Genomic DNA, 257,295 nt, shown 5'->3' on the forward strand with positions numbered 1-257,295 from the left:
AATGGGGTTTGGCAGCTGCAGAGTGTGGAGTTGGCTCCAAGCTCTCTCTGTCAAAGTGAAAATGATTCAAAGACAACAAAGTATTGTTTGCAGTCTTTTCACTTAAAGCACATTAACCAGCTAAGGAGCCAGAACTATAAAAGCAATTGGTCTGTTTTCTTTTTAAGAGGGTTGGGATTCTCAGTAAAGTGAGGCTTTTTCAAACATTAACAAAAAGAAAAAAGAAAAAGGGCCTCATGTGGAGTGAATGCTGAAATCCACACAGAGAAGGGAAAATGGTAACATCGCCCCCTGGTGACACTGACAACACTGAGAAACTGCTTGTTCTTTTTGAAAGAAGTTTAAACTGTAGTCTGAGTGAAACTGAAATGAGGACTTGCTTTGTTGAGAAAGCGATGCGATATGTGCAGATCCAGGACATTACAAATGTACGGTGGCCCTGAAGTGCAAACCACAAAAACAAATCACAAAACGCACAACAAATTGAAAAGCGCAAAACAAATTGAAAAGCGCAAAAACAAATTCACTTAACGCAAAAACAAATTGAAAAGCGCAAAAACAAATCACAAAACGCACAACAAATTGAAAAGCGCAACAACAAATCACTTAGCGCAAAAACAAATTGAAAAGCGCAAAAACAAATTGAAAAGCGCAAAAACAAATCACTTAACGCAAAAACAAATTGAAAAGTGCAAAAACAAATTCACTTAACGCAAAAACAAATTCACTTAACGCAAAAACAAATTGAAAAGCGCAAAAACAAATTGAAAAGCGCAAAAACAAAAACCAAACCGGAAGAGGTAGGTACCAATGCTGCAACAACAGGCATCACTGATTGGATGATGGATCCGGTAGCCTTTTGAACCGGAAGTTGTTCTGTTCGGAAGTTTGGTGACTGCTCTACCAACTTTTTTCCACAACTTGGACAAAACATGTTGGCTGTATCCCAATTCAGGGTCTGCAGCCTTAAAGGCTGCATTTTAAGGCCGATTACGTCACAGCGGCGCGCCGAAGGCTGTCCCAATTCAAAGGCTGCTCGAAATGCGGCCCTCAAATTCGGCCTTCATTTCCCTGAATTTTAAGGCTGTGGCGGTGTAGACTTCGTGGCCCAACATATCCCACAATTTATAGCGCGGCAGTCACTATGGATAATTTTGCTGCAGACGGCAGAAGCGTAGCGGCCGAAGAGTAAACTGTTAAACGTAAGTACTGAATATGATGTCACTTTTTATGTGCAAATGTTTAATAATGAGGAACATTAAAACATTACTGTTGGCCACATGTCGGCAAAGTTATTTGCCATTAGCGATGTTTGTACTTTCAGCGTTTACTTTGTTTTAAAGCATTTAAAATATAATAATACAATAGTTGACCTTAATCTTACAGAGAATGTGATGATTTTATGGATAATTAAAGTCAGTCATATATCCACAAACACAACAGGCTGAAAGTCAGTGATGCTGCTCGGTTTGCAGTCCTGAATATGACGGCACAAGCAGGATTCACTGCACTGTTAATGTTAGCTATGTCATATTGCTGCCTCTGTTCGGTGGTGTCGAGCCAAACGGACTTTAACGTGTGTTTGAACGAGCTGACGGTTCACTCGTTAAGCTGAAAGAAAGATGCTTTAATCACAGGAGTCACACATGTGTCCACTGGACCATCTGGGAACTCTTCTTGTTTAGCACTTGTAATAACACAAACACTAAATCCTCCTTCTCTTGTGCTGTTTTGTAGCAGTGTATACACCTGAGACTGTCACCTGTCTGTCTGTCCTGCACTCTCTGTTTCTTTCTCTCTGATTGTGGAATAAAAGTATGAACATGTATTTATAAGTTACACTTGTAGTTTGAATCCTGCAGCTTATCACACATTTGATTTCCATGTGTGACAACTGCAAGTGTCCAGAGTGAGGACAGACTGAGGGACCCACTGCTGCACATCATCTGTGAGGCTTTGCACCCCTGATGATCCACCAGGGCAAACTCAGCAGTGTGTGAGGAAGAGGAGGAGGAAGAGCCAGCAGCAGCTGACAGATGGAGAGAATAGACAGACTGTTCCCTGTTTGTGAAGGACTGCTAGAAACATTTAAAATAACTAATTATCTGTCCTGAATCATTATTAGGTAATGTTCAGATAATTTGATCATTCCAGTGTTTTCAGTGTGGGAGAAAGTACTCAGGGCCTTCAAGTTACACACTATGAAAGGCAGCAACAAGTTTAATATTCAGAAACCTAAAGTATGTATCAGCAGCAGAATGGAGCTAAAAATAAATGTTTGTTTCAGTTCTATGAAGCTTTGAGTATTTTGGATTAGTAGTACTGCTGTGTTCGTTGCATCATATTGCTGTAATTGTTTATATGCTTTATATATTCTGAGGTAAGTTGATCTATAGTGTTACATCATATTCTATAAGGATGTTATGTGTTTGTATACTTTCTGCCCAGTTTGACCCATTTAGCAGAAGTCAGCCTGTTTAAGGCTCTGATATCTATTCTGTATGACTTAAAGCAGTTATGACATGGTCTGATTTTCTCACCCAATAAAGGAATATTTAATATATCAGTCTACTCTTCATTCTATCAGACACAGTTATCACAGCTCGTACATTTTCTTTTTACACATATATGTAAGCATTGAGCCAAATTTAGTAATGCCAACATATTACACGGACAATATTTGTCTCTTATATAGAATACATCTACATATACACTGTCAAAGATACTTGAGTGTCTTTGAGTGAAGATTTAAGGTGATAGGACATATAAATAACTGCAACTTGAATCTTTACTGGAGCTCAGTATTTGACACAGAGTTCACTCACATGAATTTCACTCACATGTGCTGTACCAGTGTACCTGCACATGTGATGTGACAATAGAAGTGATTTGATTTGAGAGTTCAAACTCACTGCTGTAATAACTTATGATTAATATAATAACTATAATATTGGCCATATCATATTTACACTGACTTTAGTCTCATGAACAACATTAGCTAATTGTTATTTACTAGCTAATCTTAAATGACTGTTCAGTACAGATATGAAGGCCAGCAATCATATTTTACAGTCCTGTGGTCTCAGCCTCAGATACTTATTAAATCACACAAAGCTCGTGTAGAAACAAACACACGAACAAAATACGTTCTCCTTCATTTCCGTCAAAGCTGTATGAAACGTTTCCAGCGGTTGGTGTTATGGTTGCTAGGCAACCTGGGCAGCGCGACGGAGGCTAGACCGTCCCATTTCACAAGCCTCGCACTTCCGGCCTTAGCGGTCTTTGAGTACGCGGCCCTTGAGGATCGTTGAGGCTGCGTACTTAAAGGCTGCAGACCCTGAATTGGGATACAGCCGTTGACTGCTCTTTCTCATAACCACGTTCGGCAGAAGAACTTCCGGTTCAAAAGGCTACCGGATCCATCATCCAATCAGTGATGCCTGTTGTTGCAGCATTGGTACCTACCTCTTCCGGTTTGGTTTTTTTGTTGTTGCGCTTTTCAATTTGTTTTTGCGCTTTTCAATTTGTTTTTTTGCGTTAAGTGATTTGTTGTTGCGCTTTTCAATTTGTTTTGCGTTAAGAGATTTGTTGTTGCGCTTTTCAATTTGTTTTTGCGTTAAGTGAATTTGTTTTTGCGCTTTTCAATTTGTTTTTGCGCTTTTCAATTTGTTGTGCGTTTTGTGATTTGTTTTTGTGGTTTGCACTTCAGGGCCACCGTACAAATGGCTTTGATAGCATAGTGTGGGACAGGATGTTATGTACCTGTGTGTGTGCTTGTACAGGACAGTCCACGTCATATTTTAAAATGAGGTTGAGTAGTGACAGCACTTGGCTCATGATTTTTTGGTGTGTAAATCCTAAAGCGTGGAATTCTAAAGACTTTTCGGTACACAAATTCTTCGTTTTGCAGATAATGTATCGTGGAGGGAACCTTGGGAGGAAGAACGTGTGTTCAGTGGTGTAAACCAAATCTCAGGCTAATGTTAAAAATGGCAGCTTTGTTGAAAAAGCTTCTGACCAAAAATACTCTTTTCAGTTTTCTTCCTAAGCTTTGATCTTCTGTGTGTACCAACACAGCCTTGAACCTGAGTCATCAAATAAGAAGAAGTGCGTTAACAGTCCAGGAAATCCATTTTCTCTGTAACAAAAGCCAGGCATCTGTTTTCCTCCCTGTTTCCTGCTCATCTTAGTTTCATCTAAATGATCTCTTTCCAGCAGGCCTAAAGGGTTTTGATTCACTAAGTTGCTTCTATCTGACTGTTTTTTCTTTCCTTTTTCTTTTCTTTTTTCAGGTGTTCAGCATCTCAAGCCAGGAAAACGTCTCACTCTTTTTCCCTTGAGATCACGTGCGAGGAGGCCAGTTGATCTTTAGCCCTCTTTCCGCTCCGCTCCACATCCTGAAGCGAGGCCTGTTGGACTTTGGAGCTTGTAAACTGAGTCAGAGCTTTTTCCCTTGTGGGACTGAGAGAACATACTGTATTACCCTTTTCACAATGTTGAAAATGGGGTCCAGTTTATTTTCCTGGACAGCACTGTGAGCAAGCGGTGAGAAGGGCTCTGCTGAGTTGCCTTATCAAATGTGAGCAGGTTCCCTGGTACCTGAATAGAAGCCTGTCTCCACAGCAACCTGTTTCAATACTGGTTAGTTACAGTTTTACGTGGCTTTTCCGATAATAATAAAACATGGATAAATGTGGCTAAAACAGAGCTGGAGTAGAAACGAATGATCAGATAATGGCACTCCAGTATACAGGATGATTTTATGCAGGTACTGTAATACCGCTCTAACTGGTTTTAACTCACATCTTTTCTTCCTTATGAGATCTCACTGTCTCAGGAAATTATATAACCAAGAAATTATATCTTATCTATGCCATAACTTTTCAAACTAACCTCCAGTGCTTGTCCTTTCCATTTTCCACAAGGAAGCAGTTTTGGGCCCAAACTACAAAATTTCACAAGTAGTCAAACATGCCCCTGTTCACACCCTTGAACTAAGAAATTTATGTCAGCTTGTGGTTATGACAAAAAAAAAGTAAGTACATGCAAATCAAAGCGAGCACCTTAGGAGACAAATTAGTTTCATCCCTAGTCTTATTTTTACTGCTCTTTCTTTCCTTGCCTTATGAGTCCATTTTCATCCAATCCCCACGACATCATCCAATCCACAGCATCTCTCCTTGCATATTTGTGAAAAATATTTGCTACACTGAAGTGCACTCCAAACCAATTAGTGAGGAGAGTGCAGACGTCACTACCCTCTTCTAGGATGGAAATTCAATGCTAAGCAAGGAAGAAAGAAAGCAGCTTACAAATGAGTTCTCTGAGGACTTTCATGAGCCTGTTCCTCATCCTTAATAACCTGGTTTTCGAAAGGAAGTATTTTGGTCCCATTATAATTTTAATCATATAACCTTTATGTTCCTCTGGCCTTTTTTGTCCATAGATATGAGATGATGGAGAAAAGTTTGGTGGCATGCATCGGTGGGGTTTACATGGAGAGCTGAAAAGACGGCAAATAACTGCATGAATTCAGTTCAGTTCAATTCAATTCAATTTAATTACATTTTATTTATATAGTGATAAATCACAACAAAAATCACCTCAAGCCGCTTTATATTTAAGGTAAAGACCCTACAATAATATAAAGAAAGCTCCAACAATCATATGATCTCATATAAGCAAGCACTAGGCGACAGTGGGAAGAAAAAACTCCCTTTTAACAGGAAGAAACCTCCAGCAGAACCAGGCTCAGGTAGTGGCTGCTGTGACTGGTTGGGGATGAGGGCGTCAGCAACTAGTCTACTGATAGCCATGTCATCATTCTTACTGCCAAGGTTTGTTTTTCCTCTCTCTTTCTTCTTTCGCTATCTGTTATTGTTTGCTTTTGTCTGTGTTCTGGGGCGGTACTTATTATGGGTTCCCACCTTTGGCTCCACACATCTGGCTGCAATCAAACCACCTGTGGTTCATGAGCTATCTGTTAGTCCTTGCTGGATTGCTGGACTACCCAGTTAGTGAAGCCTGTGCTTAAATGGCTATTTGTGTTATTGTGCCTTTGGAATCTGACCTTCCCTGGATTCCCCTACCTGGAGTGTGGTGAGTTGACTCGTTTGAGGGTGTGTGTGTGTGTGCTGAAGAGAGTTGTTTTTTTGGATGCCTGTTGGGGATTACAGTTATCAATATTTAATGTTTCCCTCCATTTCCTGATAGTTACAATAACTGTAAAGAAAAGCTTAAAAAAGAATTTGATCTTCCTGCCAGTGTCTAAACTGTGTATTTACCATCAGAGCTGGCTGTATGGAAGCAGCAGCGTGGGGAAAAACATTTAAGCACACTTTGATATTTAGTTGCCAGTTTAAAAGCTGGTGGAATTTATAGAGAACTTCTTGCTGTTGTAAATACCAGCCAACGTGTAAGGGCCTTCCATCTGTGAGTAAAGCGTTTCATATTAAATGGGTAAATAGGCACAGAATGAAGCTCAGAAGTTTCTGATTAAAGGGCCCAAGAATTCCACCTGCAAAACTTTTTGTATGAATTGCATTTAAGTGAACAGCTGTTTTTAGCTTGGATGTCGCCCTTGTGGAGAAGTGTGTATATTTTTTATTTCATTTTTATTGAAATGGTAAAATAAAGTTTCCCCTTTTGGCAAGATTAAAGAGCTGGATTGTTGACCTTGAACCATCCATTAGTCATGCTGTTATAGGCTCAGGCTGCTGGGAGACATCTCTCCTCCTCTGTTTTTACTCCCTGTGTGTTGATATATGACTAGAGCATGTCATTTTCTCTCTCTCACATAGATTGTATTTTCTCTTGTTTGTGTCCTTGTACTCGTCTTTTGGTGTCTTCTCATTCTCGTCATTCTCAAGCAGCTACAATAGATGGTTTGGTAGCAGAACTAGCTTCTGGTGGATTTCTTAGACTTCAAAAAAATCTCTTCCTCCCCACCATCACGTTCTGAGTGCTTGTTCACAAGAATCATCACTGGTGTTCTCTTAGAAAAAGAAGCACATTGGGGATTATGTTTGTGAACTGGTGCCACATAAATAAAGTTAAATAGAACTGAATTGAAAGCATTAGTGATTTGTACTGATAAAGCAACGGAGACTTAAACAGAAACATTACTATGTCTGTATTGACTGGCTGTTAAATTTCTTCCCCTCCCAAATGCAACGAGATGCTTGGTGTTAAGTTTCCGTATTTTCCCTGAACGCCCCATCGGCAAGTGTCACGTGTGTCAAAGAGACTGTTTTATGTGCCCTCGGAGGTGAGACTCAGGCAGTGTGCATATTCATTGAACTAAGTTAATTCCTCGGGTCACTCAATAAATATTTTTTTTAGTTTATTTTGAGTTTTTCACAATTTAATTGCACATTTAAAAAGTCGTAAATATCACATGTGAATATCAAGGGTTTAATGAGACGTGACAACATAGCTTAGATATACAGACATCAATATCTCGAACTTTAATGTTAGCATATTATTGAACATGGTATCTGTTAATTTGGAAATTCACATAAGAGGAAAACTGCTTTCTTTTTTTCGATTCGAAAGTAAGATTTATTTATATTTCGGCTTCCTTTAGCGTTGTGATGAGCCTGTAAGGCAAAACTCGGGGTCAAATCTATAACGTATACCTGTTCATTTCAGTAAGGCGAGCTAGCTACCTAACGGCTGTCGGCGCTGTTGCTAACACATGCTAACTACACCCGCTCTCCAGCTTGATGTGACTGAGAGCTGGTAGCCAGCGTACTGGTTTGCTTTGTATGATGCCGACTTCAGTGTAACTGTCCATGCTAGCGAGCTAAGTGTGTGAGGAACGTGAAAGAGGAGAGGCTTGGCAGCACCCTCTAACACCACCACCACCGGCAGCATCCGCGGGTAATCTTGACTACGGCTGTCTATTGTCGCTAGCTGAAGTTCCTCCTCCGTTTGTGGATGAGGTAGTTTAGCTAGCTCAGACGCACCGGGGAGGCAGTGGATACATGTCTATCTCTCGACCACGAGGCGAGCTGCGAAAGGCAAATCTTGCAGTTCATGTTTCGCCAAGAGGTCGGTGTGGCGTCTTTTATTCCATCCTGTTCGTATCTTTTCCAACACGAGAAGAGGAATATGTCCAGATATAACATATACAGCCTGCTGGACTGGATCTACGGCGGGGTGGACCCCAAGTTTGAAGGCAACGGGGGCCCCGAGTGTGCTGCCTTCCTCGCTCCACAGCAGCGCATCAGCGAGAGTCTGGTCATCGTCCTCATCTCCCTGGTGGAGATTCTGGTGGCACTGAAGAAAATAAACCTCTCCAAAGAGCTCAGAGTAGCCGGGAAGGACTGCATAAGGGCAAAGGAGGATAGTCTAGGCAAGAACCTGTTGCTGGTTGCCCTGTGCATGACTTTCGGAGTGGAGGTTGGCTTCAAGTTTGCAACCAAGACTTTGATATATTTGCTGAATCCTTGCCATGTCGTCACCATGGTGCAGGTAAGCATGACACAGGAGGAAAGAGCTGATGTGTGCCTGTTAGGATTACGAGTATAACTAGTGGGGATTTATTAGAAGATGTCATCTTCTCTTCCGAGCTGTCCTGTCAGAGCTGATGGGTTGATGGGGTATAAATTGTAGTGTGCTGGCTGGACTTCGAAGGCCTGGTTTTCATTAACTGGTTATTGACCTGATCTCACCCATCTCCAGCTCTGGTGGAGCACCGTGATCGATATTTTGCAATCACTGTCTCCTAATGGCTTTATGGCGCCTTGAGATACATGAGCATGCTTTTTATTGAGCCATGCGAGGCTTAGAACAGGGGAAGAAATTATGAACTAATGTATGTAGCACATTTAAATCTTTTTAATAAAGTAATAGAAGCAAATTGATTCTAAAAACCCCAGTGAATTCGGTGGGAAAGTACAAGTTTGAGCCTTGTTTAGGAGTCTTGTTTGGACATCATTGTCCCGTGTGTTAGGGAGTTGGTCCAGTGCTGCCATGAAAGAAGACATCTCAAGTTCAGCCCTTGGCTGTGAAACCAGAGCTGTGCCCCCTCTTTGTCTCCAAATATTATTTTATGAAGCTGTTGTATCAACAGCCTGTAACCCAGCCTGAGGTCGATGTCAAACTCTTCACATGGCTTTTTGACTTTTTTTTTTTTTTTTTTTTTTTTTTTTTTGAATCAGCCAGTATAGGGAGCTGTGTCTTTGCTTTTATGTGTTAAATAACACTTAGATCATGAGTCAAACTATGCAGTACCTGCATGTTTACACATGCAGGCTACTTGATCTTCATGGTGCATGACTGCCATGTGACAAGTCGCTGCAAACTATTCATCATGAAAATTGAAGAGTAGAGCAAATTTGATGTGCTCAAAGATGATGGATTTTTCAGGTTACAGGGAGGTAGCATGACAACCAGTGGACACTGAAGAATTGCTGGCTGTGATGAAAAATTGACTGACTGTAGTAAAATGTCCTTGATGTAAGGGCAAGATGTGTATGTATTGTTGGTGTTAAAATGGGCGTGATCAAATGAGGAAATGGGTTTTAAAAGGAAGTTGTACAGCTTTCACAACTTGTGAAAATCATCTACATATAGATTTTTTTTTTTTTTTTTTTTTTTTTTTTTTCCCCCCATCCAGAGGAGGAGTGGGTGAGGGAGTGTTGGTGTTGGCACCGGCACCAACTGATTATTTGTAGCAGGTGCTTGCTGGAGCTTGAATCTGATGTGGGGAGAAAAAAGCTGGAAAAGAGAAGGCATCATGCATTCCTGCATTCTTGCTTTATTAAAGGTAGTGCCTGGGGGCTCAGCTGTCTTTGTTGAACACTCTTCTAAAGAAATAGTGGCTTATTAATTTTTTTATTTTTATTTTTTTTGTTTCATGCATGCATGAGCGCCTATCATGATCACACATTCCTCATGTTGCATCTCTAGTGTATGGGTGTGGTTTTAATCCCTTTCAGGCCTGATGGAAACCTCAGATAAAAACATCTAAAGAGCAATCCGGAGCTCTCCAAGCGCCCATTTATTTCCTGTCTCATTTGAGCTTCTTAAAGCTGTGCATCTGGAAACGATAGTGAGTTTCAGTTCACTCTTAAGTCCACTCATTGAGGAATGAACACCACCTCTGTGCTGTTGCAAAGAACATACCCTCTCGTTGCTACACTGCGTCAGTTTGCGTGCCTTTCAGTGTTGTTATGCAGCAGCTGGTTTTCATGACTGTTAACCAAATCCACATTCTGAAGAGGACTGGCGTTATTCTTGAAAGCACAAATTTGGTGTGCTAGTGAGTTTGATATTTTTATTCACCGAGCACAAAGCAATGCGACTTTGGGAAAATGTGCCGCTTGTTGGCACAGTCATAGTATCTGTAGGTGGATGAATAGAGGCGGTGTCAGTAGGAGCGTTTACAGAGCAGCAAGTATGAGCAAATATCAAGGTGAGAAAGCCCCACAGGGGATGGAGTTTAGTTTGTGATGACTGAGTGCTTCACATCCAGCAGCACGGGTTTTTAGTACGTTTTCCACCACATAGTACCACAGCAGTCATCGTGGCACGCTGAGGGTCTTCCAACTGATCAGTTTACTGTCGTGTATTTCCGTTTGAGGCCAGCGGATATGGGTGTGGCTCCATAAACAACTAAATCAAATAATGGGTATATCAAGTTGGAGAAATCAATATATGGAGGGGCACGTGCTTTCTGTTTCTTCTACGGCTTGTGATTGGTGCTAATACGAAGACAATATGAACGTCCCCTGCCGTTTTATAGATTTCTAGTCAGAACTAGCTTGCAGAAAGATGAAGAACAAAGAGCTTGAACATAACAGCCAGTTTCTGTTTTTGCTTTTGTTGCAGTTGTTGTTTTAGGGGACCTATTACACAAATTTCCAGGCTCAGTTGTTCCATGTTCTGCTTATGATGGACTTCTGTGCAAACTGTTCATCGGTCCCACCTTACTGGGGATTTACACTTCAATGGGGAATCAAAAAGGTCCACAAGCACCGTGTTTGTTTCCATCACGTATAAAACACCAGGACACGACCACCTGGTAGTTAACGCATAATGCAACACACAAGCATAAATGCCAGCACTGACATTTATGCTTGTAACCGCTTATGTAGGTTAGGTTGTATGTTCTACATAGATTCCATGTAGAAGTCTAAACTGAAACAAGCCAATCTGTTATTATCAACATAATGACATTTTTTTCATTGGCTCCCCTTCATGAATATGTCTGTATGTGAGCCACCTGCAGCCCACTATCACCTTAAGTGGATCAAACCAGTGAAACTTTAAGAGTGAAAGTGTTTACACAGCAAGTCCCACAAATATCTTCATATAAAAAGAGGAGGTTTCAATAACAAGTCTGTTTTTCTACATAATTGAGAAATTCTGCTGTAGTAAATGAAAGAAATCTATCAGCATTTCTGAGCTGTAGCTCTAAGGTGTCCAAAATCTATACACTCCTTCCAGTGGGCCAGATTGGAGTCTTTTGCAGGCCAGTTCTGGCCCCTGGGCCTTATATTTGACACCCCTGGTGTAGAGCCTTGGATTCATTCTGAGCTCTTTGCTTGTCATCATGAGTCTTCGGGGATAAAGGTTAAAGGAATTTACATCCATACAGTGTAACGTTTATACGCTGTCCAAATGAGGCATCGCCTGCCACTGGCTTCTCCTTTTTTCTTTTTCTCTTTTTTTTTTTTTCACAAGTTAAAGACGCATGACCTTCTTTTATCAAGTGAACTTTCTTCCCTTGTAGATCTCGCCAGGCACAGCTCGCAGCTAACAGATATCACGTGGGCATGTGATAAATGTCGCTGTAGGCTGCAGGAAACATCAAGTCATCTGTCTGCAAAGCAGGTATCTTGCAATTCTGCAGCAGCTTTGAATGGATGCGTGTAGGTTGCCGATAAATTGATGTACTGCACTATTAACAATCTGTGTATGGCAAAAATAATCAGCACCATTATAACAGATCATCGGCCTCATCATTAGGTATAGCTACATTTAATGTAGCAGCTGTCGCAATAACCCTGAGCATCACAGTATGTTTACGTGCATTACACTCGAAACCCCGCAGCATATCACTCTATGGTTGCACTCGTTAAAAGGAAGTCTGAAAGACTTCATTGCTGATAAGTCAATCTATAAATAAGTCCTTTATCTTTCTATGCAAACAACTTTCAGCTGTACCCTTACCTTGACACAAGTTGGTACACACTGAAGGTAGTTTAAATTTCCCCATCATATTCACCCATGCTGAACTATATTTGTCTCTAAGGTCGTGTTCTCAAATTTTTTTTTGTTTATTTATTTTGTCTTGTTGAATGACTGCTTTCCCTTTTTCTCCCTGTAATTCCAGAAAATACTTCGAGTCAACACTACTTAATTATTGTTATATTTTTTTCTGGCCTTTTCCTGCTCCATTGCTAGTAGAAGGGCAACAGGAACCTGGCAATATTCGGGGCACAATGTTCCAGCAAGCTGTACCTTGAGATAAAATTGTATTTCAGCTGTAAAATTAATAGGGAGAAGCAACAGTTAGACTTAACAGTGTCTTTATTAGTACAACAAGAGCATCAAGGCTGGTTTGACTCATTACTGTGATTATACATGTGGAGATAATTCTATTAACTGTTTTTTGGGGGGGGGGGAATCATTGGTGCTATCTGAGCTTTCTTTGCAGTCTAGACAAAGGTGGCTGACCACTGACCTGGTCAGTGAGCACTCTAGTGCTTGTTATGGCTTCAGTTTTTTTCCCTGGCATTTATTTACATAGTCATATTTATTTCCTCATATTAGTTCTCCACATTGTGGACACTCTGCTCCATTTAGCCATGGGTGCACCACTGCTCTGCTCAGCCAACAGCAACATGCCTGGTTCTCCGCTCATCCACTTAAATATAAAATATTAAATATGGAGTTAACTATAGTTCCCTGTATGTAATCCTATCAATTGCTTCATCTAGCTAGTTCTGGCTAACTTTACGGCCTTAATATCAAAATATGTTTAAGCAAATAACCTGTTGCTAGGTTTTTTTCATTGCTTTCTATGGGTGTCAAAATGACTCTTTTAGCAGTTCTGTTTCCCGCACACCCTGAAATTCACTAAATGATAAATGAACCCATTTTAGAGAGTGAAATCTGACATGCTGGTATTTTTATTTCTAACAGAATTACTTGGATTTGAAAATGACAAGGTTTCTATGATATCGGATCATTTTGATGCACTTGGTCAGCTACTCAGCACACCCAGCAAGACGATTATAAAACACAATAGCGCCATACTTGTTTAGAAAGGTAGACGGTGGGTGTGGTTGACGACTACAAAAACAACCACTTGCAATGCGTTGCTTATGGAGCACATGAAGCACTGTGTCATGTGTTCCCTACAGAGAAATCCTACAGCTGTAAACTGTGTAATAGACCCCAAAGAACAAACTGGACTTATTACAGATTAGCTTCACCAACTTTAGCTTCAGTGCATCTGAGGAGTGGGACCAGTTCCAGTGTTGTTAATCCATCCTACAGCTCAGGTAACAAAACAGGCTCTCGTATTAATTATGAAAAACTTGCTTCACACAATTCCGTCAGCACACTAAATAGTTAACCAGCCCAGTTTGTTTCCTTTCAGCGGCAGAGCGAAATTCACACTGCATACCAATCTTTCTTTTGTCACTGAAGTCGCCTCCTGGAAGGTTCATGGTCACAGCTCTGTCAATGTTCACAGCAATCAGCAAGTCATTTCCTGTCAGTGCCAATTAACTCAATGAGCATCAAAGAACACGCCAGTGACGACGCACGGGAGAGCACTGTGTTTCCCATTTGGACCCATCAGACACCTGAACCAGGAAATAAAAAATATCTAGTACCTACTTGTTAATTGATAGCCTTTCTCAGAGAGCGCAAATATGATTCATTTCTGTAGCTTTTAGTTTGTTCAGTGAATAAATGAACGTCAGATCTGGCATTAACTGACACTTAATTTTTACTGTGCATACCTGATTTGCATGTTTTTGTACTTCCAACACAGCAGATTTTAAAAAAAAAAAAAAAAAAGTAGAATCTATTTAATAGAAGCCCAGGACTACTTTGAAAATACACAGCACTCACTGGATTACACTTAAGTAGTCCTTCTCACCTATAAATAGGATCATGACTTCTTGGGCCAGTGTTCCACACAGGGATCAATCCTAGTTGTAGGCTTAAGTGGGATTTTGAATTCGATTAATCAGAACGTCTTTCCCTGAATACTTGGATCAGACCCAACCTTAGCATAGTTTCAAATGAACTCAACTTATTTTGATTGAGGAATATTGGTGTCCATCCAAGGTTGGAGTGCCAGCATGACCACATGATTTTTCTTTTTTTGATTCTTTTGATTTTTTTTCTTTTCTTTTCTTTTTGCTTGCATAAAGTCAACAATCAGAGAAGTGTTTATGGGCTAAATCTTCTTGCTCAGTAATTTGCATGAAATCCATTTCTGAGTCTATTCTCTTGTGTGCCGTTAAAGTAGAGCTAATGGCACCGCTGGAGCCAAGACCTTTATTGCTGCCACATACAGAAAAGCATCCACTTCTCTTAAAAATGTGTGCAAATACAACTGTTTATAACATTTGACATTTTATAATATTATGTTAATGTTATTTGCTGAACGTTGACTGTCAGTTTGTTTTTTTTCTTAGTTGGCTCGTACTGAAAAACTATGGGAGTTGTCGTTATAAGAAAAATACTTCAGCGAATGTTGTGAATCATATACTTATTATTTTATCCTTCACGGCATTAGTGTTCAAATAAAACAATACTTTGCAGTGAAGGCTACCCTAAGGCTCTGGCTAACAGTCAAACAATGAGAAGCGACAAACATAAGAAAGACAAATTTAATGTTCTCCTCTGATTCTCTCATGCAAAAAGTGAACACGATCAAGCCATTACAAATAAGTAAAGGATCAGAGGGTAAAGTGACACTAACGCCCAAAGGTTAGCGTTACGCTAGCAATTAACATGTGCCATAAACTGGTGATTGGCTGAAAGGTGATGGAGAAAATGACGGCATCACTGCCACGTTCAGGCAAAATATTAAATCGTCACATAATATCAATTATGATTGACACAGAAGTGTTCATATGAGACTGAAATGGGCTAAAGAACCCTTACATAATCTGTACAACCAATTATATGCAACATTTATTTGATAATAGCTTGCAACTCTATGGCATGTTTATTTTATAACGACTTCTTATTCATTTAAAATGAGAGACTTGAGGGCTCCAAGTTGGAGAACGTTGTCTAATTGCTTTGATAGCTCAGACATGAGACAAATTATCAAAGTGACAACGTTTAACTGCCAGCAACGTATCGCCAACCCCTGTTTACAATGGAGGCTGACAGTAATAACATCTGCAGGAACCAACAAACTGTCAGCTTTGGCAAGCACGTTTTATCCAAGGCAAAACACTTTCACACATTGTTTCTCTTTAATGTGACTTTAATGTGGTGTTTTACAACGCGAAACATGTCTCACGTGTTAGAATGAGAGGAAAAGATGTAGAAAAGACTGAAGATGTAAATATAACTGTGAAAGTCTGAGTGTTTTTTTTCATAATCCCACACACGCTGCAAATAAAGTTGATAGACATGCCACAGATCAATCCCGAAGACACATTTAAAACAAAAAAACAAACCAAATATAACAACTGTGTGTTTGGAGAATGAATCTCGGGTCAGTTTCTTTTCTGTAATTCTGTTTCCAGCCTTCAGGCAAACCAAGTTTTTCTCGTGTCAGATGGTGTTTTGAACAAATTCCTGTTTGAACTATTCTCGGGGCCCAGTAGCCCAATCACCAAGGACAGATTGCAGGCTGTCTTTTGATCCACTCTCCTTTACAAGAATAAAGTCAGATTGTTGGTAGAAATCATTTTTGGCAATGGAAATATATCAGGAAGTCACTTCTCCCTGGCTTCACCTTTGTTTTCAAATGCTGCCTACCTTTTCTTGTGAAAGCTGACTTCCAAGCAGTGAGCTGTAAACTGAGATTGTTTAGCATGAAATCAGGTCATTAATGCACCAAACACCCAGCAGCTCTAATGCCTCAAATTCCATTCTAATTGTGGACCTATCCTCTTGTCTGAACCTCTTCTATGTATTTTTTTTTCTTCTTGATTTGGACTAAGGAGACCTCACAGTTGCCTTTGGGATGTTCTGTTCAATGCTTCTGCTTTTATGTTAGCACAAACTTGTTAAAGCAGTTCATTTTGTCTTGCAGAACTCAGAGCTGGAAGCTCTTAAAAGCCTTCGAGCTGTTCCATAACAACCATATGAGCTTAATGCAATAATGTCGTTGCTCATTTCTCTCTGCTTTCCTCAACAGATCTTCCTGCTGGCCTGCCCGCCATGTAAAACAGCTATGGTTGTGTTCAGGTGAGTGTACGTGTACTCCTGGGTTCTTCCTGTTTAGTGTTTTCAACTTGTCGTCTACATTTAAATTAAACTGTATAGATCTGAATTGGGAAAATATAGAGTTTTTAGTGCAGACAGTAGAAAGGCCACGACTGCCATATGAGCCACTTGTCCTGCTGAATGTAATGTCTAGTGACTGGGCAGACAAAGCTCATGGTTTTTGTTTTCATATAATCTGAATTGTGGTTGACGTTGATTGTAATTACTTGTTGGTTTCCCCCATAGTAAGCAGTTGTATAGTAATGTATTTGTTTGGGTTTATAGTCTCCTCTTCAACAACTCATCCGGACTGAGCGGTTAATTATTCAGGAGAAATGACTCTGGTTTTGCCCGTGGGGAACACGATGTGGGATTTACTCAGAAATAAATACAAGCAGGGTCACTTTCTGTTCCAGTAGCCCACGGGAGCCTCACAGTGAAGACAGTGTACCGAGTCATAGCAACTTTAGGAAACCACAAAAAGCTGGTTCTTACATGGAATAGAAATATGAAACATTCCCCAATAAATATCCGATCGTTTGAAGAATTACTGAACTGCCAACATTATTTATCCACCAGGTCAAGATTTGTTTCATTTATGTAAGAGATACAGTCATAACCTTTATTCAAGACGTTTTTCTTTTGTTTGTGTAAACATGGCATTTTACTCTGGTGGTGGTTTGGAATCAGGGCAAACCTCAAGTTCATTTCACCACATTTAGAGTTTCAAAGTAACTGCTGTGTAAAATCCCCTAATGCTGCTGCCCACCAAAGAGGGTTTGTTATATGCTGTGCAATGAGCACAGCATATAACAAACAAGTTTCAAATATATCCTTTTTTATTATTTATTTATTATTTTTACATTTGACATTTTTGATGTCCTGCATTTCCTGTGACTGCTTCACAGTAACAGTCACCATGGCTTTCTGTATGATAGTGTAATAGTTACTACATAAAGTAGAAGTTTACGCTACAACAGTATCAGAGGTTCAGGTCTTGGCCTATGTATTAATATGACATGGAGTGACATGCAATTAATTACAGTGGTGGAAAAATGTAAGGTCGCTAATGCTCGTTATGCTTTGTAAATTTTGAATTTGAATGAACTGCTTTTCAGAAGCATGCAGCAGCCCCCGAGAGTGACAGCCGGACTTATTTGAAGCGGCATTACTTCGGCACTGCTGTTTTCCCGGCGACCTTGTCTGTCACAACAGTTATTTTGGCTCATTTGACAAAAAGAGCAGTCACAGGAGATAGATGGAGCTCCACACTCTGACACACAAGCTCCTTGGCTTCTGTTCTGTATGTGGAGCCTCTTAACGTCAATGTTAGTTCAAAAGACACATTTTTCCTTATGCTGAGTTTATTTATACAGGTTTACTAAATAAGCATCGCAGCTCCCACTAGGAGCAGATAGGCTATATGTGTGCACTGGATGGTGCAACTAAAAGCTTAAAACCAAATTATACTAATTAGTCTGAATGAGTCACATCAAAGCATATGTTCAGAGAGTGATCGCCTGAAACTTTACTGACCTGACTTTACACAATAAGCGCTCCCACAAGAAACTGACCCTGACAAAGAGTAAGAGACAGCTGCTGCTAACAGCATCAGGGAGGAGTCTGATTGGTTTTCTGCAGCATGGGATAGAATCTAAACTGTCCTCCACCTGTTCCTCTGTCCCTTATATCAGCTGTAATTGATTCATATGTCAGTAGTGGCAGAGTTTTCTATGGGTTGAATGCTTTGGGGAGGGCAAATGGCCTGCAGAAGTCAAGAGGGGAGAGTGGTAATAACAGCACTTTTTTCCCCTCTCCTATTCTGTTTTTTCCTCTATTCTTTCATTGATGATAAATCTGAAAGAGAGTCAGTCTGCCCTGATGCTTTAGACAGATTCACACTTGTTAGAAAGCCTTTATTGTTTTAACCGTAGCTCAACCCCGGTAACATCTCTCCTCTGCGCTGCTCTGTCTCTGGAGAGGGAAGAGAGCAAAGTGAAACCAGAAGGGCAGGAGAGAAACTAACATGACTCAGAAAGGTTTACACAGATTAGGTAAATAGTGAGTGACCTTGTTGATAATTTTTAATGTCTTTCATTTTTATTGTTTTCAGACTGCAGGTCCACATGTTGAATGGCGCATTACTGGCCTTAATGTTCCCTGTAGTCAACACCAGACTCGTAAGTAGACCATGATCTTCAGAGTCTCATTTATGAGAAGCCCTCTTCTAGCCTTTGTTAGGTCTCCGAGATGAACAAGGTTAAGTGTCGCACTCATTGAGCAGCTAAACAAGTGTTATCACTTACCTCTGAAACGGCAATGTTGTGTTGAAAAAGACTACACTGTGTCTGTGCAGGTATCATTGGTTTTCTCTATAATATTGTAAGCTCGGGAACTTACTGTGTAAAGAGACCTATGATGATTATGTTGTGATTTGGCGCCGTATAAAACAATTGAATTAAAATTGAACGCTCTGACTCACTCAAGCTGAACATCTCATGCAGGAGATATTTCACAAATTGAAACTTGATCTGTTTGAATGAAGTCACTTTGGTAAGTTTTAAACTTTAAAAAACACAGCATAGCCATTAAGACTAAGTGCTTTTCCTTTTATAACAGTTCTCACAGAAATAAGGCTGAGCTGTTCTGCCATATCCGCAATTCCCTATCAGATAAACTTGTTTTTCTCAAGCAGGGAATGAAGGCTTACACAACAGTCTTGCATTTTATAACATCAGTAAACTTTATGTCAGTATTTCTTACTGAGCACAGTAAACTATGATTGCACCCTGAACATTATATGCCTGCCAACCAATGGGAAAAGAGGCAGTTTACATCAGTCACTTGTAAATTAAAAAAACACTGTGGACAAAGATCTCATGTGTTTCTTACGTTATACCATTAAAGGGAACCCATATTATGCTTTTCTTTATTTTATGTCTCATATTAAACCCAGCACCTGCTCCCTTTCGTGGTCGACACAGTGGATCATCTGTCTCCATCTAACCCTGTCCCTACCATTCTCCTCGGTCACACCAACCCTTTACATGTCCTCCTGCTTTACATCCATAAATCTTCTCTGTTGCCTTTTCCTGCTGCCTGACAGCAGGACAAACAAAGGGTGTTGCCATATTCAACATCTGTTGTTCAATATTTGTACTATCTGTCCTCTGCACATATCCAAACCATCTCAGCCTTCCCTCTCTAACTTTTGTTTCTAAAATGTCCATAAGATTCACTTGTTTCTAAACTCTGCCCACTCCCAGTGAAATTAATTTTAAAGTCTTGGGCTCTGCGGCTCTTCCTGCTGTCTTTTTGGTTGTGCTACCGTTTCTAAACCAGACATCATAGCAAGTCTGACTGCAATCTTGTAAATCTTCCCTTTCACTTTTGCTGCCATTCTTCTTTCACAAATGACCGCGACACTAGTCTCCACCCACTCCACCCAGAGTTTTTAAAATAACAAAAAAAACAAGGTCAACATATGTACACGTAATCCCTGAGAAATGAAAGCTCTAACTTCAGACTGCTGTAAACACTGTTCCATACATTTATTTTTTATTTTTATACATTTTGTATGACAACAGTGATCATTAACAAGGTCATACATTGTTAGAAGAAAGGTGCCTTATAAAGGGAGCTAAAATAGACAGATGGTGTACCTGCTGTTCTTCCATCTCTTTTTTCACTTGAGTAATGTTGTCTGTCATGGTTGCTTGTTAAGCAGTAGCATAGCTGGTGACCGTGAGGCCACAGGTCTTTAAGATTTCTCCTCAGGGCTCAGAGCAAGTTGGGGGCTGTTCTGCTGTATCTGGGTGCTGTAAAAGAATTAAAATGGTTTGTTTGCTTTTCATTTTCTCAGCTGCCATTTGAGAAAGAGATCTATTACATCCAGCACTCCATGATGTACCTGGTGCCTGTTTATCTTTTCAGGAAAGGAGGTAGGTGTTTCTTCATTCTGACTTTTCACATGTCAGCAGAGCAAAGTGATAATATCTCCATGGATGGATTCACTTTTTGTCTGTGGCATTTGAGATGCTGTGGATGCCAGCTTTTTGTTTTGTCTGTTCAGTGTCTGTTACTGAAAAGATTGTTTGGTCATTTCAACTTACATAGATGATACTGAAGAGCAACTATAAAACCAGTTTAACTAAAAGGAGTTATCTAAAGAGCTTGGAAAGAAAAGCGTCTGGACTTGAAGTTGCTTGAAGACGTTTCACCTCTCATCTGAGAAGCATCTTCAGTTCTAAGGTCAAATGGTGTCGAATCCCAGATTTAACATGTGTCCCCCCAAGGGGGTCATGAACCCCCTTTTGATCCTCTACCTAATCACACGAGCCAAGATGTAAAAACAGGTGTAGGTCACAATCAGCCAAGGTTTCGGGTGAACCCACTATGAAAACCTAGCTCTTTAGACTACAATGACCTGGATGACATAAAAGGAGTCATATACAACCATATACAGGGGACCCTTTAATACAGCTAACTTTCAAACAGCACTACTAAATTGCTTGATCTCCATATAGCAGATTTCATACTGCTTATGGTTGAAAGTACTGCACCTCTTACACACTACATCTATAGGAACTGCCATTGGTGCTTAATGTCAGAGAAACCCATACTACGAAGCACCAACTGCAGTTTCTGTGCTGACGATAATGTCAGAGGTGGTTTGGGACTATCGTGTCAGCCAGCAGTAATTTTGACAGCAAATTTTGATTTAGTTAGGACCTATTTGGACCATTAAAACACGCACGCACGCACACACACGCACACAGTTGTACAATTTCCCAGGGGCAGATCAAATGTGCTCATCCAACCTTACAGTAGAAGGAGATCACTTCCAAATTGTCCTTCCTTTCAACACAACTTGATTGTCTGATTGGATTGCATCTCTCCAGAATATTTTCGTAAAATTTTTAATAACTGAAGTCAGTACAGTACATTTCATCATAGTTTTTGCTCTCGTACATTTGTTTTCATTTAGTTATCCTCTTATTTTGGCTTGATGATAAAATTCATAGACAAAACTTAATGGTCAACAAAATTAACACTTGTGTCAGCAGAGCGTTGGTGAATTTAACAGTTGTGAACCCCACTCTGTAACTTGGCATGGGCTGAAGTTTCTGTCGCTCCTAGATGCAATAAGACCTTTTACAGGTAACTGTGAAATTTCATCCCTCCCAGACATTTCAAACACTAACTTGTTGCAACGATGGCTTCCTATTACAACAGAGGGAGTACAGAGCTCTGTACAACAACCTATTTTTCTACAAGTGTTTGTAAAGGTAGGCATGTGGTAATGGGCGCCAAAACACCTGAATTTCAAAGATTAGGAGACTGTGTCCCCCTTGTCCATGTGGTGTCCAGACTGACGATGTCTATGGTAAAATTTCTTGCTTACTTGTAATTGAGCCAAGGCGCTTTATTTTGTCTGAATAGACCTACTTAAAGGGGGGGGAAAACAGTGTGTCCAATCCATGTGACTGCACAACTTTGAAAAAAATTTCACTGACAGTTATTTTGTTCACATACCATCACTTGAACCTAACCATCAATCCCCATCCCAACCCGTCATGGCAGATGCCTACCCCTCCCTGAGCCGCCTTCTGCCAGAAGTTTCTTCGAGTTTTTCCTTCCCACTATCGCCAAGTGCTTACTCATAGGGGGTAATCTTTTTCTTTTTTTTTTCTCATTATTAGGCTTTTCTCTGTTTTATCGTAGGGTCTTTACTTTACAACGTAAAGCTTGAGGCCACTATTGTTATGATTTGATACTGTATTAGTTAAAGTTCAATTGAATTATTGGACTAATTTTGTGATTATTTGGCAACAGTAGGTCTATTATGCATTAGACATTATTGAAAGCTCAATAAAGCACAATAGAGAGCCTTTGAAAGCTGGATATGGACTTGGGTATAATAAAGCTACCAGGTTATAGTTTCTGATTCTGGACTTGGTGGGTGATGCCTTTGTTTTTTTTTTTTGTAGCTCGTGGTGATCCACATTCAGAAACGCTCAGTTATGTTTACACTCTGGAAGTTTCACTTCTAGTTTGCTAACTAGTCTTATTTTATTGTTGTGTGCTTCTTTTTGATTTTGCCAATCTCAGTAAACTAGTTAACATGGTTCCTAAAAATTATGCAACGTGTTGTGAATGCAGACAGATTTGAACATGAGCAGAGCTCTTACTGAAGACATCTGAGCTGTTAAAACCCAGGGGTTGATAAAAGGAACTAAATGAGTGAGTATGAAGCAGAACATCAGTGGGAGCAACGTTTATTCAACTTTATGCAAACCTTGATCTGTAAGCACAGAATACAGTTCATCTTGTTTAGCTGGTAAAACTGACATCGATGCAAATTTTCAAGCTTGTAACCCAGTAATAGAATAGAAGTGCCTGATCATGTTTATTAGTAATGTAACAGTAGAGCTCAACAGATGCAGTTATTTTCTTGCCTATGCAAATCCAATTCCAGAAAAGTTGGGATGCTGTTTAGCATATAAATAAATTCAGAATGCAATGGTTTGCAGACCTCAAAGCTGTAATTTCTTCACAGTAGAACACATTTTAAATTCACACATTTTACATGTGAAAAATATTAGCTCGTTTTGACTTTGATGGCAACAACAAAAAGTGAAAATGGGCAGTGGTTCTCCATTCTGCGATAAACTTTACAAATTGTGGAAGAATTTCAGAGTAATAGTCCTCATCTACAGTACATCTCTATCATCAAAAATTCAGGAAATCTGGAGAAATCTCTGTGCGCAAAGACACACAGAAAACCAATATTGGAAGCCTGTGATCGTCATTCTCTCAGTCTGCATTTCATTATAAGCAGGAATGATCCTGTCAGACTGTAATTTCTGTCCCATTCACAAATGCAGCTTAAAGCTTTAAATTGCATTACATTTACAGCATGCCAATATCTTCAGAATTAAGGTTGTACAATTAGAGCACATTTGATGCGACTTCCTGGTACTTGTCCTCCGAATGCCAGCAATGAGGAAACAGGAAAAGCCAGTTTGACACCATATCCTGTTTCTTGTTTTTTCTGTGGTTCCACTTTCTCTCTATAAACTCTGCTGACGTGTTAAGGACACATAAAAGAGGAAGTGTATAGAAATGGCTTTTGGTTCTTCCCTAGTTTACATGCCGTTATCAAACAGGTGGCCAGAACTGGCACATAGGACACATTTTGTGTGCTTGCTGTCTTTAACTCAGTGTTTCTTTTTGCAGGTGTATACAAGCCTGAGCCTCTGGGAGATATGTGGTGGGCTGTGCTCTCTACAGGCATCCTGTTCTTCTATCACTTCACCTTCCTGCAGTTCCTTGGCCTGGTAAGATAGAGCCCTCTGCTGGACACTGTGTGCTATTTCACTATATTTTTATTACACCATCACTGCCTTAGACAAAAAGTTGTGGTAAACAGGAATATTTTACAAGCTTTACAATTTAAAAAAACAAACTTAAATTGCAGGGGTTTGTCTTTAAAAAAATAATAACATAAACCTAAAAAATAGTAGTTACACAGGTACAGAGGAAAAAAATATTTCAGCATTGGCCTAGACGGTTAAGGTCTAAGCTTAATGAGCAAGCCCTTGTGAAAATACTAGATATTTTTGTTTAGAGTCCACAGTGTAGCTAGAGCTGTTCATCCATTCACCCATCCACTCTGTCATGGGAGGGGTTGGAACCTGTCTCAGCTGACATTAGGCGAGGTACACCCTGAGCAGGTCAACACTATCACAACCATTTACTCTCGTATCCAACATAAAATGACCAAGACGCATAACTTTGAACTATGGGTGAAAACCCACATGAGGAGAACATGCATAAAAGCTGAAATGCTGACAACTCCATACCTCTGCAAATCAGGGCTATTGGTCAATTTAAAAATTAAGAAAAAAATTATATTTAGATGTAAAATTATGGCCTTTATCTAGAGCTAAAAAACATTAAACACACCGCAGTTGATAAAATAGAGCTTAGTTAAGTACTCTGGGTGATTTCTCATTGAGAAACATGCATTCTTTTCCCCCAGTATGTCCTGGATAGTTAATCATCTGTCCATTTTTGGATTGGTCTGCAGCAGACAGCTAAACAGAGACAGCAGGTATAATCATTGTCATGTTTTTAATCCATGCGTGCCTATAAGGAGTGCCATCAGGCTCATGCATGCCTGAACTGGTCCCCACAGTGATGCACACATGTTAGGCCTGTTTCTGAACATGCAACGTGCTTATGAACACCAAATAACAACCTCTTTTTCCCATTTTACAAAGTTAACACTTAAGTTTTTGACATAAATAATTTACAATAACTACATATTAAAACCGAAAGAGCTGATTCAGATCATTTTATGCCAACTTGTACGAGGAAACTGTAGGTGCATTTCCTTTATACTACTCATAAAAAATAATAAGTGAGTAATAAAAATAAAATAAACAGGGTGTCACTGGGGTAGAAGGGGAAGAGTGAGGTTTATTTGTAATAGAAGCCGGAAAATTTGGCAGGCGTAGGCTTCTGAGCGATGAGGGCCAAACTGTGACAGCACAGGCTCAGAGCTTCATGTGGACTGTTGTCAGGATGCTGCTGGTAATACTTATCAAAATTCTTCAAGGAAGGACAACCTGTCTACGAGACGGTTTCATGACAATAAGAGCAACATAGGTAGTGTGAACTCTTCCCATATAAATTACTCATTTTCACTCACATACAGACAGGTATGCGCTCACTGGTCACTTTGTTAATTACACCTTACTAGTACCGGGGCAGACACCCTTTTGCCTTCAGAACTGACTTAATTTTTCATGGCACAGCTTAAAAAAGGAGCTGGAAACATTCCTTAGAGAATTTAGTCCATATTGACAGGATAGCGTCACACAGTTGTTGCAGATGATACAAATATTCTTTTGTATCAAATCCCAAAGGTTCTCTATTAAACTGAGATCTGGTGACTGTGGAGGCCAGTGAGTACAGTGAGCTCATTGTTGAAGAAAGCAGATTACGGGGTACGCTGTGATTATAGAAGGATGGACACGGTCGGCTCCCTGTTTGGCTTGTTCATGTAGGCTGTGGTGTTTGAATCGTGCTCACTTTGGTACTAAGGGGCCCGACCTGTGCCAAGAAAATATCCACACCATTACAGCACCAGCAGCCTGAACCACAGAGTCTACCAAAGTCTGACTCGGACTCTACCATCTGAATGACACAGCAAAAATCAAGAGATCAGACCGGGCAGCGTTTTTCTAATCTTCTGTCCAATTTTGTTGTGCCTGTGAGAACTGTAGCTTCAGTTTCCTGTTCTTGGCTGACAGCAGTGGTAGCCCATCCGGTTAAAGGTTTGACATGCTGTGCGTTGAGAGATGCTCTGCTGAATACCTACAGTCCAGCCATTCCCCTCTGACCTCTGGCATCAATGACACATTTTCACCAACAGAGCTGCTGCTCACTGGGTATTTCCTTCTTTTCAGACCATTCTCTGTAAACCCTAGAGATGGCTGCGTGGGAAAATTCCCAGTTAGGTCAGCAGTTAATGAAATACTCAGACCAACCAGTCTGGCACCAACAACCACATTCAAAGCCACTTAAATCACCTTTCTTCCTCATTGTGATGCAACGTTTGAACTCAGGTTGTCTCTACCATGTCTACATGCCTAAATGGTATCAAGCTGCTGCCACGTGATTGGCTGAGATATTTGCATTAATGAGAGGTTTAACAGGTGTACCTAACAAAGTGGCCGGTGAGTGTGTGTGCATTTATATATCTGATATTGTTAGTCATAAATCCTGAGATATTAACACCCAATTATTGATGATCCACTGCTGCGTATTCAGTCTCCCTGTTTTGATTGTTCACGACTTTACAGTTTATACTCAAAGTTATGCATGACGATCTCCTATTTTGGACCAACATTCAGTTTATTTTCTGCTGGATGCAAATCAGAATTATTCCCTAACAGCAAAGCAATTAATCAACTTTAAGTTACAGGGTGTTTCTGGCACAAAGAGGGCAGAGAGTAGCCGCTTGATTGAAAAGTGATAGCACAGAGTAATCAATGAATTCTGATTGTATTGTCCACAGTACTGATATTTGTCTTTTCTAGCATGTGCTGAATAAATGATTTTTAAAACCACTGAAAATCTTTAGTAATTACAATGATATGACTCATTCAACAGCCGGTTAATAAGTTATGGAGGATTTCCAGGCAATGAAGTCTGACATCAGGCAATTAAGTGTCTGCTTTTTGGAGCTGAAATCTATTGGAAGATAATGATTGTAAAGATATGTACAGCAAAGTCAACCATAATGTTTCCTTAAAAAAAATAAAATAATGAATTATCCACTGGATAGATTTGGATTCATATTGGCATCAAATTAGGTCTTACTGTCTCATCTCTGCTCTCCTCCAGGCGACTGAGGTCAACTTGAATAACATGCTCTGCCCGGCTGTGTCCGATCCATTTTACGGCCCTTGGTACCGGGTTTGGGCGACGGGCCACCAGACCTTGCTGACGCTCATCCACGGGAAGCTCCTCACACTCCTCTCGCAGCACAGCGGCACCGCCTGCAGATACCTGCTGGACACACTCAGACTGCGCAGCAAGAAAGTTGACTGAATGTCCACGAAGGTGTATTCAGACCTAGCCTTTCACTCCTTTTACTCCAAATGCCTGCTTTTAGTGGCGATTTTTTTCTTTCTTTCTTTTTAAATCAACATTTTAATGCATCTTTTAAGACTTGTTTCACAGAAACAAGCGAGCATTTCAGGGCCAGTGAATCTTCGTGTCATTCTTTTAGCGTTGTAGTTGGCTTGCATGCACAAACGTACCGGGCATTTTAAAGCTGGCACTTAGAATTGTGGCGTTGGCCAGATTTTAGCCCTCGTTCTATTTTTTGTTTTTTTATTTTCAGAAATATGTCAGCGAATTTGTGGCGATTACTCCAGCTGCTTCTCTTTAAGCTTTGAGGACAGAGAATAGGGGTCACCCAAATGTCACTACTGATCTCCAGCTGTTACACTTTTCTGATTGTTGTCGTTTTTTGTTGGGTTTTTTTGTTTTTGTTTTTATTAAAGTTGCACTAGGTCATATGTTAGCCAGTTTATTTGCTTCAAACTTGAATTTTGGAGCTGAATGAAAATCTGAGCTGTTGTAAAAGTTACTGCCTGTGTATAGCGTGAGGATTTCTGTTTGACATGTATGAGCACCTCTCAGTGTTGTCACGACTGAAAACTTTCTGGCGTTCTTCTGTTCTCACTTGACTCCACGGCTGTGCAGGTTATGAAAGCGTTGCCGTTGAGGTTTCTTTTGCCTTTCTGTCTCCAGCTTGTTCAGATCATTCCAGTTGTGATAATCAGGGGACAGGAGGGTGTATTACATGCTGCGACTCAAAGCAATGAAAGAGGATCCAGAAAGCTACACTGGGATGTTAATATTATCTCTGTGAAGGAGTTTTTTTGTTTTTTAGTCTTTGTTTTATTGTGCTGTTAGACCATAAGAGCGGTATAATCTTGAGTGGGATGAATTCGGTGTTTCCCAAGATAAAGTGTCTTTCTGGGTTGGATTAATGTATCTTACAAAACATCCGTTCTCTCCACTGCAACTGTAACGAGCCACACTCCAGTTTGTATTTTAAGAAATGCATCTGATGTTCTGCATGAAGTCACTGTGGGTCATTTATTCATGGCCTGTTTGAAAGGAAGTATTAACTGATAAGTTAGAAGATGTCAGTCTTGGTATGTATCATTTCAAATATGAGGGATGTGTGTGTATATTACTGTAGCATATTCTAAACTTCACTGCAAAGAAGGGATAAGAGGAACTTTTGTATTTCTATCAGTTTGAGTGTATGTGCTGTATTGAAAATAAAGGTGATTCTAGCTGATCACAGTTCTCGTTGTATGTTTAAGCATGTATTTTTTGCCTTTTTACCATGTTGCTTGCGTTAGTATTAAATCTGACTTTATTCTGTCGACTACCAACAGATATTACCACTTTGTGTCTCCGTTAATACTGTGATCATGAATTGGAGCTCACCAAATAGACTGGCATTGTGGGAAATGTGCATATTGTTACAAAGAGCTGAGAAGATTAAGAGGATTTGCCATGCAGCTAGCATGGAAGTAAAAAGGTATCTAAGCTCTACACTGCAGAAAATGCCCTGTTCAAACAATATAAATTATAATTCAGGATTTCACACCACAGCGCTCATGCTGATAATTAGGGCCGTTGTTTTTTGTGTGGGTTTTTTGGACTGTAATGCATATTTTTAAAAGTTTTGCCTCTGTGCACCATCACAGTGGATTTTAAATCAAATGTAATGGAAGGAGAGACTTTCAGCTTTAATTTAAGCTGGGCTAACACAAAATTTGCATCAGTTGTTGAGGAATTTTTGCAGAACTGTGCAGACTCTTTTTGTTGTCTGCCACATTCTAATCTGACTTTATTTTGGAGTGGTTTACACCTTGTTTTTACATTTATGGGGCAGGACGGTGGTTGATGCCTCACACCAAGAAGGTCCTGAGTTCAATTCTACCATCACGCCAGGGCCTTTTTGTGTGGAGTTTGCATGTTCTTCCCGTGCTTGCGTGGGTTCTCTCCGGGTACTCTGGCTTCATCCCACAGTCCAAAGACATGCAGTTAGTGGGGTTAGGTTAATTGGAAACTCTAAATTTCCCATAGGTGTGAGTGCGAATGGGTGTGTGTGTGTGTGTATATGTGTTAGCCCTGCGACAGACTGGCGACCGGCGACCTGTCCAGGGTGTACCCTGCCTCTCGCCCTCAGACAGCTGGGATAGGCTCCAGCGCCCCCCGCGACCCTGAAAAAGGATAAGTGAATGAATGAATCAGGCATGTCTTGATTCTACACTTAGACAATTTTAAAGTCTAAAGAGTGTCCTTGAATGTTCATGATTTGGTTGATGTTGTTTTTCTGAACCAATGAAAGAATACTGCAGTTGTGTACTTTAGTTGTCTTCTGTGGCCTTACGGTGAGCTGCTCACTGCTTTTCTTCTTTTCAAGAATGTTCCAGATTGTTGATTTGGCCACTCCTACATTTTATTTTTTTTTTTTATATATATATGAGGGCCTCCCTCATTTCTACTCGTATCTCTTCGGACCTCATTTTGAGAGTTTCAATGAAAAGTTACAAATTACACATTTATCACTTGGATCAACTCTATTATCTGCTTAATTTCTCATGGAATAACAAGGGAACCGGCCTGAACCTGCCCAAGAAATACTTGCTCATCAATTATCCAATTGCTTTTGTCTGACAATGGGAGACTGTATAAAAATGGATGTAATACTCAAGTTAAATATCTTGAATTTATTTATTTTTAGAAAAATTTACCCAGAATGACGTACTAAGTTCATTATTTTTATGAATTGACTTAAAACTCAGACAGAACAGAGAGACCACAAAGATAATGAAGTTTAAGAGCTGATCTAATTAAGCTCAATAGAAATGTGGAATAAATGTCAGTACTTCTATGAATGTGTGTATTTAGGAACGCGATGGAGGTGGCAAAGACCATAAATCAATCTTGAATCTATTCAAGATTGATTCAAGGTCTTTGCCACCACCTTGACAACCACCGTAGGCCTATTTAAAAACAAGTTTTCTCCCAGCCCCACCAGTATTGTCCGTTACTCTCTCTGCAACCTTGATATCCGTAGGAGCATATTTAACAGGCAGCAAGCACAACTCGACAACAAACAGTGACATGCTAGATTAAATTTGGACAGCCATCCACCAAACATCCTGCCCCTATTACTGTTAATAGGGGCAACCTTTTAATAAGGGTTACACACACGTTTCCTACACTGAGCACAAACTGTAGTAACATAGCCAGTATAAAAGGGAACACCACAGCCACAAACCAGCTGGATTATTCAAACCAAATATCAAACAACGTTGAGAGAGAATCCTAAACAGTGAGCTTGTCAGAGACGGTGGTGCTATGCTACAAGTTACTAACAAAGTGTTCAGCAATCTGTATTGCAAAAAATGGTCTTTTGAGCACAGAGAACAAGCCCAATCAACACACTTCCACCCCTGTCCTTGTCAGTTGGTGTGAAGTGTTTGTACTCCAAACACTGTGCTGAAACATCTCCACTGGTCTCAATTCATGTAGCTACAAACTAGGCAATACATTTTTTTTTAAAAAGCCATCATCACAAACCAGCTGAAGGCTAAGATTAAATAGGGAGACCACAAAATTCATTTTCTTCTCATTTTACATCTCTGCAAGAAGGGAATGAATTTGTCCCAAATTGTCAAACTGTTCTTCAGATAATAAGGCCTTCAGATATACTGCAAAATCCGTTTGCTGCCAAGTTGCACCATGACTCATGAGCACTCAAGCCTCAGCACTGTACGTTACGGTTGGCTGTTCTCTCTGAGGCCAGACAGGGTAAAAACCTTTAAGTGCAGCATATTGACTGAAGTGAGCTGCAGAGAGTCTTCACAGGCCCGTAGCACCTCATGATTCCAGACAGTCAAGAGTGGAGGTTGATCTAAAACCACCGCAGTGGCTGCGAAGAGACGCTGGATTAAAATACACGTTGCTCTCCTTGAAATACTTGTAAGCAAAGTAACATACTGCTCGGCCAAGGAGGGAACTTTTTGTTTTGTTACGGTGGATTACAGAACTCACACATTTTGTAACTGGCACTGAGATATAATAATTGCTCTGAATTAAATAAAATGAATCCATGAGAAATTGAAAGAGGTGGTGTTTATTGCATTTACAGCACCACCATTAATTTCCCTCACTCACCGATATCATTTGTTCTGGCAGATGGAAGCCCGGAGGCAGACTCAGGAGAGAATGTGATGTGTCGGACAGATTTAATCTCACGCCAGGGTTCATGTGTGCTTACATGCAGGCAGCAGACTGAGCCACTCAACTGTCTCTGAGCACTTAGCCCCAAAGTGTCATGTAACAAGTATTTTCAGATACACCTGCCCAGACTGTGATGGGAGTGGAGCTCAGTCATTTCGGTGGGAGAAATGGCAGAAAGGTATGTGAAAACTCTTATTATGTTCACAGCTCCACACAAGCCGTGTTGAGCATCAAGCTCAACCCCTAACCCACACATATTTGCTTTTTTTTTTTTTTTATGAGAACACAAATATAGAAATCTGTCAGATGATGCATTAATAATGATATCCAGTTTCTAAATATAGTGTAGATTCTACATGCATTTTACAACAGTTAGAGAGAACCGCATAGCGCTGCTTTTATGTCTCATTGCAGAGATGCATGACAATAGCAATCGTTCTTTAGTTTGACTTGTATTTTCTCTATATAATTAGTATAAATTATAGCATATGCAGTGCTATGCAAAAGTCTTGACCCGTATTTCTTTATAGTTTGCAAGGAAAATGGGAAATCGGTGCAGCGATTTGTTGAAATGTGCCAACATACTTGGAAATACAAAAAAATGAGTTTGTATAACTCTGACAAGTTTGAAAGTCAATATGTAGTGTGACCGCCTTTATTGTTAAACACAACCTGAACTCTCATTTAGGCAAGATCTCTTGTAATTTCTTTAGGTAACCTTCAGGAATAGTTCTCCTGGCTTCTCGAAGGACATTCAAAGATACAAAGGAGTATTATGGCCAGATTAAGGAAAAATAATATTATTGTTCATTTTGAGAAAAAGTCAGAGTCAAACTTTAGAATTTAAAGTTTTCGTTTCAAGTCAAACTACTGCCACGGCTGCTCTACGCATGTGACCAGCTCACATGTGGCTTCAACAAACCGTAGATGGATCAGCTGAATTGCCAGAGGCGATTGCTGTTTTGAATTGGAGCTATGTAAATAAAATTGAATTAAACTGGATTGATGCCGCCACTTCTTCTTTTTTCCTGTAATGTCTAGTTTCCTCAGGTTCTAGGGAGACATTGCACACCATGCTCAGAATCAACTTGGTGTAAAAATACAATTTTGTGCCTGTCAAAAGTGTTTTTGTGACAGGTTACTGGTACCTAAAGATAAAATTAAAGCTGGTTCTTTGCTAAGCTGTCAGTTAGGTTTAGGCACAACACTGGTTCATCCCTTGAATTTTTTATGCTTGAGGGATTCATAGGTCAGCAAAACATTCCTCTGGAAATGGTCAGATACAAAGAAAAGCTGGCGTCCAAAAAAAGACAATCAGAAAGCCAGGGGAACTACTGCTCTAGGCCACTTTAAAAAATTGAAAGTGTGGCCTTTGGAGCAAAATATAGAGAAATGAGAGGGGCTCCAGACATTTGCACTGTACTGGATCCTGTTAAAAATAATTGAACTAAAAGGCTAGTTATGCTAGCTGTACTGCCCTAACTGCTAAACAGGTGCGTTCTGACTTATTGTAAACTGATATCTTGTTATAGAGCAATAAGAGTGCAACCAAAGCTAATGTGGATGCCAATCATTTTGTTGGTATTTCATCATAATGTATTGAACAAATGGAGAAAAGTGAAAATTATGCCACGCTATTTCAATAAATTCTAGTGGAGAATTAATTATTTCTAGTTACATGTTACATGTCCAAGTTGAAGTTGAAGTGTCGGATAGATCAAAATTGTTACTAGCTATGCATGCTTCAGCCCTTCATCCCATAGGGTGCAGACCATCAACAAGATCTGTAGTTGGGTGTTATTTGGAGTCTTTGCCTTTAGCTGGCTACAAGTAAGGCCCACTTTCTGGGAGTCTGCCTGGAGGTGTAGCTTGACCTTTCTTTCTTTCTTTTCCCTTGAGGAGTTCTATGTCAGGGCCTCTATGTTAATGCTCTGGATTCCATAGCATGTGCCCAATCCAACCTCATCATCTTCTCACTCATTCCAAGCAGGGTCATGTTGTACTTTTGCATTTCTATTCCTGTTGGTGTAGTCTTCCCACTCTGGTACACAGTCTTCCATATCCCACGAATTGGGAGGGTGTCAGAGAAAGAGTGCTTGGTCTTGTGGCTTCCAAGAACTCCTGGCTTTCATTACACAACATCATATTCTTCAGATGCCCATTTTAGAGTCTTGGAGTTTTCTACCATTGATGTTTCTGTTTCAAAATATTTTTTTTATAGGATAAGGGTCCTGACCTGGAATCAATCCTTGCTCCAAGCTCCAAGCTTCTGCCCTTTAACCTGTCCATCATGGGTGACCATACGAGGCATAGCTCTTGGTGTCCCTATGGCACGCAAGCTCCCTGACCATGACAAGGTGGCAACCCAGAGAATGCAGAGAATCACTGGCTGTTAGCATGAAGAAAACATGATTGGACAAACAGTGGTCCATTATGAAAATAATACTTGTGTATTTGTGAGCTTTGCAATACATTAATGCCATGTTTGTCAAGTTTTCTGTTCTTAATGTTGAAGTAACCAGCTGTTACATGCTTTGAACAAGGCAACACAGTTTCAATTTACACCTAGCGTATCAAGTTGGTGGCACATATTTTTGAGATAGATATCTTTAAATCTTTGTTAGGCACTTTACTATGATAATAATGCTAATATTAGGTAGAGGTTCCTTTTGCTCAAAGGATCCTTAGTTTTGAGCAGATTGTACCATATTCATACCACATCCCTAAGATATTCAAGGGATTCACATGTTGTGACATGTGGGGAGGCCATTAAAGTCCAGTGAATTCATTGGTATGTTCGTGAAACCTGTTGAAGACAACATGATGTATTATCTTGCTTTAGGTATTCATTATAAGATAAAAGCTTACAGAGTAGTAGTCAGCATGTGTTGACTGTAATAATGTTCAAACCATGATTGATTGATACTGAGGGGCCAGAGTGTGCCAGGAAAACCCTGCACCATTTCACCATAACCTGCCTACACTGTTAGCACAAGGCACAGTCAATGAATTTGCACTGTTGAAGCTAAATCTTGATGCTTCAACAGTAATTATCTGCTTTTAAAATTAGGCTTTTGAAAAGGTTTGCACTGCATTTAATCATTAGTTATTATTCATCTATGGCTCTTCTATAGTGTGTCTATTGTCCTATCTTCCTTACTTTACAACAGATAGCTTCCCCCTCCCTGAGCCTGACTCTGCCACAGGATTCTTCCTGTTAAGGGGAGCTTTTCCTTCCCACTGTTGCCAAGTGTTCACTCATACAGGGTTTATCGCTGAGATTTTCTCTTTTTTTGTAATATATCTTGAGGTGACTGTTGTTTTAATTTAGTGCTATATAAATACGACTGAATTGAACTGAATTGAAAGTAGAGATTTATGAGACCAGACTACACTTTTCCTGCCTTCAACTGTCCAGTTAGAGTGAGACTATGCCTACTGCAGCCCCAGATTTCTGTTTTTGCCTGGTGGGAGTGAAACCTGAAGTGGCGTTCTGATGTAATCTATCTGCCGCATGATTGGCTATGATTTTATGATTACCACATTGTTCTTGGGTTTTAAAGTGTGATCTGGCGCACATTTTCCTAGCAAAGATGGAACTTTACACCCTGGTACAACATAGCAGGACTTCAGGGAAATAATTAAGTTTTAAAAAAGCAGTTATGATTGTGTTGGTAATTTGAGCTTTGGATCATTTCACGATGCCTAGTGGTTGCAAAAGGCAAATATGGCCCAGTTTTGCGTTAAATTATTGGAGCCAGAAATATCACATCTTCATTTAGCCCATTGTCTCAGCATGTACCCAGCATGCTCCATTGCTAGTCCAAACATCATAAAAGTATGTGTTGCCTGAAGTCATTTTGAATAATTATAGAAAGGCACTGATAGAACAGTGCATACTAACATGAGTCTACAGGAAGATTGAAAAGTCATCAAAATTTAAAGGGCCAATTCACATACGCTTACAGCAACTTTATTAGGTATACGTTGTCATCTGGTTGTTGACGACAAAATCTTAACAGCCGATGATACAGGCACGTAGACATGGACCAGAGAACCTGCCAAAGTTCAAACTGAGCTTTAGAATGAAGAAAGGTGATTTAAGTGGCATTGAACGTGGCTTATGGTACCAGACTGATAAGCTAGAGTATTTCAGAAATTGCTAACTGGGACTTTCCCACATAACAATCTCTAGGGTTTACAGAGAATGGCCTGAAAGAGTGAGCAGCAGTTCTCTGGGTGAAAATGTCCTTGTTGTTGCCAGAGGTCAGAGGAGAAGAAGGAGAAGGAGAATCAACACACAGCATCTCAAACCTTGAAGCAGATGAGCCACTACTCCTCTGTCAGCTAGCAACAGCAGAAGCTACAGATCTCACAGGTGCAACAATACCAGACAATAGAAGACTGCAAAAATGTTGTCTCGTCAGGTTAGTCGTGATTTCTGCTGCGACATTCAGATGGTTGGGTAATAATTTGGTGTTAACAGTGAAAGGATGGATCCATCATGTCTTATATCAAGGGTTCAGGCCAGGGGTAGGGAACTCCAGGCCTCGAGAGCCGGTGTCCTGCAGGTTTTAGATGTGTCCTTGATCCAATAAAGCTGATTTAAATGGCTAAATTAGCTCCTCAATATGTCTTGAAGTTCTCCAGGGGCCTGGTAATGAACTAATCATTTGATTCAGGTGTGGTGATCCAGGGTGAGATCTAAAACCGGCTCTCGAGAACTAACGTTCCCTACCCCTGGTTCAGACTATTAGTCATGGCTTAATGGTGTAGGGCAGGGGTGAGGGGAACGCCAGGCCTCAAGGGTTGGTGTCATGCAGGTTTTAGATGTGTCCTTGATCCAACACAGCTGATTTAAATGGCTAAATTACTTCCTCAATATGTCTTGAAGTTCTCCAGAGGCCTGGTAACCAAGTAATCATTTGATTCAGGTGTGTTGACCCAGGGTGATATCTAAAACCTGCAGGACACCGGTCCTCGAGGCCTGAAGTTCAACACCCCTGGTGTAGGGCAGAGGTGTCAAACTCAGGCCTTGAGGGCCGGTGTCCTGCAGGTTTTAGATGTGTCCTTGATCCATCACAGCTAATTTAAAAGCTAAATTACCTCCTCCTCCTGTTGTGTTTTGACGCTATATAAATAAAACTGAATTGAATTGAATTGAACATGTCTTGAAGTTCTCCAGAGTCCTGGTAATGTCATTTGATTCAGGTGTGTTGACCCAGGGTGATATCTAAAACCTGCAGGCCCTCGAGGCCTGGAGTTCGACACCTCTGGTGTAGGGGATGTTTTCTTGGCACACATTAAGCCACTTAGTACCACCACAGCCTATCTGAGTGTTGTTCCTCACCATATCCACCCCTATATGACCACAGAGTACCCATCTTCTGATGGCTGCTTCAGCCAGGATAATGTGCAATGGCACAAAATTAAACCAATCTTAAACATGACAGTGAGTTCACTGTACTCCAGTGGCCTCCAAAGTCACCAGATCTCAATCCACTAGAGCAGCGTTGGGATGCAGAGCAATAGTAGATTTGTATCATGGATCTGCAACAACTGTGTCAACATGGACCAAAATCTCAGAGCAATGTTTCCAGCACTGTGGTGAATCTCATGGATTTTGTTTTTTGAGGATTTGCTTGGAAATTGCCCTCCACCCCATCATAGCAAGGGTAAATGAAACATGTAATGTGCTCTTAGTAAACGTGCCATTCACAGTTTTCATTTGGGAAAACTTCCATGTGAAATGCAAAACAATGAGAACTACTGAGGGCAATTTTGGGGTTTAAAAAGAAAATAAGACGCCAGAACACTCGCAGGGCATCACATTTTTCTGCCAGTTACACCAAATATTATCCAGCTCCATTACTAAAGACCATACAGGTTAACTGGACTCTTGCCCATGCTGCCTTTGAACTGGACCATGTTCCCTGAAAAATAAATGTTTAGGCATACATTAGTTCAACATGCAATTAAAGCAGGACAAACTGTAACTGTCCAAACAGCATAATGCATAGGTGCAGTATGAAGTTTGGACCACCATCAATCAGCTGAAGATACTGGAGGTTAGTTTAGCTAGTTTAATGTACATGCTGCAAGAAAGTAGAATGACACGTTCTCTTTCAAGTTGATTTTGTAATTTTTTTTTATTGAATAAATGATTTTAAAAGGTAACAATGTTTAAAACTACATGATCTTCACAGCCATTGCTTACATACTCAGATAACCCATCTATATATATTCTTTCAACCCTCCCCACACTTGTCTTTTGCAATTTTTTGCTAATTTCTTTTTTTATTTTTTTTGTGTTTATTTTTTTTATTGAGTCATACTATCATAATAAATGCCCATTTCAAGTCTTGTCACACTAACAGCAATTCAATAGGAAAAAAGGAAGGGTCTAGCTCTACAGGGGTTGGATTTGAAGTTCCCAGTTCATATTATTCCATCAACAATTTGTCAAGTTACTAAAGCAGAAGGAAAAAAAAAAAGATCCAAAATGTTTTTTGTTTTTTTTAAAGAAATGAAATAAAAGTTGGTATGAGGAGTTACACCAGGTAACCCTCCCAGCCCATCAGGCCACTGCAACAGAAAAAAGTCATTTTGTACAGTGACACGTCTTAAGAAGTCAGTGTCTCAAAAATTCAGAACATAGAAAACCACTAAAATAATTTTGAAACTAGATCCAAAATATTCCTTTGAAAAGAATTTATTTTGATGTACAAAAACAGTCATTTTCCTTTTTTTTTCTCTTTTTCTTAGTTTTTTTTTTTTATAATAAAACTTTCAAACACAAGTTTATTGTAGTTCTTATTTCTTTTGTCATTATTATTATTATCATTATTATTGTTATTGTTGTCATTTCTTCTTTTTTTTCTAAATTCATCTATCAGTGCGATTGTATACCAGTGCAGCTACTGGGTCCAGAGTAAAGAAAACAGGCTTTTTCATCTTTAATGGCATAAAAAATAAGGAATAAATCCATAGTTCATACAAAGTATAACTGCTGGTCTTTAGGGAAAAAAAACATTTATAAACCCATAAAGCTAGGAGGCACACCATGGGATTTTCATTTTTGAAAATTATAGCAATAATAATAATAACAATAATAATGATAATAATAATAATAATAATAAAACAAAACAAGTAACAACAACTTGCAACCATTTTTAACCATCCTTGAGGCCAATTACGGCTTCAGAGATAGAGTCAATGAAAAAAATCATTGAAAAATTGGGTTGCTTAATAAGTCAAGACAGTTGAGAAAAATCGCACATTTAAAAAAAAAAGAAAGAAAGAAAAAAGACAAAACATTTTGTCAATTGCAGGGGTTTTTTTTTTTTTTGGAAGGACAGGAAGCCAGGCCTGAAGAGCAGCATTTGGGCATGGCCGCTGGCATCTTTGGTTCAGTCAAACATACGAAGGTAACACGAGCTTGAGCATTCCACGAAATATGAGAATGACCACGCAAGGAATGCTGAGGCTGAACTCTAACCCTGGTATGGAACCAAAACACAATCTGCTACAGACAAACTACAAATGTCGTTCCATAAGATCCCATGAGGTATTAATGCTTTAAACAGTTAAACCAGTACAGAAGCAGGACTGTTTTCTGTGTCCTTGCGTAAAATATTAACTCTCCGTCCCATTTTAGGAGATGCTTTCCTTCAACGTGGCTTAAAAAAACAAAAAAAAACAAAACAGGATCGTTCACTAGTCAACAACTCAAACCTTACTCTTTGAGGAGGTCAAACGATTCAGCAGCTAGAAGAAAAACTGAGGATTTGTCGTTTTTAAAAAAAGAAAAGGAAAAAAAAAAAACAGCATCAAATTTTGCAGGAGGAGGCTAAAGACGACCACGACTACTGTCACCATCTGCCGAACGACATACATCACACACCTTGACAAACTAGGCCATGAGGCTGGGCCACAGTGTAGGGAGCGATCAAGGGGAATGAGGTTAACTTGTGACTTCTTGTCCTTTCAAACCTGCAAGGGGTGTTGACTTGCACTGGTAGGAAAAAAACTAAACAAAAACAAACAAAAAACAAACAAAATAAAAACACCTGTTGAACAGATCTGCATATATCAAGGATAGTAAAGGTAAAACATGTAAGATTTTCTCTTAATATATCACTGGTAAATTGTAATAACGACCGCTGACAGTACATTCCATAGCCCCTGTAACATGTTGCTTCTGGGACTTTTCCTTCTTCACTATATTCCGTATTTCCCATAGGGAATTGATCCCAAAATAACCCACAGTGAACTTCGTGAAAGCAGAGGTTGCTGGGGGCTACTGTATGAATTGGTGACAATCATACTTCGGTATTAAAATGTGCCGTCATGACTCATTTCACAGGAATGTACTAAAGAGAAAATCTTACATGTATCATCTTTAAGTATGATATGATCAATGAGTCCGCATGACCAGTCACGAGCTGTGACCACCCCAATATGAGGTCAGATAGCACCATATTTGTCTTAAATCTCTTAATGGTTAATAAGAGTGTGTAAGCCATAGATCAAGCATATCATGGATAAAACCATAGGTCTCATACTCATACATACATGCAACAAAATACATTGCATGTGTATACAAAGACATATGTAAAAGAGCATGGTCAATTTGGTTTTGCAGCAGAAAAATTCAGGTTGTGCTGTGTTTAAATGGACCAGGAAATGACCACCTGGCTGTTCCTCCTCGTCATGTAGTGTACAAGAAACAGTTTGAACACCACAGCGGCTGACGTTACCTTTAAGAGCATTGGTTGTTTTGTTTTTTTTCGTTTTTGAAGTCGACACAGGCCTTCCAAAAGCCAGCTGGGTGAAAAAACAGAAGGCTGCGGGCATCCAGCTGCCCTCTTAGAGAGAGCACTGGCATTCAAAAGCAGGAAAACGTCATGTTAGGCTCTTTCCTACGCTGTGGTGTGATGATGGAAAAGAAAAGAGCGACAGAGGGACACTCAGGGCATCATCTACTGGTCCATTGTTTTTTTCCTTTCTTTAAATCATTCATTTAAGGCAACACAACTGAAATCTGGGTCATTTCGGGTTACTGTGGATGGAGTGCCAAAAGCCCTTGACATTTTTGCATAAAGAAAAAAATAACCTGTCAGTTAGTAAAGGCTGTTACAAAGAAAGATGTTGGTCAAGTAACAAGAACCTCTCAAAAATTCCAGTTAGCGAACTAAAACCCGAAACAAGCGACCCGCACAGCGATCCTTCACGGCTCAAACGCTCTGACAAGTAAAGCCAACTATCCTAGTGTGTGCGGATGAGACTCACAGCAAGTAAATATCTGAATGGGAGATGGCTTGTTGAGTCTTTATGTGTAGGCTTTTTCATATATACGTAGACCTTGACTGTGAGCCACTGAACCCCGTGCAGAGAATCTGTTCCAACTAATTCAACTGTGTTTGCTTCAACCTGACTGCCCATTCAAGCTGACAAAAACGTCACCAGCGCCGTGGACACACAAACAGGATCAGTGGGATCTCACCAAAGAGTGAAGTACCGGAGCAGAATGGCAGTAGTGCGGTTTCAACAACTACGTTGACTGGCTGCACTTCTAAACAGCACAATGACATGAACTTCTACATGACACAAACATGGTAATGAGATCACTTCCTTTGTGCGTGTTCAATGGATCAAAATGACAGCTTTGATACATAATACTTTGTGGACGAGTGACCATTGTTAGCTATAATGTAAAGAGACGAGACAATCTTTCCCCATTAGCGTGGGCAACATACAGCACATTCAGCAAATGACTAAACCCGCCTGGTTTGACAAGTATGTCAAGTGATGCGGTCTGTCTCGAAACTGCTTTTGCATTCAGAAGCTGGAGAGTTGATACATCTACCAGAGGTTAACGAATACAAAACCAAACAACGGACTACAAAGTGTGGAATAGAGAGAAGAGATTATGGCTTTGAGTAGTTATAGCATGTCCCTGTCAAGTGACTCCCTGCCAGTAAACTCAGAAACAAACACACACGTTCAACTTAAATCTAAGTATTACTCAGCCATGCTTTTTTTGGGGTGTTTTTCCTCCCCTCTGTAGGGACCTGTAGTTGTGCCCGCTCCCCCTCTCCAATGCAGAGAATTTTACACTGTTTATTAATAAATCACGGTGACACGATTATCCCTGGACAAAATGGCTTCCTCCAGCAGTTACTTTAAATTTGAAAGAATTTAAAAAAAAATGATTAAAACAAAAACCGATAAGGGACACAGCTGTTCATGGTTTAGAGGTTCCACAACAAAACACTACAAATACTCTGAGGGGGAGGTTTCCAAACTCGTTTGTAGGGGAATCTTTAAGTATCATCCAATTTCTACTAGTTTTTTGTCTTGTGGCAGATGTCTATATCCACACACAGAAATCACACACACGATTGTGAGCTCAATCAATAAATATTGCCAGCACAAGCTGGCCAAGAGGCACCACAATCCTACCATCTATACTTTGGAGTATACATATTCCAATACATAGTTCCAACTACAACACTACAAGAGTTTACAAGCTAAAACAAACCTCAGTCTTTTTTTTTGTTTTGTTTTTTTGAGAGGAATCAAGAAGAGACGACAGCCTTTGAAAACTGCAGTTGCCTTGCTACATGGTGTTACATGTTTAAGAGTAGGTTAACGTAAAGATTAAGAAAAAAAAGAAAATTCTTAGTAAATGTAAAAATTTGTAGCAAAGCCTAAACAATAGAAGCGCGAGACTAATCCACTCGAAGAGACTTCCTTCCATCCACAGACTCAAACACCTGATTAGGTTCGCTGAAAAGATTAATAAAATCTAACGTTTGATTAAATTTCAAAAAATATGAATGAATGGGGGGGGTTACAGATATAGGAATACATATGCTGCAAAAACGTAACCACAGGCAAAGAAAAGGAAACGTGTGGATTTCTTGTCAGAATCAAATAACGCTTCGTTGCCACCCGTTGCCATGTCAACGTCTGGGAGACGGCCAGCATGGCAACGGAAACTATCATCATAAAATGGTACAGTAGTAGAAATAGCTAGACCAGGAGGGGGCGGGCTCTCCTGGGAAAAGGTCTGCGGAGAGGTCCAATGATTGGTCATGCGGCTCGCTGTCAGGAATAATGGTTGTAGGGTGGTAGAGGGTGCCCAATGCCATTCTGGTAGTGATGGTGCTGGCGGTGGGCGATGTACTCTGCATAGCCCATCGTCATCTTCTCGCTACGGTACCTGGGGACAAAAAGAGATGTGTTGTAATGTAACTGCTTGAATCCAGTGTTAGGAGAGCCATGATCACTCTCACTTTGCTCTTCATATACAGTCCAGTGTCAGTACTAAAATGTTCAGTAGCTATCAAAACTAAAGCAGCAGGCCCACAGATGATACTTTACTTGTATGCGTGATTTCTTTTACTAAATCTGACTCATACAATAACCATAATGCAACTTCCTGGAAAGAGTCAAGTTTAAAACAAAATTTACATAAAAGATGGATGTAGGCAACGTGCATCACACATTGGCTAGCAAAGTGAACATTTTCTAAACTTCAAGCTCAGCATTTTCACTGTTGCCATCTTAGCTGTTTGAAACCAGACATCAGTAGCATGGGGCAGCTCTGACTCTCAAAGTGACAGACAGTCCACACACTGCAGTATACCATACCATTAGCTTTCCTCTTTTTACTAAAGGGGACCATAAGTTACTAAATGAACATGTGTTATATTCAGCAAAGCTTTTAACTAGTACCTGAGAACCAACAGGAAGATATTTACTGAGGATATAGACTGAGGAAAGTCAGGGACATCTTTCCACATATTTCAGTACAATTGGGCATCTTGTTTGCCACCAGGGGTCAACCCTTGCTGGCCATTAAAACACTACAGATTTCTAGCACTTCTGTTAATACAGTCTGCTAATACAGTCTACCATATGGACTTTAGCTGTGTTATGCTAATGAGGGCTAATGTGGCCTCAAGAAGGGATATTCAAGCAGAGGAGAGTCTTTTTTTAGCGTCCACCAAGTGGCAACGAAAACTGCAGCCAGAAATTTGAATTTCACTTAATGGTAGCTCTAAAAGCAAATCAGTCACCGCAAGCTCTAATAGTTTTATACCAGAAATATATTTAATATTTTATATTTAAATCTAAATATTTTATAGCCTAGTGCAAGGCAGAATGCATGACTGGTGAAGTTATGATCCTGATTTTTATATTGCTGAAGAGTAAATAGCAGCTAGCCATAGTAACTGGATGCAGCTTGATAGTGTTAGCTGAAACTTTGTCCCCCCCCCCCAAAAAAAAACCCCCCCAAAAAAAACTCTTGGACAAAACCCCTTGAGCTAAGGTTTTAAAACAGCACTTCACATAACAAAAGGGTGATGTCACTGTGGTTACACCCATCTCTTACACCCTGGGTTTTCTTCTTTTGCTTGCCACTGTCACACTTGAGCCCCAACAAAAGTGGCATGGAAGTTCATGGAACATTTACACATAGTTTCCTCAAGAGCCACAAAAGGTTTAATCAACAGACTCAATATATGCCTTCTCACATATGCACATAGGTACATCCAGACACACTGACGTATACAACTCCATTTGTGCTGGTTCTGCTAAGCCTTGTGCACGTCAGGTAAAAGGATCTAAATGAAAGTGTGCTGCAAGAACAGTACAGCAGTGACGCATTAATGTTTCAGCATTAGATAACTGAATCAATTAAATGTAATCTTACCTGGTTAACTTAATGGTCTTCCTGAAGTCATTTGTGATGGGAGCTTTGTAACCTCCCTTTCGTAGTAAGGAATCTATGGTTTGAATGTGGTCCCAACCTAGTTAAAGTAAAAGGAGTGAAATCTCTTAAAGCAATTCCAAATATTCCCCACTCGGTTCAATACAACTCTGTCTTTATTAAAAGCAGAGGAAGCTAGATTGTTAGAGGCACAACAAAATCTTACCTTGCTCCTTTGCAACCTCTGGTAGGTAGGTGGCGGTGCGTTTTGATCCTTTTTCATTGAAAAATTCTATCCTAATACCGTGAACACCCACCTAGAATTCAAGACAGGCACAAAAATAAATCCCTATAAATCTCTTCATCCAATGAAGACAGAGCTGTGGAGAAACAAGTTATTCCATTCAAAATGTACTTCAAAGTTAATGATGGAATCTGTTTTACATTTTTCATCTAAATGCAATGTACTGCATGGTTGAAGCGCCAGTTTATTACAGGGTATTCTCATTTCTGTTCACATATTATTCTTAATTTTCAGTCTTCTGATGGAAATTAAAACTACAATTAAAAGAAATACATGGTACTATTGATCAAAATGTAGCTCCAAATCATATTTCTTTTCACAGATAACAGCTGGTAAAGACATCTACTGATGTTTTGGAAAATGATACAGCACCCAATCAAATTAATCCAATTTTGAAAGCCAGAAAACTTTTTTCATTTTATAAATACAATGCTTTAAAACTATGCTGCCGCTTCAAGAATGCTGGTTATGCCTTCAAGTGACAAACCCAGAAATAACATGTGGACACACTCGTGTACAATAATAGCTTGAAGAATGAGATGCATGTGAGTCTGCATCAAAGCTGCAAAGCACCACAAAAGTGCGGGGGCAACACCCTGTGCTCAGCCATGTTCAAGCAAATAACATCTCTTACCTCCCAGTCAAGGTAATCACCGACGTCTTCAAAGTTGGTGAGAAGAGACACTGAGCAGAAGAGGCGAGGCAGCTCATCCCTTGTCATAGGGGGGAAGCGGCTGTCTTTAAGGGCACTGGAGACATCAAAGTACAAAAGCAAAACAGCATTACAAGAGGTGACTCAGTGCAGGGATCACCGTCCTGGTGCTGGTATGTAACAGATATAGTAGCACACTTTGCAACAGAATGGGGGGGGGGACGGGACTAGTGGTCACCGGATCCAGTGCAGTTCAACACCATTTGTAAAGAGTATATAAAATACCTCACAAGGAGCAGTGTGGTTTTGTTTTTTGACAAACGTCTGGTACTGGGCCTCCATCGTATTGCACCAACAGAGCCTGTGCCTGGTCTTAAGGCAAACTAGTCAAAGTGTCTGACATTATTCTAAGTCCAGGATTATACTTTCCATGTCCACAAGTCTGTGTGATGTAAATTTCATCATCAGACAGTGAATGTGAAGACCCATTAGGATGGCCATCCCGCCTGTTTTGTTTTTGTTAAATTGTCCACAGAGAATTTACATTACAATGTATCAACTGCACATGCACCTCAGGTGGCAGACCTCAAAGAAGTATGACAGGAACGACTATTTAGCCATCAGGTCTCCAGCTGTCCGCATCCACAACAGTGTATAATTGAGGCATTCTCAGTTGCGCCACTTGCACTGTTTAGTTGTGACCCAACTTCATTTCTACGACTGGCTATAAAAAAATCCAAGCCTATTTAGGAGTGGGCATACAGGTGCACAAGCTTGTAACAAAGCATACTTGCAGCCATGTTGAATGTCGGATGCTGCCTTTTCTATAACCAGACTATTTGAGAAAAAGGAAAAGCCATCTCCTGAACATATTTAACATTTACGAGCTAACTTACAGGTTTTAATTCTATATGAGCTATTTATCTGTAGATACTACAAGGATGTCAAAGGAACAGAAGCAGGTCAGCACTGCTGCTTTCCACAGTGGCAAAAACCAGTAAAAGGTGGTTTATTCTCACCAAAAACATGAATTACACCACTGTTTACTGATAACTTTAGTGGAGGACCCATATGTCTGATTACCCCACCTTTCTTGAATTGATTGGGAGGATCTGACACTTTTCCCATGATTGTTTGCTTAACATAAGATCCCCCATTCCCAACAATTTTCTATCCATTTATTTCCTAATCCACTGCTGTTTCTTGACTTTTTTGCCACTTAGACAAGTTTTTGTGCAGATTTCACACTTTTTAATTGTCTTAGGCCTTTTTTCAGCAATTTTGCCTCTTTTTTTTTTTTGCTGTGGTCATTCATAATCATCACAAACCACAAACGGGGGTAGTTAAGACTTGGTGAATGTGAGTGTCATTCTACAGACATGTCTTAGCAAAGACCAACACAGCAGTTAAGACCAGCTGTTGAAACTTATCCAAGGTACTAACGGAGATAGATTACATGCCAACACATACCACACACAGGCAGTGTAGTTCATGAACAGTGATGCGTGGCACAAATGTCCTAACAACTGCTAGTGAATGTGCACTTTAGTGTTGTTTAGCATTGTCGCATGGAGAGTGTTATGGCACCTATCATTTAGAAGACAACAGCATTTTTGCATGAGCATAAATGATTATGTAGCTTTGGTGACATTTTGCTTGACAAATGACAAACATAATCGTGGCACTGCACATTCAGAACCTAAACAGCCTTTTTATTTGTCTTCTTTAGACAAAGTTAAATCTTTATGCCGCTTGTTTTTAATACCAAAAGAAAACGTGGTCACAAGATAGGAGCCCTGCATGTGCCTCCAGAACAGCTTCAGTCCATGTTGGCATTGATTCTCTCAGTGTTTGGAAGTCTACTATAGGAACAAAACACTGTCCACAGGCTTCGGCAACTGATAACCGAGGTGAAGAACTAACATCTTTCCAAAAAGCCTACGATTAGTTTTCCTTATTACACCCTTCAGTGACCCTGTGTGTTTTATTAATGTGGGGGAACGTCACTCATGTCACCAGATATCTGCATTCCTGGGGTTCAAGGGTTCACGTTTGTCCTTTAACCACACTACATTTTAATTTTTTTTTTTTCCCAAATAGATGTAATTAATTAAAACCTTCACAGAAAACTGAACAATAGTAAATATTGTGGAATATTTTCCAAGCCCCAGGATCTGGAATCAAAGACAAACATCAGTTCCACTCAAAATGCAACACAAATGAAATTTTAAAAATAACCTTCAATATGACTTCAATTTACTCTTTTTTCCCCTCATTCAATAACATTTTGTGCCGTTTCTGAATGTTTCTTCTCTGTGACAGAGGTCTGCAGCTCTGCTCTGAAGCACAAAGTAGTGAGTCCCCATTTTTGCTTACCTGGTAAGGGTGTACTCCCTGAGTCCTGAGTGCAGATTCATGGCAGAAAATGTACCTATACAACCCCTCAACCGCTTGTCTCTGCCTATTTTCCATGTGACAAACAGCGGGCTGAAAAACAACAGACGAACAAGATACCGTGTTAAAGTAGTTGAACATTATTAATGTGTTTACACAAGATGAGAAATGCCTACTCAGGGCTTATAAAAGCTCATTAGAAGGACACATCACCAAGTTTTTTGCAGCTAGTAAGACAGACCTTTTCACATTGGACTGAAATGGGACAAGTGTCTTACATTATGACGGATTAGTTGTCATCAAAGACTTTAGCCCATAGCACTGGGCCATCTGTCCATCCACAACAGAATAACCCAAATCTGTTTTTGAAACAATGATTTTCTACACTTACTACAATTTCCAGCTTTTATGGTAGCTGGGAAAAAAAAAAAAAGAAAGAAAGAAAGAAAGAAAAAAAAACACATTGGAAAAAAAAGAAACCAACTACACCAAGTTTTTTGCTTATTTTTAACTCCTCATTGGACTCACTGTGTGAAAAACACAGAATTACCGAGTTACATGCTGTTTCACTGGAGCCAAGAGTGCATTAGGCAGAGAACAGGACAGTAAAAGGTTCACATCTCCTTTTGGTTTGCATCCATCAAGCATTACTGAGTACAACAGTCAATGCTGGAAGGCATCATGGTATGTCCATGGCAAAACCATGCAAAACAGGGTGTATGGCCCATGGAGAATTATGGAAATAAGAACACACACCCCATCTACCCTGGATACCTTTTTGTCATCTGTCCAATGTGTGTCTGAAACACTATACTTAAAGGCGCTTGCTAAGTAAAAAAAACAAATAAATACATAAATTTTCTATACACACACTATATATGTATATTGCATCATGTACAGTCATTTGATTATGTAAAGTTTTATTCTCACATGCCACTGTAGGGCTCCAAATGATCTCTTTCCAGATCATAAGCACCAGTCAGATTCTAAGTACAGATAAAAATAATTCAATTCAAAATTCAGCATGACACTTTTACAGTTTAGCTACAAAGGTTTCACAGTATTATTATATCCTTGACAAATTATTCGGTGACAGAAATGGATGATTTTGCACAGGAGTCTTTTCCAGCATGTCTGAGTTCACTCCTAAAATATTGGACATGTGTAAAGACTAAGAAAAAAAGGGTGTGTTTTATCTGAAGATATTTAAATGATATTTTATACAAAACAAAATCAAATTGACTCATGGTTCAATGAAGTTTTATTTATCTCAAAAAACAAAATACATTTAAAAAACTAAAACTAAACTAAAAGTGGCTTCAACTGGCAACAGAAGTGAGCCCTTTCTGAATGAATTTCTTCTGTTAGATGGTAATGTAGTCAAAAAAGGAGCCATTATTCATTTATTCTGGTAACACAGTGGATCAGTACACTCAGAAACTTAGCATGATTTCTACATTTTAATTTGTTTTCAAATTGTAAACCTTAAATTTCAGTGGCTGCTTCACTTCACAAAAATTTTACAAAATTTGTATCCAACATAACATTTTTATTAAACAATGCCTACTCATTTAACATTGCTCATTCCTACTAGGGTCCACTATGCGTGTAGTTCCCAAAGCGCATATGGATGCATCTCAAAACTGGCTCTCTGCTTTACTAACAACACACGCCGAGTCTATTTATGACGGGTCAAGCTGCACAAACCAGATGGTGAGGGCAGGAAGTCAGATGCAGGAACGGCACAGAGCATCCGGTCTGGAATTTCAAATTAACCCCACCCAGACTAAAGGGTCTGGCATGATTTGAAAGAACTGAACAAAACGGTTACAGGCACAAGCACCCCATATTCCTGCTGTGTCAGCTAGCTAGTCTAAATTAGCTGACTAGCCTTGCTAACATGACTGTGGCAGCAGCTGGTGGATGGCGTAATTTATTAAGTCTCCGTGCAGTAAAAAAAATACAGCAGATGTATTTTAAATACACTCAAATATTTCATTTCATTTAAAGCGGATGCTAAATAGCTGTAAATCCAAAACTAAATAAACAGAAAAAAATATGCAGACAATGTTTAATGTTGTTTGATCATTGAAATGGATGCACAGGACACACAACAAACTCATGTTTAGGTCTTCAGAACACACATTTTTATCCCTCAAATTTTTGATACCATTACAACAAATGTGACTTTGCAGAGCTGATCGACTAACTGCGCAGAGCAGTGCATCTATGTCATATGCAGCAGCATTGTTGCAGCAGTTAAATAATTCAAACTGACAATGGCCCCACGAGAAGGGCATGTCAAGGGCATCCAAGACCATGAGTTCCTAAAGCCTGTGGGAGGTTTTCTGTGTGGTCATTAGCATGCTACATTCCTAGACACGAGTACATGTCTGGGTTTAATCTGAAGGTTAAGCACAAGCCCAATGCTCAGCCTTAAAGACTGGCCAGCTCGAGTTAAATATGGACAAGATTTGTGCCTTTCAGAGAGGCTCCCAAATGTAAATATTGCATGATCACTTCAGTAAATTTGTTCTGCTGTGGAGAATATACCCTTACTGCAATATTTAGAAAGTCAGCACCAAATACTTGCCATTTATTAAACTGCATGACACTTTGCTGGACACAGAAATATTCAGTAAATATGGGATTTACCAAGGTCTGTGCCCCTTTGCTGGCATTTCAAGTACTCATACTCTCCTTGTAATGATGCACTTATCCTGATTACCAATGCAATGTAGCTTAATGTTTGAGGCTTTGTTGCTAAGAGTGGACAAGAGGCTGTGGAGTAATTTGTACTAATTTTTTTTCACAGTTTTTCCTTCTACATAGTCTCTTATTGGGAGGTACAACAGAAAATGTGTGTGTGAGTGTATTATCACTGGAAACACCCATATAGGCTGCAAGACCAGTATTGGGGGCCAACATGAGGAGAATTCTCTTATGAAGGATTTTTGCAGATGTCAGTACAAAGTCCTGGAATTAATGAGCAAAAGAATGACTACAACTTAAATATGAAAAATAAAAAATTTTTAGTTTTACCATCAAGAATGTATTTCTTATTTAGCTTATTGTGCATTAGGTAAGTCTAGCAACATGAACTCTGGCCTAATAAGCTCTATCTATTTTGTCAGGGACATGTCAGGTGACACCCACCACTGAGTTTTGAGCAATCTGTATATTTGAATATGTAAGCATTTCTACCTACAGTTTCCTGACATGCAGTTGAGAGAGACTTGGAAATGTCTGACAGACTTTGAGGATACCCTTTTATGATTAAAAATTCCCGCAAGCTGGATTTCCTTTCAGAGATCAAGAATTCAAAATCAGCATCTCTGCATATTCGACACAATAAATGCAAATAAACACATGCAAAAAGCAGTGTGTGTGTTACATATGTATTACAGTGTACACAGGGGACCGTTTGTCAGGGTAGGTAATGATTTCCATAAACACTGAAAGGTTTGAGCTGGTAGATACAAACAACCGACAGCATGCATACACCCCACATGTATACAGCAATGTAATTTACTGTCTGTCTAATGAGATAAGTATGCCTCTGTGTCACGTGACAGTACAATGGAAAGACAAGATTTCTCATTCTTTTAATAATGATCACACAAGATCAACAAGTTATTTCAAAGTCATCTGGCCTATTATATTTATAATGGTTAATGAAATTGTTGGGTACGGCTGCAAATGTAAACAACCGTCTTACAGGCTTATATGTTGGGTTAAACAACCGCAAGCCAGACGCTATAACATAAGGTGGAGACAAAATGTCTCGGTTGAGGGCGCAGGAATGCATTTAGGAGCAGAAAACATACATTTATTGATTTTTTTAAACAGTTAATACGAAAAATATCTCGCTCAATGAATGCTTCGCATGGTTAAACAGCGAAACATTTAAACTACTTTTTAGCTGTCTTTTTCTAACGCCGCCACTGCTCTTCTTTTAACGCCGGTTAAATTAAGCAAAGATTAGTGCTGCTAAGTACTTAGCAAGCACCACCTTTTCTTTGTTGTTTGGTGCCAAAATCGGGTATTTTTATGTGTTTCTACACTGGTCTTGTCCACACCACACAAAAACTTATTGTAAAACCCGCCGGCTGGTTTCCTAGTCATGATAGCCGAGGCTCTCGGCATATTTACCATTAATTTAATTCCTAAAAGCTTGTTAATACTTCGTTACCAAGCTAATGTAGCTCAAAGCTAACAAAGCTAAGCCTAGTATGTGGCAAAGCAGAGTTCATTCAGGGCGACTTAAAATATTCTTGATATTAACATACAAAATATTAAAAGTTAACACGTTGTGTCGTATGTTTCACGTAACGAAGCTACCGGTGTTAAACTAAAAAAAAGTCAACGACGTTATCTTCGTTCAAACCTCTATGATTTAAGACTAAGTGGCTAGCTGGTAACAGCTAAAGCTAGTAGCAAGCACCCTTAGCTTACGTTAGCAGTGTTATTAAGAGTTGGTCTGACAGCACTGTAAATGGTTTCTTTCGCAAAGTGCCGACAGGAAATATATGAGTGACCTTTCACTCTATCCAGTGACATAAAAGATTACTTTATAAGCACTACATCAAATTCGCTGTAGCGTTAGTGGTCGGCTAGTTTAGCGACAGGCCAGTGTAGAGTCTCTTCGACAAGGCCCGATATTCCAACTTAGCCAATTCAAGCTGTATTCGCGAGGTTTTCGGTGTAAATTCACGAGAAGCAAAAGGGTGTTTCGAAGTGACAGTTTGTGTTCTCAAAACTGAACAGAACCCGGAGCTGAACCCACGAAGTGTGCTGCCACATACATTTTCTGGGAGAATACCACAGTGAGCTTTTGACATGCAGCAAACAACAGCAGACAAAAAAAATACTCACTAGGGATCATTTGTAAACCTGGGTGTTCTCGGAGGTTGGTATCCGTACAGATGGCAATAAAGCACGTCAAAACAGAAGCAGCACATCTCCGCCGAAACGACCATTTTTCTGCCTCCACTTCCCGAACCAGGTCCTGGGCTGAGATTCGGGGAGAGGCCGGATGTATTATATCCGGCCGGGGCTGGGGACAGAGCGTTTGTGCCGCTGCTACCACTACTACTACTGCTGCTGCCGCTAACGTTACCCCCGGGTCCCCCCAGGCCGTTGGCTCGGCTCACGTTCGCCGCCGCTGCAACTGTCGCGGAGGAGCCAATCCCCAGCTCCGAGCCACAATGTCCGGTTCCTGCCACCCCGCTTCCCGCCCCCACCCCGCCGGGACCCCCTGATCCGGGCGATCCCGACAGTTTCTGCTTCTTCACCCCGCAGCACCCGGCCGCCATCTTGGAACAATCTGCACCGACACACCGCTTCCGACCCATAACCGTCACCGCGGGAAGGGTGGGGGGGAACGCCGACCAGACGTAGAAATCCCACTGCGTTGATACGTACGACGGACAATACTCCACTTTCACTCTTTTATTTTTTGTCGGACGACGAAATAACCGATGTGGCGAGAAGACTGCAGTGTCACCCTAGCGTTGCCTTTAAAAATGCGTGACTTTGCTAGGGAAAATCCATAGCTGGGATAAGCGTTTTTTTTTCTCGAGTAGTCAGCCAGTCCAGCTTTGGATCTCGGTGTTCCAGTGGATCACCTATAACGTCAACTCCCAGCCTATTAGCCCCCCGTTCTCCCTAACACGACACCATCCGCATCCGAGGCGATCACAGCCAGTCCCCCTTAAAACACACAAGTTCAGGGTGTGCACGGTCCGAACAGGCCGCAGATGACAGTAGCCAAGCGGTCCAGATGTGAAGCCGACAGCCAGTGCGCTGTAGCCCCGCTGCACACCTCTCCAAGTGGAAGCCGGGAGCTTGAGTACGCAGGACCCATAAGCTTCAGCACAAATTGCGCACAGTGTCTTGGACAGCGTAGCCCCTCATTGCACCAGCTTGTTTGCTACTGCCTCACGAACTTCTAATTACACAACAGGCCCAGTATGTTGGAATTCCAGACGCTGGGATAGCGCAGAGTAAAATGGCATCTGACAATGCAGGGTTGTCATGGCACAATGAAACGCGTCAGCGCCCAGCAAGTCATATCAGTAACGTTAGCCCACAGTTTGCACCTGCATGATGCCTCTTTCTTGAATCTGGTGAGAAGGAGGGGGGAAGAAATCTCAATAACACCCCCGCGTCAAACGGACAGCTGAAAGTTTTCAGTATAGGTTTGTTTGGAGGTTGTCATCCGTTCATGGGGATACACAGGGAAGAGCATTCTAGTCCGTGAGCCGCGAGAAATCCTCTGGATTTGACGAGCCTCGCTCCGCATCCGCCTCTCAGCTGCTACAATTCGGTGCTGTTCGGGTAAAAGCCCTGTGATCAGTCTGTGGGCACGGGCATCGGTGTCGTCGGCACACCGGAACCGGATTCAGAAAACGTGTTGCGCCCACTTGCTACACATAATGCGTAGCTTCTGGGGGTATCAGATTTGCAATTCAGAAGAAGTGCACGGGGCCGTGGAAGCATGCGCGCTCATGACGTCCATGCGTGTGTATGTGTATATGCGTGCGTGCATGGTAAAGTATCGGTGCCGACGCCCCCCCAAGTTATAAAAGGCATAGGAGCCGACTGACTGCTGTAAACTGATTTGACAGTGTCTGGATTTCACAGCGCTGTGAGTTCAGATAAAGTTACGCACACCGATGCACGTTCTTTTGAGACACTGCCTCTAATGTAATCTGTTCCGAGTGGCCGGTATGAAATGTGGCACACAGGCATATCATATGGCCGCTCTCGGGGTTGCTGCTGCTAGAAATGCCGTGGCTTCATCTCATCCAGGACCCTGGAAGAGTAAACAAATAAATACGTCCACACACGTCTAATGTCGAGTTCTGTGTCCTCTGAATCGTTCTCTTACCCCACCTCCCTTCCATTCTGCCCTTCAGTCAGGAATTGATATATCAATAAAGAACGGAGTGAGTAGACATTAAACACACCGCATGCACAGGAGAGGGAATGCTTAGATGCATTTGGAAAAGGAAATCTTTTTTTCTAAGGATAGACAAAGGATGTACAGTGAAATTAGCACACTTAAGGCTCCTTCACTCCCGTATATTCAAAATACTTGCAGTCAGCTACACCCATACTCCTGCCATTAGGTTCACTTTCATTTGAAGGAGGATCCCTGATGTCTGTCATATTTATGACAAGTATTATTCAGACCATTTGCTGCTTTGAATCAGAGTCAAAAAACATATTTTTACTTAGATGCTTTGACCAGATTCTATTAAATTTGTTTTTCCATTGTACTTTGTAAAGAGATTGCATGCAAAATTTACATGTGATCATACTAATTAAAGTCAGCATTTTGGGCTTTGTGTGTGTGTGTGTGCGTGTGTGTGTGTGTGTAGGTCTTATCAAAGCCTACTTTATAATGTAAAAATCCAGAAAAATATAATATTCTCATAGATATGTGAACATAACAAGAATAACAGGCGACAGTAATATCATTATGACCACAGTGAGAACTCAGCAAAACACAGAAGTCAAACCACTTATTTACCGAGCCAATTCATTGTTTTTTGTTTTTATACAGCTGTATGTACTTAGGCAGTGACATGCAAGTTTTTGTTTCCTCTGTGCAGTTATTCCCCCGTTTTACTCCCTTGACTGTAATACTGAAATATTTACCATAGGTTCTTGCAGCCTGCTTGTTAAATATATAGTTTTATGATACTACATGATGTTTTTGCCTGACTTGAAACAAATTATTTATATTTGTGCATTTGGACAGTTTTAAGCTCAACCAGGTCATTAAATTAAAATGTTCATCTTTAATTTACTTAACTATTTTCCCAATGCATTCAGAAGTTGTTTCAAATTATTATCACAACATAGAAGTTTGGTGTCATCTGCAAATAATATTGTTTGTAGTGCTCTGGAAATTACACCATGTCATAAAATGAACAGGAATGGTCCTAATACAGATCCATGAGGAACCCCCCGGTTTTAAGTTGTTTGTTAATGTTATTAATTTGAACAAAAGATGTGTTTGAAAAAAGGAGAAAAAGATGCACATCTGTCAGTATAAATTTATTTAATTCCATTTTATACACGGTATATTATCATTCACCCAAACAGAATAAACAACAGTTTTCAGAATCTTTTAAATTTAAGTGTATCAATTTCAGTTTTAACCAAAGCTGAATTACTAAATTTATATGACAAAACAATTTCTATTTGACTCAAAGAAAATTCATATCTGGCCAACTTTCTAACTCTGAATAGTTAAAATGTCAAAAAACAAACAAACAAAAAACCTAGAAATAGTGCAATTATCAATTATATTCTGAAATAACCATTTCCAGACAATACATGAATTCAGTTTTTTTAAAATGCAGGTCATCTTTACCAAATGTCAACATTTAACAAACGTGCAGTTAAATGAAAGCAGATAAAACATATTTACTTCGATACATCTGTGCCACAAAAGAAGCTGCACATTAACCAAGATCGATATCATTTCTTAACTTTGATGCTGCATCAAAACAGCAACAAAAGTCAAAATGTATTACCCTTTTTTGTATAATTTTTCTATTAACTTTTTAACATCCACTTACTAGTCATCTAAAGACAGTAAGGCGACTTTTTAATTTCATCATCCTTCTTTTTGATTTTACATTCTGCCCAATTGGTAGCTATATGGCTAAAATCACAGCTTACAGAAACATTTCTTATACCCACTTCCATATCAAACTTCCATACGCAGTGAAACTTTACCATTTATTTGGAGTGGTATTTGCATACAAGTCCATTATTCCCTAAATTTAGCTCTGATTTGGGTCCCATCAGACCCCGAGAACAACATTAGGCTTTTTAGCTGATCAACTTTCCAGCAGCCAATTACTTTTTTTTCTGTCAGCTGTTTGTTCTGTGTTACAGTGGGTTTACCAAAGCTTTTTTGCTGAAAACGGTGCTGCTGAAAGCAGAGTTTCTTACAGATTTAGGTGATTTTTTTTCTGTGTTTTTTTCACTTACATAAGCAGCAACATCTACTTTGTCATTTGATATCCTTAACATTATATAGTCATTTGGTGACATTATTACTTGACTTATATTTTTTGTGCCGGATTGTGATATAAGATGACATCCATCCTTTGAGCTCCAAGATAATGTTTTGCAGGTTCAACACTGTTAACTGTGATCTACTAAACATGATAACAGACAGCAGAGGGGCGACTTCAAACTAAGGTTACTCAGTATTTGTTCCTTTTCTGTGCTAGTAAACACATAATACTATAATAATACTATGATGATAATGATAACTACTTTTGCTATATTCAGAGCTAACGACAACATTGTCATGGCTACAGGTACTGACACTCTCTTAACCGGGTGTCATGCCTGAACCCACAACTGTTTGGCATTTCACTTTCTCTCACAGGTTTTTTATATCTGTATGTTTTAAAATAATCATTTATCTTCAACAGTGTCAAAGCCTGTTTTTTAATCTAAAAATACTCGAGTGGCATATTCCCCATTATCAGTTGCTGTTGCTATGTTGTCAGTAAACCCTAAGGAACTTTATTGTAACCATGGTCAACAAAAAAAGAAAAACAATGAAAATGATATTATTATAGTATTTACAGAAATTTAAAAAAAATAATTTAAGTAATATTATCAGCTAATTTAATATATAACTGCTTGTTGTGCGTCTTTTTATTTTTTTTATGGCAAATAAATCTCAAAATTCACATTCATTCCAAGTTCCTGAGAGTCCAACTGTAACGACAAAAGCACTAAAAAAGAATAATTACACATTAAAATATTTTCATATGTGCTTAAATGAAACATCAGTATTTCATCCTTAAATATTACTGTCAGCATCAGTTCGCTGCCAGTGTAGCAACCCAACAGTATCCTAAGTTCTTCCAGAGCCAGTGAAATTGATGTCAGTTTCTGTAATGCTGCCTATGCCCAAAGTATTAGTATGCTTATACTTATATTAACATTGACAGTATTTTCCTTGATTTGGCTTCACCTCCTTGGCTGTCAAGTTCAGACATATTTCTGTTTATCAGAGCAGTAACCTACAGACACCCCTCCCATAAAGTGCCTCATGACTGACTCAGCATAAGGCTTCAAGCCTCTTTGAAAATGTACAACTAATTATTGTTGGCTGTGCTGACTGATCCCTTTCCGGCTTTCGCCTCCAAAGAGGCTTTCTTGTGCAGAGTGCTGCAGGTTTTAAGCGTTCTAAGCTTCCATTTTCCTGCTTGGCTGAATTGTTTTGTTTTGGTTTTTGTTTTGTTTTTTCTGTTGTCCCTTTTATGGGAAAGGAATAAGGAAAAACATGTAACTCTTATATTGGATGTAAATGTAGTCATATTATATACTCACATTTTGTATCTATGCAGGTTGCTAAAAAACACTCAAAAAAAATTGTTTTTAAAGAAAAATGATGGTAAAAAATGCAGATGCCTGCATTTATTGTATTACAGAATAAATGAAGCAAGTGAAAATTGTCTTGTGTTTTCGTAAACCGCAACATATAATTTCACTTATTGTCACATGCACCTCTACACAGTCAGTTAATCTCGCTGGTATCTCAGTGATTAATTTCTGTAGGCAACTGTTCAAGTTCACTCAACTCAACAGATATTTAGCATATTTTTAATTATGAATTCATTTTTGTGAAACAGAAATTAGTTTGATCATATGTTAAACTTTCGGTGGTTAATGGCAAACACCATTATGGGGCTTTTAGCTCAGTAGAGCATGAAGCTGGTATGTACACATGGCTTAGTGCAGCTGAGCAGACTGTATTCTCTTTGAAACCCTGTTCGTGTAACCATTGGAACTGAGGCATGGGTGATGTCATTGCAATGCAATCCACCACGTCCAGATTATCTTTTGAAGCTGCAACAGGAAAGGGGGAAGCAGGCTGAATTTCCTCCCCTTCTAGCTGCAGTCTAAGTGCGTGCACTGTTGTCAAGGTCGAGATGGCTTTAAGTAACCCCCACACTGAGAGAATTTATCACTGGCTCTGCAGTTTTACCTTTTTAAGAAAAATACATGTATCTGCACTAATCGTTATGTGAATATAAATGGAAAGATTAGGCTGTTTTGTTCCGTTCATTTACTGTCTGCTCTATTCCTGGGAGCTGGGACTATCTGGCATGTTGTTATTACGCCTTGTGGTGGAATTTCCCACAGCAGCGAGACTCACTTGCCTCTGAGATCACAGCTGAGAGGAGACATGATGATGATGATGATTCACATAAACATGGAGTTAGGTATAGGGGCACCACCAGGGTTTTTTTTTTATTTATTTATCAATAGTAAGGATTTATTGGATCTCAAATCTCCTTCAACATATTGTGACAAATGGCTCAATAGCAAAACAATCACTTAATGGTGAGCAATTGCAAAATACTTCTATTTCATACCACTGTCAGTGTGTCGTAACTGTATGGTTTTAGTAATGGCAGGATAGTGGCTAATTCTTAGGATGAATATAGGACATGCCCATGGTTGATATGTGTTATCATATTTCATTTAATCACACTGCAAAAATTTGATTTAAGGTCAAGAGCTTCAGTCAGAGGAGGGGTGGGGCTGAGTCAGACATCTGTGTTGGCTGGTGAGGATAAGCTCTATTGGTGCTTATGCTTCTCCCAAGGAGTTCCAAGTATTGACAGAGGTCAAAGATTGCATATGGTCCAATTATGTGCTCACTTGTCCCATACATTCAATAAACTGTCTTGATATGTTTGGTTGGACTGGTTACTGTCGTAAAATGATATGTTACTGCATATTATCAGAAACACATAAATGCAATGTGAATCTGTGCCCCGGTTTCTGCTGCTCTTATTGTCGGCTTAGCTCTGTCTTCCCTGCAGAAACCTTGTCATCATCGTTTTATCTGGACTCAGCTGTTTTCCCCCTCTGGCTCCCAGCGTAATGACCTTTCTCTTCCAGCCAGAAGACAAGAGTCACTCCCCCATTTCTCCATTGTAGGCTGAAAAACTCATTTCATCGAGTGGGGTGTTATGTCACTCACCCATCTCTCCTTATATTCCTCCTGTCTTTTTTTGAAAAAACAAAAAACAAATAGTCCCCTCTTGGGCTTTCATTCATTCTTTCATTTATTTATTTGTGTTTATTAATCCTGGCATCTCTGCTTTAGCTACTGAGTCTCGTGTTGCCTCCCTGGACAGTAAAACTCTAGTGCTCTCCTCACTGTGCCTGTGGTTAATTACTTTTAATTATGGCTATTTAAATATTAAATAAGTATTTCGTTTACTAATCGCACCTTCAAGTATATTTCCAAGTTCAAAAACACTGAGGAGAAAGGGTGAAACGGATAACACAGAACAACGTACTAACGCTGTACTCTTCCGTTTATCCTGTAGAGGTCGGTAGCGTTGCGTTTCTGCATTGATTCTGCAGTAAAGTTACAAGTAGAAGAAGAAACAGGAGGCGGAGCTGAGTGTTTGAAAGTGGCGGGCAGTAACAACTCCTCTTAGGGACCTAAGTACTTGAGCAAAATTGAAAAAGTCGAGCAAGTTAGCTTTAATAATTTGCGATATTTAAGGCTTAATGTTCTTTTGAGAGCGTCTATCAGGCAGAATCAACGAATGCAGTTTTCGCGATACTTAAACATTGGCTCTGGAGGAAACGTGTGAAGGTAACGTTAATGTCAATGTTTGCTGATAACTCCCGCTAGTTAGCTACGGTCAGCTGAGCTAATTAACAGTCATCTTGGTGCATTTTTGGTAGTGCTTTCTGTTCTGGAAAAGTAGCACCGCTAACTATGAAGTGTGAATTGCCCGAGTGGACGTAAAGTATGGCTTCTGTTTGTGTCCTCCAGACAAATAGTAAAAAATTTACCGTCAAAGATATAACCCCCTCCGTGGAAAATGGTAGATTTCCACCAGGACAGGGAGTCATGAGTCATTGCACAGCTCTGTTTTGTTCTGATTAATGTCCAGAAGGGCTGAAAGCTGTGGTGAATAAAGACGGATCACCGAGTCGCAACATAGGAAGTTAATTATGGAGCAATTCTTTAGATACTTACACCACCCATTGTTTTACTAAGTCATTTTCACAAATAAACACAGTTCTGTAAAAAAAAACAAAAAAAAAAACCGCACAAATGTTTGACACTCAGCCAAGTAAAGTGTGCTGCCGTAAACTAGCAGAAGAGATTTCTATTTTATTTCTAGTACGTGTTTTTTTTGTCTGTCAAATTGTCTAGCAAAAGGAAAATCTTACATTTGAACATACAGGGCCTCCCCATTGCACCACCTGCCTTAATATTGAGTACTCAACACTGTTTTATTTTGTATACATTATAAAGTTTTTTTTAAACATCTCTTTGTTCTACAAATATATAATAACGTGCCTTTTTAATCACATCAGTGCCAATATTTTTTTGGTAATCCCTTCTTTTTGTTGTTTTGCAGTTATTCATTGGAATATTGCATCATGACAAACGAGGATGAGAAGGTCATTCCAGTGCGAGTTGCCTTACGATGTCGCCCACTAGTACCAAAAGAAATCAACGAGGGATGTCAGTCCTGCCTCACTTTCGTCCCTGGGGAGCCACAGGTGCTCAACTGCTTTTCTTTCACAGGCATGCCTCACAATATATAAAAAAAAAAAACTACACTGTGTGTGTGTATGTCTGTTTGTGTTTTTTTTGTTTGTCAGGTGTTTTAGTTTTGTACTTACATTGCATGTTGTGTGTAAAAACTGCTGCATGTTTGTTTGATTTCAGGTGATTGTTGGCACAGAGAAGGCATTCACTTATGATTATGTATTTGAGCCCACTGCTGAACAAGAAGAAGTCTTCAGTACAGCGGTTTCTCCTTTATTGTCTGGGCTTTTCAAAGGTAGCTTTTAACTTGATGCTTTTTAAGAGAATGTCTAAGATTTAATCTTCTTCCTGAGATGTGATTATGTGGGCTCGAAAAATAAAATAGCTTTTTATACATTTTTGTATTCTTTTAAATCTATTGAATAATTTTGCAGCTAATAATGCTCCGTCCATCATGCGATGTTATTGTTACTGTAGGCTACCATGCCACAGTTCTTGCCTATGGACAGACGGGATCTGGAAAGACCTTTTCGATGGGAGGAACATATACAACGGCTCAAGAAAATGAGCCATCCGTTGGAGTTATTCCTCGAGTTATCAGGTGCATCTTTGCAGAAAAGGAGCAAAGGACAGACTGTGAATTCTGTCTGGCAGTGTCTTACCTGGAGGTTGGTGAATGTTTTTGGTCTGTGGCGTGTATGTACAATAGCCCTTTAAAGTAAAGTAGTTAAGGTTTTCTTTTGATTGTAGATTTATAATGAAGAAATATTGGACTTGCTGTGTTCACCCAAAGACAAACCTGCTATCAGCATTCGGGAAGACCCTAAAGAAGGCATCAAGGTGAGTGACTTGTATGTTAAAAGCAAATCCAATTTTTTTGACAGCCACATACGTGCATTTTTCTCCATCTTTACTTTAACATTCATTGAAAATGTCCTGCTTTCCAGATTGTCGGCTTAACTGAGAAGCAGGTATTTTCTGCCCCTGAGATGGTGAGCTGTCTGGAGCTTGGAAACTCTGCTCGTACCGTGGGCTCCACAGCCATGAACGCTGCCTCTTCACGTTCCCATGCTATCTTCACCATCACACTGGAACAGCGCAGAGGGACAGACAAGTCAGTTTGGCTGCCTTTTTCCTTGATAAAACATGTTTCATCTAATTGTGCAAACATTTTTTTTTTTTCTGATATAGACACTCACAGTGCTCAGATGCAAGGTGACAGGGAAACTGTCATAGTCATTTGAATTCTGTACATTTTCATATTCCTGTTATGGGTATTTGTTATAGATTTGCTCTAAATTTTATAGCTTTAATTTAACATTTGTCCAGTAAAAACTGTTTGCCTTGGGTTGTTATTGTATTGTCAATTTTTGATTTACTGGAACCCGCTTTGGACACTATGTTTTGTTATTTTGCCTTTGTACATCACCACAGCGTTTTTTAAATGTAATCCTCAACATGAGGCATTTGGTTTTATTTCAAGGGGTTTTATGAAAGAATTGTATGAACTCCTTAGGAATTAAAGTTGTTTTTGTACATAATGCCCCACTGTCAAAGTGTAAAAAGAAACTGGACAAGCTGCTTCATGACTGGGTGTTGCTTGTTGCCTCATTATTTCACAAGCGATTAGGCAGATAAAAGATCTGGAGTTGATTCCAATTGTTGAACTTGCATTTGTTAGTTTTTCACTGAAACTCTGAATAGAGGTCCAATGAGAGGCTGGTGCAAGCAAGGGAGGCCACCATTAGCCTGATAAAAACATAATGAATGCATCATAGAGAGAGAAAATGTATTGAGTTGCTGAATCAACAATCTAGTCCATTCTTCAAAAAAAAACCTAATCCACTCACCAGCTCAGCAACACCAAAAGGACCACAGAAGGCAACTAAAGTGGAGGATCACAGATTATTTCCTTGATTAAGAAAAGCAACTTGACAAAATCCACCACAACCTAAAACTAGCAGCAAATATTCTTGTTTTTTAATGTCATTACGAGGTGTTTGTGTGTAGAAATTTGAGGTGAAAAATGAATCTAATCCATGTTGGAATAAGACTGTAACAAGACAAAAGGTGGAACAAGTGAAGCGCTGTGAATACTTTCCAGATACATTGTATCAGCTAAATTGTTGTTTTACACAGAAGGTGGGCCCAGAATTTAACAGTGTTTCTTTTTTGTAAGCTGTTATAATATTTTCCCTTAAACTGGGTTAGTGTGTCTGTGCACGTCCCCATTCTACAACACCCAACCAGCATTTCCAAATTATTGGCTACTGCAGTCTGAATGTTTGTACAATCCTTTGTTTCAGGGCCGATTCAGTTGTTTCAAAGTTGCATCTTGTGGATCTGGCTGGATCCGAGAGACAAAAGAAAACCAAAGCAGAAGGAGATCGTTTAAAGGAAGGTAACCAAGATCAGTTAAAAGTTGTAAGCCTTTAATGTGCGATTATCCCGGAGACATGTGCTGCTATGTAAGGTGTAAGTTACTTATTAAGCTACATTTGTGTTTAATAACAGTACTTCTGTTCATGCCTTCCATATTTATGTGCAGGTATCAGCATCAATCGTGGCCTTTTGTCTTTGGGAAATGTGATCAGTGCTTTGGGGGATGAAAGCAAGAAAAACACCTTTGTTCCTTACAGAGACTCTAAGCTCACCCGCCTGCTGCAAGGTAAGCTTTGATTTAGATGTTCAGATGATACATTATGGTCATTAGGTCAGACATAGATACATTCTCACTGTGAGGACTTTCAAAGTCAGTCAGGGTTTTATTAAGGTTTTCAGAAGGCTTAGATGCCTGGTCTCCAGGATTGGTGGTGCTTTTATTTGCCTTTAATCTTGCATTTGAAGAAAAATGCAAGAAATAAGACTCATAATTCACAAACATGAATTTATTTGAGTTAAACTGGATATGTGCTGCCTTTTTTTTTTTTAGTGTTTCTTTTTCTCATTATATTCTGTAGCAAAACCAGTTTTATGAAAACCATTTTAAATTTGTCATATATTTTGTCCTGATTCCTTTAAAGTTGTATTTGTGGACTCTGCTGGAGTAGATAATTCCATTTAAAATCATTCTTATTTAGCTTATACCAGACTTTGGTGTGACTCCTCGATTCTTCCACTGTCTGAAACAAGACTTTTAAGGTCCCTTCCCTATGAGGCCTTTAAGCCAGCTATGTTCTGAATGGCTGCATTCTGCAAACAAGGTTTGAACAGCAAGTGGAGGCTGCCATTCTACTTCCAGAAAAACTTGTATGGCTGAGATGATCATAAGATGTTGTCACATAGGTCCGCTTCTACTTACAACAGACACAAACATTATGCCTTTCTTGTAGTATGTGGTATTATCTTTTTTCCTGCTTGTTTCACTTCCATTACCATGAAAAACTGAAACCTCTTCAGACTCCTTGAACAGGATTCGCATTAAGCTTAGGTAGGGTTGTTCGATATAACGATATATATCGGATGACGATATAAAAACGTCTATCGTTTCATTTTACGCTATCGTTTGTTTCGTGGTGTCGCAAAATAAACTGTTTGCGGCAATATTTTTTTGATCATTTTGATGGTCACTGTAGTGGCTATATTAATTTCTTAAAGTTCTCTCTTTCTCTTATATTTAATATAACCACACTACAGACAGACAAGTGGTTGTTTTATACATTGTCGTTGGCAACAACGACAGTAAAACCACGGCGTGTCCACTTGTTTATTTTCCACATAACCCTTTCACAATAAAGCTCAAGATCCTATTTAGACTTTTCAAAATAAACTGAATCACGTGAAAGATGCAGAGTATTTACGGATGAGAAGCAAAAAAGAGCCGTCAGGTGCTAAAAAAATAAACCTTAGACTCAAATATTAGAACAGGCTTTTCCCTGCAGCACGCCATGTAATAAATACTCACAAATAAAACGGCGGCCGTTACAACCTATGTCTAAAAATGTATAGTTTCATGCATCAGTTAAATCACTCGACTCTAGGTCCATGACGCCCAGCTGGAAACACTTCATGCAAGTCGAGCTGCCTGAGATTCACAGAATTTACAGAAAATGTTACATTTTTGTGATTTATATCGTTATCGGACGATAGATGTCTTAATATCGGGATATGAGATTTTGGTCATATCGCACAGCCCTAAGCTTAGGCTTTTATTTATTTGAGGGAGAAAAGCTGTGGGTGTTCAAAGTGGTAACAATGCATTGTAGAACTTAACTGCACCCCTGTTAACGGTTACATATGTACATGTGTGTTTGTCCTCAGATTCTCTGGGAGGCAACAGCCACACTTTGATGATTGCTTGCATCAGTCCTGCAGACTCCAACATGGAGGAAACCATCAACACACTGCGATATGCTGACAGAGCTCGCAAGATTAAAAATAAACCAGTTGTCAACATCGACCCCAGAGCTGCAGAAATGAACCGCTTGAAACAACAGGTGCAAAAATGGGTGGTGGCCCTCATTATCATCAGCACTCAAATTACTAGTGTTGCAGTTTTTCATTGAGTGGTTTAGTTTGCAAAAGATTAACGCATGTTTCAAATGTTTTCAATGGTACCCTGGTGTAGGTCCAAGAGCTGCAGGTGATGCTACTTCATGCACGTGGAGGAGTTGCTCCGGTGCTCTCTGGGTAAGACAACTTTCTCAGTGAACCTCAGGGTCCAAATAGGACACCAAATAAATGCATCCAGGATAAACATCACCCATACAGCAAAAGGCCATAATAGTTGCCCCTGTTGCAGGTCGGAGAGCGCGGAGAACGTGACTAAACTGCTGGAACGAAACCGCACTCTGCAGGATGAGAACAATAAACTGAGCAGAGAGCTGAGTGAGGCAGCTGGACAGACGGCCCACATGTTTGAGAAGATCATTATGGTGAGTCTGGTCACAGCAGCATCTGTTAATCCTGTCTAAAGAGGAAGATATTACTGCTGATGAAAACAAAAGGATTGAATTTGACATGAACAAAAACAGTTGAAAATCATTTACAGCTGATCTTTTGACCTTAGTTTCTTTCTTACATTTCCACTGTTTTGCATCATCATAGTTTTTATATGCTGTTTGCTTTATTTTGTAGACGGAGCAAGCAAATGAGAAACTGCAAAGCAAGCTGGAGCAACTGCAGCACCATGCAGCGTGAGTTTGCAAAAGCAAAAAGCCCGCAAAGCTTTAGAAGAGGTCTCAAAAAACTTTAACAGTAGCTGTGCTGAAATCTGTTCCTACAAAAAGCTGTTTCATTTTTTAATTTGACTCAGGATTTCAGCTTGTTGTCGACAAATCCATTGAGTCACGTTGATGTCCGATGGTTTTTCAGATGTACTGTAGATCTGGAGAAAGTGATGAAAACGCTGGAGGACCAGGAGCTCAAGGAGAATGTTGAAGTGATGAAGAATCTGCAAAACATCATCTTGGAGCTCAAAGTATGGATGTCTTCTTACATTACAATCCAGTCCAAGAAATAGAAGTCACGTAATAATGGAGTAAATTGGTGCTTCTTATTTAAATAGAGAGATTTGGGAAATGGGTTAACTAAAGGTGATGACAGCTTTCTTTTGCTGCTGTGTTATTCTTCCATTTTTCCACTAATAAATTTGAATATTCTTCTTGAATATTATGGTTTACTCTTTGTTTGCTTTGTCAGAATGAGAGTGCGGGCATCGCCGCCTCCATTGACGCAGTGGCTGCAGGAGAGGATTTACCTGAAGTGTCTGGGAATGGCAATAAATGTTCACCAGAGGGATCCCCATCAGTATGTTTTCAGTTTTGTTTTCTTAATGTATCTTCCACGAGTAGCGGCGCATCACATTTCTCTTGTCTCGTCCACACTAATTTGACTGAAGACGGTCTGAACCAGATGTAATTTTTGATGTTTTACAACTCTAATACTTTTCAAATAGGATGCCACTGCCCTAAAGGACTCCCCAGAGGCCTTCACAGCGCATCATGCATTGCGGCAAGCCCAGCTCTCCAAGGAGCTGATTGAGCTTAACAAAGTCTTAAGCCTGAAAGAAGCATTTGTTAAAAAAATGTGCCAAAATGACAGCCAGCTGGAGCCGATGCAATCTGAGCATCAGGTAAGCATTACAGAGTCACTTAACTGTCATCTCACTACAGTAGACAAGTTTAAGAGAGGTGTTACTGACTGCCTAGTTACAGTTTATTATTGGCATTTTTAAACTTTGCAGACGTTTCCGCTTGAATAACAAATTCCAAATGGTTTTATTAGTAGAGGCTGTCACATACACAGATCTCAAAGTGTAGTGCAAATACGTGTAAGCCATATTTCAAAATATCATGAAATGGTAGACACATTTTAATCTTTCGGACTCTCTTTCAGAAAAATGTACAAACTCTACAGTCTGCTGTGGATTCACTGCAGAAGGAGAAAGAGGAACTCGTTTTGGCACTTCAGTCTGCAAAGAAAGACACCAACCAGGCTAAGTAGGAAACCCCTTTCTTTGTTTTGGTGCTTGTTGTAATATACGCGCACGTTCTTATACTTGACCTGACATCCACCACCCTCGTCCAGGCTCAGCGAACAACGGAGGAAGAGACTGCAGGAGCTTGAGAGCCAGCTGGTAGACATGAAGAAGAAACTTCTCGAGCAGTCCAAACTGTTGAAACTCAAAGAGTCGTCTGTTCAGAAAGTTAGCAAGCTCATGGAGGAAATACAGGTAACGGTTTATTTTCCTTTAATGGTGTGTTGAATATTTTGTGCTGCGTGGGTTTTGTTTTGTTTTTTAAACTGATCTTTAAATTATAGTACGAGACATGCTTACAAAACAACACAGTTGGGAATTGTGATATAAACCACAGTTGAGATGCTTAATCTAAAACTGAGTCCTGTAAAAGCGGGGTGTAGGGCTGGGCTATTAGTTAAATGTTATTTCTAATTGTGCTTTTTGGCTTTAAGCGATTATGAAAACAAGACAGTTGATTTTTTATTTTTTATTTTCTTTTTAAAGATTGCTTTATGTCATATTTAGCTCTTTTTTTTTTTTCCTGTTTTTTCAAATTTGACCCCTTTCTTTGCCGTTTCTGTGTGTTTATAATGATTTGGCTATTTTTAATGGGAGAAATATTTCTTATTATTTAGAGCAGCTTTTTTTTCTACTTTTTCCTCCATAAAATCGCAAACTCACAAACAGTTTATTTGGCTTCAGCCATGATGACAAGTCTTGATGAACAAAGGCTCTCTTTCTATCTAGTGGAAGCTAAAATTGTAGCAAGATCACAAGTTGTGAACCTTTGGAAGGATCGTTAACTGCCGCCTGCAGCTGATTTGTCTGCAGATCACACACGAGAGCCTGTGGTCGTATCTCCATATTAGACAATTATAGTCTTTGTTTCTATTGAAAATCTTTGGCAGAGTTTTCAGATCTTGTTTTTATAGTCAGAAACTAATTAAGTCAATGTGATGAGAGCCACCACGTAACTGATGAGTCATTTTTGGATCATCAAGCAGCCTCAGTAATAGATGTAATAGTTTATCTATTGTCTTTGTTAAGTAACATATTTCTCTTCTGGCACTTTGTGAGCATGCAGTACAGAAACCTTTTGTCACATGGCGTCATCCTGTGTACTCTGAGCTTTGTTTTTCTTTCAAGCGTATGAGTAACCACAGACACAAGTTTCAAATGTCGCTGTGTCCTCACAGGCTATGAAGACCCAACGTACACAGCTAATGCGGCAGATGAGAGAGGACTCCGAGAAATTCAGGCAGTGGAAGAACAAAAAGGACAGGGAGGTACTGCAGCTGAAGGAGAAGGTGAGCAGAGATAAGACTCTTATGAAGACATAAAAGGGATGATTTCAGTTGTTGCACTCTCTAGCCTTTTCTTGTCAAAAACCTGTTTATTCTGTAGGTTCTTTGACTTCTGTAATCCGTTTATTTTGTATTTTTCGCAGGATCGTAAACGCCAGTATGAGCTGCTTAAACTGGAGAGAGATTTTCAGAAACAAGCCAACATCCTGCGTCGTAAAACCGAAGAGGTGTGGCCCTTCACTGTTGCACAGTTTTTGTTTTTTACCATTTGAAATTTTTGTGTTCATAGAGTTGAAGAATCACTGGAAAAGGTTTGTAGCTGTTTATGAGGTGCTCTTTTTTTTTTTTTTGCTTAAAGGCTGCAGCTGCAAACAAGAGATTAAAAGATGCTCTACAGAAGAGAAGTGAGGTAGCAGAGAAGCGCAAAGATGCCCAGAACAAAGGCATGGAGGGAGCAGCTGCGAGAGTGAAGGTAGAAAAACATGATTCTTGAGAAATGGTCAAATATTTTGTGTTAAAGATAACTCGGACTTAAAGTTTCACAATATGAACTGTTTTCCTTTTCTGTCATCAGACATGGCTTCTCAACGAGGTGGAGGTGATGGTTAGCACAGAGGAGGCCCGGCGCCATCTCAATGATCTTCTGGAGGACAGGAAGGTTTTGGCTCAGGAGATCAACCACCTCAAACAGCAGCTGGAGGCTGGGGAGAGGCCGGCTCCCAAAATCAGGGTGAGCTGACACATCTGTACAGTTGTAACACCAAATGAAACATGCAGCAGGGCCCTGTTTCAGTGCCAGGTTTGGCTAATAACTCTGAGTTTGTTAACCCTGGGATTAGGGAAATGCTGGGTTTAAGCTGTGAGCTGGTTACCGTGGAAACAGACTCTTTGACAGGCTTTCTTTTGCAAACTTTGGTGTTTCTCTCTGACTCTGCCCTCTGGCTACACCTGAACCAGCTGTCTGACACTGTTTAATATCCTCATTCACAAAGTCACTATCAAAGGTCAGAGTGGAGCCAATTAATCTACAGAAGTTTACATTTTTACACACGCTGAAATCTCAACTATACGTTAGCTTGCTGTTTACTTGATGTTGTTTTTAAAGTAACATGAGCAGTTGAATAATAAATGAATGATAGAAGGACAGAGACAGCTGTCATTACATTGTATATTTATAACCAGTTCAGGATAAAATCTTTAGTCTCTGTCTAACTCTGTTTCTCTAGATAGAGACAGATCTGTGTAAGTGTTTAGACCTGTAACACGCTGATTAATAACCAACCATTTGTTGTGTTGTAATCGCTCACAATGATGGAAAAATGTCTGTCACAGTTGAGGTCTTCCAGATGAGGCTGAATGATTCTTAAATATGTTTGTGAACTTTTAAATGCGGACTGCAGCAGGCAGCATTCAATGATTCAGTCTTTAAATGATGTTAAACAACATTTTGAAAGGGTACAATGTGTGAAATTCAAAGACTGAACTCATCTGAACAGATGTGAACCACAGATTCAAACCGGATCAGGACCAGATCCAATTTAGATGTGGCTATTTTCCAGCTCATCGTGTCCATTTCGGATCCATTCACAGTGACTTATTTACATGAGTTACATGCAAAACCAACTTAACTCTTAGTTTTAACAGTAACTCTGTAAACATCTCTGCTACGGCTGTAAGAGAGCCATCATCTATCAGTGAACTCTGATTGGCTATAATTATAAACATTGCTCTGGGGATCATTAAAGCAGAGTTTGTCTATAAATCTAATTAAGTGTTTTCTTTTTTAAATAAAATAAAATAATTAAAGTGACATGGATGCAGAGAAATGTGGTTAAATCAGTTACTTTATGTCATCTCTCCATGCAGCGTCGGACACTGATCATATCTGAACTGGAGAGCCAGGGGGCGCTGGAAACCCCTCTGACGAAACAGGTGGAGAACCTGGAGACAGAAATTGGCCTCAGGTGAGTCATGAAAACCAGCCAAACAAGACACCTCAGTCTCTCCAAACCAGACAATATAAATACCTAGCTGCCATGACGTTTCCTATTGGTTTGATAAGTTTCATTGGTCTAACTCTGTTTCGAGGCCTCTTCGATGAGCGTTTCTGCTGCTGTCATCTTGGTTACAAAAGTGACGAGGAGGGGTGGGTCTGAAAGCATTGTAGTGGCTAATGACCTGTGATTGAGAAGTCGTAAGTGACTGAGGCCATAAACCTAGCAGCAAAGTGTTTACAGAGGTGAGGTCAGAAAGCTGATTTCCCATAGACATCTATGGAACCAAAAGCCTATGTGCCTAATTGCAACTATCGCCATCTGATGGCCTTCACAAAGAATGCAGGTTTTCGGCACTTGCCGGCTTAATCGGCTTAATTTTTCCAACCTGAAAGTACATCCATATTTTTTACTGTCTGTGGTCCAAACTGTTTGTGTGATTTAATGACTATTTTGAGCAGCCTCTTTTTTTTTTCTTTGTATGTAAAATAACTTTATTGTCTATTTCTAAGATGCTCTCTGTAATAAGTAATAGCGGATTTAAAAAAAAAAAAAAACAACCTGAATTTGTTCACTGATTCTTTCAGGGTTTTTAGCCTCTCAAGCTTTTAGCAAAAGATGAGTTTGTAGTCCAGTTTATGCCGAACTTGCAACAAACCAAGGGTTCAGAGCTGCAAGGAAACATCTAATGTTGCATTTAAGTACAGTTGTTGCAATTTTAGTAATAACTGTACTTAAATGTGTGAGCTGTCACTTTATCATTTTAATGTTGCAATAAATTCACACACGTCTAATATACTTCTTTTTCTTGGTTCATGCAAATAGTGAAGGTCAGTCATGTAAATGTTGTCAACAACCAGTAACTTGGTTCTCTTTGGTTTCTCAGCCACAGTCGGTATCTTCATTTTTTTTTTTTTAGGCTGTTTTTCCAGAACAAACCTTCACACATGTTGCAGTTGTGGCCAAAAGTTCTGTACTCAAGCTAAAAGGTTTGCTGTATTAGCAAAATCCTGCCCACGAAACTATGTTTTATTTGGACTAAAATGCTGTGTGTGTTTGTTTTGTGCATATATGCTACACGTTAAAGGTTTTATAAGATCTGCAGAGTGATTTGCACCTTCACAGGAATGCCCAGATAGCGGACCTACAGCAGAAAGTTCTTGCTGCAGACAGCGAGGGACGTTTTAAGCAACGCATAGACAGCATCACCAGTATAGCTGAGTCCAAGTGTGCCCTCAAGGTCCTGATGTCAGAGGTAAATAAAATGAAATAAGAATGCATGCATATATTCCATGACCATAACTGAATTGTTTAATTGTACAATAGTCAAATCACTTAATGGTGTTTGGTTTTAGAAAAGAAAATCTAATATTTTTCTTTTTTAAGTTGGTTTCTGCTAAAACGGCCCATGCCAAGCTGGAGAGCGAGGTGACACAGGAAAAGGCAAATGCACAAGATTTAAGGAAGATGCTGGCTGAAGAAAGAAGTGTCATGTCCACCATGGACATGGAGCACCAGCAGCAGCTGGTTGAACTCGAGCAGAGGCATCAAGAGAAGGTGCTTCATACATGGGCTCACTTTAAACTTAAAAATATTGACCTGTCTCAGCTCCATATATTTACCTTTCTTCCTTGTTTCCTCAGGTTCTTTACCTCCTTAACCAACTCCAGAACAAACCTATCGGTGAAGATTCAGACGAAACAAACCAAACCATCAAGGAGAGTTCAAAGGAGAGGGAGCTCCTGCAGCGCCTCAAAGTTCAGGTTTGTCTGCACAGATTTTACAGCTGTTTGTGGTTGAATTAACCTTAGCTTTCTTTGTTTTAGTATAATTAATGTAGAGTTGTGCCCAGAGCTTATGTTGTAATATCATTATAGGAGGAAGAGCTTGAAAAGCTACGGGAATTAAGCGAGCAGAACCAGAAACTGGTGGAGCAGAATGAAGAGTACAGACGGGTAATGGCGCTTTTTTTTTTCTGTTCCCCCTCCAATGTCATTATATTTCTGTTGTCATGACTAGCCAATTGTTTAGCCAGTTAAGTATGGCAGTCTGAGTGTTTTAACTTATTAATTTTTTAAAGCAATTAATCGCAGCAGATGGCCCCGCCCCTCCCTGAGCCTGGTTCTGCCGGAGGTTTCTTCCTGTTAAAAAGGGAGTTTTTCTTTCCCACTGTTTCCAAGTGCTTGCTCAAAAGGGAATTGTCTGATTGTTCGGGTTTTCTCTCTACTATTGTTGGGTCTTTACCTTACAATATAAAGTGCGTTGAGGCGACTGTTGTTATGGTGTTAAAATTTAAAAAATTAAGTTGAATTATTTAAGTCCCCCGTAAAGAAGTTCATGCAATCCTGATTATGTCCTTACGCACCATCTCTACATATTTTTGCATCATACTAGTCTTTGATTGTTATTGAGGAGGGAGCTAAGTGCTGCAGTGGAGACAGAGTAGACTACAGCTACTACCTGTATGCTGGAAATGCTGAAAAAAGTGTTTGCCTAGATGAAAAGAAACCTGGTCATAAAAAAAAAAAAAGCATTTGTGTAATTACACTCACTGCCAGAGGGATGAAATAAAAGTTTCACAGTGCAGGTTTGAATAGTGAAAAGCAAAAAAAAAAGTGTTGCAATTCTCTTCACAAGTTATATGATGAACCTAAACCTACCCCTGTCTGCAGAAACTCTCATTGGTGCACCTGGCAAGTGAGAAGAAAATCCTTGTGCCTAAAACCAACAAAGAAAACAACCCAGATGACTCGTTTGAGTACATCCCTCCAAAGGTACGTTTTTTTTTTTTTGCAGATTTACTTGAAGTAGCTTCAATTTATGATTATTTGAACATAACATGGAGCTTTCTTTGTAGCCTAAATCAAGGCGCTTTACCACAGCTAAAGCGCAGCTGAATACGACCATCAACATCGAAGAGCTGATGTCACCCAGTGAGGACGAAAACGAGGAGGAAACAGAAGAGTGGCGACCTGAGAAAAAGGAGAGAGGACGCAGAGTGTCAAAGAAACCGAAACAAACCGGGGTAAGACGGGTAGAGGAGTCTGGCACTTTTTTTTTCTTTTTGAATTGAACTCCTTGATCTTATAGAAACAGACTGTCCACGGTGATCTTTGAAAGATCAGAAGAAGAGGAAACAAATCATGTGCACCTTATCAAATCGGCATCATGTCATTTCTTTGAAAATTTCATATATTTCAGACCAAAACAGAAATGAAACTGTGTTTGCATCAGGATAGAAGGCCTATGAACCTGGTTTCTCTTCCTTTAGTGTGCGTGTAAAGGTCGCTGCAGCAACAAGCAGTGCAGGTGCCGCAAAGGGAAGATGACATGTGGGGAGAACTGCCAATGTGATCACGAGAAATGTCGAAATATGGATAACCAGGTGCCCGCTGAGGTAGGTTTCTTCATGCGTTTCTGTGTAGTCAGATCTAGGGCTGTTCGATATATCGGATGACGATATAAAAACGTCTATCGTTTCATTTCGTTTGTTTCGTGGTGTCGCAAAATAAACTGTTTACGGCAATATTTTTTCATCGTTTTGATGGTCACTGTAGTGGCTATATTAATTAAAGTTCTCTCTTTCTCTTATATTTAATATAACCACACTACGGACGGACAAGCGCCTGTTTTTATGCGTTGTGGTTAGCAACACCGACGGTAACACCATCGCGTGTCCGCTTGTTTATGTTCCACATAAACCTTTCACAATAAAGCTCAAGATCCTGTTGGGACTTTTCAAAATAAACTGAATCACATGAAAGAGCAGATTATTTACGGATGAGAAGTAAAAAAGAGCCGCCAGGTGCTAAAAAATAAACCTTAGACTCAAACGTTAGAACAGGCTTTTCCCCGCAGCACGCCATGTAATAAATACTCACAAAGAAAACGGCAGCCGTTACAACTTACGTCTAAAAATGTATAGTTTCATGCATCTGTTAAAATTCTGGACTCCAGCTACATGACGCCCAGCTAGAAACACTTCCCGCAAGTCGAGCTGCCCGAGATTCACAGAATTAACAGAAAATGTTACATTTTTGTGATTTATATCGTTATCGGACGATAGAATTCTTGTATCGGGATATGAGATTTTGGTCATATCGCACAGCCTTAGTCAGATCTGGCTTTCACTGGCCAGCATATTTCTATCAGTGAGCATTGTTCTGAATTTGGGACTGTTCATCATTTCAGGATGCAAGCTCCACAGAAAGTGCTTCCCGAGACTCGCCATCTCTTCAGGATTCCAGCCCAGGCAACAATACGTTCTTCAAGCCGCCGTCTTGCACTCCCACAAAAAAGGTAAGAAGAAGAGTTGACTGGCATGCAGAGGACTTTGTACAAAGGCTGCGCATGAGTGAATGTGAACATATTTCTCAGTTACATTAGTTAACATTAGTATTCTCATTCAATGAGGCAATTCTGCTATGTAGAAATATAGAACTGCAGTGAGAAAAAACTGCTACAGTTGTATAAATCATCAGTTCTAAGGTTTTAAGTATCAAGATAACAATGGGGGGGTCTGATCCTTGAGAGGGTCTAAATGATTTAAGTACAACGAGAGATGAACACATGAGATACTGCACCCTGTGATGTTTTTTTTTTTTTAGCAAAGTCAAAATGCTGAAGTTTTCTGTGAAAAGTGCACCCAGAGGAATTAAGAGTGTAAGTAGCTTCCAGGTGCTGATAATCAAATTGATTTGATTAATGGATCATCAGTAGGTGAGAGCTCCTCTGTGAAAGCAGACGTTTAGGCAGTTTGCAGCTCTGGTCATTCAGGTGTTTGCTAGCACACGCAGGAGAGACGTCATCAATGATCTTAGAGAACAATTGTTGCTGCCCATCAATCTGGAAAGGGTCATAAGGTCAACCTGAAGTCCTGTAAAATATTCAAGGCAGTTGCCAGTCTTCTCAGGAGTGGATGTGCCAGCAAATCCATCCCATGGTCAGACTGTGCAGTGCTCAGAGGAACTACTAAAAAACCTAAGCTACCTCATACTCCAGCAGCTTCAGCTAAATGAAAAGGAAGAAAAAAACAAAAAACAGTGTGGCTTGTTTGTGTCTTCTCTCTAAAGAGAACACGGCAGCACAGTTTAGCTTTACAAAGTTTTGTCTGGACAAACCACAGGACTTATTCAACAATGTCCTGTGGTCAGACAAGACCAAAATGGAGATGTTTGATGATGATACACAACACCATGTTTGGAGAAAATCAAACACAGCATATCAGCAAAAAAGGAGTGGGCGTACGATGTGTGAGGCTAATAAGGTCATTCAGGAAAAAAGGTGATTCTATAAACTGTTGAATCATGGGATGCATTTTTGCAGTTTTCCACAAACGGCTTCTGGATTTCTTTTTGTCTTTGTTAAATGACTGGGTGTTGTTCATCTGAGGTTCTTTTTAAATAAGAAGACATTTTTTTAAACATCCTGACACTTAAAATCTTAAAATTGAGAGTATATACTTAGACTGTTTATGTCTTGCATGTTGCATAACCAGCTAACGGTATTGTGCTCATTTACCATTTTAGGTGCTAAAAGAAATCGGAGATATGGGACACACCACCACAGACTTGAATGTGGCAGAGGAAGAGCAGGAGGACAACGATGATGAAGAGGACAAAACAACAGTCAGCTTCCTCAAGAAGAAGAAACGACTCCTGACGAGTTTCCAGAACAGTTTTTTCTCGGGATGCACTCCAATCACAGAGGAGTCCTAATCTGGACATTAGCTGTCAATGTTTTTTAGATGAATGTTGTCCGTGCGTTTAAGTCTTTCTGTTTATATGTGACTAACGTGTTACTTGAAAGTAGCTATTGACACTTCAGTTTCAGTAGAGGCTGATGAAAGAACTGTGAATAGCACTCACAATGATTCACAATGACACGATCAAACTGTACATAACTCATTTATCCCCCCAAATGATAATAAACTCACTTTTCTAACACATTAAACCGGTTGTCACTACAGGTGCATAACATCTTCTTGGGGATTAAATTTTAGTCCTTTTTACTGCGTAGTGTCCGCTGAATAAAGTTTTGAAGTCTATTCTTTCTTTTACAGTAAATTGTTGGTTGTTTTTCCTTTTTGGTTGTTTTTTTTTGTTTTTGTTCCTCCTTTTGTAACTGAAAGGTAATTTATTTGAATCCTTCTGGTAGGATTAATGTGGAACTTCTGATTCATTTCGTTGTGTAGATTAAATTAGTGTAAATGATAAATGAAATAAATTTTTCACCAGGAAAACAGTATTCAGTTCATGATGCTTTTGGTAAATGTACATCATGTCCTGGCTGAGCAGGGTGAGTACTGAATGCGTTAAACAATTCTTCCAAATCAAATTTTCAGGTGGAAAATAAGCACTTATCAAGATGCCAAGTCATGTATTGCATGAAAACATTGTGATGTCAGGTTTTGTTGTTGCTTGGTCAGATCTCATATGGTCATGGGGGGTTTGTACAAAAATGTTATGTACAACTGTGATACACAGTAGGTATAAACAATGAATACTTTAAGTGTACAAAGGACGAGGCTTTTAGATTTGTACTGTCACCTCAGACCCCAGATATGAAGGCTCATACTCGTGTTTTATTATGTGAGGTCGTCTTTGCTGAAGAAATGAAAATGTGAAGAAAAGAGACCACAACCAACATCTGGATAACAAGTTGTGACTTTTTAACACAGATATGCTCATTTATTGTTTTCAGCAGATCAAACATGTGACCCTCCCTCTCCAGACAGCTGACAACAACCCAGCTAAACAAAAACAGGTGGTTATATACCAACACTTTCCCTGGGATTAACAGTTTGATTAAATTCTCAGATCAGTTTTAAGAGTTCTTCACTAAGTGTCCAAGTCCAACATTCTTTGAGCTACTTCAAAGGCTGTTTCACTAATAGCAGCTAACAGCGGATAACTGCGGCAAAAAGAGAAGCATTTACAGACAGAAGTTCAGGATATCCTCAATAACTCACCTCTCTGAGCTCTGTTTCATTATCCTTTCGGCACTCACTGTGGTGCTGTCAAGAAACACTGAAAGGGGAAAAACAAAAGAAGACAGACGATAGCAACAGGTGCATGTGCAAGCACAAAAACACATTAGAATATAATTGTTATATTAAAAAAAAGGCTCTGACTCTGGTACTTTAGAGCTTTTATTGACTCATTAAAGTGCAATGCTCTCAATTTGGAGCTATTCTGAGGACGTGTGTCCACAGCCTCAGTGCATGAGAAGATCATGACATACCTAAAGGGGGTTCAGCACAATTTTCCATGGAGATCACTGATTAAACAGTAAAAGGTCTCATAAGGTGCTCCAAAGTTCTCCTCTTTGAACACCCCAGACATTTTCATCCGATCTAGAAGCTCTTATGGGATGTTATTGGCCATGACAGCTGCTTCCCAGGCCAAATGAATTACAAGACAAAGCATCACTGTTAAATAGAAAAGTCTGCTTGACTTTTTTTTACCCGCCCCCAGATAAAAAGCATTCAGGCTAGTGCAAAAACACTTCACCAGAAAAGGCCACGGAGGCGGAAGACTAAATTACAGATTTACGCAAGAAAATAAATAGATGGGGAGGAGCAAGTCTGCACGAGGCAGAAGAGGCGCATCTAGTTTAAGAGGAGAAAGATTTCATCAAGCCTCAGGGAGATGGGTTATGAAGGCTCCCTTCATGAATACAGAAGACATTTTGTCTCAATAACACAGCAGGATGAAAAGGAAATGAGAGGTCTCTCCCATTTGATTAGATTCAGACGTGAGGGTCGAGGACACCGAGGCTTTGTTGACAAGTACTTTGAGAAACAAGAGGCGATGAGTTTTAAAGGCAGCGTCCTTCGTAGTGTGCAGCGGGTTTCACATTTATGAATGGAAAATTTATCACACGTCCAAGTAAAATGCACAAGTTGAATTGTGTCATTCAGAGTAATGGCTCCCTGCTCTCATGAAAACATAATGGTTTCAGCTCAGGAGGGTAATCTGAGCCAGAGGCCTTTCATTCTTTCTTTCTGTTTTTTTCTCGTGCACAGCATGCTGGTCACCAATAGGGGGCACTAGATGTCGGAATACAACTTCTTGTAATTAAGCGTTTCTTCTCATGGGGTAATCATGGTTCAGGGGTGGAAGTGTGCACCTGTCTACCTGCAGAGAGCATCTGCTGTCAGATGGGTGCACAGTCAGACGTGTGTGGTACAGCCGGTCTCTGGGCTACTCTTGCTTGTGCTGTTTATCAGCCAGCTGTGGGTAAGAGCAAAGTTATAAGAGCTGAAGTGAATCAGTATCAGAATACTTTATTAATCCCTAAGGAAATTATCTATGAAAGTGAATACTGTATATTTTAATCTTTGGTGTTTTTGTTGTGCTTCACCCATTCATGGTAAACCCCACTGTCACTCCCTTTCCTCTTCTGGCCCACTGAGCCAGTCAGTATTCGACCAACACACAGCATCGTCTACATTTAGTACTATGCAGTTGGGACTTTGGAAGACTGGACAGGAGCTCTCTGTAGTCTGTCTGTATGGAAATACCTCTGGAAGCATGGTAGCATAAATTATTATAGCTATAATTTTTATAATTATAAATTATTATTTCAGAATTTTCTGATTGTTTTCATGAGATGTCAGGAGAGCTATATTGTTCTGCTGTTAAAATAGATTCATTTCTGATGTTCTGCTCAACAGATCTGTGGTGGCTAAATGTATAATGAGGGTGTGCTGAGAACGCTAAATGCCCCAGTCTGCAAGATCTTCCACTCCTTCCTCTGGCAGAGCTTTGACAGCATTTCAAAGGGACATTGAATCTGAATGGACCACGTTAAATTGCTTAATCTGCTGCACTGGGCTGCGGCCACAAGGTGGTTGGTGCCTGTCGTGGAAGTTGCTATGAGCTATTTGATCCTTACACAACCGTTGCAAGAGCTTGGTCCACACCACCGGCAATAAGTCAGACTCGTTCTCGGTGTTGGACTTCACCAGGGACAGAATTACTAGGTGTAGCTAAGTAGTGGAAGGCTTCCACTTGGCCGGTCTCAGAATCTAATCTCTGCCTTTTGCAGATGAAGTGGTTCTGTTGACTTTATCAGGTGGTGGCCTCCAACTCACACTGTAGTGGTTCGCAGCCGAGTGTGAAGTGGTGGGAATAAGAATCAGCACCTGCAAATCTGAGGCAATGGTTCTCAGCCCACTCTGCGTCGGGACAAGTTTCTTCCCCGAGTGGAGGAGTTTAAATATCTCAGGGTCTTGTTCACAAGTGAGGGAAGAGGTGGGCGGGAGATCGACAGACGGATTGGTGCTGCGGCTGCAGTGATGCAGACGCTGTACCGGTCCGTCGTGGTGAAGAGCTGAGCATAAAAGCAAAGCTCTTGATTTACCGGTCAAACTACGTCCCTACCCTCACTTATGGTCACGAGCTGTGGGTAGTGGTATACAAGGAGCAGAAATGAGCTTTCTCTGAAGGATGACTGACCTCTCCCTTAGAGATAGGGCGAGCTCAGCCAACCGGGAGGGGCTCAGAGTAGAGCCGCTACTCCTCCATATCGAAAGGAACCAGGTTTAGGCATCTGACAAGGATGCCTCCTGGAACACCTCCCAGGTGAGGTGTTCCAGGCATGTCCCAGCAGGAGGAGGCCCGAGGGCAGACCCAGGCTACGCTGGAAAGAGGTTATATATTTTGACTGGCCTGGGAATGTCTTGGTATTCCTCTGGACAAGCTGGAGGAGGTGGCCGGGGAGAGGGAGGTCTTGGCTTCTTTGCTTAGGCTGCTGTCCCCATGACCCAACCCCGGATAAGCAGAGGAAAACGGATGGATGGATGCATGGATAGATGGATGGATGGACTGAGTCCATGAAGTCAACATAGAGTTTACTGAGGTCACAAATGTCGCAACCAGAAGAGTCGCCCCCTGCTGGCCATTTACAAAAAATGCAAGTTTGAGGCAATTCAAGGCTAATGGCTTCATTTTTTAGACCAAGAAGTGGTCACCATCTTCATATGCAGTCTAGACATAGCATACACTGAATCAACAAATAAATATAATAAAAATAATTAGAATACATCAATCTTTACATGTGCATGCTTTAGTTTTAAAAATCTGTTATCAAATAATCCAAGTTCATTCAAGACCTAATAACACTTTTGAAGCCACTTAAAGTTTTTTTCTGTATCATTAAATATTAATGACTAAATGAGCACCAGTCAGCATTTAAAAACATATAGTATAGTTAGAGCAGTATACAGTGTGCACTGGGTGTTCTTTTTTAGGAGTGTAACACTAATCTAGATCTGTGTGGCGACGTTTGATCAGATTTGGTGGACAATGGTCAAACAGGCCATAAACGCTAATCTGATTTCATTTGAAAGCTGTTTCAAGCCCTGATTGGGCCACTGAAGTAGCAGATGTCGCCTTTGTCCAACTGAGCTTTGCCACCTTCCAAAGGAGCAGGAAGTACACAGATAAGAAGCAGAAATAAGCTAAACTCTGGAACATAAGAGAAACTGTGAGTCATAATAGGGAGATAATTAAGCAATAGGTTTTCAGAACCTTTTCGTGCAGTTCTCTGGCTGTTCCGGGGCTTGTCACATGTTTGGCACAAGTCGACCAAAGTCCAGCAAAACTCTGAGGGTAATTAACCTAAAGCAAGATATCAAACTGTAAAACCTAGTCCAGATTTAACATAGAGAAAACAAATCAAAAGCAAGGAGACATTCAAACCCGGAGCTACGTATTTTCTTTTAAAATCTGACATATTTGAAATTGAATATTCGGAAGAAAAACTGGCACAATTGAAAGAACATCAATAACCCCGATGGAGTCAATCATTTCTGAAGTGAGATCACCGTCCTCACCACACCAATCTCAGCTAAGATTGGAGGTCTGCATGTGACCTTGTACATGAGATCATTTTATGCTCAGTAAACTGATGTTGCTATCTGCTTTAAATTGCACCTCAAATGATTATGACTTCAGCCAAAGTCGATTCAGACGAATAAGAAACGACTTATCAGTGTGGAAGATTAATGCTGTGCACATATTCTCCCTCTTAGAGACACTGGACTCTGCACTCAGGTGGAGCAAACTCTTGAACGTCTGAGATAAGATAGCCCAAGTGCATGAATAAAAGAGGCACAAAATGCCATTACTTAAAATAAAAAATGATTGATACGCTTTTGCTTTTACTTTTTTCAGGGAGTTTGCGCTGTGTTTTGCATAGTGGGAACATTAAAACAGTGGCTCCCGTGACAGGAGGAGAAAAGCAGCAGAGCACCAGCTGCTTTTCCTGCTGATCATCACTGGGCGTTAATATGAATCTAATCGGTAACCATAACAAGATTGTTTTCCTTGTTAGATGTCATAAAAGGTATTAAGTCATTAATCAAGTAAAGTTGGATGCAAAAATGCAGGGGACGTGAGTGTGAATTACGAGCCTGTCTTTGAAAAGATCACTGGGAAAGCATTAGACATTGACAGTTAACCATGTCACACACAGCTCAAGCCTCTTAATTTCAGCAAATGTATTTTTTAGTTATTAATATTTTTGTATACATATTTATATCAAGATATAGACGTGTACGTCTGAGCTGAACTGATGAACAACTTTTTTGTTCTTCAGAAATAGGTGGCATTACAGGACAGCCACTACAAACAGAGGTTTCTTCCTGTTAAAAGGGAGTTTTTCCTTCCCGCTGTCGCCAAGTGCTTACTCACTGAGGATCGTTTGATTGTTGGGGTATTTAATTGTAAGATCCTTATTTTACAAAGTAAAGTAATCCCAGGTACTGGTTTGGTGCTATATATTTTTTGATAAAAGATTTCCCCTCTCAGCCCTGCAGCCGGTCTTTATCCTTTCAAGCTCAGGTCCTCTACCAGAGGCCTGGGAGCTTGAGGGCACTGCGCTCTTCTGGGATCTGCTGAAGTCACTCGCCTAGCTCAGCAGATCCCAGGAACAACATCTGAGATGAATTAAACTGAACCGAATTCAATTCTCTTTGTGCTGTTTTTATGTTGAATGCAGTACCACTGCATTTTGCTTTTACACAATATCTCAACCTCATTCAGAGATGTGGTTCTACTTGCACGTGTTGAGCAGCTACTTTAAAGCATCGCTACACACTCTGTTACTGTGTGTTACTTTTAGTATCAGTGCTTTGTGTCACATGTCGTGCTGTTTTTTAAATTTATAATTCAGGGTGATGTAACACCCCCCCCCCCCCCCGCCCCCCCGCCCCCCAATGTATCAAAGTGCCCTCTTCCAATCTTTAATGCACCGTTCAATCAGCCGTTTATTGTCCTGTTGTTCAGCCTGGCTCTGTTGCTACACTCCACAGTATTTTGATTCCTCCTGCTATTGCTTCATACTTCTCAGCTACATAACTGCTTATTCCACTAAGTGTGCTTAGGTGTGTGTGTGTTTGTATGCATGTATGAGAAAAACAGTAAATGTACATTGCACCCCATCCTACTATTCTTACTACTGCTATTGTTAAAACAATCCTTTAGAGGCTAACAAGAGCTGAACTTTTTCAAACTCATAGAAAGCCCAGTTCTCTGAGCGTTTCGTTTTTTATTGTATTGTGCAGGCCATTTGAGGCAGTCAATACATATTTTGTGCAGGGCGACAAAAGAGATGTGACTTGACACTGGCCCTACCCTCCGTGCCACTCAGTATGGAATCAGGATGTTGGACAGAGGGGCTGGGCGCTGGACCTGTTAAATATTGACCGCGAGTGTAATAATTAACTTTGCTCCAACTCCTGATCTCTTAAACTGGCCGCTCTGCCTCGTTGCCATTTCGCCGCTGTCACTGCTGACATTTACATCTTAAAAAACCAAAACATGCACTGCCAATATCCACGAAGGTGGGACTTCACCTGTCTCGGTCCCGTGTGCTGAGTTTCTACTCGTCTTGGCTGCAACCCGCGTTCTGCTGCTCCCAGCGCTGGCTCTGTGTGTCACGACACCCTGCTGCTCAAACCTTTGGCCTCCTCTGCAAAATCCACTGGGCCGCGTTGAGCGCGAAGGTGAGTATGACTTATTTTTTGTTTGTTTTTTTAGTCACAATAACAAAACAAAACCAAGTGATGACCGGGCAAGACCCAGCTTCATCTTTCCTACGTTTATAACTTCAGAACATAACTAAATCTACTGGATCGTTGTTTGGATCAGTGATCAGACGAGACACATGCTGTTTTCAAATGAATGCTAATGTGTCTGCTTGAAAGCAATTTAGTGCAGTCTGATTGATTCATTCAAAACAATTAAAACAAAGCAAGTACAAGAACAGCAGCTGGTCTAAGTGTAACTGCTGGTCTTTGAATTGCTTTATTGTTCTGTTTTTCTTTTCTTTTGTTTTTTTCTGTGCAGTTTTACTACAAGGCAAAGTCTACAGACATAAGCCTGCAAGCTGAACAAGGCAGGGTGAAAAAGAAACTTACTTTTACTTACGTTTACTACAAGACCTAAAATCAACTTGATTACAGTCAAACTTGGTAATCTGACGTTTGAGATTTATCCTCATAATTACTTAGTAAAACTTGATAATTATTAGAAGACTCATTTAGGCGTAAGCAGGAAATGCTAGGATAGCAGGTACACAGGTCAGACACACCCTTTTACTCACACATTGAAAGCCCTCATGTTGACAGCTGCCATAAAATCTGTGTTATCTCTACAGGCCTTGGCCCTTTGGACATGCTGTTGGAGCAGCGTGAGCAATGATGCCGTTTACTTCAGGTTATAAAAACTGGGAGGAGGAAATTGCCAGGTCAAAGTCACTTGCAAGAGGAGACTCCTCTCGTACTAAAACGGCTGCCTCCGAGTCCAAATGCTGAGTCCACCTCTGGGCTCTCTTTTGGTGCTTCTCTCCTCTTCAACAAACTGGACCCTGATCCAAAGACAGGTTTGTTCATCAGTCCGAGCGGTGTGCCTCGTGCTGTTTATCATCGGCGACGAGCCTTCTGGTGCTTGCTGGATGTAACAGCAACTCCATGTGGAAGCTGTGTCTGTTCCAGTGGAGGTGCTGTTACTTGCAGAGATCTACCAAAGACGACAAGAAGCCAGCACGCAATTGCTTTTATTTTCCATTCTGCTTTTTTTTTTGTGAGTGTTACTACGTCTTTGAAAGATTGGTATGTAGCTAAAGAGAGATGGGGCACAAGGTGATGACCTATGAATTGACAGCCAGTGATTTCCAGCCTCTGCCTGTCAGTTCTGTAGGCCACTGCTGCGTTCGTCCTGCTGAGCGTGTACAGGTACACGACCGTTTTATCTCCCACATGCCTTCACTAATAAATAAACTGTGACTTTTTTGTGATTTTTTTTTAAGGATGGCATTGCTGAAAAAAAGTATACGCGGTGAATAAAACCTTATTGTGTTGCTCAGCGAGTCTGTCATTTTGCACTGATGGTCTATTCAAATAACCACCTGTAACCTCAAACAGTGAAATTGTAAATGATGAGCTCACCCTGAAAGTGCACCAGTGTATTGCACGAATATATTTATGATCTACTAATCATTACAGGACAATGATACTAACTGCAAAGAGGAAGTAAGCTCAGTACAAAAGTGTTGATGTGACACTGGACCACTGCAGAACCTGATGTGTCTGCATGCCTGTAAATGAAACAGGCAACAAGTAGTGCAGATAAATTTAACCCTACTAAAAAACCTGAGGTAAATCAGCGATTTCCATATTGGAAATTATATACTGAATGTCTTCATAATATATAATGTGGCAGGGAGATATATAATGTCCTCTTAATTAAAATGCAACCTCCAGGCGATTGTATTATTATAATAATCATCCTTAAACAAAGGATGTTCACTTTTTGAATGCACCGTTGCATCAGCAATTTACTATTTTAAATATGTTGCATGTTTGTGGGACTGTTAAATGTTGTAATGGATATTGTTAATAAATAAAACAGTGAATTCTTATCAGATAGTTTGTGTGTTCATGACATTCAGCCTTCTTCAACTGCTCCTCATAATACAGTGTGAGGCAGTGCAGGAGAAGTCTCGTTTGACTTTAACTGAGGTAAAAAGGTAAGCAACCATCAGCTCTGCCTGTTTTTATCAGAGGGTTATGATGTAGTGATGATCAGAGAAATTCCTGCTTAAAAGAAATGTTGTTGTCCCTGTGCTGCACAGTGTTGCACAGATAAGACAGATGTGGGAAGATTCATGATCTTTATTGCCGTTATGGAAGAATATAGTCAGCAAATTACAGTTATACTAACCTCACATGGTGCCTAACACTTCAGCAAGAGATAAATACTGACACATATAAATTCTAAAAAGCATATATTATATTTTTTTCTTTTTAAATACATCACTTACATCGTTAAAATGAAAATGGCTACATCTGCAGTAGTAGAGTATTGGACAAACTGGTATGAATATATATTTAAAATATATGGAACTATTTAAACTTGTACTGCAGAAAATAAACTTCAGTGTACTGCATGTAGTGCGCCTGTTTGTTTCTGTACATGCAGCAAGAAACTAACAGTGACATGAGCTGGAGTACCTACTACCACAGTGTTGCAGACTCTCCTGACAATCAACAGAGCCATCCCCCAGCAGCAGGGCGCAAAAACAAATCGACTTACAGCCTACAAACTCTCCAGATTCTGAACAAGCTTTTGTGAGACCTGCTGGAACTAGCTCAGTCCACACAGTCCCCACCCAACAACATAAGGACCCAAAGGGTCTGTGCCAAGCACCACAGCAAAGGGCAGGTGTGGGGGGTCTTTGCAATATTAGAGTCTGAATGTGGTGGTTGATTAGTGAACTCCTGCTCTTTTGGGTGGCTTATGTGAGGGGCGGGTTGTGACACAGGCTGAAATGAATCCAGTGTGAATTTCGTGCTGTAAACTGGGAAATCACAGCACAACGAGCCACTTTACAACATCCGCCATTTTGACTTAAGGAATGAAGCAAGCAGCGCACGTAATTTCCAATATTCTCTGACAGCAATCACATTGAGCCAACACAATATGCTATCTCTTAAACACATGTGTAAGATTTTATTGTGGATAACGTCCAGATATCAAACTAACGTTGGCGCGATTTTATTTATTTATTATTTCACCAATGTAAGTTTCCCTGTGGCAGATCAGACACATGCATGTACTGTCTTTATAGAACAAAAATAGGAATCTACCTTTGCTGTATTTTTTAGATTTATTATTAGATTTGCTTCTTTTAAAAACACACCTTCGTAGATACTGACAGTGCAGCAAAGTAAATAATTAATTTAGTCTTTCAGTGTTCTCAGATGACTTGCTCACTGGTGCCCTCTGCTGTTCCACTGACCGAATTGCTCTCTATTGCAGTTTTAAAAGGGAACTTTAATTTATTGCTCAAATTACCAACTGACGAGTTAAATACAATGAAAGGGAAAAAACAGAATACACTAAAAAGAAAATCGCAAATGTTGAAAAAAAAAAACCTTTGATAGCAGAAGTGGAGATCAGTGAGTGTGTTACTTTTAAATTAGACAAAAAACAATTTAACAGAGCGACAAGGCGTTTATATAGCAGATAGTCAGCATAAATCGACATGATAGATAGTGATAATAATTATGCGTGAACACATATGTTTTATATTCAGGGGGAAGAAAAAGTAAAGCTAAAAGAGGATGTCCCAAAAAGCGGAAGTCGAGCACTTCCCGTAGAGGACAGAACGCGCCAATACGATTTTCCGGTTTGCGGAAAGAGGGGCAGCAGCATGGCATCCGAAAGCAGCATGGCTAACATTAATGGTCGGGAGAACACGTCCCTGAACGGGGAGCCGGTCGTTAAACGACCGCGGGAGGGTGTCCCGCAGGAGCACCCGCTCAGGACTCCGAAGGAGCCGCAGAACAAAGTGACCGTCGTGCTCGGAGCGCAGTGGGGAGACGAAGGAAAAGGCAAAGTAGTGGACTTACTCGCCATGGATGCGGATATTGTGTGCAGGTGCCAGGTACCAAGCTACGCTGTCGATCTTTTGTCACCTTTTACCCTTAAACACACCACTTCTTACACTTTTCTTGGGCTTAAATCGTGTTGTGAATATAACGCGGGGCTCTGGTAAGCCTCGTTAACGTTTAGCTGCTGTTAAATATTCATGGCCGACGTCAACAACCTTGGCTGACCTCCCCGGATGTAGAGCTGCTGTGGCGCTAACGAGCACTGCTAACTAAGTTCGGTCGTTTTTAAGTAATGTGGTGCTTCGAAATCCATACAGTTTTACAGAGTTAGACAAATGACCGTGAACATGACATTATATAATGGAATGACGCACCTACGAAAAAAAGTGCTATTGTTTACTTTGTTAAAGCCACACAGCCCCTACAGGAACAGGAGCTTTTAACCCTTTGTTCACATTGAACATGTTTTACCACAACACGACATTGTATCGGTCTTATGCTGTGAGCAGGTTATGGATGTTATGTTGTGTTCACAGGGAGGAAACAATGCAGGTCACACCGTGGTTGTGGATTCTGTGGAGTACGACTTCCATCTGCTGCCCAGTGGGGTGCTCAACAAGAAGGCCATCTCATTCATTGGTAAGGACGCGCCTTGAGTTTTGAAAGTCTTGCTGATGGTGAAGCGTGATGAAGATGCCATAATGCATTAATAATCACCTTTATCAGAGTGAACGTCAGACATATGCAGACAGTCTTATCAGTCCGTCTGTTTCACGCTGTTAAGGACATGACCCAGATCCTGTGTTATTAAGGCTCGTCTAGATAATAAAAAGAACTCCTAGTCAATGCAGTTTTACAGCCACAGGAATTAAACCATTTACAGTGTGCTGTTGTGCTTAAAACATTCCTCATCTCTTTGTTGTTTGTTTTGTTTGGATGTCATGCTTTTAATAGATTTTGTTTCCAGTAGGCTTACTGTAAAAACAGGAAACTGGGAGAGGGGATGCACTAAGATGTCATCCAAACAAAAGCTGAGGGAAAACATGAGCAGTTTGTTTCCCACACTGGAACACTTGATGCTAAAGTGTATAAAATGAGCTAATACAAGGCTTGTTAAAAGTTCAGTTTCACCTTACAGGTAACGGAGTGGTGATACACCTGCCGGGTCTGTTTGAGGAGGCCGAAAAGAATCTGCGTAAAGGCAAAGGTACAGTGTCACAGCATAAAGGATCATTTCATACAAAAAAAAAGATATTTGTATTATTAAAATAAAAGTGGGACGTGTTGTAAAATGGCATTATATAATATTCAAAAAATGGATAAGAGGGAGACCGACCCCCTATATATCTTTGTTTTTGGAAAAATGTATATCCTTATTTTGGATTTGAAACATTGAGATGGGGTTGTGTAATATTAAAAACAACATTGTACTAATTAACTTGCTTATTTCACAACCAGCTACGTTAATTAGTAACATTTCTGGCTATAAAAACAGCTTCCCAGAGTCTTTTTTTTTGTAACATTTGTCAGTGTTCAAAATTGCAGATACACAGGGAATGCCATCATTTAGATAATAAGCTGGTATCTGTGATGGTATGAGTATCTCTCCCTATTTAATGCTGAATAAGATCAGCATGAAATGAGATTTTTCTGGAAAGGCCTTGGATGTTGAAGCAAGATGCTGCCAAAGGACATGCTGCATGTATTCCAGCAGCATGGCTTTCGTAGAAAGAGGCTGGGAGATAAAACTGGCCTTCCTACCAGACCTGAAAACATTTAGAGCTTATTGAAATTAGGAGGCTCCAAACTGGCTGACAGCGTTCCAGAAATAGTGCAGTGGGTGTCCTCAGTTCACCAATACCCCTTTTCCACTAGTACCTTCTCAGCTCGACTTGACGTGGCTCATCTCAACTCTGTTTCACTCATTTTCCATTACAATTGAGTACCACTTGATGTGCGGGGGGTCGTTACAGCAACGTGATCGAGAGTCTCGTGATGTCATTTATGCCACAACAAAGGAGCACATGGAGGCGATGTTATACCTGCTGCTCAGTCTGTGGCTTTTTGTCAGGCTCTGTGATCACAGTGTTCTTTTGTGTAACCATTTCACTTGTCAGGTTTCAAAAATGGCAGTTTTGATTTTTATTAAGGAGACACTCTGATGACTGATGCCGCTTATTAGCCAGTTGGTGGCGTGCAGCCTGATGTCACAATTTCAGATTGTCTCGGATTGCTTGGAAACCCCGGCCAAGCAGGTACTAAAAAAAGTACCTGGCACCTAATGGAAAACCTTGAAAACCGATCCGACCCGAGTAGGTACTAGTGGAAAAGGCCTATAAAGTTTACTGAGTGTTAAATGAAGATGTGAGGCAGCAAAGTGGTAGCCATGCTCTTGTCTCACCTCTCACTCTCAACATTTAACATCTCACTAGTTCAGTGGTCTTATGCTTTTCATGAAGCAAATGTTTATTAGTGTGTGTGTGTACGCACGCATCAATAATAATGCAGAAGAAGAGGAAAAAAGATGCTTCCTGCAGTAAAACCATTGCACCATGTGAATTGTTGTTTCCTGTGCAGGATTACAAGGATGGGAGGAAAGATTAAAGATTTCAGATCGCGCCCACATCGGTGAGTAAGAGTTTCTCCTCAAAGTTTTGAGTAACACACGTGTTCTTATTGACAGTCTCGTTTGTCCTCCTGTAGTGTTCAACTTCCATCAAGCTGTTGATGGAATCCAGGAGCAGCAGAGGCAGCAGCAAGAAGGGAAAAAGTAAATCAAAAATGTTATGACTGTTAATAATAACATGCAGTTTAACAGTATTAAAGACTGGGGATGATTTTGTGTTTATTTACTTCCTAATGGACTTTGTTGTGTTTGTTTGTGCTTCAGTTTAGGGACCACTAAGAAGGGCATCGGCCCTGCCTACTCCTCGAAAGCTGCCCGGAACGGTCTGCGAGTCTGTGACCTCGTCTCAGATTTCAAAGTTTTTGAGGAGAAGTAAGCGCTTTGTTTTTCCTCTACCTCATGTCACACACAGTCTTATCACCTCACCATAACATGATAACGTGGCCGCCGACAGGAACGCTGTTTAAGTGACTTTGAATCATAGATTGGTCAGATGGCAAGTTTAGGCATACATTTTAAGGATTTTAATAAAATGGAACATCTCACAGACAAAACATGAGGTACAATAACTGGACTAACACGTTAGTCCAGTTATTGTCAGTTTATGTAATCTCCTACCAGCAGGTGGCAGCACCCATCTATGGAAAACAGCTGAAAAAGCTTTTATGGAAACCTTATGTAACTTAGTCTTTCTCTCCTGTATGTCAGGTTAAAACTCTGAGTGGAAGCACAGCTGCATAAAGACAGGCTCCACATAAACATGCATTAACGCGTCTTAACTAATAATCTGTCCTGCCTGTCATATTTTGCAGGTTTCGCATGCTGGCGGAACATTTTCGCACCATGTACCCAAACCTTAATGTCGACATCGACAGCGAACTGGAACAGTTGAAGGTGAGGTCTGCTTATCACATAGAGGTGTTTCATTGTATTATATGGCTCAAGTATTGGTGTTGGGCCTACATAACAAGAGGAAAAATCACAGGTATAAAGGTTAATGATGGGTGAATTTCATTTAGCTGCCTATGTTACTAGGAGTTCTTATATGCACTGTATTCATAGCTGTAAAAGCACAGGTGACGTTAACAGTGGTAAGGCTAAGATAGTGGACCTATACCTGTAGTCTGACTATCTTAGCTTGTACCATGTCTGAATCCCGTCCAGTTTGTTTGATTAGTGTGATAGCTGCATAACATCTTTGTGCATGGTTTATCCAGAGTGCAGCTCTAGCTGTGAGCAGAGTAGCCCCACTCCTCTGCTGTTTAAACCTTTTGTTATGAGGGTCAGCTTATTCAAAGAAAATCAGCTTCCAGAGACCGTCTGACCCGACCTCTGTTCTATGTGGAAGTGTAAACTTTCATCTATCCACAGTTCAGTTTCTTTGCAGTCGTGCTGTGGCCAGTTTTGATCAGGGAGGGGATGTCGGGGTTTCAGCCATGTTTGCTGGACTTGCATGTATCTGAGAAAAATGATTTCTAATGACAGCACCATAAACGGATTATTTACTTAGTAGTATAGGTAAGTCTTATAGATTTTCATCAAGTAATATTTTTGTGTGTGTTCTCAGGAATACACAGAGAGACTGCGTCCTCTGGTAACTGACGGGGTGTACTTCATGCACAAAGCTCTTACTGGACCCAGTAAGAAAATCCTGGTGGAGGGAGCCAACGCTGCTCTCCTGGATATTGACTTTGGTGAGCATCTGCAGGTTTTTAAATATTTGAATTGAGATGATGGACGTGTTGTTTTGTTTGTTTGTTTTTTTTGCTTCCTCACATTAGCAGGTGTTTTTCTGTTCAGGCACGTATCCTTTCGTGACATCTTCTAACTGCACTGTTGGAGGCGTATGCACCGGGCTCGGGGTGCCTCCGTCCTACGTTGGCCGAGTGTACGGCGTTGTCAAAGCATACACCACCCGTGTGGGTGTTGGTGCGTTTCCAACAGAACAGGATAACGTGAGTAAAAAGATTTTAAAAAATCCTAGTTACTTCCTGCAGTTTCTACTGTGTGTCCAATATGGACTGTAACATCATCAGTTGCTCAGCCTCTGTGGTCAGCTGCCATCCTGATGTTACAGACGCATGATTGTGGCCAAACTTACGTCAATTCAGATCCCCCAGATTACAGCAAATACTCGGTACTGTAGAGAGCATGACAGTGGAGTGTGCAAGCAGGTGTGGTACTAGAGATGAATATATGCTTATCTGACTTTCTGTACAAAATAAAGTTATCAGAGCAGGTAGTATTGGTGTGATCGCCTTTTAAATCAAGGAATATGCTTCCCATTTATTTATTGTTTTTTTTCCCCTCTTTAAACTCTGACTTTGTGTGTCTCTTTCTTGCTCCGCAGGAGACTGGGAATCTGTTACAGAGTAGAGGCAGAGAGTTCGGTGTGACCACGGGCAGAAGAAGGCGTTGTGGTTGGCTGGACCTGATTTTGGTCAGATATGCCCACATGGTCAATGGCTTCTCTGCGTAAGGAACATTCAAACGATTTCAGAATATTTCCCTCGCTGGCTGATGTAATTACTGGCATCGTTGCTATGTTTAGAAGCAAGTTTCACCATGCGCTCTTTGTGTTGTGATCAAAGCTGAACACAAATCCTTTCTGCAGAATTGCCCTGACGAAGCTGGACATTTTGGACACGCTGCCTGAGATTAAAGTGGCCGTGGCATATAAGGTTAATGGACAACCTCTGCCAAGTTTTCCAGGTAGGACATTCCCACAAGGTTTTTCTAGATCTGTAGAAAAATGGTATAAATGTAACGGTTCGAAAGAACAGTTTGAGCCCAGTTTAGAGCTTAAAGTCAGGATTTAGTGTTTCTGTGACTCAATAAATTCTGAAACAAATGTCACAATAATGTAAAAAGATATGAGGATGTACACATTCTTCAGAATAGTGCTATCCTTATACATTTGAGTCTAACAGTTGATCGCATGACCTTTTGAAGTCTTTGATTGTTTATGGCTGGTCAGTTATCCAGACCGCTGGGACAGAAAAACCCCTCCAACCAGACAATCGCAAACACAACTGTGCTCCATAAAAGGAAGTTGAGATTGATTCCTGACTTCACACAGGATTTGAACAGTGCTCTCCGAGGTGGCTGCTCTCTGCTTACATCCATCGTGTCTGTTTCTCACATTTTACTTGTTATTCACCTGATCTGCTGCCACGGCCCTTAGAAGGCTACATTTGCACATTTCCTCCTCAGGCCACTTAAACAACAATATGCTGAAAAGTTATTATAGATTTTTCTTTTCTTCTTTTTTTTGTTTGTTAGAGATGCCTAGAAACATGTTGCCTACTCCAGCTTTATTGACAGAAATATAATTTCTGGTTTCATGTGAATGGGGGGGGTGTCTTTATTTCACATGGGTCAGCTTTTTTTTTTCCAGCAGGAAGTGCAACATCCTGACTTTGTCAAAATCTATTCAGACGCAGCTTTATCTTCTTCATCTCTCTGTTTGTACTAGAAGAAGTTGAATCATTAAGTTAATGAATCCGAAGGGTCTCCTCTGTTTAAAATGGCACCAGAGCTGCACAAAAACAGCATGTTATCATTTCTTTTTGCTCAGTGGGTTTTTGTGGGCCAGTGCGCTGGATTTCCCAGGACCGATTTTTCTCTGAACGATGCTTCTTTTGCAGCAAACATGGACGATTTGACACAAGTGAAAGTGGAATACGAAACGTTGCCCGGCTGGTGCTGCAGCACGGAGACGGCTCGGAGTTTCGAGGAGCTTCCGGTGCAGGCTCAAAATTACATTCGGTTCATCGAGGAGTTCCTGCAAGTGCCAGGTTTGTAAAGAGATACTTTACTTTAATGGGGATGGAAACTGCAGCCAACGTCTTTGTTCGCTTTGCCAAAACCTGCCAATCGAATTTTGGTCCCTGCGTCTTCTCATTTCAGTGAAGTGGGTCGGAGTCGGCAAGTCCAGGGAGAGCATCATCAAACTGTTTTGATCTCTCCGTCTTCTGCTTCCCCCGCCTCCCCCCTGCAGTCCTCAACGCCAGCTCAGATGATACCTTGAGGTTTTCATAGGTTTACCAGAAGAGTTTAAAATGCACACTCTACCCGGTAGGAATACTTTACCAGCAAAGGTACCTGTGAAGCCTTTTAGTTGCTGCTTGTCCAACACATCCACGGTAATTCTTCAGCTATAATTTATGCATTCCACCAATTCTACGTATTAATGAGGGTCTTGAAATTTAAAAAGCTTGTACAAATAAGTCAATTATTCTTGAAGCCATTCCTCAGTATATTTTTAACATTGGAGGCTAATTTAGCTCATTTGACATCTGTTCACCATGCAGTTATTTTTTTACCTGTAGAGCCACTGATGAACAGGTGTGGAAGCCGTTTGTATTTAAAGGTTATTTTCCGACTTTGTTATTAGAGGGTGAGCCATGTTGTGGTTGTGAACTTTTCTATTGAGCAATTTTAGATCACTTTACGAGACAAGACATGAATCAATCTCATTTATTAAGTTTGTAACATACTCTCTATGGTGATTGTTGGAATGGACGTATTGCTTTGAAACAATTGTTAATAAAAGTAAAAAAAAAAAGCATAAATTGACACTAAGCAACTTTAGTTGAAGACATTTTCACATCAACACACAGATTTGCTACGTTAGTTGATCATTTTGTGTATTTGGTCCATCATGTATGATGCTTACTCAACTTGCTATTAAATAAAAGTCAACAAAAGGAAACCCTGATATTTAGTGAGTCTTCTTCTTTTCTAATGCAGTGAATTGTTTCCTGGAAGCATGTTTTATTCCAAAAACCTGCTCTGTACAGATCCCAGTACTCCTGATGGTTTTAGCAGACTGAGAGAAGAAAGGAGGCTCACAGTATTTCAGCAGCTTCATGCATTTTTCAGTCGGCTGCCACCCTGAAATATTTTTTCTCTCAATCTTTCTTAGTTTGCACCCTCTTTAAGTTGACTTCCTTTTAAAAGCTTTTCAGAACGCGAAGGTATTAGATTAGAGTGTAAAGTGGATTCTTTTGCCAATCGATAAGAGGTGTAACTGTACTGGGGCTTCCCAGATATTCAGACTTTCTAATGGTTTAAAGGCCCTGAACAGGCGCACAGGTGTTCTCTGCTACTCCGGCTCATTGGACATCTCAGGATGATGATGGGATGTTTGTTGGTGGGAAATTAAATGATTAAAGTGTGTAAACTTAATATCTTGTATCAAAACTAGTAAGACGGATGGGGAGATGCAAAAACCTACAATTGATTTTGCCATTAAGAGCAGCTTAACTTTAAATACTGAGCCCCACCAGGTTTCTTCTGTTTGTTTTATTTATTTACGTCAGGGTTTACTGCTGAACCATCGGGCCGTCCCCGCCCAACCCTAAAGGTGTCTCCACACTAGAAGTGATTTGCTCGTTGAAAACACTGTGGACATTGGCGGCTCTGGTTGCCTACATAACCCTATGAACCTATGAACTGCCAGGTCATATGTCAGCACTATACTGTTCTCTCATTGGTGGTCATTTCAGCGACTTTGCTCAAAGTTGAGATGATATCAACTATTTTTTTGTTTTCTTTTTAAATAGCTAAATGTCATTTGCTTTCTATGGCCTCTGGTCACCATGGCGCTGTGGATCACTACCTGTGTGGATGCAGCTATAAGAGAAAACCCAGCATATAATTTTTCCCCACCAGTCCAGTGCCAGGGTGTGGTGTTAGACTCAGTCTGCATGTCAGCTGCATTGCATAGCATTGCCTATACCTCCATATGGCACCACAAAATTATCTGGTCCAAGGTTAGACACACTGGCCACACGGTGGTCCATGCCTTTGGGAGGGGCAAAAATAAATTCACCAAATCACCCCAATTTTTCCTACCAAGCACCACAAAATAGTTTTGAATTCAGTGTAGCCTTGTGCTCTTATTGGCTCAACAATTAATTATAAATTTAAGCAGTTAATTATGAATTTGTTGGAGTGATTGTTTCAGATTTCACTGCTTTGTTTTCTATAATACTTAAACCCATAACAATATGTTAAATACCTAACTTCACAAACTGGTAAAGGATGAATTCCTGAACCACAGTTTACCATCGGTACATAAAACTCCACGAAGACTTGACGACTTGACTTGACGCTGCTGTAAAAAGTGAAAAACATGTCTGTTGCTGATGTTTGTCCTACTTCTGCACGTTGGAAGTGCATCTTCCCTTAAATGACTAAAGTTGCAAACGTCTGCTAATCAGTCAATTTCCAGTCTAAGAAGTCCCTGCATCATCAAAAATGCCAGAAAGTGAGCTTGCAGTAGACGCAAGGAGGCTTAATTGAAAATAAAGTGCTCATAATAGCAGCGTAGTCCTCCTCCTTTCTGCCCCCTTCCCCTCCCTCTCTTTTATTTACCACCACCTTCCTTTTACATGTAATTGGGAGCACATTTTACATCAGGTCAGTCAGTTTGAGCGTTTGTTGTCTCCGATGTTTGTCCCTGGTTCCTGCTTCCACTTCTCCCACTGGATGGACCTTTAATCAATTCACCTTCAGATTACCAGATCACACATATAACTGAAAGGACACTTATAAGCACTGGTCAGCAAGAAGTAAGTAACTTATTCGCATGATGACTTTAACTATGAGAAATAACATGAGTTGTTATGAATTTTTGATTCCTGCATAACCTCTCAGAGGAGTATATTTTGGGAGTGCTTTTTCCATCACTCCCTAAAGTAAAAAAAAAAAAAAAAAAAAAAGCTTTTCCAGGTATGATTTATGCAGGAGGTACATTTTAGGGGAGCAACTCCGATTTTTGCAGAATTCTGTTTACCACTGAATTCTGCATCTGCATTTCTTTCCCCTTTCCTGTAAACCCTCTTCTTACTCCATGCTGTCATGATTTATGCAGTTGGAGTAATAAGACACCTGTTTCACTGCAGTTGGACTGCGTTCAGATTTTGAAAGAACGGAGAGACAGCAGCTCTCACGCAGATTGAATTGAGGAGCTAAATGCATTTAACAGTTTATTTGGCGAGTGCACGTAATAAATCCAGTGCTGTTGCTCAGCACGCACAGATCGAGTACAAAGTATCTGCAGGAAAAGATTGAGACAGACTTGTCAAGCTTATCTCACTTAGCATAAACTCCTTTGACAAATGCATCTGAATACATTACAACATAATGCACTTGTCTAAGGAATTGCTATCTTGCTGTAATATATACCCACATCCTTTTGTCGCTTAAACTGATAACCCAGCTGGACTAAGGTGTTACTTAGTGTGCTTTTAGTAATCACTGATTAACATGGATTCATATATTACACCGAACTTTATTATCAGTAACATGTACATCGTACAAAACTAGTAAAAAGGTGGTACGCAGTGTAAAATGTAAATAAATGCTGGAACTTTTCTTTTAAAAATTGCACATGTGCCTTGCCTTGTAATTATTTTTGTTTAATATTTTCTGAATAGTTTTTGTTTAAGTTACAGTTCATCTTCTGGGTTGGTTTGCTCGTTAGATATAGATATTACTATAGATGTAATAGCATGTAATAACATGTAATAACATTTTTTTTTACCAAATAAACAAAAACTAATGATACATTCTTCTACTTTTTTATTTTATTTTATTTCAGTTTTCCAAGTATTAAAAAATCATTTGAATTTAAAATGTTTTCAAAAGTCTGGTTTTTATTGTTATATCTGTGAACTAAGATATTTTTTTACATCTAGTTGTAGTTTTTAGTTTAGTTTTAGGCAACTGTAATATCATTGGAATTAAGTTTCGCTGCATCTACTGCACTGTTTAAGAGCCATAATGGCGTGCATTTTCATACATGGCAGGAGTAAGCTGCACATCTGTGAAGGCGCCAGATTCTCTGTGTGTTTGGCAAAAATCTAAAGCCATTCCCATTAAGTTACGGTAAAGTGACAGACCTGAATGAGCCGATTATCCTTTTCACATTTTCACACGTAGTGCTATGATGACCTTATAAATTCAGATTAACATGCCACCACGTTGATACCCATAACTCTGACTGGGTTTTTTTGGGCTCTAACACCAAGAAATCCTGGATGTGTCAAATTTTTTTTGCAGTGCATCCCTCAGTTGAAGAAAGACTGCTTCTACGGGTTTGCTGTGAATCACACGATGTAAATAAGCAAGTAAATAAAGCCTATTTAAATAAGACAAACCCCAGTCACAGAGTTCTTTGAAGAAGTACTGATAAAATCAGCCCACACCAAAAGGAGAAATGGACATGCATTTCACTCAACTGTTCTTTTACTGATTTAAACAAACTAGCTAAAGCAGGCTAGCTAAAAAATAGTTGGCATGAAACAGCAGTACACACCATCACCACTGACCACCACGGCAGTCGCTTTGGTGGCCTGTCCCAATCTTCTCAATCCCAAAATGTTTTTTCGCCACCACCACCGCACCCTCAACTCTTCAAATCCCTTTTTCTAATTCAGCTTTAGCACACAGCAGCACAGGTATCTGCTGTCTGGTTGGATCTTCAGCATCGTTCAACTGTCCTGAATTTTGCCTTTTTGCACCTGTAGCTGTCGGGAACTTCAGCAGACTACCAGCATGGCTACCGTGGTGAATTGGCAATTTTTGCCACGGCAGTATCTCAACCTGTGTAGGATCAGCTGAGTTACTATTTCAGCCTAACCCTGGAAAATTTAGGTGGAAAGATCACAGTGAATCTGTCCCTAAATTTCTTATGATAACGTACTTTAGACTTCTGGTTAAAATGAATTAGAAGTGTAGGATTAGATGTATTGGATTAATTGTTGAGTGTTAATCTTAACTGCCCAACCAGTGAAAACAATCCTCATGTCCTCCTGTGTGAATAACAGCAAACCATTCATCAGATTTAGTGTTAGATGATTAAATAAGGTTCTAGTCACTTTGACACTTTTATCCAGATGAGAGTGATTGTTTCCAGGATGGCAGTGCCTCCAAGCGTTAGGTAAGAGTGGTCACGAGTTATTTACAGAGCATGAAATGGTCTGTTAACAAATCTCAACCCACTTTAACACTCATAAGATCACGTTAAAACAAAAATGTTTAAGGTATTTGAACAATCTTTTAACAACAGATTGTTACTTCATATGGTTTCCCACACATCCTGAGCACAAGTTGGCTGCTTCTCCTGCAATCTGTGGCCCAACCCATCCCTAACTATGTCATTTGGGTGACTGTTGATTGCCAGCTCTCCAGCACTCTGCTTCTTGGTAAAATAGCTCTTCCAGAAACTCAAGTTGTGCACTGTTGAAGAATAATGTTCCCACAAAGCAAATTTTTTCTACAATCTTTGTGGGATGTTACATTCAGGAAATTGCTTTCAATGGCCTTGAGTTCTGAATAAATCATAAAAGCGTCATTAGCAAAGCGTCATGGGAGCCCATTTTGATCTTAAGTGGGCCGGAACACTGAAACTTTCTTTTCTGTCAGTGTAAACAAGTTTAACTACACATTCAATCCTTCAGATATCTTAATGTAAGACAAATAAGTGCAATGGTATGTCTCAGTTTTTCCACATAAAGAAATTCTGCTTGACTCAATGAAAGAAATCTGTCATCACAACTCTCTGAGCTTAAGTTGTAAGTAATAAATCTGTAGTTCTGGTTGGTATAGTGTGAATGCCCAGGGGAGGGGTCTTTATCAGTAGCCATGGCTGTAAAACCTGTAAAAATACAGTAAAACGTCCAAAATAAATGCCCTCCTTAATGTTTTCCTAAGAATGGGCCAGTGGCCCAGTCTGGAGTCTTTGCCAGGTGGATTCTGATGAACGCACAAGACTTAATTGACATTAAGTGACATGTTGAAGTGAGCAAAAATGTGCTTGTTTAGCATGTAGTTAATACACGTGGACCCTACAAAAGACTCCAGCTAATGGAAAACCATTCCAGGGTAAGGCCCTGTGAAGATTTATTTATTGTTTTTGTGTTTCCATGGGTGCTTTTTGTGTCTTGATGTCTTCAGTATTGTTCTGCAACAGGAAACATTGTCAAACATAAAGGAAATACACTCGAATGAGTAGATCTCTGCAAGCCTTTGATGAGTACTGTCTAAATCTGGAAAGATGGCGAAGTGAAAAGCTGAAACAGAGGCAAACAAAATTTTCTGCGGATGTATTGAAATTTAAAGTGTACTTATTATGCTCTGCTGGAACTTTCTGTCATATATACTGTTTCAGAGACAGAAGCTCACAATGAACATGCTCAGTGTTTCAAACTACAAGGTGCAAGTAAGCGCTCCAACAATTTTTTTCCTATCTCTATGCATATGATGTCAGTGAGAATGGTTATCCCTAATATAGTCATCTTAGCCACACCCATCTGCCACTTAAGCCTTCTGTTTGCGAGGGGCAGCCAATCAGAAGAAAGTTAGCCACTGTCCAAACTGGCAAACTGAGGAGCTACACCAGGCTCGGTATAAGTAAATCATTCAAAGCTACTCTTTCAGATACCAAGAATAAAAGTATAGCTGGAAATGAGCGTAATAAATCACCTATAACACCCATCTTCCTGATCTGGGGCGATGTATAATATAACTCCAGGACTCCTAAATCTGCAACAGCAACGTGTTGAGCTGAATGTTACTTTGGATGTCTGAAAGTTCACTTAGTTTTCTTAGATGTGCCAGAGAAACACACACACAGGGACCAGCAGCAGTTCTTGTTTGTGAGGAAGACAGGTTATTGAGGGCTGGGTGAAGGGTGGCTGAGCTGGCTTCCCGCTGCAGAGTTTGCAGAGTAACACCAATCAGACGCCAATAAATCTTAAACATTGATCCCACAGAGATACAGAGGTAGCTTTGCAAAACGTGGGACTTCAGCGGGGGTTCTTCTGTAATGTGCTCATGCACAGGAGAAACATTAAAATGACAAAATAAAGCAAATGATCCAAACTGCATCATGTGTCTGCGGCACGTCTGAAATCTTTAAAAAAGACACTGAACAAGCTGAGTCTAGCTTCACCTCCATCTCCACCATCTCTCTCTCTCTCTCTCTCTCTCTCTCTCTCTCTCTCTGTCTCGCTTCAGTTCACTCCCTCACTATCTATATAAAGTCAGTTTGATTGAGTATCTTCTGCTGTGTGTGCACTCAGCACCAGCCATCATTCTCACACACACTCGCTCTGACACACAAACTCCCAGTATGCAGCTGCCCGAACTCCTGAAACGCTTTGCATGAGGTGGCCGTTACTCTGGATTCTTATGATCCTGCATATTGAGGTAAGCACACAGGGGCTGGTCAGTACCATGAATCTTATGGACCCAGAGGGACTCTAAGGGGTAATAAAATGGTATCACTGTGGATGGATAAAGCTTAGCTGCTGCAGAAGCTCTGCTGGGACTTAATGCACAGGATAGAACAACTTCCTTCTGTCAGCTGGTCCATAATCAGTCTGTGCTATAGTCTGACATATGTTTACGTTGAATAACAGCTTTGCTGTGATCAGTGTTTATATGTCCTTTGGAGTAGTGTAGATAAGTATGTTCTTTAAAGAACTACAGTTACACTGTTACTCACATGCACCTTTGGATATTTATTCTATTTTACTGGCTGTTTTACAAATCTATGAGATTGTATATACAAACCAGATATTTAAGGTAATTTTATGCTGTTAAAGGATGTGCTTCATAAATGCTCCCGATTGGAATGCGTTTAATTCAGTAAATGGACTGCCCCTTTGTGTAGTCCTAGCAGCTGTAAAAGTCTTTGGAGCCCAAGTGCGTTTTGCAGTCATAGTGTGACAATTTATTGCTCTAATTTTGGATTCAATCCAGCGGACCTGCTGACTACAGCACCGCAGTCAACAAACTTTAGAGGATGGGAGCTTCTTTTGTTTTCCTTTTCTGGCTTACAGACCAGTAATGCAAAATGAATTGCAAGTGGCAGACTTATCGATCCCAGTGATAAAACACTACCTTCTTAAATAATTTCCTAAACTTCCCAGAAAGTGTCTGACATATCTGTTGGTTTTTTAGTTCCACCGCTGTTCCACACCAGCACTGTAACTTCTGATCAACATCACCTAATGGGAATAAACCAAATCATAATTCTTTAACTTTCCATCCAGTGCTGGAAACCCCCCTTTTTGGGGGGTCATCACTAACTAAAGGCTTCTGTTATACATATGTGTACAGATGATGTATGATACAACAACAACTGCACTGCCACACCTCAGGGCTTTGTTTGTTTGTCATTGATCCTTGGCGCTGACAGCTATTTTTTTTAAAGGAAGTGAGCCCTTTGCTCCTCTTTACTCATTTGAAACTAACTGCTGAATTACACATAAAAATCTGTCTGTGGTCCTGTGTAGTGTCCCCTCCTTCAGAGTGTGAGGGGGACGGGCTCCCCAGTGGTTACGGCTCTAGGGACTCCATCCTCAGAGCCAGCACAGAGAGGGACTGGAAAAGACGAAAACGGGGGCAACTAAGGCGGCTTAACAGGTGAGCACCACTGTTATGATCGCATCTGTTTTAGCTATTCATGACATGGATCGCTTATCTTTTATAGATACTCATGCAACATCTGTTCAGTTAAAGGCAGGTCACAGAGCAGGCTTTATGTGCTGGATGTTGCATTCAATGTGTGTCAGCAGAGTGATGACTGAGTCCATTTAATGCTTGCTGTGGACCTAATAGTCTGGCTGCTGCAGGCGTGTGGGCAGCCCGGGCTGCTGTCAGGCTCTGTGGTCAGTGTGTAACCAGTCTACTTGTGTGGTTGCTGATGTTTCAGCTGCAGCAACTCCAGCGCTGAGGCTGGCACAGAGAAGCAGCAGCCTGCGTTTGGACTGAGTGGAGGTGCAGCCATGCGCTGCTCCACCCTGCTCGCCATATTGACGGGGGTTCTTCTCTACTTGGTGCTGGGAGCTGTGGTGTTCCGTGCCCTGGAGGCTCCGCAGGAGGAGGGTGTGCACATGAAGCTGCAGGACACGCGCCGGGACTTCCTGCTGAACTTCTCCTGTGTTGACTCAGACAAGCTGCAGGTTCTTATAGAGGTACAGAGAGGAGCCATTCACTATCTGGCTTTTATTTCGAAAATTTAAATTTTTTTTCTGTTTCTCTTTTACAATTTCCATCAGGTACAGCATCATATTGATAGATACGATACAATACTAAACAATAAGACACGAAACAATACGATACGATACATTATGATATGATACATTACGATACGATACTACATGACACGATATTACCTGATATGATACTACAAGATATGATATGGATGTCACGACATGATAGGATACTACATGATATCAATAAGAATATATTGCAATAAAAAATGCATAGAAAGTATTGGCTTAGATAAAGTGGGAACTTACTGAACATTCAGTTCTCAGACTTTAGGGGAAATGGGCATGAAAATGTCAGAAAGACTAAAAGCTGTGATCCCTTTAAATATGACACGTTCGTGTCATTTTGTCAGTAATCCTGAAAAATTCTGTGTGTTATTGCTTTAGTGTTATAGCGACTTCTGTTGTTGCTTCTAACTAAATCGAACAGCATACAGCAAACTTTGAGTTACTGAAACTACACATTTTGCATTCAGAAAGTGACTCTAGCTTTGCCCAGCTGCTGCTTTCTGTTAATCATATATTAACAAACTCCAAACAAGTGTCATGATGATCTCTGATGCCGACTGCCTCTCTAGCTAAAAATACACTTTTGCTGAGTGCGTGACACATACCTGCTTCATGTTTTATACGCACTGGCTGAGTTTGTGGATCCTTAGGATGATCATTCAGATGTGTAACGTGTTCAGTGGAGCTTTGCTGGTGACACAGTGCAGCAGCGCAGCACGACGACTGCGAGACAGATAACAGGTGTGGTCAGAGCAGCTATGCAAGGTTCCTTTCATGAGTGTAACTGCGTGACAGCTGATCCATGGATGGGTCGAGCGTTGGCAACCTAGCTGTGATCCTGAGATGCTTGTCCTCGCTCTAGAATGAACATTGTAAATTACTGTTTCAGTTTGCAAAGTGATCTATGCATGCACTCGGCGACATTTGGGAAAAGGTTAAAGGGATTGAAGGACACTGAAGCACACAAGCAGGCCTTGTTGTATTTTGTGTTTATTTAGAGGAAGCACATGAGAGATTAGGTGTGTTTTTTTTTTAAATATCACAATGAATAGGTGAACGCAGTAGAAGTTCAAGCTGAAACACTTTCTTGTTTTTCTACTTGTAAAAAGAGTATTTGACACTTTGCTTGATTAAAATCATGTAGATACTAATATATTGTGCTTTAAAAAACATGCACTCATAATATGCTGTCAGTGATGTGATGATAGCTGCTGTTTGGTTCCATCAGAAAAAGAAAGAAAGGTTTGGGATGGTTTGGGTGAACTTTGCACCTCAGTGCACTTATAGAAGTGGGGACAGTACACAATGCACTTAATGTCGGCTTACACGAGAACTGCTATTGAGCCACTGTGGATCATGTGTCACTGGACTGATGTTACATTCAGATGTTTCATCAGGTCTTCTAGTTATAGTTTCGTCCTCAAGCATCTGTCACATACCACACCATACTTTATCAAAGACCATGCTATATTTTTCAACCAGCAGATATTGATGTGGCTGATCATGTGACACCTGTTTTTGAGGAGTAAAGTCATGATTTATTTTTTTAAAGCAGATTTTTTGGTCTTTTTGCTATATTTGGACATGTTTTGATCTACTTGCGAACACTGCTGACAAAAATGGTGTTATACCTGAAAAAAATACAAGTAAATTTTGCAATGATAAGTTTATTTTTATGAAGAATTTATTTAAAAAAGCATCATTGCCTTGATGTAGGCATGTTGTGTAATTGTCTGCGGCTAATGTTATTTTTGGACACTGAAGGAATTTTCCGGGGGTCTTCCATTCAGGCAAAATTTGTGCAGTTACTTTCTGATTCGTCACTGTAAATGTTTATCTGAAAGCCTTAGGGAGCTCTTCAGATCTTGGCAAGATGACACCACCGTACCAGATAGAGCAGCAGACTCGAGATGTCAGATTTAAATAAGACAGCTTCAGCTGTCCCTCCATAAAGACGTTCTTATCACTGCCAACCCCAGATTCTAAATTTATGGATTTGAAAGGCTAATAAATAATGAGGTGAGCTTGGTGAACTTTCTCCACGTGACTTTTTTTTTCACATGGTCTGGCTATCAGTGCAGGGTCTCCTTTTGTTTATCAGTATAAGCTGAGCTTAGATAAGCGAAATTACAACTTTTACAGCTGCCAGTTTGTTAGCTGAAATTAAATAAATATAGGAATATAGATAAATATTAAATCTTTCAAGCAATTCATGAAGTCAATGTGACAACATCCCCTGGCTCAATTTCCTTCTTTATAAAGTTTTGCTGGTTATCTAAACAATCATGTGACATTGACAAATGATTGTCATTAATAAGCAGATTAATTAATGCTTCTATATCACATACATTTGATAGCATGTAAAGTATGAACACCATTGTTTTTTCATAGTTGTCATTTGCATGTATGTTGTGTATTTCACTACATCTGTGAGGGAGTTGTGTCACGACCATGAAAACCTGAAGCTCTCACTTATGGTCAGCATTCCCAGGAAGGTTCTTGAACACAGTTACTAAGGATTATATTTCTGGCTCCAAATTATTCCTTTCTGCGGTGCACAGAGTACACAGGCTGAGACTGAGGTGCGCATGACTAACCTCATAATTTGCCTCTCGCTTTTAATGTAACTTGAGGAGAAAAAGTAACCTAATTATCGTATGCCAAACCCTCTAGACACAAAACCTCACTGCAGTGTCTTCCTGTATCCAGTAGAATGCAGGTAAATTCATGCAAAGTCAGAGATCACTGATACCCGAACAGTTACAGCACATATCTTGTAACTACAGTGTCACTGATTTGATTCCTACTTCAAACCTACTCTTTTAGTCAATTGTCACTGCACAACTTCTTTGAAAAACTATAACAGTTATCAGCACAAATAGAATTTGAAAGGATGAGAAGTTCAGTCAGTTTCTGTTAATCTGTTGGGACAGACGTACTTGGCAGTAGACATTTCTACAATCTGCAATCTAAACTTTTAATTGATTGGTTTTAATGATTTCTGCAGAGGCCATGTTAATTCATAACCTCATCATGCTTAGGTTTATGTTCAGATAATTGAATCAGGGAATTTGATTCTGTGCTGTAAGCGGTTCGATATGCCCGGGACAGAATGGAGCCGTCACAGCGGCTCATCGCCGCTAACTTCCTGCTTTTGATCATGACAGTGCATCTTGTACCCCGTCCCAGGGATGTGTTCATTCATTCATGTGTTTGTTAATGCCTCTTTTCCAGTGAAACATTAATTATTAGAGTGTTTCATCAACTAAGTACTAACCTTTCTCCCACTGTCCCTTCCCAGGAGGTGGTGGAGGCCACGGGAGCAGGTGTGGATCCCATAGGCAACGCTACATTTGTCAGCAAATGGGATCTGGCCAGTGCCTTTTTTTTCTCAGGGACCATCATCACAACCATCGGTGGGTGTCCAGCTAAAAGTCCTTGTTCGCTAAATTTAATTGCAAGTCTTTAAACAACTGCTCTTCTACCTCTGATCCCACATGTGCAGGTTTTGGAAACATTTCTCCCAAAACAGAAGGAGGGCAGCTGTTCTGCATCTTCTATGCCCTGGTGGGAATCCCATTGTTTGGTATCCTGCTCGCTGGAGTGGGAGACCATCTGGGTACTGGGCTGAGGAAAACTGTCGCCAAGATAGAGAAGCTCTTCCTGGTCAGAGCTTCAAAAAATATTTAAAATGTCTTCTTTACTGCCACTGTATACATACTTAGATTTTATAAATAATAGATGTATCTAATATTTGGGTCCGAAGAGTGAAGCCAGTGCCTTACATCTTATAAAGGCTATCAGGGATTGACACCTGCATTTGAAAAGAAGAAATTGGTCTCAGTTGCATAGAAGCGTTTGGTTCCCTGCATCCAAAACATTTATGGCCTCAGTTGATAGTATCAAGTCTTCTCAAACATAATGAGATTTTTATTTTGTAAATTTGGGGTCCGATCAGTCTCAGAAATTCGATAAAATAGGATATGCTTCAGGGTCGGCATAGCTTGGCAGGCTGGTTTCTCAATCAGACCCAAACCTCGTTCATGACCTCTGGTTTCAAAACGGTGAAGTAGAGATGGCAAAAAGACTGAACTCAAGCCTTAAAAAATGACTTCACAAACAAATAAGTGACATCACGTCGCCACGTCCATCTTTTATATACAGGCTATATATTCATGACACTAATTGGTTGTCCTTTTCTGACAGAAATGGCGAGTTAGTCCCACCATCGTGCGTGTGATCTCAGCTGTCCTGTCCATCCTGTTGGGTTGTGTGCTCTTTGTTGCGCTGCCTATCTTCGTTTTTCAAGAGGTGGAGGAGTGGACCCTGCTGGAATCGGCCTACTTCGTGGTTATCACCTTGACCACAGTGGGGTTTGGAGACTATGTTGCAGGTATATAATCAACCACCCACGCTGGCTTGCAGTGGTGTGCACTGAATAGGAAGGTGGAAATGGAAAAAGTCCATCTGTCTCAGTATTATTTTAGTTCAAGTGGTGGCCCTTTAGCATTCTAGCCAGTTACAAGAAATGGTTTTGGTCTCTGTTGATAGTTCCTCCCTTTATAACAGCTTGATGGGAGGTGATCCCCACCACCCACTCACCCCCACCCAATCCATGTGTTTTGACACTGTCAAAGTTTTTAAACGACTCCTTCTGCTTGTTCTGACATATTTAATTATTATAAAACTTTATTACTGATAAGCTGACATTCGAAACTTTAATGCTTTTAGAGGCGGACTTTATTTCACTACTGGATAATCAGCTGTGCTATTTATTCGAGAACAGTTCGTCATGTAAATTGTGCAGTAATATGTAACTAAGGCTTTCGACAGCTTGAGGAACAAAACACCAAAAAATACAGCATGAGCGAGACGGCAGTTGGGATAGGCTCCAGCCCCTCCATGACCCTAAACTGGATAAGTGGGTGGGTGGATCTGGTGTCAGGTTTTTCTTCAGACAGTCAGTGCTCTACTTAGTTTTTCCAGAGAGGACAGGTTTATTTCACCCCTGAGGTCACATCAGACCACCAGTATCTCCCCAATAATTAGTCTGCAGGATTTTTTTTGTGCTTGTTTTTGTTTTTATTTTTATTAAGATGAGATCCTATCCACTCTCCACACCCTGTGCACCACCACTGATGCCCATAGCTTGCCACTAGTGGACATCCTGCTTTATTAAGCTCTATAAAAGTAATGCAGCTGAAATACAATCATAGCTTCCAGGTCAGTATAGCTTATATCATTTCCTTTTTCATAGTTTTCTTTTTCGTTGAAGGTATTGATCTGTTGATAAGTAGGAGCTATGACTTAATTAGTCATCCATAAATATAGCTGTCAGTCGTGGTGCATTAAGTTCACTTAGCGCAGACAATGTCGTAAATTATTTATGATGATTTTCTTCACAGATGAATTATTGATTATCTAGTCTGCTATCTTAACAGTTTATTTACTCCATGGAAAAGGATGGCTACATGGATGTGTGAGTGCGCTGGCCCCTGTTTACCTCCTGCTTCTGTATAATGTGTCTTTGTGTCAAAGGGGATTCAGGAAAGGAAGGCAGCGACCACTGGTACAAACCCTTGGTGTGGTTCTGGATCTTGTTGGGGCTTGCATACTTTGCATCTATCCTCACAATGATTGGTAACTGGCTCCGGGTTCTTTCAAAGAAGACCAGGGCTGAGGTACTCCTGTTCTTTTATGCCTGTTTTATCACGTGCTGTCTCCACTACTTCCTCTCTATCATCTCTGCTTTCATCCTTTTCCTTTCAGATGGAGGAGTTGCGAGCCCACGCCACTGACTGGACTCAGAACATCCAAAATATGTCGGTGGACTTTCGCATGCCAGGAAAAATTGATGACCCCTTTAAACGGCGTAGGAGAAAGCGCCGCCACGGCCCTCGAAGCCATGGTCACAGTGTATCAGCTAACGGGGTGCCTGAAGGGCAAGAAGAGCAGCGTGAGAGTCAGGAAGAGTCTGGGTCATATTCCTCTTCATCATCGTCCTCCTCTAATGAGTCAGGGTCTGGGTCGGAGACAGATTCTCAGGCCACTCAGACGGAGCGAGTCCCAGAAGAAAAGCCTGCAGAACCCAAACAGGAGGAGGCTCCTCCTGACCCCCACCTGTCCCAGCCTCTGGACTACTTTGGTGAAAACCTTGCATTTATTGATGAGTCCTCGGATACTCAGAGCGGCAAACTACATTTGGATCCCCTGCTAAATCCAACAAAGCCCAATCCCCGTCAGCCAAAAAGGAGACGCCACAGAAGGCCAGTTCCTCAGAGGAACCATAAAAACAACAGCTCCAACATCACTAACAAGAAGGAACCCAACGGAAACCCCAGATCCGTTCCAGATTTGCCACCCAAGCCTTGTGATTGATAGCAAATGTATTGACTCTTGTTGACAGAGGAGTTTTCCTTGTAGAATATATACTGCCTGCATACAGACATTCAAGATAAAAACAAGATGTCGAAGCCTTAGCCACGTGTGGTTTTGCATTTAATGTTCTTAGCATGTGAGTGTTTATGCCTCCCTTAAAGGTGATGAAGAGATTTTCATGCCAGTGTTCCCTTTACTTGCTGAGGAGTTACTGCTCTCTAGTGGGCCAGGACTGAAGTGCAGTACGACTCTGTGACCATGCTTTATAGTAGTCAAGATAAACTTTATATAGCAGTGTGCTGAAGAGAGGCTTCTCTGATCTGTGACAGTAACTACTGAATGCCTCAAACAAATAAACAGGTACTCGAGATCCTCTTGTACATTTTTGGTATGTATTGAAATCTTTTTTAAATCCTGTAAACTGCATTATATTTAGATTTTCATGGCCAAATGCATTTAATTATATTGCACTACATACATCTGCCTAATAAAGTTGTTTTTAATAAAACAAGAACTGAAATATAGTAATCATCTTATTTATATAACCCCCCCCAAAATTTTTTTTTAAATCAATAAATAAAAGAAACTGAAAAAACAGAAACTAAAGTCAAAAAGAGAAAAATAAAGTCTTAAAAATGAGACCACTAAGAGTCCCATCTTAGGTTTCTTCAGCTGTGTTTTAAAGTTGCATGAAGATTGTTGCCTGTTGATCACACAAGAAAAGGAAGAATTGGAGTACTCTAACTGAGAGAAAAAATCATATATGTCAGGTCAGATTTGGATCTTATTTGGAAGCTTTACTGGTGTCCAGTTCAAAGGTCACCGATGACTATACTCCATACAAAATTCTTAAGTTTCTAGCAGCCGGCTTCACATTTGTAAATAAGAAAAGGGCACTTTCAAAACAGCCGATGTAATTTGGGTGATCGAACAATAAGATTTCTCATTTTGACAAACTCTGGGACCATTCAGCTGCTGATGTCGCTTAGTGTAAAACAGCAGTTGAGCTTTAAGGTTTCAACAGATATCGGCTCTCCAGTGGAAAGAAGGGTGCAACAGTGAAGCTGCAAAGAGCAGTGGTAGTAAAGATGGATCGGTTCAAATACACGGGGTCAACCATCCAAAGCATCGGACAGAGAGGTGAAGAAGAGAGTGTAGGTGGAGACGAATATCAGGGGTGATTTGTGACAGAAAGATAGCAGATAGAGTGAAGTGAAAGGTTTACAACAGCGATGCCAAACGCATTTTACATCATGGGCCACGTGCCAGCCCACTTTGATCTTAAGTGGGCCAGACCTGTGAAACTGCCTTTTCTGTCAGTCTAAAGATGTTTAACTAATGTTTCATTCAAGTTTTTTTTTTCTGGGATGAAATTACAGAAAGAAGTTCTGGGAGTTTGTTGCTCAGACTGTCCTGTATTTATAAAACATAAAATGTTTGTTAATTCACTGATTTTGCTCTTCTTTTTTAACTGTGGATCCACTATAATAAAACCCCAAATCTCTAGAATAGATAGTGACAGAGGCTTTTCTGTCATTAGATTGTTGAGAAGATCTTGAACACAGACCTGTGGAAGAGAACCAGACAGAACCAGGTCGGTCAAGACATCAAGAAGAGAAAATGGGGCTGGATAGGCCACACACTTCGATAACCATTCAATATCACAAGGCAAGCTCTGGACTGGAACCCACAAGGAAAGAGGAAAGTGGGGAGACCCAAACAGACGTGGGGAAGATCTGTCGAGAACTAAGTAAAGGCCGCCGGAATGACGTGGACCCAGCTGAAGAGAACGGCCCAGAACAGAGTCCATTGGCATGGTGTTGTTGCGGCCCTATGCTCCACCAAGAGTCTACAGGCTTGATGATGATGATGCGATTGTTTATCTCTTACTTAATTTCTTTTTGTAGTATGAATGGCAAGGAGGGTTGGAGTATTTACCAACAGGAAAAGCTGCAACACATGGAAATATATTTAAAAGTTCCATTTTCTTTCTTCTTTCTTCTTCACATTTTCCAAAGCTTTCCAGCATCATCCCCCATCTCTCAAGCTTCTGCTCATTCCTGTTCCTGAATTTAAATCCATTGAGCTACTTTGATTGTTCTGTGTGGAATTTGTATGGGTTCTCTCTTCGAGTATTTCAACATCCTCCCGCAATCCAAAGACATACACGTTAGGTTAACTGTTGATGCTGTAGGTGTGAATGCTTATCTGTCTCCTCGTGTTAGCTCTATGATAGACTGGTGACCTGTCCAGGGCGTACCTTACCTTTTGCCCTGTGACAGCTGGGGTAGGCTCCAGCCCCCCTGCAACCCTAAACTGGACAAGCAGCTAAGAAACTGGATGAATGGGTTCATTTCAGTTCATTCTCCCTGGAAACGCAGGGAGTATGTAAACAGTTCAGTTTGTTTGTCTGGCTGTTTGCCTGTTTGTTAGCAGTCTAGTATCCACAGTTTTCCAGATATCATTTCCAATTTCTGTGTGATGGTAGATACCAGTAACAGCTCAAGGTGATTTCATTTTGGTGAAAATTTAGTCAAGGTCACACCAAATGTGAAATTCAGTAAAAACTTTATAATACCCATGGTTTTTTATGGATCGTTTTCAACCTTCTCCACAATATACAAGGCCTTATATAAGGGACACGAGTAACTAGGCTGGCTAAGCATTTGACCTTGACCTTCATGGTTGGCCCCCAAGGTCATAGTTGACCTTGAAATAAAGTAATTCAATAAACATATTAAGTAATATATCATATAAAAGGACATAGAGAGTGATTACTGTACAAAACACTTTTTATTTATTCAGTGTAATGCCCTACAACATCACAATGATGCAAGAACAGGCTAATGTTTATGTTTGGTAATCAAGGGCCAACAGTTTAAAAAGAAATCACTGGTAAAATGAAGAAGCTTTTAAAAATCACTTTCTAATTTGAGGGGATGATTTGAGAATACTTTATTTTTCCTCAACTGAACAGATGTTGAGTTTAGAGTTAAAAATAATCACATTTGAAGTAAAAGTTTATTTTTAGCGTGCAGCCATATTGGCAGAAAACATGGCATATAGCTACAAACAGCAATAAGAAGAAAAAGCAGCACTCTGAGCACGATAAAGTAACTCGAGCACTGACTTTAATGCATTCTATAGGCCAGGTTAGGCTGGTGGAGACAAAATCAGGCATACGCTGCCAGACTTGCATATCTCACATAATGCAGTGCATAAATAGCATTATAACATGGACCTTTGAGTTGTCAGTCTATCCTTTTAAGAATGTGCTGTGTAGCTGCTCATTTGACTCGTGTAAATGATACTCTGTTTGAAATTCTAGCTTGTTTCAACCTGAAAATGGCACCAAGGACAAACACAGTGCAGCAGTACAGTGTGGCTGCAGCTCTTTTGTTCTCTGTATCCTTTTTTTTTAAGAAACGCCGGTGTACCTTAATGTAACAAAATATCACATACACAAAAGTTGAGACTGTCACTAATGTAGATACACACCCCTCCTCCTCCTTAGCTTGTTTCTCTCTAAACACGGCCAGCAGGTGGCGCACACCTTCAATGTCAAAGATGCAACTGTACTTCAACACATCTTTGTGAAATCTGACACTTTCCCCGCAGGATGTCTAAAAAGAAAAGGCACTGTTCTGGCATTGCAATCAGGAAGTCAGGAGACAGCGATGATGTGCAGTGGCAGTGGGTGACCTTTAACTGGAGGACACTCGCTCAGCTGCTATAACGTCATCAGCACCGCTGCTGCAGTTTCCCCGAGCTGCCACCAGGGGTCGAGTGGTGGCCACATGGGTGGGCTAAAGCACACTACTGGCCTGGATTTAGTAAATCCACTCTAAATTAAAATCGAAATAAATATATTTTCTATAGGATTGTAAATATGTAAGCTCTTCGGTATTCAGGTTTTTTTTTCTTTAAAAAAAAAAGAAGAGACACAGACTGTAGTGTAGTGTCAGTTAGAGACATATACCCAAAGGTGCCCCATAACGAGGATACACTGAAGCTCTATTCACGGTCCGATACAGGTCATTTCAAACAGAACTGATAGTTAGTCAGCACTCACATGACCATCCTGAACATATAATCAAATCAGCCTTCTCTGATCTCACCCCACATTTGCGCACATTGACCTTGCTATTCATAACCACTACAACATGGCATGTGCACAGCAGAGCAGCATAAAACATCTGTGAAGAGAATTTTCCCCCTGTGCTCTCTCGCATTTTTGGTGATGGCTGAATCTGTATGATCAGCTTTTCTTTTCTTTTTTTTAAAGTTTTAAGGTGGATCTAAGTGCACTAAATGAGTTCAGCCCCACTCTGGTATCAGCCTGCTACAGCCTGTAGTCTAATAATAAGCGTCTGTAGTATAGGTGGAGACTGTTTTCAGTCAGTCGTGCTGGCTATGACTCACTAATGCAGTGCCCAGTGCCTTTTGTGGATACAGAAAGAAAAAAAAGAGCTTCTTGTTAGAATTTATGTAGCCTATCAGCTGACACCTGTCTCAGGTCATGACCCGCTATGAGGATCACCCGCAGGGACCCCAGCTGGCATTGACTGTGTTTTTTCTATATCTTTTTTAGGTTTTCTGATCCCCGCACATTCACACTCAAGGCGCCGTCACGTGTTTAGACCTATATTATTGCGCACAAATCTGTCTAAAGCGGTTTGTGCGCAAATCTAACGAACATAGCATGACGGGTTTCGCCTCCAACCGGATAATGCAGAGTCTGCAGCAGTGTGATGCAGTCCCGCAGAAGAATTGCAGTCTCTGCAGCACAGGCTGAATGACCTTGCTTCAAGGTCGCAGTGACACCGCCGTCAGTTTTCCCTGTGAGGCGCGCGCCACGAAAATCCTGCCCGCGAGCGCGCCGCATCTATGTAACCACAGCGAGCCTGCTGTCCCGCACCTCGGACACAGCGCTCACTGCTTCAGATGAAACCAACGTATACTGGGCTATAATTAGAGCCGGATCACGCCGGGCAGCTTTGGGGTGGAGATATCTAAATAATAGGCTACTATGGTTACTCCGATTTCTTTGTCTTTCTTGATTTCCACCCCCTCCTCTCCACTTTCACCACACCAGCAGAAAAGCTTTTCAACTCTTTCGTGACAACTCCTCTGCTTTCTTAATGCCAGCTGTTGCCAGGCGTGTTGGGGAGCGCAGGGGCAGCAGACTATTTCTAGAAGCAAGAGGCTTCTAAGTTTGACAAAAGGATATCGTTTGTTTTCTTTGCTGTATCATAAAATAGCCAAATAAAGTGAACCTTGATAGAGCAGGCTTACACAGAAGCCCATACAGGATGACAAAGGGGGCGAACTTTGTATTCCAAGCAAGTGTTTTTCTTTTCTTTTCTTTTTTAATTCAAACTACTATCCCTTAATTATTTTACTTTCTCAACCCTTGGCAGAGCTCTCCTCTCTCATCTCTTCTGCCTTGGCTCATGTCCAGATGCTGTGCAGCGGCGGAGTGAGACAGGTCAGCGTCACAAGACCAAAAGCATGACTACATTTTCCACCGAGGTCTCCTGGAAAGGACATGCAGCCTCATTCTGTGCCCTATAGCTTATGTCATAATTATAATAATAAAGCATGTTGCACAAAGCCATTTTCGTTATGGTGTTTTAAGCATAAAGCCTTTCTGAATATAGGCCACAAAACGTATAATAATACAACAGACCCGTGTTTTTAATCTCACAGCAAATATGAAAACCGTGGGGTTTTTTTTCTTTAGTGAGGAAGGGTTCACTGCTATAAAAAGCACTCAATGGTCTGAAATCAGCACTTTTGAAGCAGCTCGTCTAAATGAATGAATACACCTTGACTGTACGCGAATTAACGTGGAGTGGGTCATATTTTTTTCACGAGTTGCAGGCCCTTATTAAAATGCGGATGACGCGGGTTGTAGGTGCGTGCAGACGTAACGGAGACCCAGTGGACGCAAATTGTGGCAGAGGGAGGAGAGCAGGCACGAGATCCAGGCTACGTCACTGAGTTCCGTCAAATGAGCGGAAGAAAGCGAGAGGTGTGCCGGAAGTTGAACTGTTAAAATAAAAGCAGCATTTAGAGTTCGTTTTAAGAATATCAGCGTCTCTATCTTTTTAAAAATGTGTTTCGGATTTTGATGGAGAGGAGGGAGACTTTCGTACTGGATAATTTTTTATTTTTGGTCATCTTCCCGCTTGGTAAATGTTTAAAAGGTTTAATATGTCGACGGAGTTTTGCTGTGAAATACTCTTACCGGACGTGGATGCTTTTTTGTTGGAGACTTGACGCTAAGGTTCAGCTACAACCTCAGTTGTGGAAGGCGAAGACGGGAATTTTTTAACAGCAGTGGACGGAGCCGAACAACCGGGTGAAGACATTGTGTCGCCGGTTGTTGTTATCTCCTTTTTTACATGCTAACATCGTGATGCGATGTGAGAAACGTCGCGAGGCTCTTACGGCGCCATTAATCCAGTTCAACTGCCAGTGGACTTGCAATCCGCAAAGACTTGACTGACCTCAAATATTTAAGAACAAAAACGACCCCGTGATGTTTTTACATTTCCTAGTAAGTATCTTGTCTTAGCCTACACTTCCGAGGTTGAGCACACATGGGGTGTTTTGCCCATTATTAGTGTTTTTTGGACGTGGCAGCTGTCTTGACGACAGCCTGATGTGCATGCACGATTTGCCCGAAAGAGCTCTAAGTTCGCCTGACCACGTTAATGGGGATATGGGGCACGAGCCCGAAAATAGTTAATAGCCTACACTGTGGGATAATTTGCAGTGCACGCCTTATTTCAAGCTTATAACACATGTATACCTTGGGACTAATTCATGCTTCAATAAATGCTAGAGGAGTCGTTGGTGGTTAGTGCTCTAGTCACCAGTAAGCCACACTCGCTATTGTCCTAATAAATAAGATCAACGATCATTTATAGCCAATAAAGAGCAACATGCAGATGATAAGTGTCTTCTTCTGTTTTTCTTTGTTGCATGTTGTTACTTAAACAGCAAGTTCTCATGTGCAGAATGCCCCTCCGGCACTTCTTCTTCAGCTGTTCACACTTTAACTTCTCTTCTGTGTATTTTAATCTGTGTTATCCTTCTCTCGGTTTTAACACACCGAACTATGTAAATTGTCGAGCCTCGTGGGTTAGGATTGAGATCACTGATCTTAAAGCATAATCCACTTTGGCAATTAACCTTTCACCGGTCCGAGATCAGTAAGGCAAGGTCACCCCTGGGTGCTGTTCTCCCTGTCTCCACAGTGCGCCGCATTTAAAACCCTTAAACTGAGTTTAGTGTGGCGTCTGTGAATGTGATGCCTTGTCACTGACGGAAACCTTGCCCCTGACAAAACCACGATAAGAAAGCTTTAAACCATTGAAGACATAAGGAGCTTGTCGAGCTGTGATATTTGACTTTTTGCTTATGTAATAGAAAGTGTACTTGGAAATCCATTTATGACAAGGAGCTGTTTGGGTGCAACAGTCTACTGGGATTACAGTCTGAAACTGAAACGACTTATAAAAATGAAATTGTCAGCTGTTATAACCTCCAAACAAAATGGGAAAAGCATCTCAGTTTGTTTTGATATATAAGAGCCTTGCACACTTTTAAAGTTGCTTAAAATAGGTGTCCTTTTTTGGGATATGGCATTTATTTTTTTCAACAATCATAGACTTTAACAACAAGCTGGAATACTATTCCATTTGGGGTGTTTGTTTTAAGCCAAAGTAATTTAATTATTTACAGAGCTTTATCACCAAACTTAAGCTTATAACTTTGTACGACTGAAAGACAAGGTGTTGGCTTTTCTCTGTCTGCCCTTCAAGCATTCCTGTGACTGTGACCTTTGGAGTGTGTCACACAGTGTAAAGGGGGAGGGTACGAGCAGTGTGTGTAAAAATCTGGATAGATAGGCTGGGTTATGTATTTTTGGAAAGACAGTTGGTTTTAGGTGTATCCACACGCCTCATTAGAGAAGAAACAAAAACTGTTGGCAGAGCACATGCTTCCTCTGGATCATGTGAAGATCAGCTCCGCAGTTATTGTTAGGAGCCTGCCAATCATTTGCCGCCAGTTTGCATACATTATGGTCATTATGAGGCCGGACGCGGTGTCCTTGTGGGGATTTGACCATTAAAAGCACAAAGGGGAAACATGAAAAGCAAACTCTTTGGCTTGGCTGTAAGTTTTGGGATGACTCTCAGAAGCCTTTGCTTGCTTCGCAGGTGTCCCGGTAACTGCAGACTTGAGCCCACAGCAATATCTTTTTACTGAGCTGTCTTCTGGAGTGAGACATACACAGGCTTCAAGCTCCAGGTCACCAAACAGGTAAGCTGTTCTCACGTCACCTTTTATGTTGATGAAATGTTACACCATTACGCCGTGCTTCAACTGGGATTATGTATTAACAAGTGCCTCTTTTTCCTCACAATTCAGTCATTATAAAGGTAGACTTTGTGGTAGACTTTCAGCTGACGCCTTTAGGACATACACAGATATGAGCAAGTTTGTAGAAGGATTGAGGCTGAGCAAAGACAACAGGGAATAATGTTACAGTGCCACCACCTTATTTTTCATTACTTATATATGTTACCCGTATATTATGATGGTTTTGTTGCAGTCATACACTTTCCAGGACATGTTCCTGTTTGAGAAAAGCAGGCTCATCAGCTAAACACAGATACTTCACTTGGTCTGTTGTCGAAATTATATCATGAGGGCACAAACTTGAAAGGACAGGCCGTGATTGCTCTGCAAACAGAAAATATGGGTTCGGGAGGGGCAAGAGGCGGATAGATGACAGAAAGAAAGAACAATTAATGTATCAGCCTGTGGATCTTCAGTGACACTTTAAGTTTCTTTTTTGTTTTTGGGATACTGTGTGAGGGGAAACACATCTTCACCAGTATACATTTGTGTGTAACACCAAGAGTTAAAAGTTTAGCTGTTTTCCCCTAGATTATTGTAACTATGTTGTCAGTTTAAGCAAGCTGAAACATTTGATCAGAAATATTATATATTACAGTTTAGAAGTTTAATTGCACTCTTCATTAACAATGCTAACTTATAATTCCGACAATGCCAATCAGATTTCCAGCTGGTAATGAAGCATTTTATAATTGATCAGTATAATTTGGGATCTTCCTTTACGCCATTCAAAAAAATATAGTAAATATATAACGCTTAACTTTTAAAATGAGACGTTTACAAACACAACATTTTAGTCAGATGACAGTGTGAAAGTGTTACTATGTGCTCAGCCTGCATCGCCTCCCAGCTGTTAGGGAAAGCCGATTGTAGGCCGGCCCATCTCCGCACACAGCCAGCACGAGCTAGCAGGAGCTGGTGGTCTGGATACTGATTTTTCTGCTGGATCTGTGCCATGATAGCACACCGTGGGCAGACTTAACGTTCAGTGCTGCTCTAGTCACCGCTGTCGGGTAAGATGCAGCCTAGTCCGGGTTAGAGTGACCAAAATAAACCTCGGCCCTAGGGGGAGAGAGCTGGATAGTCAGGATTAACGTAGGCTAGCTAGCCTAGTTAGCTAACATACAGTTATCATTTATGTATTCGCTACTCTTGAAGCTAGCTCATGCTAACGCTACACCAAACACGCTGGAATTAGTTTACAGCAAACACCACGCGTTTCTATGGCTGATAAAGTAGATGACAGAGCTGTTTAGCAGACCTCTTTAGGTTTTACGCGCTGTTTTAGTCGAATCAATGAGTAACCAGAGAGCTATCATCGCATGCTTGTTAACATTTTCTGTGAAGAAACCGACATTTCCCAAAGCAGATGTCGAACTGGCCAGCGGTGCACATGGTGACCTGATGATCTGTCTCAAGTCCGAGCAAAGCCGAATGACACTGTTCAGTATCTGTGTTTATGTGCTACTGCTGGTACTGACTGGTTGAGTGATTCACTGAGCTTTCAGAGTGAGTCCAGGTAGGCTAAACTTTAAACAGGATAAGTTTCTTTGACGTGTCCGAGGCTTGCCAAACAGCTCTCATATACAGAGAGGGCAAACTCCAAAGAAAGTTGTATGCCAGCAACCATAGGATTGGGTTATCTGCTGCAGCAATAAGTATGATAAAGGCTTACTTGCTTGGGAAGTACCCACTGACACTGTTAGTAGGACTGACTAACTGACTCAGTTTTTCTCATAGTGTGCTTTCAGTCTGAGGCTCTCTGTTCTGTTTTTCTCAGTGGTTCCCATCAGCAAAGACAGAAAGCTCTTTTTTGATGGTCATGTCTTAGAAGTGCAGTTTGATGTTAAATATATCTGAACAAGAGGCTGTTTATTATTGACATAGTAGTAATTAGTAGTAATTTTTTTAAACTGACAGAGATAAACCACCCAAAGCTGACCAGCCCAGGACTGATGTTTATTGATTATATCACAAAAAGCCTCAGAATCTTCACTGTTTTTGTTGTCACAGTCAGAGAGGCATAAATGAAGAGAATACATTCCTCTCAAGTATTGCAGTGTTTTGTAATTATAGAAGACTTGAGTGGATTATCAGCCCACCTGATAAACAAATAGAAAAAATGTTGGATAATTGCAGTGGATTGCTTCTACGTGTGCAAGAGAAACTGAGGACTTAACTGGATTGAGGCTATTTAGACTGCAGAAATCCTTCTCATCGTCCTCACGCGGTGATCTATTAGGTAGGAGCAAGAGCACAGTCATTCAAGTAAGGGTCTGCATTAATGCTGTCACTTAAGAGGTGAAGCTTAGAGACAGTTCATGCTTACTGTCTCTAACTTACAGTTACTTTCTCAATTTCAGAATTCAAATCAAGAAAACAAAGTTAGTTTCAGGTAGAATAATAAAACATGTCAAGAGTGTTTTGGTGGCAATTTATCAACTATCTCTCTTTATAGTGATTAAATACAGGCGTGAAACCGCTCTCTTCTGAATTGATGACCCTCGCTTGGGTTGGGCAAATCGGTGGTCAGTTTGTGCATGCAAACACTCACCCACCAGTTTGTTAAGTTACGTAAAGACGACAAACCTCAGATGCCCCATTGATATTATTACATTATGTGTCAGAGATCAGACTGCTCTTAAGCTGATTGTCTTATTTTATATGGATGGTTGACATTAAGAACCCTGACATTTGGCTTTAAAACTAAGTTGAGCTTAAAAGCATTACACAGAATTACTCACAGAGATGCAGATTTTGGTATTAGAAGTGCATGCTCACTTGGGTAATTGAATCTTCTCTTTCATTTTTTATGTCAAACAATATCTTCTGCGTACTTCTCTCCTTCGCTGGAGTGCATTTCAAGGTGCAGTGCACAGTATGCCATCTCGACTGTGTACTCAGACTCATTAACTTTTTTTATACGCTTGTATTTAGATTCATAAACATCCCAAGTATAACGTATTTCCAATTTTTGCTAGCGTAATTTAAGTTAGAACTACAGACTACTACTTTTGCTTACTTATTTGAATGCAAGTTATGTGATTGAGTGACTTCTTTATAGCACATTGGCCTTCATTCACTCACCTTAGACATCTTAGTGACTTGAAATATGACAGAAGTGTAGTTCTATTTTAGGTGCGACATTTTTTTGATAGCTTTAGAAGGCAAGATTATGGCCAAAATAATGATCATGATTATTTTGCTCAGCATTAAGGTCATGATTATTTGTCATAATTATTCATTAGGTTCAGTGACAATATTTCTTTTACTTCATTCATTGCACCTGGATGATGGATGCGAATAAAACTCAAAGAACTAGATAAACACGCTCTTTTTCCCCTGCAATGTTTCACATACTACAGGTATTACTACTTTAAGAATTGCCCTTTTGTCCATTATGGTGACCATTTTCCTGAAGACGCACGTCTTTGGCCAAATGCAACGTGATTGCATTGATGATTTCAGTGTGTGGATGGATTTGCTGAGGCTCGGTACAGGCTTGCTTTTAAGGATGGCTGAGTTGATGTTGGGCAGTTCACTCTAGCAACCATTGCACTATTTATTCATTTATTTTTGGCCTTCATTCCTGTGCATACTGCAGTTTGTGGTTGAATCAGTTGTGTTGCTGAATATGATTTGTTTTTGATTAACATCTCCTTCTCTAAAGTAGGAAGTATTTCTAGTCACTAGATGATTATCTGCTTTCTGCTGTGCCAGACATTTAAATATTTGTTGTGCATCAGCCTTTTAATGAAGTGTTACGCATCCAGACTAGTCCAGGAAACTTCAAGCTGCCAGGTGCAGGGAACAGCTACAATTGGCTCATGCAGTCATATGTCCAGGCATTGATTTGAGGAGTCCTTGAATTAATTAATTGTTTTAATGGGATATATTTTAAATCGTGTGAGAAGCCAAATTGCATTTTCTTCTATGTAGGTTGAGGACCAGCCACATATGTAGTATGTCAGAGGTGGAGGAAAGGAGAACTCATGAGCATTTGCATCATGTGGAGGGACAGTTTAATTTATGTTTGCATCCTCAGACTCCAAATATGAAGGTTCATACTTATGTTTCATTATCTGAGAGGGGGTCCCCTTGACCAAAGAAGTGAAAAAAACAAATGAAAGAGACAATACCACTGGCATCTGGGTAAAATATCCCCTTGCGTCTCATTCAAGCCTCATCTCCTGAGCTGAAGTCAGGGGTCTAATCTGTCAGCAGATTAGACACATGACCCTCCCGTCTCCGGATAGCTGACAACGAGCTGGCTAAACAACAACAACTGGTTAAAAGCTAACGCTGTGTCAGCTAACGTTAGGCTTGAGTGTCCTAAAAATCGCACTTTCTCTTTGATAAACATTTTGAGTACATTCTCATGTCATGTATGAGTTCAGCAATATTTGATCCACTTCAAAGAAACATTCACGTATGCCAGCTAACAGACAAACAAAAACAGCAGCGCGTACTGATAGAAAAGTTCAGGACATTCTTAACAGCAATACTCGGTGTTGCTTTTATTGGGCAGAAGTACGTTTCACTGACTTATAGATTCCTATCAGACTCATTTCACAAAGTTTTAATCATTCAGAATAAATAGACATGGATACATATTGACATCTGGGTAAACAACAAAGTGACACCCTGTACTCTCTACAGACGAACGGCGGCAAGAGTTTTTGAGATGACTGGAGGGTAAAAATGTAAAATTCTGGAAAATATTTCATTGACACTTATCAGTTTTTCCTTCCTGATTTCTTTCCAAGTTTCGATATTATTTAAATATATTCAAATTTAGTCTGTATAAAAATGTTTTTATGCACCAACAGTAGAAGAAACATGTTCCCAGATGCTTTGCGTTTCCCCATAATGGCTGCTGTTATGGAGTACAGTCTAAACTTAATGTGTTTTAATGTGTTTGTCCTACAGTGGCTTGGATTATGCATAAGTCTGATTACAGCAGATTGTAGACTGTGATCTACAATCTGCTGTAAGATTGTACACACTGTACTTTTAAGCACATATACATATATAGCTCAGGTGGTAGAGCAGGTCACCTACTAATCAGAAGGTTGGTGGTGTGTGTCAGACATCCTTGGGCAAGATGCATCCATCAGAGTGTAAATGTTGGATAGAAAGAGCATAGAAAAAAACTGCTTGTGAGAATGGGTGAATTAGGCAAGTTGTGTAAACCGCTTTGAGTGCTCAGTGTAGAAAAGTGCTATATATGAATCAGTCCATTTACCATTTAGTTTAGTGAAGGTTAGTTGAGGTTAATTTGATAGTAGATTAAAGCAGCATTTGCATCACAGCACTTGAATATTTTTTTTCTCTGCTGCCTGTTTCCTTCTGATTACAGTGTTTATGCTCAAACCATCACAAATCCCACACAGTAGTGCAAACAGTTTGATGGTTTAAGAAGCTTTAAGAAGGACTAAAGACTGGGGTGGGAATATGGTAAAGTGTTGTAGCCCATGAAGGGGCACTACACTACTGAGATGTTTATTTACACTTTTTTTCTTTGCTTTATCATTTGATTACTTTTGTTTGTTATCATGAAAATCTGTGAATGATGATTTTCTCAGAGATATAGATGTGAGTTAAAAGTCTCTGTGCTATTATTTATTTTGACATTTCTTTTTGCTTTTGCCCTGCAGACATCATGTCTTCCCGTGAGCGTCGGTCAGATGTCTACATAAAGGCAGAACCAAGTAGTCCAGAGGGAGGCGGGGGAGGTCGGACCAGCCCTGGCGGGGCCTCCTCAGATTCTTCTCAAAGCGGAGGCGGAGCGACCCGAGGAGACAACGTTAAACGTTACTCCCCGCCACTGTACACACCAGCTCTGCGTTGCCATTTCAAGGACGAGGGTGGCGATGGGGCAGAGGAGGGCTCTGCTGGAAATGGGGCAGGTCGATGCAAGTACGCCCTGAGCACGCTTCCCAAGAGGCTGTGTCTAGTTTGCGGGGATGTGGCTTCAGGTTACCATTATGGTGTAGCGTCGTGTGAGGCCTGCAAAGCATTCTTCAAGAGAACCATTCAAGGTGTGTTGTGGTAAAGTTTTAGTAGAACATGACAGGCAAAGCACTTTAAATGTGTTTAAATGTTTTCACAACAAAACACAGAGTATAAAGCACATATTTGTTTTCTAGAATACCACTAAAACCTTTGATTGCTTCTCCAAAAAAAAAGAAGCTATTTTATCACAAAAAACAAGAAATGTATACAGTTTTGAAAATCTTTCATATTGTTGTTTCTGTGACCTTCATGAACTCCTGACATTATTTCTGTAACTTTCCAGAGAGTGTAACAGAATCACTGTCACACACCCCTGTATGAGGATTGGTATAGTCGGAGTGTAGGACATAAAAAAAGGGGAATAGCAGAATGATGTGTGTGTGGTTGAAAGATAAGAGAGAGTATAGAGTATATAAATTCTTCACGAATTTATTTGTACATTCGTTGAGATTAACATCTTCTGCTTCTTCATGCAGGTAACATTGAATACAGCTGTCCAGCATCAAATGAGTGTGAAATCACTAAAAGGCGCAGAAAGGCTTGCCAGGCATGCCGCTTCACCAAGTGCCTGAAAGTAGGCATGCTTAAAGAGGGTGAGTGTTAAAGCCATGTGTGACCAGACTTTGATTTAATAGCCTAATGAATTATTATTCCATAATGTTCATTATTGTGCAGTTGCTTAGTTTATTGCTGGCATAAACGAAAACTGCTGTTTCTTGCACAATGTAGGAGTTCGTCTGGACAGGGTCAGGGGTGGAAGGCAGAAGTACAAAAGACGCCCAGAAGTGGAGAATGCAACATACCAGAGTGCTCCTCTACCGCTGACAAAGGAGAGCGAAAAAAGTGAGCTTTAATAAATTGTATTATGCTTTTTTTGTGTGTCATGAAATAGCCTTCAAGGAAGTTCTGCAAATATGGCACAAACGTTCCCTTCGAGTCAAGGATGCACTGATTAGAAGTTGGTCATAGGTCACCGTGGCAACAGGAAACACTTTTTTGGCAAGAACTCATGAATTCTTACACTGATGGTGACTAAATTTCACAGAAATGTCTACTGCATATCACTAACAGGCAGAGCGCAGTCTGTGTTAGGAGTAAGTTACTCATGACAAGAAGTTGAAAGAAGATGAAAGATAGTGATGTAGAAAAAAGGGAGAAATACAGATGAGTATTTTCAGCAGTCATACATATATGCTCAGTTGTATGCTGTGTGATCAAACCTTTGCATCAAGAAAGGTCTATGGTCTGCTGGGTGGTCTACTGGGTTAAATGGTGAAGCAATGACTGTATTCAACCAACAGATCAAAGGGTAGCCACTATGAGATCCTAAAAGGTCTTCAAAAACACCTTTTCATCCGTTATTCACATTTTTGTTTTTTAACAGTAGCATAAGCCTTGTTAACGGTTAATTAGGGAGATTTTTTTTCCTTTGAACTGAGTTAACGTTAAAATGTGGATTTATGTACTTGAAAATGATCATTTTTCTCCTTTAAACTTTGAAATTTTAAAGGAAAGCTCTTCAGAAAATAAAAGCAACACACAAAACATTTCAAATAAACTGGAATTGGCTACAAAACAGCTCCCCCTAGTGCCTGATGTGGTTCACTGTTAGTCTTCACTCTTTAAATCAGCAGTTCGGGAAATGCTGTAGCTTTAGCTCTGTAGTGATTTTAATTTAATGTAATTTGACCTGGATTGTTCAAGCTACATGAATCTGGCTGTGGTATAAACATAGAATAATGATCATAAGGAGCAGGCAAAGCTGGCAGATCCCAAGCCTATTTTTAAAATCCATATTTATATACTGTACATAGAGCGCTGTGTATAATACAGTGAAGAGTAATGGAGATCATCGTGTTCAAAATATAGCTGAATGCGTTTGTTTAGATAATGACAGTGCTGATGTTGTGGGTATCAACATGTTTGAATGTATACAGTAATTAATGCATCGTTTGTTGTGTGTTTTTGTGACATAGATTCCTCCAACATCATCGTGTCCCACCTTCTAGTAGCAGAGCCAGAAAAGTTATTTGCCATGCCCGACCCTCTGCAGCCGGACACGGCCCAGCGTACGCTCACCACCCTTTGTGACCTGGCTGACCGTGAGCTGGTTGTGATCATCGGCTGGGCCAAACACATTCCCGGTAAGAGATGCAGAGAGAATAAAGGAGGGGAGGAGAGGCAGCAATAGCATGGCAACAGCGGAAGAGACTTCCAGGCTCGCTGAAGAGCATCACTCACACCACTAGACTAGAATATTGATCGTTGTTGTTATGAATGGCCTGCATGAGCGTGGCTCTAAAGGCTGAATAAATTTAAAGAAAATGTACAGTCAAAAGAAATCGGTGTGCATTTAATGTCAGGAGAGGAGGAGCTTATTCTAAGAGCTCAGATGATATTATTTATTCCCTTATGAAACTATTATTTGGAACTTGGTACCAGTAAACCTATCATCCTCCATTTAAATGTCTCCCTTTCGTTGTGCTTTCTCCTGCAGGCTTCTTGTCTCTGTCTCTGGCAGACCAGATGTCAGTGTTGCAGTCAGTGTGGCTGGAGGTGCTCGTGCTGGGCGTAGCGTACCGCTCGCTCGGCTGTGAGGACGAGGTGGTGTTCGCAGAGGACTTTGTCCTTGACGAGGAGATGTCACGTGCGGCCGGACTGACAGAGCTTAATGCAGCTATTAGTCAGCTCGCTCGCCGATTCCGTGCACTTAACGTGGACCGGGAGGAATTTGTCATGCTAAAAGCCATCGCACTCACCAACTCAGGTACTTTTACTGCAGCTGCAGCCGAGCAGCTATGGGAACATATAAATCAGAATTCAGTATTTTGACGCATCCTTTACTTCTCGCATCTTATAAAGCGTTTTGTTGTAGCTTGTAGTGGTAGGTGCACTGTAACACAGTATTCCCAGTTTAAAGGCTAGTCTTCTGCTTTCTTGCAGGTATCCTCACTGTAGCTCAATAACTCACAAATGATCTCTCTGTAGTGTAAATATGATGCGATTTGTTTACCCATCTCATAACCTTTATGTAGTTGTCCCTCAGAGGTCCACCTACGATGAGTGCTAACTACAGGCCCTGCTTGTTGAATAAATAACAGCTGACATTAGTTTGTGTTTGTAGTCAATTACCGGGCAAGGCAGCCTCTCTTTCTGTGACAAAAGCTGAGAACATTTCAGCACCCTCCACACTCCCTCACCATGTGCTTCCTGTTGTTCTGTCAGACTCTGTTTACATCGAGGACATGGAGGCCGTGCAGAAGCTGCGGGACCTCCTCCACCAGGCCCTGCTGGAGATGGAATGTCAGCGGCGCCCAGACGACCCCCAGCGGGCAGGACGTCTTCTTTTAACGTTGCCTCTCCTCCGACAGACTGCTGGCCGTGCTCTGACCACGTTCTACAGCATCAAGACCCGTGGTGGGGTGCCCATGCACAAACTATTCCTGGAGATGCTGGAAGCCATGATGGACTCCCCCTAGAGAGAAACGCAGGAGCAGGAGTAGAGAGGATTCAGAGAAAGCCCCAAACAGAGAGCTACTCTTCAAGAGTGGATGTGTGTTTTATGGAAAAGGACAGCTTTCATTTCAGAATTAATAATGAGGAAACGATCATTATCTCCTTTAGGCCACAGGAAGAAAGGAAAATAATGTGAAGTGGAAAATAATGTGCTGTAACTGCCAGAGTTCAGTAAAAAGCTCTTCACGTGAGAACATTTAACACAGAATATTTCCTAGTTCTAACCGTTTCACGGCATGTTTCTTCACAGCATCGATCTGCAGTTACTTAACCACTGAAGAACAACATGTAGGTACCGAATAACAGACTGCAACCATGTGGCTTTTGAACTTCAAAATAGTACTACGTCTGCTCATGAAAAGCCATAATAACATACCCGGCAAAATGCTTGAGAGTCCAACAAGGGGTCAGAATAAAATGCACACTAAGTGCTTGTATTTACTATAGTTTAGTGTGCCGTTGTAGGCAAGTCATAGGAATTTCTCGCAATATGTTAAAAGCAATATAATGACTCGAATATTGTCTGTCACATTGAAAATGTGGATCAAATGGTGAGACATCTATTTGTATGCCTCGATTAGTAGTACGTCACTCTTGGGACCCCAAGCGCTGCTTTTTAGAAAAAAAGAGAAAAAAAAATCTAGCTTCCAGTAGAAACCGGTTTGGTCAGGGAAGCCAAATGAGTACATTTAAAAAAAAAAAAAAAAAAAAAAAAAAAAATTGAGAAAAAACTGCAGCACTTTGGGGATTAAATTGTGAAGTGGAAGCCGCTGGTATGAGTGCAGCTGTCTTTTTACAAGGTTGTGCAATGGATTCACAGTCCAGGAGAAGTATATATGAAGACTGTATGCGCATAAAATGCTCAGCTTGGAAGTTAATCTATATGTAAAGTGTTGTATGTAAATCCTACTGGCACACTAAAAAAATGGCTTCCATCCAAGCAAGCATGTGTGTTTGTTCGTATGCAGTCGAAACCAATGAGCTACACTGAGATCAGGGAAGAACACGGCTCTTGGACATTAAAGCTAGTGTGGCAACGAGCGATTAGAAAAGAAATGCCTCATCTGCTTTTTTAAAAATATATATGTATACTGCCCTCTCTACTCCACTAGAATCACAGTTTTTGACTTCAGCAGGTGTGTTTTTGAAGAAAAAAATAGAAAAAAGGTCTGTCCTGTTTGATTTGTGGGCTGTGATGTGTAACACTAATTTGTATGATTGATACGTGTACGTTGAGACATCGCTGCGTTTTTCTGCAGTGGTGAAGAATGTTGCATAGATCTCAGATTCTTTTGTATGAGATCAGCTGATCTGTTGAACTTTTGCAAGTGCCCGATTATGGGCTTAAGGCAACAAGAAATGCAACATCTTCCCTTTTGGATGTGTGGAAGTCCTGCTTACTGTTCAGCAGGTTTGTATATTTACAGCATAAATGATCACTGTAGTAAGCTTTCCATGCGATGCAAAGCTACAGTATCTGATGATAAAATCAGATCCCTAAAAATAATATTTAGTGGCCAAAAGGGCCATTAATCTTTTAGCCATGTACAATTCCATTGAAATAAACAGAACCATGCAATTTATAGTGGACAATTTACCAAAAAAACTAACAAAAAACAAAAAAAAAGCCAGCAAATGTGAGAAAACCACCCACCCCCAATTATAATTCTATATGTGCAGCTCACAGTGTACTGAAATTTGTAAAGACTTGAAACTTGCTTCTTTTTTTTCATACGATTTCCTTTTTAGGATTTAAGGGTATTTTATTTACATTGTAAACACACTGTTGTGGGGTTGCATAAAGTGAATGCTGATTGTGTTTTTAATGTAAACAGGTGTGTGTCGTCTGAGGCTGATTGTGATTTTAGGGATCAATTTACTTGGCTCTATAGGTCCGGTGGCATGGTGAGGCTACAGAAGGCTACCTCAGGAGGCAGAGTAAGCCAGATGGCCAAAAAAACAAACAAACTGTGGAGACAAATGTAACTCGTGATCTGTTGTCAGTTTTAAAAAGTGGGTAGTGGGTGTACCGAATGTCCCGCAGTTCATTTGTTTCTGTTTTCTTTACGGAGTGTATGGCTCATAAATGCCTCGTGAGAGAAAGTGTGTGTGTGTGTGTGTGTGGCACAGTTGATGTGGTGGTAAAGCTAAAACAGTGCAACTGCTAATCCAGGGGTGCTACATAAGCAACAGCTGGCACTGTGGAATGGGAAATCTGGCAAAATGTGACACTGATGGATCTGTTTGGTCTTGTTTTCATGTGTTCGAGCTTACATACGTCTGTCTTTTTAAAAAGAAACAATTGTTTTCTAGCCATGTTTCTCAAACCTTTTTAAAGATAGCAAAAACATAGATGCCAGGGTTAAATTAGAGCCGCTAAGTTTCTCCATATTAATGGGTCATATATGCAAAGGTAGATTTTTTTTTTGTTGTTTTGGTTTGTTTTTTCACTAGCATTCACTAGCATTTTAGGTACGGCGGGGGTTAGGGTGGAGGGCCATTTGCAGTGTCACTGTTGACGTCATACAGTCATTTGTGGGTCTACTTGCATACGTGCGCATTAATATAAATAAGCAATACAATAAATTTACCAAACCTCACACCTCTCCTTGTATAGCCACGGTGTACATAAGCATTGCCAGTTATAATTAAGAATAGCTACTAAACGGTATATTATTTAGAAATTCAAATCAATGTTTGTATTTTGAAAGACTATTTAAATGATTAAATTCTATTTTTTACTCAATTTACTGTTGTTTGTTGACACTGCTTTCTTTTTCTTGTGTGATACTGGCTGTGAATTTCTGTGTGTAGGCTATTTTTTTTTTTCCATTTAGATCAAAGTTTGATGTCCGTGTCTAAACATGTCCACATAAAAATCACTGTGAAAAAAAAGTGAGATCTTCCACTGTCTGACGCAAAAAGGGAGTGGACTATTGTAGGTGCTTTGTGTTGTGTAATAAATGGACACACCACCACCACATACCATTGGTCTCATCTCTCCCTGTGGATGTGTATGCATGTGTATTTCTGTGGGGGGGGGTTTTGTGTTTTATGGGGGTACTGTGATGAAGACCACTGTTGAAGCTGTAAGTGTCGTTGTATTTTTGACCATATCACCTTTGGACATGCTCTTAACTGTTGATGAGTTGGACCTTGCTTTGCCCCCAGGTTTTCTCTTTAGCACCAGTGTCTCTACACCCCCTTTTACTGACCTACATGCCCTAATATTGATCCACTGGACTGGATACAGTCATTTTTAACAAGCTTTATTTAGATTGGTACTAATAGAAAAGGAGTAGATTTGCTGAGGTTTTGCAGTCAGTTTTCAGGATTGGGGCGGCCTAAATGAAGTTTATTGACATACTTAAATGCTAAAATAGAGAAGTGAGGTAACACGTTTTACATGTACAAAACTGATACAAGTAAAGTTAAAAATGAAGTTAAGATATATGAACACTACAAATTTAATCAAGCTAATATTAATGTGACCCCCCCCCCCCCCTTTGACTATAAGAAAGCCTATGAGTCAATGCCCCAGGTTCAATGCCTAGAACTTTGCAAGATCAACAGTACCATAAGAGCCTTCATCAGGAATTCAATAGAGATGTGGCAAACAACACTAGAGACCAACTTCAAGCCAAATGCACAAGTTGCCATCAAGTGTAGGATTTACCAAGGAGATCCACTGTCCCCACTGCTGTTCTGTATAGGCCTCAACCTTGTTGACAAGACTGACTACGGATACCATACCGATTGCTTCATACTGACTACAGAATGGAGCAATCGTCAGCCACATCCTCTACAAGGATGGCATCAAGATGTATGCCAGGAGTGAATGAGGCATTGACCCTAACTCTATCCTCCCCTAAGGTGGTTGAGAATGACCGAGCTAAGATTTTGCGGGACTTACAAATACAGACAGAGAAAATGGTGATGGCTAACCAACCGGACATGGTAGTGGTGGACAAGGCGAGGAAGACAGCCTTAGTGATATAGTAGCAATACCAAATTATAGCAACATCAGCAAAAAGGGACACGAGAAGTTGTAGAAATATCATGGGCTGAGAGAAGAGCTAGAGAAAGGGGGGGGTGGGTGAAGGCAACAGTGGTCCCAGTGGTAATTGGAGCACTTGGTGCAGTGACCCCCAAGTAGGTCCCAGAAACAACATCCAAAGAGCATCCAGAAGAGTTGTTGGAACAGCAACGATCCTGCACAGGGCCGTGGAGCTTGAGGGTCCTGTGCAACATCCCCCCTTTGTTCCAGTAGCCTCCTGACATGGATCTTGCTAATCCGGGCGAGGTCCGAGTCAGTATGGCCACAGCTATTTGTCTGTCATTCATATCCGAGGTAGGCTTGGTTAGCATTGTGGGGTCTAGCCTAGCTAGAGAGGGTCCCTAACCTGAAGCTCCAAAGGTGTGTACTGTTACCACTATGGTATACATTGATATGTATGTATATATATATTTCATTGTAGACACATTTTTTAAGTAAATAGTGAGCAATGGGGACATATTTAATGATTTATGGTATTTATGGTGATTTATGGTAATATGAAGTGCAAAATTCGTGCCCCTCTCCTCTGTAATTTTTCCATTCTCCAACACCACCTAGTGGCTTGGATTGGAAGATTTTTTGGGGGGCCTCCAGGTCATATATTTGCCACCCGTTGTTCCTTTATAAAATATATACCAGCTCATGGTAATATGGGGCATAACAAAACAGAAATGTAAAATAAGTAAAAGAATAATTGTTAATATTGTCTGCACATCTTTATAAAAGTCTCCCATAGCCAGTCATCATATTATCAACTACCTTTGATCATGTTGTTTACATGTATCATATAGCCTAACTGGCAAATTGTAAGCTAATCTTGTAGCTGCAGCGTAGGTGTGCCTTTACATTTAATTAGGTGTGTGCACTGGATCTGCAGATCACAACTACAAAGCGAAAAATTTACCAAGAACCTGAACAGGCTGGCGACCAGATTAAAATCTGGAAAGGGCCAGATTTGGCCCCAGGACCATGAGTTTACACGTGCTGCTGAGTCACAATATAAAAGTCACTGTATAAAAGTTGTTGTGGAAAAGCTGGATCTTCTCTCAACATCACTACTCTGTCTGTAATTCCCAAACAGAGATTTCTCCCCAGTTTTACAGCATTAAGTTAGTAATTAAAATCAACCTTTTTTTTTAACAGAGGCTCCCTTTTTTGTTTTTTACAGTCATTGATCACAGCCACACATTTTAATTTTCAAACAGTGAATCAATACAGTTTGGCCCAGTGTTACAACAGAAGCTCACTCACAGTTTTGAATACATGTTTGTGGTTGATCCAAAAAATGAAATAATAATTAAGTCTTTAATCGTTTATTATGGTTAACCACACGTTCTCTTTCCCCCATTCTGATACTTGGTTTGACCTTCAGCAGGTCATCATGAACATGTCTGTATGCTTAAATACTTCAATTTGCTGACGTCTGATTGGTTCACTAGATATTTGTGTTTAACGAGCAGGTGAACAGGTGTACCTGGCAAAGTGGGTGTAACCCTCAGTGTTACTGACATGTTCAACACTGACACACAAAAATATTCTGTGCCCCACACTGTTTTACTAAGTATGTCTAATCACTGTAGACATTACATGTACCTTCTTGAAGGAGAGGTCAAAGGTCAGTTACCTTTATAGGTTCCTCCTATATGTTAAGACATATACACAGCACAGTTGTAGGAATCAAAGTTTGTAGGTTCTAAGACTTTTTGTCAATTTTCCACCCATAAATCATAAAGTTGACCTTGAAGACCACAAGTTTTAATGGATTGTTAACATGACCCCACTCTACAGCCCTACAACATTTTAACATGAGTTATTTAAGACTTTCAAACTATCCTGTTGACAGAAAAAGATTAACGAGCGCAAAAAAAAGAAACAAAGTTGAATTATTTCTGATTAGAAGCTGTACAGTCCGGACTGACTTTAACAAATGTGCTATAGGCTCACCTGGAAAATAGTGAGCTTTACAAGACTGATTTTGGTTCCAAAGGCTTGCACAGACCTCAACCAATCCTAAGGCTAATTAGCACGGCTAGAATTTTAAAAACATTTGTTAAATGTTGTCATTGCTAACATATACCTGTTTTAGAGCATGGTGAGTAGCGAGAATGCAAAGTTATTGTTACCTCTAAAAAGAAAAATGTGAAGATGTGATATTAGCATGAGCTATATACTATCTCCAAAAGTTAATTTTGTTCATCTGGACTTAACGTTTTGTGGGAAAAATGTTTCGTCACTCATCCAATTGACTTCTTCAGTCTCAGCTGACTGCAGGTTTCCCCAATCTTATAAACAGTGCATGTACATGGTTACCTGCCCCCTTGCAAAACTTTGCTAGACCCGTCCCTGCACAGCTACCAGCTGTCAGCTACGTAAAAAAGGATCCTGATGTTATTTGTCTCTCAGAAACAGTTCATAACTTCTCTTCAACTCATCCATGTCACCTAAAAGGTAAACCTGTTTCTCCACCACCTGTTCAGCTCTGATGATTCAGTAAGGACATCTCTTGGTTTCATCTTCATGTTTCCCTCTCACCACATATCCAAACTGATATCATGACCAGCAGCTGTTACAACTGTGGCTCCAGCAAACATCAGCTGATACTAGAAAGTAAATAAATTCTAACAACAGCTGATCAAGCTTTAACGTGCTGCTGTTGTTTAGCGTGACATCCGCTGGTTTCTGGCTCGAAATGATAAACAAACAAGAGGGAAAAGCCGATCAGCTGATCATTGATCAGTTTCATCATTTAAGTAGCAACAGGAGAGAGAGGGAGAGAGAATGGGAGATGAAGAGGCAGCTGACAGCATAAAGACACAGAATAACTCCAGCTTCGTGTCTTTTTTTTCATTCAAGCTGAAGTCCGGGACAAATCGCGTTCCTTTTCAGCCCAATACAAAACGCGGCTGGCCCTGCGTCCACCACGGGTCTCTCCTCCTCTTCTTTCCCTCATCCACCTGCTGGCCTCTGTGGACGCTCCGCCATAGCCACCACCAAACATCAGTTATTTTTACACATTTGCCAGCATCTGGCCAATCCACCACCTTTCATTTTTTTATACCGTTATAAAAACAACAACAAAAACAAAAAACCCCATCGGCCCACGGTATCCCTGATGGCCAGTCCAGCTATGACTGTAAATGACCATAAATTAACTGTAAATTACATTGCGGTGAGCTCCATTCATATAGTTCTATCACGTGCACGTGTATACGCACGTTGACAACCGTAACCATAACCTGCCGAGGGTATATAAATGCTGCACAAGGTTCCAAACGTCCCTTTACACTTGCTCGTGGACTTGTTTTGACCTGCTCCAACCTCAGCCTGTGGAAAGCTAAGTTTTGCAAAACATTTTACTGAAAGCGGATTTTACTTGAAAGCGACAACAAGTACTTCATCTGTGGATCGTTTGTACTTGTTTTTGTTTTTCAAGTTTGAAGATGGCTCGCCGTGGACCCCGACTCATCGACAGCCACCTGGACTTCGCTGCAGGTACGTTTGAAAATTTCTTTAAATTTAAACGACTGTAATAATTTAGCAAGTTCCAGTGTGAATATCAAGTTTTAACGTGATCAAATATGTGTATTCAAGATTTTCCCGGTAAATTGTTTGTATGCTTTAAATTTTCCGGGAGAGGTGTAGAAATTATTAACGGCTGGTGTATGAATTTGAAAAAAAAGGTGTTACTTTGATTTGAAGGCTTAAAATTTGACACTTTTCTTTAAAATGAAATGGTTAAAAATAGCTTAATGGACTAAAATTTGTAAAATGCCTGTGGTAACGGCATCTTCAGGGTGTCATGGCGTCAGAACGCGCAGGTGTAAACACACAGATCCCGGTGACCGGTCCCCTCCTAACATCCTTTTCTTCTCCGGATCAAAGGCTTTATTGACATAAACTATAATTTTTTTCTCTGCTGCAAAACACAAAGATAAAAAAAAAAATCCAAATAAAATAATATCAAAAGAATATGAAAACAGTAGTAATAATGGTATCTTATGTTACGGTAATGCTTTTAATCGTATTAGATAGCAGAGAGATATATTGTACACAGGGATATTTACACAGGGATAGCATGTTTACCACAGATTAGATGTATCTGTCCTTATGGCAGATACAGTCCTTGTGCACATTTCTAAAAATGTGGATTCTGAGTTAAGAGTTTCTGTTTGTTTGTTTATTTTCACTTGACCAGCATTTTCAGACATACCTGCAGAGCTTTGTGTGTGTGCAATTTTACTCTTGCCAAGGAGGTTGTGTTTTATTAAAATATATATATATTTTTTACATTTAGGACATGAGATTGGTACATGTGGTCTAAATGTTACATTATGGTTTGCATCCACATATTTAACCTCTGAGCTTTTTTCAAAATGTGTGACATTGTGAATTGTAAATAAAACAGGAGAATGAGCTGCATGGTTAGTTATAAATTTACTGTAGTATATTTATATAATAAGTTACTCATGTCCGGCTATTTACAAATTAATACCTATTATCCATTACCTATTCCAACATAGTGTTTGCATAAAGGCTTACAAAGAACAAATAAAACAAATTGAATGTACACAAAATACAATAGTGTCACCTTAAAAGTACACGGAGTGAGCTGACTTGGTGGAGGTTTGGTGGTCTTCTATTAAAAATCTTCACTGAAAGATTTGAACTTAGTTAACTTAGTTGTTTTTTTCTTGCATGAACAAGTAGAAGTGTCATTCAGTCTGACATAAATGTAGCCTAAAATGCTTTTCTCTCATCCTCTGCTCAAACTAACAGATGTAGGTCTGTTGCTTTAACACTGAGTGTTTATTTCATTCCTAATGTTATTTTAAAAATTGTTTCCTCACAGGGCGTCTTGACTATGTGGTTGAACGCCCTGCAGAAGAAGGCCTTCCCGAAGTCATCTGGATCCTGGATGACAGTCTCCAGAGCACCACCTCTTCTGGTGAAGCTCAGGACACTGATACCCAGCGTATCAGTGAAGGTGAGTATGGTGAGTATTTTTCCCCTCTCTCACCCTCCCCCTCTTCTGGTGAAGCACAGGACACTGATACCCAGCGTATCAGTGAAGGTGAGCAGTGTTGGTCAAGTTACTTGAAAAAAGTAATCAGTTACTAATTACTGATTACTTCCCCAAAAAGTAATCCCCGTTATTTTACTGATTACTTATTTTCAAAAGTAATCGATTACTTAGTTACTTAGTTACTTAGTTACTTTTTAAAAACACGATTTACAACCTGAATAGGTGATAAAGCGATAGATCTTTCAGCCCAATTCTACTTTTTCTGCATAATTCATCATACAAAATGTAATCAAATGGAAAAGTCTCTTTTAAAACTTGTTTTATTAGTTTTAATCTTTTAACTTTATGCATCAAGCAAAATTAAATTATATGCAACATTCTCTGACTGGAAGAAATTTGTTTAACATTTAAACCTATTTTCTGCACATTCCAGCACATAAAATAAAATATTTTTTTGTGTTTACACTCACTCTTTCAAATAGATGCAAGTAAAACACAGCAGAAAATAAATAAAATCAAAGACTAGCGGTCCTGTTGCTCTATTTTCACCTGTAAAGCAGGACTGGGGTAGGCGGAGGAGGTTTACCCTGGTGCAGGTGTGCCGCAGCGGTCAGTGGAAGAATCCGCGAGTTTCTCTGTGAATTTCACATTACGTCGTAGTACACTCGGTGCTTGCTTGGAAGTTTAGGGTTTTTTCGCTGTAAAAAGAAGTTTTCTTCCCACGCACAACGGACACTAATGTTTTGTTGTCACTTTTTATGGAATCAAACTCAAAATAAGGTCAGTACTTCCACGCTTTAAACGCTGCATGCTACACTCTGTCCCTTTTCGATATATTATGATCTGCAGACAGCTGTTGTCACGAACGTCGCACTTTCGCCACGTCACTGTCATGAGGCGTTCGCAAAAAAATCACGGTTTTAGTAACGCAGTAACGCAGCGTTCCCTACGTGAAAGTAACGGTAATCTAATTACCGTTTTTGCAATAGTAATCCCTTACATTACTCGTTACTTGAAAAAGTAATCAGATTACAGTAACGCGTTACAAGTAACGCGTTACTGCCCATCTCTGAAGGTGAGTATGGTGAGTATTTTTCCCCTCTCTCACCCTCCCCCTCTTCTGGTGAAGCACAGGACACTGATACCCAGCGTATCAGTGAAGGTGAGTATGGTGAGTATTTTTGCCCTCTCTCACGCTCCCCCTCTTTTCATGAAGCACCATATGCTGATGACGGTGAACAGGAAGGTGAGTACCCCCCCTATCTACCTGTAGATGATGAAGAGGTGAGTGAAGACACTGACAATTCATCTGACTGGAACGACTCAGAAGAGTGGGGGGATTGGTCTAGCGGTGACTCGGGGTACGACACCATGGATGAGAGAGATGATTCCCCTCTCATCCGGGAGCACCCTCCAGAGCCGTTTTGGCACAATTGGCAACCTATTGCTCCAGGTGCTGCCCCCATCGCCATGCCGCCTTTTGGCCAGGCCAACGCCCCACTCTTCCCTCGAATTGTTGCCCCAGTTGGTGATCCGCCAGCTGCTCCTCCCTCAGCTGTTCCCTCTGCTGCTCCTTCCCTCTCAATCTGTTGCCCTGCTGTTCCTCTGCTGCTGCTTCTCTTCCTGCTTCTCTCATCTGCTTCCTCAGCTGTTCCCTCTGCTGCTTCTTCCTCAGCTGCTCTCTCATCTGCTTCCTCTGCTGTTCCCTCTGCTGCTTCTTCCTCAGCTGCTCTCTCATCTGCTTCCTCTGCTGTTCCCTCTGCTGCTTCTTCCTCAGCTGCTCTCTCATCTGCTTCCTCTGCTGTTCCTCTGCTGCTTCTTCCTCAGCTGCTCTCATCTGCTTCCTCTGCTGTTCCTCTGCTGCTTCTTCCTCAGCTGCTCTCTCATCTGCTTCCTCTGCTGTTCCCTCTGCTGCTTCTTCCTCAGCTGCTCTCTCTCTGCTTCCTGCTGTTCCTCTGCTGCTCTTCCTCAGCTGCTTCTTCCTCTTCCTCTGCTGTTCCTCTGCTGCTTCTTCCTCAGCTGCTCTCTCATCTGCTTCCTCTGCTGTTCCCTCTGCTGCTTCTTCCTCAGCTGCTCTCTCATCTGCTTCCTCAGCTGCTCCCTCTGCTGCTCTCTCTGCTGCTCCTTCCTCAGAAAAGAGAAGCAGAGAAGACATCTGCACCGAAGAGGTAAGTGCAAAGAGGTGCAAGGTAAGTGACCAGTTCGATGCCCCTTCAACATCCTCAGGTAGTTTTGGAGTCAGACGTTTCTGGGAGAGGCCTTTTAACCTTTCGCTTGATGACAGTGACTCTGATTAGTTTATGTTAGAATGTGTTTTTAAACTTTGTAACACTTGTATTCTTGTATTGTATTGTTTTTTTTCTTGATATGTGATATTAACCTCCTAGGACCTGCCGTCCACATATGTGGACATCACATTTTTGGTTATTTTGACCAAAATACTCAATTTTGCTCTACATGGGCCTGATATCCACTTATGAGGACATTATACTGCTACTGTTCTATCAAAATTTTAAATGAATATCCTCATTTGTGGCTCTCATTTTTCTTAAAAACAAAAATAAGGTAAAAAAAAAATCTGGAAATTCTTTGTTTTTACATTCATTGGGCCCCAATGTGACCAAATATCAAAGAGAAATTAAAAATGCATGTCGTGGAAGAGTTCGGGTCTTAGGAGGTTAATATTAAAATTACATTGTGACTGAAAGGTAGTTTTTAGTTGTTATTACTTCCATTTTTCTTAATATCACAGGTAACTTTTTAAATGAATAATATATGTTTTTCCCAAGCCCCAATTCACCATGCAGGACAAAGGTAAGTCTGTACTTAATGTCAACACAAATAAGTAGAAAAGGTTTAAAAATGATGCAGTGAACTGACTGTAGTCTCTTGTTTTTACATAAGGTATAGCCTGTGGCTGAGGGATCAGAGGTAAGCTAAAAACACATAACAGAAGAAAAGTAAATTTAACAAATTAGTGATCTGTGAATTCATACTTTTCTTTTTGTCTTTAAATTCAGGTGGTTTACACTTTTTCTCTCCCAGAATTCAGCACTTCAGACACTCAACGTCCAAGATGGAGCTAACACCCCACCCAGAAGACAGCCTTACCCCGACCAACCCAATGAGAAGGATGGATGACCAAGTGAAAAACTGGAGAGTGGTGCTGTGTTCCAACTATGTAAGTTATCACCTCACATTGACAACAAACTGTCTTGAAGACTAAATTCTTCCAATAGTTGGTATAAATCATTGTCCTATGTCAGCAGCACTGTAGGTTTAGGTTTATTTATATTTTTCATGTGTATACGTTGGGTTTAAAATTGCATTTTAACATCATACTATGAAAATGCTGTTTTGTGTTAAAATGACGTCTTTCTTGTGTTATTGCTTTGCAGGGAAGCTGAGAGTAGACAGAGCTGCACAGAGGACCAAAGATCCACTCTCAGCACTTCATACCTGACTGGCCACAGCACCACCCCTCCTCAAGGGTGAGGAGGGTCCTGACCCCTCCTGCACAGAGGGAGTTGTGAACATGCACTTCTGTGTCGTTGGGTTTAGGAGCCTCCTCACACACACACGGATGAAGACTGTCACTGGAAGATGTCTCCATTGCATCAGCAGGACGTAACCATTTGTAAAATATTGCAGTTTGTGATGTTTTATACATGTTTTTATTGCTTCATTTCAAACTAGGAGATATAAAATAAACCAATTTTCATAATATTTTCTGTGTATTTAGTTGTTTTCTTAATGTTATTTGGAACATCATTGCAACCTGTCAGCTTTTTATTGAGGATTTAGAAAGTTGCCGGTGGCCCGAGTGTGTACAGTGGGGTGTTGTTTTTGTCACATGGTGAAAGTGACCTGATGGGGAGCAAAAAGAACAACTGAACAATTTGGGGATTCACAGACTTTGGTAATTGTTAAAAAAAAATGAAGAAAAATTGTTCTGTGTGAACTAAAAGCTCAAGTATAAACCATCCTGACACACTGACACAAATGATCTGCTATCTATTAGCAGGACAGTGTTTTCATGAGCCTGGGTGAAGCTAATTTGCATGAGTTTAACCTCCTGGTCAAAAACTTGCATGACTCAGTTAGCACTGTAACTTTCTCCTGTTTATTTATTAATTTGCTAATTGTAGTAGATTAATACGTTCACCAACTGATTCTTACTCGGCCTGAATGTACACACAGAGGAGTACACACCCCCATCACCATCAACGGCGCCGCTGTGGAGAGAGTGAGCAGCTTCCGCTTCCTTGGTGTACATCTGGCTGAGGATCTCACATGGTCAGTACACATAAACAAAACAGTGAAGAAGGCGCAGCAGCGCCTCTTCTTTCTCAGGAGACTGAAAAGATTCGGCATGAGCCCCCGCATCCTCAGGACCTTCTATCGCTGTGCCATTGAGAGCATCCTCACTGGATGCATCACCACCTGGTATGGCAACAGCACCGCTTACAACCGCAAAGCTCTCCAGAGAGTAGTGCGGTGTGCTGAACGGATAATTGGAGGTGAGCTTCCCTCCCTCCAAGACATCTACAGGAAGCGGTGCCTGAGGAAAGCGGGGAGGATCATCAAGGACTCCAGTCACCCCAGCCACAAACTGTTCAGACTACTTCCATCAGGAAGGAGGTTCTGCAGCATCCGGTCCCGTACCAGCAGACTGAGAGACAGCTTTTTCCACCAGGCCATCAGACTGCTGAACACGTCATAGACACCTCACCCACATTCAACAACATTATGCACTCCATACTGTACATTAATGCCACTGTTTTGCACATACCAACCTCTGTATGTTTTATATATCTTATTTTATTGTTTACTCTATTTCATTTGTAAAACATGTATATACACACTATATACACACTCACACACACACACACACACGTAGAAAAACATATTTAGTATACACATTCAGTAATGTATATACCTTTATATATGGTACATATATTTATTACTTTTTAGATTAGCCATTTTTATATTTTGCTTGTTGCACGTTATTGTATTTTGCACAACTCTGTTGCTTGTGAAGCTCGCACACAAGAATTTCACTCGCATGTACTGTACCAGTGTACCTGCACATGTGAGGTGACAATAAAGGTGATTTGATTTGATTTGTTTGCAGTTTCAGGTCCTACTGATCAGTTTTAAGTACTGTAGAAAGTGAGCAGCAATTTAATCAAGTCCTGGGATGAAATGGGACAAAAGGGTAATGTGACAGCCACATTAGTTCCCTTCCCTCGTTTAACAAAGTGTAAGCAGACTGCTTTAACCTGCAATTTACTGCATGTTATTAGGCTGCATGGTACAACCACAGTCTGCTAACCACCCGTGGTGATCGAAGGTTTTGAGGTCTTGCTCGAGCTACTGATGAAGTTTTATCACTGCTTGTTAAGTTTCCCAACCACATTTCATCCTGATGGTCCAAGGCTTACATCTTTATGCTCACAAACGTACTTCTGAAATTAATCAGTGACCGATTTATTACTTTTAAGTTACAGTGTGAGGGGCATTAATGAACATAAATCAGATTTAACTGGATTATGTGTTTAGGTCAAGAGACACAGACCTTCATCTTTAAGAGGGTCTTCTTGAATGTCTAATCACGATGTTTGTGTTTGTCTGCAGCATCACTGCAGCAGAGAGGGTGTAACACAAGGCCACAGTCATGTGGTATTCTTATTCTTATATATGAAAAGGGTTCACAACTGAAAGTAAAAAGTAATACAGTTAATGCACATTCATCTTAGTTGACATAAGCATAAAGACAATGTAAATAAGATATGAAAATAGTTTAAAAGTTATTATTTTTCATGTTGCATCAATGGTTGTCATTTTATTGACGAGAACTGCGATCTGTACAATCCTAATCGGCTAGTAAGCCTTTTCTGGGATCGATTGGTGGTGTCTCCAATCTTCACTAGGGGGCTGTCGCACATTCTCCTCATTGCATTAAACTACTCCATGAGATAACGACACAAAATCACTCTTGTGATTCTTCCCTTCCTGTTTTCAGGGGAGTAACAATGGCTGCATTTATTGAGGAACGTAGAGGAACAGTTAATATATGACAGCCTATAGTTAGTAACATAGGGTCAGTGTAACACAACCAGGCACTTTTACATCAATAGCTCAATTATGTCCAGCAATATTGTCAGAAACTTTTTGATACACAGACTTTGCTCATCTCATATAAATGATGGATATTAAATGCAGTCATGGGGGATCAGTTGGGCTTCAGAGGTGCAAACATAGTATGAAACTGATACATATAAAGTCTAAATGTGTATCTTGGAATTTCAATTCAGTTTTCTCAATAAAGGCTTTGAAAGTTAATAATATCTTATTAAACACTAACTTTGAAATATGGTTATAATGCAAGGACTGGTGGTCTCTTTATGGGTACCAACAAACAAGTTCAAAGTATTTTAGCAAATCTCTGTAAAATCAACAAATCCATTCTTTTCACATTTTTATTGGTTCACTCTTTCACATTCTAAAGCCATGCAAGTACACTGGGCGGTTGCTTTTAACAGAATAATTTGATGATTCTGATGAAATGAAGTATTGTTTCAATGAGCTGTGAGCTGTGGCACCAATAAAACTGTCCACATCTATAAGCTATGTGACACCAACAAAAATGAACACATGAAAATCTAAACACTAACTAATAAAGGAAATAACTTCTCCGCTATTCTGTTGAGTGACTTTTGTTGTTGTCATTATGTTTGTTTAAACAGATTCTTGCTTTAGCAGTGAGAGGAGTCAGGTAGGGCTCCATCAGGAAGAGGGCCCCAGAGGTCCTATCCCCCCACCCACTTCCCTGGGGCTTGAACATCAGTGGATTTCCACTTAAGCAAAGCCTCATCAAGTTCCTGCAAACAGCACCACACACACACTATCATGTACGGAGCAGAGTGTGGATGCTGTGTCTAAGACCATGATCATTGTGTTTCTACCATCTGGTGCAAGCTTCATCTGACTCACTGTGTTCTCCTAAAGGCCAAGACAGCAGGACAGTGAAATCAATCCCACTTATAGGTGCCAGAAATCAGTGGATATGAGATTAATGGTGGTAATCAGGTTATACAGTAGTTGTCTTCTCAGCAGGTGGGAAACATCTCTCTTTATTTGTTTATGTACATGTGTGTAACAGAAATCTATTTTCCTGTACAGCTCAGGTTTAAGGCACATTGTTGATCTAATCTAAAGAAGATCAGTGCCTTTTTAGAGTCAGTGAAAATACTGACATAGGTGACGTTAACCCTTGACTAAGAGTTTTTTAGTCAATTGTTAATGGGAAACATTTCCACACCACCATCTTCTAAGCTGTGATGCTACATGTGCAGCAGCAAACGTCCAATTAGTACCGATCAGAAGGTTGGAGGTTTGATCGCTGCCTGATCCGGTCTGTATCTCAAAGTATCCTTGGACACGATACTGAACCCCAAACTGCTGAGTATGAGTGTTAGATAGAAAGAACTTAGGTACAGAAAAGTGCTTGTATGAATGGGTGAATGAGGTGTATAAAGTGCTTGAGTAGAAAAATGCTATTTAAGAACAAGGATGTGCAAGAATTTGCTAGACATGCTCTTCTTTTTCCAAAACTAAAAATGTTATTTCAAATTTGGCAGCCCGTGTGTCAAAGAGACTGAAGAGTAACTAAAGGGCAAAGTCCAGGAATACAGCCAAACTCAGGAGATCAGTTAGGAGCACAACTGAGCAAAGGTGATTCAAAAAAATGGAGAGAAACTCTGCCATGCAGTGACATGCTGAGCAGACTGGTTTACAGCCACAAGATAGACTCAGCGTTCACAGGTCATAAAATCTTCAGGGAGCAAAGCTCTCAGAGAAACTATAATGCAATCCACAGATACAATACAGTCACTAAACTCCAAGTGAAATGTTAAACAGTAGGAGTGCATGGATAGCTTTTTGTACAGCTCTTTCTTCGTATCCTTTTTTCCCCATTCTAAAGTCTCTTCAGAGGCTTTGCAATTTGTCAAACAGCAGCTGGTAAAAAGGCTTTTGCAGTGAGGCAGGGAGCCTGTTCAAACCAGATTATGCTTGATTTGATGACTGCAGAGAACTTGGGGCTGACAGCTCAGATTAGGATCGGTTCTCCCTTGAAAAGGCATTAGTGTGTTCTGTCATGGCAGGATTTCTGTTCAATGTGCAGTTAGATTGAAATCAAAAGGCACCAAAGACACCTTAACCTGAGGGATCATTACGTGACACCCAAAGCATCTGAGCAGTCTTATTCCTTCGTCTGAACCAAATTACTCAGATTCACAGACGTCGTGCACAGCAGACCTGCAATACAACAATGAATAACAGGAGTTACGCCTGCGTTTGACAGGTCAAACACAGGGAGCAGTTCAGTTAAGTTTCATTCCCCTCCAGAAGTCACTTCATGCATAATTAACAGGAACCTTTGAGTAATGAAAGCACTTAAATTAGCCTTTCCTTACCATATTCCACTTTGCCACCAAGTTTTATGATGAAAGGGTTTTTTGTACTTCTATTGTGTTTTTTTTATATTGTTATTATTATTTCTGTTGTAATTTGTGTTTGTTTTTTGTTCAGTTTTTCAGCTTTGTGGCATTTTTTTCTATTTCTATTGTGTTTTATTCAACTTTTGCAAAGCTAAACTCTAAAAGATTATTTATTTCAGCTTGTTTACAGTTATCCACACCTTACAGCTTTTTATGGGTTGATAGTTTTCCTGATCCAATCTGCATACTCAGGATCACAGAGGTCCATGAAGGCAGCCGGTGCTCTGCATACAAAGTCCGGATCTCCCACAAAAGAAGAGAACCCATAAATCCTGCCATTATGAACCACTCCTCCACCAGAGTCTCCCTGCAAGACAGAAATACAGTTTCACAGTTTAATGAAATCTTTCTGTATTTTGAATGGTTAATAAATACAGCTGTGAGCTGAGGGATCATGCACACTCACTCGACATATATCTTTCCCAGGACTTTGTCCACAGAACCAGTGTTGATAGCTCTTGACTCGGTGGACCTCGGGGAATTTTTTCTGTAAAATATCAACCTCAGCTGACAACCTCAGTCAGTGGCAGTCCTAGCCTGTTTGGTGCCCTGGGCGAACACTCCCTCTACCTTCTCAAGGTAAGCTAGGTTAGCCTTCTTGTGTGAGCTTTTCAAGTGCACTTTAAGGTTTGTGGGATTTTTTTTCCCTCATAATTTGTCTCGTTCCACTACAAGACACTTGCTTTATCCAAAACACAGTCATATTCAAAGTAATCCCAAATTGGAAGCTGGCGCTTTCTCCAGACTTTTCCTGACATGATTCTGCGCGTGGACGGAGCACCAACACAGACGACTCGACTAACGTACTGCCACCTGCTGGCATAATGAGACACAGCAAGAAAAAAATGTGGAAACTAAACTTCATTTTCACCCTTGACTATTGTATGACACGCACACATCAACGAAAACTAAACACAATTTTGCTATAAATTCAGTTAATTTTAGTTAGTTTTGTGAACACTCATTACAGTTTTAGTTAGTTTTCGTTTTTATTTTTATTTCCGTTAACGAAAATGTTTTTTCACTTCTAGTTTTCGTTATTTCGTTAGTTTTAGTTAACGATAATAACCTTGTTAACTACATTTAGCCCTGGTTAGTTCCATTTGCACACACAAGGCTGTCTTTAAAGTCTAAAAAAACACATAGAGAATGTTTTAACAGATGCCAAAATAGCAGGAGCAGCTTAATGGTAGGCTAAATGTGCTGTAACATACTTTATACATGCAGGGAAAATGTGATCATTTTTTCCACCTGTGAAAAAGGCCTAATAGTATAACAGTATGAATATTCACTCTGTGTGATACTGCAAAGTTGGATACTGACCCAGTGCCAAGTAAATGCAGGGCCAGTATTGCCAAAACCAATGCTGACACTTTCAACCCATAAAACCAGCATATAAGGTATATTTTTGTCATTTACCCCCTCCAAAAAATTATTAACACGATTCAGTGGGTTACATACTGAACTTAGGAGGATAGAAACAAAACATCCATTCGATACTCATTCCATCATTGGTATTGATACGATCAATATGTGGATCATCTGCCCACCTTTAATGAATATTGGTATATTTAATGATATGACACACATAACATTTTCCTGACTTTGGTGAAGACTTCCCTTGCATTGTGCAAAGTTATTTTTCCTTATCGGAAATGCTATAGCTCCACGGGCTACTTTCGGTCTCTAGCCCAAACTGTAGACATGTGGGTTTGCTAGCAGATGGCGCAGTAAATAAAGCCTTGGCGGGCCCAAATCTGGCAACTACGTACCTACAGCCACACCTAATGTGGGACAGCAGTGTAGGTAACTGTCACCGAGGTAAGAGTGACAAGTGGGTTTTGGGCGTGTCCAAGCGGAAATTAAGGCAGCGCGCACAGCACCCCACCAACCAACCTACCGCTTTCCTAATACGTTGCATAACTCTTGCTAACTAGCTTGCTAAACAGCTACAATGTTCCCCATCACATCCGCTGTACTCAGAAGTTCCCGTGCCCTCCAGAGCGTCAGACTACTGCACATTACTCCTACAACCAAAATGCCGATTCAGGTAAGGCTTGCGAGCGTTTCGCTGCCGTGTATGCTCTATATGCACGAGCCAAATGCGACTGTGTCAGTGCGTTTTACTGTAAACTTGCTAAATAAAGCGGTGACGTTGTTTATTTGTAGCTCACGATGCTATCCGTGTGAATTCCGTCCCCGTGACAGCCGTTATCTTCATCATTATCGATTGTTAATAACAGCCGTCCTGTCGGTGCTTGTCTCCGCACCTTCCTCCCCCACCTGTTAAACTCGTTTTGAGCGTAGCTTGCCTGCAAATCAATCTCACCTTCTCTTTAGTCGACTAGGCTTGTTTATTTTATAGATGCACACTCATGCCCGTCTAGGAAGTATTCCGCTACTCTGTCTTGTTTTTGATTTTGTTTTTCTTTGTTTGTTTTAAATACAGCCAAAATCACAGCCAGTATATGTGCCCCAAAGTAAAACGATGTTGTATTTGGGTCACTTGCAGCTTTTCTGAATTCACTTCAAGGCCATGTAAAGCGTTGCAACATTGGTTTATTTAACCCATCTTTTGTAGGATAACGTTACTCCAGTGCATTTGAGTTCAGATTATTGGCTCTTGTTATGGTTGATACGGCTTTTTGGCACTCAGTGAAAAAATGAATTAGTCCTTCAGTGTCAGCATTAAATTTAGGAGTTGGGTTACTTGAACTAATTGTATGATTTGTCGCCCCCCAGTGGCCGTGCAAGATCCTTCAAGCCTTGTTTATTCATTAATTAATAAGAAGCCTAATATTAGATGGGTGTATTTTTGTAATCTCTATGAGGATTAAAGCAAGCAAATGTGGAATCGTTTTAATTTCTTCAGCTCTTTCCTGTTAACTATGCTTGATTATACTATATATATATATTTTGACAATAAGCATCAGCTGCACACAGTACAGAAAAACCCCTCTCCCTCTACTGTGTCATCCTGCAGCACTTCTGTGTAAGTGCAGACTAAACGTAACACAAATAGCAGTGCATGCAATGTCCTCCAGGGACATGCACATTAGTATCACTCACTTTAGTAATGTGAAATGTAGGTCAACATTGTTCTGTATTGTCATCTCGCCTCTCATCAGGTGGGTGAACAGCTTCCTGCAGTGGAGGTCCAGGAGGGGGAGCCAGGGAATAAGGTGGCTATGGATCAACTGTTTAAGGGGAAGAAAGGAGTCCTCTTTGCTGTACCTGGAGCATTTACACCTGGCTGTTCCAAAGTGAGTCCACACTGTTAACAGTGCCTGTGCACATTGATAATCAGCTGACCTTATTAATTATTGATTTTTTTGTTTTCAGACTCACCTCCCAGGTTTTGTGCAGCAGGCTGCAGAACTGAAGAATAAAGGTATACAGGAAATAGCATGCATCTCTGTCAACGATGCATTTGTCATGGCTGCATGGGGAAAAGAGCATGGAGCTGATGGAAAGGTAGAGTACAACTGAACAACCTGCATCTCGGTGGCTTTTCTGAACAGTTAGAGCTCTGTGACATGTCAGTCTTGGACAAAGACTTGGGAAAATGCCCAAAAAGAACTTTAATGCTGAGCTTATGACCACTTTTCCTCTGCAGGTGCGGATGCTGGCTGATCCCACTGGAGCATTCACAAAGGTAAAAACCAATGTCTGCTTTATATTTCAGCTCTACTTGAAGCTTTAGCGACTGACTATTAATTCATCTTTCTTTGCCTTAGGCAGTTGACCTGTTACTTGACAATGATCAAATCGTGCAGGTACTTGGGAATAAGCGATCCAAGAGGTAACCTCTTTTGTTTCTCTTAAATGCCTGAATTTTATTAATAACAAATTTGTACAGTAAGAAAATTTATGCACTATATCGTCCCCACAATAATTCCTGCATTGAACATAAGTACTTTCTATGCAGTTCTGTGTGCTAACACTGTCACTACACAACAGTACACTTATGATGACACACTATGTTGACTTTATAGCTGTCCAAAATCACTTTACTTCTCACTTAAGAGTGGAACAGCGACTGAGTGGAAAGGAATGCTCTTACATACAGCCTTTTGCACATTACCTGCTTTTGCACCTCTACCACTGCAATTGCTTCATCGTGCAGAGGTTGCAGATAACTGCAGTGTTTGTGAAGTTTCTACTGATTTTTCAATCTTAGTTCTGTCCATACTGATTAAAGACAAACTGCACACAACATAACTGTTATTTGTTTTGTTGGTCTTAACTAAAGTAGATTGGAGTGTGTATTTCATGTTGTTTCAGATATTCTATGTTGGTGGAAGACGGAGTTGTAAAGAAGCTCAATGTGGAGCCAGATGGCACCGGGCTGACCTGCAGCCTGGCTTCCAGCATTTTGCCAGAGCTCTAGGCTTATTTTGAGCTGATTAAAAGAAGCCGCACACCCCGAGCTACTGTGAAAGTTGCAGTTATAAACCCACTCAAGCTTTCTCCTCCTCAACCCAAAGACGGATGCAAATGCCATGCTGGTGTCAGAAACTGAGTTAGAAGATGATTAATGCGCACAACCATGACATGAAAGTCAATCCCAAGTATGGAACACCAGTCTGTGTATACTGTTACTCCTGAGTTAATAAAATGCACACTGAAAGCAATATACACTGTTTTCTTTGCCCATTTATTACAAAGTGTCTGCCACATCAGGAACGTGTGACAGGCAAAAATGAATACGTGCTCATTATAATTTAAGATAAACGTGATTATAGAAATGCCTCATTACAAGTTGGTTATGCCCTAGAGGTTTGTCTGTTTATCCTGCGAGACCAAAATCAGGGTGAAATGACGTCTGACGTCACGCGGTTTTTGACGTGGAGCCGCAGAGAGCCTGCGCATTGCATTGTGGTCGCCGGTGCTTATACAGAAATCGAAAGCAGGTAGCTTTTCCGCTAACTACGTTAATATCCAGCTTGGACAGGACACTAACGGGTAAGTTGATACGCAGCTGTGGGTTTTGGCTGTGATAAACTTAACCTCTTCCTTTGGGGCACGGTTATTTGTAAATGAGCTTCATAGGAAAAATAACAATTAGCTTAGTAGCGTTAAAGCTTCATTAGCTCAAGTTAGGCTAATTTGTAGGCGCCTAAAATATGAGCTCCTGTTTTCTAGCTTTACAGCGTTAACTTGATAGTCTGATTATTTTTAGGAGCAAGCCCTGGTTTTAAAATAGACATAACTCCCGCTAAGAAGCTGCGGCTACGTAGGAAAATAGGCTGTAATATAAACTGGAGCTAGTGAACTTTAGCTCGGTGTGCTAAAACGGTTAGCATTGAAATGTGTTGCGCGCGCAATTCAACTCTGCGTGTACTGCACTTATGTAAAGCCATCAGCCGAAGCATTTCACGGGTGTAGTTGTGTTTGGTGAGTCTGACTAGATGCTACTCGGTAACGAAGATCAGTTGGTAATCCCAGATGTTAAATATATTAGCATTAGCACTCAGTGCTCCATAAAATAGGTCATTGCTGTAGAGAAAGAAATAGCACTTGTTGATATGTTCGCACTGTAGGCTTGGTTCATGACTAGAGTTGACATGAGCAGCCAAACATTAAACCATATCATATTCAACTACTGTCTAAAGAAGTTTCTGTGCCGTCTATCCGTTGCTAATAAAAATATAAATAACTAAAATTAGATGTGCAATTTTACGAAATATTCTTTCCTTTCACTAAATTGGGTAAGTATTGTTTTCACTTGTCAAATCTGTGTTTATATTACAGTTCAGCACCTGCTATTATTTGACAGACTCCAAAGAGATCATGTCATCGACATCCCAAAAACATAAAGACTTTGTGGCCGAGCCCATGGGAGAGAAGCCTGTGATGGCTCTGGCAGGCATCGGAGAAGTCCTTGGCAAAAGACTGGAGGATAAGGGTTTCGACAAGGTAAATTGGTTTTTGATTAGCTTCTGCAGTGTGTTTATTCACACAGTAATTTTAAGTTATTTTACCTAGTAGGTATTGATTACTTTGAATATTATTGAAATAATGTTAACTTCCAGCAGCAGTATATGACAGCTGACACAAACTTTTTTTTTTTGAAAACTAGCACAACTGAAGTTGTGATGTAATGAAATACAAGCTGCAGTTTTTTTTCTGGACATCTGTAAATGTTTGTTGTCGCAGAAGAGCTGTTCTCTTGTCAAATCAGCTATGAATTTGATCAAACACACCCAAACAAATACTCATCTGTTCAGTTAAAAACTGGATCTACTTGTTATCAGAACAGATGATGTGGCTCATTCTTAGATACTCGCACATCGGTCTTAATTACATTCTTGTGTTGTGTCTTCACATCCACTTCCACAGGCATATGTCGTCCTTGGACAGTTTCTAGTGCTAAAGAAAGACGAGGAGCTTTTCCGAGACTGGCTGAAGGACACTTGCGGGGCAAATGTCAAACAACAAGGTGACTGCTATGGCTGTCTTAAGGAATGGTGCGATGCCTTCCTATAAACATTCAGTCATTTGTTTTTGTACTTCTGAAGTCCAAGCTGTACATTACCTCTTCTGATTTTTTTTTTTTTTTTAATTCAGCCTCGCTTATAATAGCCATGTGGCCCAACTATTGGAATACTATGTGTACTTTCTGTTCAAAATTTAAAAAATGTAAATTTCTAGTGCATTCATTGTTGGCAGTGCGTTAAGAAGTTACCCTTTTAAGCTCATTATGGCAGTTTTAGAGGTAAACTCTTCTTACCTTCAAGATTTGTTTTCATTTATTTCAGCACATTTCTTTCTATTTAATGTGATGGTTTACCTGTACAATCTACACTAACACCTGTAGTCACCTGATGTTCTTGGGCTGCTTGCACCATTTGCTTGTTTTTAAATGCCACTGGAAGGTTTGATATGAGTTGTCCATTTTTTAAAGTAGCACATCATATCACAGTTTCATGCACTGTAATTCCACCAACAATGCTTCAACGATTTGTTGATAAGGATTGTCTGTTTGGCAGAAGATTTGGCTAATTTAATGTAAAACATGAAAACTAAACCTAAAAAAGAAGATTCAACTGACATTGGTATTTAGAGATTTAAATTTAAATATATATATATATGTGAATTGTTTTGGTCTTGCAAATGAAGACGCACCACAGTCCTACATCTAGTCTACTCTAAGCTTGTTTGGACTTGAAGATTGAAATGTATATAAATAAAGATGCCAATGTAACAAAACATAATACTGTCAATAAAAAAAGTGTCTCTATTGCTGATAACTTAGATATTGTGTTTGCTAGAAAGCTCGATATCACAGCTAGTTGTGCTGCTAGTAAAAAATGCAAACCTTCTGTGGAGGTCTTGAAAGCAAAGTTACGAGTTGGTGAGCGTCAGACAGCAGCCATCCTGATCCAAACCCACATAGATCTAGCAAAACCGTGTTAGCAGCTAATTAAAGTAGATTAAAAGTAGTAGGCTTTCTTTTCTTTCTGCAACTTACAAGCTGAGTAAGAGCGGAGAAACCCTCTTAATCCACGGTCATGTGACTTACAAATAAAATATCCTTTATTGGTTTGAGTGGCTTTAAATGAAAATCCTACACTGTGTGCATTTTGTTACAACAGTGAACCTGATATTTAGGTCAGGTCTTCATAGCTGAGCTAGATGTATTGTCTTTGATTAAATTTCTAGACATGAGATGCCTTAATGCATGTTACTTTAAACATTTAACTTGGTCTAAAGAAGTATAAAATCCACAGCACTGCATGTTCACACTGTATTCCATAATCTTCCGTTCAAATTAATGGATGCTGACACCAACCACCAGTTATCAAGCTGTATGAAGATGTAACCAGTGTGTAGCAGCTCTTTGTTATAACGCAGGCCCACGTGTTTGCATTTGACTGTGAAAAGGTTTCAGCTTTTCTATTGCTTTTATTATAAAACAATAAAAAGCAAGTATCACATTTGAACATGTTTTTTTTTTTTTTTTTTTGTGCATTTTATCAGAGAACACCCCAAGAGACAGAAAATGTTTGATGACAGGAGGCTTTATTTCAGTGCTTCGTTTCCATGGTTACCTTTTTTTCCGCCAAAGCTCCAGATTTGATATTTTGCAACATGATGAAAATATGTCACTCATTTTTTTTTTTTTTTTTTTTTTTTGAATGCTCCAAAGCAGGGGGGAGGCGTTTCCAAAAGTTCCAGGTCACGGACACGAGAAGAAGAGCAGTTTTCCGTTTCCTTTTATGAAAGTGGTATTGAAACTTAACAGCTGACAGTACTTTAGATGGAGAAAGTGACACTGGTTGATCCTTGACTTTTCTGGAAACCACTAAGCACCCCTGCTCTGGAGATCCTCTGATCATTTAAAATGACAATGACGCACACTTGTCCTTAAAAGTACATTAAGACTGCTTCATTTACTTGTTTGGTTTTTTTTGTTTGTCCTAAAGAATTAGAAAATTATTATTATGACAGGCTCAGAATAACCGATTAGATGATCTTACTTTAGTGGCTTAGATTAGATGTTGAAAGTCCATAACTCCTGGAATGTGTTTGGGTTTGTGTGTGTGTGTGCTATTTAACTACAAAATCTCAATTTGACAGTGATCCGATGCACAGAATTGTTGCTCAAGTTTCACAGTAGCACCTATGCATACACACATGTCCACATCCACACTACGGCAATAATATAGAAATGAGCAAAAAAAAAAAAGAGGCTAAAATCTTAATAAACCCCCCCAAGAACAAATCAATTCCATGTGTCCAGTTGTAAACAAGTAACTGCCAAGACAGGGCTAAACAGTGAATGACGAAGGTCACAATAGATTAGATTAGAAAAAAAATGCTGCTACTTGTGAGAAGAGGATGCGTATTATGACCTCTGCCTATGAGTAGACAAAGAATGAAAATGTGTTTGATTACGTGGCATTAGTCTTCTCATTTATGGGGAATTTAAATGGGGAGAGCTGAGACATGTCCTCCATAATCCCTAGACCTAATGTGGTAATTTAGCTTCCCAGTTTCAATATGAATCTGTTGCCTGTGACTGGTGAAGGAATAAGATACTTGGTGATCATGTTGTCCCTTCTGGCAGTTACTTGTAACCTATTTGAGCATGAGATGCATGTGTTTTCATTCAGATGAACGTCTTTGTTTTTCCCCTTCCCTTGAGACTTTTAGCAACTTTGTGATATTTCTAACTCTTTATTGATTAAATGTTAACTTATTCTTGTTTGCCCTCCTCTAACATTGAGACAGATGTTCGCAGTATAAGAATTTAGTTCAAGACATTTTGTAGTTGGTTATGTACTGTACATCGGCAGCTTTTATGCAACGTTACTATAGTACATTAATGTCTTATTCAGATTGGAAGTACATGTACACACTGTACATAGATGTACATACTGTACAGTTGTACTTTTTCATCACAACAATCCCTGATTTGTCTCAAAGCAAAGCGCAGAAGAACTTCTTCTCCCTGAAGGGGTTCTCTGAGGTGGGCACGGGGGTGATCAGGGGGTCGTCGCAGGCGTGTGCGTCGCAGTACGCCATCAGGTCGGCTGCTGCCTTTGATACCTGGAGGTGGAGATGATGGGGTTTAGAGCATTTAATTACATTTTTTCCCCTTTACACTTTCCCCTCATCCCGCCTCCAAGTGGTCACAGCAGGGAGCTGGCTGCCCCTCCCTGATCCTGGTGATTTGCAGGTAATTTCCCTGTAAAATCAGGAACTTAGTGACTTCCTCCCCACAGTCGCCAAATCCTTGCTTATAATACTGTGTGATTAATATTAAATGAATTTAAAGCACCTTGAGATGCCTCTTGCTGTTATAGGAGTCATCTCAAGGTGCTTTAATAGCGACAGTTATTGATTTTTTGCATGCTGCTTTTAACCCGGGTGGTACGGTGGTATAGTGGCATTGCAGACAGAAAATCCTCGATTTGAATCCACCAGCCGGCCGGGACCGTTCTGTGTGTGTTAGATTGGTGATTCTAAAATGGCCATAGGAGTGACTGGGAATGGTTGTCTGTGTTAGAAATGCGACAGACTGGTGACCTGTGCAGGGTCCACTTCACCTTTTGCTCCATGGTAGCTGGGACAGGCTCCAGCCTCACCATGAGCCTGAAGTGGATAAACATAAGTAAACGGATGGGAGGATCGATGGATGTCTCAGACCCTCATCCTTGTTGTTTTGAGGTATGTCTGGGTTTCTTTGCTGTGATCGTTTATATGTATGAGCATTATTTTGGCCTCTGCTCTTTCTCATCTGTATTTTCACAGGTGCACTGTGGAACAGAGTCAGAACATGAAATCTTTGTAGGACTCTCACGAACCCTGCTACTGTACTGGCTTATAGTTTTAACAATGGCTGGAATTTCCCACTTGTCTCTCATTTTTTCTCTTTTCTTTTCTAAGATCTGTTCTTTATCTTTTTTCCCAGTTTTGTTTCCAAGATTGTTTAAAGATAATCTGTTTATCAGTGTTCCTCATCCATCAGGGTCCATCCATGTCACTGTGTACAGCAGGAAATGTGTGTGGGTTTTGTTTTTTATGGGATACCTCTTTATCCCCCATGCTCCAAGTAGCCTCAGCAGATGGCTGTGCATTTCTGGGACAGTTTCTGTCTCTTCCTGCTAAAACTGAGTTCCTTCTCTCCACTGTCACTAAGTTTTTACTCTTAGGGTCTCATCTGATGTTTGGTTTCTCTCTCTCTAATTCTGTACTGTAGGTCCTTTGTCGTATGAGATAAAGCACCTTGAGACAACTTGTAAACTGGCATTAAATAACCAAATATATTTCATAATAATAAAAAAGCTGCATTTAAGTTGATTTGTCTTTAAAAAAAAATACCCCATTTACCCAAACAACCACACACACACACACAGTAGCCAGAACCTAAAACTGAACTGGGTCAAAATTAGCTTCAGGAAATCTGGATAAAAATTTGAATGTGTCTGTATGGACATACTACTGTAAAGAGGATAAAACATAGCGACACCACAAACATATCAACAAAAATTAAAATTCAGTACATTCTTACTTGATTCGAATTTGTTTTAATTGACCCTGAATTGATGTTTGTATGTATGAATAGATAGTTTTCTTAATAAAACCTAAATATGAGCATGAAATGTGCAAACATAAAAGTAACTGAGCGTTAACTGAATTATTATTTAGCTCTTGTACTCCTCATGTGGATCTTTCTCTAACAACAATTTCAACCTTTACATTGAACAGCCAGATGTTTCAAAGGTTTTGACAGAGTGCTGAACCTCTGTGTGACAAGCGTTCTGCTTCAGGTTCTATTTATTGGCCAGAGGTGCCAGCAGATAAAGCTTATCTCTAAAACTTTGTTCTCATGTTAGCATGAGACAAGTTTGCCTCCTGCTCATTTTAACGCTCGTGGATTATTTCTTACAAAGAGGCAACGTGTCTCTGCAAGGTGGCTTTGATGCAATTAGGAACATCATGCAAGCCAAACACCATTTGGAAAGCCACCAGTGGGAAGCCTTCACTTAAAGTACGTTTGAGAAGGTCATCACTGCCTACCCATTATTGCTTACAACAAAATCTTCAAACCAAACTTGCATTTAGTTTGTGCGGCACAATTATTAGCATCTGACTGACAGAACTGACTTATCACAACATATCAAAGAATTCCTTTCTTGCTTTTTTTTAAAACACAAAACTTTCGTTTGTGCTGTTTTGGACCAAACTTGAATTTTCAAGGGTTGAGCCTTCACGATAAATACGTGCGCCTCACCTTTATCCTGCAGAAACTAGCCTCGATCTTCAGTTGCTCCACCAGCTTCCTGGCTTGGCCGACACTCATGGTGCTGTTCACTGGGGTGTCTCCTTTCATCCTAGCCACAAACACGGCCACGTATAGAAGAGACGGGAAAAGCATTCAGTAGATTTGTGCATTTGTTTGACTGAAATGAAAGAAAATAATTAATCATCTTACTGTTTTTGTGTGTTGCATGCATCCTTCACTTTGAATGGATTTTTAGAGCCATAAAAAATATTACAAATGCAAATATGGTTGCAGTGAGCTATGGTGGCACTATTTATTGCCATTTTACAGGTTTATTAAGAGGATATTTATTATTTTTTTAAATAACAGCTGGTAGATCAAATGTAATACACATGAGAACCGGTTTTTAGACAAATGCATATATAGAGCTCTTAAGTAGCATATGACAAAAAAAAAAAACCTGTGCTCAAAAATTGTATTATATTATTTATGTATTTAGGCAAGCTGGGCTTTAACGCAAGCAAGAAGCCAGATATTATAAATATCAGTCAATACTGTGTCACAGAATCGGCACAGCTGCCACATTATGTCATCTGATATCTGATATGGGATCAAATGCCCATATATTTTCAAAAATGCAAAGGCAACACACAAACTGGGCCAAATGGTAAGCATCATTCACTATGGCCCACAGATTCTCCCACTATGAACGGGAACAGGCACAGAAATATCAAATGTAGAATGAAATAACCACTGCAGCCATTCACGAAATGATGCCCACATATAACTGATGGGGGGAAAAACGTGTCACAGATGGAAAAAGGACTGAAATTAAATGGACTGTCAGCAGGAAGGAAATGGGAAAAAGCATAGCATCAAAGGAGCGATCTATTTGAACCATTCTGGACCTTTCCCCATTGTCTTTTTCCTTCTCCCTCCATCCACCCCCCTTTTCTCCTTACCCGTATTATATTCCTCTTCAGGTGCAGTCTTCCCCCCTCTTCTCTCTCTTTTTTCCCGTCTTTTTCTGCCTCTCTGGTGTCCCTCTGTCAGCTTATGGTTGGTGGTATCAGTGTAGCCGGACCCCACCCCTCACAGACAACAGCCTGGATGGTACCCTGCTCTGTACAGTCCAGTGCACTGCAATTCTGCCACAATGAGGACTAGATTTGCGGTGGATGGATAGGATAACCCCCTCGGCAGTGAGTGGTACCTGCCAGACAGAGGGAGGGGGGAAGCATTGGTAAAGGTTTTCTAATGTGGGTGGATTGTACCACGTTTGTGCTGAGGAAATTGGGGCCAACTGGAATCTCTCAGGTTTCAATCTCTGACACGGAGCAGGGCTGTCTGTGTGGTCTGGGATTAGTTTTTAGTGCTAAAATGCTATACACAGCTTGGGACGTGAGCTCCATTGGCGTGAATCATGATGCGTCTCTGTGCCATTTGTGATGCCCACCCTCTCCTCTGTTGCTATGGGGACTGCTGCAGTCTGGCTCAATGGTTTACATCACATTTTAAATTGGGGAGATGTCGGCCAGCATTTAAATAATTATGTGCTACAAATAATTCAGATGAGTGGCTCAATTTGTACATATTATACTGTTAAAGAAAAAGAAAATGGCAGAGGGGACGTAGTTTTTGTCAGAAACCAGATTTTTACGACGCCGTTAGACCAAAGACGCTGTGAAGTTAAGAGCTCCATTAGCTCACCGCCAACAACAGCTATAGCTGTCGCTATGTACAAGAAGAAGAAAAAAACACCACTCTGTGTGTTTAACTCTACAGTGAAGACTGGAGTACAAAATAATAGAATACTGACCATTGAGCAAAGTTAATTATATCAAGAGAAACTCGAGTAGACAGCCTGAAAACCTACAACACGGAGTTGAAGTTTGAAAAAGCAGTCCGACGCCATCTTTGCTATGCTAGTGTTTTCTTGACTTTAATGGCGCTGTGCTGCTGCCCTTCTCATCTCTTTTTCGACTGTGGTATATCTTTTCAGTTGTATGGTCTCTGGTTACTGAGGGGCGTATCGCGTTCCAGCTAGTTTGTCCTTTTTGCTTGCCATAAGTTGCTAAGTTGGTATGAAATAATAATAATAATGATAATAATGATAATAATAATGATACAGTAGAACAGAATTTTAACTTTGTGTTTGGTGTAAAGTTGCCCAAATCAAAGGGAAATTCATTAAAAATAATTGGTTCTTTTTAAAAATGAGAAGGAAAAAGCCATCTGTGCGTGTCAGTGAACATTATTTGTGCCACGGTAAGGTGTGAGTGGTTCCCGCATAACCTATAACCACCAGCAATAAATGAGCTCCAGTTACAGACCATAACTTATTTATTTGTTTTCTTCTTAAATAATGCCTTTTGCCTTTATTAGACAGTGTAATGGTGGAGCGTGGGTGGGAAAACATGGAGAGAGAGAGAGTGGAGGAAGACACAATCACAAATTTAATTTCAACTAACAATTTTGCTGTATATGGTGCAGACATGACTTTACTGTTGATTACTCTGCTGCAGCGCAAACAATGGTGGAAGTTGAAAAGATAAGCTGCTACTGCGGTTCAAGAACTCCATCTGCTGGATGGTGCCGGCAGATTTGAATCAAATCTCAGCAGCAAGAAGCAACATCAAAAGCTTAAAGGAAAGCCACTAAAAATGTGTCGTCATTAGTGGCTTTTTAATTATAAAATTATAGCATGATAATGATGATAACTGCTGCTTTTTTCTAATCTATTTAATTCCAACTGATAAAACATTAACAGAAAGAACACAGGAAACAGGAATACAATGAACACATCTGCTGTGCACTATATATGTAATAAACCATACATCGCACCATATTGTTTTGATATAATTTTAGTGGTATGACTTAGGGGAATAATGTTCCTATTCTTTACATGTATGGTATAGAATACAGTATATACCAACATAAGCTGTAGAAGTTCACTGCTTTTCAGGTCATTTTTCTGTCATGTATTTTTCTGCTGAGCAGACCGATTTCAGGCAGCACATCTGAGAAATGAACCCAGCAGGTATTTGGCAACATTACTTGTATTGTGAGAACCAGTTTCAACCCTATGATAGTTTTTTTGTGCTGGCACAAACTCTGAAAAAACAGCGACAGCAGGTACAAACCACTACATGACTGCAGGAGCCGTGTCTAAAGCACTCACCAGATGGTCAACCAGAGCTCCTCTTTCATCTCTGCAGGTTATTCTCTGTTATAATTAGTGTGGGTGCACATTCAACAGATAAGTCAGCTAATTATCTGATGCCGTACTAATGAAAAAAAAAATGGTGTCAAGCGTAAGTGGGAAAACAATGCAGGAGAAAATAGAGGTGTGGCTCGGTGAAAGGTCAACTTAAAATGTGCATAAATCCAGTTTAGCAAAATTTCAGGTGTTAACTCGGTGCTATGTGTGTGTTTCATTTTGCATCCTTTAAATGATGTCTTTAATGACCTTTTATTACACTCCTTTTTACATAATTAACAAAGCTTAATTAAGTTGAACATAATTACTGCCGTGCCACACTGGGACCTATGAATCTGGAGACTCAAAGCTGAGAGACAACCAATCTTATGTCTTTACTGCAGCTTCCCTCCATGCACCTGATAGGAAAATGATTTTTAGCAAACACAAATTTAGGACCATTTTCAATAACAAGGTAGAAAATGGCAGCGAGGATAAGATCTTGTCTTGTTATCTCCCTGCATAAGTAAAGAGGGACAATCACTTTCCTCCCAAACACACTGCAATTTCAAGAGAAACTCTCGTGACCCGGTCACTGCCTTGTTTTTGTCTGAAAGCATGTAGCACGCAGGGCACTTCTCTGCCTCGAGGTTGATGTCAATAAATATTGAAACAATGTTGGTAAAAGACTTTCATTTTAAGCCATTTGGGGCCATTGATTCCGCCGTGGTGCTGAAACGCTGGGTGTGTGTCAGCTCAACAGTCGGTGAAATACTCGTATCGAAGAGCGAAATGCTTAATGCATTATCTGTGGGAGCGTTTATGTCTGATGATTTCAAGCTTGTAAAAAGAGCTGGCGCTTTTAAATAAAATCTGTGTGGACATTTTCACATTAAAGCATCCGCTGCAATCGCCTCTGAGTCATCACACACCACTGGTTGATGAGCTATCTTGTAAAATGCCCACACTTTGATAGGAGGCTGGTTTCAGGAGACTGATGCAATTGTAGTGAGTAGATCGTTGCCATCATACCGCCACACACTGTACTAAAGGTGGCAACAGACATGCCAGCAGCTTAGTGAAGCTTTTGTCGGACACATCTTTATCTATGTAAACATTCAGGAAATTCTCCATTGAGTAATATTTGAATGCGCTACAACCAGTTTCCTGAATATCACATAGTGGGTTTCTCTGATATGTTTTGGAGTAAACTGCAACGATGCTAACATTCTGACGCCTCGAAGACAGCAGTCACCATCTTCACCATAGTGGTTTAGATTCATCAGTAGAAACGCAACAGATTACATGTGTGCCAATGAGAAGGAGACAGGTGTAACAGTAAAGCTGCAAGGAGCAGATATAGTGAAACCTGGGGTCAACCATCCAAAGAAAAGGACAAGGCAAAAGAGAGAAGAAGAGAGTAAAGGCAGGGTGGAGTGAGTGGAGATAAGCGTCAGGGCAGCAAGACTGGGAGGAAAGGTTTCCGTGACGATAGTGAGACCTGCTATGATGTCTGGTTTGGAGACAGTAACACTAAAACAGAGACAGCAAGCTGAGCTGGAGGTGACAAAGTTAAAAGATGTTAAGACTTTCAAAGTTAGAGAGGCAAGGCTGGGATGGTTTGGCATGTGCAGAGGAGGGATAGTGGAGAAGATTCATGGATGCAGTGAAGGAAAACATGGAGAGTTGGTGTGACTTTAAAGGATGCTAGATGTAGGGTGAGTTCAAGGCAGATGATACACTGTGGCGAGACCTAAAGGGAGCACGTGAAAGTATCAGGAGGAGGAGGAGGAGGAGGAAACAACTCTTCTGACTGCAATAAGTTTTCTGGAAATCCATGGAAAAACAGCTCTCGGTTCCTTTGGTCCATGACCTCAGTAAAAGCTTTCCTGATGACTTAATGGGCTCACACGCTGGTTTCAGGTCGCACTGAATAAAACATGAAGATCACTGTGTGAATCACGGTCATTATTAGAGCCACAGTCAGATCCACCCCTCGCTCATCATATCTGGTTCGAAAACACACAGATGGTAACACCAAAAATATTCAGCTTAATGCTTCACAAGAGGACATCATGGGGGCTTCTTTTATGCTGTCTGTGTTTGCTAGGCAGTACAACATCAGACTGCTAACATGCTTACAATGACAATGCTGGCAGGTGGCAGCAGAGACATTAGATAAGGAACTCAAAGAATCCTGAATAGAAATTTATGGGAGAATTCTGAACATGAAAGATAGTTTTCACGCCTATGCACCCATGTAGTCCAATCAACAGCTGAAATGGGAAGGTTTACAACTGTTTTAAAAGCTGTAATGTGAAACAGTGCATGTGTACGTGTTGGGGCCACGTTTTGCCAAACCTTTTTTTTCTTCCTTTACTGGATATAACTCTCAGTTCTATACATGCAGTTTTTATGTCCCACTGAACCACTGAAGTTAAATTTATGGCTCTCCCCATTCACACCAGTGTGTGAATGTGTGTGTGACTGGGTGGATGACTGAATGTGTAAAGCGCTTTGGGGTCCTTAGGGACTAGTAAAGCGCTAGACAAATGCAGGTCATTTACCATTCACATAGATACAGACTAAGTTGATTAGATGAAGAATGAAAGGCTCAGTGATAAAGTTTATCTCTACAGACAAATATGAATGTATGCACCAAATATCAACATAACCAACCAATACTTCATGAGTCTTATGATAGTGTTAGAAAAAAAAAGAGCCAGGGAATTAACCCAGTCATTGGGATTCATCTTCCACGAAACAGAAATTATTATACTGAGGCTTTGCAGACACATCACCCCTAACCATGCAATGTTAACTTGTCCACCATTTATAGTGACAATGTAGGATCAAGTGAATAGTGTCTCACTCATGCAGGCCTAGGGACTGGTCTGCAACCATCTGGCAAGCAAATATGTGTATTTCCTGACTGGTTGCAAGTGGTTGCTGGGAAAATGGCTGCTAAAGCACCAGTCATGCAGGTCTACATACTGGTCAGTGACCTCCTGGCAACCACCTGTCGCTATGGAAAAATGCTTAATCCTTAACCGGTTGGGAAAAACCTCCTCGTGGCTGCTTTGGTCACTAGCATATTGCTGCGGTCATAGTTTGAACAGAATCCCTCTGCTCTTTCCTTTTCCCCTCATCCTGAACCAGGGATGAGGGGAAAAGGAATCAGGCTCAGGGAGGGACAGATGGCTGCCCCTCCCTGAGCCTGATTCTGATGGAGATTTCTTTGTGTCAAAAGGGAGCTTTTCCTTCCCACTTTTGCCTTGGGGTGCTTGGGATTTTCTCGGCATTTTTGTAGGGTATCTACCTAACAATATAAAATGCTTTGAAGTGACTGTTTTGATTTGGTGCGGTATAAATCAAATTGAATTGGAGTGAAGTGACAGACTTGTCTACGAACACTGTCCAGGACTCTCCAATCTGTCGTGAAACTGTGAAAATTGCAACACAAGGTTCATCTTCAAAGCAAAAGTTGCGACTTTTGAAACATGTTAGCTGCAATGCCAAGTTGCAACTTTTACTTTAAAGTGAACAATCTCCATTTATGTTTTTACTACCGCTCGAATAGTAGTTAGTATAGTTAGGAGCAAGTATTTGCAGATGAACATGAAAAGTTACGGGCAACCATAGCAACTTGCTAGCAACCAAAGCAATCACTTGTCCAGTCCCAAACCCCTGCCAACCAGCTGGGGAAGACGTATTTTTCCCTAGGAAATGGTGGTTGTGTCACATCCAATATGGCTGACAACGTTCTAGCAATGTGTGCAGGAAGTCAGGTGACTTCATGCGACTAGCCTCAATAAATGAATTCATGAATATTTGTGACTACAAAATTCACAAATTGATCTAGACATGTTAGGTGCCTACATTTTGCAAGGTACTGTATTTCAGTATGGACTGATGCACAAGGAAAAGGTTCATTGTGATGTGGTCCCCACAGTTACATATAGTTGATGCAGTATTGCTTTTATTTGAAGCAGTTATTACCAGGCAGATGCTGAGTTTGTTTTAACCTCTCTGTCTCTGATCGATCTGCCCTGGGGTGCTCCATCGCAGTGCTGTGAATCCCAAACCAGTTTTATATAATGATGAGCAAAGCAGATCTGGGTGGGGTGATCATAAGAATCGTCAATTGCAATTGGTCATTTGTATTGATGGAAACCTAAGCGTTCAATACTTTCCAAACAGACACTACTGAGTCCATTCAGAGAGTGCTGGTGATCGGTCAAGAGGGCGTACATCAGCCTATCACAGTGCACTGGATGTTTGTGTTCTCCCAGTGTTTACAGGTTTTTTTCTTTTCTTTAAATGTACGACACACACTCCCAGACATAATCATTTCTCAGATTTTCTTTATTAAAAGAGCCAGTTCCAGTGTGGTTACTAGAAATAAACATGGAGAACAACTTCACAATCCAGCCATCAGGTTTTGCACCACACACTTTAGGGATGCTATTATGGTAACATTATCATATTCAGCTATAACCAACAAAAGAGAGACAAGACAGCAGTTTAATCACTTGATGGGAAATCTTCAGTCATGTCATCAACATGGGAACCCGCGCAATCAGAGCTGCTGCTAATCAAACATGTAAGAAATGGAAGAGAAAGTACATGAATGAACGAGTTTGTTAGCAGCCACTGTCCAGACAGCATTTCCATGAAGAACCTTATTTGCAGCTAGTGTGCTTTTGTGTTGCACAAGACTCCTGCCTGGATAAGAATTTGAACCCACATCACTTTTTTCATCATTTACATTTCAAAACTTTAAGCTTCCAAACTTCATTCCTCTCTGGCAGGTCCTGGAAGCCTCGATGAAGGCCGATGTACATCAGAGATATATATCAGAAGGCTGACACTGGCTGATTTGCTAGTTACAGATTCTCTGAAGAATATTTAAGAATAACACCACGTGACTTTTTGCATATTATTTTGTGCTACACTATAATTTTTGATGTATTGTTTTGGACTATTTCTGAGGTCTACTCAATATTCTCAGAGTTTATAAGACTCAAAGCATGTTTATGCTAAGAATATATTGTTTTACACGGATACAAATGAAACCAGGTCTAAATATATTCAGGCAAAATGCCTGAATGCGAAAGTCAGGTAAAGAGTTTTTCTTCAGTTGAAGGAACTTTTTCATTAGGCATTATTATAACTCAGGCTTCAACTTGTTGACCAATAAACAAAGTAAAACAGAAAAACAACAAAAATCACTTTGGGCAACTTGTTCTTGATCTCATGGAGATAAAATCAGCAGAAACTCTAGCAGCTAAAACCATGATTGGTTGCCCCTTATGCACAGAACACTTCAGTTTTGTGGCATACCGTATTTCTGTAATGCACTTAAAAACAAAACAAAAACCCCCCAAAAGTTCGTATTATGTCTAGAACAGCACTGCACCATGAGAACAGTGTTGCTTTGGGGTATCATTTACCACTGACGCTGTACTGAAGCCAATGCTGGTGCAGAGAAATTTCAGCTTTTTGAGAACAAGCCCACATTTCGGGAATAAAATGTTCCAAAGTCTTACGTAGATTACTTTTACTGATTTCCATTTGAAGAAAATCAAGGGAGACAGTATCTGTGGGCTGCATCTGCAAACCATTGGTACATTCTTTGTGTTTACGTCTCTCATAATTACTAACATCGGTAGTCCATCAGTAGCTGTCCAGTAGCTTTGGAGCCAGCATGTCTGGTGCCAACTTCTTAGCATTGATAGTGCATCTGGACTCACATGTGTGTATAAAAAACAGTTAAAGATCACTGTGCTAACCACTGTTACTGTGAGCATGCATGCTGAAGTTTAGCTGGTGATGAATATCAAAGCACAGCTGAAGCTCACAGGCAGCAATGTTTTAATAATTCGTCATCTACTGATGAAGACTTTTAAAATATAATTTCATGGCAATTCATTCACTAGTTATTTTGACTCTATTTAATAAAAAAAAGTGCTAGTTAGAACAAAGGCAACACAAAACTGAAACCACTGAATTTAGTGGCTGTAGGTGCAACTGCTGCAAAATTCCCCAATGGTTGTTAGATGCTGTCCCCAGTTTTTGTCTGCCAGGATTTTCTTCCATACCTTCTGCTAGTAATGCTACGTAACAACTGCCTCTCAAACATGTCAAAATGTGGGCTTATTTGCAAAGAACACTGAAGCAGAACTGGTTCCACATCTGCACCATCACCTGCTGAAAAAAAACCTCACTATGGTTCAAAATCGGTTAGGAATAATCAGCTAATTAGAATTCACCCATAAATTGCTTCTCTGTGTTTGGAATAGATTTAATCGGCAGAAAAAGACATCACAGACTTTTTAACCACTGTCAGGAATGAGATGAGCTTTTAGAAACTGCTACATTTGACTCTTTCTTTCCATCCAGTCATGCTTGTAAAGGAAGACCAACAGGACAGCTACAGATCCTACGGTTGTGCACAAAGTCGCTTTGAGATTAACACACCGCACCGAGGCAGCACAAAGAAGCCTGGATTGAATTCAAACAATGGAAGCAGGGCCTCTGTATTCGAGCCCACTTTGTATCTGTCACCTTTAGCTTTTGGCATCGGCTAAATGTGACGTGCAGAATAATAGTCTTTGTGATATAGCAGCATTGTATTTGTCACAGTGCACCTCAAAGAATTATGAAGAGTATAGTCGGTACATGAAGGTAAAAATGTTTTCTAAATACGAGGACCAGTTATTACAATATGAAAATATTACATTTGCTTAAGATTAACAATCCATTATGAAAAGGGTGGGAAGGGGGGCACAGAAGAGCATCACAGGTTCGATAACATGAGTTTTTTTTAGGTCTCTGGAGGAGGAAGGACAGCGAATCAGCACAGCATTACTCTGATAGGCAAACCTGAAGAGTTCTTACCCCCTTTAGGAACGGGGTGGTCTACTTTTTCTCTTGAGTTATCCCATCATCATCATCATCACACCAATGAATCAATATCCTTAAACTCAGTATTTGGTACAGGGAGTAACACAATATCTAAAAAGAAGCAGTAAAATACAAACCAGGTTAATCCATTTCCCACAAATAAGCAATGCACTGGTTTACAAACAGTAACAACTTTTCTCTTTTCAAGTGCAAAAAAAAGAACAAAAAAAAAGGAAACAAAAAGAAAAAAACTGTACGCACATACGGACACTCACAGAGACACTGGCCCTTCAGTTCATGACAATTAAAGAGAAACTTCCTTTCGATTTGTCTCTCGAGTACAAACATCTGAGGTCAGCAACGACTCGACTGCACAGCAAGTCCATACAGTGTAGAATTCAAAGAAATTGCTTCGGCAGCCACTTTGCATATAAAGTCTGTATAAAAGGAGCAATAGTAAGAGGCCCTCTTCAAACGTTACCCCTTCTCCTAACTGCGAGCTGAGCTGGAGAGACAGGAGGAGCGAACTGCACGTTTGGTTGATGTTTCTCCAGCTGAAATAAAGGCGAGAGGTAAAAACAGGAATACGGCGAGTTGAGCCCCCCCACTCCAAACACCCACCCACCCACTCCCAAGTTTACAGAGGTCTGATAACAGTGGATGCAGTGCAACTCAAAGAAGATCCGATCCACATTATCACAGGAGAGTAGGAAGATGTCATTCCGTACAGACGGTCTTTCGTATACAAAACAAAGAGTCATGTAAAAAAAAGAAAGAAAAACAACAACAACACGTGTACGTGGGTACACTCCAACATGATGAAGACGGTAGAAAAATATAGACCTTTTCTTAAAGTCACTTAAATCCAAAAAAGTTTCAGGATAATTTCTTAGTCTTATTCAAACTGCTTAATCTGAAGGCATTTTGGTTTTAGAAAATTGTATCAGGGGATTTTTTTAAAATTACTAGTTAAAATATGGAAGAAGCAACAACGAGGATTTGGTTAACGTATCGCAAAAATTAATTTAAAAGCTGTAAATTTTGCGAATTTGTCAGCAAATTTGGATTTATTTGGGTCGTAGCTCCCACCTGTAACCTGACATATTGTCACATTGTGGTCAGCTATGAGATTATTAAGAAACATGTTCCAAATCCTTGAACTTTACAGTCATTGGCAAGTCTGCACTACCGCTTCTTTCTTCTGTCTTTAAAGGACTAAGAGGCGAGAGCACGGCTCCAGCCTCCCTGTGACTCAGGATAAACAGAATGGTTGGATTAATAGAAAACAAGCACAAATGTCCCCTATTTGTAGACCTTTCTTTGAGGGACTGAGTCTTTATTCCTGTGCCTGTTAAACTGAGGCTGGGAAGAGTACTGCACATATGTCACATATGATATCGGACTAGAAAATGTATAAAATAATTTTCTACCTCAGCAGATTTCAAAACAGCAGCTCTAATCAGTTCACAGAAAGCCACAATGAGCCTCATTCAAAGCCTCACACTTATGCTACAGACAGACCACCACTGCACGACCCAAATTACTGTCACCATGTGCAATGAATTTGCGATCTTGTTGCCTTTGAAATAGTTGCTCTGGAAACGACGACCAGATATGCAACCACTCGCAGTCAGCCGTCTTTAAAACAACTTTGGCCCAATGTGAAGAAGCAGTGAGACAGAGGTAGACTGCTATCGGTCTGGTATCGGTTAGCCTGGGGTCAAGTTGGCAATTACATGCAGTCTGTTTGTGATAATACATGAGTAACTGTAATAAATCAAAGAAGTCAAAGCCTGCTGCAGTCTCGACATAACCATAGAAGACTTCCATTCAGAGTTCAGCCAGAACCTCATAGATCTGAAACAGATCTATTTATTCTGGCAGGAACAGCGATTTTACTGCAAAATGATACAGGAATTCAGCGCTGTTGCTTTTCTATAGGAAAAAGGCCAGAATCCAACCAGCTGACAACAAGTTGAGTCGAGTCCTATTGCAGAGAGATGCATCACAGACAGGTTTGTCTCATGGACGCAGACTGACTGTAATTGAATGCAACATGATGTCAATCAATGTGACTGAGAGTGATTGCAGTCAGTTCAAATTGGACTGCAACTGTTTAGAGACAGGTTGCCTGGTGGGAGGCAACCTGTCTCTAAACAGTTGCAGTCAGTTGGGAGCAATCTCCTTGTGATTCAAAGTGGTTGCCTAGAGGCTATTTATTAGCAACTAATTCATAAGCAACTTAAGGGGAAGTCGGGTAACTATACTTTGCAATGAGATCGTTTTTAAAGTCTCATTGTTTTAGTACGTTACACCTTAAACCTGAATAGAATTTACATTTGGACTAATTCACAGTGAAACAAATGACCTTTTCTAAACAAACCAAAGCCTTCATAATGAAAGAGAATGCATAGTCATGACGCGCACGAGGAAGAAATTCAGTATGGAAAGTAAGGCAAAAGAACAGGGGCTAACAACATTAGCATTAGCTAAAAACCTCTAACTTGTTCACAAAGGTATGAAAATATTAAAGTATATTTGTCTCGAGGACTTGTAAAGTAGTGAAATTCATGAAAAAATAACTTCAGCCCCGTTCTGGCGATCCCATTTGAGAAACGACACCTAGGTCGCAATTAAACAGGTACAAAATAAAAGCATCTATTTTTCGCATTGCTGTTTAGAAAAACAAAAACAACACAAATTCCCCACAAACACAGAAATGAAACAATTTAGCTCACAGTTTCCAACCAGATAGGCTACGCTAACATTAAACAAATCTTAATGTTATATCAAACTATTGTGTGCTCTTTAATTTGAAAAAATATTGGGCCACGCCCCCTAACAGGACAGATTCATACTTAACAAATGTCTGTCTTATAAAGTAACCACAAAAGAAACAACACACACTGCACAGTGTCATCCTAGCAGGAAAAACCTTTAAATATTTTTTGAAATCATAGAGTGTAAAAAAAGGTGTTGCGCTCTGATCCCCACTTTCATTATAAGCTTCTTTTAGTGTATTAACCTGCATAATAAGTGTAATGTTCAATACTGCACTGCTATTCTTTTCTACAACACAGGCTGCTTCACTCAAATAAAAACTGCCATTACCAGCGTCAATCGCTGTTTGTCACTTTGTGATACGTTTCCCTCCTGGCTCCATAATGCTCTATTGCACAGTGTTTAAATTAGTAAAAAACAACAACAAAACAAAGATAAAAATGTTAATATGAACCAAAAACACTGTCTGAGGTCTGCATGACAAATTCTTCTCATCTTTGTGACAATTCCGTTGGTGATACTAAAACAAACGCATGGGAAATAAAGTGCATCGAAATGACCTCTGTGTTGCTACATATGGTGGAAGCATCCAAGCGGTTCAGTGGAAGCAGTATTAAAGTCCCTCCTTTCCATTTCTGCATGCATTTATGATTCATGGCAACAGAGTCAGTATATTTCAGTGTGTTACTGTGGCTGTAAACAGTGGGAATGGAAAGGAAGAGGCATTGGAAGAAAAAGAAAAACGTGTTGAGATATCTGAGTGATGTTAGATATATACAAAATATTGGCACATTATCTTAAAAACAAGACGCTGGATGGAGATCAAGTTGTCTAAGAACGACTACTTAAACAACCGAACTGTCCAGTCTTTTGTCTCACAGTATGAAAAGTACACTAACTGCCAAACACAACAGCATTTTCCAGTCCTCCCTTCACGCCTCATCAATGCCACTTCAGTCCTGCTCTCTCTTTCACCTGCGCTAACTCCCTCCGTACACTCGCGACCCCTGACCCTTCTCACACCTGCGTCTCCACACCGTTAAGCTTAGGCATCAAGATGCGAGGAGTCACCCCAGAGTTGAGGTCCCTCTCGAACTCCAAAAGCTGGCCCATGAAGTTGAGATTCGGCGACACCACAGGACGGCGGCTCCGCACGTATTTGTAGGCATCTGTCATTGTCATGAGGGTGTGCTTCATAAGGTAGGCGATGACAATGGTTGCAGAACGGGACACGCCTGCCTGGCAGTGTACCAGCACTCCCTGTCCACTCTGATATGCCTCCTCTGTGGATGAGAGCAACAAAACGGATGAGCTCAGTTTTCTTTCTAGAAGTAAAAAAATGACCTAACACTGCATCAGTTTTTTTCTAAACACAAGTAACACACATTTAGCAACATGTACATCATCAGCACTTGCTTTTAATAATTCGTTTCATATGTAACTTTAAAGAAAAAGTTCTACCAGCTATTAAATAAACTTGTAGGTGAATCACAGAGTGCATGGCACAGAGTCAGCAATTCACTTCATAGACACTATAGACACTAACACAATAGCTTTGAAAGGAAACAAAGGATCTAATGATCACATTGCAAGTCACTGCCTTTCCTCTCTCTTTCAGTACAAAAAGAAAAATCGGGTTACCAGGCAACAGTTATCGCAGACTACTGACTTCAGCTGAAGTCACAGCAAGGAGTAATAAAGCATCCTGCAAACACTCTGACACTGAGTAACCGCTGTTTGAACATTAGCTCATGATTGTAAAATAAAAGTGACGGTAACAGCTATCTGCTCGATGTCTTAATGAACACACGCTCGATGTCCTTCCTAGATCTTCTGGTAAGGGGAAGCTTGTTAACCTTAATTTTGCTACATTATCCTTTTATCAACAAGACCAACTGCGGGTCCTACCTGCATACCATGCAATACTAATTGAGCTCACTAGCTGTCGCAGTAATGAGACAGAGGCTTGTTTTTGTATTTGAAGAGCAGTGGGACTGTGACAGGTGAGATGCTGGTACAAGTACACCAGTTCAGACCAGTGTCCTTCTAAAAGTAAGTATGCCACTTGGAAGTCATTCAGGCACTTATTTGGACAACTTGATGTATTACCTTAATTAATTTTTTATTTCATTGTTCACTAGTACATAAAAACTACATTTATAGAATCAACAGTGAAATCTACTAAAAACACTCTAAAAGGTTTGCTGACTTGGCCACAAAATTATATTTTAAAAATAGAATTTTTCTTCTTCCAGACTTCTACGTCTTCTTTGACCTCTCTCGCTCTCTTTCAAATAAAATTTCTTAATAAAACAGGATTATCACCGCTTTGCTAAATGCTTGTTAACACAATAATCACATGGCAGAAGACCACACCAGGTGCCAACTGGAGCTACAATCCACATGGGCTCATCAAAATAAGCCAAAAGAAGACTGGAGAAGTCTTATGCTACATTTTATCGATAGTTCATGTTGCTGGTGGTGTTGTAATAGTACCAACTGAGCATTGTTTCAAGTTCTGGGTTGTTCTAATGCAAACAGGGGGTCCCAGCAAGGTTCACCTAATAAAGTGACTGATCAGTGTTTTTAAGATGTTATGTGGGTGCCTGCACACACATGTGCTTATTCAAAACAATATTAGAAGAGAGGGCATGACTCGGGGAAATATTGGTTATAGATGCCCACTCTGGTCATCTGTGTCATAATCATATCGTGGTTTTTAGATTGGCCCAGCTTAACATTTTTTGTCTAGAGTATCTTCTCAATAATGATTGCTGCTTGATGAAGTAATCTGATTTTCTCCTGGGACGCTGCTTCATGCCCAAATGCAATGTATTCTGTGCATAAAACATAATTAGCAGTTAAAAAGTAGCATTGCTCTGATGTTAGCATGCTGGCTCCCACTCAAAACAAAATTGCTAATTCTTGGCAGTAGGTTTACCACTTCAATGCAGACACAGCTACTAGTTAGCCCCTAAGCTGACATTTTTGGTAAAGGCTAACCCCTTTTTACATCTGAAAGATAGCTAAGATAGCATGTGCTAGTTCTCGCTCTACTTAATGCAGAAACTGATATCAAGCTTCTATATAAATACTGGTAGGTCCACAAACAAGCTAACCATCCCATTATTTGGATTAGTATTTTAAAAGTAATTACTAGTGGTGTCAGCGTTAATCTCGTTAAAATGATGTTAACGCCATAACCCCATTAACACGGCAAATCTCCCTTAGCAAGTTAACGCGGATCGCCTGTGCGAGGGGCTGCACGGCGCTAACGCGTTAACGAACTAACTGTGCTAATGTGTTGACGCCGTGCAGCCCTCACAGGAGCGATCCACCTTAACTTGCTAAAGGAGATTTGCCGCGTTAATGGGGTTATGGCGTTAACGTCATTTTAACGAGATTAACGCTGGCAGCACTAATAATTACTAAAGTAGAATTTTTAACCCCTTATTACCTAATAAAGTAATCCCACCACACTGCCCAACACTGCACACATCAATGTATAAGAGGTGGAGTGCTCACCAATAAACTCAAAAACCTCCTCGAAGTACTGTCGAAGGTTTTGCTTGCTGTTGTCGGTGGCTGGGATCCTTTTGTATCGCAGTCCAGAGCTGACGTGGTAGAGAGGCAGGTGTGTGGTCACGTTGACCACGTAGCCGATGTTGAGGCGTAGGAGCAGGTCCAGGTCCTGAGCATCTCTCTCATTCCCCAGATACAGGAAGGGCAGGATGGGACTGACCACAGCGTTCTCCGCATCAGGAGTCATCACAGACTCATCGGAAAGAGAAGCCGGCAAGGAAGAGGAGAGCGGCAGAGAGAGGCGCACTGGGAAATGATAGTGTGGAGAGGTGGTGTTAACTGTGAATTAACAAGTAACTGCTACAACAAAGCACCAAATCAAGAAAATACTTAAAAAATGAATACAATGCAACGACAAAAACTACAGTGAATCACCAATTCTGTCCCTGATGCAAAAGTGGGTCATATTATTCTGTGTGCATTACTGGTAGATTATAAAAGCAGGTTGCACTAGAACATAAACACTGTCATAAAATGAAGCTAACCAAAAGATTTTTGATCAACAGCTGTGGTGTATAAGGAGCTGACACCAGCTATTATGACCCAGGTTTACATCAGTGACCGCAATGGCCTCAACACAATTGGATTTTAAGCTGTTCTTACTTCTGTTGTTCTCCTCATCTTGCTCTCTGTTCAGGGAGTTCAAGGCCAGGTGAAGTGACTGAGCCGACGACAGAGTGTGTCCTCCCTCCCTGTCTCTCTGCCAAGGCTTGGGTTTGATTAGCGTAGTGGGGGCGGATGGTGGAGGGGAAAAGGACACAGGTGATGGTGGGGAGGCAGAGCGGGGAGAGGGGGAGGAGGGATATGCTGCGTCTTCGTCATGGTCAGGCCCATCGCTCATTCCCGCATCCTCGGCTTTATTCAAAAGCCTCTTCAGCGAGCTCCGACCGTCGTCGTACTCCGGTCCTGACCTGCAGCCCATAAAATCGAGGGCTGCCATTTTGCCCTGCTGAAGCCGCCTCCGTCCAGCGTGGTCTGTGAGCTGCGTCTGTGTGTACTCCTTGAGGTTTTGACAGTCCAGGAGAACGAGCCCTGTTCCATTACTGCCATTCTGGGTCTGACTCGCACAGGTTTTCGCGACTCCTACACCTATCCCAGCACAGTGATTTTTTTGAGCTTTAGAGTGGGTCATCTTCTTGGCCAGTTCTTCAGGCCAGATGGTGCGCACGCTGTAGTCGTCATCATCGGCTGGATACATAGACATCGGATGAGCTGCTGGGATGCTTCTTCCTGGGGGTTTGCCTCTGCGAGGGTTGTATGTGACCACTATGGGGTCGCTGCTGCAGTAGCTGCAGGTGGAACTGCCCGTTTGGGAAGCTTTGGGGTTGCAGCCTGTGACGCAGCTCTGTATCGCCCGCAGAGGGGCAGAAGAGGACAGCGGGGTGCAGGGAAGGCATCCTCCTACAAGTTTTTTGCGAAGAATAGCAGGACTCTCAAAGTTTCCAGCCTCACCAGAGCAGGAGGCACAGCGGAGAGGTTTGAACAGGCCCGTGCGACACTCAGAAGCAGTGCTGTTAGAAGACGAGGTGTTAGAGGTGGAGGCGTTGGAGAGACACCCACCCAGATTTCTCAGGCCCATTTCTTTACCTCCTCTCTTTACTGCTCCAACATTGTGACCACAGGAAAATGAGGTGGAAGTGCTTCCACCACCTCCTTGAAAGCTAGCCGAGTGCCCTTTACACCCTCTGCATCTTACCAACCTCCAGCAGCCACAACTGAATGGGTGCGCGCAGTCGATGGTGCAGGTGTGGTCAGGGCTGGGGAACCCTCCAGCGTGGGAGGAGCAAGGAGAGAGGGGTAAACCATGAAGAAGGTGAGGGCGGTGATCCCTGGGTTGAGAGGCTGGGTGAGGCTGTCTACGTTGCTGAAGAGAGGCTGCGACATAGGTGGGTTGGGAGGAAGGAGATGGGGGGTAGGTGGAGTTTAGGATGGCAGCATGGGGCAAAGGGACAGAGTTGTGGTGGTGGGTCAGACTGTGACTATTTAGGCTTTGATGGACCGGTCCCAGTTTGGAGCTTGTCCTGTGACCTATAGAGGAAAACTCGTGGTCACCTCTGTTAAGAAAACCAGTGTTTTCCTTCTCCTTTTCACTCCTAAACTTATGCTGCTGCGCCTGGGCGGGGACAAACTGGAGGACCCCACCAGGGGCTGATGACAGCTGACGAATTCGCTGTGGCCTGTGTTCGACGCCACCTGGCCTCCCTGCAGTTCCGGTTTTTCTCTCACACTGTCCTTGTTCTGAAGGGACACATTTCCCTCTGCCACTTTTTATACTCCCGCTACGCCCTAATGAGTTGCTGAATCCTCCTCCTCCTCCACCTCTTCCTCCTTTGTCCAATGTCACTCTGATATCAATAGTATGCGTGTGTGAGGGCAGACGCGGGCCGAGAGTTACCGTGCCATTGCTGTGGCAGTGGCTAGGGATGTGTCTGACGGCCGCCGGGAGGACAGGTTGGTCGCCTTTGAATTTCTGCACACGGGACAACCTGCGCTTGCATTCCAGAGTCAGAGATTTACAGGTGGGTGAATAAAATTGGGAGTGAGAAGGATGGAGATGAGCAGGTTGAGCGACTTGTCCATTGGAGGAGGCTGTGAGATGAGAGGAATGCTGCGGGATAGTCTGTGGGGAAGCCTCGCAAAGGGCTAAATTTTTGGGGCGCTGAATGACCACTATGCGTTCGTCAAGAGGGAGGGGAGGCATCTGGGTTTATGCAAAGCTGTCCAGTGAAAGGGGGAAAAAGAGAGAGAGAGGAAATAGTCAGGGATTTAGTCTTAGTTAACATATACACTGGAAATGAGGGGCACACTTTACATTCCTTCAGTTTAGATGCAAACAGCACATGCTCATAAAAGATTATGAACATTGCCTTGCAGCTCCTGATTTGTATGACGTACACAGATTTTCTTTAATTACAGCTTTCAGTGTTTTTTGAAGAGCAAAATTATTTGTGAAATGTAAAGTAAAGCTCCAACTCCTCAACAATAATGACAACTATTTTCACAACATCAACAGCCTTTTACGTTTTGTATATTTTTGTAAGTCACCTGTAAAGGTGTCTTCCTCGTGACAAACCATGCCAAGAGTAAATACAAAACAACTGACCAACAATCTCTGTTTTGACCTTTATTAACTTGGGGGTATTTCTCTTCATATTTGCTGCAAATGAAAGAGAAATTCTATGAAGTGAAGACCCATAGAGGTGCATGTTTAAGGTGAATGGATATCACAGGAGTAATTACTTTTGGGGAATCCATTTAAACATGCACTGCACAGTCTCAGTCTGCTTATACCAGGGCCAGTGGACAGACGCTTTAACCTTCATCTGTATTTATAGGAATCTGACATTCAGTTTGAAACTGTTCCCGGGTAATCCTGTTGGCATTCAACTGTTAGATTCTGAATCCAAAGGTTCAAGAGTGTGTACCTGTTTGCTGTTAGCAGCAAATAATCCTAGCTAATCCTGATAGCAGTGATGCTTCTTAGCAGCTCAGTTGCAAAAGCTGCATCAAACGAGCTTCGGCAACCTTCATCCCTCTCAGACGTCCCCAACAAGATGTGTTAACATGACATAAACACCACGTTAAAAGCAGCTGAATATACTGCTGAACACAGGTATGTTCTAGATGTTAACATTATGTAACCTTTATTTTGTTTGTATGCTGAAGCCAAGCTGATTTGGGCAGTTAACGTTTTTCAATCTGTTCAATTCGGCACAAAATGTCTTGTATTTCCGTCTCTGCAGTGCATTTTCACTGCGGAACAACCTAGTGACTCACAGTTAGCTAATGGCTCAGTGAGATTCTTCACTTTGTGATTATCTGAGATGAAAGACTTCCTGCCCACAGCCATTTAGCCCGTTCACCCTGTCTTTGGTAGCAACTAATTTAACCACATCCTTTGGGCCAATTAAAAACAAGCATTTGTCCAGGCCATGGTATAAACAGAAGGTCACCACGTAGACAACAACACGGCTCAGCTGGAGAGAAAGTTTTCACATCATGACGCAGCAAAAAGAGATGAAGTCAGTGTAATAATAAAACACACATCGAAGTGTCTCTATAGCATTAAACTGTCTGAATGAGTAATGCTCCTAATAACAGGTCGCTGCAGTTACTTCACAATGTCAGAGTTGAAATTTTTACACTTTTTTTGTAGATTCATTATAAACTAGGTCTGCTTTGAAAGGTTAAAATGACATATTATTGTCGTTGAGGTAAAACCCACCCATTGGCACGTATACTCTGTCTGTGATGTTCACTGTGCCGTGAGTTGTTTGGTTGATGGACTGCTTTAATTTCCTTCTTGCCACACTAGCAGACATGGTTGCACTGGTGCCAGGGCTGGTCAGCTGGGAGGATATTAGGATGCTAATGTTCGCGTTAAGCTCTAAACACAGTTTTCTCTGACAAAGAAAATAAAAACTATTCGTTAACTCCTGCCTTTATTTCAGCCATAAAAGGTGTACAGCCTGGTTAACCTTAAAGTTGGGGGAGGCTGTTTTAATGTCTGCTTGTTTAATGTTTAATGCTTGGAATTGAAAATTTGGTTTAAACTGGTAAAGTGTGAAAGGAGCAACTGATTTCAGTCACTGAAAATTGATTTCTGGACCTAAGCCTTTTCTGTATGCATCAGCCTCACAAGCCCAGAGCCCTGGCAACTGCCGGTAGTTAAGAAAAATGTGTATTTTCTGTCTGGTTGGTGAATGGTTTGTTGTTAGATGAAATCTGCTGCACCAAAAACCTCCTTGGTTGCTAAACGTTTAGATGGAAGATGTTGACTTGTCTGCAAACATTCACCAACTGGTTGCACAGTGGCACTGAAACAATGCAAATCTTCTTCAAAGCTAAAGTTGTGCCTTGCTACTACAGACAGAACGTTTCAACTTTTACTTTGAAGGGAAACAGTAACCATTTCCATGATGCGCCACACTTTTCCGTTTCACTACCACACAGCCAGAAGTTAGTGTCTGCAGATAAGTTGGTGCCGTCTGTGTAAACTATGGGTGTCCATGGCGATTGCGCAAATGAGCAATGATGCAATCTTAAGGAGGTTTCTAATATAACCCTGTATACCTCGTTCTGACCATTTTCACCTACCAGCAACCATTTGCCAACCAGTTGGAGAAGTCGACCAGTGGTTGCCAGGTGGTTGCTGACCAGTCTCTAGGCCTGTGTCACTGGGGCTCTCATCGTTTTTAGCATTTTTTTTGATAAAAGACCTAAAGAAATGTTTAATTTGTCATTCTACCCTTCCACATCTTTTATTAGCACTGTTCATGTGTAAAACACTTTTAGCCTAAACCTTTAGATACTCATCTACTTTAATACTTCAAAAATTAATCACAAACTAAGATGGTTTAGAAATGAACCTTTTTGTAGTAAAATAAACCTCAGAGCATTATATTAACTTCTAACCACCTTTGAATGTTGTCATCTCAGACGCCTTCCTAGCTGTAATTTTAATTTTTGGTATTTAATCACACTGGCTGCCGCTAACCAGACACTTGCAGTGGCTGGGTTTCACAGACTGACCCTCGGTGTTTACTTCTTTCAATTTAACCCTCACCCTAAAAGCGTAAAGGCACTTCCTATGCTGATCTTTTTATATTAGCAGATCTAGCAAACTAGAAGACCATCAATCTACCTGGTAAATTACATAGAGCTGTTTTTAGAGAGTGTTTGTTAAGCTTACAACCGTGAAGCAACATTTAAAAATCTCTCAGCACAGTGGGAGACTACCAGGTTAAAGTGGGTACTGGGAGGAACAGATAGCTCGGGACGACACCGGCTGACAGAAACAAAAGAGGGTAGAGCTAAAATACAGGGAGGCAGATTATAACATGACACTATAAACCACAGTCTACGGGGAAGGAAGGGACACGTCAAAGTGATCTGGGGATGCCTTCGGTCCCACCACAACACAGTTACCAACCCATAGAGAAAGCAAACCGCGCTCCAGTGTCCCCATGCTTATATCCACGCACAGAGTCTGGTGATGACATCCTCATCTTTTTTTCCTCTTTCAGCCTTGCCTGTGGTGAAGGGGGTGGGTGTTACAATGACCCAGTTTTGTCATGGTGGAAGTCACTATCACTCTGATTACTTTTCTGTCACATGCTGTAAAGTGCAGGCTGGTTAGTGGCATTTTCACTCAGCTACAGAGAGAAAAGGAAAACACTCAAAGCACACCAGTGATGTTAGCATGTTGTTTCACAGCAAGAACAAAAGACACCACAGCTTTTCAAGTTTCAATTAAGAATTCTGCCTAATCTACTAAATTAAGCCCATTCAGTGCTTCAAAGGCAACATTAAAGATTTATAAAAGATCCTATTTTCACATCTGCCAAGGAGAATGGATATGATTAGTCTGGTTGGCAGGGTTAGACGGATTTCAGAGGTCAGGTTTGGCCAAAATAGACCAAACCAAAAAGATTTCTCCAGGATTTCTTAAAATTATTTATAACTGTGAGATAGAGCATTTAATTAAGATTGAAATAAGAAAAACTTGATGTTTTCAAGAAAATATCACAAAGTAAGAATATCCAAGAATTAAAGAGCAGCGGCCCCAAACTTTTTTTAAGCAGTTATATAAAAAAGTTAAAAGGCCCTAGTTACATTTGAGATGTTCTTGAGTTTTTATTTCTCTTATTCAATTAACTCAAATTAACTCAAATTGCACAACATTTAACAAAATGTAGATGTGTGTATGCAATATGAAACAACAGAAAAAGAGCCATATTTGTGCAGTACAGAAAATCCTGTACTTGGAGGACGGTTAACAAACCTCAGCAGAACAAGTACTTTTTATGCTAATACTTTAAGCACATTGGGTTGTTAGTACGCGAGAATAAAACAAGGGTATGAGAGCTGTTGATAAAGCGATTAATCAAATTTGTGTTTAATTAGCTGTGTTTATGTAAAATCACTGCAGTTGGTCGGTCCTAATTAACCTGCTCGCCTAATGGAATCTGATAAAAGTCTGCGAGCTACCTGCTCTGCCAACACGCTGTACATGCCGAGGGCTGATGCATTTCCAGTAATTGTATATAAAAAAAAAAATAATAGTGAGGGTACAAAGTGTACAGGGTTTGTTTGAAGCTTCTTTAAAAGGGCAAACTCATTATTCTGTGATCACAGAAACAGACTTGTTATTTTCAATTTAGGATTTGACAGCTTTTCATTGTTGGCGCCTTGTTAATAGCTGAAGTTGACAGATCCTAGGCTGTCTCTAATTGCATCCAAAACACACACACACATACACACACATGCATGCACGCACACAGATGCACAACAAAGAGCAGTCTGTTATTGCATATTGTCAGAGCATGGGCACAAAAGGGACTGGCTTATCGCTCACTGAGATATTAAAGAAAGTTAGAAAAGAAACCCTTTCATCATTTTAATGGGCCAAATTAATGTGTTACTAACTCTGACCCTTCAAACAACATTTAAATAGTGGTAAATAATGCTGTTGTATGTAATACGTAAAGTGTATTAGTCTGATAAGTCATATCAGTATGTGCACAAAGCCAACTGTATATTTTCAATAGGTTTTGAGCACTTTTCTGAGGATTCTGCATGAAACATTTGACAGCAAGCTACATGAAAGTGAATAAACAAGCACCGCAGGATGAATGACACACACACACAAACACACACTCATGTGTGAATACTTCAGGAAAAAAATCTATACTACGTTAAACTTTTAAATCACATTAGCTGCTTCTGAATTAGAGCGCATGAAAGTGAAATGATTTGAAATGCAAACTTTTGCACTTTAAAAGCAATATTTTTGGGGGGAGGAAAAAAAAAAGTGAGTTCCACTCAGTTTCTGTTAGTAAGAGCTGCATGATCCTGCGGGGGAGATCATGACGCCCTCCCTCGGCTCATATTCCACCAGCAGAGCAGAGATAACGGCTTTACAGGCACAGGCGAGAACCAGAAAGAAAAGGTAGACTTCCTAATGTTTTTCCATACGACTGAACTCTCCCACAGAAAAGAAATATCTGCAATAAAATTATAATTTCTTTGAATGAAGCATTAAAAGTGATTTCCTGTGTCAACCAGGCAATTTTAAAGAAATCCAACAATTTTTTTTCGAGAACAAAAGAAGTGCATCCTGATATGCATCACACAATAAGGCCCTCATATGCATGACAGGAGGACAGTGTAAAGCTTACAGTGGGAGGACCATCACTGCATAACCACAGTCACAGTGCTGATTTAGGCAGTGTGGTCCATCTCCAGCTGCAGAGGCGTTGCAGTGAGTGTTTTTGGGGACAAGCTGTTGAGGGGAGGGAGCTGGTGTTTTTGGGAGCAGATGGTTGTCTGGCTTTGCAAGATTGATAGCGATATTTCTGCTCTCTCTCCCCCCACCCCTGTTTTAAGTAGCTACTTCATCACAATGCACCTTACAGCAAACGCAGAGCAGACAGCAGCAGAGCAAACACCACTGTGAGGATGCTCAATAACTCTAAATGGGTTGATTTAAAGAATCTCTTCCACTGCTACGTGTTTTTTTTTGTCATGCTTTTTTTTTTATAACAGTAAGAGTTCTCGAGCATGAGGATGGCAGGAAAATTTGTCATCTTGAGTCACTTGTTTCCAGAGGCTGATGAGCAGGCTGCTTCTGTCATAGGACAATCCACATTTCTGCAGTTTTGCTTGTGTTGAGCTGACAGTGGGCACAAAATGACAGGAGGCGGCCTGCTGCTCTCTTTGCTCTTTCACACACATAAAAAAACGGACAGATGGAAAGAAAGAGTTATGGGCACTGGACACGAGGCGTGGTGGTACCGACAGTACAGAAGATGATAGCTGCTGGTGTGAAAGTTAGTTAACAGATTTCTGTAGTGTAAAGTGTCAAATGTAAAAGGAATATAAGTTAGTGATGGACGCTCACTAATAACATATAATAATAAAATGAATAAAGTAAGCTCTTTATGCTTGTGTATTACTGTTTGGTGAAAATTATGTCATCATGTAATGTTATAACGCTGGATGACTCCCATTTAAAATCATGAAGCAATGCAAGAGCAGGACTATTTGTTCTGCACTTTGAAAAATGTGTTCTTTTCCTTTCTTGCTGGAAGTAACACAAGGAGATCAATACCACTCTCAGTTTAATGGAAGGTTCGCTGAAGGACTATTTCTTCCTGGAGTCTTGTTGTCCTCAAATTTAGAGTAACAATACTTCAGTGGTGACTGTTTCTGTTCTGGAAATAGTCCCTTTAAAAGGTTCTCCCTCACTTTTGCACAGCTTGAGCAAATTAATGTATTACATATTAAGCTTTAAAGGTAAGTGCATCGTTCTGAACATTCAGTAGCTGCTAACCAGCTGGCGGTCTTTTGCTGTGTAACCACATGACCAGATCTTTATTGTGGTGGTGAATAGGAGAGAGGGGAAAAAAATCGATACAGCAGAGTATCACGATATTTTGATATTTTATCAATGCAGTGAAACCAAGTATTTTAACAAGAGGGCTCATCTCATGCACCAGCATCCTTAGATAACACTGGCTGACCAATGAGTCTTTGTCAGTGAGCACAACTCGAGTTGACTCAACCTAACTGGCTGCCAGCTGGTTGTATTCTGGTTACACTGCTGTAGAACAGTAAGGTTGTTGAGGTCAAATGTAATAGTTAAATGTGAATTTTGTCTTTGTTGACAGCAACACATCAAAAATGAATCACTGTTAATTGTTATATTATAATAAACAGATTGTATATAACTCCAAAATTAACCCTATTCAATTTGAGACTGATAGCAAACTGATTTATGGGAGTGTGCTTGTCAATCTCATCAGTGTAAAAAAACAAAAACAAACCCATAAGTAACTGAAGTGATATAGCTTTGCCTTGTTGGATAAAATAGATATTGTCAAAGTTTAACTTTGAAGATTGTAATTTGTAGCTGAAAAAGGTGATAAATCACAGCATATGTTATTGCAATACTAAACATATTGCAATATCGCAATATTATCTTATTGTGAGTGAAGTATTGTGATAATATTGTGGCGTGTCTGGTGATTCTCTGAACTTTAATGGTAGATGGTGGAGATGAATTCCACCACTGAGACTCAGAGCTGAATGAAACCTATCTGCAGGCTAAGATGCAAATAGGAAAATGTGAGAATCGGCTGAGTAGCTGTTTTGGCTAGACCAAATTTTTAAAGTGAAATTCTTCCATACAACACTTTTAAAGGCACAGGTAAGCAGGCTTTCTTTTTAAATTGTTTGGTCAAAACTCACTTAGCATTTCCTTCTCCTTTCCAGACTTCATGCCAAGCTAACCTCCAGCTTCATATTTGTGACAAGGCAAGTGGAGAATCCCAGTTAGGCACAAAAACAGCCAAACACTGAAGCAATAAAGAACAGCCTGATTTTTAAAATTATTTCCAATATTTGTTAATGTAACTCCACTTGCAACACTAGTTTATTGAACAGGTTCTGATGAATAACCTGTAATTAAAGCACACACTATTTTTTCCCAAAATCTTGTCCAGCAAACCGCTCGGCTACGAGAGGAGATCCACTGCCCAGCGCAGCCGTGCACGCTTCAGGGTGCAACCTGCTCAGTCAGCCTGCAAAATCTGCCCCCATAGTAATGACGGGGGCATTAGACCCATGAAGGATGTGGCAATAACACTGTGAATTGTGGTCCATCAGCGGTTTGTTGTACATTTAGTGTTTGAATGTTAATCTACACATTTTGAAATTTTGGGAAACATAAAAAAACAAAGAAAATTGTGTACTTAAGATAACTTTTCTCATCACAAAACTCTTTGCAAAAAAGTGCAGACTAATCCTTTAAAATTATAGCTTAAAATCACAAAAGCTACATTTTTTCTACATATATGACTTAGTGATTTTAGTGGCTTAGTGAATTAGACCAATTACTCTATGTACCTCTATGGCTTCATTAAAGAGTAAACAGAGCAAGTTTCCTTGACTTGCACGGATGTTGATAGCAGAGAATAATGTACCAATCATCAGGGCCTGTCAGGACTTAAACACTCGAGCGCGACTTGGCATTAAGCTTCAACAAGCCAAGCAGCAGAAAACTCCTCCTCTGTTGTACTGCTAAACACTGATAATACGCTTGGCTGACCACCAAAGCATTGTGGGAAACATCCAGTCCAGAAGCAGCCAAGTACCAAGCACACAAAATTTGTTCTACATGTAAGCAAAACACATACTCTGCCCATCATCGTTGTGTGCCTTGACAGTGGAGTCACAGCAGCATGTAGTCTCCCCTTCAACACGCCCCAGGGTAGAAATGTTAATTGTGACAGCAGTGGGTTGCAGATAGGAAAAGGGAGCAGGGAGTGAGGCTCCGCCTGCCCATCTTAAGTATGATATGAATGATAATGACTAATAAAGCACCCAGCACAGATAGCTGCTTGCCAAAGTGGGTCAGAATCACATCTGAATAACATTTTGACACAGAAACAAGTAGGTTAATGTGTCAGTGTCAGGTGTTATTGACCGACTGAGGTATGATTGTGTATTACATATTACATAGTAATTAATTACACTACTCTTTAGGTTGGTCTATGTGTTAGTAAATTAAGCTCTGGCTGTTCTAGGCATACACTCAGCTTTAACATCATTCTTAAGACGTGTGAAACTGAATATTTAACATATTAAAAATATTTTTTGGATTCACCTATGCTAATGTGACCGTTCACACTGACTGTGTAATTTCGTGGGACAGATTTGTGGCATTTATTTTTTTTGGAGCAAATAAACAATATTGACCAATCAGAGTCCTGCAAATGGCAACAAAACATGCACCCTTACTGAATATACAATCTGATTATTTACTACTTTACCTCAGACACAGTGAGAGATGCTGTGCTCTCTGAAATTATTTCCCTCCCACCTCAGATGTGAGACAAGTAGAGCTCAAACTGCCCCACTGACATCCTGGTATATGTACGAAAGCGGGCGTGATACAGCTTCAACTCCTGGATCAAACCATGAAATTTTCCCTGCTGCTGCCTTATTGTGAGAACCCAGAATGTCCTTTTCTTCCTTTTCTTGTTTAAAAACATCAGGAACAGCTCCCCATTGCTTCTTGTCGACTCAGTTTTTTCGTAGTACACTTTACCGTCACGTTCTTGTCCATTTGTGCAAGAAAATTAACATCTACAACCCTGTTTTACATTAATGTGTGTCAGAAAAAAAGGGATTGGATTGCAGTAGTATATTATTTTGTAACAAAGCTTTGGAAGTGCATTTAAAATAGCACAAATAATGCGTTATCAACGTCAGGCTTTTCTATACCGACATCAAGTGACAACTACTGACACCTCAGACTAAGTGAAGTTAGACAAGATAAAGAAACTAGTTTTAAAAAAAAAGTTAAAAGCGTAAGAACGGCACAGAGATGTGTGCAAGTCATTGTGAGTCACACTCTAATCAGACCTTAGTCGCACATCTAATGATGCATTCACTTGAGACAAAGGAAATGTCTGGCAACTCACTTGTACGTGATGACTTCGTTGTGACTCAGATGCCCAAATCAGAGTATTTTGCCAACAAAGGCATGATAATGTTACAGTAATGACACATGAGGATCATTGGCGGCCATTCTTAAATATCCAACATCTCAAATAAAACGCCCTGCTGTTTGGCTGAAAAGGCATTTATGCTCTCTGCTGGTGTGCGTTAGTTCTTTGCATGCTTTAATTTTTAACAGCAATCGGTCTCAACACAGCTTCCACCACTACGGGCTAGTGAGGCAAAGTCAAAATAATTACATCACCTAATCGCCACAGTCAGCAGACAGAAAGTGATGGAAGCAACAGCACAAACTAGCCAATCAGTGAGCGTTAAGTCAACTCAGTTTATGAACATCGCACATTTAAACACAACAGACGTTGACCAAAGTGCTGCACTGCAAGAAGGATTATCAAAAAGCCATGCAAATAATTTAAGAACAATTAACACTGAGACAAAGCAGTGATAGGACGTGTGGTGTTATAACCCTCACACATCTGTGCAGTTCTTCTTCTTCTTCTTCTCCATTTTTTAATTTAAGAAAAATGTCAAATACAACCTACCAACGAGGAGAAAACCAGTGCTAATCACCGGCTCGTGCTTTTACCTGGGCAGGTTCATCAAAGCACTGGGTCAACTGTGCAAACTCTGAACAGCAGAGCTGAATGATTAGCCTCAGCGGGGTGATCAATAAGCCCACAACTGACCGTGTCACATTTAAAGAGCCATATTAACAGGAAAAACGCAGCCCAGGGCACGTTTATGTTTGAAACTGGTTTGCCTCTACGTGATGACGCTGCAGATGTGCGCTGGTTGTAAAGTTAGGTTAGCGAATCTAGCACTAGCACTCTGTTTTGCCTCTCACCGTCGTCTCATCAGCATCACCACAAGCACAAATAAACACTCAAGGTCTTCCTCTGGACTCTTGTTCACATGGACATTTTAAAGTCCATTAATTGTCAGTGTATCGAATGAGCTGCTGTTTATATGTCGTATTCTTAAACCTTGCAAAAAGAGTCATGCTGTGCGGTGCAACAGCACAGTGTGGTGGTTAAACAATGAGGAAGGCGTTTAAGCTCTGTGCAGTTTTATCGGAAAGCCAAAGAAATGACAATCCTAAAATAGAAATCTAAGAATAGACATTGACAAAAGGAGCTCAGGAAGAGGTTTTGTGGTTGGTTGGGACTTGAGCCCTCTGCCAGGTAAAGATAAGAAGAGAAATATTCTTCGAATATATAATCTCTGTAAAAAGAACACCGTCTCAATTACCCTTAAAACTCTTTAAATGTGCTCGTTTCCATCCACCAGATTTCAGTTCACACTGTAACTTTCTGACACGGCGACTCTTGCAAACAAAGGTAAAAAAAGAAGTCTTAAAGATTAACTGTCAAACAAGATGTAACAACGCGTAGCGAAGCCCTCTGAGTGACTGTGTGTGATCATTTGTTACAAGGCTGATCTAAACCAGTGAAGGGGGAAGGTTTAACTGGCGGGCAGGAAGGCTTTAAATCTAGTCTAAAGACCTCACACGCACGAGAACCTTTGGAGGAGCAGAGCAGAAAAGCTCCACTGGGTCCCAAATCATTTTGTCTCCTGCGGGTAACACCGAAACCTTATGCTATTTGACAGAGAGTTGCTCAACTCGAACAGAAAAAGAAAAAGAAAAGTCAACAGCAGCATCTGTTAGTTGCAGCGTGGTAACAACACTCGGTTTCTATTTTCCCCTCATATCCTCGAAAAGAAAAAAAAAACCCTCTAAGAAAGTATGAGTGTGCATGAAAACAATAATACAGGACACCCCGGGGCTGTCGCGGCATCTCTCTCAGCGCCAAGGCCGGCCGGCGGCATCAACATTTAGGAGGAGGAACGCTTAATGATTTAATCATTACTAACGGTGGGAGTGATTCTGAGGTCACGTTGGGAGGATTCATTTGTGGTCTGGAGCCCTATATGGAGCCGGATCACATGTTTCAATGTATTACTTCATATTAATCAGACAGGCTGTCATTGGCTGTTTCTTTAAAAAAAAAACATGGTAATCCTGTGGGTTATTACTCACTTGGCCATATTTAGTGTATGTTTGGCTTTAAATAAACTGGTAATGTTTCGGAACTTCACTTGCATAGTAACCACTTTAGTGTTTTTGTTTCGCATTTGTAAGACGTCTTAAACTATTGTTATAAATGATTTAGGATCCAGGTATGAAAAGCAGTGACTTCCTGTATTCGAGCATGCAGATGACAACGCATATTAGTTTTCCTTTTTTTAAATACCAGCTCGTAATCCAAATTAAATCATCTACTTTTAACTGCTTGCCACCCATTCAGAGCTCCTGTTTCAGTCAGTCATACAGTCCAACAGTCTCCAAACCACCCCTTCATTCATTACCATCATTACCAGTACTTCAATGTATATGTTATGTTGTTTTATATTATTTTATTTTTTATTTTTCTCCCTTGCACTTTTCTCTTTAACTCTACAGAACGCTCTCTGCCCTCTCACTTACCCCCATTAGGATAAATAAAGTTATCTGAATCTGAATCATTTACTTCTCCTCACAGCAGGGCTGCAAATGTGATCAGTTAATCTCCTGTGGTCTATAACACGTCAGAGAGCACGAAAAGTTTTAAACTCAAACATATTCAATTTTTCATGAAACAGAGAAGAACCAGCCAGCTCCACTCTGGAGAAGCTACTGAGTTTGCTGATTCATTTCAGGTAACCATTACAATCAAACCCTGTGATCACTTAACAGTCATCCTGACTAGTCTGCTGACTCTGACTTTGGGTGTGACAACAGAAGACCTGTTTGAGGCCTTTGTCCATTTACAGAGGATTATGCACATCCACATGGAGAAAAATGCTACTACGGTACTAAGTGTTTACTCTAGTCAACACTATTTATATTTAAGATGCCAAGTTATCATTGCTATTTTATATCTTGTCCAGTGATTATTGTTGGATCTGTATGATGCAATGTACCTGCTGTACTTTTCCATGAGGAACTTTCTAAGGACACTGAAATACTGCAGACACACACATTATCATTATATATAGTGTGAAAGTAGTACATAGTGATTTTGGAGACCTACGTGGCTGTAACATTGTTTCTATGGTTTCCTGATGTGTGTGCCTTCTGACATTAAACTCAAGCACCCAAAGAATATGCATACTCATCACAGGGAAGATGAGGGTGTTAACCTTCATGTCCTTCGAGCTACTACATCACTCTGATGTGATCCTAGATTTTTTTTTTTAAAGTAATGTCAAGTGATGCTCATATTCCTGTGTTTTATATATAGGTTGAAAATATTTCAGAGTTAATCAGCTGCTGTTAATTAGTTTAACCACTTTTTAAATGCTGCCTTGATGTCTCTTCCCTTGGTTCAATAGATGGAGGTTTTTAGCAACAGAAGTGTTGGACCATCAGCAGAACTGCTCGTGCTTTCACCTGGACAGGTTGACCGAAGCACTGAGTCAACACTGAGCAGCAGAGCTGAACGATTATTCTCAGCGGGATGATCACTAAACCCACAACTGACTGTGTCAGGTTAAAGAGCCATGTTAATAGGAACAATGGAGCCTAGGGCAGGTTTACATCTGAAACTGTTTTGTGTCTATGTGATGCCACTGCAGTGATTCTCCTGCAGATGTGTGTCGTTGGTAAAGTTAGTGAAGCTGCTAAACAACCTGCTTGCTTCACTCAAACCACAGCCTAACTGTAATCCACCAGCCTCCTCCTGTGTAAATGGTGGAGGTACACGTCATCAGTCACTTATATAGGCTGGCATATTTATGTGTGTCTGCACCTTCATCTCTCTGTAAATGGCATCAAAATCTCTGGATCCTGCTATTTAAAACAATAGTTTCTCGTCATCTCATCAGCACCACCACAAGCGCAAATGAACAGTCGCATTCTTCCTCTGCACTCATGTTTACTAAAGGCCAGTAACTGCCAATCTTTTACTTGCTGTTTGTGCAGTCAGTAGATGGCGCACCGTCTAATTTCTCCGTATTTTAATCGCATCACCGTGGCACGGTCTTTTAACCTTTACTATGACGAGAAATAAAGCTAATGCGGGCCCGGGCCAGCAGGCCTGTACCTTCACTTCCTGCCTCTGATGAAGCGTGGACGTGCATAATTAAGAGTTCACGTGTTGTTCTTTGCTTAGCCCCTCCACGGGGCTGCAGTTATTTATCACAATAAATGACACACGCCGTTTATCACTGCAAACACAGATGACTGATGGCATCCGGCAGCCAGCGCTGAAATGCACGATCATGCTTTGCCTTCTTCTTCTTGTTTCTCTCTCTTGCATTCATATGACTGCACAATGACGGCGTTCAGGAGCAGATCTGTGCTGTGAGATAAACCGTTTGAAAGCAGATGCTGATGGGGGACTATCACAGGCTGCAGGCCGACCGGACCGTGCACTACGACGACTTACTTAATAATAAATTTCAATAAAAGATAACATCACTTACATCAAGAGTGGCAGTCCCGTAGTGTTTTCATCATTTATGCGCAGCGGAATGAGAGCTCCTCATGTCTGCAGTGGCCCGAATACCACGACCCGATGTGTTGGTATGATCCAGATGTGTAACACCTTCTCCTGCCTGCTCGTTTGTACGTGAAGCTTATTAGAAAAAGAAAAATCACAAATAAGAATAATTTCTTTTAAAAAAAACTGCTTTGACAAGACGATGCACAGCTCTGCCGGACTCACAGTAAACAGATAAATTAGGAAATGTCATCAGGGGTGCTTGGCTAACTCTGCTGGCGTCACGTCTGAGCGTGTGTCACTCTGAGCTGCGAAGCGTGTGTGAGGAGACACTGACGGGGGAGGAGGGCTCTATTGTCTCTACTGCGGATGACATCATCCCAAACCAATGGCGACACGCACGAGAAGAACTCAGGGGCGAGCACGCAGCACGTGCGGGCTGGAGGAGGAGGACGTGGAAGAGTGAGGGGATAATGTAAAACTGGTGGTGTGCAGTACTGCGAATTTTGGTATCGATCGGATACCAAGCAGTGCCGATACCAATACCGTTACCGATACTTTTGGAGACCTGGAATGTAAATATGCCTGTCTTTACGGCACTTTGGGTCCACTTCTGTCATTTAAGTGGATTATAAGCTATAAATTAAACAGAAGGACATTCAACACAAAAAAGCACAGAAATTTTCCATATTTCATTTTTTAAGTTATTTTTTTCATTAAAAAAGTACAAAAAAATTAACACAATTCAATGGGCTACCTACTGAACTTAAGAGGATAGAAACAAAGTATCAGTGCTATCGATAGTATCTATCTGATACCAGTACCAGCATTGATATGGATACTGTGGCTTTTTCGCTTGATCTGCCCACTTCTACGTGGAACTCTCTCCAACCAAAACATTGCCCACAATAATTCATTGATTAAGTGATTAAAAATAAAATAAAATAAAAATAAAAATAAATACGGAAAAGCTACATCTGTTTCTTTTGGCAGTGCCTATTACAGGTTTAAGATGAAGACTAAAATGTTTTCTAGCTTCTGATTGTTGCATATTTTATTCAGAATTTGTTCTTTAGCAGATTTTGTCCTGAAATTGGCAGCACAGGCTCTGTACAGTATCCCAAGCTCAGGTTTGAGGGCTGTGCAGTACTGTATAGCCTATTTGCTATTCCCAGGACTGCACCCTTCTGTTTCAAATTTCAAAGTTTGTTTATAAAACGTATAAACAGAACTAATGATAATTTAAAAACAATAAAGACAATTATAAAGAACTACACTAAGCACAATAAAAGAAATAGAATAGAAATATATATGACAAAAAAAAGTTTACAGAGACTGAGACCTCTGGAATCTGCTGGAGCCAACTCTCCAGTTTCAGGGTTACAGCTCCTAATGCTCCTGTTACCACTGGGAGCTCTCTTTGCAACCATTTGGCCATGCTCATCCAGGCCGAATGACATCCTGATGTCCTCGCTGTATATCCCGGTGAGGTGGATCAGTGACTTGATGTCTCGCTCAATCCTGCCATACAGCTTGATATCATCCATTTACAGGAGGTGGCTGATGGCCACTCGATTCCTGAATCTATGCCTGTATCCGCTCTTAGCGATGAGCTGGCTGCAGCGGTTTCACTTTAACTTGCCATTTTGACCTTCATCATCCTGAATCACTAGAATGATATAGAGAAACAAACAATAAATCCAGATGTTTGTCTCAAGAGGTAGTTTGAACAGGTCATTGTGTCAATAGTCATAACTTACACCAGCAGTTATGCATTATTTTCTAATATTCTAGTCTTTGGGCTTCAATAAGATGATTGTGGACAGTTATTATCAGAATGTTTAGCCTCCAGTGAAATGTATGCTTTCAGAGAAAGTACAGTGAAAGCGCTTCACATATCTGCAATAATGAGGCCCTTTTAAGTTCAGACAAAATGTAAATATTCACCTTTTCCACAACCTTCTGTCCGTCCTTTGCTTTTTTTGCACACTGTTTCCTATCTGTCATGGTGCAGGGTTTGGGTCATGGGAGTTGGGGTTTAAAGATTCTTCATCTCTGTTAACGTGTTCTGTGTGGTTTCACTTCTGTTCTTGTTAGCTTGGGTTTCTCTCTCATTTCTGTTTGATCTCTAACATTTTGTGCTTTTTTAGTTCTGGTGAGTGTGATTATTTACCTGTTTAGCGGCCTTTAGTTTTGTGATATCTCTGAGTCTCTTTTCAGTTTTTTTTACTAGTGATGAGTTCAGTTGTTGTGATATCTTGTACTCTGGTTCACATCTCGTTTATTAGTGTTATTATTTGTAGCAGTCTCCCCATTGTTTCTATTTGTGCCTCCCTCTGTCTCCTCCTGTGCTTAAGCATTGATCCCTTTGTATCATATTCTTGTTAGTGATGGTATTCAGGTTGTTATTTCCAGATTTTCTTTTCTGTCCTGAATTAGTTTTGCTTCCCCTCTGCCTTTTCCTGATTCACTGATTGCTTTTACCCATGTCTCCTCACTCCCCCGTTTGTCATCCCCAATCAAATTACAATATTGTTAGTCTTGCTTTTTTCATCACCTTTGTTAATTTTGTACCTTTTTGTATCAACCAATAAAGGCTCACTTTGTTTTCTCATGCCTCAGCCTCATGCTGAGTACATAATATAAATAAATTAGATTTGATAGTTACATTTGGTCTGATCAGCAACAAACGAATAAATAAAAAGAATACATTAATCCAGTCCAATAGCTAACTGACAAATTACATTATCACCCATTATGCTTTTCATTAAAAACTTATAAAGTCTGTCAAACATGCATGATTGGTTGTTTTTCTCTGTAGGTTTGATTTGAAGCATCGTAAAAAAAAATTTTTTTTTTAAATCTGCACTCCCGCTCTCACACCATTAGCTATGTCAGTACGATATTTTTGATCTCAGCTTGAACAGAGGGAAGCCACATTTCTTTCTTCGGGAGGAAGGGAGATGATTGACATGCGTGTCGTGCTGATTAGGAAATGATCTTCTCTTTGTGTGAAAGTAGAATGTAGCCACAAGCTCCAGACTAATTTTAACATTTTAAGCAGTTTAGGCTGCTGAGACACACTGAAAATGGAGACATTTAGATGTTGAGGAAGCGGCACTCATTCTTTAAAATGAACTGACTTTACGTGTTTCTCACTTTGGCTGGGATCTGTGTCCACCGGCTTCTATTACTCTTGTTTTTAACATATCTGGGAGTAGAACAGCCTGTAGCTATGATGCACTTGACCTATGTTGTGTGTTTACACATAGCATCAAATTTACTATAATTTTCAGCTTTTAGTTTTGCCAAACATGTATTTGCCACAAACTGTATCCTAATCAACCCACACTTTGTCTTCCTGTGCTTCTTTGAAGCATTGGAGTAAAAAATAAAATGGCCCACCTCAACCTAATCTCTGTATTGACACCTCTGCAGCAGAGTTATCACTGGAGCAATACAAAAGCATTACACTGTCTGTCTGATGTTATCTTCATCCGTGCTGTGCATTTCTGCAGTGATTCCAGAAACACAATCGGTCTGTGTTTCTCCAAAATAATACTACTTGCTGACACATTGATCTCACACTGCCAGCACTAGAGTCGCTTCACATAGCTGACTTAATTCAGGCCCATTCATGGCTATCACTGTAACAGCATGGAACAGACAATAGTTTACATCCTACTGGGCGAGGGTGATCTTTTTTCCCCCCTTGCTGCATGTGGTTATATAATGATGAGTAAATCTTATAATGTGAATTATCAAGTTTCGCAGGTGCATTGTAAATTAGATAATGTGTCTATTTCTAATGTGTCAACTAAACGCTGCAGGAAGCCCCGTAAGGTATGACAATGAAATAGCGCAGGAGGTTTCAGTTCCACCTGCAGTACCTGTTAGGAGGAAATGTGCCTGGCTGTGCTGAGTTTCTTTGTGAATTTCATGATAAAACCATCAGGATCTTGTCTTAACCTTAAAGGAACAATTTGATCATGTTTATACGCTCTTGCTGAGAATCTGATGTGAAGATTGATGGCATAATCAGTTCCCGCCGGCAGCCCGTTGGCTTAGTTTAGCACAGACACTGGAAATATGTGGGTTTTGCTCCATCCAGAGGAAACAAAATCTTCCTACCTGTTCTTGTTAAAGTCTTGGCCAGAAAGCAAAAATGGCAAACTGTTCTTTTAATAAAGTGTGTCTCGGCCCAGTCCACCATAAGGCTTACGCACCAAACCCTCCAAAGACTGCTATCAAACGTGTGTGTAGCAGCAGTGTTTAAGAATTTGGGTTTATACTGGTTCAAAATGGTGTGAATAGAAACGGGACAGTGCTTTGTGACGCTACCTTGACGACATTAAAAAATGCGTCTAGCTGTCGTCAGTTTGGGACTATTTATTTTCCATTTTTTACTTGAGGGACCTAGACTCTGATCATCTCCCACGCTCTTTCCTTTAAAGACAGGAAATTTTCTCAATTTTGTCAAAACACAGAAATGTAATAAAAAAGGATCATCAAAAAAAAAAACAACCCAAAACTGCAGAGTAATAAAACACACACTGCTTTGTTTTTTCTATTGTTTTCCAGAAAGGCATCACCTGGAATATTTTCACTGTGAAAAAATACTTGAAGTAGTTAAAGTTTATATGAAAGGGTTAAAATAAGCCCCTAATGGGTCATGTATGTATTTGACACACTTTTTGTGAGTTTTTGAGGCTTCTACATCGTCAGCGTGTTTCAATCCTGTAAAATCAAAATAAATTGCACAATACATTTTTAAGCAATAAATTGCACAAAAAAGCAAGATGTAGCAAATATGATACAAATTAAACTCATATATTTATATTTCGTTGTCTTTTTGAAAAAAATGTCAGAAGATTGAATAAACGTTCCATTTTCAAAAAATTAGAATTTTCTGGCAGTTAATTCAGGGTTCAGGCTTTAAAGGGATAAAAGGGTCTGAGAGTCGTCGTTACTTCATTTGTTGACAATGGGACAGCCTTAAGGTACGGAAAGTGCAGGAATAAACTAGAGGGGGTGATATGAGGCATAACAAAATAATTTTTTTAACTATTGGGAATGTTTGAGGAGAGCAGTACAGTGGTGTGGTGGTTAGTTCTGTTGCCTGACAGGAAGAAAGTCCTGGGTTTGAATCCACCATCAAACCGGAGCTTTTCTGTGTGGAGTTTTCATGTTCTTCCCACAGTCCAAAGACATGCAGTTAGTGTGGTTAGGTTCACTGGCCATTTTAAATTCTTTGTAGGTGTGAATGATTGTCTGTTTCTCTGTGTTACCCTGTCCATGGTGTACCCTGCCTCTGGCCCTGTGACAGCGGGGAACAAGAATTGGATAAGCAGAATGGATGATTGTTGGACACATAAGCTGAGGACCACTGTCCAAGGAAATTAAAATGTGGACGCCTTAGTTTCCAAAACTTATTTTTTGACCACAGGGTAGTTGTAACACAGACACTGTCTCCCATTGAATTTTTTTGAGGATAAACTTGTTAGCAAACATCTTCCTACTCACACAACCAGAGGACAGAAAATTATTAGCATCATTACTTTCATGTTATTTGCCACCTGGTGTCCTGTTACTCCTGGGTTTAAGCTCCTCAAACTCCTGAGGGAAACATCTGTCTCTTTAGCTACTGAATGCTTCGCTATGTTCATATATATCCGTCTGTAATTCCGTGCTGCTGCTAGTACTGCACACTTTTAAAAACCTTTTCCTGTACCTGCTTATTTAGACAGCTAGCACATATCCAGCATGCTTTTAGCATCAAGCGTAAGCACGTATGTATGCATATTAAGTCAGTCACTCATTTTCTCTTCAATAATGCGAGACCCATCCAATATAAATCAAATGAATGCCATTCTACAATGTTTCCCATCTGACATTCCTGTTTTAGGTCTTCTTTCGAAATTGCTCTCAGCGCTATTGCAGGGCTGATCCTGGTGAACAACCTGGGGAGGGGGGATCAAAAGAACACGATGTTCTGCATGTCTCGTCAGCTCCCAAGCATTCCCATTCAAAACTGTTTCAGACCGCAGCCCTTCAACATATACGGCACCTTGGACCTTCAATGCAGAACGTGCCAGAGAGTTGACAGTGCGTGGAACTCCTTTTCTATAATTCAAAGACATGAATTTTTCCAGAAAATGAAAAATTAATTCCTTTGAGTTATAAAGCAGAGCACTAGCACTCACATTTTACAGTCACAAAAGTGTGAAAAGTAGAATGTATGCGCCTACAAGAAATGATAATATTCTCTTTTTACCTCAGCAGGGGCTCATTTCCCAGTTAATGTGTTTGCAATTAGTACATTCTTCTGCCTGCAATAAAAAAGACAGTTATTAAGACACAGCATATGCTGCAGCGAGGGAAAATGATGAAATTATTCTCCATTTTTCCTCTCTTTGAAATTATTTTCTGTTTTTGCTGCTGCTATTTATCAGGCAATTATCAACATGATGAAACCTAAATCACTTTTAAAATGCCCCTAACCTGCCAGACACGTCCCTCATTTCATGCAGTTTTGAAAGAAACCGGAAAATAGTAAAGCAATAAGGTGTGATATCTATCATGGTATGATATATATCACTCAGGTAATTCATCTAAGTAAGTTGCAGGAAGATTTTACCCTGATGTAGACTTCTATCGCGAACCTTTGGCTGACGTTGTTTTATTATTTATGTTTGTGTGTGATGCATAATGTTTAAATTACAGCCTGTTTTTGTCCCAATGTGTCTTATGCGGTGCCAGCCAATAGAAAAAAATTAAATACTTGTATTTTTTTCGTCTCCTGAGTCTCATTGTTGTTGTTGGGTTTCTTTTGAAGAACAAACATATTCGTCCCTCAGGTTTTTCCAATTCTTTGTACATTCCCTCATATCTATTTGCCTCCTTCCAGGAATCTGCCAACATTTGTGAGTCTTTAGATTGATGCTTTGATTTTTACTGCTTATTCTGAGGCTGTAATTGTTATTCTCTCATTGATAAATTCAGGAATTGCAGTGAAAAAGTAAAAAGTAGTTGGACATGCACAGTAGGACGTCAACAATGCCAAACAGGCCAGTCATGTACTCGCAGACTGCGTCCCGACATGTAGTTTAACACATACGAAAAACATGCAGGGGCCTTTTCTAAATTTATGCTAACTGGAAAGTTCTGAAAACATCTCCGCTCATTGTCTAAAGGTAATGTCTTAAAGTTATAGTGTGTAAAATCTCACCACCAGATTTTAGTCAATTGTAGCTTGCTGTCAACTGAGTTCTGTTGGCGGCCTCTGTAGGACAAACAATTCGTCTGTAGTGTAGGTTCTCAATATGCTCCAAATGTATTTACTCTGGAGGAAGCTGTAAAAATCTGAAAAAAAAAAAAGTTTCAATATGAGTTGATGAGTCAATGAAACTGAGCAATAACCACCACACTAAGGTGAGCTGAAGATATCCTGAGCTTTTCTGTCAGTAAACACTGTTGTTTTTGCCGCTTTTAGCTGCTGTTAGCTGCTGTTAGCTGGCATCAGTAAACCTTTCTTTGACGTTGACCAAACATTGTTGGACTTGGACACTTAGTGAATAAACTCTCAAACGATGTAAGAATATAATTAAACTGTTTATCAGATTCAAAGAGTGATTCTTAGGAGCCTAACATTAGCTGGCATCATGTTAGCTTGTTGTTGTTTAGTTTGTTCTCGTTGTCAGCTGTCCAGGTGATTATATGTCTAATCTGCTGATAATATTGGGAATAAATAAGCATGTTTGTGCATGTTTTCATGTTTTAGAGCCCTCACTTTAGTTCTGGAGATGAAGCTAGAAGTCAGGATTGATTATTTTTTCCAGATGCTAGATGTCTTGTCTTTCTTATTTGCACTTTTGCTTATATGGTGATAGACTCCACTTCTCAGATGATAAAACATAGGTGTGATCCCTCATAGGATCACACCACCATCTCTCACCTGGAAGTGCAGGGCCGTTACGCCAGGCTGCTCTTTGTTGACTTTAGCTCTGCTTTCAATACGATACTCCCGGACAGACTAATAGTTAAACTGCTGGAAATCGGACTTCCTTCTACCACCTGCCGCTGGATCAGAGACTTCCTGTCAGACCGTGTACAGAGAGTTAGAGTGGGGCCTCATCTTTCCTCAGCCCTCAGCCTCAACACCGGCTCTCCACAAGGCTGTGTACTGAGTCCCCTACTGTACACTCTGTACACACATGACTGTGTTAGTACCCACCCAGACAACGCAGTCATCAAGTTTGCAGATGATACCACCGTGGTGGGGCTCATCTCAGGGGGCGATGAGATGTCGTACAGAGTTGAAGTTCAGAGGCTGTCAGATTGGTGTGTAGATAACAACCTGGACCTCAATACCACCAAGACAAAAGAACTGGTAGTTGACTTCAGAAGGAGGAAGTCCGAGCTGCAGCCTGTCAGCATCAACGGGAGTGCGTGGAAAGGGTCTCCAGTTTCAAGTTTCTGGGTGTGCACATAGACACAGACCTCCAATGGAGCTCTAACACCTCTGCGGTCTTAAAGAAGGCCCAACAGCGTCTCCACTTTCTGAGAATCCTCAGAAAAATGGACCTGAAGAAGGAGCTGCTGACCGTCTTCTACCGCTGCTCCATTGAAAGTGTGCTGACATATTGCATCGGTGTATGGTTCTCCAGCTGCACCACAGCACACAGAAAGGCACTCCAGAGGGTCATCAATATGGCCCAAAAATCATTGGACATCCTCTTCCCTCCCTGAAGGACCTGTACAGCACTCGCTGTCTCAAGAGGGCACGCAGCATCCTACGAGACTGTACACACCCAGGACATCGGTGTTTAAGCTGCTGCCGTCTGGCAGGAGGTTCAGGCTGCTGAGGTCCCGAACAAACAGACTCAAGGACAGCTTTTACAACAGGGCAATAGCCCTGATCAATGCAAATAGCTGACCTGATTGGCTACCTGCCCTGGACTTTTTTTAGGGGGAGGTAACAATGTTTAAAACAATAACAATAATAATATTTATATTTATAACAAGGTGCAATAATAATTAATGTGCAATAATAACAGTGTGCAATACACATAACACTTATTCTTCTTTTTATTTCTAAGTTAATATACTGTGTTGTGTTGTTTGTGTTGCGTTGTGATGTGTCATATCGTGTCGTGTTGTGTTATATGTAGTGCCGACGTAGGACAGTTTTTCCAATTTCATTGTACTACTGTACTATGTATGACTGTGCAATGACAATAAAGAATGATCTTATCTTATCTTATCTTATCATAGCTGGAGTCTGAGGGCACAGATATGAATTTAAATTTCTCTCCACAGCACATGAATGCCTAAAAGTTTTCTTTGACTTTACTTTAGCTTTAGCATGCTAACTGTTTGGCTAGTCTCTAGCTGACTGTACTTTTAACTTTATTAAGAGTAGTTTGTGAGAGTCATTGACGACCTGCTTGGTTTGTATAATCTAAACCATCGTTCAAAAAGTTAAATTAAGATGACAAGGCGTCTAATGGCATAATAAATGAGCAACATTTATTTCCACTTTTTTATACATTAAACGTGCATATCAATAAAACTAAAATCGATCATATAAATACCTCTACTATAATACTGTTACAATAAATATGGCTCTACAGATTCTAGGTTAAATAAAAAACAGAGTTCAGTATCAACTGCTGTGCAACACAAGGAGACACTCTCGGGACACACTGTACATGTCTTCTCTTTTAGCACATTTTCCATGTCAAATGATGGACTTGTTTGGTGATTGCGATATGATACAGTGTACTCCACTCTCATTTAAAAGAGCCTGTTTGCTCTCTGCTGTGCTTTTCCTAAAAGAGATATTGTTGAATAATGTTCACAGTGTCAGCATGACAGATAAGAAAACTGCAGTCCTTTTAATATCCATATTCAAATTCTGTTTCTCTTCTGTTACCAACAAACCACCCCATACCATTTTGTGGAGTCAAAGTAGAGACAGTGCCATGCTTTTTGACAATTTGTGCTGGAGCGCAAAGGAGCACACACTCACCACCTACACACACGCATACACAAAAATCATAAATGTGCTCAAAGTATTTGTACAATTAAAAGCAGGCACTCTGCTCCAGGTTGACTTAAAAAAAGGCTATTTTTGAAAAAAAAACTTGGCTATGTCAAACATGACAGTGCACCAGGCAGTGAATAGAGTATGATACAGCTGTGATTCACATGTACACAAACACATCAACACATCAACACCCATGTCAAAATATTACATACAGTACTTTAAAATATATTACCAAGAAACTGTTGTTATCTGATAACGTGCAAAACTAAGCACACCTTTCACAACACTCTCACGCACAATGTTCATCTTTTACATGATATACAATGAATAATTGTACAGACTAAGTAATAAATATCATCACACAAATGTGTTTTACTGGTCACTTCTGTCTTCCACTTAATGTAAATGCCAAGTACTATGTAATGTCGTCCCATGCACCATCTTTAAGTTTCCACTATATAACAAAGGCCAAAAAGGAGAATTCTTCTAGACGTTTTCTTCAATCTTGTGCTTTCTTAACATCTAAAAATTCAAATAATTTGTCCACAGAGAGAGAAAGGACCCAATGCCAGAAGCTGTCTGTATGCGTCAAGTGACAGAATATAATTTATGGTGATAGAAATGATTAGATAAACGTATCATGTGATATAATATTTCAAAAAAAGGAACAAAGTCAAGAGAGCTTCATTCTCAGTGGCTAAAGCTATCCTTCACAGCATAGGTGGTAGCAAAGTACCAAAGTCCAAAGAATCAGAGTCAGTCAGATACTGTGCCGTATTAATAATAACTAATGATACAAATAGTTATAAACTTTTGTGAAAATAGACAAAAACGGAGAGAAAACACGTTCAGTAAATTGTAAAAACAAGGAGAGGACTTGTGTCTGTGCCTTTCCCTCTGTCTCAGAAGCCAGGCACGTGGCAGTACGCCTCCAAGGAGGCCAACAGGATGTAGATGAACCAGAGAGAGAGGAAGAGGAAGAAGGTGAGAAGCTTGGCTGTCCGTGGGCCACCGAGCTCTCCTCCAGACACGGCGGGACGTCGGCGGTAGAGCAGCACCAGCACGCACACCAGCGCCATGATGGTGAAGAGGGTGACAGAGAAGGCCAGGGACCCCGGGTTCACTTTGAACACCTTGCCTTTGGTGTGCCAGTAAACTGCTGCAATGGTCCACGCCACTCCAATGCCTAAGAACACGTTGACCGCATTGCTGCCCGTCACATTTCCAATAGAGGCATCAGCATATTGGTCCTGGATGGCAGCCACCTTACTCGCAAAAGTGTCTGTAAAAGAGAGAGAAATGGGCAAATATATATAAGTAATCAGTAATGTGCACAGACAGAGTACAGGTGCCACAAACACCAGGGACTGTACCATAAGCACTACATGTATTTAATCAAATTCAAGCCTTAATTTAGGAAGTACCGCCATTATTATACTGTATATAGTTTCCCAATTTCAGAGGCTCAAAAATAATTGGACAGTTGACTTACAAGTAGTTTCATGGCCAGATGAGGCATATTTACCTATTATTCCATGACAAATTAAGCCATTAAAGATCTGGAGTTGATTTAGTAGTTGTGACTGGAACTCTTAGCATGTAAGTCCAAAGTGTCTGTTCAAGTACAACGAGGCCATGATTAGGCTGAAAGTTCAAAGGAAAAACTTAGGAACACAGCCTAAACTGTAAGAGTGGCCAAATCAACAACCTAGATCATGGTTACAACGAATAAATGGACTGGTCAGCTCAATAATACCACACATCCCAAAAGACTACAGAAGACTAAAGTGTATGATTGCATAAGTTATTTCTTGGTTGGTTTCATTGATTCCGTCAAGAACACTCAATAGGAGGTATAAAACTGCATTATTTTATGAATCTACAATCAAGACACGCTTTTAGGAATGGAAATACAAAGACAAGAATAACAAGGTGCAAACCTCTGGTTACACTTAAAAACATGAAAGTCTGATTAGGCTTTCCTGGAAAAAAGGGTTGTCACAAAAAAAAAAAAAAAAAAAAAAATCCCCCAAAATGATACTCAGATATAAATATAAATATATGAATTGATAATAAAATTAATATTGTATTAAGATAGTCATTTGAAACAATACTGATACAAACAGTGCCTCAAAAAGAGAGACTCAAAAACAAGCAGCAGCTGGAGGTGACTGGAGAAAAGGCCTGCCAGAGTACTGCAAAGGAGGAAACACAGGATTTGGTGATGTCCATGTTTCCAGTCATTGACTAAAAGGTTTTTCATTCAAGTATTAAAAACAACACTTACATTTAAAGTGATGTTAGTTGTGTTTAAAAATTCTCCTAAACAGTTATTGTCTTGACGCATTCTCAATCATCCAGCTAAGTAAATCCCAAAGGGTTGAGACACATTTTTTCTAAACACCGCGTCTCCGTGGCTTTTAAACATGTTGCACCAAAAACTGGTCCACCCCAAGGATCGGGTCCCCTGACACAAGCAGAGTAATGTAGTGTACTCTGTTAAGTGCCAGGAGGATTGCCCTAAAGAAACATCTGGAAGTAAGTTCTTGTTTAAAAACTAATGTTAGCCTATGCAACTACCTTGTTTTAGTTTTGGTAGCTACCTGGGTTCACTTCAGTATCTTCGATGTACTATTGCTGTGTGATTTATTGCTATTAATGAAGGCTGCATTGCAGCCTGCTAGCTGCAAATAATCATGTGCAGTTCTGAAAGCAGACAGAAAGAAAACAACTACAGAAATAGTTTTCTATACGAGATCACTGCAAAAACTGCAGCCTTACTTAATGTCCGCCCTGTTACTCATTTTATATTATTATATTTAAAAATCTAGTTGGTATTGCTTTCAGAACTACACATGATTATTTACACCTATCAGGTTGTTAATGCTATCCATCAAGTCTAACAGTCTGCAGTCTATGAACTAACCCCAGCTAATGCCAGCTAACAATGTTAGCTCGGTGGCAAATAGCCATCAGTAATAAATCACACAGCAATAGTATATTCATGTAGTTGTAAAAAGCATGACAATATATCAAGTAATCCAAAGTATTCAGAATACGTTACTCACATTGAGTAACTTAACGGAATTCGTTACAAACTACATTTTGGGCCATGTATCCTGTAATCTGTAGTGGAATATATTTTAAAAGTAACCTTCCCAACACTGTTTGTTGATCAATGGTGATGACAATTTGCATATTAATGATTAACAACCTCACAGCCCATTGTCCAGTGGGCTAATTTCAGTCATTGTGTGACGTACTGTTTATAAAGCTGGGGAAAGCTGCAGTCAGCTGAGACTGAAGAAGTCACTTGGATGAGTGACGAAACGTTTCTCCCACTGAAAACGCTACGTCCTGATGAACAGAATCAACCCAGATTTTTGTGAAACTCAGTTATTTAAAGCTGAAAATCTGAAGATGAAAGCTGAAAATAACACTGTTTTTGTGTAATATTGTTCTCATAAAACTATAGCCACCCATGGTACTCTATGTGTACTTTATTTGTTATTAGGCTGTTGTAGTCTTGTGGCCCTGCATTAATGATTAGAAGGACCATATCCTATATGTGGTTATGGGAATACAGCCAATAGCCTACTGTGAAACTGCAAAAAAGAAAACTTTCTCTCATTGATGAAACATTGTTTGGCTCGTAAACAGATCTGACTTTTACTCACAGTAAAATAAAAATGGGCCCCCAGCTGTCAAGGAGTTCAGGACTCGAGAGAAATGCCGTTATGTATCAAATAATATATGTGTAGCTAATAAACTGTGACTCTGTATGTGACAGATCACTTGTCTGCAGTGTAAAAAAACACAATGTTGTTTTCTGACTGTCAAGAATAATTATTTTTAAGCTGGCTAATTACTGAAGTCAAGTTCAGGGATCATTGAACAACTGAAAACACGAGAATTTGACTCTTATATTAAGACCTAGTTTACATTCATTACTGGTGACTATTTCAAAAAGGGGGACTTCATGGCTTTCTCTTATTTAGCATGGGATTTGTTTGGGAAGCATGACAGGATAAGATGGAGTCTCAAAGCGTGAGAGTTGGCAACCCTGGTTTATTAAGCCAAAACCTAATTTTCATAGTCATTGTTTTTTGTTCAGCGTTAGTGTTTAGGAAATAGCGAAAAGGGAATACAATTAGGGCAAAACTAACAAGTGAAACAAGGTTTTTTTTCTCTGTTTACAACTTGTTAATATCCAAGACACGAGCTTTGGAGAGAATCCCTCTGACAGCACAGGTGGAGGAAAAGGTTACACAAGCAGCTGCTTCTGCCACAGGGGAAAAGCCCAGAGGAGACACAGGACAAGGCCGCTGGTAGGACTGAACGACAAGCACAGATGCCCACCTGGAACAGAAGTGCCGAGGGCCACAAACACCACAGCGGTGACCGAGTCTTTGAGACCGACTGTGCAGCCGAAATGTGAGGCCAGGTCCCCGGTCACAGCTGTCAGAACACCAATGAGGGAAATAGAGACAAAGAAGCAGGCCCAGCCGTTCCAGTATTCAGTCGGTGGGACGAAAGCAAAGAGGACCTTCCAGAAAACTGTCAGGAAGTGCATAATGTAATCAAAGCAGGACGGCAAGCGTTCCTCCCCGCTCTCCTCCTCATCGTCATCACCTAGCAAAGACAGAATAGATGAGTGAAAGCCTGCGAAACACAACCTTCATTTAGACTGCAGTTTGGCTTTACAGAGCCCCGTAAAGCCACCATGAAATCGACATAATTTTAGTTTCAGTTACTGTGTTTGTTCAGACACTGGCAGTTTTGGGAAATGCTCTACAGATACTGTAAAATGGAGAGAAGATTTAATATGCACTGCTGTTGGATGAAACTGTGAATGTGGATATTGTTTGGACAATGACTGCTTTTGTGGTATGTGGCCAATTACGTTGTTATCATAGCCATTCTGTGACTGCTCTATACTGCTCCTGTTATCTACAGCCAAGAAATCATTGTTAAAGCCAAATGGGATTTGGACCAGTTGTGCTTAGATAAGACAGACGTGCAACAAATACACCACAGGAGGACAGGAATACAGTGGCTTCAATACAGCACTCATCACAGTTGTCACAATTCAGTGCACTACACACATGCGGGGGGCTTGTAGTTAGTGTCACACCATTTAAAAACAAATGTGTCATAGTGCGACCAAAGCACAACAATTAGTAGAGCTCCAGTTCCAGCGACAGCCATCGCTGAGGGCAGGAGATTACATTATAATTTATAATATCATCATATTTATCATAATACAGCTCAGACCCAAACCGTGGAAGTGAATGAGCACTAAAAAATCCTGACTTTTCAGAAATTTAGTGCCAATTTGTCATCATATTCATCTTCATATTTTAGATCAGTAAAACCATCAGCATCTTTGGGCAATCCTTTTCAAATCAGAGACAGGCAGGAAGTGTACTTTCTATCTTAAATATGGACATTAGAAATGCAAATCTGAGTTTCTCCATCCAGCAAGAGAGAGAAAATAAAGAAAAAAGCATGTTAACCAAATGACACATCACAGGAGTCTAAGTGAGCTTTTAGCCCGATGATTTGTACACTAGTGCAGATGTAAAAGGTTCACAGACAGCTTTGGAAAGACCCCCCAAAAAAGATTCACCATACCACAAACATCGTCATAAATTCTTCAGAGCCATTAATTGTTGAGGAAGAGCCGGCCCTTTTAGTTTTTATGATGAGCCACATCATGCATTTTTAATAAACTGTCTGGATTTAAATGGATGCAGCAAATAAGCTCAGAATGATCAAAAATGAATTAAAATAGCATTTGTTTTTGTAAGCAATCTTAAACTGAGCATTTTGAATTTTATTTTAAAGACATATCTAAGTGAGCGCTGCACAACAGGCAGCTGGTGGACCGGATCCAGCCTGCAGGCTCAATCTTCTTCAGGACTGCCTTCAGAGGGATGAACAGATGAGACATTTCAGGACGCTGCGACTTACCTGCGCTGACAGTGACGGCACTAACAAACTGCTCTCTCCAGCTGCTGCTCCCTACAACAAGAGCCAGGTTCGTTTTCTTGATCAGCTTGTCCACTGTGCTCTGCAAGGAAAGCAGAAGAAAGGTGCATTAACACACACTGAATAACATACTCAGTACAATCTTAGTGCTGTATGACACTGGGGACACTGATGTGGTGAATCAAGATACAATTACCAGCTTCTGTCCTCCCAGTGTGAAGCAATGGTGAGTCACCAAAACAGATGCGAGCACAAAATCCCAGTAGCCCCCAGGAGAAAGGGAGTGTACGAGCATAAAGCTGCTTTAAAGCAGTGAAGAAACACAAGCCAGCTCATGAAACTGCAGCTGTTAATATCACTGCGGTATCATGTTACAGCTTAAATGTTCCTAAATTGTCTCAGAGCGCTGCACCACCCATTTTAAGCTGAAGGATCAGTTTACTTGTGCAGAGGATTGCAGTATGAATCTGTGGTATCTGTGTAGCATAATGGCGATGATGTAATAGCATAATGGCAGATTGTGATGAAACTCATAGTTATCTGATAAAATGGGTTAGTCAGAGACTGAGGAGGATTGTGACTGGAAACTCTCAACATCAAACATAGAACGGACCCACACATATGGTTTTATGCTACTTTGATACACTTAATCACTTTAAGCATATTTGCACTGCAAAGACACATCAATGTGGTTTGCACAACACGACATTATATTTCTCCATTTCATTTAATACTTGTAAAATTGCTGATTATTGTTTTAAAGCCTTAAGTTGAGTGGACAGGTCACATTCTTTATTTATTTAATTATATTTGCCAGAGGTGACCATAAAGCGGAGACCTGATGCTAGCTAGCTTTGTTAGCATGATAGCATGACGCATTTATTAGCTGTACAGGTGTACTGCACAGCCACAGGTTCCTAGTACCATATTTATTATTTGCCAGATAATAAAGCGGAAAAAAAGCATGACGCATTTAAAAGGTGTACTGCACAAATGCTAAAAAACAAAACAAAATGCTAACTCTTTTCTAGGACTGAAAAAAGGGATTAGCCACTTGTATACAGCTCATAGCTGTTAGCTAATGAGCATGTGGAGACACAGTCAGATATGCCCCTTCCTCACCACTTGTGGTTTCAAAACACCAACATGGCATCTTGTAAATAGGCAGTACTTACTTACTAAAAAGTAGTGAACCATAGTACTTGTAATCTATACCACTACTGTTGTGCATTCATGACTTACTAAATAAGCACTGAAAAAGCACTGATCAGGCTCTATTCATGAACAGAGTCTCTTTATTAGGAAGCACCTGCTTTTTTGACTACTACTGAAATGCATTCAGCTAGTCACACCTAGCTTTGACCTCCAAGGTAAAAGGAGTGTTATTGTACCTGTAGGGCTTACAGCGGAGCACAAAGATTTGCTGATTGACAGTTGTGCCAATACTGATGTTTGTGTACAACTATGTGAGAAAAAATATGGCCTGTTGTTTATTACAGCTCATCCAAGAGCTCCAGATTTGGTGAGTGACGTATTAGTATTTTATTAGCAGGGAAAATAATCAGCAGGTCATTTTGTTGCTGCCATATAATCTATGGATGCTACTTGCTAACCAAGGTTGCTAGCGTTAGCTAGTACGTTAGCACACCACTCTCTCATCAATCAGATTTTCAGATGCTCCAAATGGCACTGGCACCACAAATTTAGCTCACAGGCCGAGTTCAGTGACTTTTCTTATGTGTCAGCACCTACCCGTCACAAAAAGAGACCATGCCTCAAATAAAACATAACTTAAAGTCTGGATATAACTTAAAGTGAATTAAATAAATAGTCATCAGCACATTTTTCATGAATACCAAAATTAGCAGTAGCGATCCCACTGCCTTTTCTTACCAGGCTGTAAATTTGTTTAATTGTGTTCTAATGGGAGTCTCTGGGAATAAGCTTGTGTGTAACTGGGTGAATGAAACTTGCAAAAAAAAAGTGCTCTGAGTGCTCAAACCCAGTAGAAAGGCGCTATTTAAGTACCAGTTCACTTACCATTTATTGTCTCTTGTAAAATACCCAACTTAACAATACAAAACAGATGGAGTACTGCTATAAATTCTGCATCATGGGAAATGATACAAATTGTTTAACTCTGACTATTCAAGCTGAATGATGCGTGAACACATCTACTGGAAGATTCATGAGTTGCATAATTTATCACACATCCATAGTGTAATATATATATATTCATTTCCAGTCACGGTCAAACCCAAAATACTGTGACATCAGTGAAATTGCAACATTTCTCCAGGTTAATGTTGTAAAGTCAGTCCACGTCAGCTCGCAAGAAATTTCAAAATAAGCAGGCATCAGGTGTGGTGTGGCTCTGAGATACAAAGCTGCTGATTTTGTGTTACCTTGAACTCATAAGACTCCTCAATGACCACCTCCAGCTTAGTGTGCTCTCCCAGACATGGGCAGCCCATCTTTGACACGTCCTCCGGACCCACTGCTGTCTTGTTGTCATTAGTGTCACCTAGGGCAGAGCAGCACATGTATAAGCTATCATCCAGGATTTTCTACATGGTGCTTGAATAATAATGAAAGTCAGTCTTCTGTGTGTGCTACAGTCCATTACAGTGACTCTGAGGGACAGATCAGCCAATCATAATTGGTAAACCCAACACGAGAGATGTTGGGGAGGCACGTATTGAAACAAATAAAACACGGCAGCCTGCATATTGATACTCAGAATTTAATCAAAAGCATAAAAAGTACTTGGAATAGAGGATTTAGGTTTATTTATGTCAGTGGTTTTATTTATAATAGTGGATTATGTGAATATGTATTCTGTTATTTATGTGTTGAATTCTCTACTTAGTAATTTACTTCAGGGATATATTTTTCTGCATTCATTATTGGCTTATCGTTTCTTGTATGTGTTTCTTGTCATTATGTTTAATAAATAATAAGCAGAATTGTATGTTATTAATATAAATAGGTCTCATAAACAGGACTTTCCCCAAACATTTTCTGTCTACATGTCACATTTTTAATATATCCACAGTACTTTTAGGTTGCAAATCATCAACCATTAAAATATGATCACATTTAGCAAAGAGTCTGAGTGAGTATTGATATGAGCACAGTTATATTACAAGTACTTTTTTGATGTTAGTTAGTTTAATTTAACATGCAATTGCAAAAGCAGCTATTGCACAATAATTACAGCTCTCTTCCACAGTGTCTTTTCTCCTTCCTGTTAAAAGGGAGTTTTTCCTTCCTACTGTCGCCGAGTGCTTGCTTATAGGGGTCATCTGATTGTTGGGGGGGTTTTCTGCAGGGTCTTTACCTTACAATATAAAGCTCCTTGGAGCAGCTGTTGTTGCACTATATAAATAAAATTGAATTGAATGATTAACTGTAAAAGTTCTCCAAAGTAACATTGATGAAATATAATGACATTTTTACTCTAACCCTGAGCAGTTTTAAGTGCATCAATTAGACTTTCAGTCTTCATGAATAAGGCCTGATGAGGAAGTTTGAGATTAGTTGTGCTGTAAGTTTTAATCTGCATTAATCCAAGTATTTAAATTAAATATAATGGAGAGTGTACACATTTATCTCAAGCCACCAAACAGAGTGACATATCACTCTGCACATGTAGCACACAGTGATGTCATCCACTCACCGTGTCTCTGTCCCACCTCCAGCAGTACAGGCTCCTCCAACACAATTGTGAATGTCTTGTTTTTCTCATACTCCTCATCATCAATGATCTTCACATTCAGCAATTTCCTAAAGGTCGAGGGGTCAGGGGAACAAGGGGAAGCGGATTAGCTTTGTTTAGGGGAAATAAAAGTAGCTGCCCGTATGAGTCAACCTGCAGTAACCCTCTGTTATCTAAACACGCTCAAAATAGATCCCAGGCAGGTAAGAGCAGCTTCCAATGCTGAGACTATGCTTTCGTACACATTCAAATAAAACCAGAGTAGCTAAGAGGTATACTGCCTACACAGTGAATCATGAAACAGAACTGTTAGATAAGAAGGTGGAAGCTCAACGTTTCCCCCAAATTGACAAATATCATGTGCTGCCGAACACTATGAAGAAAAAAAAGACTAAAATATAAATTTTCCTAACACCCCACAAGAGGGCGGACTCCTTCTGCACCATTAATTCCATTAGAGCACAACTAAAGCGAAATAGCCCACACCCCTCCCACACACTCAAGTTAGAAGTCATGGGGAATTGAATTATTACCTTTGTCTCTGTGGAAATTAAGCACCACCTATCTACACAGGGAAGACATATATATATAGTTTGTGCTCTTAAATCCGAGAGCTCAAAAACGTGAGGCTGCTTTGTCAAACTGTGACCGACATATTTTCTTCAGCCCTCTTCGTTCGCCCACACTGTCACAGCCAGTCTCTCTCTCTCCCTCTCCCTCCATCTCCCTAATGATATGTGGGTGGCTGTCTATTTCTGTCTACACATATACACTCAGGGTTTGACAACACGCATGAAGAGCTTTTGCTTGCTGAGGAAGAAGAAGTTTATTTTAAACAGCAACGATACGTCACTGGCTGTCTAATGTCAGGCTAAGTCATGCCAGTGGGAGCAACGTGAATCGCAGCCTGGAGACCTCGCAACAGGAACAAAAGAGTTTGTGTGCATGGTATGTTTGCTTTGAATCACCGTGCCGGGGCCTTGAAATAAAATGTGAAGGCTCCGCTGCTGTGGATTGTGCTAATGTAGCAGCCATTTTGACATTACATCACATTTTGGGCAGACACTGTCTGTCTTGCTGTAGCGTACCTAGATAAGCAGAATATACAGACGAACATTTCCATTTTCCACTAAAATCCAAACGAGAAATTAAAGGCTGTCGAGAAGCAGCAGGGGCCCGGGTTCATTTAATGCATCGGGCTGATTAGCTGGCAGTCTAAATCTAAACTGCTGCCACAGTTTGAAGCTCATTTGCACTGATTTCAGACAAAAAGAGGTGGGTGATAATGCAAAACGCGAGAAAATCAAAAGTGACTTTTCAAAACAGACTAAAAAAAAAAACAGCTGTGGTGAGATTCATTCTGCTGCTTTCTTAGTTTTGGTGAGTTGGTCCCTCATGTAAAGTAGTTCCATCCCTCTTTTTAAAAAAAATATTTTACTTGATTCAATAATACCTTTGTTAATATTTCAAAAGCATTAGTAGCACAAACAAACAAAAAGACAACACAGAAAAGTGATAAAAAGGCTGTGATGTGAGGCGATAACACGCGAGGCACTGAAGGCAGCACGGATCATCTTTAGCAAGCCAAACAGCGAGCCCAGTGCTCGTAAGGCTCATTATTATTAAGTTTGTTTAGTTTTCAACTACTAGCAAACATATAAATATATATTGTAACAGTAACAACAAGAAACAAAAACTGTAAAAAGAAAAAAGAAATAAAGAATGATTGAAAATGGCATCAAAGAAAGCTAATAATTCACAAAGAGCCGGAGGATGAGCAAAACAGACTGGCTAAACGACAAGCATGGAAGATTTAATTATTGCTACAGTCCAGTCCTGCACAGTAGTCTGCAACCATCTGGCAACCACTGGTCACGAGAGAAAAATGTGTATTCCCCTGGCTGGTTGGTGCGTGTGGTAGGTTGTTTGCTGTCGCTAGGAGAAACTGGTGGCAAAGTGGTATATGCTGCCACACAGTCTGTGTTAGGTCAGTGTAACTGAGGCCTAACACACAGCAACCTCAACAGCCACTGGAGGCAGAGATGAGGAGAATGTTCTGACATAAGAGCTACAGGAATGGCAAGTCATTAAGTTATTTGAAAGCACCAATATTGCAATTCACAGTCACCGTGCAGCAGCCTGCCATACCATAAAAAACAAGTGATCAGTGCCTGTTCATTTTTACCCTTCTAGATCCAAACAGTGAACACTAGAAATAGCTTTGGGTTTCACAGAATTTTACTGAATTAATTTGAAATAATTTTCCCACATGCCACTCTGACCTCCACACAACTTTCTTCACAGTGAAACAATGTTCTGCTGCTCTCTAAGCATGTAGTGTATATGTGTGGTAGAGTTTTATTATAGTAATTTAACTTGGCAGGAGGAGAGAGGCACGAGTATATTCCTTTGAGCTGATTTCTTTTTCTCTGCTGAGATTTCAGTTTCCAGATCTTTTTTTCTATGCAGCTTGCTTATAATGTGAAGCCTCTAATGAACAGGATGTCACCAGATTATATCATTCTGACATGACACTTTTTCTTGAACAGCAATTTGTCAGGTATTTGTCAGGTATTTGTGTGTCTCTGTGTGTGGTGGGGATGGGGGGGATCTCACACGCAAAATAAAATCTATTCAAGCTGAATTTATGCTTCAGTTCTTCAAAGAAAATGGTACCACCAGAGTTTGAAAGTTGCAGATTTTTTTCAAATGCTCTAAAAGCCCAAAGCTTAAGAACATATTTCACATTTTTAATTTTCATGCGCACAGTAGTTCTGTCGTTAGCGACTCTGACCTGCAGCAAGAATGTATGCTACCACATTTCTGTGTAGAATTTGCGTTTTTTCCCCTGTGCCTACTGAGTTTTTGTCCTGGTGCTGCAGTTTTCTCCCTCAATCCAAAGACATGCTTGTTAGACTGACTGGTTCTAAACTGTCTATAGCTGAGAGTGTGAGTGGTTTTGTCTCTCATCACCACCCCTATAGTTGGAAAAGCAGTTCAGATGATGAAGTGATGCATTTTTAATTTTAAATGTTTCCAGCATGTAAATGACTACCAATGAAAGCATGTAAAATAATCAAAATAACAAATCAATCTTCACTGTAGGGTAGATTGTAGGTAAAAATAATCATGATTTAGCTGATTTAGCTAAAGTAAGCTAAGTCAGACACCCACTAACTAGCTAAATTAGTTAAAGGAATATTCTCACATTTTAAAAAATGCAATTTTGTGTTATTGCTGAAAATAAAATGAGAAAATTGATGACAGTTTAATGTCTGCATTCAAATTATTAAAGTAGAATAGCAAGCAGTCGACTTAGCTTAGCATATAGTCTGGATGGAGGGGGAAACAGCTAGCCTAGCTGAGCCCAGTCTACAGCTCTAAAGTTCACTAACAACACAGCTCTCTCACGTCAGTTTAGATGATGTAGAAATGTAAGTTTGTGGATTTCAGCTTAGGTGAAGAAGTAACATCCTAAACAAAGTTACAGATACTCATCATTTTATATGAACTTCATTATACTTTTGGGCTTTTAATGATTTTTTTAAACTGTTCTTTGTTCATAGTGAAATGATTGTACAGCACACATCTTTAATGAGTTTGAAAAAACAAAAGAAAAAAAGAATTGGGTACACAAGTTTGAATTTATATTAATATTAGATATTTTTTAAACCACACAGTGTCAAAAGCATCATATCCCTTGTTAATATTTGGATAAATGTCCCTTAGGAAGTTGCACATCAACAAGATTTTTTTTGGTAACTATCAACAAGCTTCTGGCCTAATTCTGACATAATTCTGTCTGACGTTTGTCTGGGCTTTTAATCATAGTCCTCATTTTTGTCATGGTAAGTATGACCTTTGACCACAACTGTACAATAATCATGCTGAGCCAGTTACTTATAACGAATAGGACTCCCTGCAAAATCATGGTTGTTCTTTTTTATTTCAGCACATTTCCCAAAATGTAAAGTTATCTTTTAAAATTTGTGGTCCTTTAAAATTTCCTCCGTGCACTTGGGTTTAAAATGTTCAGTTTAAAAATACATTTTCTAAACAGCACACAGTCCTGCTTTATGAGCCCTGTCGCCGCAGGTCAATGTAAACTCTGATTATTACAGACACAATTGGATTTTATCAACACTGTAAATCCTTGGCTTGCTCCATATCACATTACACTGCGGAGCCATCAGCCATCTCTGCTGCCCGGTTGGCTCCATTCCTGGGAAAGTTTCTGAGTAGCTGCAGCGGTATAAACCTCCTATTGCATCTGTCACACAGACAATATTGCGTGCATTCTAAAGATTGATCTCTGCTCCATCTGCAACAACCGTAATCTGTTCTCCATCTGCCTGGCTCTTTTTGCAGTTGTCTTACATTTACTGAGAGTATCTTGAATGCTTAAAAAAAGTATACCTTGTTTGTAAATTAATTATCAGGATTAGTTTGACTTAACCAGAGAAATGAGAAAAAGCGGGTTGGTCATAATTGTCACCTACAGAAAGAAAGCATCATACATATCGTCTGAGACTCTTAAAGTAGTTCTGTTTTTATTTGGAGGTTCCCTCTCCTCCACATTTTTTGTCAGTTCCTTAAGGATGCTCCAGTTTCCTCCCACAATCCAGAGGCATATACAGTAAGGCATGAGGACCGGAGACTCCAAACTGCCCACAGGTATGACTGTGTTCACTCTGTAGCCAAAGAGAGTGTCTCTAATTTCTACCCTCTGCCTGCTGTAAAGAAAAAAAAAGGAAGCTTCTGACCTCCCGAGACCCTGACAAAAATTAAGCCGGCAGGGAGACCGAGTGAATGCATGACAGTGTGTCAAAACCCACAGCTGGACCTGGCACCTCCGTTCATTTAAAGAGCCATGAATCAAAGTGGCATGTCAGCATCTGCCTACAGTGCTGAAGTGTCCTTGAGCAAGATATTGAATCTCAGCCAGCTCCAGAGAGGCTGCAGTGTAGCTCATTATAAACAGAAAGCAGCTGCATTACATTACATTACTGTGTCTCCACTGTGTTGTTGGGTTATTATGTAGAGAAAATTTATACAGAAAGAAACCCGTTTTGACATTGATAATAACAAATTATTCCACCACTGATAACTTGTACTTGCAAAAATGTGTGGCAACATAATGGAGAATGGTCTGAACTAATAAGCACAGGGAGAGACAAGTGGGACGAGGAGAATTTGAAATTCATTTCTACCCTACAGCCGTGTTAGCTGCTCCCCTGAATTTAAGCTCAGTGGTAAATGTTAATGTCAGCAGGACAACACGCTGATTCTCCTCAGGTGTACTGTGTAACATGTTCACTATCTCAATTTAGTATGTTCACTTGCTAATTTGCAATAAATATAAAGCATGGTTGGCTTTGGGAAGGATTTTGACCAAAGGGATGCTATCACTTGATTATTGTTCCTCTAGAGGTGAGCATTAACTGGTGGACCTAATTTCATAGCACTAATTGCAGAGATATTACGCTCAGAGCTACAAATGTTAACCTCATATCAGCACAAGAGAAAACGTTAGGCCATCAAAGACATTAGGATCCATCCTCTGAGAACCCTGACTGTTTGTCTGTACAATATTTGACCCCAGTACAAAACACATTGAGATGTTTCACAGGATAAGTTATCTTTGTCCTGCTGCCGATGCTCAAAGAAATGCCATTCAGGTTCATCCTCTGGGGATCACAAATGTCTGCACTGTAAAGTTATCCATTGAAAAGTCAAGAAATTTCACAGTGAATTGTGTTGGTGCACTGATTGACAAACAGTGCCGTCCTTTGTGACATGTAAGCAGCAAGGCTAATATGGGATTAGCTCTGTGGCTACTTGAAAAGTTGATTTAAAGGGACAGGATAAGCAATAACTGCAGTTGGATGTTTTCATTCTTTTTAATGAGGATTTCTAAAGAAGCTGCATGCCAGAGGTTATGCCAGGGGTCTGAGTCCGCCCAAAGCAATTCTGGTTTTCCTGTATGCTGTCTACACTTTCTTATCAATAAAGGAAAAATGCCATAAAAAAGTTATTTGTAGATTATGGCTTCTGTCTTCTTTGCAGCAGTTGCTAAGCTAAAGGCTAACAGCCCAAACATAAACAAGAGTAGCCCACATGGCTGTCTTTTTCCACATATTTTTGATGTTACCTCCAAATTACATTAAACAGCTATAATATGTAAACATGGGTCTGCAGAGCTATGTGCAGTACCTGCAGAACTGCAATCATAATACCATGCCAGGACTTTAAAAAGTCTAATGTAATTATACAAACAATTTGCTCCCTATGAGCACAAGAATAAGCACTACTTAAAATGAGCACATGTCCACTTCCCCTTTGATGAGTGAGCAGAAGAAGCAAATGATATGAGAAATGTTTTGTGTTAATGTTACCAAGCCCTGAATCTGTGTGTCTTTCAGGAAGTTCAGTATGTCATCGAGCTCGAGTACCTCAGGCGTGAGAGATAAAGAATATCAGTGTATTGATTTTTTTTTCAAAAGTGATCCCCTTCCATCTCTTTTATCCTAGCTTATGTAACTGCCCCCATTATCCACTTCAAACTCAACTAGTGCATAGACGCGCACATTTTGAGGCACTAACGAGAACAGATATGAGATTATGCTACATACAAGCATCAAAGGGTCTATTGCAGATCTTCCTCTAATCCATAAACACAGAATGCAAAATGGCGCTTGATGTCAGCTTGTTTATTTTGGCTCAGAGGTTTGTGTCTGTACATCATAATTTATTTACTGCAGTGCAGAATTTCAATGGTAAATTATTATTTATATGCATGCCTAGATTTTAAACCGCTCCTCCTGGCTCCGCGTCAAAAGCTTAAAAACTTGGCTTCCTCTTTTGCTCCTCTGCATGCTCAAATATTGATGGGGGAAGACAGATGTACGCGAGCACAAAGACACACAAAGCTTGAGACCCTGTAACAACCACGCAAACACAGAGGTGCCCAGAGGACCGTCGCCGAGTGTCATCTCTTTGTCGCGAACAAGCGGGGAAACACTCGGGTATGAAAAGCCAGCTCGGTTTTGAACGATGAACTTTGGCAGCCTGCTGAGCAGTAATGAGCGCAGACGTGCATTTAACACAGAGAGGGTGTGAGTTTATAGGCTCGGAGAAACAAATAGACGCATACAACGACGGTGACGCTTCAAGATGACACCTGGTGGTGCCGTTTCACCTACATCTTTTAACGGGATGACTGGCATAAAGAATTCACAAACAGCGTAAAGAGAAGCACAATCTGGCCTGGCAGTCTTCGACTTAAGCTCTCCAAAAGTGGTGAACTTTTGGCTCGGCATCAGAGTCAAACATTAACACCTTCGGGTGGCACGCAGAGATGAGCGCATTTCCAGCAGCAATATTAGAAAACTCATTTAGATTCAGCTTAAAAGATAAGTCAGCTGCTCGACCTGGCAATTTCGATTCAAGATCTGAGTCAAACCTTTCCCACCTATGATCAAAGTACTCCCGCATTCCCCTTTAAGTCCTCGCTTGCTATTCCGAGGAGGACAGGAGTAGCTGAACACTGCTTTGGCATTTTTTTTCTGCTGGGTCTGGTTTTCCTTTTCATCTGTTTTCTGATAACAAACTGTCCTGCCCCACTGGATCCCGCTCTCCACAGTCACCCCCCCAGTCCTCTCCCCTGCTGCATGTCGACTGTTGAGGGAAGCATGACTCCAGATATTATGAAGTGTACAGATGCTTGTGTCACTGTCAGCTTTCTACAGTCTGATGAGCACAGTCTTAGCTTGGTAGGTAAGGATTGTATCTACTGCTCAGTCTCCATTTGAATGCAGATGCCAGCTGCCTGCCTCTCATTTCACATTGTTATACACTATTGACTCATTAACTGCAGCCTCTGTAGCTGACTGCGCTATGAGGGGAACTTTTGGGACCCCTTTAACCCCTCTTCACTCTCTTTAATTGCTTTGGATGCTCAAGAAGCTCTTTTTAGTTCCCCTTTGGAGCGACATGTTGCTTGATGTGGGTTTAAAGCGGATTCAGCACTCTAATACGGCCTTAATTATACACATAGACTAATGCATAAAAAGGAGAAAAAGCATAGATTGTGCGCGAGAAAACTGCTAAAAACAGAGCAGTATATTCAAATTTCACCTGCGCTGCGAGGCAAAAAAAGAAGAAAGACAAATAGGGAGATCTGCGTTTTCTTTGACACCATGTATTCACCTGCCTTTCCTCCCACTCGGCCAACCTACACAATACACCTACGCACGAGCCTCGCGCAGACGGATGCATCTGACACATTTGATTCCTTTGTTTCGTCCTTTGCCGTGCGGTAAATCATTTTGTAATGAGCTCAGTACGGTTAAGGGCATTTTCTTTCTTTTTTTAAAGTAAGAAATTAAAAAAAAAAACATAACCGTTCTGTGTAACTGCCAGGTCTTTTGCTCATCTCGTCATAAAGCAAACACTACAAGTGTACTCATCATTCAGCCAGCCCTTTCAAACAGCGTTCAAGTGAAAAAAAAAAAGAAAGAAAGAAAAGCTGGAAAAACATCACTCTTTCAGCGCTCTCTCACTCCCTCGCTCTCTGCACTCTGCCTCCCTCATCTTTTTCTCTCCTCCTCTCTGCTGGCGCATCCACGAATGCTTTAACTGAAATAACCACACGGGCTCCAGTGCATGCACCTGTTTTAGTAGCTGCCGTGCAAGTCACCTGTCTGATTTTTTCCCCCCTCTTCTACTCTGTCGCTCGTGTGAGCTTTCTTTGTTTTCCGCAGGGAAGTCTTTAGTGTTGTGCATTACAATGAGCTTCCACAGAACTTCCACAGAAATCCCAACAGGCTGCATTTAATTCATTCACAGGAAACTGTTTCTGGGTTTCGTCTTCCTCTTCTCCTCCTTTTTCTTGTTCTTTTAAATCTCCACGATCTTTCATTATCTGCCGCACAATTATATCCTCTTATCCTCCCACATCGTCCCTGCGAAAAGAGCTAAACTTCGCCGAGCAAACCTATCTGTGAGTCATAAAAATAGGCCTTTCATTCGTTACCAGAATAGATAACTTACAGTAATCTATCAGGACAGTTTAATGTACCAATGTGTGGGTGGTGATGTTTAATCAAGTGATGAACAAGAGGAACTGGCACTCACATGGTCTCATCGTTCTGAAACTCCAGCTTGCCGGACACCTCTTCGTAGTCCTCCCCTGCTTTGGCGGTCCCCTCGACGGTGTGGTAGGGCACAGCCACTTTTCCCCGTGCCCCGGATGTCCTGTGAACCTTCACCTGCATGTTGCCAACGCTCTCGCTGACCCTCGTGGAGTTGCTCTCAAACGTAAAGATGCCAGCATGGTCGTCGTCGTAGATGGTGACGGTGGCGATGTGAGGATTGCCCAGTGCCGCCTTTGGAGGAATATGGGAGGGGAGGCCCACCATGCTGTTGCTGGAGGTGATGGAGCTCGGCTCCAGGATTGAGACCTCGGCTCTGTGCACGATGCGCGGGTTGCTGAGGCGTACGTAGAAGTGCTCGTCCTCTTCAAAAATGTCATCGTCGATCACGCCAACAGTGAACTCTTTGGTTGTCTCGCCAGGCTTGAAGACCAAAGTGCCCTCAGCAAACTCGTAGTCTGAGCCTGCATTGGCAGTCCCGTCCTCCGTCCGGTAGTCCACCTGTGCAGGGAAAAAAAAACCTTCATCAAATATGTAGTGGCTGGAGTTGTAATAAAAATATTAATATTAATACTTTATGCCTCAGGCAGTTAAAGGTGATTTAAAATTGACCTTGAGCATTTGCAATATTTGTGCTTTCCCCCCTCACCTTAACAGTGCAGCCACTTTCTCCTCCGTGTCGACTCACGGTCAGCTTTAGTGAGCCGCAGTTCTCAAAGCACTGGTAATGAGAGTTTTCAAACTGCAGGTAGATGGTGTTAGGATCTTCTTCTTGCCCGCTGGCCTCGTGACAGCTCACCACCTTCCTGGCCTGGTCAGCTGCATGCTTTTTCAGGATGTTCCCAGCTCCGATCATCATGCGTGTGGCTTGAATGCGATAAAAGGCCCGGCTCTTCTGCTGCTGCACCAGCACTTGATAGTTGGCCATCTCGATGAGCTGCTCCATGTCCTTATCTGGGTGCCTCTGTTTTAGCTCTTTTAGAGTACGAGCCATCTCCCTGCGGGCCTCTTCTTCTTGATCTTGTTCTGCGCTCATCCCACCACCTTCCTCCACCCCCTCCAGCATCCCATCCAGAGCCTCTTTGGGGTGAGTGTGAGAGTTCACACCCTGTCCATCCATCTCCAAGTCCATTTTAGTGAACATGGCATCTCCCTCTGACTCGATGATAATGCCGCGGGTCTTGTCGGCTCGGTAGCGCTTGTGGACGTACTTGTAGAAGAGCAGGCGGCGGTCTGCGATCCAGGCTTGCAGAACGCACAGGGGGAAGAAGAGAAAGGTGAGGACTGCTTCCCAGAGATGCACTTCTCCGGGGGAAAACACTGACAGGATGAGATACAGCCAGATGTAGGCGAATATGCTCCAGGCTGCGGTGACAAAAAACACCCGCAGGTGTTTTATCTTGCGGGTTTCATTTTCCGGCACCACATAGACACAGATGGCGATGATGATGAACATGTTGAAAGCAGCACTGCCCACGATGGTGCTGGGACCCAGAGCTCCCGCTTCAAAGTTATGGCCGACCACTTCGATGACAGACAGCAGGATCTCTGGTGCCGAGGAGCCCAGGGCCATCAGGGTCAGGTTGGAGACCGTTTCATTCCAGATGCGCACAGTGGTTGTCGTTGTCTCACCATTAGGCTTCTTGATGGTGATCTCCTTTTCTTGAGAGGTGATGACCTCGATAGAAGACATGAACCGGTCGGCGATGATAGACATGCCCAGGAACATGTATATGAGAGCGGCAAAGTAAACAATGGCACGTGCCACCTTGTCACCCACTGCGGGGTTCTGGGGATTCCACATGGGCAGCACCACACCCTCGGAGCAGTTGTCATCACTGGAGCAGTTGCCTGGGCTGCTGCCGATGTCATCATCCCTGCTGCCGTAGGAGAAACGGGTGACTCCCGGGAGGAGAACCAGCAGAAGAGAGATGAACATGCATGGGGTGGCAGGTGGAGTGCAGTTCAAGATACGCTTGTGTAGAAACATGATGGTGTGGTGATGCTTTGAGTCTTCTAATGCTAGAGATCAGTGCACGTGACATGTGAAGGTTCGCATGAACCTCTGAAAGACAGGAGAAAAAAAGAAATTTGCCTGGTGGATGAGAAAGCCACATGTCAGATGTTCATTATTCAGTTATATTCTCAAAATAACCCCGATATGGCACCACAAAAGTGCTCGCAGTCATGCTCTTTTGTATGCAAATGATGTGGGATCCATCAGTTTCGTTGGTCCGAGTTTAGAGAGCCAGAAATATTGGCACCTACTAATCGTTGAGTCACTGGTATTGAACTACCCTGTACGACTCCCACACATATAATGTGGTCATTCTGTGCTAAACCGCAGTGAAAATGTTACCCTTTGCACCTGTAGTATCGAGGGAAAAACTGACTCAGTCCACCCCGTACTGTCGAGTTAGATGGGAGTCCAAAAATAATATCCACTGGCAACGAGAATAACAAGAAAGGAGCAGTTGTTCTTAGGTAGCCCTACTGGTACATATATTATAGGATGATTTAAAGGAGGAATAGCTCTTGTGTCTAGAGAGTCCAACACACCTCTCAGGTCTAGTGTGAAATATACAGCTGGATGCCTGAATGCAATTCAGTCATCACCACCTTACCTAAAAGAATCCATTCCACATGCAGTAACTTATATTTGCCAACATAGTCTCTCTGATTAAGTCAGACAGAGCATGACAGGGTGGAGTGGGGTTGCAAAGCAGCATGCATATGCACAGCAACTCGTGGGCTGGCTGAAGCAGCTTTAATACCATGTGTTATATGAAATTAACCAGATTGACGCTTAGATGGGTATGTGCTGAGCAATCAGCAGATGCGGGCTACCACTGAGATCAGCCAATCTGCCGTTTAGCTTAGTTTCATTTAGTTTTAAATTTTACATAAGAAATGGAAACGGCATCAGGGGACAACTAAAAACAACTCCACAGTGACCGCCCCCTCGCAAGTAGTATCTTAATGGCCTGAATAAACATTTCAGGGAGTACAGCGCTAAACTCTCCAAAGGATTAACATCTGCATGACTGTGAACAAAGAGGACAGGGAAAGATGTCTGGTAATGTGTCTGGTGTTTTCTAATGAAAATTTCAAGACCATCCCCGTCTCAGAAATAGGTTGCACACCTACAGCAGGAGCAGTCTGGCAAAGCTGCATGTTTGGCACATGCTCTCATTGACATGCGGCAGTGAAACGCAGCATTCTCCAATCTGACCTGCATAACAGGAGAGCACGGTTTCCATCAAGGCTACATTTCAGGGTGAAGTGGTGCAGCACAGATGCAGGAATTAAGCCGTCAGTTTTTTCTTTCTTTCAGCGGTTAGCTCATAAATAAGTGAGTAACAGATTGTATTTGTGCAACAACAACAGCAACAGCTCGACACCTGTCTGCTGATCAGATTGAGCGAGTGAGATCAGCACCATGGACAGCGACTCCTGCAACAGGCAGCTCCAATCAGTGACAATGAAACACTCTTTTTTTCGGGCTGAATGAAATATCCCTCATTACTGTTATGTGAAATCACATATTGATATCATCACTGATTCCTTCACTTTCGAAAGCAGATTTAATTAATACGTTGCTTTTATCTGGCGCACAATCCTGCACAAATTTTGAGTGGGTGACGTTTCTATGGCAAAAGCAAGCTCTCCGACTGGTGGAAATGCAGGAAAACTATAGAGAAAAAAAGGTCTCTTTCTGTTCTGTGCAGTATTTAGTGATATGTTTTCCTCACTAAAGTCGCCAGGTAGCAACAAGTAAATGAGATACTGAAGCATATTATTCATTTCCCCTGAAGAATACAGATGTTTTCATTTTTTTGTCAACACAAACACACACTCTGAAATCTCCTCACCTTCGTCACATTACATCTATTCTAAGTGTGCAAGTATCCTACCAGTGCAAAACTACAGTTCTCTGATCTGCTGATCTCTAACATGTATGTGATTAAAAGCCCGAATGCGACATGAAGACTTTACCAACTACTGGCAAACCCAGCATGATGCCACTTTCCATCTAACAGAGTTACTAACCTTCAATAATTCCATAATTATCCAAGCCTTAAAAAAAAGCAGACCCAAATTAAATTAATCCTCAAACATGTTCTTGTTTGCTAAGCAAAGGTCCAGGGTTGGCAAGTAAACACATAATGACTCACACTTTGAAGCCTGCACTTGTTTTGTGTGTAAGCGTGCGCGCTTTTCAAATGGTGGCACACTCAGTTTGTATTGAGACGCCTCATAAATGTCATCTCTGCTATTTAGGGAAGGAAAAGTCATTAGAAATCATAAACAAAAGGAAAACAGAACAGAAACATGGAAGAAAATGAAAAGAAACCGGAGTTCCTCGAGATGTTGTTTTGAGCTCAAAGCACACTCATCAGTCTAAGCACTAAGACAAGTGTTACTGGATTTACATGCAGCTGTTAGTCTAAGAGTCTAGTATAATGGGGGGCAAGCAAGATTCTCATGCAGGGGCTTGCTTAGTTTCTTCTCTCTCTTTTTTTTTTTTTTTTAGCTTATACTTATAGTTCCTATTTTAAACATTGTAAGAAACTGTATTACTCACCTGGATGCAGCTGTCAGTGAGTCAACCCAGAGTGGAAGTTCTAGCCTCAGGAGATGAACTTATCTTTCATGCTGCTCTGTGGAAATACAGCTTATCTTAAACGAGCATACCATAAAGTCAGTTTTTAAAACCATGATGAAAATAATGAGTGTTCCACAGCGGTGAATTTTGAGAAGCTTTAAAAAAAAAAGAAAAAGAAAAAAAAGCCATAAATGTGAGCCAGTAGCAGCACAAAAACACAAAACACCGCTGATGCAGATTCGAGACAATTCAAAACGCTAAGTTAGAAACAGATTCTGAGACGGCTAGGTAAGTGATATTACAGATGTAGAATAAAAAGACAAAAAGAAAACAAGAGAACCTATTAAATGATCAGTACGCTGAGCATGAGGGACAAACAGACCGGTCCATTTGGTGCGCACAGCAGCCCCACTGATACTCACGGAAAGCCCAGAATCTCAGTTGGATCCTGGTCACAGCGTGGCTACCCTGCACCAGTTCAACAGAGGAAGACACCCCGTGTGCCATTCACACGGCAGGCTGGTGTAATGGTGTTGGCTTGTTGCTGGTGTCTTGGAAATGACGCGTAGCTTTCCACGGTGCTTGTTCGCTGTTTTCTTTCTCTCTCTTTTTTCTTTGACAAGTACCGTACCTCAGCAAACTTAACACAGCCGGAATAGTTCCCCTCATTAAATTCCCATTGTTCCACCACCGCGACACCCTCCGCAAAGCTAAGTAAATTATTCAAAAACCACAAGGCGCTTTCAGCTTTATCCTTTCCTGACTGCGTGTTGATGCGTAAAATAATAAATTAAATTACACTCTCTGATCGTTCGTTCGCTTGTACCAGTCCAAAGAAAAAAAAATCTTAGAAAGTATTAATTAAAAAAAGAGAATTTAATTGTATTTTCTATTTCCGAAAAATAAACTGAGTGCAAAAATTCCCTCGCTCTTCTGCCTGAGCTGGATAACGCAAGGAACCAAACAGGACTGCACATGAGAGTGGGCGTGAATGAATGGTGAAGGATTGAGAGGACGCAAACCACACAGTACGCGGATCAGGACAAGATGGATATCAAGCAGAGGGATGGTGGCACACAAGAAAGAGGAGTGTGAGTGTGGTGTGGAATGGAAGTCTTGTCTTACTCTCGCGGTGGGCAGCACTGGCACAAGAAACGACGAGCGAGAAAGGGAAAGCAGTAACACTGCAGAAACAGGGGAGGGGAGACGTTCAGGAGCAGCGCTACACGCACGGCTGGTCCTCCTGACTGCGCATCAGGAGACCAGGATTAATGATCATTTCCATCAGAAACCCTTTAGAATGTTTACTCATTATCTTGGTTGCCCATCAGCACAAAAAAAACCTGCTGTAAGCTAGAAGATAGAGAGCTGATCTTCGTTTTTGACACTCCGAAATCCCAGATGTATCTGCCCGCCTGCTGTGGGCTGCCGTTGTTGTAGTCTGGATGGTTACTTAGAGACAAAAAAAAAGAGCACATAGTCTCAGTCTTATCCTCAAATAGTTTTTCTTCTGACATGTGAATTCAGACTAACATCACTTTAAAAGATAGGAGCCATGTGGTTGATCTACTGTTGGGGGAAGACAAAACAAAGTAAATTAGACTTTCATTTGAGAGAAATAAGACACCACCATCTCATGTTGCTTCATTCTGGTCAACAAATCTAAATCCTAGAGAGAGAAAACTGAGTGCTTTGTCATTGTGATCTGTACCACCACTGGGCCAAAGAACATGACGGGCTTTAGTGTGGTGCCAGGGTAAAAGCCAGCAATTTTAAAGCTTAATGTGTGGAAGATGATACTTTCTGTTTCTCTGGAAACTCTGCGACAGTGATGGGCTTATTATGTTAGGTTTGGGTTTCATAAGAAACTGGAAACAGGGCATTTAGCAGCCAAGGATGATTATGTTTCATAAAAAGTATGTTTTTTTTACCTTTACTAATCCATGCTGTGTTTAAAGTGGGTCTGTTATGCTTATCCTTATTTCCTATCATGTGTATACTGTTAAAATGATGGAAGCTCACATTACACAATGAGAAAGTTAAAAATAAGGATGTCGCTTTCTGGGCAAGAAATCTCTGTGAGGAGCAGCTCAGTCTTCAGACTGCTCTAAATCTTCAGATGATTTTTTTAATACATGGCTACTTGTGTGAGAGAAAAAAACATATACCTATGTACTCACCGGCCACTCAGGTAGAACCTTTCAACAGATTTTTAACAAAAATATCTGATGCCAGTCACATGGCATCAGTTCAATCCATTTAGATGTGTAGACATGGTCAAGACGACCTGCTGAAGTTCAAACCAAGCATCAGAGGTGATTTACACACTCATTCCAACCAAAGTATACAGCAGAGCATCTCTGAACTCACAACACCAAGACCCACTTATGTCAAGTAAGAACAGAAAACTGAAGCTACAAACTAGCTTCTCACAGGCTTATCAGAAGATTGGAAAAACATTGTCTGGTCTGATGAATCTTGACTTCTGCTGCAACAGATGGTAGGGTCAGAATTTGAAATCATATGAAAGCTTGATTTGTATCAACAGTTAGATACAAGTTAGACACTTTTAGCCTCTGGGTACCAACTGAGCATCATTTAAAAGTCAAAGCCTAGCTGAGTATTGTTGCTGATATCTATGCCTATCTTTCCTATCTTTTAATGGCTTCTTTGAGCAGGATAACATGCTGTGACACAAAGTTGAAAGCTCATATGAAACTGATTTCTTCAACATCACAATGAATTCAGTGTACTTGAGATGATCTCCACAGTCACCACATCTCAACAGAACACCTTTGCGATGGAAGGATTCAGAATTCATCACAGTACAGAAACAGCATTAGTCAAGGTTAATAATGACCTTCTTACAGTGTACTCATCTCTGTGCTTGTCCTGTTAGACCTCCGTGCAGCATTTGTTAACAATGATCACAATATTTTACTGCACTCCATTACAGTTGTTTGAATTGTATCCATCTAATACACTTCTGTTTGTTCATATAAATGCAGAGTCCTCTTCACACGCGAAGATTAATAGATTAATTAATAATGGAGTTCCACAGGGTTCTGTGCTAGGACCAGTTCTGTTTACATTATACATGTTCCCCTTAGACAGTATCATTAGAAGGCATAGCATACATTTTTACTGCTTTGTAAATCATGTCCAGCTTGATCTTTCCATGAGGCTAGATGACACATATGAACTAGTTAAACTACAGGCATGTTTCAAAGGCATATGTATAAATAAAATAAAATAAAACAAAATTAAATTAAATTGGTGGAACAGGATATTCGTCACGTGTGATGCTATCATGTCAACATGGAGCAAAATCTCTGGGGAATGTTTCTTTCACCTTGTTGACTTTATGCAGAATTAAAGAATAAGACTAAGAGTAATTAAAACCTTCTGATTGCAGGGGCCAGCCAGTCAGAAGAAGGTTAAGTTAAAGTTAAGGGGGAAGGCCCTAAATTAACTTGCTTCAGACAGTGGAACTCAGGAGCTGCACCAAGGCCCGGGCCCACTTCAAATAAATCAGGATGATTTTCAAAGATGAATCAAGCAAAGCTAGTAGAATGCAGTAATAAAAATATGGTGCTGAAGATAAGCCTTAAAGCTCTACTTTGGGGACAGCTGTGCTATTCTTAATGTACAAATGCTAGCATGTGTAAGGGTGATAGCTCACTTTATTTAATTCATAGCATACTAGCTTGCTTCACCTCAAATTATACAGGTGAGGTATTCAGTCATTAACTTACCTGTCTGGTGATCACCAGCATCAGTAATCAAGCATGTCAATCAATGCCTGTATCCGAGGTACTGCCACCTCCACAGCAACTCAGCGGAAACCTAAAAACACAGCTTTCATTTAAATAACATTCATTTACTCTTCACTGGTGAATGATTGCTTGCGATGATCATGGAATGGAGGCTTGAAGGGGTGATTACAGGAAGCCTTGGAGAGAAATAAAAGAGATTAGACAGTGAGTGGTGGGCAGAAAACACCAAAGAAGGGAAACAACCCAAATACCATGTGGCTTCTCTTCCTGGAAAGAGGAATCAGTTTAAAACAGATGCTGACGACAGTGGAAAGGTTGCACAGTCAGCTGCAGAGACGTCTCTCTTTAAAAAGTCACTTAAGACACCCATATTTAATCCATCACACCCTGCATATTTCCTATAAAACATGTCTGCCCATGTCAACACTGACCTTGAACTAAAGAGAAATTCTGATTACTCATGAAGTGACGAAGGCTCCAGTTTATGGCATACACATTTGTGATGTTTAAGTGGCAAGAGAAATTTTACTTAATGACAGAAGGCTGAGGGCAGCCATTTATATGTCTTTGAATGCACCTCTTTTTTTAATAAAAAGAGGAAGCAGTGTATTCAAACACAAATAATCGCATTACACACAAGCCTGGATACGAATGCCTAAATGGGATCTTTAAATTGAAAACACTGACCTACTCTTAGAACAACATACTGCTCTCCCTTTTGCCTTGGCAGAACAAATCTTATGAAATACTGAATCGCAACATTGTATCCAGTTTATTCATTCATTGTAGGTGGGAGCAGATGGTGATGTATGCGCCTTCAGAGAAAAAGGTGTTGCTCAGAGAAAACCGCGACTCTGATGCAAATGATACTGCTGCTTTCCCCTGAAAGCACACACACATATATACTATTACATTCTTCAACGTGTTCAGATTAGCTGGTATGCTTGTCACATTTCGGTTAGCTTGAGTAATGTCGTTGTTGTTCAGCACCATGGACAGAGCCTATTTTGATACACTACATGTGCCAAAAGTATTCGCTGGCGTGGCTTCACACACATATGAACTTGAGTGGCAGCCCATTCTTAATCCATATTTTTTAATATGATGTGGGCCCACCCTATGCAGCTATAACAGCGAGTGTGTTTATGGGAATTTTTGACCATTCTTTCAAAAGCGCATTTGTGAGGTCAGACACTGTGGTTGTACGGGAAGCCTGACTTGGCTTGGCTCCACTCGAATTCATCCCAAATGTCTTCTATCGGGCTGAGGTCAAATATGCTTTTGTTGAAATAAGTGAACATGTATAAGATCATAGTTAAATGTTGTTTTACAGGACTAGATTTTACTAAGAGGTGTCTTGGGTGTTTAGAAACAACTCTTAATATAATGCACCGATTGCGCTGCTAAAATATAGAATTGAAGGAACTGGTTTGACACTGAGACAGATAATAATAATAATAAAAGAACATCAAAATGACAGGCATTAATGGACTAGATAGCATGAAAGAATGTCTGCTTTCTTGCCCTTTAATAATGTGGGTGTGCTTCTGTGATTAAAATAATGGTAACATTTCACAAGACAACATGCAACTATGGGTGTGACTTCCCTAAAGTGACAAACATAATAATTTAAATGTATCACAGTCTGCACACCAACATTTTTGCATGGTTACAATGTGAGAAAGAGGTGGTTATAGTGTGTGTTCTAATACAACCAACATCGATTATAGTAATGTGTAGTCTCAGTATAAGGAGGGGGGTTAGGATACTCTATAATATAGTCCAAACCCCATAATGAAGCAGTGAAAATATAACATGAGAGGAGGAAACAGTTTCTCTTAAAGTATAACCTGCTTCTGCCAACTGTCTTTTATTATGTCATAACTAGATTTTAAGTATCAGTAAGTATTTTTAGTTTTAAAGACATGGAGCCTAAATCAAAAAAAAGATGAGGTAAATATTCGGAAATGAATCCAACACGGGCTGCATCATGAAGTGCCCCCCCCCCCCAAAAAAAATCAACCCTACAGTAGAGATAGCTCAGGCATTATCTGTTGCTTGATAAAGGATTCCCCATTGTCTTCATTAGTGAGAACCTGGATTTAAAGGATACTTGGAAGATTTTCTTTCTGCTCAGTAAAGCTTAAAACGCATGATAATATTGTAATAATTCACCTAATTTGTTTGCATCTGTACAGGTTCTTTTTTTTTAATTTACTTTAATTTAGTTAATTTAGTTTTCTTTTAACAATATTAATTCATTTTATTGTTTTTAATGATAGGTGATTAAATAAGTGAATCAAACTGAGTCTCACAGATGATTTGCATAGGATGGGACTGGTCTACACCACTGGTGTCCAGCATCAGTTACTCTGTCCCACTATGGCCAGCCAAAGCAGTGCCCTAGTTGTCCAACAGCCCCACCAATCAACTTAAATAGGTGGCCCAGACAGGCCAATAATGTAAAAGAGGTGATTGATAGCCGAATAATAACAATAGTCTGTTGTGTTTCTTAATAGTCAGACTGGTTGGAAAGAGGAGACAGAAAAACACAGTTAAAGGGAAAACAGTAAAATCTCACCAAGTAATAAAGTAATATCTCTCCCTTCTCCAATTCCCTTCTCAACAGTAGTGTATCATTATCCTCATGGAAAAGATTTCTTATGTCTTAGCGTCCAATAACTGTTGCAGCATTTAAACCCCAGTTTCCTGATATGATGCAAAAGACATTCATGTTATTGTAGAAGGGAGTTATGGTTTAGAGAGCAGATACAGTATCTTGAGTTATTTCCACTCATGTGCCCTGCAGACATGGACTATTGCAAGATGATTATGGTTAAAATGCAAAAGTGTTTATTCATAGGGTCTCCTTGTAGTTGTCATTTTACTGGTAAGTGCTTGGATACTTATGTATTTGTGAGTTTCTCATTTCCAGTGCTGAGCTTGGATTTGAGAAACAGGCACCCTCTCTGCTTTTAAGGTGTTTCTTGAAACTTTCCTGTTTGCTAAAGCATATAGTTATAGTTGGATCAGGTGACCCTGAATGCTCTCTTAGTTACTCTCACTCTCCATGTGTTTATACACCACTCTGCATTTAATCATGAGTCACTCATCTCTGGCTCTTTTCCACAGCGTGTCTTTTGTCTGTCTTCCTCCCCTAAACCCCAGCTGGTAGCAAAAGATGGCTGCTTCTCCCTAAGCCTGGTTCTGGTGGAGGCTTCTTCCTGTTAAAAGGGAGTTTTTCTTTCCCACTGTTGCCATGATTGTTTTTTCACTTTACAATATAAAACATCTTGAGGCATCTTAACATCCCAGGCTCTCTGGGTCTCTACCACAGCATGTCTTTCATCCTCCCTTCCTTCTCTCACCCAACCGGTCGCAGCAGATGGCCCCGCCCCTCCCCGAGCCTGGTTCTGCCGGAGGTTTCTTCCTGGTAAAAGAGAGTTTTTCCTTCCCACTGTCACCAAAGTGCTTGCTCATAGGGGGTTATATGATTGTTGTTGTTGTTTTTTCTCTGAATGTATTATTGTAGGGTCTACCTTACAATATAAAGTGCCGTGAGGCAACTTTTCTTGTGATTTGATGCTATATAAAAACAATTGAACTGAACTGTAACCTTGTGTCAGCAAGTGCTGCTGCTTTGAAGGACTCATTGTGCTCTATGGAAAAGGTAAAGGGAAGGGGATTCATGAGACAATAAGCACAAAGTAATTACAAGAATAGCAATAGGTGGCTTACAAGTCAATGCATCTGCCTTTGTTTTGCATGGAGACATAACTTTATCCCCTCAAAGAGAGACAGAAAATATCAAAAATCTTCCAAAACCTACAGAAGCCAGTAAAGCATGCATTGTTTTCTCTGTGATGACATCTTGGACTGGTTATCTGTCCAGGGTGTTCTCTGCTGCTCACTCCATGACAGCTAGAATACGCTTCTGTCCTGCTGTAATCCTGAATTCAATAAGGAAAATGAATGGACGCATGGACGGAGGGATGGATGCCCTGGTAGTTTTTTAAATGTAGAAGTTCAGGTGGGATGTATTCTTTGAAGGACAGGCTTTTATTCCAGATTAGTGGTGTTTAAAACAAAAAGAATTGGATTCTGAAATATGAGACACGCGTTTCACATTAAACAACATCTCCCAAATCATCTTTGTACACTTCTTCTCAAATCAACACTCTCAGGATGATCAGAACAACTGAAAGGGCACAAAACATTTGATTATAGCAAAGAGACTAAAAAGCAACCTCCCAGGGTTTGTTTCAGTTGCTATAGCAACTGTTGCTGCTCCTGTGTATCCATGGATGTTAAAGACGTTTTTCATCACGGTGGTCATGCTGAGCGATTTTATTTTTTTGGCAGACACTTGTAAATTGTTTTCAACTTGTATTGAATGTATTAAAAATGAGATAATATACACATCAACCATCACTGTTGCTTTTACTGTACCTATCACAGCCAGTCACTGTTTCCTGCAACCCCACAAAAAGTTTCTTGTATTTGACACACACAAAAACAGCTTAGCATTTCCTGGAGACTTACAAATCCATCATATTGTTACATATGCACATTTTTGTCCAGCATGAAGGGTTAAAAATGCATTTTAATCACTGTGCTGCACAGAGGCTTGTCAGGATTTTATGTTGTCTTCTATACAAGAACCTCCTTGAGCTTTTCCATTGGCAGCTTTGATGCCCAAGACAGCTTCCTGACAGCAGCATGAAGCTGTTTGGTGTTGCAAACAAACAACAAATGTACCACTTAGCTGTGGTAAGGTCAAATATATGCATTAGGATTATAATGTGTATGTACCACTCTCTGACTTCCTAGCAGTTGACTCTGATTGTTTTTTTTGCTTAAAGCAATCAGTAAAACTGACATTTTATTTGGGACCAGAGGTCAGAAGGTCATGAGTCTTGATTTGCGGCATATCAATAGCTGATGATTTCCTCACACTTTAGTACTCTCGGGATGTTCTTTTACGCTACCTCACTAAACACCTTCGACATCATTGTGCTGACACAACTGAGACCAGTCTGTGCCATGATACTCCCCGAGGTCATGTGACTGGGGATAATGAGCTAATAAAACCTGCACATCTTTAAATTCAGGGGCGGACATTTGTTTCCTCTGATTTCTCAGCGAGGTTGCTTTCTCTCCCTGAGACTACCAAGCATGGATTCCTCAAATGTACAGCAAACACAAAGTTGCAGGAATGCAGAATTCACTTTAGGTTTCTTTATTTAGCTCCACATCATTAGTCATCTCAGGGCACTTATATAGTCAGGTTACGAATTCTGCTTTAGTGAGTCATTCCTAAGTCAATACTGCTGTTAGGCACCTAATGCGACCATCTGTTGCTGCCTCTGCCTCTCATATGTTGCCATCTTGTGGACAATTTAAAATCTGCCAATCCTCATTTGTATTAATGCACCGAGTTAAAACATTAAAAAGGTCTGAGGAAGGTTAAATGAATGACAGTGTTAGAATATGATAATAATAAAACAACACCAGCAAAAACAAAAATAAGAATAATTCTTACATCTATATATCCTATATTATTTTTATATATTTTATACCTTTGGACTTTTTATATATTTATATTTGTATGTATGTTTATTGTAGAGTCTGATGGTGAATAAAAGCACTGATGTGCACTGTCTGGTGTAAGTTCTGAATGACAATAAAGTGGCTATTCTGCTCTATTCTTCTTGTTTGTAGAGCTGGTGAGAAGAGCTGCGTTCATCACATTTACGTTACCATAATGAGGGGAAATAATACTTACAAATGTGCTTTACTTATATAATTCATTTCTTTCTTTTTTTTAAGATTTATTAATGGGCATTTTAGCCTTTGTTGCTGGGTAGGACAGTGAAGCAAAAACAAAAGAAGGCAACGACTGCAGGCGGCATGAACTGTACAATGTCCTGTGGCACGTGGCTTTCCTGCTCAACCCTGTGCGTTAAACCATAGCTGATTTATTTCTTCTGTATTTGCTTGCCATTTGGAATTATATTAGATTTACATATAACAATTTGACAGACTACTGTCCTGTAGAGCTAATAAATCAGGGGTGTCAAACTCCAGTCCTCGAGGGCCAGTATCCTGGTTGTTTTTGAGATATCCCTGCCCTACCTGCTGCTGATTACCTGGATCAGGTGTGCTTTGCCAATAAGAAGTTACAAGGGCAGGTTAGTTGGAAAACAAGCAGGACAGCGGCCCTCGAGGCCTGGAGTTCGACACCTGTGTGATTAATAAATAAATGCATGAAATTTACTGTCATGAAGCCTGCAGCCTAATCAAACATTTAGACTCAATGTGCTAATGACAATCAGCAAAGTTTTTAGTTTGAGGCAAAATCCTGAATGAATCCAGGTTCCTGAATGATTCTCACTTTTATTTTCATGATTGTTTACAATACAATACAATACAATTTTATTTATATAGCACATTTAAAAACCACAGGCATGCCAAAGTGCTTCACAGAATGAGTTAAGAGCAATAATAAATACAAATATAAAGCATAAAATACAAAATACACATAAAATATACTAACAGGCAGGTGACATAACTAACCAATAATACACCAGGCATAGTAGACACAACCCAAAAGGCTGAAGGTTAAAACATTATGTTTGGTCCAGCCTGCCTGCTGGGCAACTCAAATAAGGGAACAAGTGTAGAATTTTTGCATTTTTAATGAGCAAAGGGCGCTCACACCAAATACAAATTAGTTTTTTGTTTTGTCAAACTCATAATAAAAAATATAAATCATAGCATTGAAAGCATCCTCAATTCAAATAGTTTTTTGATAAGCACCTAAAGCTTTTGTCCCCAATATCCATTCACAATTGTTGTTATTCCTCCTCTTTTCGTCTGCTTTCTTCTATCTGTTATTAGATGCTCGATATCAATATCATGCCAATAAGGCACATGCAATAATTAGTTGTGTATCTGCTCTTTTTCATTCCTTTGCACAGCTGAGAAACACACAGGGTGTGTGGGTGTTCTTGTCATGCTTTTGGGACCATGCACATACATGAGGTGCTGCAGTCACTGATTACTGCCACTAGTGGGAAGCCTAAAGCCACTAATAAGATAAGAGCAAGTCTTTTGTGGTTTGGTCTATGGTTTAAATGATTTTGCTTGTGCTGCGAGATTTGGGTTCTGTTCAAGCTTGTTTTTGAAAAACGTGTTAGATAAAAACCCACGAATAAGTCAATACATACAGACAGCCAGAGAGGGTAAAAAAGACAAGCCCTTCAAATCTGACCTTTACTTTGAGGTTAGTCTGTGACACCAAAGCCAAGCGGTGGCCTTAGAGTTCTGTGAGGTGAAAAAATATGGGTCTTGTTTTCCTTTTACCATAGACGTACACCCACAGTACATTAAATACGCTTTCCTGTATTTATACATACATGCAAATATAGATGTAATACCAGCCTTAAGATCAAGTGAGGTCATTTTAATCAGAGAAACTCAGGAAATGTTCACTCTGAGGGCCAGAGGACTAACCTTTTTGGACTTTGTCCTATGGTTTCTGGGCCAGAAACACTCATTTCATGCTATGAGTTCTGAGCTACTGGCTCAAGATGGAGCCAAAACCTCATTTGGCAGCCTTTAGGACCTGTGGCATTTAACTGGAGCTCATATCCAGTGTGACCTCCATCAGTCTTTCAACACAAAAACACTCAAGGGATGCTGATTGTGAAATGAACAAGCGAATTGTGTGAGATACCTGTGATACTTTTTTATTGGTTGTTCACTGTGCTCCCTGGTTTACCAAAATAAATGACATCGGGATAAGGAGGCTGAAGGACAGAAAGTAATTTTCATTAAAAATAACATCTTGACACAGTTTGATCAGACTGCAGGGAACCCCCACCGCTGACAACACAGTAACCCAAAATAGACCAGCAACCTCTGCTTTCCTCCGCTGTCAGATGGCTAGCACACTTACCCAGACTGGCAAAAAACAAACAAACAGCAACAACAAAAAACCTCTTTAACCCCAAATGCATTTTTTAACACCAATTCCAATTTGCGACTCTGTGGCGTGTCAGTGTCAGTCATTGCAAAACGCTCTTAGAGATCTGGGTTGTTTTTGTTTTTTTTTAATTAAGATTGGGCTTAGAAGCAGCTGTTTGTTAGTGTCTTTATGAGCTAACTGGATCTGGAGATGCTCACAAAGCACTGATCAATACATCACCCAATGGGATAAAGTTACACAGTCAAATGGAACTATAGTTTTACGGAAGATGAACAAGAATATCACTCTGAGTTTTTTCTCTAACAGAAAATGTTACAACAGAAATGTTGCAGGATTGCAATCTATATAATGACTTTTCTTTATTCTTTCCTTATGGTCAGAAATAACAGACATTTACAATACCTCTTAATATTTAGGCTGTACTTATTATTAATGAAGCATAACAATAATATCAATATGAAAGCAATGTTGCTCACTGCTATATATCTTGCAGTACAGAAACATGTAAAGTAATAAACAGAGCACGTCTGGTTATTGCAGTAATAAGAGAATCTCTATTGTAACAACAATAAAATTAAATGTGATTTGTCTGAGTAATGAAAACTGGTTGATTTGAATAGTTAAAAAAGAAAACTCTGCCATTTCAGTTGTCAGTATACTGTAAATTGTTGTGGCACATAGATTTTGTGATAAATGTCTGTTCTGTTTTTTTTCTTTAGAAGAAAAAAAGAAGAGTGTTTTTAATTTTAATGGCTGTTGGTGCCAGACGGGCGGGTCTGAGTATTTCAGAAACTGCTGATCTACTGAGATTTTTCCACACAACTGTACCTAGGATTTACAGAGGATGGTCTGAAAAAGAGAAAATGCCTTGCTGATGTCAGAGGAGAACAACCAGATTGCTTCAAGCTGATAGGAAGGTGACAACAACTCACATTAAGCACTCATTTGGGGAGGCTGTGGCTCAGGTTTTATGAATGAATGTTTTATGAATGATCCCTGACTCCTTGAGCTAGATACTGAACTTCAAGTTACCCCCAAGCACCTGTGAGAGTGTGTATGAATGTTAGGCTGTATGAATTGACTGCGTGAATGTGACTTGTAGTAGAAAGTACTTTAAGTGTTCAACAGAGTAGAAAGGTGCTAAATACATTATATTGCCAAAATGATTCCCTCACCCATCCAAATCACTGAATTCAGGTGTACCAATCCCTTCCATGGCCACAGGTGTATAAAATCAAGCACGTAGGCATGCAGACTACTTCGACAAATACAGTAATTATAAAAGAATGGGTCGCTCTCAGGAGCTCAGTGAATGTCAGCATGGTACCGTGGTAGGACACCACCTGTGCAACAGGTCCTCACTACGAAATATTCCACAGTCAAAAATCAAATTGGAAGTGATTGGGAATGACAGCAACTCAGCCATGAAGTGGTAGCCCATGTAAAATCACAGAGTGGGGTCAGTGGATGCTGAGATACATAGTGCACAGAGGTCACAAAATTTCTGTAGGGTCAGTCGGTACAGACCTTCAAACTTCTTGTGGCCTTCAGTTTAGCTCAAGAACAGTGCATAGAGAGCTTCATGGAATGGAGATGCATGGTTGAGCAGCTCCATTCATTCAAGTCTTACGTCAGCGGTGCAAAGCATTGGATGCAATGGTGTAAAGAACACTGGCAGTTGACTCTGGAGTGACAAATCAAGCTTCTCTGTCTGGCAATATATACTATATATAGAAAGTATTTCTACAGAGTATATATACAGTATATAGAGAGATATCGTATATACAGTGCTTAACTTAACTTAGTCATACTTGTTATTAATCTCTGTCTCTCTTCCACAGCATGTCTTTCATCCTGTCTTCCTTCTCTCACCCCAACTGATCGCAGCAGATGGCCCCGCCCCTCCCTGAGCCTGGTTCTGCTGGAGGTTTCTTCCTGTTAAGAGGGAGTTTTTCCTTCCCACCGTCGCCAAAGTACTTGCTCATAGGTGGTCGTATGATTGTTGGGTATTTCTCTGTATGTATTATTGTAGGGTCTACCTTACAATATAAAGCGCCTTGAGGCGACTGTTGTTGTGATTTGGCGCTGTATAAATAAAATTGAATTGAATTGAACTTAATCATTTAATAGACCAATTGCCATAAACACACGAAAACACAAACATTTTTGAATTCTATCCATTCTTATTTATTAGGCAAATAATAAACTGAATTCAAATTTTTATACCCGAATTTGAGCTGGCACACTGGACTCCTCGGATAAGTCAGATACTAACTAGCAGGTATGATCTTTAATTTGGCCTCTTAATCAAAAATAATGTGCTTTTCTAGTTTTTTCTGCTTTTCTTTTGAAAATTTTCTTTGTGAATTTGAACATTCACGGATAGAAACAATAGTTATATACAAGCATTAAAAATATCATTTTGATTAAAGAGCCTACACAGACTGGTGGAAGATAAGTAAATACCAACACTGTTAATGTGGGGCAGCTTAAAAAGGCTGGGCCATAGCATAGATCCCTCTAACAGAGGAATTACTTTTCCAAATAAGCCTACATTGGCCACACAAATAATACGAGTATCAACACTTACATTAGGTGGCACTAGTGGATTCTGTTCATTTATAGAGTGAGCGAATAATCAAAAAGTGAGATTGAGGTATTTAATGAATGCACTGAGAGGAGAGAATTGAAGGAAATGACAAATGACTGAGAACAACACCCTGTAACAGACAGAGTTATATTTCATGAAATGACAGATGACTGAAAGCTTGGGCGAAAGGGGCTAATAGAAAGGGGGGCACACCAGACATTTGCAGCTTTCCCTGCCCCCTCATCAGTCTCACGGGAACAAGGGATTATGGAAATGTATAAATGCAAGAGAGGGGGAGTCTGACAGACAGAGAGGAAGAGAGAAAGGCAGAGGGGAGAGCAAACAAGAGAGGGAGGGAGACAGAGCGATGCTATTGGCTGACCGTTATAACATCAACCGTGATGGAAATATTTCTCTTGCAGTCTAAGAAATAGAGGAAGAGACAGCCAGAGACAGTAGACTCAGGAACATTCAGGTCTGTTTTCAAAATCTTTGAAAGGGATGAAAAGAAGGGGCAGTTAAGGAAGAAAGAAAGGAAAAAGAAAGCAGGGTACACGAGGAGCAGGAGAGATGATAGTAAGGTGGACTCAGTAACTTATGACTCCTGAGGGCTGTGGAGATTATTTTTTTTACTTGAGAACAGGAGCGCTTTATTTTTCTTTTAAATCAGCACGAATGGGTTTCAACATGTAGACACTCTGCAGGCTTCTGTGTAAATATTTCCCTGCTAGAATTTAACTATTTAACCTGCACATCAGCAGAGACAAGGCTTCACGTTTTTTGTTTTTGTTTTTTGGAGATAACTGAGGGATGCGCTTGAGACAAACATGCAGAGCAGACAGTTCTGACATGGTGTCGACCCAAATTGACAGAGAAGAGGAAAGAGTGGACTGTTCAGTGGCAGACACGTCTCCTACCACGCACAGGTATTCGCTACTCGATATTAAGGTCAGTCAAGATGTCGATCCATGCTAACTGAAACTATCAATAATGTATCGTGATGTCGCATCTCTAAGCCCTCTTGAAGTGCTAACTAATCTTTCGATTCAATTAGAATATCTGCTGCCTCAGTGATTTACCCTTCTCACTTTGTGAAATCAGCAGTGGCAAGTTGTGATTTGCTTTGTCAGAATATAACTGTGTAACGTGCAAAGCAATACCTTGAATCTCAGCTAGGATGTAAATAATTACTCAGCAGTTTAGCCATCATTATAAGTAAAGACTCTGTAAATAACAACTCGCAGATGTAAACCTGTTAACTATGATATGGAAATATATGCGTCATTAATTGTGTTCTGGATCCCGGAGCAACAGATGAACAGAAAGCCATACAACAAACTACAAAAACTACAAAAAGCCATAACCGACTGGGACAATAATTCGCGCTGTTTTTACTGCTCTTAGTATCGACTAGAAACCTGTGCTTCTGTTGTCGGCGTGTCAGTCAGACTCTTGGTGGTTTGTGAGTAAAAACAAAAAAGAAAAAAAACCCATGATGTGTAGGCTTTGTCTAAAGAGAAACTGCAGGGAGGACAAGGAGGAGACAGACATTTTCCCTGTCAGAGACTGAAAAGAGGAGCACTGGGCCAGCAGCAGACTACTGTGGCTGTGAACAGACATATAAGTGCTTCCTAGATCAAAGCAAGGAAGGAGCTGTCCTGCTGTCAGATTTACAAAAAGAGACAAAGACAGAAAGCAAGTAAGCAGTGGAGCTGCGACGTCAGCTGATTATTGATTGTTACTAAAACTGAGTGCTTTACCCACCTGGACAATATAGACTCAGCTTGCATCAAAGGGGAAAACCAACAATAGCCTCTACCAGAGTAAAAGGAGGAGGGGGAGTGACCAGTAGCCAGAGAGAGGCAGAGAGCAGGGAACCAGTTTCCTTTCTCTCTCTTCACCCGTGTCCTTGTCAGGCTGGCTGGTGCAGCCATGGCGTTCACCTTTGCGGCCTTCTGCTACATGCTCACCTTGGTACTGTGTGCAGCTCTCATCTTCTTTGTCATATGGCAGGTGAGTGGCACGGTGAACACACCAGAACTAAGACTGACACACGTAGGGCCTGCAGCATCCTCACTGTAGCATCCCACACAGGCAGACTAGCGCGGCCGCCTACACACAGGTGTACAGAGCTGCCGGCAACATAACATACACACTTCAGCCCCTCTAGAGATAATGACATGCATTAAAGGTGTAATTGTACTTATCAGACACTTCAAATGATCTCCTAAGAGCCACCAGATGACACTTTGACAAAAAGCACAGATTTCTGCTGTCTTCATCCCTCTACATAAAAGCAACTTATGATCCCAGAGAACTGACGATAAACATTTCCACGTAAGGCGTTCGGGCTTCAGCAAACTCCAGATAATGAGTACAGACAGTCAGCAAAACACAGTGATCATAAATCTCACCGCCAGACTGTTGTGAATCTGTCTGCCCGCAGGCATTTTCAGTGGAATTTGCACAGCTATCGCTGGAGACCAGTGCACACAGTTTGCCTGTTACACAGACTCAACAAACACCGCAGCTTTGATCTCTCACCTTTAACATTCCCTCCGTGGAGGCAGGAACATGGCGAAGCACAAAAACGCATCATTATGAATATAGGACTTGAAATGACTAACGTACCAATTGACTAAGTGGGTGAGACTACATATGACTCAGTGAGTGTGTCTGTGTGTGAAAGAGACAGCGAGAAGCCTGCGTCTGGCTCGGCTCTCGAGCATGTGACCGAAACGCTTATCAACCTATGATTTTGTTCACCCCTTCCCCCAGTCTGCTTCCACCCACGGGCACAGCACCCCAACTGTATGTGGCCGTCGACCAATCAGAACCTCGGTTCACTGGTATAGTAACCATGGTGCCCACTGAGGGGCTCATCGTGTCGCCATGGAAACTGCATCTGTTTACAACAGAGCTAATTGTGAACGAAGACGAGGGAGAGCCATATAGGCTCGTACAGTATGTGGAAGGTGCTCTCCCCTTCGTGCCATCAGTCACTGCTGATGTTCACTTTTCTGCAAATGACGTCTGCTTGTTATGGCTTTTCAATGAGCCGTCAAAGGGAAGCTTAGCTCTTTAAAACCTGAGCCGATGATAAGCACAGCAGGTGGCCTTTACACTCCGAATTATTCGTGTTTTTATAGAGCTTATTAATCAGGGAGCTAGTGAGAAAAATTGTCACTTATACTCGCCTCACAGGAGGCAGTTAGAGTGTATCGGTGTATCTGAACAAGTGCCCTCAGTATATTATATTTAAATATGCAGAGAGACACTCAAGATAGTGTATATACCAGAAATATACCGCAATGCTCTTAAATATCAACCCAGCTACAAAATGCTCAGTCGAAGACCTTCTTACATTTTAAATTTCTAAAGCAGTTCTTGGACGACTCCTGGCATTTGTGACTTAATATTAATCTTCCAATGTGAACTTAATTACTGGTCTCAATGTAAAAATTAAGCCTTATGTAATTGCTTAGTGCAATGCATTTATCTACTCCTGCAGCTTTTCATAGTTTTTTTTACAGGAATCGGATAATGCAAAGCTGTATGGGGTGAATTTACCATCCAAGCTGTTCTTATTCAGGGACAAATTTCCATCAAAATTCCTTTAGCACAAGCACTACTACATAATCACACATGATGTCAACACAACATGACCTCCCTAACAGCATAAAGGGCAATAGCAAATGTCTGCATTTACATATGCCACTAACTCACCATATGTACTCAAAGTGATCTGAAAGCAGCTGCAGCTGTGTATGTAGGGATTGCAACAGTGTACAGCCGACTCAGTCGAACCAAATTTAGAGAACCAAATGGCGAGAAGACAACAGCTACATTTGCATTACAGTTGCAGCATAGTGGTGGTGAAACAAAAACAAGCTAGCACGTGTCCAATATTATTATTTTATTTTATTATTTTTTTCAGATCATTGCGTTTGATGAGCTTCGCACAGACTTCAAAAACCCCATCGATCAGAGCAATCCCACCAGAGCGGTAAGAACCCTGCTGTTTCACTTCTTGCAAGAATGATCAAACCTTCATGTGCACACAGAGAAATCCCTTCTTTGTACTTTCAGGGAGACTATACATTTAAGGTTTTGCCCCCCAAATATTGCCTGTGCTGCATATTTTGAGAGCACAGCTCACAAAGTTTCACGTTCATAAGAAAACACAGCAAACGCTTTTTCCAAGCCTGCAATCACAGAAAAATGAAACCATCATGTTATGTAAATGAGAGTTTAGGGCTTTTGGAGCGAAAGCTTTCAAATATTTAATTCAGCTACATTTAGCCTTATTCATTAATATTTCTAAATCAAATATTTGCCCTACTTTGAAAACACTAATCCAAGCTTCCAGGTGATTGCTACAGTAACACCCAGGCAGTGTTTCCCTGAATGCTCATTTGTATGCAGATTGAAGCAATCAGCCTCCTACAAAGACCACGGCTCGTTGGTTTAATCAGTTACAGAGATTCATGCAAATGAAGTCGCTTTTTAGACAATGAGATACTGTAGTGTCGCCACAATAGGAGTGCAATTTGGAGTTTTCACCTCACCATAACGAGAACAAACGCGTTCACTCGATCCAAAGTGACAGATAAATAATTGCTGATTGAAAGTTAGCGCAACTATTTATCCTCTCATGTTGCAGAGCTGTTTGCTTACAGTATGTATAAGTTTACTTCTGAAGATGAAATAACATTATCATGAGTCAGTAGTTCGAGCTATTATTCGCTTAGCAAGTTAACAGCAGCTGTGATTATCGTTTTCACAGGATAGCTAATGTTCTAGCAATCATGTGAACCTGCATCTGAACTGCAAAGTGAGAGTGATGAGGAGTGGGAGAGGAAACTGTGAAAGCAGACTGTAGGAGTGTGAAGGCATGCCAGCTACAAGGGGGTGGACACAATAACTGCAACACCTGTAAATTATAATGCAGTCAAATACAATGGAGCACAAAAGCCACAGTGGATCTTTTACTTTCCTCAGGACAACGATGGAGAGATGTCTGACAAACAATCCCCATTAGAACTTTTCTGGTTTCACAGCAGTGAGATAAGTACTGAGGCCACTCTGTAGGACTGGTGACAACCTAAACACGCTGTCTGATGTCACCGATTCAAATGTGTTCAGAAATAACTGGATCAGGCAGGACGTGATGCTGCCGGTCTCTTCCCAAAATCAATAAGCTGCGCAAACAGAAGACAAGCGATGGCAACAGCCATGGAAGATAAACAGCAATTATATTTGTGGTTAGCTGAGAGCAACACATGTTCGCTCGAGTGCGGTTGTGTACAAAAAAGGACAAAAGCAGTCAATATTTGTCGGGAAGAGAGAGAAAGAAATAATAGAAAGACAGAGCAGAAGAAGCTAAACATCTGTTTTTAAATCAGGTTTCTGCATAAAGCCTTTAATCACAGTAACAGTCTCAGAGGGAGAACCACCCCATCCATAAAGAGCCCTTCTATGGCTCTTTCCCCCATTAAAACAACAAAATTAAACACATCATAGTGTTAAAATTTATTCCTTTTCAGGCCTCCTTTTATGTCAGCAGCTCTAGAAAAATTATGAGGCAGATTGTCAGGGAGATCACTCATTTGCGTCTCTGATAATAAGTGCTTAATTAGATTACCAATCTAACTACAGCACTCTTTGCCCTGTAATTGTTGCTCCTTTATCTCTTCTGCATATTGTGAAATGTCTCCGCTGCCTTTGATTAACGTCCTCAGTCATGTTTCTTTATTGGAACTATTAAATATTCAGAGCGAATTGGATGACCTGACACAAATAGGGCCACCTCGGGGAGGCTACGGGCTGTAAAATCTGAGCAGCGCAACGATTTACACCGACAACAACAAACCGTATGATGCACAGCAGCTAAGCTGGCACTTTCGCTCCTTAAATAACAGCACCGTGGAGGAAGGACTTAAAAGAAAGAACGAAAGAAAGAAAAAAGGCAGGAAATTACACTGAGCATACTAACAGCAGTGAGGGTAGAGAGCCTGTGTCTAATTCAGGGCAAAATCCACTTTCCCCTTTCAGGTCACCAGTTTTAATTTATGTCCACAGACTCATAAAAGGTGGATCTTGCTCCAGCTACAGGAAGACGATATCACCGGTTGGTAGCCAAGATAGATGCCTCAATATGTCAGAATGAATAGACATGCTTATCCACTTGATGTATTATATTTAACAAAATAAATGAAGCCAAGCAAATTAACAGCCTCCGTGATAATTATCTGACTGTAGACATTATGGTTACACAATAACGCAATAACTTTCTGTTGATGAAAACGGATAAACGGGGCAAATGAAGTAGAGCAAAACATCTAATTTGCCTTGCTGACTAATCAATGGACAACCAAAGAAAACATCTGCATGAGCCGAATATCTGATGTCAGGCTCATGCACTCAAAGACGGATGGCTTTAATTTTAAAACTGATAATTGAGCTTTCTATAATGGCTCACGAGAGACTCCGAGCTGATAGCTTTACAAGATAAGGTGGGAGATGTGCGCACAGGGTTTTTTTTTCATGCAATATGAATTTTCAGCCACATAAATGAAAAACAAATCAACACCATTGTAATTATTTTATTATTATTATTATTATTATTAACTGTAAATGAATGTAATCAAGTATAATATACAGTTTGTGTCTCTCAAATTTCATAAAAAATAACAAGTCTGACTTCTGCCATAGGTGGGCACAGGTATGATTAATGACATTAATTAAGGTTCTAGATCAGGACTGTCACTAGTGTCATTAATAAAACCTATATTTAACTCATATTTCATGCAGAAGTTGTGCCTGTTGTATGTGCCCAGATCATGGTTATGGCCTTATAGTCCACAGCCAAATACCTATTCTGAGCAATGAAAAGTCCTGTCTGCACCAAACCAAGGTTATTATAAATAAAAAAAAAAAAAAGACTGGCCTGAAAAACAAAAATAAATAAATGAATAAAACTAAAATGCACTAAAAAAAAATCCATATGAATTGTCTTTGTATCGTTTTAGTCAAATTAACCAACAATACCAGAATGAAGAAGTATTTGTGTGTGTGTGTGTTTATTGGAACAGGGATGTCTACATGACTGTATGTGTGGGTCTGTGTATTTTAATATTGTAATACTGTTTTGTATTGTATTGTCTTGAACTTCTGACAGACACCACACATATAACAACAAAAAGCTGCGGCTAAAAAAAGGAAAAGCAAAACTGTATCAAACTTAATATTATTAAACAATATAAACTAAAGTGAAAATAGCAAACTCACTCTGAAAACTAACCGAAATAAAAAGAAAAAAAAAAGATCTATGATGAAACTACACCAAATGACAGATGTGTAAAAATATATGTATTTTAGACGTATGATGAAAACAAACTTGGGAGTTTTAGTTTTTTTAAAAAGTAGGTGGTTAATTAATTACTATCAGTTTTAAGTGTATTTTTCCATGGTACTATTGTTGGCCTGGACATCTAATGTAACGTACAGCTGCATATTACAGTATCACTATACCCATAATACTGATATTTAAGCAGGAATGCTAATATAAAACTAGCCATCAGGTCCTGTTTTTAGATTTTATTACTATATTTAATATCTGTCCAGTTTAAAAAACAATCCTCCAAAATAAGATTCCCTCCAGTCTACGATCGTCTATTGTTTCTGCTATGAGACAGCTATTTCTGTTAGGCATTGACAGTAATACACTGATTGTTGACTGGACTTTCTTTATATCCTCTCCACAGAGAGAAAGGATTCTCAACATTGAAAGGATCTGCAACCTGCTTCGTAGGGTGAGTAATAGCTGTTTTTCATCTGCTGGTGGTGGATGACTAAAGCAGAGGGGCTTCACAGAGCCATGACCGTTTGTCTTTTTTCATTGTGAGGACCATGACACACACTGATTCATTTCACATGTAGCCGTCCCCACAACACGCCATTACCTCTTTACAGGCACACAGTGATGGAGAGCACTGATACAGCCCAGATGTTGTCAGCTTTTTATTTCAAGGCTTTCAGAAAAAGAACTTTGTGTCCATGAAAGATCACATACTGTGGAGGCCATTTTAAACATGCTTGTGCTTGAAGATGGTCAGTGCCATTAGGTGTTTTTGATTCAAAGTTAATGGATAAATAAATAAAAATATATAAAATTACAAGGTTTAATTTATAGGCAGTAGCCACCATGCTAATTGCAGTATTGGGGTCTATATGCTGATGTACTAAAGATCATTTTCTGAGAATGTTTGCCCTGGGTTCAAATTGTTACCATTTTCTTGTTTGTTTGTTTTTTTACGTTTTTCTTTATATAGCTGCTCAGTGCAAGAAAATAAAATGCCACTGATGCATAATTACCATACCACCATGTTATTGAAAAGGAACTCTCATTGCTGCAGTGGAAATATAATTTCAATTACCCTTAACTGCTACACAGGTTTAATCTAGCCTGGTAATTAGACTACATATGTATTAGTGATATTTGCTCTAACCAATCACTGCTGAAATTGGTTCCACTAAAATTATTCAAATAATATTGAAACAGATTGTAATGATTGATGGAGCCAGCTAAAGGTTGTGATGTCACTCAAAGAAATGTGAGCAGTTATTTTGCAGCCATATGCGCTATTTTTGAACTAGCATCAAGATCAAATTGCTACGTGTATGTGAGTGTGATGTGATAGTTCTTATTAAATTAAGTTCACATTAAATAAGGTTCATTTGTACAGCACTACAAAGTACTTCCCAAAAACAGAATAAATAAACAATAGATTTTATAAAAAATTACATTAATCAATTAATCGCTTAAAATAGACCATGCAACATTTTATAAAATATGAAATAAATTGAAATGAACATAATTAAAAGTTCAAACAAAATTTGGTGTTAAGCTAAGAATCTTAAAGATAAAAATGTTATAATAAAATCTGCAAGAAATTTACAAGGCCATTTGCAAGAAACAGGTCTTTAGCAGTAAAAACACTAAAAGTAGACACTGGCAAAACTACCCTGAATGCCTCAGGCCAGTGTTGCCAACTTAGCGACTTTGTCGCTATATTTAGCGAGTTTTCAGACCCCCTAGCGACTTTTTTTCTAAAAGAAGTCGCTAAAAAAAGACGTGAAAGCGCGTATCGCTTTTACTCTCAACAAGCAGCGGGTGCTTTATCGCAGTCAGTTCTTCTTTACTCTTATGCTGTTTTGTGGATCACAAGGTTTAAAACTACTTATAAACACACACACACAAACTCCACCAGAGTGCTTATTTGGGTCACTTTTGCCGGTCCAAGCCCGGTAAAGGAGCAGGGCTGGAATTGTGACATTAAAAAAACAATAATTACTAAAAGAAATTTAATTTATAGTTCTAAATAAACTCTAAATGCATTTAGGACGTTTTTTACTCACTTTATGTCTCTTCCACGATGTTATTTCTCTCTCCAGCAACATTGGTTACAATTATATTAGCATGACCAATTATGCAAATTAGGTGATGACGTCATTTAGCGACTTCTAGCGACTTTTAGGACAACCAATAGCGATTTTCCTTACTGAGGAGTTGGCAACACTGCCTCAGGCAGGTCACCCCACAACCAAGAAGCCTACTAGGGGTTACTGGTGGGGCTAACCATGCTAGCTTGTTAGCACAGTTAGCAAGGCATATCCATAGACTGTATGAGTGAAAATGAGAAACACAGATACACAGACCTTGTAACAAATATGAAATACTAGAATTTCACTCACCAAAACTGAAGTACAAAGCCACAGCATTATCTGTAAAACAGTTTTATTAAAATGTTCCCCCACACTGAAGCCCGAGTCTGACATCTGAATTAGCGGAGGTGAAAACTTTAAGCTTAAAAGTTTTAAGGTGAAAACTTTAAAGCTAAATAAAGAAAAATTCACCTCCTGTAGTCATTTTGTAGGGGTATATTAGTTATAGCAACCAAAACTCTTTTTTGGAACAAGAAAGCTCTTTAACATGGGATTATATGGTCACTCACTGACTTGTAGAACAACTTTCAAGTGCCCACTTAAGGAACTGTGGTTTCTGGTGCTTGCAAGCTGGCCTCATTTAGCCCAGACATTACAGCGTCGGCTCATTCTCAGTGCTCTCATTGCACTGTTTTTGGCTGCTACAAGCAGCTATTTTCAGAGAAAAGTTCTGAAAAGTGGTAACACACTCCCTGCCCAGCATGAAACACTAAAATCTTGATATGAAGTAAGTGTTGAGAGCTTGTTTCTGTTGCCCTCAAGTTGCCCCCCAAAAGTTTTTGTCCTTTCACAATAAATGTAGTTTTATCACCTTTGTTGCTATCCTGTTGCCATCTTGAGTTTTAGATTTTCTCAGATTTTCTCAAATAGTATTTTAACAACCAAACGCTAGACTTTAACTCACAGGGGAAAAAGGTCAGCAACTTAATCACCTTCTACTAATGTATAAAAAACAGTCCACGTGCAAGTGAACGTATATTTGCACCCATAACAGCAGCTAGCCATGACTAACAGCAACACCTTACGTGTGAAAGTGTTTGCCCTGCAGTGTGGTCTTGTACACTGTAATTCTATCACATCAGTGTTTTTTCTGAAGAGTTGTTGGAGTGTTATCACTTAATCATTTCAGTTTCCGTCCTTCTTAAATTTCTTATTAGTTGGTGGTACCGGAGTACTCCATCCACGGTCTCTTCTGCCTGATGTTCATGTGTGCTGGAGAGTGGGTCACACTTGGCCTAAATATCCCGCTGCTCTTCTACCATCTGTGGAGGTACGGTCCCACAGCAGATGTGTAACTAGTTTGTGTTGGTCTGATGGGTGAGTGAGCCAAACCTCCTGCTCTTTCAGGTTTTTTCATCGGCCCGCTGATGGCTCAGAGGTCATGTATGATCCTGTCAGCGTGATGAACGCGGACATTCTCAACTACTGTCAGAAAGAGTCCTGGTGTAAGCTGGGCTTTTATCTTCTCTCATTTTTCTATTATCTCTACAGGTAAGTGGAAGATTTACAATGTTTCTCATTTCATAATGACACTTCAAAGAATCCTTAGACGTGTGTTACGATCCATAAATTTGTTAAATTAATTTTATTTTTTCATCCATTGCACTATTTCTTGTTGTAGTATGGTCTACGCCTTGGTGAGCTTCTAACAAACAGGAGAAATGAAGAAATAAAATAACTGTAAAAGAAAAATTGGAGAACAAACGGAGACACAAACCTTTACTTTCTCCATGTATTCTGACCTTTCTGGCTTTGGGCTTTGGAAGTCTAACTTTGGACAAAGCATGAAGAACAATTTGAGTGAATGTGAATTTTTTCGAAAAAGCCTCTTTTCGATTGTATCATTGTACACCCGATACTGCTGTCGGACAACCGGATGAAATCTTGAAGGACTGAAACGCAGGTGTTTGTGTTGCCTTTGACCCATTTTACAATTTAACAATACTTCTGAAGGGCTGGATTTTCCCCACGCTGCTCTTAATAATCCAGTCGCTCAACTCACTGTGAATCTCCAAACACTTGGGGACTGGAAAATGAAAAATTATGTCTGTATTCTTTGACTTTGACAATGTACTAAAAGCAGGATTGTTTTGCATATGGAAACTCTGACGTCAAACCGTTACTCTGATCGTGTTGCAGGAAATGGGTTAGCAGTGTAAGAGGTTTAATGGAGTGTGCACAGACACCTTTAACCAGGACAGAGGATAAAGATTTGCCTGATGCCAGTCTCTGCCAAACGCAAAGTCAAATGAGACAAAAAATAAATGAAAAATAAAGCAAGGAATTATCCTGGTTTGACTTAAATAAGTTTGACTTTAAGGGTCAATGCTTATGATGCGCATTCAAAATAGGTGTGTCCATACGTGAGAGGGCATATTTTACACTATGTGCTAGGTTCATGCTTTCCAAAGAGCGTTCAGCTCAAACATGCCAAAATGTTACCGCTGAAAATCATTGTGCCAAATATAAAATCAAGGTCAAAAGAAAAATGATGAGACTAGAAAGTAGTTGCAGTATTTTGTGCTCTCAGACCTTATCTTTAATTCTACTTTCTTTAGCACATTATTTTATTGGCACAGTATTTTTTTTCCTCAAAAAACAAACAAAAAAACTTTAGTTTTGTTGTGTTTTTTAGTGTGCAGGAAGCACCTTATTCCTCTTTCCAGTGATGTTTACTTTTATTCATCTGCATTTATACTATAGTCATTTTAGCACAGCAACTCTTCTCTGATTCGAGGTAGAATAGCATAGCATAGTCATCTCATGTACAAAAAAGCAATTAATAACAGTAATCTAGCAATGTAAATTGAGTCATGAGACATATCGATCCAGTGTTATTCAGTGTTTGTAACAGTGAGTGGGACAAAAGTGGCAGATGAGACAATAACGACTCTACGACAGTGTTTCAGCTGTTTAAGAAGTGCGATGACAGCGAAGACATCGCAATACATCTACAAACATACAGCTTCAAAGGTGACAGACGTAAGAGACACACAATCTTGCTGATGACCAAGATTTATAAACAGTAAAGCCTTTCTGCGCTGGCCTTTGTGTTCATTAGATGGATCTGTTTGCAGATAAGTGATGGTTCAGATGTGTGATATCAGTAGGAAAACAGAAACTCTGGGGGCCTGAGAACAAGCTGTGATATTTGCCATACACCAACTCCAGGTGTACTAAATGGTGGTGCCTGATAGACAAACTGTGGGCTCAGATAAAAATGAGGTAAGGAGTCTCCGGAGAACACGGGTGGGCGATTCTCAGCTGCTAGACATGGCTGGCTGTAATCAGTTACCTTGCCCCCAGCCCTGACTAACCACGTCTTACTGTCAAGGAATGCCCACTTAAAATAATGGTCTCAGCCGCTGCAGCCTACTGAAGTTCTTGTTACGTAGAAGGATTCACAGCAAAAACTGACACACTGTCATGACCTTTATCCAATAATTAAATAGTAGGTCTGTTTAAATAAATTTAATTACATTTTATTTTCATAGCACAAAATCACAACAACAGTCACATTCATATTATAAAGACCCTACAATAATAGAGACAAAACCCCAACAATCAAACGACCCCCTATGAGCAAGCACTTGGCAACAGTGGGAAGTAAAAACTCCCTGATCATTCGACCAGTGGTAAAAGTAACTGTATAATTTTCCAGTGTGTTTGCAATAAATGAAATGTATTTCTAATGAAAACTATATTTTCTTTAGAAAACACCCACACTGCACTGTATACCAGTGCTTGAGGCTGTTTTGCTAAGCTCAGCAAATTCAATACAAATGTGAACACCAGTGTTTGTGTACATCAGCATTTCACGCTTTCTTGCCCTGCCTGTACGACTCAGTCCCAAGCCCATATTTTTCACTGTAGTTTTAGCAAATGTCCCTCAAAACAGGAATAAATGCAATATTTCTTATAGATATATTTTTAGAAGTGGAAACATTTTTGCATCAGCACTTTTTCCGGCAACAGCACTGTGTTTATCAGATTCATAAAACATTAGCCCCATGATCATTTGTGAAGCTGAAACAGTGGGGGGAACAAAATGTATCAAGCCTTTGCTACAACTGTAATACTCACATCAGCTGAATTGTGGTTTGTTAATTTTCACAGAATGTGCTGGCAATTTGGAAAGGATGACTTTAATTCCTAATATTCAATTCAGTTTTATTTATATAGCTCCAAACCACAACAACAGTGGCCTCAAGGTGGTTTATAGGTGGAAGGTAAAGACCCTACAATAGTAAAAAGAAAACAGAGAAAATCCCAGCAATCATATGACCCTCAATGAGCAAGCGCTTTGGTGAAAGTGGGAAGGAAAAACTCCCTTTTAACAGGAAGAAACCTCCAGCAGAACCAGGTGTAGGGAGGGGCAGCAATCTGCTGTGACTTTTTGGGATGAGGGGAGGAAGACTGTGGAAGAAAAGCAGAAATATAATAATTAATATAAACCTGTGAAGTGTCCAGAACGTACTTACAGTTCTAAACTCACCTTTATTGACTCACATACAGTATGCTCTACATTACAGGAAGGCTAATTTCTTAAAAAAATATATCATATATTAGTCCTGAAGGAAAAAAAATTATGTTTTAAAACCATGAATAACCTGTGTTGTTAATGTAGCTGCACTGTAGATGTTCAGGACATACACATACATAAATATTAACACAACCTTATCTAAGTCTGAAATCATGGCACGCAGATTAAATCAAACGGCCTGTGTGATCTGAATCGCAAGCACTGAAGCAATTTCAGTAGGCTGTCAGTGTGTCTGACGACAAGACGGTATATGCTGTTCCAAATAATGTCAAAAGTAATCACAGGACACTGAGACCTCAAAACTCTGCCAACAGTGTGAGTGTGTAGAGTCTGGACAATCGCTACTAAAGCACAGGAACACGAGGAGAAAAAAGGGGGGAGACATACAGCTTGGTTGAATGTCATTATGTAGTTGCTGTGAACAAAGCCTATTAGAAAACTGTATTTGAGTATAATTATTTGTATCTGTCTTTTATACATTTCTCATCAACGTACGCTACAGTAAATTTGGTGGATGACTTTATATATAGATATTAGGTTACACTATGATGTACAGCTATTCACATGCCGTATTCTAATAAAACAGCAATGCCAAAATGTCCATTTCCATGTCGCTCATTTCCTGCCTGTTGAGGGTCAGCATTTTTTGTCCATCTGTGAAGAGTTGTCACAGAAAAACGATGTTTCTTCCGAAGATGTGCTGGAAGAGAAAAAATAAAACTCTGAAGGATGATGGGGACACTGAGTGGTGCATTAGACTGAGGGATAGGAGACGAACTGCCTCATTTAGAAGCTGTTGAAAAACAGCTGCATTTAGAAGTAGTTCCAGAGACATTCAGCCAACCTCTCTAAAGGCACCAGAATAACTAAATACCAATACTGATGTGGAAAGAGCTTCTACTGGAGAGGCAGCAAAGAGAGGATTAAAGCCTTTCATTAATGTCTGCACCTTCAGAATACTAACATTTCAAATTATAGAGCTCTGGATGCCTATTAGATTACATAACAAAATGAAGCTGACAGAGTTGGTCTCCACAGAGAGACATCATCACTTCTGAAAATGTCACTGTAGCTATAGAACATTTAAAATTCACAAGTTGTGATTCCTCAGAGAGAGAGGGGGAGAGAAAAAAGACACAACCCAAAACACTGAGTGTGGGTCTAAGCTGGCTCTGGGGCTCATTTGTAGAGTCTGAAAGGTTTGCCAGGTTATCACTTGTTTAAATAATGATTCAGACAGAAAACAGAGAAACAACAAGGCTTCAAGTTGGCATTTTCCCCTCTGTTTGAAGAGGACAGATCATTCTCCGCTGTCACCATGGAAACTAAACTGTATTAGAAATTCCTGTTGACTCACTCTGAAGCTGAAAACACAGAAAAATCCAATAGAAGTTGATGCACATGCCTGGCAGCACTGCTTCACTGCCCAGTGCATTTATATTTATTACATCCACTACATACATACCACTTTCATATAAGCAGTTATGACACCTGCTTACACCAAGACACAGACACTCACACGCGGGCATATATACAACATTCGCACACACACTAAACCCGCTCACTCACAGCACATGCATCTGTTTCTCGTTCCCTCTCATCCCACGATTCACACTGTTTCACACTCATCATCTCGGGCTCTTCCTTTTTTCAGCACCCTCCACCACCATAATTGTCTCAACTCCTTTCCCCTCTCTCCTACGTCTGTGCACCTCTCAGCCAGGCGTTACCATGGAAACTGGCTAACAACTGATGGGCTTGAAAACGTCAGGATTGGCATGCACAATTGGCAAGCGCGCGCACGCTCGGAGGTGCATGCACAAACACACACATACATATTGTGCACATTCATTATTATACAATTCTAGCTTGGTGCATGTTATTCTGGCTCTATAGGCATGCATGCATAAGGAAAGGATAGGTATGGTGAAGGGGTGCACATTAAATTTAAAGGGGGGTTTAATTTAAGAAAAATTAAAGAAAGAAAGAGAAGAATAAAAAATACGTAGTTACTGACTGTCCCTTTTTTGAATGAACACTCGGATTCCTGTAAAATGCATAATGATTTTGGTTTGACATTTATCATAAACACTCTGCGCATGCAGTGAGACCTTTTTATATGTTTGAAAACTCAAAACAACAAATGAAAATGTAAGCTATTTCCAGCTGCTCCCTTAGACACAAGAAGTTACCACAGTGGGTACCTCTGCATGTTTGATTTGGAGGATGTTCACACCGGATGCCCTTCCTGACATAAGCCCCCCGCCCATGAAATGTATGAAAATTAACAAATCAATCAACCAGATTTATCACTGCATATCATGGATGTATTACAAAATTAACACAATGTTTTTGCATTTTTTTCTGAAGTCCTAAGTTTGTGGAAGGAGCAGATGTGCTGTCTTAGCAGTCTCTTTTTGTTTCCAAGGATGTGTCAAACCTGTTCACACTTATGTTTTTATTTGGACTGTGCATCGTCTGTCCAGACAGAGACACGAGCGTGACTCACTCTGTCAGCTGCTGTCTCACTTATATAAATACCCACCGCTTTCATCAAACTAACTACTAACTTCATTTTCAGTGACTGGCCTTAGAAAGTCATGACTTGGCTGATGTTGCCTTCCCCTCTTCACTGCTATGTGAGACTGCTTTAAGACGAGTCTGAAAGTTCCCGAGTCACGTTTAAGGCCGCTTTATAAACAGAGTATTACTCGCTTGCAACAGACTTTTTAATCAGCCACGTCTGCTCATATCTAATTTTAATTTTCAATTTTCAGATCAAATTGAATATCTTAAATGGATGAAGCCCTCAGGCTGAGAGTTTTTTTTTTCTTTTGGTAATGAGAATGGCAGTCTAATTTTAATCCTGATGACTACTGTAATGCTGATAGTGTAGTTTAACACCTGAAACATCTATATAGCATTTAATTACACAGGGAAAGCAACTTTTCACAGATTATACTGAATCAAAGTGACAATCATTTACAGAATAATTTGGTGCTAAGGGGAGTGAAGAATGACAAAGTCTTTACCCACACATGTCAGTTGTCATTATATTCATTAAAGATGGCAGTGTGTTTGGATGGCATCATGTCAAAGAAATCATGAGCTGATATAATGTAATGTAATAATGCCATGAGATGGTTTGTGACGTCCTGATTTAAAGAGTTAAGCATTTAGTTCTTATTAAAACTGAACACCTAATCTAAGGGCTGACTACTCATTTTGTATAGAGACTTGTCAGTCACAAGTGTGATGATGACTTGCAAAGTAGACATCGTATTGTATTAAATAATGCTTGGAACAATAGAGTGTATATAAAAGATGGAGATGTGTCATTAATATCTAGTAGTCTTGGCTAAATCCAAACATTGTATTTACATTCGAACTCCAGGTTGAATGACCATAAACAACTATATTATACAAAATGGTGTTGACCAGAAGTTAAAACAGGTGGGATTTAGGATTTAGCTAATTGCAGTAGTTTGCTGGTAGTCCTCAGTCACACTGACCTAGAAAATGGTCAGGAACCCCTTGGCAACCCCCGGTCACTGGGGACAAAAAGTGTATTTCCCAAAAGGATGGGGAGCAGTTGCTGGAGACAGCTGGCAGTCGCTAGGGGAAATCTGTTCTGCACCTTGTGGTGGTCCCTGTGGTTATTATCAGATTAGCAGATTGCTGGAGTCACCCACAGTTTGCATGGAAGATGCCAATTTGTCTGCACACGCCAACTATTTGCCTCTCTGTGCCTGTGCGACAGACCTAGCTGACATATATAAAGTAATTAAAGTAGTTTAATTACCTTTTGTCATTTATTGTGTGGCTAACTACTGCAACAACAACAGAAAAGGAAATAAAAGATATTTGGCTGGTTTTTAATGTTCTGAATCTGAATTTATAAGCCACTATATTAGGTGTCAGCCATATTTATTACTGATATATATTAATAAGAAGCGGCTTGGTGCAATAAACACCTGAACTTACTGACTTCAAAGCTAATGCTTACATTCCAGCTGAGATTTGTCATTTTGTTGGTTTATGTATGATGTGTGAACACTTTTTGCAGTTGACTACAGTTACTTTTTAAAGTTATATTTTGTTATTATTTTGTGTCACATGCACAGGTAGCTGTGGTGTAATCCAGCCTTATAATTACCATATGAACAAAATATGTAATAAAATTTTAAAAAGAAGAAAAACAAAAATAACAGAGGAAAACAACACACACAGTACATGCTGCACATGCACACAAATATTCACATATCCTATAAAAAGCTAAGAAGCTTATGTAATAATTCAGCATGAGTCTAGCCACCGTGTAGACACGCATTCACAGTATAGAAGCCCGTTCCTAATTAGCACTTAGCATTTGAAAAACAACACAAAATAGCTTGTGTAGGCGAGGCCAGAGGCCAACTGTACTGTAAATGGGTTTAAAAGGTGAAAAACGAAGGTGTGCATCAGCAGAGTGCTCTGTCATCTGTACGCGCACGCCTCACTGCATGTGAGAAAAACATCATTTTCTAGTGTAAATGCAGGGTGATTTATAATGGAATAGGTCAAATATAATACGAACATTATTTTTAGACGAATCTGCATCGCTGCCTAATAGAATAGACGTCTCAATCTGTTTTTAAAAAGGACAACAAACAAGCTCAAGCATTAAAGCACCATATAAACCAAACTGCTGATCATCGCACAGTCATGAAAGATTTTGAGATTGCCTAAACAAAAAAAAAAACTCTTCTCAAACTGATGCACCAGTTCAGCAATAATGTGGCCACCTGTCACCTCCACAGCAAAAGAAGTTACTGTAATGCAAAACCTCAAGAAGAAATTATTGCTTTAATGCTGACAGAGGCCATTTCAGCAGCTTCTGATTGCATTTACTGGTA

The 257,295-nt window shown here is 40.4% G+C and overlaps 13 protein-coding genes and 1 long non-coding RNA gene across 19 annotated transcripts; 9 read left to right on the forward strand and 5 right to left on the reverse strand.

Moving 5' to 3' along the window:
• The first annotated feature begins 5,942 nt into the window (after positions 1–5,942).
• LOC116329148 (transmembrane protein 164) lies at positions 5,943–28,314 on the forward strand. 2 transcript variants are annotated; one of them, XM_031751120.2, is made up of 6 exons: positions 5,943–6,099; positions 16,352–16,401; positions 18,533–18,599; positions 20,282–20,360; positions 23,659–23,759; positions 26,836–28,314. In XM_031751120.2, exons 2-6 carry the CDS (start codon positions 16,388–16,390, stop codon positions 27,040–27,042), a joined length of 468 nt encoding a protein of 155 aa, XP_031606980.1. In that variant the 5' UTR covers positions 5,943–6,099; positions 16,352–16,387; the 3' UTR covers positions 27,043–28,314. The 2 variants fall into 2 exon arrangements, with proteins under 2 accessions (XP_031606980.1, XP_031606978.1); XM_031751118.2 differs by lacking the exon at positions 5,943–6,099 and adding an exon at positions 7,620–8,475.
• Positions 28,315–37,402: 9,088 nt separating this feature from the next.
• On the reverse strand, positions 37,403–53,896 carry ammecr1 (AMMECR nuclear protein 1). The gene is made up of 6 exons (XM_031751090.2): positions 52,219–53,896; positions 47,326–47,436; positions 44,932–45,046; positions 44,220–44,310; positions 43,997–44,093; positions 37,403–42,499 (listed from the first exon to the last, which is right to left on the reverse strand). Exons 1-6 carry the CDS (start codon positions 52,695–52,697, stop codon positions 42,385–42,387), a joined length of 1,008 nt encoding a protein of 335 aa, XP_031606950.1. The 5' UTR covers positions 52,698–53,896; the 3' UTR covers positions 37,403–42,384.
• A 5,896-nt stretch (positions 53,897–59,792) lies between these two features.
• On the forward strand, positions 59,793–76,923 carry kif4 (kinesin family member 4). Its single transcript, XM_031751113.2, has 31 exons — positions 59,793–60,007; positions 60,786–60,930; positions 61,100–61,214; positions 61,397–61,587; positions 61,670–61,759; positions 61,867–62,033; positions 63,226–63,320; positions 63,468–63,587; positions 65,180–65,355; positions 65,487–65,548; positions 65,661–65,793; positions 65,996–66,054; positions 66,233–66,338; positions 66,560–66,667; positions 66,816–66,992; positions 67,256–67,359; positions 67,448–67,592; positions 68,576–68,686; positions 68,827–68,910; positions 69,042–69,155; positions 69,258–69,413; positions 70,550–70,647; positions 71,803–71,932; positions 72,064–72,234; positions 72,321–72,440; positions 72,555–72,632; positions 73,350–73,451; positions 73,535–73,702; positions 73,949–74,074; positions 74,869–74,976; positions 76,206–76,923. The coding sequence occupies exons 2-31, from the start codon at positions 60,808–60,810 to the stop codon at positions 76,392–76,394; spliced, it is 3,726 nt and encodes a 1,241-aa protein (XP_031606973.1). The 5' UTR covers positions 59,793–60,007; positions 60,786–60,807; the 3' UTR covers positions 76,395–76,923.
• Positions 76,924–87,317: 10,394 nt separating this feature from the next.
• Positions 87,318–94,926, forward strand: adssl (adenylosuccinate synthase, like). Its single transcript, XM_031751102.2, has 13 exons — positions 87,318–87,633; positions 88,117–88,219; positions 88,719–88,787; positions 90,158–90,208; positions 90,284–90,350; positions 90,471–90,578; positions 91,019–91,100; positions 91,774–91,900; positions 92,007–92,161; positions 92,557–92,681; positions 92,821–92,918; positions 93,854–94,003; positions 94,116–94,926. The coding sequence occupies exons 1-13, from the start codon at positions 87,400–87,402 to the stop codon at positions 94,166–94,168; spliced, it is 1,422 nt and encodes a 473-aa protein (XP_031606962.1). The 5' UTR covers positions 87,318–87,399; the 3' UTR covers positions 94,169–94,926.
• Positions 94,927–101,306: 6,380 nt separating this feature from the next.
• Positions 101,307–110,121, forward strand: LOC116329124 (potassium channel subfamily K member 4). Its single transcript, XM_031751082.2, has 8 exons — positions 101,307–101,426; positions 102,518–102,647; positions 102,937–103,198; positions 106,587–106,701; positions 106,791–106,951; positions 107,492–107,678; positions 108,824–108,966; positions 109,055–110,121. Exons 3-8 carry the CDS (start codon positions 103,010–103,012, stop codon positions 109,661–109,663), a joined length of 1,404 nt encoding a protein of 467 aa, XP_031606942.1. The 5' UTR covers positions 101,307–101,426; positions 102,518–102,647; positions 102,937–103,009; the 3' UTR covers positions 109,664–110,121.
• Positions 110,122–115,931: 5,810 nt separating this feature from the next.
• On the forward strand, positions 115,932–130,612 carry esrra (estrogen-related receptor alpha). 2 transcript variants are annotated; one of them, XM_031751083.2, is made up of 8 exons: positions 115,932–116,225; positions 117,895–117,997; positions 123,754–124,137; positions 124,588–124,704; positions 124,841–124,954; positions 126,088–126,255; positions 126,609–126,878; positions 127,337–130,612. In XM_031751083.2, the coding sequence occupies exons 3-8, from the start codon at positions 123,759–123,761 to the stop codon at positions 127,588–127,590; spliced, it is 1,302 nt and encodes a 433-aa protein (XP_031606943.1). In that variant the 5' UTR covers positions 115,932–116,225; positions 117,895–117,997; positions 123,754–123,758; the 3' UTR covers positions 127,591–130,612. The 2 variants fall into 2 exon arrangements, with proteins under 2 accessions (XP_031606943.1, XP_031606944.1); XM_031751084.2 differs by lacking the exons at positions 115,932–116,225; positions 117,895–117,997 and adding an exon at positions 118,974–119,109.
• Positions 130,613–136,599: 5,987 nt separating this feature from the next.
• On the forward strand, positions 136,600–138,879 carry LOC120442338 (lisH domain-containing protein C1711.05-like). Its single transcript, XM_039618749.1, has 4 exons — positions 136,600–136,605; positions 136,656–136,755; positions 137,783–138,306; positions 138,841–138,879. The coding sequence occupies exons 1-4, from the start codon at positions 136,600–136,602 to the stop codon at positions 138,877–138,879; spliced, it is 669 nt and encodes a 222-aa protein (XP_039474683.1).
• Positions 138,880–146,993: 8,114 nt separating this feature from the next.
• Positions 146,994–149,909, forward strand: prdx5 (peroxiredoxin 5). The gene is made up of 6 exons (XM_031743008.2): positions 146,994–147,321; positions 148,400–148,534; positions 148,614–148,745; positions 148,888–148,926; positions 149,009–149,073; positions 149,556–149,909. Exons 1-6 carry the CDS (start codon positions 147,226–147,228, stop codon positions 149,659–149,661), a joined length of 573 nt encoding a protein of 190 aa, XP_031598868.1. The 5' UTR covers positions 146,994–147,225; the 3' UTR covers positions 149,662–149,909.
• A 180-nt stretch (positions 149,910–150,089) lies between these two features.
• On the forward strand, positions 150,090–152,524 carry banf1 (BAF nuclear assembly factor 1). 3 transcript variants are annotated; one of them, XM_031743483.2, is made up of 3 exons: positions 150,090–150,236; positions 151,051–151,190; positions 151,614–152,524. In XM_031743483.2, exons 2-3 carry the CDS (start codon positions 151,065–151,067, stop codon positions 151,758–151,760), a joined length of 273 nt encoding a protein of 90 aa, XP_031599343.1. In that variant the 5' UTR covers positions 150,090–150,236; positions 151,051–151,064; the 3' UTR covers positions 151,761–152,524. The 3 variants fall into 3 exon arrangements, with proteins under 3 accessions (XP_031599343.1, XP_031599337.1, XP_039474381.1); XM_031743477.2 differs by having other exon boundaries at positions 150,091–150,236; positions 151,026–151,190; XM_039618447.1 differs by lacking the exon at positions 150,090–150,236 and adding an exon at positions 150,526–150,668 and having other exon boundaries at positions 151,026–151,190.
• Positions 152,525–152,923: 399 nt separating this feature from the next.
• gng3 (guanine nucleotide binding protein (G protein), gamma 3) lies at positions 152,924–158,467 on the reverse strand. The gene is made up of 3 exons (XM_031743018.2): positions 157,968–158,467; positions 157,015–157,114; positions 152,924–154,826 (listed from the first exon to the last, which is right to left on the reverse strand). Exons 2-3 carry the CDS (start codon positions 157,111–157,113, stop codon positions 154,698–154,700), a joined length of 228 nt encoding a protein of 75 aa, XP_031598878.1. The 5' UTR covers position 157,114; positions 157,968–158,467; the 3' UTR covers positions 152,924–154,697.
• Positions 158,468–169,428: 10,961 nt separating this feature from the next.
• Positions 169,429–190,782, reverse strand: si:dkey-175m17.7. 2 transcript variants are annotated; one of them, XM_039618124.1, is made up of 5 exons: positions 190,705–190,782; positions 190,463–190,614; positions 174,077–176,190; positions 173,417–173,719; positions 169,429–171,174 (listed from the first exon to the last, which is right to left on the reverse strand). In XM_039618124.1, the coding sequence occupies exons 3-5, from the start codon at positions 176,172–176,174 to the stop codon at positions 170,909–170,911; spliced, it is 2,667 nt and encodes an 888-aa protein (XP_039474058.1). In that variant the 5' UTR covers positions 176,175–176,190; positions 190,463–190,614; positions 190,705–190,782; the 3' UTR covers positions 169,429–170,908. The 2 variants fall into 2 exon arrangements, with proteins under 2 accessions (XP_039474058.1, XP_039474059.1); XM_039618125.1 differs by having other exon boundaries at positions 190,463–190,731.
• A 9,240-nt stretch (positions 190,783–200,022) lies between these two features.
• Positions 200,023–221,327, reverse strand: slc8a4a (solute carrier family 8 member 4a). The gene is made up of 7 exons (XM_031743029.2): positions 220,038–221,327; positions 219,372–219,889; positions 210,198–210,304; positions 208,924–209,042; positions 206,501–206,600; positions 204,887–205,159; positions 200,023–201,809 (listed from the first exon to the last, which is right to left on the reverse strand). The coding sequence occupies exons 1-7, from the start codon at positions 221,325–221,327 to the stop codon at positions 201,430–201,432; spliced, it is 2,787 nt and encodes a 928-aa protein (XP_031598889.2). The 3' UTR covers positions 200,023–201,429.
• A 2-nt stretch (positions 221,328–221,329) lies between these two features.
• Positions 221,330–224,723, reverse strand: LOC120442178. Its single transcript, XR_005614544.1, has 3 exons — positions 224,417–224,723; positions 223,974–224,049; positions 221,330–221,453 (listed from the first exon to the last, which is right to left on the reverse strand). It is a non-coding gene; the product is annotated as an uncharacterized LOC120442178 (long non-coding RNA).
• Positions 224,724–239,582: 14,859 nt separating this feature from the next.
• cnih2 (cornichon family AMPA receptor auxiliary protein 2) lies at positions 239,583–250,481 on the forward strand. The gene is made up of 6 exons (XM_031743084.2): positions 239,583–240,363; positions 242,288–242,356; positions 246,117–246,164; positions 249,015–249,127; positions 249,205–249,348; positions 249,479–250,481. Exons 1-6 carry the CDS (start codon positions 240,283–240,285, stop codon positions 249,504–249,506), a joined length of 483 nt encoding a protein of 160 aa, XP_031598944.1. The 5' UTR covers positions 239,583–240,282; the 3' UTR covers positions 249,507–250,481.
• Positions 250,482–257,295: the final 6,814 nt, after the last annotated feature.

This window comes from Oreochromis aureus, linkage group 10 (genome assembly GCF_013358895.1).
Source record: "Oreochromis aureus strain Israel breed Guangdong linkage group 10, ZZ_aureus, whole genome shotgun sequence".
Taxonomy (NCBI): domain Eukaryota; kingdom Metazoa; phylum Chordata; class Actinopteri; order Cichliformes; family Cichlidae; genus Oreochromis; species Oreochromis aureus.

Bases quoted from the DNA above. Each gene is read 5' to 3' on its own strand.
- LOC116329148 (XM_031751118.2), top strand. From the start codon at position 8,038: ATGTTTCGCCAAGAGGTCGGTGTGGCGTCTTTTATTCCATCCTGTTCG. The intron at 18,600-20,281 runs GTAAGTAGACCA...TCATTTTCTCAG, and splicing joins CTGTAGTCAACACCAGACTC to CTGCCATTTGAGAAAGAGAT. The intron at 23,760-26,835 runs GTAAGATAGAGC...GCTCTCCTCCAG, and splicing joins TCCTGCAGTTCCTTGGCCTG to GCGACTGAGGTCAACTTGAA.
- ammecr1 (XM_031751090.2), bottom strand. From the start codon at position 52,697: ATGGGTCGGAAGCGGTGTGTCGGTGCAGATTGTTCCAAGATGGCGGCC. The intron at 45,047-47,325 runs GTAAGCAAAAAT...TGATGTCTCCAG, and splicing joins AGGGAGTACACCCTTACCAG to TGCCCTTAAAGACAGCCGCT. The intron at 44,094-44,219 runs GTAAGATTTTGT...TACTTTAACTAG, and splicing joins AGAGGTTGCAAAGGAGCAAG to GTTGGGACCACATTCAAACC.
- kif4 (XM_031751113.2), top strand. From the start codon at position 60,808: ATGACAAACGAGGATGAGAAGGTCATTCCAGTGCGAGTTGCCTTACGA. The intron at 63,588-65,179 runs GTAAGCTTTGAT...GTTTGTCCTCAG, and splicing joins GCTCACCCGCCTGCTGCAAG to ATTCTCTGGGAGGCAACAGC. The intron at 66,668-66,815 runs GTATGTTTTCAG...CTTTTCAAATAG, and splicing joins CACCAGAGGGATCCCCATCA to GATGCCACTGCCCTAAAGGA.
- adssl (XM_031751102.2), top strand. From the start codon at position 87,400: ATGGCATCCGAAAGCAGCATGGCTAACATTAATGGTCGGGAGAACACG. The intron at 88,788-90,157 runs GTACAGTGTCAC...TTTCCTGTGCAG, and splicing joins GAATCTGCGTAAAGGCAAAG to GATTACAAGGATGGGAGGAA. The intron at 94,004-94,115 runs GTTTGTAAAGAG...TTCTCATTTCAG, and splicing joins GGAGTTCCTGCAAGTGCCAG to TGAAGTGGGTCGGAGTCGGC.
- LOC116329124 (XM_031751082.2), top strand. From the start codon at position 103,010: ATGCGCTGCTCCACCCTGCTCGCCATATTGACGGGGGTTCTTCTCTAC. The intron at 106,702-106,790 runs GTGGGTGTCCAG...CCACATGTGCAG, and splicing joins GACCATCATCACAACCATCG to GTTTTGGAAACATTTCTCCC. The intron at 108,967-109,054 runs GTACTCCTGTTC...TTTTCCTTTCAG, and splicing joins CAAAGAAGACCAGGGCTGAG to ATGGAGGAGTTGCGAGCCCA.
- esrra (XM_031751083.2), top strand. From the start codon at position 123,759: ATGTCTTCCCGTGAGCGTCGGTCAGATGTCTACATAAAGGCAGAACCA. The intron at 124,138-124,587 runs GTGTGTTGTGGT...TTCTTCATGCAG, and splicing joins CTTCAAGAGAACCATTCAAG to GTAACATTGAATACAGCTGT. The intron at 126,256-126,608 runs GTAAGAGATGCA...TTTCTCCTGCAG, and splicing joins CTGGGCCAAACACATTCCCG to GCTTCTTGTCTCTGTCTCTG.
- LOC120442338 (XM_039618749.1), top strand. The intron at 136,756-137,782 runs GTGAGCAGTGTT...CCATCTCTGAAG, and splicing joins TACCCAGCGTATCAGTGAAG to GTGAGTATGGTGAGTATTTT. The intron at 138,307-138,840 runs GTTCCTCTGCTG...CTCCTTCCTCAG, and splicing joins TCTCAATCTGTTGCCCTGCT to AAAAGAGAAGCAGAGAAGAC.
- prdx5 (XM_031743008.2), top strand. From the start codon at position 147,226: ATGTTCCCCATCACATCCGCTGTACTCAGAAGTTCCCGTGCCCTCCAG. The intron at 147,322-148,399 runs GTAAGGCTTGCG...GCCTCTCATCAG, and splicing joins CAACCAAAATGCCGATTCAG to GTGGGTGAACAGCTTCCTGC. The intron at 148,535-148,613 runs GTGAGTCCACAC...TTTTGTTTTCAG, and splicing joins TTACACCTGGCTGTTCCAAA to ACTCACCTCCCAGGTTTTGT.
- banf1 (XM_031743483.2), top strand. From the start codon at position 151,065: ATGTCATCGACATCCCAAAAACATAAAGACTTTGTGGCCGAGCCCATG. The intron at 151,191-151,613 runs GTAAATTGGTTT...CCACTTCCACAG, and splicing joins AGGATAAGGGTTTCGACAAG to GCATATGTCGTCCTTGGACA.
- gng3 (XM_031743018.2), bottom strand. From the start codon at position 157,113: ATGAAAGGAGACACCCCAGTGAACAGCACCATGAGTGTCGGCCAAGCC. The intron at 154,827-157,014 runs GTGAGGCGCACG...CTCCACCTCCAG, and splicing joins CTAGTTTCTGCAGGATAAAG to GTATCAAAGGCAGCAGCCGA.
- si:dkey-175m17.7 (XM_039618124.1), bottom strand. From the start codon at position 176,174: ATGCCTCCCCTCCCTCTTGACGAACGCATAGTGGTCATTCAGCGCCCC. The intron at 173,720-174,076 runs GTAAGAACAGCT...ATCATTTCCCAG, and splicing joins AGATGAGGAGAACAACAGAA to TGCGCCTCTCTCTGCCGCTC. The intron at 171,175-173,416 runs GTGAGCACTCCA...TCTCATCCACAG, and splicing joins GGAGGTTTTTGAGTTTATTG to AGGAGGCATATCAGAGTGGA.
- slc8a4a (XM_031743029.2), bottom strand. From the start codon at position 221,327: ATGTTCATCTCTCTTCTGCTGGTTCTCCTCCCGGGAGTCACCCGTTTC. The intron at 206,601-208,923 runs GTAACACAAAAT...CTTTCCTTGCAG, and splicing joins AGGAGTCTTATGAGTTCAAG to AGCACAGTGGACAAGCTGAT. The intron at 205,160-206,500 runs GTAAGTCGCAGC...TGTCTTTGCTAG, and splicing joins TGCCGTCACTGTCAGCGCAG to GTGATGACGATGAGGAGGAG.
- cnih2 (XM_031743084.2), top strand. From the start codon at position 240,283: ATGGCGTTCACCTTTGCGGCCTTCTGCTACATGCTCACCTTGGTACTG. The intron at 242,357-246,116 runs GTAAGAACCCTG...TCCTCTCCACAG, and splicing joins AGAGCAATCCCACCAGAGCG to AGAGAAAGGATTCTCAACAT. The intron at 249,128-249,204 runs GTACGGTCCCAC...CTGCTCTTTCAG, and splicing joins CTCTTCTACCATCTGTGGAG to GTTTTTTCATCGGCCCGCTG.